This window comes from Pseudophryne corroboree, chromosome 3 (assembly GCF_028390025.1).
Source record: "Pseudophryne corroboree isolate aPseCor3 chromosome 3, aPseCor3.hap2, whole genome shotgun sequence".
Classification (NCBI taxonomy): domain Eukaryota; kingdom Metazoa; phylum Chordata; class Amphibia; order Anura; family Myobatrachidae; genus Pseudophryne; species Pseudophryne corroboree.
The window spans coordinates 686,150,274-686,438,631 of NC_086446.1; the positions used below are offsets into that span (position 1 = coordinate 686,150,274).

The 288,358-nt window shown below is 45.9% G+C and overlaps 1 protein-coding gene and 1 pseudogene across 12 annotated transcripts; one reads left to right on the forward strand and one right to left on the reverse strand.

The window, feature by feature from the left end:
• Positions 1 to 56,537: 56,537 nt before the first annotated feature.
• Positions 56,538 to 197,106, forward strand: CALHM3 (calcium homeostasis modulator 3). 12 transcript variants are annotated; one of them, XM_063961996.1, is made up of 15 exons: positions 56,538 to 56,929; positions 57,410 to 57,486; positions 57,579 to 57,653; positions 57,752 to 57,858; positions 57,951 to 58,081; positions 58,192 to 58,247; positions 58,346 to 58,451; positions 96,133 to 96,220; positions 138,840 to 138,920; positions 141,413 to 141,698; positions 168,150 to 168,405; positions 186,218 to 186,327; positions 191,789 to 191,860; positions 192,453 to 192,708; positions 194,807 to 197,106. In XM_063961996.1, exons 10-15 carry the CDS (start codon positions 141,421 to 141,423, stop codon positions 195,236 to 195,238), a joined length of 1,404 nt encoding a protein of 467 aa, XP_063818066.1. In that variant the 5' UTR covers positions 56,538 to 56,929; positions 57,410 to 57,486; positions 57,579 to 57,653; positions 57,752 to 57,858; positions 57,951 to 58,081; positions 58,192 to 58,247; positions 58,346 to 58,451; positions 96,133 to 96,220; positions 138,840 to 138,920; positions 141,413 to 141,420; the 3' UTR covers positions 195,239 to 197,106. The 12 variants fall into 12 exon arrangements, with proteins under 12 accessions (XP_063818066.1, XP_063818063.1, XP_063818062.1 ...); XM_063961993.1 differs by having other exon boundaries at positions 56,539 to 56,929; positions 96,133 to 96,250; positions 138,840 to 138,875; XM_063961992.1 differs by having other exon boundaries at positions 56,539 to 56,929; positions 138,840 to 138,875.
• A 52,052-nt stretch (positions 197,107 to 249,158) lies between these two features.
• LOC134894709 (5S ribosomal RNA) lies at positions 249,159 to 249,278 on the reverse strand (annotated as a pseudogene).
• Positions 249,279 to 288,358: the final 39,080 nt, after the last annotated feature.

Below are 288,358 nucleotides of genomic sequence, written 5' to 3' on the forward strand. Positions count from 1 at the left end.
TGAACACGAACGGAATGGACCTTTCACGGTGAAAAATACAAATACGAATTCTTGGTAAATTACCGAGTTCTAACAAATAACAGGCGTATTTGACCGATGGTGTATTCATTCGTATTTTTTTTCGTTGACTTCAAAAAAAATACGAATGCCCTCATCACTGCCGAGATTTGTGTTTAGTAAATGACCGAGATGACACTTTGAAGAAAAAACACCATCTCGGTCAAAATCGGGAGCTTAGTAAATATACCCCCTGGTCTGGTCTTGCAACTGTCCCACAGTTTCTATTTCCTGACTTTCAAGAAAGTTTACATAATACAAGTACACTCCCCTATAACTGACAGTCTTCTAGTGTATATAATAAACTGTAATGTCACATGCCGGACTGATAAAGCCTATTTCCGCGCCAGGCGCTTTCACTTCATGGCAGTGCATCACTCACCTATTTGTCAGTGCATGTTTCTTTCCATAATAAAAATAAAGAAATTGTTGTCTTATGTGGAATCAGCGTTACTGGGACAGTTCCTACACATGACTCCAGAGACCTATCAGCAGCCATGGCTCACAGTATAAGACTCTTCCTGGCCACTACTCATTGCCAGAACAACTTCTGCTGTATCCTGCCTGCTAGTTGAAGTCCTGAGTAAAGTTGTGTATTTCTCCAGAGTGAGCCTGCATTGCTGAGTGTTACTCATAATCTTCAGTGCATTACTAATGCTCCAAGCTCCAGTCAGTCCTGGTTTTCAACAATCACAGACTCTTGTATTAAACCATGTTCTGTGCAAGTGCTAATTAGCGCAGCTATGAGCTATCCCCAAACGTCTGAGTGTGGTTGCATGAAAAAAACTATCCTACTAGCACCATTTTAGTCTCCAGTATGTTAACCTGTGTATCTTCAGCACCAGTCAGTCCAGCTAGAGCAACTCACAGTCATCTGTGGAATCCTGATTGCACCAACAGCCAGTCTGATCTTCTTGTCTCAACACAGACTTCAACTATACCAGAGACATTTTCAGTGTAGCCTGCCTTCAAGACACTTCTACTTGTCTCCAGTTTCTCTCTGGTATCTTAATCTGCCTGCTTACCATGCTCCTTCAATCCAGAACTCCAGAGCGCTCCCTGCTGGTGAGCGCTGACCAGAGACTCTATTTCACATCCTGGTATCCTAAGCTTACTCTATACTGCCAACTACCCTACCTGCTGCTGAAAGATCATTGCGTAAACCACTATTCGTTGGCTGATATTTTAAGATTGTTATTACCACAGAGACTCTATTTTGTAGGCACTCATTGCAGTTCCTGTCCTGATCATTCAGCAGCCCTGCTGGTAATAACAGACTGCACTTTGGGCCTAATTCTGAGTTGATCGCAGCACCAAATTTGTTAGCAATTGGGCAAAACCATGTGCACTGCAGGTGGGGCAGATGTAACATGTGCAGAGAGAGTTAGATGTGGATGGGGTGTGTTCAATCTGAAATCTAAATTGCAGTGTAAAAGTAAAGCAGCCAGTATTTACCCTGCACTGAAACAAAATAACCCACACAAATCTAACTCTCTCTGCACATGTTATATCTGCCTCCCCTGCAGTGCACATGGTTTTTCCCAACTGCTAACAAACTTGCTGCTGCGATCAACTCAGAATTACCCCCTTTGTGCGCTGTTATCTGTTTTCATCTACTATGTGTTCAGTAAACAAGTTCCATTTGTCACCTGTGAGGAGATGCTTGATTAAATCTCCAGGTTTCCACCACATGGCCTTCAGCTATATACCACTACCTCTGGTTCTGAACCGAATGCAGACAAACCACAGACACTAACACCTTATATATTTAGGGACTGATTCAACTAGTGCAAGGTTCTATCAGAGTCTTGAGTGTTACCATAATGTAGATTATCCAGTCGAATAACCTTACTTAACTTTGTTTGCATAGAGGTGCATGCAAAAATGAGTAAGGTTTTCCCTCCTGTAATTACATGCAATGTGCCTGATGGTTTGCATACAAATACAATGTTTGGGGGTCTGTGCAGGCGGGTCTTGCAATGTTGCTTACAGCCCCCTGTTAGCTGTAGCATGATATACAATGCAACGGCACTTGGGGGGCGGAGCAGTGGCAGCACCCAGTGCCATTCATCAAAACGGGGGCATGGCAACCACATTTTGAAGGTGTGATGGATCCAGGGTCTGTGTCATCAGACGCAGACTTCCTGGACCCCGGTTTCTGAATCATACGACCAGCCTGATTAAGCTTCAGCTTACGCAGGTTGGCTGATGGCTGTAACCATTGCGAATTGTGACCAATGGTCGTGACAGTGATCCAAGGCTGCCACCTCAGACACTGCATTCAGATCCTTGCTAATGCGACCAAGATGCCTCCTGCTTAATTAGAATTTTAATTAGATAGAATTGCACAGCCGCTTCATTGCTTCTGTGCTAATCCATACAAACATGAATCGGGCACAATGTGCGTGATGCGAGGTTCCTACAGACATTCATGCTGAAATTAAATGTTCCTAACTTTTAAAAAGGACTAAAACTTCAGTTTTACAGTTTTACCTTTTTATATGACCTGTGGCTGCATGTCGCCCCACCATCATTGTAGATCCCCATAAATGCTATGTAAAAATACAATATTTTGGATATAAAATAAATGTAATGATAAAGTGAACATAGTGCTGACCCTATAAGTTTTCCATTATTAGCACAGGCCTATGTGTTCTAAGATGGTAATTCTAAAATCTGGTCCCTATCAGTGCATGCTTTTCATATGTTCTGGAGGGGTGGCACTCGATATACCGGGTGTCGGGATCCCGGTGCTCAGCATACTGGCGCCAGGATCCCGAAAGCTGGGATCCCGACAACTATTTTACCTCTTGGGGTGTCCACGACACCCCTGGAGGGAGAATAAATAACTAAGTTGTCACGCGTAGCGCGCCACCGTGCCCGCAAGGGGCTCTTTTGCGCTCGCCCTGCTGCCGGCATTCCAGCGATTGGGACCCCGGCGCCGGTATGCTGGGCGCCGGGATCCCGACAGCCGGCCACTCATACTACACCCCTCCAGGAGCACAGGTGTCTTTATTACTGACACAGTTTAATAGATACGCAGGTGGGGTTAATCATTCCACTTGTGTGAAATACCTGGATCAAATAGAATGTTAGGGACTAATTCAGAGATGCAAACTGATGATTGTACATACTGTACATCTCCAATGTTAGATTTACTGCGCATGTGAAGCACTTGCACTGTGCATGTGCAGATTGGGTTCTGCATCATCGGATGCATTGTCTTCTAAACTGCAGCCATTTTATGGGGGACGGCGACGGAGGGTGTTTTCAAAACTGGGGGCAAGTTGGCCCCATTTCAAGGCAGCTGAGGCCAATGCCAAATGTCTGTGTCTTCCGACACACAGGGGGTAATTCAGAGTTGATCGTAGATGTGCTAATTTTAGCACATCTACGATCATTTACTCTGACATGCGGGGGGACGCCCAGCACAGGGCTAGTCCACACCGCATGTCAGGCCCCTCCCCCCACACAGGTACAAAAGCATCGCACGGCAGCGATGCTTTTGTACCCGACGAGTAGCTCCCTGCCTGCACAGCTCCTGCGCGCTGGCAGGGAGCTACTGGCCGTGTCGCGGGTAGCAACGGCTGTGTGTGACATCACACAGTCGCCGTGGCCCGCCCCCCCAACGGTCCGGACATGCCTCCTTTGTCCGGACCGCGCCCCGCCAATGGCGTTCTAATGCTTTTGGTACATCCTGCGACTGCCTCTGCCTGTCAATCTGATAGCATCTCACTGGGCTCCCGGGGTGCACACGCTCAGTGCGGCTGCTGCGCGTGCGCACTCCACACAGTAATTCAGACTGCGATCGCTGACGCTGCAGCAATCCAGTCTGAATTACCCCCACAGTTTCACTGACCCCGGCTGCATGAAACCACTGGACATCCTGAGTAACCTGAGGATTAGGTTAGGTTTCCTAGGTTCTTACAAATGATCTGTTGCTTCAGGTGCCGCAGCGGCTCAGAGAGGTGTCTTTATACAAGGCCCTTCCAGCGGCATTAGCATATTATCGCAAAGCTGCTGTGTCCAAAGACACAGATACTCTGTCAATTGCGTCTATCTCTGAATCAAGCCTCCTGACAGGATCTGAGAAGGTATTTGGATAAACGGTCGACAGTGTGAATAGGTCGTTACCATATGGTTAACATGCATTAGATTGACAGGTAGAAAAGGTCGACAAATGAAAGGTTTATATGCATTAAGGTCAACAAAAGGTTGACAGGTTCCATAATAATGGCCAACACACAAATGGTTGACACAAGTTTTTTTCACATGTTTTCCCAACTTTTGCTTGATTTACATAGACTACGAGCCTGTGAGGGTTACTGTTCCACTGATTGTGGCCACATATGATGAAACATACAAAATGACACATAAAAAATTGTGTCGACCATTTCTGTGTCGACCATTGTTATGTCAACCCTCCTTTGAACCTGTGACCTTTTGTACTTTTCGACCTTACCTATTGTCTACCTTTTACCTGTCGACCCTGTGTCCCTGTCTGCTTTTTGACCATGTTGACCTAATGCATATCAACCATATGGGGTTGACCTAACGACTATGGAAACGAGATAAAAAGCTATTCCAAGTGCGCTGTCAACCGCAGCCAGGTATGGGTAAGGTCAGACCCCTCAATATTCAAAACGAAACAACAACAAAAGGATACCAGCGCTGGCTGAAATTACCATTTGACTATGGACCCTATTAAGGTTGGATTGCAAAATTTGAGAATTGCAATCCGCCCGATTATCGAATGACTGCACCTGCGAATAGCGATTATTTTTGCGAACGCATTGTGCTTCAACGCAATTGCATTTTGATTGACAGGAAGCCATGGAATAGAGGAGGAAACATGATATTTTGTGCACGTGTTTGTACAAATGCAGGCGTGGCAAGGCGTTTTATGGGTGGGTCTCTGACGTTAGTGATGACCACTTCCAGCCTCTTGCGTATGCCGAATTGCGGACGACCTTGCCTGGTGCAGATGGAAAAACTCTTCGATGTTCCGGTATTTGCGAATGATTATGTGATCACATCAAGCATTGCGATGCGTTCGCAATTTCTGCAATAGGCATTTTTTCTCTATTTCTGGGTGGCAACTATTTGATCGCAGCAACTGCTTTTAAGTTTTTAGCAAGATCAGTGATCCAACCTGAATAGGGTCCTATCTACCTAACACTGTAGATCTTCTATATCACACGCATTTGAGAAACACTAGTTTATGACAACTGTAGTCCAGACCCTTTTTTTTCAGTGGCCTGTGGACCTCATTCAGTAAGGATTGCAAAATTTGCGAATCGCAATCTGGCCTATTATCGAATGACTGCGCATGTGCAGCGTTCGCATTGCACACGCACCAGCAAAAATAGCGACAGAAAATGCGTACACATCGTGATCGTAATGCAGCCACTGTTTGACTGACAGGAAGTCAGCATTTCTGGGCAGAAACTTGCCGTTTTCTGGGTGTGTCTGAAAAAATAGGTGTGACCAGGCATTTTTAAGGAGGGCCTCTCATGTCAATGATAACTACTTCCAGCCTCTAGTGTCGAAAAAATTGTGGATGACCTTGCCTGGCGCAGATAGGAAAAATCTTCTATGTGACGGGAATTGCGTATGGTTTTACGATCAGCCCGCATATTGCGATGCTTCCGCAATTTTTACAATGGGCGTTTTTCTCAATTTCTGGGCGGCAACTATTTGATCACAGCAACTGCTTCTATAGCAGAAACTGCAATCCTTGCTGAATAGAGGGGGTCATTCTGAGTTGATCGCACGTAGCAACTTTTTGCTGCTCGTGTGATCAACTAGACGCCGCCTATGGGGGAGTGTATTTTAGCATAGCAATAGCAGGGCTGCGATCGCTTGTGCAGCCCTGCTATACTAAAAAATGTTTGTGCAGAACAAGACTAGCCCTGTAGTTACTTACCCTGTGCGATGGATCCAGCGATGAAGGTCCCGGAATTGATGTCAGACAACTGCCCTCCAAACGCCTGGACACGCCTGTATTGGATCTCCACGCCCGGAAAATGGTGAGTTTCCGCCCCGGAACGCCTCCCTGCTGTCAATCTTCTTGCAATCGCGCTAGCGATCACTTTCTTCTTCAGGTCGTTGCCCGGCGACGGCTGTCGCTGGGCAATGACGCGCATGCGCATTGCGGGTGCCGTGCATGCACAGTTCCGACCCATTCGCACCGCAGCGATGAACCGCAGCGTGAGAATGGGTCGGAATGACCCCCAGAGTCCTATGATAATGAGAAGATTTGTTACCATGCTCTGCATAAATACTGCAGATTTAAGTTTAATTATTAATGGCATAGTACGCAGGGTCATAAAAAATTTCAATTTAAGAGTTGACTTTCACTGGTCCCTGATCTATAGATTATTACTGTGGCTAGTTTCTCTTGGAATAATTTATAGTACTGCTCGCAGGTGTGTGTAAGTAGTCTTGTCATACTTGTTGTGTAGTTATTTAAAAGTCTGTCTAGTTTTTTGTCTTTGTTTTTTTTTAACGTCTATTGTCATTGTTTGTGAGTGTGTGTGTGTGTGTGTGTGTGTGTGTTTGGTGTGTGGTGTGTAGTGGTAGTGGAGGAGTGTGTTTACTGTTTTTTTTCTCAGTGTTATTTGTTGTTTGTCCTGATTATGTCCCAGTCAGAGGTGAGTGAGGTGGAGGAGGTGAGTGAGGTGGAGGAGGTGAGTGAGGTGGAGGAGGTTAGTGAGTCAGAGGAAGAGGGTGAGGTTGCTGCTGCGGCCTCCAGTGAGAGTGATGCTGATGGCGTTCCGCAGCCACGCACCACTACGAAGACAGGCAGAAATGTAAAATTTAGTCACGCAGAAAATGTGGCATTGGTGAATGAGTTAATGCGACATCATCGGCACCTGTTTGGCCCTCAGGCCTCCAAGGTGACATCTCGCAGAAAGGCTGTGCTGTGGGGTCAAGTAGTTTCGGCAGTGAACTGCGAGGGTGTGGTGAGGCGGACTGAGGACACTTGCCGAAAGCGATTTTATGACATAAAGCGCAGGGTAAAGGCAAAGATGGCCAAGGAGGCAAAGTCAGCCCGACAAACTGGGGGTGGCCATCCTTTCATTGCCACATATGCTGAGTGGGAGGAGCCCGTGCCACACGAAGTTGTCCGTGCCACTCATGTCAGAGATTCTGATCGGCCCAGGCAGGATGGTGAGTATTGTTTTTTTTCTTCTTATCAGTGTAATTGTTTTAAAAATGTGTTTTAATGTGGCCAAAACTGTTTTTAGTGTTTGGCATATTTGTTGCATTGAGGATGTGTTGTTTTAATGTGTTTGTGTGTGAGGGATATGTATTATGACATATGAAATGTTTGTGTGGTTTTTTTTTTTTGGGGGGGATTTTCACCATCATTTACGTTATGTAAAAGGAAAGATTATGTGTGCCATATGGGGCTCAGACCATACTGTAATTTTTGCAATTTGTATGTTCCCAGTTTGATAGTTTAATGTTTATACCTATTAATATTGGCTTACGTTGTCTGGTACAAATTGTTTAAGTAGTGATGTGTGTAAAACGTTGTGTTCCTAGTTGTAACCATTACCTTTAGCCATGTATGTTGAATGTGCTTAGCATGGATTGGTATTTCAGTATCAGATGGTATATTTGCTGCAGCTGAGTTTTGTAAGTTCTACTGTATGTATAAGTTGTAAGCATATGTGGTATTTGAATATAGCATTTGTTATGTAGTGTTTTACTGCACATTCCTTGTTTGTGGCAAACATCTATGTTGTAGTAAGCATAGGTTTTTTTTGGTAAAGTAAGCAGGTGTGGTCATGTTGTATTTTTAGATGTATATTATATCTGTACTTGCTGAAGACAATATATGGTGGACTATTTTTATTATCAATTTTCAAAACACAGGTATGGTTTTGATTTTCCTAATGGCTACATGGCTAATGTTGATTATCATGTTGTAAATGTTTTGGCAAAAATACATACCATAATGCTAAATATTTTTCAGTGTCACAAAGAAGAGCAGCCCGTAGTAGCAGGACAAATGTTGCCCAGGAGGATGCTGCTGCTACTACAGGTAAAGTATCCGTTATGGTTTTTTTTTGCCAAAATATATTTTTGAAAATACACTAATGTATTGTGTTTTTCCATAGTCCCATCCAGGCCACACCTTAGTCCGCAAGTGCGCACAGGACAACCAACATCCAGCCGCAAACACGTGGCGTTGAAAAGACCACGGCCAGATCTCCCGAGGGCCACATCTGCATCTCTCCCTCACAGACGCATCTCTACTGTGTCCTCAAGGCCACCATCAGATTTACTAGCACCTTCCCCACCACGGGAAGCAGAATCCCCTCATCTGGCTGGTGAGTCCATAAAATAACACATCTGAACACTTACAAACACAGTGTACTTCTGATAATTATGTCAACGAAACAAACACACAGTAATGCAGCGTCAGTATAACTTTTTTTTCAAATAAAACAAACATTAATGTAAAGGGCTGAACACCTCCTCATTAAAGCAACCAAACTACATGAGTGCACACTTGAGGTATACAGTAATATAATGCTTATTAAAGTGCACACCATAATCTGCTGGGCAAGCTTCAGCACATGAGTATCATTGCTTATTGGGTTTTAATCTTATTATTAATATTTTCCTTGATTTATATGGCGGCACAAGGGATCCGCAGCGCCCATAACACAGTACATAATTAAATCTGCAAACCTTGAAAAGCACAGTTATACTATAGGACAAAATAGGACAGGTTTAGAAAAGCCGGTGTTAGGTGCCATCAAAGTATTGAGTATAAGATAGTGAAAATAATTAAAGAAAAGGAACATGAGGAAAGAAGTCCCCCTTCCTGCGACCTTACAAAAAAGAAAATAATGTTGGTCTACTATGCCATTCATGTTGTGTTTTCTGCCTCATCTTACTTCAACAGGGTTTGTACACGATTGTTTTTTTGTCTATTCCTGATTGTCTAATGTTTTTAAATCAAGCAAAACCACGAACCTAAAACAAAATAGGGTCTTCCGTTAAGAAAAATATTTGTTGTGGCTTTTGTTACAAACATATGTGTGTTATTTTTTGACAAAACAGAATAAAAAATGCAATGCTATATGATAGAAGTATAAAATACATGTTGCATATTACTACAATGTTGTATTCTTATACCACACACAGATGATGACAGCATGCCCATGGACCAGCAGACACTGCAAACTGATGCCACGTTTGTTCTGGATCTCCGCCCATTACAGACAACGCAACCTAGCACGGTACCTGTGGCCCCGCCTCCACAACAAACAAGTCCGCAACCAATAATGAGCCCAAGTACACCACTGGCTCAAACTGAAGAGCAGACATTTTGGGCCAACTGGGCAAACCACCAGAGGCACAATTCAGAGTGTCTCCAAAGACAAAATCAGCTGCTGGCAAGTCTGCCACATTACATGCCACGCATAAGTCGAAATCTCAGCAGAGAACATTTGGAAACCAGTCGTGTGGCGACTTGTCTGGAGCAAATGCGGGCAGAAAACAGCACCATGATGACCACTTTACAGAGAATTCTGGATGAACAAATGAGGCAACACCAAAACTACCTGCATCTCCTTGAAAGGAACAATAGCCTTACAGGAAGTCTGGGTAGAATTATAGACAATAACACGGCCTCCAATAACCAATTAAATGCTACACTCACTAACTTAAGCCACAACATAAGTGTTTTACACTCCCAACAAGCGAGCACTAGCTCAGGAACTACAACTCCAATAAATACCCCAGTGACCTCCCCAATAAGGAGGTCAAGCAGATCAAGAGCTCATGTCCCTGGCCCCACCTCTGAAGCCTCCAAGGCTACACGAAAAAAATAAAGCCAGCCTCTGCAGATGGCAGATGCATAAGTGGGGTTAACACTTTCTGTTGATGTTTGCAATGTACACACTTTCACACTTTAATAAACATATTTGTGGTTTAAACATAAAAATGTTGCGGATAATCGTTATTTCTACCATTTCTGAGGGTGAGATGTTAATCTTGTACTTATTGACCTTTTAAAGTATCACAATTATATGTGTAATTTTTGGTGAGGGTGCAACACATGTAAACACGCTTTTCAAAAGCAGGTCTATTTTTTCGTCGTATTTTTTTACGATTCTATCTTGAACACGAACGGAATGGACCTTTCACGGTGAAAAATACAAATACGAATTCTTGGTAAATTACCGAGTTCTAACAAATAACAGGCGTATTTGACCGATGGTGTATTCATTCGTATTTTTTTTCGTTGACTTCAAAAAAAATACGAATGCCCTCATCACTGCCGAGATTTGTGTTTAGTAAATGACCGAGATGACACTTTGAAGAAAAAACACCATCTCGGTCAAAATCGGGAGCTTAGTAAATATACCCCCTGGTCTGGTCTTGCAACTGTCCCACAGTTTCTATTTCCTGACTTTCAAGAAAGTTTACATAATACAAGTACACTCCCCTATAACTGACAGTCTTCTAGTGTATATAATAAACTGTAATGTCACATGCCGGACTGATAAAGCCTATTTCCGCGCCAGGCGCTTTCACTTCATGGCAGTGCATCACTCACCTATTTGTCAGTGCATGTTTCTTTCCATAATAAAAATAAAGAAATTGTTGTCTTATGTGGAATCAACGTTACTGGGACAGGTCCTGCACATGACTCCAGAGACCTATCAGCAGCCATGGCTCACAATATAAGACTCTTCCTGGCCACTACTCATTGCCAGAACAACTTCTGCTGTATCCTGCCTGCTAGTTGAAGTCCTGAGTAAAGTTGTGTATTTCTCCAGAGTGAGCCTGCATTGCTGAGTGTTACTCATAATCTTCAGTGCATTACTAATGCTCCAAGCTCCAGTCAGTCCTGGTTTTCAACAATCACAGACTCTTGTATTAAACCGTGTTCTGTGCAAGTGCTAATTAGCGCAGCTATGAGCTATCCCCAAACGTCTGAGTGTGGTTGCATGAAAAAAACTATCCTACTAGCACCATTTTAGTCTCCAGTATGTTAACCTGTGTATCTTCAGCACCAGTCAGTCCAGCTAGAGCAACTCACAGTCATCTGTGGAATCCTGATTGCACCAACAGCCAGTCTGATCTTCTTGTCTCAACACAGACTTCAACTATACCAGAGACATTTTCAGTGTAGCCTGCCTTCAAGACACTTCTACTTGTCTCCAGTTTCTCTCTGGTATCTTAATCTGCCTGCTTACCATGCTCCTTCAATCCAGAACTCCAGAGCGCTCCCTGCTGGTGAGCGCTGACCAGAGACTCTATTTCACATCCTGGTATCCTAAGCTTACTCTATACTGCCAACTACCCTACCTGCTTCTGAAAGATCATTGCGTAAACCACTATTCGTTGGCTGATATTTTAAGATTGTTATTACCACAGAGACTCTATTTTGTAGGCACTCATTGCAGTTCCTGTCCTGATCATTCAGCAGCCCTGCTGGTAATAACAGACTGCACTTTGGGCCTAATTCTGAGTTGATCGCAGCACCAAATTTGTTAGCAATTGGGCAAAACCATGTGCACTGCAGGTGGGGCAGATGTAACATGTGCAGAGAGAGTTAGATGTGGATGGGGTGTGTTCAATCTGAAATCTAATTTTCAGTGTAAAAATAAAGCAGCCAGTATTTACTAGAGATGTGCACCGGAAATTTTTCTGGTTTTGTGTTTTGGTTTTGGGTTCGGTTCCGTGGCCGTGTTTTGGGTTCGAACGCGTTTTGGCAAAACCTCACCGATTTTTTTTTGTCGGATTCGGGTGTGTTTTGGATTCGGGTGTTTTTTTTAAAAAACTCTAAAAAACAGCTTAAATCATAGAATTTGGGGGTCATTTTGATCCCAAAGTATTATTAACCTCAATAACCATAATTTCCACTCATTTTCAGTCTATTCTGAACACCTCACACCTCACAATATTATTTTTAGTCCTAAAATTTGCACCAAGGTCCCTGGATGACTAAGCTCAGCGACCCAAGTGGCCGACACAAACACCTGGCCCATCTAGGAGTGGCACTGCAGTGTCACGCAGGATGGCCCTTCCAAAAAACACTCCCCAAACAGCACATGACGCACAGAAAAAAAGAGGCGCAATGAGGTAGCTGTGTGAGTAAGCTAAGCGACCCTAGTGGCCGACACAAACACCTGGCCCATCTAGGAGTGGCACTGCAGTGTCACGCAGGATGGCCCTTCCAAAAAACACTCCCCAAACAGCACATGACGCAAAGAAAAAAAGAGGCGCAATGAGGTAGCTGTGTGACTAAGCTCAGCGACCCAAGTGGCCGACACAAACACCTGGCCCATCTAGGAGTGTCACTGCAGTGTCACGCAGGATGGCCCTTCCAAAAAACACTCCCCAAACAGCACATGACGCAAAGAAAAATGAAAGAAAAAAGAGGTGCAAGATGGAATTGTCCTTGGGCCCTCCCACCCACCCTTATGTTGTATAAACAGGACATGCACACTTTAACCAACCCATCATTTCAGTGACAGGGTCTGCCACACGACTGTGACTGAAATGACGGGTTGGTTTGGACCCCCACCAAAAAAGAAGCAATTAATCTCTCCTTGCACAAACTGGCTCTACAGAGGCAAGATGTCCACCTCATCATCATCCTCCGATTCATCACCGTGTACATCCCCCTCCTCACAGATTATCAATTCGTCCCCACTGGAATCCACCATCACAGCTCCCTGTGTACTTTGTGGAGGCAATTGCTGCTGGTGAATGTCTCCATGGAGGAATTGATTATAATTCATTTTAATGAACATCATCTTCTCCACATTTTCTGGAAGTAACCTCGTACGCCGATTGCTGACAAGGTGAGCGGCGGCACTAAACACTCTTTCGGAGTACACACTTGTGGGAGGGCAACTTAGGTAGAATAAAGCCAGTTTGCGCAAGGGCCTCCAAATTGCCTCTTTTTCCTGCCAGTATACGTACGGACTGTCTGATGTGCCTACTTGGATGCGGTCACTCATATAATCCTCCACCATTCTTTCAATGGGGAGAGAATCATATGCAGTGACAGTAGACGACATGTCCGTAATCGTTGGCAGGTCCTTCAGTCCGGACCAGATGTCAGCATCAGCAGTCGCTCCAGACTGCCCTGCATCACCGCCAGCGGGTGGGCTCGGAATTCTGAGCCTTTTCCTCGCACCCCCAGTTGCGGGAGAATGTGAAGGAGGAGATGTTGACAGGTCGCGTTCCGCTTGACTTGACAATTTTCTCACCAGCAGTTCTTTGAACCCCTGCAGACTTGTGTCTGCCGGAAAGAGAGATCCAAGGTAGGTTTTAAATCTAGGATCGAGCACGGTGGCCAAAATGTAGTGCTCTGATTTCAACAGATTGACCACCCGTGAATCCTTGTTAAGCGAATTAAGGGCTCCATCCACAAGTCCCACATGCCTAGCGGAATCGCTCTGTGTTAGCTCCTCCTTCAATGTCTCCAGCTTCTTCTGCAAAAGCCTGATGAGGGGAATGACCTGACTCAGGCTGGCAGTGTCTGAACTGACTTCACGTGTGGCAAGTTCAAAAGGTTGCAGAACCTTGCACAATGTTGAAATCATTCTCCACTGCGCTTGATACAGGTGCATTCCACCTCCTATATCGTGCTCAGTTGTATAGGCTTGAATGGCCTTTTGCTGCTCCTCCAACCTCTGAAGCATATAGAGGGTTGAATTCCACCTCGTTACCACTTCTTGCTTCAGATGATGGCAGGGCAGGTTCAGGCGTTTTTGGTGTTGCTCCAGTCTTCTGTACGTGGTGCCTGTACGCCGAAAGTGTCCCGCAATTCTTCTGGCCACCGACAGCATCTCTTGCACGCCCCTCTCGTTTTTTAAATAATTCTGCACCACCAAATTCAAGGTATGTGCAAAACATGGGACGTGCTGGAATTTGCCCATATTTAATGCACACACAATATTGCTGGCGTTGTCCGATGCCACAAATCCACAGGAGAGTCCAATTGGGGTAAGCCATTCTGCGATGATCTTCCTCAGTTGCCGTAAGAGGTTTTTAGCTGTGTGCGTATTCTGGAAAGCGGTGATACAAAGCGTAGCCTGCCTAGGAAAGAGTTGGCGTTTGCGAGATGCTGCTACTGGTGCCGCCGCTGCTGTTCTTGCGGCGGGAGTCAATACATCTACCCAGTGGGCTGTCACAGTCATATAGTCCTGAGTCTGCCCTGCTCCACTTGTCCACATGTCCGTGGTTAAGTGGACATTGGGTACAACTGCATTTTTTAGGACACTGGTGAGTCTTTTTCTGAGGTCTGTGTACATTTTCGGTATCGCCTGCCTAGAGAAGTGGAACCTAGATGGTATTTGGTACCGGGGACACAGTACCTCAATCAAGTCTATAGTTGGCTCTGCAGTAATGATGGATACCGGAACCACGTTTCTCACCGCCCAGGATGCCAAGGCCTCAGTTATCCGCTTTGCAGCAGGATGACTGCTGTGATATTTCATCTTCCTCGCAAAGGACTGTTGGACAGTCAATTGCTTGGTGGAAGTAGTAAAAGTCGTCTTACGACTTCCCCTCTGGGATGACCATCGACTCCCAGCAGCAACAACAGCAGCAGTAGGCGTTACACGCAAGGATGCATCGGAGGAATCCCAGGCAGGAGAGGACTCGTCAGAATTGCCAGTGACATGGCCTGCAGGACTATTGGCATTCCTGGGGAAGGAGGAAATTGACACTGAGGGAGTTGGTGGGGTGGTTTGCGTGAGCTTGGTTACAAGAAGAAGGGATTTACTGGTCAGTGGACTGCTTCCGCTGTCGCCCAAAGTTTTTGAACTTGTCACTGACTTATGATGAATGCGCTGCAGGTGACGTATAAGGGAGGATGTTCCGAGGTGGTTAACGTCCTTCTCCCTACTTATTACAGCTTGACAAAGGCAACACACGGCTTGACAAATGTTGTCCGCATTTCTGTTGAAATACTTCCACACCGAAGAGCTGATTTTTTTGGTATTTTCACCAGGCATGTTAATGGCCATATTCCTCCCACGGACAACAGGTGTCTCCCCGGGTGCCTGACTTAAACAAACCACCTCACCATCAGAATCCTCCTTGTCAATTTCCTCCCCAGCGCCAGCAACACCCATATCCTCCTCATCCTGGTGTACTTCAACACTGACATCTTCAATCTGACTATCAGGAACTGGACTGCGGGTGCTCCTTCCAGCACTTGCAGGGGGCGTGCAAATGGTGGAAGGCGCATGCTCTTCACGTCCAGTGTTGGGAAGGTCAGGCATCGCAACCGACACAATTGGACTCTCCTTGTGGATTTGTGATTTCGAAGAACGCACAGTTCTTTGCTGTGCTTTTGCCAGCTTAAGTCTTTTCATTTTTCTAGCGAGAGGCTGAGTGCTTCCATCCTCATGTGAAGCTGAACCACTAGCCATGAACATAGGCCAGGGCCTCAGCCGTTCCTTGCCACTCCGTGTGGTAAATGGCATATTGGCAAGTTTACGCTTCTCCTCCGACGATTTTATTTTAGATTTTTGAGTCCTTTTTTTACTGATATTTTGTGTTTTGGATTTTACATGCTCTGTACTATGACATTGGGCATCGGCCTTGGCAGACGACGTTGATGGAATTTCATCGTCTCGGCCATGACTAGTGGCAGCAGCTTCAGCACGAGGTGGAAGTGGATCTTGATCTTTCCCTATTTTTGGAACCTCAACATTTTTGTTCTCCATATTTTAATAGGCACAACTAAAAGGCACCTCAGGTAAACAATGGAGATGGATGGATACTAGTATACTTATGGATGACGAGTGACTGACGACACGAGGTAGCTACAGCCGTGGACTACCGTACTGCGTCTGCTAGTATAGAGATGATAATGATATTAAAAATATATATATATATCACTACTGCAGGTATATATAATATAATGACGGACCTGCTGGACACTGTCAGCAGACTCCTAAACTACTAGTATGAAGAAGATAGAAAAAAAAACCCCACCACAGGTAGGTATACAATTATGGACGAGCACTGACGACACAGAGGTAGCTACAGCCGTGGACTACCGTACTGCGTCTGCTAGTATAGAGATGATAATGATATAAAAAATATATATATATCACTACTGCAGGTATATATAATATAATGACGGACCTGCTGGACACTGTCAGCAGACTCCTAAACTACTAGTATGAAGAAGATAGAAAAAAAAACCCACCACAGGTAGGTATACAATTATGGACGAGCACTGACGACACAGAGGTAGCTACAGCCGTGGACTACCGTACTGCGTCTGCTAGTATAGAGATGATAATGATATAAAAAATATATATCACTACTGCAGGTATATATAATATAATGACGGACCTGCTGGACACTGTCAGCAGACTCCTAAACTACTAGTATGAAGAAGATAGAAAAAAAACCCCCACCACAGGTAGGTATACAATTATGGACGAGCACTGATGACACAGAGGTAGCTACAGCCGTGGACTACCGTACTGCGTCTGCTAGTATAGAGATGATAATGATATAAAAGTATATATATATCACTACTGCAGGTATATATAATATAATGACGGACCTGCTGGACACTGTCAGCAGACTCCTAAACTACTAGTATGAAGAAGATAGAAAAAAAACCCCCACCACAGGTAGGTATACAATTATGGACGAGCACTGACGACACAGAGGTAGCTACAGCCGTGGACTACCGTACTGCGTCTGCTAGTATAGAGATGATAATGATATAAAAAATATATATATATCACTACTGCAGGTATATATAATTTAATGACGGACCTGCTGGACACTGTCAGCAGACTCCTAAACTACTAGTATGAAGAAGATAGAAAAAAAACCCCCACCACAGGTAGGTATACAATTATGGACGAGCACTGACGACACAGAGGTAGCTACAGCCATGGACTACCGTACTGCGTCTGCTAGTATAGAGATGATAATGATATAAAATATATATATATATCACTACTGCAGGTATATATAATATAATGACGGACCTGCTGGACACTGTCAGCAGACTCCTAAACTACTAGTATGAAGAAGATAGAAAAAAAAACCCACCACAGGTAGGTATACAATTATGGACGAGCACTGACGACACAGAGGTAGCTACAGCCGTGGACTACCGTACTGCGTCTGCTAGTATAGAGATGATAATGATATAAAAAATATATATATATCACTACTGCAGGTATATATAATATAATGACGGACCTGCTGGACACTGTCAGCAGACTCCTAAACTACTAGTATGAAGAAGATAGAAAAAAAAACCCACCACAGGTAGGTATACAATTATGGACAAGCACTGACGACACAGAGGTAGCTACAGCCGTGGACTACCGTACTGCGTCTGCTAGTATAGAGATGATAATGATATAAAAAATATATATATATCACTACTACAGGTATATATATAATATAATGACGGACCTGCTGGACACTGTCAGCAGACTCCTAAACTACTAGTATGAAGAAGATAGAAAAAAAACCCCCACCACAGGTAGGTATACAATTATGGACGAGCACTGACGACACAGAGGTAGCCACAGCCGTGGACTACCGTACTGCGTCTGCTAATATAGAGATGATAAAGATGATAGAGATGAACAAAAAAAATATAACACTACTGCAGGTAAATATTTATATAAAATAATGAATGACGGACCTGCTGGACACTGTCAGCAGAATGCGTTTATAGAATAAAAAAAAAAAACACCACAGGAGTGTTTAACTTTTTCAGGCAGACAATATACTGGTGGTCACTGGTCAGTCACACTGGCAGCAAAAGTGTGCACTGTACTCCTGCTATAACTGCACCCCAGTCTCCCCCACAATTCAGCTGTGTGAGCAGTGAGCACTCAGCACAGTCAGATATACATAGATATATCATGCAGCACACTGAGGCTGAGCACAGATATGGTATGGAGCGTTTTTTTCAGGCAGAGAACGGATTAAAAAAAACTAGCAAAACTCTGCACTGACTGTACTCCTCCTAACAGCTCTCCCCAATCCTCCCCACAATAAGCTAAGCAGCAATCAGATCAACTAACTACTAACAGTAACTATAAACGGAGAAGACGCCAGCCACGTCCTCTCCCTATCAATCTCAATGCACGTGTGAAAATGGCGGCGACGCGCGGCTCCTTATATAGAATCCGAGTCTCGCGATAGAATACGAGCCTCGCGAGAATCCGACAGCGGGATGATGACGTTCGGGCGCGCTCGGGTTAGCCGAGCAAGGCGGGAAGATCCGAGTCTGCCTCGGACCCGTGTAAAAAGGCTGAAGTTCGGGGGGGTTCGGATTCCGAGGAACCGAACCCGCTCATCTCTAGTATTTACCCTGCACTGAAACAAAATAACCCACCCAAATCTAACTCTCTCTGCAAACGTTATATCTGCCCCCCCTGCAGTGCACATGGTTTTTCCCAACTGCTAACAAACTTGCTGCTGCGATCAACTCAGAATTACCCCCTTTGTGCGCTGTTATCTGTTTTCATCTACTATGTGTTCAGTAAACAAGTTCCATTTGTCACCTGTGAGGAGATGCTTGATTAAATCTCCAGGTTTCCACCACATGGCCTTCAGCTATATACCACTACCTCTGGTTCTGAACCGAATGCAGACAAACCACAGACACTAACACCTTATATATTTAGGGACTGATTCAACTAGTGCAAGGTTCTATCAGAGTCTTGAGTGTTACCATAATGTAGATTATCCAGTCGAATAACCTTACTTAACTTTGTTTGCATAGAGGTGCATGCAAAAATGAGTAAGGTTTTCCCTCCTGTAATTACATGCAATGTGCCTGATGGTTTGCATACAAATACAATGTTTGGGGGTCTGTGCAGGCGGGTCTTGCAATGTTGCTTACAGCCCCCTGTTAGCTGTAGCATGATATACAATGCAACGGCACTTGGGGGGCAGAGCAGTGGCAGCACCCAGTGCCATTCATCAAAACGGGGGCATGGCAACCACATTTTGAAGGTGTGATGGATCCAGGGTCTGTGTCATCAGACGCAGACTTCCTGGACCCCGGTTTCTGAATCATACGACCAGCCTAATTAAGCTTCAGCTTACGCAGGTTGGCTGATGGCTGTAACCATTGCGAATTGTGACCAATGGTCGTGACAGTGATCCAAGGCTGCCACCTCAGACACTGCATTCAGATCCTTGCTAATGCGACCAAGATGCCTCCTGCTTCATTAGAATTTTAATTAGATAGAATTGCACAGCCGCTTCATTGCTTCTGTGCTATTCCATACAAACATGAATCGGGCACAATGTGCGTGATGCGAGGTTCCTACAGACATTCATGCTGAAATTAAATGTTCCTAAGTTTTAGGAACATTTAACAGTTTTACCTTTTTATATGACCTGTGGCTGCATGTCGCCCCGCCATCATTGTAGATCCCCATAAATGCTATGTAAAAATACAATATTTTGGATATAAAATAAATGTAATGATAAAGTGAACATAGTGCTGACCCTATAAGTTTTCCATTATTAGCACAGGCCTATGTGTTCTAAGATGGTAATTCTAAAATCTGGTCCCTATCAGTGCATGCTTTTCATATCTCCTGGAGGGGTGGCACTCGATATACCGGGTGTCGGGATCCCGATGCTCAGCATACCGGCGCCAGGATCCCGAAAGCTGGGATCCCGACAACTATTTTACCTCTTGGGCCCTGGAGGGAGAATAAATAACATGTCACGCGTAGCGCGCCACCGTGCCCGCAGCGTGGTGAGTGCAGCGAGCCCGCAAGGGGCTCTTTTGCGCTCGCCCTGCTGCCGGCATTCCAGCGATTGGGACCCCGACAGCCGGCCACTCATACTACACCCCTCCTGGAGCACAGGTGTCTTTATTACTGACACAGTTTAATAGATACGCAGGTGGGGTTAATCATTCCACTTGTGTGAAATACCTGGATCAAATACAATGTTAGGGACTAATTCAGAGATGCAAACTGATGATTTTACATACTGTACATCTCCAATGTTAGATTAACTGCGCATGTGAAGCACTTGCACTGTGCATGTGCAGATTGGGTTCTGCATCATCGGATGCATTGTCTTCTAAACTGCAGCCATTTTATGGGGGACGGCGACGGAGGGTGTTTTCAAAACTGGGGGCAAGTTGGCCAAATTTCAAGGCAGCTGAGGCCAATGCCAAATGTCTGTGTCTTCCGACACAGGGGGTAATTCAGAGTTGATCGTAGATGTGCTAATTTTAGCACATCTACGATCATTTACTCTGACATGCGGGGGGACGCCCAGCACAGGGCTAGTCCACACCGCATGTCAGGCCCCTCCCCCCCACAGGTACAAAAGCATTGCACGGCAGCGATGCTTTGGTACCCGACGAGTAGTTCCCTGCCTGCACAGCTCCTGCGCGCTGGCAGGGAGCTACTGGCCGTGTCGCGGGTAGCAACGGCTGTGTGTGACATCACACAGTCGCCGTGGCCCGCCCCCCCCAACGGTCCGGACATGCCTCCTTTGTCCGGACCGCGCCCCGCCAATGGCGTTCTAATGCTTTTGGTACATCCTGCGACCGCCTCTGCCTGTCAATCTGATAGCATCTCACTGGGCTCCCGGGGTGCGCACGCTCAGTGCGGCTGCTGCGCGTGCGCACTCCACACAGTAATTCAGACTGCGATCGCTGACGCTGCAGCAATCCAGTCTGAATTACCCCCACAGTTTCACTGACCCCGGCTGCATGAAACCACTGGACATCCTGAGTAACCTGAGGATTAGGTTAGGTTTCCTAGGTTCTTACAAATGATCTGTTGCTTCAGGTGCCGCAGCGGTTTAGAGAGGTGTCTTTATACAAGGCTCTTCCAGCGGCATTAGCATATTATCGCAAAGCTGCTGTGTCCAAAGACACAGCTACTCTGTCAATTGCGTCTATCTCTGAATCAAGCCTCCTGACAGGATCTGAGAAGGTATTTGGATGACCGGTCGACAGTGTGAATAGGTCGTTACCATATGGTTAACATGCATTAGATTGACAGGTAGAAAAGGTCGACAAATGAAAGGTTTATATGCATTAAGGTCAACAAAAGGTTGACAGGTTCCATAATAATGGCCAACACACAAATGGTTGACACAAGTTTTTTTACATGTTTTCCCAACTTTTGCTTGATTTACATAGACTACGATCGGGAATAGTAACCTGTCCAAAGCACAGCCAGCTAAACGAGCCTGTGAGGGTTACTGTTCCACTGATTGTGGCCACATATGATGAAACATACAAAATGACACATAAAAAATTGTGTCGACCATTTCTGTGTCGACCATTGTTATGTCAACCCTTTGAACCTGTGACCTTTTGTACTTTTCGACCTTACCTATTGTCTACCTTTTACCTGTCGACCCTGTGACCTAATGCATATCAACCATATGGGGTTGACCTAACGACTATGGAAACGAGATAAAAAGCTATTCCAAGTGCGCTGTCAACCGCAGCCAGGTATGGGTAAGGTCAGACCCCTCAATATTCAAAACGAAACAACAACAAAAGGATACCAGCGCTTGCTGAAATTACCATTTGACTATGGACTCTATTAAGCTTGGATTGCAAAATTTGAGAATTGCAATCCGCCCGATTATCGAATGACTGCACCTGCGAATAGCGATTATTTTTGCGAACGCATTGTGCTTCAACGCAATTGCATTTTGATTGACAGGAAGCCATGGAATAGAGGAGGAAACATGATATTTTGTGCACGCGTTTGTACAAATGCAAGCGTGGCAAGGCGTTTTATGGGTGGGTCTCTGACGTTAGTGATGACCACTTCCAGCCTCTTGCGTATGCCGAATTGCGGACGACCTTGCCTGGTGCAGATGGAAAAACTCTTCGATGTTCCGGTATTTGCGAATGATTATGTGATCACATCAAGCATTGCGATGCGTTCGCAATTTCTGCAATAGGCATTTTTTCTCTATTTCTGGGTGGCAACTATTTGATCGCAGCAACTGCTTTTAAGTTTTTAGCAAGATCAGTGATCCAACCTGAATAGGGTCCTATATACTTAACACTGTAGATCTTCTATATCACACGCATTTGAGAAACACTAGTTTATGACAACTGTAGTCCAGACTCTTTTTTTTCAGTGGCCTGTGGCCCTTATTCAGTAAGGATTGCAAAATTTGCGAATCGCAATCTGGCCTATTATCGAATGACTGCGCATGTGCGCACGCACCAGCAAAAATAGCGACAGAAAATGCGTACACATCGTGATCGTAATGCAGCCACTGTTTGACTGACAGGAAGTCAGCATTTCTGAGCACAAACTTGCCGTTTTCTGGGTGTGTCTGAAAAAATAGGTGTGACCAGGCATTTTTAAGGAGGGCTCTCATGTCAGTGATAACTACTTCCAGCCTCTAGTGTCGAAAAAACTGTGGATGACCTTGCCTGGCGCAGATAGGAAAAATCTTCTATGTTCCGGGAATTGCGTATGGTTTTACGATCAGCCCGCATATTGCGATGCTTCCGCAATTTTTACAATGGGCGTTTTTCACAATTTCTGGGCGGCAACTATTTGATCACAGCAACTGCTTCTATAGCAGAAACTGCAATCCTTGCTGAATAGAGGGGGTCATTCTGAGTTGATCGCACGTAGCAACTTTTTGCTGCTCGTGTGATCAACTAGACGCCGCCTATGGGGGAGTGTATTTTAGCATAGCAGGGCTGCGATCGCTTGTGCAGCCCTGCTATACTAAAAAATGTTTGTGCAGAACAAGACTAGCCCTGTAGTTACTTACCCTGGTGCGATGGATCCAGCAATGAAGGTCCCGGAATTGACGTCAGACAACTGCCCTCCAAACGCCTGGACACGCCTGCATTTGGATCTCCACGCCCGGAAAATGGTGAGTTTCCGCCCCGGAATGCCTCCCTGCTGTCAATCTTCTTGCGATCACGCTAGCGATCACTTTCTTCTTCATGTCGTTGCCCGGCGACGGCTGTCGCTGGGCAATGACGCGCGTGCGCATTGTGGGTGCCGTGCATGCACAGTTCCGACCCATTCGCACCGCAGCGATGAACCGCAGCGTGAGAACGGGTCGGAATGACCCCCAGAGTCCTATGATAATGAGAAGATTTGTTACCATGCTCTGCATAAATACTGCAGATTTAAGTTTAATTATTAATGGCATAGTACGCAGGGTCATAAAAAATTTCAATTTAAGAGTTGACTTTCACTGGTCCCTAATCTATAGACTATTACTGTGGCCAGTTTCTCTTGGAATAATTTATAGTACTGCTCGCAGGTGTCGTTTATTTGTGTAACCTTTCAGTTTCTCTATGTAAATATTACAGAAGTTTCAAAGTTGCATTCCAGATATTGCAGATTCTACGAGTAAGCTTTAAGTAGCAAACTCAGTATTTCTCTTCCTAATGCTGCTTGCTATACATCCAGCAGACGTCAATACAGAAAACTGCAGGCACCTGCAGACAGCACATCCATACGACCTAGGAATGACTTCCACGTCTCTCCCACAGCATTCTGCTAATAGCAATGTGATGACATGAGGGACATTGTGGGTTTGTAACACATTGCACATGACTGAACAACTCTGTAGATCTATGCTAACATCAGATTTGAATAAGGATCACATTTAAGGAAATTCCTTTGAGAATTTATCTAATGTAATGAATGTTCATTTTCACATAATAAACTCTCTATGTTGTAAGTATAAACACAGTGTATCGCAGCAATGAGTACATTCTGCCGTAATCACTGCTGAAGTCTTATATGGCATAAGTTACTAGACCATTTATGTAGTATAAACAACTCAACTCTTCCACTGAGAGCTTCCATTCCACTCAGATTTATTTCACTCCTATTAACTGTTACTGTCCATTTATGAAATATGTGTATATATAAGGAGGTCGGTTCTGGGTCAACACTAATTAAGACTAGACTAGGTACAGTAGACTTGGTTAAGCTATGCTGCGTGTTTGTAAGTCTAAATTTTGGAAGTCATTATGATAAAGGTTTTTACATGCACTAAGGACCGTTTCTAGGAGCGGCCGAGCCATGTTGTCTCACGGAGGCAACTAATGTGTGTGTTTTGTTTTGGGACCAATGTGTTTTTTGTATTATTTTACTGTGGGTGCCAGTGTGATTGCTTTTGTTCCAGTTGGGGTCAGTGTGTTTTATTTTTTCCTGTTGGGACCAATGTGTTTTGTTTTCTTGTGGTGGGGGCGGGTGCAAAACTGGGGTGTAAAGTAGTCTTTTACCAGGAGGCAATAATCAATTGTCAAGCACGCGGTTCCTCCATCTACTGGATTTCTCAAAAGTTGGGAGGTATGACACATTTTGAAAATATCGAGGGCAAGGGAGGGTACTCGCGCATTTTGACTGTTCACATTGGGAGCCATACAGCATGCACTCCTACAAATTTTCCTGGTTACATTGAGTCTCATTATTGCAGTGCAAAGCGATGTTGGAGCAGCACAAAATCCTCCCGGGTGGCATTGTGCGACTCCATTTGTGCAGGTTCACTTAGATTTCCACCAAAGGAAATTCTGGGACTTTTGAAGGTGCAAATAAAGTGTAATTTTTTATGGTGAGATTCTAAAAGTTACAAAAAGTATGGAAAATATGCATTTGAAGGGGCACGGCTTCTGTGCTAAGGGACAAACAGCCACAGCCTCCCTGTGAGAGCACAACCTGTAAGCAAATGATCCTGCAGACAGCTCCTCACAGTGAATTAGTACAGTTGACCTTTAAATGATGACTCTCCCAAGAGCTTCAGCTCAGCATCTTTGGACACTCTTCTAGCAGCATGTCAGCTGTGAGGAGGGATCTTTGGTTCAGGCTGAATATGTGCATGTTAATGTGCATATATATGTGCCTGTGTATCATTTGTTTAGCGGTGGATTTAGGGAGAAACAACAAGTTTGTATGATAAAAGTATTTCAATCTAAGCAGCTGTTGAGGATTTTGTTGGATCATACACATGCTACTTACATAGAAGTGGAACAGATACGGCATCTATGCCCCAAAGCAACACTATTGTATATTACATTTATGTATGGGTGGAATTAGAGGAAGATACAGGGCCGGATTAAGCATTTGGGGGGCCCATGCCACTTAAGATAGGGGGCCTACCACCTCGTCACCACTGCCCGTCTGGCTGTGCTGGCTATAAGTGTAACTGTTCACCCCGCACGTCCTGAGTACCCAAAACCCCTCCCCTGATAAACCACACTTTTTTTTCCAGAGACAGCCTTGTAAGTGATGTGTGTGCAGGGTCGGACTGGCCCACAGGGGTACAGGGGAAACCACCGGTGGGCCCTACTGCCTGGGGGGCCCACTCCTTCCTCTAAGATCAGGTTCCAGACTGTGCACTTGTATTATACATGGTAGTGTCAAAGTCGAAAAATATTGCAGTACACACATCACGTACAAACAACACACAGATGGCCTCCGCGTGTGTACTTGTTCTGCTGTGCGTGCACATATTTGCAATTTGCGTATGGTCGCTCCCGCGGTCGTGCGCATCAGCGCGTGGTATGGGTATTTACGGTAGAGTTTGTGAACGCATTGAGAGCTATCAAAACACATTACATATTTAATCCAAATAGTGCACAAAGCACACATAGCCTCCCTGCACCACATATGAAATTAACAACAGTTTAAATGGTTTCAGAATAAAGGGATTCACCTTTACAGAATAGGAGGGGACAGAACAAGGTCATAAGGTGGTGTTTGGTATCCAGCTGTAGGGTATTTTAAGGGTAACATTCCGGTGTTGGTTTGAGGAAGATCGCATGTTCCTGCGGATAGTTATGTGCAGAAGCAGAATATAGATATAAACTGTATTTACTGTACATTATGTATGCGGCGGGAATCCAGAGGAGACCACCCACCAGAGCAGTTGGGAAAGACATCGCCTACCTATTCAAACCGACCTATGACCTCTCCTGTACTGTAAAAGTGCATTCCTGTGTCCAATGGACAAAGGGATTACAGTATCTATTGTATTGCTTTTGGAAGAAGTGTATAATGAGAGCCTGCTTCTGGCCTGGTAAATCACAAGTCTCACAAAGTTATCTATTTGATGACCGAGGACTGGGCCGGGAAGCGCAAGCGAATCTACTCAAGTATGTACCATTGAATGTAGCCATTTACTCTGTTATATTGTATTGTATTATTTGTATTGTAACCCCCTTTCAGCAATAATCCACTGTGGTGTCGGAACCCAGCGGTTAAATCACAATTGGTTTCGTGTCTTCATTGCCCTGCTAAGGTTTAAAGTGTTTTATCATTGCATTGCATTACTGTGAAGGTTTAAAGTGTATCTCTGGGTGTGTGTGCGCTGTGTGTACTTTGTACCCCCAGCGCAGCATTTGTACGCTAAGTCCGTACAGTGATACGGGACTCCGTACGCAAACAGTGTATAAAGTACGTAGCGTGTGTACTAAGTTTAGCGGCCGCAGCGGCTCCATGGTAAAGTGTATTCTAAGTGTGTATAAGGTATAGCTTTCTTTCCTGTAAGATAATCGACATTATCAATTGTGGGCTCTCCGGTTTTCCACATACTTACTACCTAACAGGTCACAGCAGACGTAATCTATCAGCAAAGGGTGGGAAGTTATCCTACGTATCCTTTTCTTGGTCGATGGATACACTGAAAACCCTACTTAATTGCTGATTAGATGGCGTCTGCTCTGTATGGTTTGTAGAGTGTTAGGGTCTCCTGCCCTGTGCTGCCACGTCGTCATGGCAACCGGGAGACAAGTGCTAGTGGAGTAACCTGAGCGCAGCTGATACTCCGGTTCGGGTCTTTTGCTGTGCAGTGGTTATAGGCTCTGTGCACGGCAGGGGATCCGGTGCTGGTTTTTGTGCTCACAGTCTGTGAGGTCTGAGTGGGGCGTGGACAGCACCTGCTTTATAAGGCCTCTTTTCAGGGTAAGCAGATGCTGCTGAATCTTTGTTGGTTAGTCAGTTCATGAAAGTTAGCCAGTACTGTGTAGCTTTGTATTTGTTTGTTGCTTACTGCAAATAGGCCTGGGGATTTGGTATTACACTCTGCCAATCCAGACCTAGCAGTAAGACGAGTCAGTCGTTTAGCTTGCTGGGGTTCTGTTACTACTCTGTGAACTTAGCAAGTTTGCGGCTGTATTCTAAGACTTGCCTGTCTAATCCTGTCTCACTGTGCTAGGTGTCAGGGGTCAGTTTAGTGGCAGTAAGCTAAAACCTGTGCACTGCAAGTGAGAATCAGGATTGTGGAGTCTCTCCTTGTGTCTATCATTCCATCTCTGACCAAGGAGTTTACTGCCACACCCGTTGGTAACCCTTTAGGGTTTTGCTGTTGCCCTTAGCAACAGCATTTCGGGTTCTCTACGTATTAAAACACAACATCTTGCTATTTCCATCTGAGCAGTTCTAATACAAGGGAGATACCCAGTTCCTTAGCCTCTGGGCTTCTCTGTTCACTTTGTGTGTATTTTGTTACCCTATCACCTTCTGTGTACGTTATGTCATATTCCCCAGTTTGTCTGTGAGTCCATTTGTTTTGCATAACAGTTCAAACACCAGTACTTTCCTGCAGGCACTGGTGTGCATAACATATTCAGCAGCCTAATACTCCTGTTGAAATTTTGTGGGAATATGGAGCATACCCCTCAAAATACGTTGCAACAGGTGGTCGATCAGGTGCAGGTCCTGACTCGACAATTTAATGATTTGTCCATTAAAATGCACACCTCCCAGGCTGCTGGCGGAGCTCCCGCAGCAGCAGCACCTGCAGGGGTTAAGGAGCCGAAAGTAAATCTCCCGGATCGTTTTTCTGGAGATCGCTCGCAGTTCTTTTGTTTCAAGGAGAGCTGCAAGCTATACTTCCGGCTTAGGCCTCAGTCTTCTGGGTCGGAGATTCAGCGGGTGGGCATAGTGATTTCCTTGCTACAAGGAGACCCACAGGTCTGGGCATATGGGTTGCAGCCTGACTGTCCGTCGCTTAAAAGTGTTGATGCTTTTTTTACGGCACTGGGCATGTTGTATGATGACCCTGACAAGACGGCCTCAGCCGAGGCTCAGATTTCGATCCTTAAGCAAGGGCGAAGGCCAGTTGAGGTTTACTGTACGGAGTTTCGGAGGTTGGCCCATGATACCCAGTGGAATGACCCAGCCCTGAGACACCAGTACCGAAGAGGTCTTTCTAACCAGATAAAGGACCAACTGGTACAATATCCCTTGCCTGATAGCTTGGATCAGCTCATGCAGTTATCCATCCGGGTGGATAGACGGCTGAGAGAGCGTAGGCTTGAAAGGGAGACTGAGATTTCCTTCCTTCCCAAGGGAACCTCAGACTCTGAGGAATTTTCTGAGGAGCCTATGCAGATTGGGGCTACCCGCCTCTCCTCGCGTGAGAAGACGCGGAGGAGACAGCAGGGCTTGTGTTTGTACTGTGGGAATAAAGGTCACGTGGTAGTATCATGCCCAGAAAAGCCGGAAAACTTCAGGGCCTGAGGGTGATGGGAAATATCCTGTCAGGCCAGAAGTCAGAATTTCCCAAGAAGACTTTTATCATTCCGGTGACCTTGAAGATCCTCGGTCAAACTGTCAAGACTGAGGCCTTTGTGGACAGTGGGGCCGACGGGGTTTTTATGGACCGCCAATTCGCCCTGAAACACTCTGTTCCCTTAGTACCCTTGGCATCGGAAATTGAGATTTGTGGGTTAAACGGGGAACCATTATCCCAAGGTAAAATTACCTCTTGCACTAGCCAGATTTCTTTGTTTATTGGAGCCACACACTCTGAAAAATTGTCCTTTTATGTGACTGTCTGTACTTTTGCCCCATTGGTGTTGGGGTTACCCTGGTTAAGGGCCCACAATCCTCAATTTGACTGGGTCTCTGGGGAGATTCTTAGTTGGGGTACTGATTGTTTCAGGAGTTGCTTGAGCCTTCCAGTCAGGCTCTCGCAGCTAAGTTTGCCAGGATTGCCAGGGTGTTATGCAGATTTTGCGGACGTGTTCTCCAAAAAAGTTGCAGAGGTACTACCTCCCCATCGCCCCTATGACTGTGCCATTGATTTGTTGCCAAATGCTAAGCTTCCCAAGAGCAGGTTGTACTCCCTGTCACGTCCTGAGACTCAGGCTATGGCAGAGTACATTCAGGAGAACTTGGCTAAGGGATTTATCAGACCTTCACAGTCTCCAGTTGGGTCGGGGTTCTTCTTCGTGGGTAAAAAGGACGGTTCGTTGCGACCCTGCATCGACTTCAGGGAATTGAACCGTATCACGATTAAAAACTCATACCCACTGCCTCTCATTTCGGTCTTGTTTGACCAGCTTCGTACTGCCACCATTTTTTCTAAGATTGACCTACGCGGTGCGTACAATCTAATCCGAATAAGAGAGGGGGATGAATGGAAGACTGCCTTTAATACCCACTCAGGGCATTATGAATATTTGGTGATGCCTTTTGGGCTCTGTAATGCCCCGGCAGTCTTCCAGGATTTCATGAATGATGTGCTCAGGGAATATTTGGATAGATTCTTAGTTGTATACTTAGATGACATCCTAATCTTCTCCCATTCCCTGGAGGAACATCGGAAGCATGTACGCTTAGTCCTCCAGAAACTCAGAGACCACCGGCTTGGGGCGAAGCTGGAGAAGTGCGAATTTGAAGTTCAGCAAATCGCATTTCTAGGATATATTATCTCCCCAGAAGGTTTCCAAATGGAGGGTTCCAAGGTACAGGCAGTCCTGGATTGGGTGCAGCCCACTAGTTTGAAGGCGCTTCAGCGTTTCCTGGGCTTTGCGAATTTTTATAGACGATTTATCGCTGGATTTTCGTCTATAGTGGCGCCCTTGGTGGCACTCACTAAGAAAGGGGCGGATGTTGCTCACTGGTCTTGTGAGGCTAAAGCGGCTTTTGCCCGTCTCAAAAGGGCATTTGTTTCGGCCAAGGTGCTGCGACACCCAGATCCAGAGCGTCCTTTTGTGGTGGAGGTGGATGCCTCTGAGATGGGTATTGGGGCAGTGCTTTCTCAGATGGGAGTGTCTGATAATCGCCTTCATCCCTGTGCTTACTTTTCCCGTAAATTTTCGCCTGCCGAGATGAATTATGACGTGGGTAACCGGGAATTGTTGGCTATTAAGGATGCACTCGAGGAGTGGAGACACTGGCTTGAGGGGGCTAAGTTTGTGGTCTCAATTCTCACTGACCATAAGAATCTGGCATATTTAGAGTCAGCGAAGCGTCTCAATGCCAGGCAGGCACGATGGGCTTTGTTTTTTGCTCACTTTAATTTTTTGATAACATATCGCCCTGGGTCAAAAAACATCAAGGCTGATGCGCTCTCGCAGAGTTTTGCTCCAATCCAGGAGACCACCGAGGAGCCGTTGCCCATTGTTTCCCCATCATGTATTAAAGTGGGCATTACCCAGGACCTCTTATCATTAGTCCTTAGAGCACAGGAGCAGGCTCCTCCAGACCTTCCGGTAGGTCTTTTGTTTGTGCCTCCTAGGTTAAGACAGCGAGTGTTCCTGGAATTCCATGCCAAGAAGTCGGCAGGTCACCCGGGTATTGCCAGAACTCGGGAGTTGCTATCTAGGGCGGTGTGGTGGCCCTCGGTGGCTAAGGATGTGGATCAGTGGGTTCGGGCATGTGACATCTGTGCCCGAAATAAGACTCCTAGAGGGGTTCCTGTTGGCCCATTACATCCACTCTCTATCCCATCTAAGCCATGGACCCACATTTCAATGGATTTTGTGGTGGACTTGCCCAAATCCTCGGGGATGACAGCCATCTGGGTTGTCGTTGACAGGTTTTCGAAGATGGCGCACTTCGTTCCACTGGTTGGGCTGCCATCAGCCAGACGCCTGTCTGAATTATTTATGCTGCATGTTGTGCGTCTCCACGGGTTGCCACTTGATGTGGTCTCTGACCGCGGATCCCAGTTTGTGGCCAAATTCTGGAGGGCATTTTGTTCCGATCTCCAGATTTCTGTCAGCTTGTCGTCAGGCTACCATCCGCAGTCTAATGGGCAGACTGAAAGGGTGAACCAGTCCTTGGAGAAGTTCCTCAGGTGTTATGTCTCCAAGTGTCAGACTGACTGGGTTGCTCATCTGTCCATGGCGGAGTTTGCCTATAACAACGCGGCTCACTCTGCTACAGGGATCTCTCCCTTCCTTTGTGTGTATGGGCATCATCCTAAGGCCAATTCTTTTGACCCCCTGGACTCCACGCCTGGTGGTTCCTCTGTGGTTTCGGTCCTTAGAGGTATTTGGCGGAAAGTGAAGAAAGCCCTTGTGTCTGTGTCATTAGTGACCAAAAGGGTTTTTGATAAGCGGAAAAGACCCTGCAGCTTCAAATTAGGAGACTTCGTCTGGTTGTCAACCAAGAATTTGAAGTTGAGACAGCCATCTCATAAGTTAGGCCCCCGGTTCATCGGCCCTTATAAGATCACCAGGGTTATCAATCCGGTGGCATTTCAGTTAGATCTGCCCCGTTCTTTGGGTATCAATAAAACATTTCATTGTTCCCTTTTAAAACGGGCGATTAGTAATCCTTCTTCCAGTGGAAGACCTTCCCCTCTTCTGATACGTGGCCAGAGGGAGTTTGTTGTTGAAAGGATTCTTGACTCCAAGGTGGTTCGGGGTCGGCTGTCATTTTTGGTGCACTGGAAGGGGTATGGCCCGGAGGAGCGGTCGTGGGTGCGCAGTTGTGATCTTCATGCCCCCAGACTGATACGCTCTTTCTTCTCGCAGTTCCCCGATAAACCCGGTGGTAGGGGTTCTTTGACCCCTCGTCAGAGGGGGGGTACTGTTAGGGTCTCCTGCCCTGTGCTGCCACGTCGTCATGGCAACCGGGAGACAAGTGCTAGTGGAGTAACCTGAGCGCAGCTGATACTCCGGTTCGGGTCTTTTGCTGTGCAGTGGTTATAGGCTCTGTGCACGGCAGGGGATCCGGTGCTGGTTTTTGTGCTCACAGTCTGTGAGGTCTGAGTGGGGCGTGGACAGCACCTGCTTTATAAGGCCTCTTTTCAGGGTAAGCAGATGCTGCTGAATCTTTGTTGGTTAGTCAGTTCATGAAAGTTAGCCAGTACTGTGTAGCTTTGTATTTGTTTGTTGCTTACTGCAAATAGGCCTGGGGATTTGGTATTACACTCTGCCAATCCAGACCTAGCAGTAAGACTGGAGTCAGTCGTTTAGCTTGCTGGGGTTCTGTTACTACTCTGTGAACTTAGCAAGTTTGCGGCTGTATTCTAAGACTTGCCTGTCTAATCCTGTCTCACTGTGCTAGGTGTCAGGGGTCAGTTTAGTGGCAGTAAGCTAAAACCTGTGCACTGCAAGTGAGAATCAGGATTGTGGAGTCTCTCCTTGTGTCTATCATTCCATCTCTGACCAAGGAGTTTACTGCCACACCCGTTGGTAACCCTTTAGGGTTTTGCTGTTGCCCTTAGCAACAGCATTTCGGGTTCTCTACGTATTAAAACACAACATCTTGCTATTTCCATCTGAGCAGTTCTAATACAAGGGAGATACCCAGTTCCTTAGCCTCTGGGCTTCTCTGTTCACTTTGTGTGTATTTTGTTACCCTATCACCTTCTGTGTACGTTATGTCATATTCCCCAGTTTGTCTGTGAGTCCATTTGTTTTGCATAACAGTTCAAACACCAGTACTTTCCTGCAGGCACTGGTGTGCATAACATAGAGATGCTGGTAGAACTCGTAAGGTAAACAGGAGAAAAGCTATTTAAAATCTGTGAAATTTCTTTTGGCGCCAAAAGCGTACACAGCACCCATACTCTTTGCATACTCTCTCACAGTGTTGCCATAACATTCAGATTGCTAGATTCATTTAAACTTGTGTGAAACCAGAGATATGTGTTGCTATATAGTTAAAACTAAAATAAATGTTAAGGAAGTAAGTGTAAGACACACACGCAGCCTGGCCTAGTTATAAAGGTTTATACAGAAAGAAACTGTGTGTTGTGTTAAGTAAGCAATTATAGTTGGTATTGCTCACATTTATAGAAGTTGTGGAATTTGTTTGATTGCGGACGTACGGTTTTGTACACGTGTCTCGGACAAAGTTCGGGACTGCGTACGCAGCGTAAGAAGACACGCACGATCGCGTGTTTATGCAAATTGCGTAAGAAATACGGTCGCTAAGTACAAATTACACAATAGTTCGTTTAGTTTAAAGGCGGGAAAGTAGCTACGCTACAATAGCACCAAACTACCCGGTTTCTAAAGAAATTTAATATAAAAACAAAATTTAGTATCAATAATTTTTTTTAAATTGCCTCTGGGGGTAAAGCTGCCAACTTGAATGAATCCTAATTTTCTGTACAGAAAAAAAATAAAAATAACGTGTATGTGAGTGAGCGAATGCAGGAGTGAGTGGATACTGAACCCTAGAACTAAGTGGTCTAAGTGGTCTAGGTGGTCTAAGTGGACATACTGGGTTAGTAGAGGTCCGGTGGCATAGGGTTCGCAACCCTGCGTTATTAACTAGGTGGTCTTAGTGGACTGAGTGGTATCCCATACAACTCTTAGTGGTCTAGGTGGTCTAAGCTAGGTGGTCTACAGCAATCGTAGGGCATATAGATAACTAGTATCTATAGGCTGTGCTATTGCATCACATGTCCGTTTCTTCAGCACAGAGCAACGTGATATTATTGTGTCATATGCGCTGTGGAAGAGCATACGCAGACGTGATTGTATAGACAAATGGGTTTTTCTTTGATAACTTCGGGAAATCTCCCTGGTGGGCTTCACTGGAAAGGGTGAAAGATAGTCATCTAATTTCTCTGTTTTTCACCCTACAAACAATTCCAGTTGAAAGATACCGAAAAGGAAATTTTCACTGCCTCTCTCATGAAAATATTCCAAACAGAACTTCCACCAAAAGAAATTACGGTGTAAGGTCTGATAGGAGCCGTAAGTTGGGTACATTGCGATCCGCTATCAACAGTGTATCGTTGTATTGGCCAGCGTGGGTGAGAGCGAGTGGAAGGCACTCAGGTATACTTCCACTGTCTACTTATATTGAGTATTTTGGTGTTTGTGGGAATTTTTTAAGATATTAGAAGAGACCAACAAATATGGGAGCCAGTTGCTCAAGTAAGAGACGTTTAGACAGGGTTCAGGCAGAATTGTGGCCAAAAGGCTCAGCAAGGTTTATCATGTGTGAAAAATATGGTTCACACACAAAAGTTTTATGCAATGAGTGGATATGTATGACTAACAATGATAGGGAACCATTCCCTAGGGTGGGCAGCTTTGAACCAGAGGTATTACAGAACTTAAGGTTAAGGATTTGTCTGATAAAATCCAAGAAACGAAGGATTAAACATACAGATTGTTTAAATTTGTGGCAACAGGAGGGGGATATGCAAAGGGAATTAGCTCGCGCAGCAGGTTCCAAACCTAGCGGGAAAACAATGGCGACCGCACCACCACCACCATATATTGTTGGGGAGAAAATGGCTACAGGCAATGATACATTGGTACAGAATAGAAGTGTAATTGCAAAATGTACTAACGCTAACCCTTGCCAGTTGTACCCTGTTTTAAATTTTCCCCAGGACTGCGAACAAGAGGATGAGTCCAGCACGATATCGGCACTCTCTCTAGCAGCCACCATACAAGACACTCAGGTGGGCACGGCCCAACCAGCAAGAGCAGTAGTCAGGCCCCCTAGTGGAGGGATAAGTGAGGTCGTGTCCACAGGTAAGTACGGTACGGTACATTATGCAGAAACCATAGCACCTCACATTGTAGAGTCAAATCAAAATGATGTAATTGAATTAAATCCTGTCAGGGTGATCGCAGTCCCCAATGGGAAGACTGACGCTCAGGGAGTAACTCCCGTCAGGAACATTGCCATGCATTGTCCCTGGTCCCGGACAGAATTAAGGTCAATTATGTCAGAATTTCCCGATCCCAGAAAAGATCTAGTCGCATGCCAGAGGTTCATTAAAGAGTTAGGTAATGCCACCAAACCCACAAACAAAGATTGGCGAACAGTGCTATGGGTATGTTTACCCTCAAATATTGACCCCGCGAAATTTATAACTGATTGCAACTTAGACGCAGAAGTACCTCTCACTGATGAGTACACTCAGGAGAATGTACGACAAATCAATCTGCAATTAGGAATATATTTCCCTACTGTTGTCAAATGGAATAAAATCTTTTCCATAAGACAAAAGGAAGGTAAAACGGCATCCGAATATTTCCATCGAGCACTGCAGGAAATGGCTAGATACACTGGGATCGAGGACATTAGAGACAATGTACATCACAGGGAGGTAGCTGTTTCAGTATTAATGGATGGGTTGAAGGAGGCACTCAGAACAAGGGTACAGACTTCTCTACCAAACTGGAGAGGTATCTCGGTGGCTGCATTGAGAGAGTCCGCTATCGAGCATGATAGGAACATCATTAAACACAGGGAGTCACAGGTGGAAAAACTGATGACGGTAAGTATACAGGCCCTTACGGCAAAACCCCATCAGCCGAAAACCCGGACCCGTGTTGTTTTGGATAGACCTAGAACATGTTACACTTGTAGGAAGGAAGGGCATTTTGCCAAAGACTGTAAGAGTAGTAGAGCGCATAGCCAAGATAGACCCCTAGACAGAAAATACGAACCACACTACTACTCACATAATTGGGATCAGGGACCACATAGGAGAAGTTACGAGCCACATGCAGGGGAAATAAGGAGGTACCCACCAAGGAGAGATGGGCAGACCTCCGAAAATTCTCAGCTACCTCCCCCACATATCGTAGCTGCCAATGCGCTGCGGGAGGGGCTCACCACACAATAGGGGTTGGGCCACACCTGTAGTCTGCAGCCAGTGAAGTTGATTGCTAGCCTTGGTAGTGAACCTGAGGTCACGGTTGATGTAGCTGGTGTACCATTACCTCTTCTTGTAGATACAGGGGCGGCCAGGTCAGTGCTAAATTCGACTGTAGGTATAGAAACCACGGGTAAAACAATTTCGGCAATGGGAGTAACAGGAACGGTGCAACACTACCCTTTGAGTAGACCGGCAGAGATTACGATAGGGCCCCTGCAGACCAAACACTCTTTTCTGCTGGCTTCATCGGTTCCGACTAATCTGCTCGGCAGATATTTATTGTGTAAAATGCGGTGTGTCATATATTGTACTCCTGAGGGTGTTTTCTTGGATATACCCGAGAATCACGTTCAAGAAGTGCAAGATATATTAGACACCCCTCAAAGGCTGATGTCGCACTCTGCTGTTATAGACATGTGTCCATCAAAGGTAGAGGAAATGATCTCACAAATACCGGGTTCCCTTTGGACCAAAGATGGACAAGACACTGGATTGATGGCGAATGTAGCTCCAGCAGTAGTGCAAGTAAAAGATGGTAGGATAGCTCCAAAAATCCCTCAGTATCCTCTGAAGCCAGAGGTAGAATTAGGAGTGTACCCCGTCATAGAGCAGTTGCTACAACAAGGCATCCTAGTCAGGATGTCCAGCACTGCCAATAGTCCCATCTTCCATGTGAAAAAGAGTGGGGGGAGGGGTTACAGGCTAGTGCAGGATTTAAGGGGGATAAACAAGATAGTTGAGAGCCAATTCCCCGTAGTGCCCAATCCAGCTGTCATCCTCATGCAAATTTGGGACATTGCTTGACTCAAAGACTTAGACTCCTCACCGCTGATAGAATACAGGCGATTCGCGACATGACTCTGCCACAAACGCAGCAACAGATCCGCACTTTCCTTGGAATGTGTGGGTACTGCCGAAACTGGATCCCAGGGTTCTCCATACTGGCTTTACCTTTGCAAGAGATGGTCTCTTCCAACAAACCAGATCGGATCTCACACACAGATGAGTCAGAGCTGGCATTTGAGAGACTCAAACAGTGCCTATCACAGGCACCTGCATTAGGTATGCCAGATTATGGGAAACCCTTCGTATTATACGGTACAGAAAGTGCAGGGTGCACAGCAGGAGTTTTAACCCAGAGACACGTGATGCCAGCAGGCCGGTAGCTTACTACAGTGCACAGTTGGACACCGTAGCACGGTCTCTCCCCACATGCTTGCGAAGTGTTGCAGCGATAGCTTTGCTAGTAAGTAAAAGCGAAGATGTAATGTTAGGACACAACCTGACCATCCATACACCTCATGCTGTATCAGCCTTACTGAACTCCGCCCAAACCAGACATGTCTCATCCGCGCGGTTTACAAGGTGGGAATTATCACTGATGGCCCCTGTAAACATCAACATTAAGAGATGCAGTGCACTAAATCCTGCAACTTACTTGCCAAGTGTGCCTGGACAGGCACAAAGGGTGGAGGATGAGAATGATGGTGAAGGAGGATTTAGTGCAGACACTGATATGCATGACTGTATGGAATACCTGAATCAGACTTTCACTACGAGACCTGACATTAGTGACAACCAACTGGAAGGCGTAGATTTTACCTTTTACACTGATGGTAGTTGCCACAGACAGACGGACTCGGGAGACCTGTGTACTGGATACGCAGTTGTAGACGACAGAGGTATCATAGAAGCTGAACCCCTGGGCCCACCGCACTCAGCACAAGTTGCTGAGCTGGTCGCCCTAACCAGAGCGTGTGAATTGGCCAACGGTAAGTCAGCTAATATATACACAGATTCTAGGTATGCCTTTGCAGTGGTACATGATTTCGGGGGCCCTATGGTGCCTCAGAAATTTCATGACGGCAGCTGGCACACCTGTAGCGCATGCGTCCCACATAAAAAGGCTCCTAACAGCGATACAGGAACCAGACAGAGTGGCTGTTATCAAGTGTAAAGCACATACTTACAACCAAGACCCAATTTCACTTGGTAACAGCCGGGCAGACGAAGCTGCTAAATCAGCAGCCAGCACCCCCATACAAACGAACATCACATCACTGATGACATTTAACACGATCAATACACAACAATTAATTGAAATGCAAGATTTGTGTTCTTCACAGGAACGGGCAGTCTGGAGGTCAAAGGGATATGGCCAGGAACCCTCGGGACTGTGGACAGGTGGACAAGGTAAGCCAGTAGCCCCCAGAGCATATCTTCCAAGCTTAGCTGAGGTGGCACACGGTCTGACTAATCTGGGTAAAGAGGGTATGTGTAAGCTGGTGAGAGCCTGTTGGTGTGCACCAGGATTCTCTTCTCATGCAGGTAAGAGAGCAATGACATGTTTTACTTGCTTGAGGAAGAATATTGGAAAGTCAATACCAACAGAGCCATCCCATATCCCTCCGACAGACGGTCCTTTACAGGTAATACAAATCGATTTCATACAGTTACCACCCTGTAGGAATTTAAAATATGTGTTAGTTTGTATTGACGTATTTTCAAATTGGGTAGAAGCGTTCCCTGCTGCCACAAATACCGCTACGTTCATTGCAAAGAAAATTGTGCAGGAATTTGTGTGTAGATATGGTATCTCTAGAATAATTGAAAGTGACAGGGGTACCCATTTTACAGGTGAAGTCTTTCAGGTCATGTGCAAACTGATGAGAATTAATAGCAAGCTGCATACTCCGTACCGTCCACAGGCGAGTGCAAAGGTGGAGAGAGTGAATAGCACTATTAAGAACAAGCTGAGCAAATTAATCGTTGAAACTGGATTGTCGTGGCCAGAAGCTTTGCCACTAGTGTTGTACAGCATCAGAACCACTCCCAGGTCTCCCCTTAACCTATCACCCTTTGAAATTCTTTTTGGTTGACAACCTCATGTAATGATAGACCCCCAGGATGATTTGAAATGTAATAATGAAGTGACTGTGAAATATTTGGTTGGGATGAGCCAGCAGCTGAGAAATCAACAAAGAAATTTAAAGCTGGTGATTCCTGACCTGCCGAACAGTAATTGTCATGACATTGAACCTGGGGATTATGTGATGATTCGAAATTTCTTACGCTCAGGTTGCCTCATAGACAGGTGGGAAGGACCATATCAAGTCTTGTTAACCAGCACAACAGCATTGAAAGTCGCCGAAAGAGAGACGTGGATCCACTCGTCCCACTGTAAGAAGGTCGCTGACCCGGAGAGAACTCGTGACAAAGAGCAGAGTGTAGAGAATCTCGTATCACTGGAGTGTCTGTTCCGGGAAAGTTGAGAGGCAGGTGTCTGTTACGGGAAAGTTGAGAGGCAGGACTGTTGAAAGGTATCTGAGCACAGAGAGTAACAAGAGCTAGAACGGTTGTTGTACCACTTTCTTTTTTCACCTCCCCCTACATTTTTTCTTTCTTTTCTCCTTCTTATTTTCCTCCTTTCCCCTAACGAAATGGATCGATCACAAGAGACTGCGTTTCGGGTTCTGTTAGTAATTCTGGTTTTGATATGGACAGTTTGTTTTGGTGAGGGTCCCAGAGAGGTCGAGCAGGGATCTGGAATGGGTTCTGATGGCAAGTACGAATTTGTAGGATCTCAGGATCAGCACATCATTTTGGTAAAGGCTGGCATCAGTAAGCGCTCTGGTAGTCAAGGAGCTCGGAGGCACTGTGAGGGGTTATTGTCTGATGAATATTGTATTTGTAGGAATTGTGAGAATATAGTCGAGGATGGGTGCATCCAGAGATGTCAGTCCAACCTTAATATCGACATGGACCGGCATCCGTTGAGTGATTACCACTCACTAGTGGGTAAGGTCTTAAACCAGACAGAATGCTGGGTGTGCTCACAGGTACCTCAAGGTCAGAGCAAGTCAGGATTAGTACCATACCCTTTAGCAATAGATGAGGTACTCGAATTACGGGGTGGGAGACCGGTGGACAAGAAATTCAATATTTCTAGGCCCCTAGTTTGAAGCTCCACCAGTATCATGTAGATAGATCCTTATTATGTTTTAATATTTCCAATTACCGAAAACCGGGAAATTGGGAAGTGACGTGGAATAACCAGAGAATGACCTTTTCACACAGAGCTGATAGGATACCCATAGACTCTGAACTTGTACGCCAAATAGCCAACAGTGGGAGGTATTTTCAGTATAGGTATACTCGTGGAAGCAAGACCATGTGGGTTGGAAAAGTATCACCAGGGTATTGTGCACATATCATCCAGCCCGATACTTGTACTGAGCAGATGGGAGAACTAGGGATGGGTTTCTTTACTTGGAAAGTTTGTAATATGGTGATGTTATATTTTGTCCCCTATGTTCTCCCAGATGATGCCTATTTCATATGTGGGAGGAAGGCGTACAAGTGGCTTGCCCCGAGCTCAGAGGGATTGTGTTATATTGGGAGAGTACTACCAGAGGTCATGACCATAACCCATGATAAGATGAAAGACGTTCACCGCAGTGCTCAGGCTCCTTATACTCATACTCACTATGAACACATCGACAAGAGACACCTCATAGATAGGAAAGAGCACGCAGCCTCTGATTTGATCCACGAATCCACCGGGATTCAATTCCTTCTCGCATTAGACATCACCCGTACTGCCAGAGGAATTATAAATTATAGGTATATCAATGCGCTAGCGAACTTGATAGATAATATCACTGAGATGTATGACGACACCTTCAGGTATACGGGAAGGGAGTTACAAGCTTACAAGAAGGAACTGATTCAGCACAGGATGGTCTTGAATCATATCACAGCCGTGACAGGTGGGTACTGTGTTACTCTGGCAACTCAATATGGTGTGAAGTGCTGTACGTACATTACAAACAGCACTGATGACCCAACGGAGACTATCGATCAAAAGATGGACGATATCTTACAGTTGAAGTGGGAGTTCAGGAGGAAACACAACCTTACCTTGGCGACTGTGAGTAATGAACTGACCGGCTGGGTCTAATGGTTGAACCCACGAAACTGGTTCTCAGGTTTAGGAGAGTGGGCTCAAAATGTTATTATGAGTGTAGGGAAGTTTCTCCTTTGTATCCTGGGAGTCGTCATAATTATTGATTTGATATTTAGGTGTGTTCGAATTCTAACGCGGAGCAAGCACGGCACAAAATTGATGAGTCTAAGGAGCAAGAGTGCTGTTATAGCAGCAGATTTAATTTATGACCCATCCATAGAGACAGTGTTATGATAAGGATTGTAAATGAATTTCATGGCCTGTTTCTTTCACCCGTTTCTCTTGTGTTTCCCCCTCTGCCCAGATACATCCATCCGGAAAAGACATCTGCCCTACCCAAAATGTTTATGTGAATGTATTTTAGATATGTGTCTTATCTTCATCTCTGCAACCTCCAGTTAATAGCACACATAGTCGACAGGTGATATCCACATATACTAGCACTCACATATGTCTCCCCTCCGTGTATCATCAACTAAATGTGCACCCCATTTGTTGGAACAATCCGACAAGAGCTCGGTAGTGTTTGTTGGCCCATTTACAGACCCTTAGTACGGGATGAGAAGGATTTAATGTATACTTCGCAATACCTCGAAGCTTATTTAGAACATATACGGCACGATGATACATGCCCCTCAGACACGGATTCATACATGCTTTTTACTATCCCACTAGGTCATACATTTCCTACCTACCCCTCTCTCCCGACTATCCAAACTTCTGTAGATATTGTGTAGATATTTTTCTGTTTAGTGATTAGATAGTGGAAGTTATTGGTGACTGCCAAAGGGTGGACTGTCAAAGTCGAAAAATATTGCAGTACACACATCACGTACAAACAACACACAGATGGCCTCCGCGCGTGTACTTGTTCTGCTGTGCGTGCACATATTCGCAATTTGCGTATGGTCGCTCCCGCGGTCGTGCGCATCACTGCGTGGTATGGGTATTTACGGTAGAGTTTGTGAACGCATGGAGAGCTATCAAAACACATTACATATTTAATCCAAATAGTGCACAAAGTACACATAGTCCCCCTGCACCACATATGAAATTAACAACAGTTTAAATGGTTTCAGAATAAAGGGATTCACCTTTACAGAATAGGAGGGGACAGAACAAGGTCATAAGGTGGTGTTTGGTATCCAGCTGTAGGGTATTTTAAGGGTAACATTCCGGTGTTGGTTTGAGGAAGATCGCATGTTCCTGCGGATAGTTATGTGCAGAAGCAGAATATAGATATAAACTGTATTTACTGTACATTATGTATGCGGTGGGAATCCAGAGGAGACCACCCACAAGAGCAGTTGGGAAAGACATCGCCTACCTATTCAAACCGACCTATGACCTCTCCTGTACTGTAAAAGTGCATTCCTGTGTCCAATGGACAAAGGGATTACAGTATCTATTGTATTGCTTTTGGAAGAAGTGTATAAAGAGAGCCTGCTTCTGGCCTGGTAAATCACAAGACTCACAAAGTTATCTATTTGATGACCGAGGACCGGGCCGGGAAGCGCAAGCGAATCTACTCAAGTATGTACCATTGAATGTAGCCATTTACTCTGTATTATTGTATTGTATTATTTGTATTGTAACCCCCTTTCAGCAATAATCCACTGTGGTGTCGGAACCCAGCGGTTAAATCACAATTGGTGTCGTGTCTTCATTGCCCTGCTAAGGTTTAAAGTGTTTTATCATTGCATTGCATTACTGTGAAGGTTTAAAGTGTATCTCTGGGTGGGGTGTGGTTCATCAAATCGACAGTATCTAGGTTGACAATGTTTAGGTCGACCACTATAGGTCGACAGTCACTAGGTCGACATGGATGGAAGGTCGACAGGGTTTCTAGGTCGACATGTGCTAGGTCGACAGGTCTAAAGGTCGACATGAGGATTTTTTTTTTGTGTCGTTTTCTTCGTAGAGTGACCGGGATCCCAAATTAGTGCACCGCGTCCCCTCGCATGGCTCGCTTCGCTCGCCATGCTTCGGGCATGGTGCCTTTGCTCCGCTACCGCTTCGCTCGGCACAGATTACCGTTCCAATCGTAGTCCACGTGGATCGTTAAGTATGAAAAAATTCAAAAAAAGAAAAAAAATGTGAAAAACTCATGTCGACCTTTAGACCTGTCGACCTAGCACATGTCGACCTAGAAACCCTGTCGACCTTCCATCCATGTCGACCTAGTGACTGTCGACCTATAGTGGTCGACCTAAACATTGTCGACCTAGACAGTGTCGATCTTCAGACCGGATCCCCTCTGGGTGTGTGCGTGCTGTGTGTACTTTGTACCCCCAGCGCGGCGTTTGTACGCTAAGTCCGTACAGTGATACGGGACTCCGTATGCAAACAGTGTATAAAGTACGTAGCGTGTGTACTAAGTTTAGCGGCCGCAGCGGCTCCATGGTAAAGTGTATTCTAAGTGTGTATAAGGTATAGCTAGCACCGGTATGTATTAACATCTTGGCTGCCAGAGAGGGGGAGCGAAAACTTTCCCCTCTGGCGATGCCTGTCGGTGGCCACTTCGCATCAGCCTAGTGCTGATGCGTTGTGTCTATCCCTTCCAGCCGGCTCACTGGGCGTGCGCAAGATCTCGTAAGACCTCACCCGCCACAGCCAGGGAGAGCTCTGTCCCAGCTGTGGGGTTAGGGTATCGCCACCAAACAGTCAGTGCCACTGACCGTTCAATCATTGCCCTGTACATCGGCGTGCTATCTTCTAGATAGCAGCGCCGATATGGACAGGGCAGCATAGCGCCCGTCACTGGGTACACCGCCGCTATAATACATACCGTATCATACATCTACCCCGCTGTGCAGTATGTACGCTATATGTAAGGTATATTCTGCAAAAAAAATAAATAATAAAACATTTTTAAAATTAAAAAAAAAAAAATATATATATATATATATACATATATATATATAAACTCCATACCCTCATGAAAACCCTGTGTTTCTCCCGGGTGTAGTACTGCTGACCGGCGGTCAGGAGACCGCCGGTCAGCTTACCGACGCCGGGATCCCGGCAGCATACCGACGCCGGGATCCCGGTGAGGAGGGGCGAGTGCAGCAAGCCCCTTGCAGGCTCGCTGCGCTCGCCAAGCTGCAGGTTTGGTGGCGACCTGCGGTCGCCACGGGTTCTATTCCCACTCTATGGGTGTCGTGGACACCCACGAGTGGAAATAGTCCCTGTTGGTCGGCATGCCGACCATCGGGATAGTGAGCCGTCGGGCTGGTGGAGGAGGTCATGTGACTGTCAGTCAGCTGACTGGCGGTCACATGAATACCACCCGTTTCTACCACTATACCTTGCTCTGTAGAAGAACACAGGATCAGTCAGCAAGCAGACACTCACTGCCTTTGATGAGTCCTGCCCCTCCCATGATGAGGCTACTGCAGATCTCCTCCACGGGCCAGAGAAGCATGTGATGAGCTCCACCAATCAAAGCTCAGCATATGCCTCTCTGACCTTTAGTGCTAAGTCTCCTGGGACTTAATCAGCTCCCAGTAATGCAGTGCACTGGTGTCCAGTCAGGGTTGGTTCTAAATCGGAGTGGGGTAAGGGACCTTTGACGTCACCAGGGGGCGGATCCACATCACCATGGGGAGGAGCTACACCCGAACAGGGTACTCCCTTGCCATGCTTTGGGCTTGGTGGCTCGCTCCTTTCCGCTCGCCACCGGGTTACTAAAGGTAATAGTTGGTGGCGTGGATAGTAGAGGAACTATCCCGCTGGTCTAGCTCCTCCCCCTTGTGTCATGGCTCCTTCCCCTGACATAAAAGGTCCCTTAGGCCACTTGGATCTAGCATCTACCGTACAGTCAGTGTGCACCAGCTCCCGATGCTCAGCATGTACTGTAGCTGCCGGTGCGCTTTAATCATTGAGGCTCCGGCAGCCAGGTGAAGCTACAGCACTACCCAACTGTCCTTCTACAGCCACATGTTGCATCACTCTGGCTGAAAAGCAGTGAGGGGTTGCTGCCCAGTCACTCCAATGTGTTTAAAACACAGTTTTACCCCTTTCAGATCGCAATGCCGGGTCTCCCCCCCCCGGGAATTGGAAACGGGTCCTTCCCGGGTGGGACCTGACATTGGACCTTTCACACTGGCTTCCCGACTCGGCAATATGCTGGGTCGGGTTGCCATAGCGGTGGGGGGCGGAGCTGGGGTCGGGTGCGGAGGCGGCACTGGGAAATTACATAATCTCTGCGCTGCCTCTCCCTATGTAGTGAACGGGTCCCTTTGACCCGGCAACCTGTTTACGCTGCACCTGACCCTGTATTCAACCCGGGAATATCACTGCTTTATTGCCGGGTTGAATTACCAGGTCAGGCTATTCAGGAATTCGTCCATGGTCACAACGCACAGCGACCCGTGTCGACCCGGCTATATACCGGGTCGATACTGTGTTATTTGGGTGGGGTGAAAGGGGTATTAGGGACAGATGTACTAAGCCTTGGAGAGTGATAAAGAGAGAGAAAAAGTATCAACCTGCCAGCTAATGACATTTCTCTTACGTCCTAGAGGATACTGGGGTTCCATTTAGTACCATGGGGTATAGACGGGTCCACTAGGAGCCATGGGCACTTTAAGAATTTGATAGTGTGGGCTGGCTCCTCCCTCTATGCCCCTCCTACCAGACTCAGTTTAGAAAATATGCCCGGAGGAACCGATCACGCTTATGGAAGCTCCTGAAGAGTTTTCTGCATTTATTTTATATGTTTTTTATTTTCAGCCTGCCTGCTGCGTGGGACTTGGGGGGGGAACAGCCCAACCTCTTGAAGGGTTAATGGTCCCGTTCTCCGCCGACAGGACACTGAGGGAACTATTTGCAAGCCCCACCACGGTGAGTACAGGAGATAAAGCTTTATTTATTTATTAGGGTATTGGATCAAGGGGAGATGTAGTAGAGTAGGCAGATGAGAAGAGGGACTCAGTGTGATATCCCAGCTGTTGGGATCCGAGTGGTCAGGAGACCAATGCCGTGGCCCCGACAGCCGGGATACCGGCGGTGAGCGCATTGTGATCCCACGCTTTGGGCCTGGTGGCGACCTTCAGTCGCCACAGAGTTATATTTCCCCTCGGGTGGTGGCATGGACCACCACCCAAGTGAGGATTCCAGCCGGCAGTCGGGATTCTGACCACTGGTATTTCATCAGGTGTCAGGATTCCGGCATCGGTATCTTGACAGCCGGGATTCCGACAGCCGGTAAATTGACTGCCTCCTGAGAAGAGTGCAGATACTTCATCTTAATTTGTGGGATTAAATGAAGAGAAGGTATTAGAGGGTTCAGGTAGGGAATTGAACAGGTCACTGGCTGAGGAAGAGCATACCATTTAATTCGGATCTTATCAAGCTTGTCCTTGAAATAGGAAGCAAGATCTTGTGCACTGATAGCAGCTGGTGGGATTGGTGGAGGAGGCATAAGAAGTGATTTAAATGTACTCTATTAAAAAGTCACTTGGGGTTAGAGCAGTGCCGTAACTAGACATTTTAGCGCTGTGTGCAAGAAACAGCATTGGCGCTCCCCCCCCCCCATATATAAAACAGGGCCAGTGCCAAAAATATAAGGGAGTGGGTATGGCCACAGAGCTCCCTTTTACACATTACGGAAGGCAGAGTCCCCCTTTTACACATTACGGCAGCAGAGTCCCCTTCTTACACATTACGACAGCAGAGTCCCCCTTTTTACACATTACGGCAACAGAGCCCCCCTTTTTTACACATTAGGCAGGCGCGCGCTAAAAGTATAGGTGGCTTTATGGGGACGGGGCAGGGCCACAGATTTGTACAAATTCACATTACGTCACGCAGTAGCATCCGTCAGTCACATTACCATGCACGGTGGCGTCCATCAGTCACATTACACTGCACAGTAGCGTCCGTCAGTCACATTACCACGCGCAGTAGCGTCCATCAGTCACATTATACTGCACAGTAGCGTCCATCAGTCACATTACACTGCACAGTAGCGTCCATCAATCACATTATACTGCACAGTAGCGTCCATCAGTCACATTATACTGCACAGTAGCATCCGTCAGTCACATTATACTGCACAGTAGCATCCGTCAGTCACATTATACTGCACAGTAGCGTCCATCAGTCACATTACACTGCATAGTAGCGTCCATCAGTCACATTATACTGCACAGTAGCGTCCATCAGTCACATTATACTGCACAGTGGCGTCCATCAGTCACATTATACTGCGCAGTAGCGTTCATCAGTCACATTATACTGCGCAGTAGCATCCGTCAGTCACATTACACTGCACAGTAGCGCCCATCAGTCAATGTGACTGATGGATGCCACTGCGCAGTATAATGTGACTGATGGACGCTACTGTGCAGTATAATGTGACTGAAGGACGCTAGTGTGCAGTGTAATGTACACTGCACAGTAGCGTCCATCAGTCACATTATACTGCACAGTAGCGTCCATCAGTCACATTATACTGCGCAGTAGCATCCATCAGTCACATTATACTGCACAGTAGCGTCCATCAGTCACATTATACTGCGCAGTAGCGTCCATCAGTCACAATATACTGCGCAGTAGCATCCGTCAGTCACATTATACTGCACAGTAGCGTCCATCAGTCACATTATACTGCGCAGTAGCGTCCATCAGTCACATTATACTGCGCAGTAGCGTCCATCAGTCACAATATACTGCGCAGTAGCATCCGTCAGTCACATTATACTGCACAGTAGCGTCCATCAGTCACATTATACTGCTCAGTAGCGTCCATCAGTCACATTATACTGCGCAGTAGCGTCCATCAGTCACATTATACTGCACAGTAGCGTCCATCAGTCACATTACACTGCACAGTAGCGTCCATCAGTCACATTATACTGTGCAGTAGCCTCCGTCAGTCACATTACCACACACAGTAGCGTTCATCAGTCACATTATACTGCGCAGTAGCGTCCATCAGTCACATTATACTGCGCAGTAGCGTCCATCAGTCACATTATACTGCGCAGCAGCGTCCATCAGTCACATTATACTGCACAGTAGCGTCCATCAGTCACATTACACTGCACAGTAGCGTCCATCAGTCACATTATACTGCGCAGTAGCATCCGTCAGTCACATTACCACGCACAGTAGCGTTCATCAGTCACATTATACTGCGCAGTAGCGTTAATCAGTCACATTATACTGCACAGTAGCGTCCATCAGTCACATTACACTGCACAGTAGCGTCCATCAGTCACATTATACTGCACAGTAGCGTCCATCAGTCACATTATACTGCGCAGTAGCGTCCATCAGTCACATTACACTGCACAGTAGCGTCCATCAGTCACATTACACTGCACAGTAGCGTCCATCAGTCACATTATACTGCGCAGTAGCATCCGTCAGTCACATTACCACGCACAGTAGCGTTCATCAGTCACATTATAATGCGCAGTGGCGTCCGTCAGTCACATTACCACGCACAGTAGCGTCCATCAGTCACATTACACTGCACACTGCACAGTAGCATCCATTAGTCATATTCACTGCACAGTAGCGTCCATTAAACACATTACTCCGCACAGAAGCATCCGTCAGTCACATTAAACCACACACCAGCGTCCGTCAGTCACATTAGACAGCGCAGCAGCGTTCGTCAGCCACATAACACCGCACAGCAGCATCCGTCAGTCACATGAGAAAGCGCAGCAGCGTCCGTCAGTCACATTAGACAGCGCAGCAGCGTCCGTCAGTCACATTACACCGCGAAGCAGCATCCGTCAGTCACATTAGACAGCGCAGCAGCGTCCGTCAGTTACATTACACCGCACAGTAGCATCCGACAGTCACATCACACAGCGCAGCAGCGTCCAGCAGTCCCATTACACATCGCAGCTGCGTCCGACAGTCACATTACACAGCACAGTAGCGTCCGGCAGTCCCATTACACATCGCAGCTGCGTCCGACAGTCCCATTACACAGCGCAGCAGCATCTGGCAGTCACCATAGAAGAGCCCCTTATACACATTAGGCTAGCTAGGTAGAGGGGAGAGAGAGTGTGTGTATGTGTGTGGAAAGAGTATGTGTGTGTGTTGAGAGAGAGAGAGAGAGAGAGAGAGAGAGTGAGTGAGGGTGTGTTTTGCACTGCTTACTTATCTATTCAGCTGGCAGCTACTGTTCTGTCCTCTCTCCCTCTCCTCATACTGCAAGATGGATGGCGCGGGTGGAGTCGGTGAGCGCATGGGAAGAAGCTCTCTTTCACTGCCTGCTGCTGTAATTTACATACAGCAGACAGACATTGGGGTGGAGGTCACGAGGAAGTGGGCGGAGCTTCGGGCGGCAACTGATTCTAGTGAGTTGGAGCAGGAGCAGCTGCGGATGAATATGGGGGGCGGGGGGGGGAGGCAGCTGTAGCGCCGCGGTTGTCACGGCAATTGCGGGAGCAGGGGCCGGCCATACAGTCTCTCACCCGTCACGCTGCCAGCGCTACAGCTAGCGCCGGTAGCCGCGGCCCCACGGTTTTTGGTGGCGTTCCTGTGCCCACAGTGCTTTTGCGCTGTGTGCCAGGCACCACTGGCCCATAGGTAGCTACGGCCCTGGTTTAGAAGCTTGAGCAGAGATGAGAGATTGGAAATATGTTTGTTTGGCATTGTCTAGAGCATTACGATAAGAGTATTAAATGGTCTTATATGTGGGGAGGAAGTCACTTCTATTATTATTATAATATTGATTAACATTACATTGCGATATTAGATATTATCAAAGGGGTTTATTATAATAAAGGTTATGGGACAGAGCTTGCGAGAAAGCTCTGTCCTGTCCACATCAGGCTTTAACACCAGTGAAAGCCTTCACATGCTGGGGCACACTTGCACATGCCCAGTAAGGCATTGCAGAGTGTGCAGATGAAGCATGCAGCCATTATCTGATAGGACACAGGTTGCATGCATAAACAAAAACAATGTTTAGAATGGAAAATAAACAAAACTTACCTGCACACATGGATCTCTGAACGGTGATCAGCTGAGCTGTGGGATCAGCTGACCTGCCGACCAGGACGTACACTGCAGCTCAACTGGTCAGGTTAGAGAAGCAGTCTTCCGGTTAGAGATCCCTGCAGGTAAGATTTGTAGGTTGAGCCCAACCTCTGCTGCATGGACTGCTACAGCTCAGAGTGACAGGCTATGTACTGGCTATGTACTGTCATCAGCTGTGCCTATGTCACAGTGTTGGCAGGGAAGAGGGGGAGGTATCTGCAAAGATCCCGACCCTCAGTCTCCCTGTCTGGCCCAGCAGATTCCGACCCTCAGTCTCCCTGTCTGGTCCAGCAGATCCCAACCCTCAGTCTCCCTGTCTGGCCCAGCAGGACTACATGGAAGGGATCTGCAAAGATTCCTCTCCCAGCTTAGGATGAAAGCCTCTTCTAACGCCATCTGAATTATTTGACAACTGAAGAATGGTGAATCTCATGTGATCACGTTTGTCATTACAGTTATGGGAAATGTGATTAGGGTGCAGATTAGATTTCAAATTTTAGGGCATGGGGACATTTTTATGAAATCTCTGACCTTGGGTAAATACGTGATACCAAAAAATTTTCATTTTTTCCGTTATTTTAGTTAAAAAAAAGGATTGATAAATATGTTCCTAGGCATCCCACCCCTGGATCCACCACCACCTGTAGTTAATATTGCAGTGTTGTTCAGGGATGTGAATGGAAATTCTTGTATGGAGAGGGGTGTGATGAAAACATACCATGTGCAACTGAGTGGATTTGCGAGGGTTATTATTGAGATATGTTATCATTTTTTCCTATTGCGACTGTTAGATGTTGTTGATGACAAGCTGCAAAGTAGAGACATCTCGGCATTTTCAATTGGTACAGTAGCTGCCAAGCCTCTGGCTGCATTATTTATCTCAGTTGGTCTACGGTATTAAGCGCCTAATTCAGATCTGATCGTAGAAGTGCAAAAAATATATATGTTATGGTAAGAACTTACCGTTGATGACGGTATTTCTCCTAACTCCACAGGATAATGTTGGGATATGATGAAGCGACAGCGGATTTGCACCAATCGGTCAAAGCTTTTCGGCCTCCCAGCATGCATCCATATATCCCCACCTCCTGGCTCAGACAAATCAGGTGTTTTCCCAAAGCTCAAGGCCGGAGCATCATAGATAGCTCTAATCAGGCGAGAAGAACACACGTGCACACCCTACCGACACAAGAAGAAGAGGTTTAGTGAGTAAAAGTATCCTCAAATCAGGTGCGTCAGGGTGGGATCCATGTGCATCCTGTGGACTTAGAAGAAGTACCTTTATCAACGGAAAGTTCTTACCATAACGTATATTTCTCTGGCAGGGTCCACAGGTTATCCACAGGATAACATTGGGTTTTCCCAAAGCAATTTAGAGGTGGGGACGCTCCTGATTGGACAGGAGAATCCTTCGCTCAAATTCAGCGTCCTGAGAGGCAAAGGTATCGACAGCATAATGTCTAATTAATGTGTTAATGGAAAACCATGTGGCTGCCTTACATATCTGTTCTGCTGAAGCACCACATTGTGCTGCCCATGATGGACCTACCTTACGAGTAGAGTGAGCAGAGACATTAGCCGGAACAGGGAGATCAGCGTGAGAATATGCTTCTGAAATACTTATCCGAAGCCACCTCGCCAGTGTCTGCTTATCAGCAAGCCATTCTCTCTTGTGAAATCTGTAGAGAATGAAGAGAGAATCTGTCTTTCTGATGGCACTGGTACGATCCACGGAGATCCTTAAGGCACGGACCACGTTCAGCGAAGCATCTCCCGCAGAAAGGCCCGGTTCCTGGAAAGCCGGGACTACAATTTCTTTGTTAAGGTGAAATTTAGACACCACCTTGGGAAGATACCCAGATTTAGTTCTGAGAACCGCTCTATCTGGATAAAAGATCAGAAATGGAGGATGACATAACAATGCCCCTAAATCTGACACTCTTCTAGCTGACGCCATGGCCAGCAGAAAGAGAACTTTAGCTGTCAACCATTTAAGATCCACTTTATTAAGTGGTTCAAATGGGGCAACTTGAAGGGCCTTTAGGACTAAACTTAAGTCACAAGGCACCGTAGGAGGAACAAAAGGAGGTTGAATGTGTATTCCCTGGAAAAAAGTATGCACATCCTGTAAGTTGGCAATTTTCTTTTGGAACCATACAGTCAATGCTGACACTTGCACTCTCAAGGAAGCCACCTTCAAACCTTTATGCATTCCTGCCTGAAGGAATGCTAAGACCCTGGAAATCCTGAAAGACCTAGGGTCCATTTTCTGTTCACTGCACCAATGAATATAGGTTTTCCATATTTTGTGACAAATTCGAGCTGAGGAAGGTTTCCTTTCCTTGCCACTGCTGACATCAACCCTAGGGATCGTGGCCTCATACTAATCCTGGAGCCTATGATTCCTAAGGGCTAGCATTGGTGCATCCGAGGTGGCAACCGCGTTAGTGACTGTTTGGTAGTCTCCTCCCAAAGCAGTGCTGCTGTGTCCGTATTCCCCCTTTAAACAGAACCAATGCCTTACCTTCTCCCCGTGCTCCGGCCACAGCCTAGTAACGTCTGCTGGACCTGCTAGTATATCTGACACAGATGCCAGTCGAAACAGCACTGTACTCGCGGGTAAGCGTTGTCGCGACCTGGTGGAGAGTTGTAGAAGCAACTCTTTCTAAGGTACGTATAAGACGCTTTTTAGAAAGATCATTTAAAAAAAATAGTAAGACTATAAAAATAAAATAAGAAAGCTTAGGGCTGCTAAAAACCAGCAGCCCTCTGACCCTGGTCCAGCTCCTGCCGCACCAAACAAAAAACTGTTTTGTCTGGGCCAGGAGGCAGGGATATATGGACGGGCTCGTTACATGCTGGTGCAAATCCACTGTCTCTACATCATGTCCCAATGTTATCCTGTGGATAATCTGTGGACCCTGCAGGAGAAAACGCACATCTACGATCAAAATGTCTGACATGCAGGGGTACGCCCAGCACAGGGTTAGTCCTCCCCGCTTGCCAGGCCCCCCTCAGCAGAGGTGCAAAAGCACTGTACAGCAGCGATGATTTCACACTTGGCGAGTAGCTCCCTGTCTGTGCAGCCTATCTGCGGAGGCAGGCGGCTACTTGCCATGTTTTTGGTCGTAGCGGCTGCGTGTGATGTCATGCAGCACTGCGACTCACCACAGCAATGGTCCGGACACGCCTGTGTTGTCCGGACTGTGCCCCCCCAACGCCATCTGAACTCCACCAGCTTGCCCCCTCCTGCACCGCGACCACCTCTGCCTGTCAATCAGGCAGAGGCAATCGCACCAGTGAGATGCTTTCTCATATGACATAGGACTTCAGCCTGCGATCACTGCCGTTGCCGCAACCAGGTCTGACTTAGTCCCTAAAGGTGGGTACACACTAATAGATATATATCTGCAGATCAATTGATCTGCAGATATATCTATGGACGGATCGGGCAGTGTGCTGTGCATACACACTGCCCGATCCGTCGGGGACTGACGTCATGAACTGGGCGGGCGTGTACACACGCCGGCCCAGTTCAGCTGTCAATTACCGCCTGCCGCCGCAGCATGTGTACGGGCGGTCGGCCGACCGCCACGTACACACACAGCAACGTACTGCGCGGCCGACGCGATACGTCTGTGAACGACGGAGTTCACAGACGTTTCGGCCGTACACACTGGCCGACGGTCCCGCGACATATCGGCCGTTCAAGAGAACGGCCGATATATCGACCAGTGTGTACGGGCCTTAAGGCTAGAAGAGAGCACGTGAAAGCAAGAATTCAGAGTTAGTTACATTCCAAATACATTTACAAGAAATATAGAACAGGAGTGTGATGGCATGTTCACTCAAATATGGCCCAGCACATACGTCTGTTAGAGTGCATAACTTTTGAACCTAGGATAGGCAGGTGCAAGTATATATCGGTGATGGTGACTTGTAGAAAATCAGGTCCATATGCAAGATATGCAGATACTATAGCATCTCCAGTGCCTCCCCAGATGTGCACTCTCAGTGCCTCCCCAGATGTGCACTCTCAGTGCCTCCCCAGATGTGCACTCTCAGAGCCTGGTTAACCATTAGGCTGATTAGGCTGCAGTTCAGGACTAGGAGGGGGGTGGGGAAGGGGGGGGGGGGGGGGAGACAGTGTGAAAATATAACACTGCTAAGCAGTGGCGTAAGTTCATCCTAGACGCTTGAAGGCAAGATAAACATAGGTGCCCCCCTATATAGAGGCAAATATGTACACACACACACACACACACACACACACACACACACACACACACACACACACACACACACATATATACACACACACACATAGGGGCACCAATATTGATCCTGCAGACTATATATATTTATATATATCTTGCCATTATTTGCAAGCATAATGGTGTATGCATGAAGAAATTTCCAAAGGACAGCTCTTGCGGTGAGAGCTATTCTTTGCCATGATACAGTAGGACTTCCCGGTGTATGACCCGGAGTCCTATCTGTACATGCGTGGGCTAACGCGCCCCCCTGGGGGGTGCTGGGAGGGGTCCAATGGGAAATGTGATAGAAGCCCATCTAAAAATGGTGTTGCCCACAGCATCCAAGCCCTGGTGTCTAGGCTTGGTGGATAAGTAGTAAGCCGCCAAACCTCTGAAAACTGCATTTTTGGAGGTTTGGCTGCATTTTTAACCTTGTGCTAATGATACATCCCAGCAGGCGCAGCAGACCAGTGCCAGTTTAGGGTCCACATGGGCCTGGAGCTGAAAGTGATGTAGGGTCTATTATGTGACCGATACTGCGGGAGGGGAGGCAATCAGTTTGCTGGCTGTCGGGATTCCTAGCAGTCAGGATACCGACACCAGAATACCAGCTCACAAGTCTGATTCCCACTCGTGGGCATCCACAACACCCATAGACTGGGATGAGAACCACCGAGACCACTGCGTTGCGAGCGCAACAAGTATGCAACGGGCTTCATTGCGCATGCCCCCTGCCAGCATTCTAACAGACGGGATGCTGCTGTCAGGATGCTGACAGATGGCATCCCGTCTGTCGGTAAAACATATGTATTCCCTGCTGGAGGACAAGTAATTATGGGAGGGAGCTGGGGAGGGATGGTCGCGGGCGGGCAGAAGGACTTAGCAAATGGGGGGGGGGGGCGGAGGGAACAACAGAGGTCTGGAGGACGGGATGAGGCAGAATGGGGATCATTGTGACTGGTATATATATATATATATATATATATATATACACAAACATACGTACAGTATACTGGCAGTGCACTCACAGTAGGTGGAACGCATATTGGAACGCACACCGGAAGTACGTTCTTCCGGTTAGGTGTGAGCAATTTAGCCCTTTTTATACGAATAAAAAGTTCACCTAGTATATAAGCTAAAGGCCCAACCAGGGCCGGTGCTAGGGTGTTCGGCGCCCCCCTGCAAACTATAAATTTGCGCCCTCCCGTATTCCTTTGGCGCGCGCCGGGAAAAGGGGTGTGGTCTCACAAGTAAGGGGCATGGCCACACAGTAGTACCCCCATTTAAAATTACGCCACAATGTAGCACAATCTTATTAATCTTATACGTAATGCCCCACCCGTAGTAGTAGCGTCCTTATACGTAATGCCCCACCCGTAGTAGTAGCGTCCTTATATGTAATGCACCCCAGTAGTAGTAGCATCCTTATACATAATGACCCCCCAGTAGTAGTAGTATCCTTATACATAATGCCCCCCGAGTAGTAGTAGCATTCTTATACATAATGCACCCACAGTAGTAGTAGCATCCTTATACGTAGTGCACCCCCAGTAGTAGACGCGTCCTTATACGTAATACCCCCCAGTAGTAGTAGCGTCCTTATACGTAATGCCCTCCCGGTAATAGTAGCATCCTTGTACATAATTCCCCCCGAGTAGTAGTAGCATTCTTATATATAATGCACCCACAGTAGTAGTAGCGTCCTTATACGTAGTGCACCCCCAGTAGTAGACGCGTCCTTATACGTAATACCCCCCAGTAGTAGTAGCGTCCTTATACGTAATGCCCTTCCGGTAATAGTAGCGTCCTTGTACATAATGCCCCCCCCGTAGTAGTAGCAGCGTTCTTATACGTAGTGCACCCCAGTAGTAGTATCGTCCTTATACGTAATGCCCCCAGCCCCAGTAGTAGTAGCGTCCTTACACGTAATGGCCCCCCCAGTAGTAGCGTTGTTACACGTAATGCCCCCCTGTAGTAGTAGCGTCCTTATACGTAATGCCCCCCCAGTAGTGGCGTTTGGGGATTCCCAGGAAGCTGAAGCAGCCTCGCTGGGTCTCCATCCAACTTTTGCTGTGAAGCAGACACTTACAATTCCACACAAACACACACACACTTCACACATATATACACACACATACACACCCACCATACACACAATTCACACATATATACACACACACACACACACACACACACACACACACACACACACACTTTTTTTCTCACCCTCCACTTACCTAATCCAGTCTCCCTCTGTACAGCAGCCAAGTCCGTGTAGCTCCGCCCCTTTGGGCCCGTTTAGCCACGCCCCCTACCGTCCAGTGTAGCTCCGCCCCCTTCTGTCCCGTACTCGGCGGCGGCGCACACAGATGAGATGAGGGGAGGAGGCGTATCATGCTGCAGGTGCCTGCTGCCAGTGACTGTCATACAGTGACAGACACAGCAGTGGCAGCAGCAGCAGCAGCAGGGGGGACAGGACGGCGCAGCAGGGAAGGGATGCAGAGTAGGGGAAGCGCCTATCCGTCCCAGCGCCTCCCTGCACTGCATCCCTTCGCTGAGCGGGTAGCGCCGGGCCTGGGCCCAACACACTTGAAGCAGGTATTTTTATTTTTGGATCCTCATAGAAGAAAAGTATGGATCTATAAGTGAAGTTTTACCTCTATTTAGGTTGATTTAACTATTAGGGCCATCTCTAATTAAAGGAAGTGATGTATGTGGGCAAGTAGTTTAAATAGCAGCTGCAGCAATCACTGCTTCATTCTGTGACTTCCACATGCAGCTAAAGTTTCCCAGGGTGAGTGCACACATCATTTCTGTTTGTTTCATTTTTCTGAAGGCTTCAGTTAATAACTATGAATGTAATTCTCTTGCTGGTTTATTGGAATCAATTATTATTTATTATCTCTGTTTATTTCATTTCTTGAAGGCTCTAATTAATTACTATGAATGTAATTTTCCTGCTGGTTTATTGGAATCAATCACTATAAAGGTTAAGGCTGGCACTAACTTTATTAGAACTGTGCCCCTTATAAATAGTGACAATATTTCTTGAAAAGTTCTATTTTACAAGACACATTGAATATAGCTATTATTCCTACCACCAGAATTGTGCCTCTTGTAAATAGTGATAATGACTCCATCTGCTAAAAGGACAGTTTTTTTTTTTTTTTTTTGTGTTTTTTTTTTTGTGAGACCTATTTGAAGTTGTTATTATTCTTATTGTTAGAACTATGCCTTTTGGAAATAGTGACAATGTTTCCATTTTTCTAAAAAGATCTACTCTGTGAGACCTATTGAGGAAGCCACATCATTTATACTTTTGAGATTGTCAAACCAGCTATTTAACTCTGGGTATGTACACTCGTATGTATATTTGTAAGTGATTTTCAATGACACACCTTCCACTAAAAATTAATATCAAAAATTAATATTGATCTTTTCAGAGTTTTTACTGTATGAGGGTCAATACTTGAATCAGAAATAGTCTCTGTTTTTAAAAAGTGGACACCATTTTTTAGGTATGTCTATAGCAAATTGGATTATCAAACTACCTCAATTATTAAATTATATCAATAGGTATGTCTATATGAATAACATCATTTTTGTTTCCTATTAGGTAGTTTACAAAAATGCCGATATTCGGTTGTCAGCACTCCTAAGAGACTAAAATCAATAATTCCTCTAGGCGGTCCGATAAGGATTTACACCCAAATTAGCTTTAAGGTATGGTATGTCCTATGATTAATTAATAGAATTAAATAGGCGGTTAATTACTTAAATTGGTCCATATTGGATTCCTTTTTTCTCTTTATTAGGTAGTCCATATAAAACATCACCACCTAATTGATTATACTTCTTAGAAGGAACATCTTTTAGGAGCCCGGATATAAGAGCTCCACTTATTAAGTCCCGACATAGAAAAACTTTGAATAACCTTTTATTTGAGGTATGTCCAGTCGACAATTATAATAATAATAATAATAATAATTAATAATAATGTTTCATTAGTTTCATCAAACGAACACATCTAAGAATGTGTTTATGTCCATATTTTAGGCTATGATCATCTATACAAATCCATCGAGAGCAAATTAGCCCTTTTCCTATACTCGGTAGGTACTGTTTTTATACTACGTATATACAATTCTCCCAATTTTCAATAGCAGTTTTTTCTTAAATAGATCATTATTTTTATTTCCTCCCAAACAAGTTACCCCTGATGAAGTCGATAAGATGAAACGCGTTGGATTTGTCAGTCAAAAGATCACAACCTAGTTTGTGAAGATACTCCCTGTCGAGCTCGTACCTTGCAAAAGGTGAGGGAGTATCTAGGATCCATCTTACAAACGTGTTGGCTGTGTATTCTTTTGGTTGTATTTTATTTATGATTTTATATTATGAATTTTTACACAGTTCACATGTTCAATTATACGTTATTAAAATAATTTTAATAATTGGCCTGTTGGCCTCTTGTTTGGGTGACTATTCTGGTGAGGGGTGTCTGTTACAGGTCCCCAGATTTAAATATCCTCCAGTCTACATTCCGACAAAACTAATGCTGGAAGAAGTGTGTACATACATTCCACCTTAGCGCACTTGGGAATTTGTATACATACATACATACATACATACATACATACATACATACATACATACATACATACAGTATACTGGCAGTGCACTCACAGAGGGAAAAAGGGAGCATGGATGGATACCTTATGTAGTGAAAGAAGGCTCTTCTCTCCTCCCCAATTACCGGAGGCAGAGCGCAATTAAAGAGTGGAATCCAAGGCAAGCGTGGTACCAGTTCTTGAACACCGCCTCGCACGTGTGTCCATCCGTCCCCCCCCCCCCCCCCCTTCCCCACAGCAGCGGGGTAGCAGCTCCTCTCCTAACTCCCACAGCAGGCGCGCACCAGCGTAGTCTCCCGGGGTTAGCGCTGGAGTGGCCTCTTTACAGCCCGTGGCTTACAGGAATGAGTCCGTTTGACTCATTGCGGGCTGCACAAAAGAACTCGCATGGAGGTGAGGTGCCCTCTTCAGGGCAGGAGTCCGGCAGCAGCCGACTCCGCTGCCTCCCGGAGTTCCGCCTCTGCTACTAAGGCCTTCACTTTATGCTTACCTCCCAACTTTTCATTTGCAGAAAGAGGGGGACACGTGCGGCGAAGCCGCACGCACTCCCAAAAAAGGGCGTGACCTAAGAAAAGGGGCGTGGCTTCACAGGAGGACCCGCGATCGTCACTGAGGGGGCATGCCCAGCACTCTGTGAGCCGCTGGCATGCCCCCTCTCCTTCTGACTCCAGTGAATAGACGCTATGCGCACAGCGTCTATTCACCGCTGCTCTGCTAAGCAGGGCAGCGAGTGCATGAGCCTCCCAACTGCCCCCCCCCCACCACCACCACCACGGGACACTGCGGCCCGCGGGTGGGACAGTCCCCAAAAAACCGTACTGTCCCACGAAAATCGGGACAGTTGGGAGGTATGCTTTATGTACATTGTGCTACAGCGCCATCTGAGTGAACTGAATAGCGGCTGCTGCCTCTGGGCTGTGCACAGGAGATCTCATGATGGTAGTGAGAACTTGCGCATGCCTAGTGATCCGGCCGGGCAGTGAAACATAGCACTTCAGCACAAGGCTGATGCGCTGTGAGCTCTGGTGGGGATCGCCGGAGGGGGAAGTTTCCACTCTCCCACATCGGCACATGAGATGTTCATACATCTCGTCAGTGTTGCTTACTGCATTGCCTTGGGAAAGAGGTGAAGCAGGTAGCGTTATATCAGCATGATATGTGTAATACATCTACCCCTGGTACAGATGTACTAAGCTTTGGAGCGTGATAAATTACCAACTAATCAGTTCCTAACTGTAATTTTTCTAACACCGCCTGTAACATGGCAGTTAGGAGCTGATTGGCTGGTACTTTATCTCTCTCCACTTTATCACTCTCCAAAGCTTAGTCAGACTTGCCTACCATCCCGGAATGGCCAGGAGGCTCCCAAAAATTGGATGGCCCTCCTGACCCCCCAGAAGGGTGGGCAAGCCTCCTGTTTTCCTTGTCAGGCCCTCCACTCTCCCCCCCCCCGGCCCCTCGGCCACCCACAGCAGAGAACAAGTGGGCGGCCGAGGGGATCCGATGATGTGATTCGCGTCGAATCACGTCATCATAGCTCCGCCCACCACTATACAGTGCCTAGTTTATCGGCACTGTATAGTGGGGGCGGAGCCACAATGACGCGATCGTGATGTCACGCCCCCCAGACTGTCCACTTCCCCGTCATCACGCCCCTCGGTTGGCCCATCATGCCGCCAGCCACTCCCCCATGCGCCCACAACGCTTCCTCCTTCCGGAGGAGGGGGCAGCAAGGTAGACAAGTATGAGCTTAGTACCTCTGCTCCCCTGTGTTTTAAAAATGACAGGGGCTTTCAGTTGGTAGTTTATCTCTCTCCATTTTATCACTCTGGAAGGCTTAGTACATACAGTATGCCTCTTCTATTGTGTAACACAGAATATAATACACAAACACACTGAAGCAAATACTGCTTATGAAACCTGAAAATGATTAGGCTCAGTTAATGGTGGTCATTCCGAGTTGCTTTTAGCAGCATTGCACACGCTAGGCCGCCACCCTCTGGGAGTGTATCTTAGCTTAGCAGAATAGCGAACGAAAGATTAGCAGAACTGCAATTAAATAATTCCTTGCAGTTTCTGAGTAGCTCCAGACCTACTCCTAGATTGCAATCACCTCAGTCCGTTTAGTTCCTGGTTTGATGTCACAAACACGCCCTGCGTTCGGCCAGCCACTCCCCCGTTTCTCCAGCCACTCCTGCATTTTTACCTGGAACGCCTGCGATTTTTAGCACACTCCCTGAAAACGGCCAGTTTCCGCCCAGAAACACCCACTTCCTGTCAATCACACTACGATCACTCGAGCGATGAAAAACGTTGCTCGAGCTTGTGCAAATCTCCAAAGTTATGTGTTAAATTACTGTACGCATGCGCGCTGCGTACCATGCGCATGCGCATTTTCCACCAAATCGCTCCGTTGCAAAAAACGGCAACGAGTGAACAACTCGGAATGACCACCAATATGTACTGTCCACACTGTGGTGTGATTAGACAAACTTACTCAGACTTACCTACTTTATGGCTGCTCCCTCCAGGAGGGAGCAGGCAGGTCACACAAGAGGGGGCGTGGAGGAGGCGATACGGGGGCGTGGTGATGTGTTTGCATCATCGTAGCCATACCCCTGCTCTGTAATGCCCATATTATTGGTATTGCAGAGTGGGGGGCAGGGCTACGATGACACAAACTAGCGCGATCACGTCATCGTCCTGCCCCTTTTTCTATTTAACAGGCTGAAAGTGGTGGGGTGCAGCGGGAGGAGTGCGGCGAGCGGGATGCGGGAGACTTGCCCCCCTCCCCGTGGGGGCGGGAGTGTCACCCTAATTTCAGGAGCCTCCCGGCCTTTCCGGGAGAGTGGGCAAGTATGAACTTACTATTGGCCCAAAAGCTGGCAAATATTAATGAACCATGTGTATTTAAACCTTCAAATGAATCAGCGATAAGGGGCATGCTTCCCAACCCACCTCTTTCTCCTCCCTTTCCACCCCCCATCCCTTTTTGCTTACTCTTCCCCATTAGGTATTCATCAGTACTCATTTAGCTCAAAATCTTATATCTTATATTTTATACTTCGTACTGTAAACAGAGATCAGAACTCACAAAATTCCCAAATCCACTGATGGGAATATTGTAAAATACTTTACAGAGGCCAGCGATGATTGAAAATCAACCACGAGTATAGTGGACACATATGTTGCTCAAGAAACAAATCCGCAGTATAGTAATAGATGTAATGAGAAAATAAAATCCTAAAACACTTTGTCAGCACTGGGTCGTATTTCCAAACAAGTGGTATTTTCCCATTTGGGCTTATATAGTGGTGAAGGCAAGTTTCATTTATTTATAAGTAGCAGCCAGATAAAAGTACAATAAACTGGCATGCATCAGATCATGTGAGAGGAGTGAAAGACACGGGCGTAGCTACCATAGGTGCGGGGAGTGCGGCTGCTATGGGGCCCAGAGCTGAGAGGGAATGCTCCCAGTTATTAACCTTGCATCAACATTTTTACAATATTTACAGTTTAATACAATAAATGAAAAAATAGTATTTTACATCATAAATAATAAATTATAATACATAAAATAAATTAATGCAATCTAAATTATATCAAAGGATACATCTCCGTCATTAGCAAAATAATTAAATAAAACAGTTAAACATATACACATGACCACTAACATTAAACAGTATATCACTGTTACAATCCTGAGCACTCATGTTTTGTTTTTGTTATAAATTACCTTTGCTTCAGTTTGTGGAACTACAGGTCACAGTTAGCTCCTGCATAGTTGTCTGCCAGTGCCTTTGCTCCTGTACTCAGCAACTGACTTCAGAGGTGTCTGGATTCTGTAATTACAGCTCGTTACCTGGAAACTACTCCATGTGGTGTTCTGCTTCCTCTCTGGTCTCAGTTCATCTGTCCAGTGGGTATTGCCTTGTTCCAGTATTGAATTCCAGCTTCAACATCTTGCTGACAACTTTAGTCCGCCGACTGCCGCTACCTCCTGTGTCACCCCTGGAGTGCCTGCTGCTGTTCCATCTCCACGGCCCCAGCGTACCATCTGGCCGTGTGCACCCTGCCACCTTCTCCAGTTCCTGTTTGTTCCTGTGTATCCCTGCGGTTGGTCATATACAACACTTCTACCATAACTCCAGTCCAGTTCAGGTATCAAGTGACCCAGACAGGGGGCCGCGACCTGCACGTCGGAAGCCGCGAAGCCCATATCCCCTTGCGGGGTTCCCTGGTGAAAACCTTCCAGCGTGTTAGACTCCGCGCCTCTGTTCTGGGTAACGTCAACCACTTGGTACCTGATCCCGAATTCCGGATTCTGCACCAGTTCCTGACATTATAACTGGCCCACCACTTCCTGGGCATGGACCCGTCACCGCAAAATCCGGCTCAAATCTTGGCTGGTCAAATACAAAATTTGACGCAGCAACTGCAAGATCTAAAGCTTCGAGTTTCCACCCAGGAAGAAACTAGCAGGTCATTGGTTGTAACCAGAGCTCCTGGGCCTGAACCAAAGCTGCATCTTCCAGATCGGTTTACAGGTGACCGGAAACAGTTCCAGAATTTCCGTGATAGCTGCAAGCTATATTTCAGACTCCGGCCATTATCGTCTGGTTCTGAGGCTCAGCGAGTAGGTATCATCATCTCCCTCCTGCAGGGGGAACCCCAGTCCTGGGCGTTCGGATTAAAAATGGAGAATCCCGCCTTGCACACAGTGGATGCCTTTTTTAGCGCTCTAGGAATTCTTTATGATGACCCGGACCGAGCAGCTTCTGCAGAGGCTCACTTACGAGCCCTGAGACAAGGGAAAAACACGGCCGAGGTATACTGCACTGAGTTTCGCAGGTGATAGTGGTTGGAATGACCCAGCCCTCCGAAGTCCGTTCCGCTTAGGCCTCACTGAGCAAATTAAAGACTACCTTGTCCAGTATCCTACTCCTGAAACCTTGGACAAGCTCATGCAGTTAGCAATTCGAGTAAATCGTCTGATCAGGGAACTGAGGATGGAGAAAGGTGGAGGGTCACCATCTCCCTCAACAGTAGCCTTGGAAGAAGCCGAAGATTCCAGTGAACCCATGCAGATTGAGTCCTTTGGTCTTTCTGCTCAGGAAAAATCTCGTAGACGATCGATGGGCCTATGCTTATATTGTGGAGCCAAGGGTCATTTTGCTAATGTTTGCACCCTGAAGTCGGGAAAAGACAAGACCCAGGGGTAAAAGGGGTGTTACTCCTGGGTCTGGCTGGAATCTCTCCAGAAAATTCAGTCTTGCTTCCAGTTCAAATTAGTCTACCTACTCAGCAAGTTGCAGTCAAGGCTTTTGTTGATTGTGGTGCAGCTGCCAACTTTATGGATATCTTTCGCCCGGTCCTGGAACATTCCTATACTAAAGATGAAGCCTTCTGTGACTATTTGTGGCCTTGACGGTAACCCCCTCCTCAGTAGGCAAGTGTCTCAGCAAACTCCTCCTATTCATTTAACTACTGGTCTTCTGCATTCGGAGAAGATAATTTTCCTCCTTGTCAATTGCCCCATGGCTTCCATAGTCCTAGGGCTTCCATGGTTGAAATCCCATAATCCATCCATCTGCTGGAAGACAGGAGAACTCTTACAGTGGGGAACAGAATGTACAGGAAGATGTCTGTCCTTGCCAGTGCGATGCTCAAGTTATACCAGAGGGGCTACCGACTCCATATCATTTGCGGATGTCTTCTCCAAGAAAGAGGCGGATACTCTTTCCCCCCCCCCCCCCCCCATCGACCTTACGACTGTGCCATCAGTCTGGTATCCGAAGATAAATTACCTAAGGGTAGATTATATGCTCTTTCTTTGCCAGAAACTAAAGCCATGGAAGACTATATTCAGGAGAACCTAAGCAAAGGGTTTATTCGTCCCTCAAAATCACCAGTAGGAGCAGGATTCTTTTTTTGTGGCAAAAAAGGACGGCTCCTTACGTCCGTGCATTGATTATAGAGGACTCAACAAAATCACGGTTAAGAATTCTTATCCTTTGCCTTTGATTTCCGTGTTGTTTGATCAACTCCGGATGGCGGAAATCTTCTCTAAAATTGATCTTCGGGGGGCATATAACCTCATATGAATTAAGGCCGGTGATGAGTGGAAGACGGCCTTCAACACTCATTCTGGGCATTATGAATACCTTGTTATGCCATTTGGATTGTCAAATGCTCCTGCCGTCTTCCAAGATTTTATCAATGATGTGCTCCAAAAATTCCTGGGAAAATTTGTTGTGGTCTACTTGGACGATATCCTGATATATTCACGGTCACTTGAGCAGCATCGAGTCCATGTCCAGATGGTGTTGCAAAAGCTCCGGGAGCACCATCTATACGCCAAGTTAGAAAAATGTGAATTCGAAGTGAAGGAAGTCGCTTTCTTAGGATACGTCATCTCTCCCAAGGGGTTCTCCATGGATCCCAGTAAGCTTCAAGCAATTCAAGATTGGGCACAACCTACTAACCTCAAAGCTATACAACGCTTTCTTGGGTTCGCTAATTATTACAGGCGATTTATTCGTTCATTTTCAGACATTGTTGCACCTATTGTTGCTTTGACCAAGAAAGGTGCGGATCCATCACATTGGTCACCTTCAGCTCTACAAGCTTTTCTCAAGTTAAAAAAAGCCTTTATATCTGCACCTGTTCTTAGTCATCCAAATCCTGACCTGCCTTTTGTTATGGAAGTGGATGCTTCTGAAGTGGGAGTGGGAGCAGTCCTATCACAGAAAGATCCAGTGGATTCTAAACTTCACCCGTGCTCTTTTCTGTCCAGAAAGTTCTCTCCTGCCGAAGCCAACTATGATGTTGGAAATCGTGAACTGCTTGCTATCAAGTGGGCTCTAGAAGAATGGAGGCATTGGTTGGAAGGGGCGAGACACGTGATTACAATCCTCACTGACCATAAAAACTTATCCTATATTGAGTCAGCCAAGAGACTGAATCCAAGACAGGCACGATGGGCATTATTCTTCACTGGATTCAACTATGTGATCTCCTATCGGCCAGGATCGAAGAATCTTAAAGCAGATGCCTTGTCACGAAGCTTCCTTCCAATTCAAAATTCATCCTGCTCTTCTGAACCAATTATTCCGGTTTCCAATATCCATGCTGGTCTTGCTCAAGATTTAGTCTCCCAGATTCAAGCCAAACAGTCTCTTGCACCCATGGGGACTCCCTCAAGACTCCTCTTTGTCCCTAAAGAGTACAGGAAAGCAGTTTTATCTGAATTTCATGTAAAAAGAGTCTCTGGGCATCCAGGGATTTGAGATATGTAGGGAAATAGGAGAAGGGGATATGTTCTGCACCAGCTACTAATTCTAAATAATTGTTGTTTGAAGAAAAAAGAGAGAGAACCCCGATAAATGTCCGTCAGTTTGGGTACTAATTACTGGACGTTCGGGGATGCTACCAGAGACAAGTTGAGTTATACGAAGAAAAAGAAGAGGAAAGAATGTCTCTTTGCTGGCGCACAGATGAAAATTAAAATAACTTTTAATAGATTTGTTAAAATTGTCTAACCACGAAATAAAAGTGCAATTAACTTATGTGATATAATTACCATATATGGTGAATGAAAATAAATTATTAAAATCAAGGTTCGCTACCTGTCGTGTCTTTATTAATCCAAATTTAATGTATCCTAAGCAGGCTGTACTGTATTCGTACAATTCATTATATCAATTATTGGCTTATTAATTATAATTAGCCCAATATTAGGATGCCGAATACTTTATAATATTTATTAATTGTATACTAATAGTTATATCATAAGTTTGGCAATAGTTCCAAATATAAAGACACGACACAGGTAGCGAACCTTGATTTTAATAATTTATTTTCATTCACCATATATGGTAATTATTAGTGATGAGCACCGGAAATTTTTCGGGTTTTGGGTTCGGTTCCGCGGCCGTGTTTTGGGTTCGAACGCGTTTTGGCAAAACCTCACCGAATTTTTTTTTTTTTTTGTCGGTTTCAGGTGTGTTTTGGATTCGGGTGTTTTTTTCAAAAAACCCTAAAAAAAAAAACAGCTTAAATGATAGAATTTGGGGGTCATTTTGATCCCAAAGTATTATTAACCTCAATAACCATAATTTCCACTCATTTTCAGTCTATTCTGAACACCTCACACCTCACAATATTATTTTTAGTCCTAAAATTTGCACGAGGTCGCTGGATGGCTAAGCGACCCAAGTGGCCGACACAAACACCTGGCCCATCTAGGATTGGCACTGCAGTGTCACGCAGGATGGCCCTTCCAAAAAACACTCCCCAAACAGCACATGACGCAAAGAAAAAAAGAGGCGCAATGAGGTAGCTGTGTGAGTAAGCTAAGCGACCCTAGTGGCTGACACAAACACCTGGCCCATCTAGGAGTGGCACTGCAGTATCACGCAGGATGGCCCTTCCAAAAAACACTCCCCAAACAGCACATGACGCAAAGAAAAATGAAAGAAAAAAGAGGTGCAAGATGGAATTGTCCTTGGGGCCCTCCCACCCACCCTTATGTTGTATAAACAGGACATGCACACTTTAACCAACCCATCATTTCAGTGACAGGGTCTGCCACACGACTGTGACTGAAATGACTGGTTGGTTTGGACCCCCACCAAAAAAGCAATTAATCTCTCCTTGCACAAACTGGCTCTACAGAGGCAAGATGTCCACATCATCATCCTCCGATATATCACCGTGTACATCCCCCTCCTCACAGATTATCAATTCGTCCCCACTGGAATCCACCATCTCAGCTCCCTGTGTACTTTGTGGAGGCAATTGCTGCTGGTCAATGTCTCCACGGAGGAATTGATTATAATTCATTTTAATGAACATCATCTTCTCCACATTTTCTGGATGTAACCTCATACGCCGATTGCTGACAAGGTGAGCGGCGGCACTAAACACTCTTTCGGAGTACACACTTGTGGGAGGGCAACTTAGGTAGAATAAAGCCAGTTTGTGCAAGGGCCTCCAAATTGCCTCTTTTTCCTGCCAGTATAAGTACGGACTGTCTGACGTGCCTACTTGGATGCGGTCACTCATATAATCCTCCACCATTCTTTCAATGGGGAGAGAATCATATGCAGTGACAGTAGACGACATGTCCGTAATCGTTGTCAGGTCCTTCAGTCCGGACCAGATGTCAGCATCAGCAGTCGCTCCAGACTGCCCTGCATCACCGCCAGCGGGTGGGCTCGGAATTCTGAGCCTTTTCCTCGCACCCCCAGTTGTGGGAGAATGTGAAAGAGGAGATGTTGACAGGTCGCGTTCCGCTTGACTTGACAATTTTCTCACCAGCAGTTCTTTGAACCCCAGCAGACTTGTGTCTGCCGGAAAGAGAGATCCAAGGTAGGTTTTAAATCTAGGATCGAGCACGGTGGCCAAAATGTAGTGCTCTGATTTCAACAGATTGACCACCCGTGAATCCTTGTTAAGCGAATTAAGGGCTCCATCCACAAGTCCCACATGCCTAGCGGAATCGCTCTGTGTTAGCTCCTCCTTCAATGTCTCCAGCTTCTTGAGGGGAATGACCTGACTCAGGCTGGCAGTGTCTGAACTGACTTCACGTGTGGCAAGTTCAAAAGGTTGCAGAACCTTGCACAACGTTGAAATCATTCTCCACTGCGCTTGAGACAGGTGCATTCCACCTCCTATATCGTGGTCAGTTGTATAGGCTTGAATGGCCTTTTGCTGCTCCTCCAACCTCTGAAGCATATAGAGGGTTGAATTCCACCTCGTTACCACTTCTTGCTTCAGATGATGGCAGGGCAGGTTCAGGCGTTTTTGGTGGTGCTCCAGTCTTCTGTATGTGGTGCCTGTACGCCGAAAGTGTCCCGCAATTCTTCTGGCCACCGACAGCATCTCTTGCACGCCCCTCTCGTTTTTTAAATAATTCTGCACCACCAAATTCAAGGTATGTGCAAAACATGGGACGTGCTGGAATTTGCCCATATTTAATGCACACACAATATTGCTGGCGTTGTCCGATGCCACAAATCCACAGGAGAGTCCAATTGGGGTAAGCCATTCTGCGATCTTCCTCAGTTTCCGTAAGAGGTTTTTAGCTGTGTGCGTATTCTGGAAAGCGGTGATACAAAGCGTAGCCTGCCTAGGAAAGAGTTGGCGTTTGCGAGATGCTGCTACTGGTGCCGCCGCTGCTGTTCTTGCAGCGGGAGTCAATACATCTACCCAGTGGGCTGTCACAGTCATATAGTCCTGAGCCTGCCCTGCTCCACTTGTCCACATGTCCGTGGTTAAGTGGACATTGGGTACAACTGCATTTTTTAGGACACTGGTGAGTCTTTTTCTGAGGTCTGTGTACATTTTCGGTATCGCCTGCCTAGAGAAATGGAACCTAGATGGTATTTGGTACCGGGGACACAGTACCTCCAACAAGTCTCTAGTTGCCTCTGCAGTAATGATGGATACCGGAACCACGTTTCTCACCGCCCAGGATGCCAAGGCCTCAGTTATCCGCTTTGCAGCAGGATGACTGCTGTGATATTTCATCTTCCTCGCAAAGGACTGTTGGACAGTCAATTGCTTGGTGGAAGTAGTAAAAGTGGTCTTACGAGTACGACTTCCCCTCTGGGATGACCATCGACTCCCAGCAGCAACAACAGCAGCGCCAGCAGCAGTAGGCGTTACACGCAAGGATGCATCGGAGGAATCCCAGGCAGGAGAGGACTCGTCAGAATTGCCAGTGACATGGCCTGCAGGACTATTGGCATTCCTGGGGAAGGAGGAAATTGACACTGAGGGAGTTGGTGGGGTGGTTTGCGTGAGCTTGGTTACAAGAGGAAGGGATTTACTGGTCAGTGGACTGCTTCCGCTGTCGCCCAAAGTTTTTGAACTTGTCACTGACTTATGATGAATGCGCTGCAGGTGACGTATAAGGGAGGATGTTCCGAGGTGGTTAGCGTCCTTACCCCTACTTATTACAGCTTGACAAAGGCAACACACGGCTTGACAAATGTTGTCCGCATTTCTGTTGAAATACCAAAAAAAATCAGCTCTTCGGTGTGGAAGTATTTTCACCAGGCATGTCAATGGCCCTATTCCTCCCACGGACAACAGGTGTCTCCCCGGGTGCCTGACTTAAACAAACCACCTCACCATCAGAATCCTCCTGGTCAATTTCCTCCCCAGCGCCAGCAACACCCATATCCTCCTCATCCTGGTGTACTTCAACACTGACATCTTTAATCTGACTATCAGGAACTGGACTGCGGGTGCTCCTTCCAGCACTTGCAGGGGGCGTGCAAATGGTGGAAGGTGCATGCTTTTCACGTCCAGTGTTGGGAAGGTCAGGCATCGCAAACGACACAATTGGACTCTCCTTGTGGATTTGTGATTTCGAAGAACGCACAGTTCTTTGCTGTGCTTTTGCCAGCTTAAGTCTTTTCATTTTTCTAGCGAGAGGCTGAGTGCTTCCATCCTCATGTGAAGCTGAACCACTAGCCATGAACATAGGCCAGGGCCTCAGCCGTTCCTTGCCACTCCGTGTGGTAAATGGCATATTGGCAAGTTTACGCTTCTCCTCTGACAATTTTATTTTAGATTTTTGAGTCCTTTTTTTACTGATATTTGGTGTTTTGGAATTTACATGCTCTGTACTATGACATTGGGCATCGGCCTTGGCAGACGACGTTGCTGGCATTTCATCGTCTCGGCCATGACTAGTGGCAGCAGCTTCAGCACGAGGTGGAAGTCGATCTTGATCTTTCCCTATTTTTGGAACCTCAACATTTTTGTTCTCCATATTTTAATAGGCACAACTAAAAGGCACCTCAGGTAAACAATGGAGATGGATGGATACTAGTATACTTATGGATGGACGAGCGACTGCCGACACAGAGGTAGCTACAGCCGTGGACTACCGTACTGCGTCTGCTGCTAATATAGACTGGATGATAATGATATAAAAAATATATATATATCACTACTGCAGCCGGACAGGTATATATTATATAATGACGGACCTGCTGGACACTGTCAGCAGCACTGCAGACTCCTAAAGTAAGCTACTAGTAGTATCAAGAAGATAGAAAAAAAAAAACCACCACAGGTAGGTGGTATACAATTATGGATGGACGAGCGACTGCCGACACAGAGGTAGCTACAGCCGTGGACTACCGTACTGCGTCTGCTGCTAATATAGACTGGATGATAATGATATAAAAAATATATATATCACTACTGCAGCCGGACAGGTGTGTGTGTATGTGTGTGTGTATGTATATATATATATATATAAATTAATGACGGACCTGCTGGACACTGTCAGCAGAATGCGTTTATAGAATAAAAACACCACACGACGAGTGTTTAACTTTTTCAGGCAGACAATCACAATATACTGGTGGTCAGACAGTGGTCACTGGTCAGTCACACTGGCAGTGGCACTCTGGCAGCAAAAGTGTGCACTGTTAAATAATATGTACTCCTGCTACTGCTCCCCAGTCTCCCCCACAATTAAGCTGTGTGAGCACTGAGCACTCAGCACAGTCAGATATACATAGATGATGCAGCACACTGAGGCTGAGCACAGATATGGTATACTGTTACTGTGTCACTGTGTATCGTTTTTTTTCAGGCAGAGAACGGATTATATTAAATAATAATATAATAAAAAAACTGCACTGGTCAGTCACTAGTAAACTCTGCACTCTCTGAGTACTCCTAAGCTCCAGTAAATCAAGTGTCTCACTCTCCCTCTCTCTCTTCTAATCTAAATGGAGAGGACGCCAGCCACGTCCTCTCCCTATGAATCTCAATGCACGTGTGAAAATGGCGGCGACGCGCGGCTCCTTATATAGAATCCGACAGCGGGATGATGACGTTCGGGCGCGCTCGGGTTAGCCGAGCAAGGCGGGAAGATCCGAGTCTGCCTCGGATCCGTGTAAAAAGGCTGAAGTTCGGGGGGGTTCGGATTCCGAGGAACCGAACCCGCTCATCACTAGTAATTATTATATCACATAAGTTAATTGCACTTTCTTTATTTCGTGGTTAGACAATTTTAACGAATCTATTAAAAGTTAATTTTTAATTTTCATCTGTGCGCCAGCAAAGACATTCTTTCCTCTTCTTTTTCTTCGCATCCAGGGATTTCTAAGACTCTGGATTTATTGTCTCGCTCAGTTTGGTGGCCTTCTATGTATCAAGATGTTAGAGTTCATTCTTGCTTGTGAGATCTGTGCTCAACATAAAACTCCTCGTAAAGCTCCCATGGGACATCTTACGCCTCTTACGGTTCCCTCAAGACCTTGGTCCCATATTTCTATGGACTTTGTGGTTGATCTTTCCAAGTCATCGGGGTACAATACCATTTGGGTTGTGGTAGACCAGTTCAGTAAGATGGCTCACTTTGTTCCTCTTCGCAAGCTCCCCAGTGCCAGGGAATTGGCAACCTTGTTTATCCAACATATCTTTAAATTACATGGATTACCACAGGACATTGTCTCCGACAGAGGAACTCAGTTTATTGCTCAATTCTGGCGAGCTTTCTGTTCAGCCTTGGATATTAATCTTAGTCTGTCCTCTGGTTATCATCCGCAATCCAATGAACAGACTGAGCGAGTGAACCAGTCTCTTGAACAGTATCTCCGTTGTTATGTTTCAAAGTACCATAACGATTGGGTGGACCATCTGGCATTTGCTGAATTTGTAAATAATAATTCCAGTCACTTCTTCATCCATGTCACCCTTCTTTTGTCTCTCTGGGTTCCATCCTAGGTCTAACGCTTTTGACATCCTGCAGCAACAGACTTCTTCCCTTGATCCTGTAGCTCGTCTGAGGAAAATTTGGAGGAGAGTACGTCTGGCACTCAACCAAGTCTCTGTTCGTTCCAAACAATTTGCTGACAGACGACGAAGACCTTGTACTCTTAAAGTGGGTGACATGGTGTGGCTGTCCACTCGAAATATCAAGTTACGCCAGCCCTCTCAAAAATTTGGGCCTAGGTTCATTGGTCCATTCCGGATTATTAGACAGATTAATCCAGTAGCCTTTCGACTCCTTTTACCAAAATCACTTAAGATCAATAACACTTTCCACTGTTCCTTGTTGAAACCAGCATTTGTGTCCCAGAGATTTAGAAGATCTCCTTCCAGAAGGCCTGCCGCTGTGTTAGTTCAAGGTCACAAGGAGTTTGTTGTGGAAAAGATTCTGGATTCCAAGTTCAGGAGGGGTCAAGTTCATTTCCTCGTGCATTGGAAGGGTTACGGTCCGGAAGAGAGAACCTGGGTACCAGAGCGGTTTCTTCATGCACCCAGACTTAAGAGGTCTTTCTTCTGTGAATTTCCAGATAAGCCTGGTTCTAGGGGTTCTTAACCCCTCTTCAAGAGGGGGGTACTGTTACAATCCTGAGCACTCATGTTTTGTTTTTGTTATAAATTACCTTTGCTTCAGTTTGTGGAACTACAGGTCACAGCTAGCTCCTGCATAGTTGTCTCCCAGTGCCTTTGCTCCTGCACTCAGCAACTGACTTCACAGGTGTCTGGATTCTGTAATTACAGCTCGTTACCTGGAAACTACTCCATGTGGTGTTCTGCTTCCTCTCTGGTCTCGGTTCATCTGTCCAGTGGGTATTGCCTTGTTCCAGTATTGAATTCCAGCTTCAACATCTTGCTGACAACTTTAGTCTGCTGACTGCCGCTACCTCCTGTGTCACCCCTGGAGTGCCTGCTGCTGTTCCATCTCCACGGCCCCAGCGTACCATCTGGCCGTGTGCACCCTGCCACCTTCTCCAGTTCCTGTTTGTTCCTGTGTATCCCTGCGGTTGGTCATATACAACACCTCTACCATAACTCCAGTCCAGTTCAGGTATCAAGTGACCCAGACAGGGGGCCGCGACCTGCACGTCGGAAGCCGCGAAGCCCATATCCCCTTGCGGGGTTCCCTGGTGAAAACCTTCCAGCGTGTTAGACTCCGCGCCTCTGTTCTGGGTAACGTCAACCACCTGGTACCGAATTCCGGATTCTGCACCAGTTCCTGACAATCACCCCACTATTTACATATTTTGCAGAGGAAAACTGAGCAAAACTTTTTAGATCTTTGCTAAACCTGTTCCATCAATAATAGGGGCCTTTACAAACTTTTGCCTTGGGGTCTACAATATAACAAGATTCGCTTCTGGATTTGCTCATTATAATGTGGTATAAAGTGAACTGGAGGGCATTATAATATTACATACAGGAATACACTGTAATGTGGCACAATATGAAGTAGGAACACTGCATGTCATAATGTGAATTGGGGGTACTATGTTGCATAATGTCTGCTGGCAGCCCTATAATGTGACCCAGGGCACCACTATGTGGCAAACATTAACTAGGGCACTATTATGGGGCGTAAAATAAACAACTGCTGCGGAGAGGTGTCTCTCTAGGAGCATCGGGCCAGGGGACCCTTCAATATGTTGCTATGGGAACCACAAAGTTCTGGTTATGCTGAAGGAATCTGTGCTATAGTTTGGGGACACATGGCTCCCAGGAATGTGTTAAGGGGAAAAATTATAAAAGGTAAGATATTCAAGAAAGAAATGATATGAAAATTGTCAGAGTTTATTTTAGCCCTTCATGTCGTTAGCTCTCATTGTGTATCACAGGATCATGAAGAGGGGGTTAGAGCCAAGGTGATGTGACTAACTGAGGGGTCTATTTACTAAGCATTGTATGGTGATAAAGCACCAGCCAATCAGCTCCTAACTGACATATTACAGGCTGTGTTTGAAAAATGACAGTTAAAGTACCAACCAACCAGCTCTTACTGTATCTCTATCCACTTTTATCTATATCCAAGGCTTAATAAATAGACCCCTAAGTCACCTAGGAGAGTAGGCGAGTATAGACGACACTGCTCTTGGAAGTCAAACTGTCCCCTCTATAAATCAGTTGCGTAGCTCTGCACACGTGATGCAAAATGTGGCCATATTTAGAATTCCATCCTCCTTAAATCAGGAGCGGCAAACAGGTGGATAGAGGGTACGCTAACCTCAGTTTAGGAGAGGCATATGTTGCATGCCTCCTGGTGATGTAGCCTAAGCTGATTACTGCTAAAGGCTGGTGAACAACTACAGTAGTTTGGAGACCCCCTGTAACATCAGTAACTAGACTAGGCCTTATGCACTAGGGGACAGATAGATGTAAGCCATGGAGAGTGATAAAGTGAGGAAAGAAAAAGTACCAACCAATCAGCTCCTTTCATGTTACAGGCTGTGTTTGAACAATGACAGATAGGAGCTGATTGGTTGGTAGGTTATCTCCCTCCACTTTATCACTCTCTGAGGCTTATTACTGTACCTCTGCCCCAACAAGAAGACCCTCAGCATTGGGTCCCCTCTCATCATGTGTAACTAGCCCTGCCTGGTCAGTATTGGGCAAAAATCCCTTGGGTATTCAGGCCTGTCAAAAATGGATGCCACACACCACCAGGTAAAATGAGGCGCAGGGTCATAGTGGAAAGTGAAAATAATATGAAAGACTTGGCAGTTATTTACACTTGATGATGCTGCAGGTGGGTCTGGGACTGAGGGTCGACAGCACAAAGGTCGACACACCTTAGGTCGACATGGACAAAAAGTCGACAGGAACAAGGTCGACAGGAACAAGGTCGACATGGAAAAAGGTCGACATGAGTTTTTTATGTTTTTTTGGTGTCGTTTTCTTCGTAGAGTGACCGGGAACCCCAATTAGTGCACCGCGTCCCCTCGCATGGCTCGCTTCGCTCGCCATGCTTCGGGCATGGTGCCTTCGCTCCGCTACCGCTTCGCTCGGCACACTTAACGTTCCAATCGTAGTCCACGTAAATCGTTAAGTTTGAAAAGGTTCAAAGAAAGAGAAAAAAATTGTGAAAAACTCATGTCGACCTTTTGTCCATGTCGACCTAAGGTGTCGACCTTTGTGCTGTCGACCTGGAGTCCGGATACCCTGCAGGTGCGGGTTCAGTACGGTATGCCGGCAGTCGGGCTCCCGGCGACCAGCATACCGGCGCCGGGAGGCCGACCGCTGGCTTACCGACAGTGTGGCGAGCGCAAATGAGCCCCTTGCAGGCTCGCTGCGCTCGCCATGCTACGGGCACGGTGGCGCGCTATCACGCTATTTTATTCTCCCTCCAGGGGGGTCGTGGAACCCCACGAGGGAGAATAAGTGTCGGTATTCCGGCGCCAGTATACTGTGCGCCGGGATCCTGTCAGTCGGCATACTGAAGACCACCCTGCAGGTGCTTATGGAAGCAAAAGAGCCAGTGTGCCCATACTGTATGTGACAAAGGTTGAGTAGTCTGGAGTTTGTGGACATTACAACAGTAGTATTTAAGTAAAAAAGCCCACACCAAATGGTAAAGCATTTGAATTCAGATAAATACTCCCACAAACCCTTTGTTTACCATTATGCTCAGAGACATCTGTCTTGTATCCTAAAGTAGTCCATAGTTAAGCAACTTAGTGGAGCCAAGAACTAATAAACTTAAATGACTTAGAAGTGTCTATAAGCAGGCAGCAATCACAGCAGTTTCCCCACACTCCAGCTAATCAGACACAAGCAGCTCTCTGACTGGGTTATGCAGCAGGGACTGGCAATACTGGGGGATAGTCAGTAGTCATTGTGTGATCAGCCCAGCCTGGCATAGCTTGTGACTGAATACGGTGTGTGGTTGTCTCCGGGGGAGGTAGTTATGTGACCGGCAGTCAGAATACAGATGCGGGAGTCCCGCCGCCTTATAGTCCCCACAGTTGGCATGCTGACTAACAGGGGCTATTCCCACTCGTGGGTGTCCAGGACACTTAGAGTGGGAATATAACCTGTGGTGAGTGCAGCTCGCCACCAAGACCACAAGGGGCTTTGTTGCGCTCGCCCTACCCCGCCGGGCATCTGAAAGCAGGGATCCTGGCGATGGTATTATAACTGTCGACACTGTACTGTCACATTATGAACGTTAATATTGTTATTGTCGACCTTTTGACTACATCCCTGCACAAAAGTGCTGTTGCGATTGGGACAGACTGTATCAGAAATGTTGCTGAAAAGTGAAGGGCTTCCCGGGCGGTGACTGAGAGGTGTCTAGAGAGAAATACACGCAAAAATGGTCCGTTCAGGAGTCGTATTGTGTGAGTGAGACCAAAATCAAAATATGAACAGCGCTAAAAGAAATCAGTATGTAAGGTGATATTATTGGCCCAATAAAATATCAAATTATATAAATAAAATGCAATCAGAACCATCATTGTAATGGAACTTTCACCAGCCCATGCTAAGTACAAGACATCTGCATGAAGCGGCTTCTCTTCTCTTTATGCAAGACTCAGAATAGCAGGGAACTCAAGGTACAAGCCCACAACACGGCCATGACGTTCCAACAAGTCAGAGCAGTTCTGTGTGATTTCTTTTTCGCCACCCAGTATCCACCCTGAAACGCCTAATTTCACGCAAAGACAGATGCGGCAAAGATCCATCCAACTCAGAATGGGGCGGAGTTGTGCAAAAATGTGTACATTTCTATCTGTGTATGTGCTGTATTCTAAAACTCACCATTCGTGTCCGTGAGATCCACCCTAAGAATCAGCTCCTATATTTTATTGTGCGTGATTGTAGATATCAATGCACTGTATTTACGATCCACAACGTAGTTCTTTTGTTTTCTTGCACAGTAATTCTTTTAGTCTGTTGTTTTTGTTTTTACAAGAGATGAGCAATTTCTGTTTTTTATTTTAGTTTATTTTGCAGCAGCCAGATTAACCATTTTTGGATTTTCTCATTTTTATCACCAAAAAGTCTTTGTTTTTTTGTACAGCAAAAGGAGGGAAAGGATTCCACTAACCTGCTCTACACGGAGGTCCTCTCTAATAGGTGTGCTTCATGTTTAATAAAAATATGAAATTTTTTTGTGGAGGAATCTATGCCATACATTGGCTGGCGTGTGCAAGCTTGGATAAATAGACTGTATGAAACAATGAAATCTAATAATCCTATGTCAAGACTTAATATTGCAGCGGGATTGGGATAATGACTGTAATCCCTCTACTGGTTTTAAATTCCGTTATCAAAAGTCAAAGTTGATAACCGATGTGTCCCCAGCCGTCATAGAGGCTGGCTAGTCTGTAATATAGAAGCTGGCATGTGCAAGCTTGGATTGTAGCCTATATGAAAGAAATGAAGTCTATAAATCTTGTGTAAAGGTTTCATTTTGAAGGGGGATTATGATAACGGTAGTAATACTCGTCTATCATTATTTAAATTCCATGCGTTGAGCATCCAAGGTACCAAGTGTATAACTCTATGTCAGAGGTTCTCAAACTCGGTCCTCGGGGGCACACACAGTGCATGTTTTGCAGGTAACACAGCAGGTGCACAGGTGTATTAATTACTCACTGACACATTTTAAAAGGTCCACAGGTGGAGCTAATTATTTCACTTGCGATTCTGTGAGGAGACCTGCAAAACATGCACTGTGTGGGCCCCCGAGGACTGAGTTTGAGAACCTCTGCTCTATGTGATATGTGGATATCTTAGAGAAGAATTATAATTTACTACAAGCATGCTATTGCACTGGTCAAAAGGTAAAAAGTTAGACTGAAACAAACTGAACACTGTAAATGGTAACGTGACTCCTGATTCCCTGGATGGGTGGCGTTAGGGTGTTGTAATTCATTACTACCATGTAGTAGTGCTGTAGCTCAATCTCTTTTCCTCATGGTAATAGGAGATAACTGTAGCATACAGGTGTCCCTGACAGTTGTCATGTAGGTGTGTGGTATAGATGATCTACACTGTCTAAATAGACAGTCATGCATTACGTTGACAGGGTCATAGAGTAGACAGGTAAAAGTTAGACAGTGGGAAAGGTTAAAAGGGTCCAAAGGTCAACATGTCAATCTTTTGTGCCTGTCGCCCTCAAGCACTAACTACCTTTTTGCTGTTGACCTTTTGAGCATGTTGACCAAATGCAAGTCGACCATATGGGGTCGACCTTTTGACTATTGACCTAGACACTGTGGACCATATACACTGGAACTCATTATGTAGGTGTAGTGTTGTACAATTACTTCTAAAGAAACCAATGGGCTCAGGCTGGTCTTCCCGGTACCCCAGTGTGAGTTAGACAAATAGAAAACCCCTTCACCTTTTTAGGATATATAACAACTCACAATAATTTGCAATTCTGGCTGCTGAGTCACGCTCCTAACACCTCTACTCATGTGGTGGGGTCTAAGCTTAATGTAAGGAAAATCTGCAGAGGCTGCTCTGTCTTCTTTGCAGTGAATTTTTGCTGCCCTATGTCCAGTACAAATGTGTAGTGAGCCTGTGACGGCACCAATCACGGACCTGGTTCCTATGTAGTTGGAGGTGCTATCGCTGCAGCTTACATGGAAGCAGCAGCGATGCACAGATATGGCAATGCAGCAGGGGACGTCTGGTATAAGTAGACACCTCCTGCTTGCATTAGTGATCTGTGCTGTGTCTGAGGACACAGCATCAGATCACCTGCGACACCATCGGCTGGCTGTTTGACCCATGGAGGTAACCATTGCTGCATCTTGCCCAGTGTCTGCTGTTTATTCATGACAGTGTGACAGTGGAGACAGTGAGATCTAGACTCGCAGGTCTATATCCTCTACACAAATTCCCCTCTACAGGCCAAACTTACGTCCATTATTAATTTCCTCTCCAGGAGATGCCCGGTGCCTCCATACCCCCTCCCCTATCCGTGGCCCAACCGCAGCCACCCCTCCCGCACCCGCAGCATCTACAGACCCCATCCACGGCACCCCGCAGCCACCCCTCCCCACCCGAAGCACCTCCGCAACCCCTCACCCAACCCCATCCCCCCCTGCCCCCACCCCTCCCCAAAACGCCCCCCCCCCCCCCGTACCTGCCCCTCCCCCACGCACAGCACCTCCAGACACCCTCTTTTATCCGTGGCCCCCCTCCCCCACCCCTCCCCCACCAGCCGCATCTACATATCCCCTCCCCCATCCACGCCCCCCACCCGCGGCACCCCCCGGCACCCTCCCCTCCCCCACGCGGTGGCTCAGAACTCCCCCACCCGTGGCACCCGCCCCTCCCCTACTCGCAGCACCATCACATCTGCTCCTTCCCCACCCACGCCACCCACGCAACCGCCCCTCCACCTCCACCAGCACCCGCGGACCCCCTCCCCATCCGCGTCTCTCCCGCACCCGCCACTCCCCCGACCACAGCACCTTCTAGCTGATTCATCATGCCCTGCGTGTGCTGTTCACACCGTCGCAAAGGACTACAGCACCTTAACCATCACACGCTCCTTGTCCGTGCAATATTTAACCACTCACAAAATTATGATTGGAGGTTTGACTCCATATAATAAAAATATTGCACGCTCCAAGGGCATGCAAGGGTTAAAGGGGCGTAGCCTTTTGCGACGGTGTGAAGAGCGCCCATAGTTCTTTATAATCATATAGCTGGGATTGAGCCGGAACCTTATATAACAAAGGGTATTGGTATCCATTATTAGTACACTGTTATAATTGGTCAGTTTTACTGGCATTTGTACTTTGATGTGAAAATAACAAATAAAAATTCACAATATACACCTAAACAAGAGGGCTTTAGTGCAGCTGTAACACAGAATCTGTGTTATATATATATATAAATATATATATACATATATACATACACTGCTCAAAAAATAAAGGGAACACTAAAATAACACATCCTAGATCTGAATGAATGAAATATTCTTATTAAATACTTTGTTCTTTACATAGTTGAATGTGCTGACAACAAAATCACACAAAAATTATCAATGGAAATCAAATTTATTAACCCATGGAGGTCTGGATTTGGAGTCACACTGAAAATTAAAGTGGAAAAACACACTACAGGCTGATCCAACTTTGATGTAATGTCCTTTAAAACAAGTCAAAATGAGGCTCAGTAGTGTGTGTGTGGCCTCCACGTGCCTGTGCCTGTATGACCAGGGCCGAAACTAGGATTTACGTCACCCGGGGCAAGGCATTAGCTTGGCACCCCCCACCCGCGCATGTAACTATGTGAGCGCATTATATATATATATATATATATATATATATATATATATATATATATATATATATATATATATATATATGTATATGTGTGTGTGTATATATATATATATATATATATATATATATATATATATATATATATATATATATATATATATATATAATCAGGAGAGAGAGAAATCCAATATCTCAGCAGAGACAGGGTGACACTCGAGGTCTTATTCAAACAAAGCTTATTGTTCTCTACGTTTCAGGGGATGAGCCCCTTTCATCTCCTGACGAAAGGGGTTCGTCCCCTGAAATTTGGAGCACAATAAACTTTGTTTGAATAAGATTTCGAGTGCCGCCTTGTCTCTGCTGAGATATTGGATTTCTATATGCTTTGGAGGAAGGCAACAAAACATCTACACAGCTCTACATGAGCGTGAGTGCCGAATATACATGTACAATATATATATATATATATATATATATATATATATATATATATATATATATATATATATATATATATATATATATATATATATTGACAATGCTAAATTCCTTTGTCGTATAAACAACCCTTATGAAGCTAAGAACACTGTACGCTGTTTATTTAAGAAGTACCGTAATGGTACGCTATCTGCGTAGCGATCGCTCAGCCGTAGGCGAGACGCTCAAGCGTCACGTTCGCTCACGGCCCAGTGATCACAGGACACGTTATTGGTTATGTCTAGGGGAAAGATTCGCTGTAACGTAGCATACGCTAGAGACCACGAGGAGGTCACCAGCGATGCAGACGCTCACAACACTATACCTTTATGTTAAACCTTATACCGATGAAATACACTGAATACCTTAATGTGAGTACAGGGTGTAAGTGCAACCTTGTGGAACCTGACTATCTACAAAGCTGCATGAGCGTCACCGACGCTCAAATGAACACTTATCACTATAGGAAATACACAGATACTGGTTTAGGTTTCCAAGGCCTATTAACTGTATTATGTCTAATATACTTGTAAAAGGGGATAACAGTACATATGATACACTACAATATAACAGAGACTTCCTAACCACAGAACTAAACAATAAATACAAAAAGACAATACTACACTGACCTAAATGCAATACGATACAATACTATAATACTATAAGGTATTTAAGAGAAAAAGAGGAGAGAGAGAGATAGAGAGAGAGAGAGAGATTGGCTCGCAGAAAGACAATGATTATGGAGAGAACTTACGCACAAAGGGTATGATCGCCAGCGCCTCGATATCCAGCTCCCGGTTATCAGCAGATAACCGTTGATGAGAGAGTGAGAGCTGGATGTGGTCGGCCTGCCTATTTATGCTCCACACACAATGCAATCTCCTGGTCCTACAATCCCATTGTCCATTGGCCGAAGGAATTCGGCCCTGCATCATAACAAAAGGTCATAGGGTGATTCATACAGGTGGGCTGTGACGATTTCCAACAGCTCAGGTGGGTGGGAAACTGGGTTTCCCGCCGCATACCTGAGTATGTGCAAATCATAGAAATGGACATAAACTTCTTATGTCCATAACTATTCGCACGAGCGATTAATACGCTCCAAACCAACACCGGAATATTGCTAATTAAATACTCTTCCGATGGGTACCAAACACTGCAGTATGATTCCTGTTAAACCCTTCGTACGATGCAAAGAGGGATTCCTCAGCTCTGGGACATTATACTTTAACCAAACTTACAGAAACTATCAAAGGGATCATGATCTATAAACTACATTAATTGTGAACATTTGTAACTAATGAGTCGCACGCTACGATCACATAAACTCTACCGTAAATGCGCATACTGCGCGTGCGAGTGCACGCTATTGCGGGTATGCGCTTCCACGGGAGAGCGTATGCACGCGCAGCACGGACCAGTGTGCGGTGCAAATATGGCATCGTGCATAGAGACATTTTTCTGACTTCGACAATATATATATATATATATATATATATATATATATATATATATATATATATATATATATATATATATATATATATACTCCATATGGACTAATGGCTGGTAGCTGCTGCAAAGCTTCTTATGAAGGGAATACCTAGACATTGATACATATATAAAATCACACACCTAAACACATACACACCGGCATACATACATACATACACTCATTCTCATTCACATATATACATATAGCCAGACACCTGTATGTATACATACATACATACATACATACATACATATATAGAGTCACACATATATACACACAGTGACACACAAGCACACATACAGATGTGTATGTGACCCGGCAAATTCCTGGGTCACGTCTGAAAGCGGCATAACCCTCCCCATGTCCTACAAGTAATACCGCACCGAACTTCAAATTGCTGCAATTCATTTATATGTGTGTAGTATATACTGTATATACACACACATTACATAAAATACACACACACACACACACACACACATATATATATATATATATATATATATATATACACACACACACACACACACAAAATAGAAGTATAAAATTATTATTAATAGAAAATTATACTTACCTGCCATGTTTCAGACAAAGATGCGCTGTTCATGGTCTTGCTTTTGTTGGTCTGCGCCTCTTCCAATGGCAGCCACCAGCCATGGAGGGGGAGAGTAGGCATAAGCACGCATGGGGAGGTAGCAGAGAAACAGATGGGGAATGGTATGGAGGCACAGAGGGGGGGGGGGGGGGGGGGGGCAGAGGTTCTCAATGGATAGTGAGCAGAGGCACGGGAGGAGTATCAGAGACACAGATAGAGGGGACAGAGACATGGATAGGGAACATGTCAAGTATATATAGATTGTACAGTATATAGGAAAGTGAGCAGAGGGCGGCACTGATGGGAAAGGGACTGAGGCATAGAAGGGGAGGGGCAGAGAATGATGTTCACATGAGGTGAGGAGCAGATGCACACGAGGATATAGGAAAAGAGGCACACATGGGGTGGGTAGGGGCAGAGGCAGACATGGGGATATAGGGAAAGAGACACATATGGGGATATAGGAAAAGAGGCACACATGGGGTGGGTAAGGGCAGAGGCAGACATGGGGATATAGGGAAAGAGGCGCATATGGGTATATTGGAGAAAGAGGCATACCTAGGGATACAGGGGAGAGAGGCACAGCTGGATAACTTCTGATGGCCTCTCTAGCTCAGCCTCAGTTAGAGGAAGCAGGGGAAGAACGGAGGAGCAGCAGGAGACCTGGGGGCGGGGCAACATGCAGAGAGGACAGAGGAGTGAAGAGGGGAAGCTGAGCTGCTGGGAGATTTAAGTTATTCCCCTGGCCTGCACTGTACTTCCTGTAGCCCCCCCTTTTCTTCACTTAACCCCCTGCCAGCTGTACCTGCCGCCTGCCTTTTCAAAGCCCGGCCCCTCAGCTGGCTTACTTATTAATCAGCTGTTCTCCTCCTGCCCCACATAGCGCTGCCGCTGTCTGTCTCTGAAGTGAGGGGAGAGAAGACCTGGTCATGGAGATCGCGCTGAAACTGCTCCGTCCTGCACTGACTAAGCTTGTCGCTGCCTGTCAGCTGTTTCACAGGCACAGCAAGCAGCAGAGTTCCCCACTCTGCTGTTGCTGCGCTTGTCAAACAGCTGACAGGCAGCGGCACACTTAGGCAGTGCAGGACGGAGCAATTTCAGCGCGATCTCCATGACCAGGTCTTCTCTCCCCTCACTTAAGACAGACAGCGGCAGTGCTATGTGGGGCTGGAGCCTCCACTCATCGCAGACAACGCTTAGCGGGTAGCGCCAGCTCTGGTTAGGGGGGACTCAGCGCCCCCTCCAATCCGGCGCCCAGGTCGCCTGCCCCCCTAGCCCCCCCCTAGTTGCGGCCCTGGTATGACCTCCCTACAACCCACACAAGTGGCTCAGGTAGTGCAGCTCATCCAGGATGGCACATCAATGCAAGCTCTGGCAAGAAAGTTTGCTGTGTCTGTCAGCGTAGTGTCCAGAGCATGGAGGCGCTACCAGGAGACAGGCCAGTACATCAGGAGACGTGGAGGAGACCGTAGGAGGGCAACAACCCAGCAGCAGAACCGCTACCTCTGCCTTTGTGCAAGGAGGAACAGGAGGAGCACTGCCAGAGCCCTGCAAAATGACCTCCAGCAAGTCACAAATGTGCATGTGTCTACTCAAACGATCAGAAACAGACTCCATGAGGGTGGTATGAGGGCCTGACATCCACAGGTGGGGGTTGTGCTTACAGTCCATCACCGTGCAGGACGTTTGGCATTTGCCAGAGAACACCAAGATTGGCAAATTCGCCACTGGCGCCCTGTGCTCTTCACAGGTGAAAGCAGGTTCCCACTGAGCACATGTGACAGAGTCTGGAGACCCCAAGGAGAACGTTCTGCTGCCTGCAACATCCTCCAGCATGACCGGTTTGGCAGTGGGTCAGTAATGGTGTGGAGTGGCATTTCTTTGGGGGGCCGCACAGCCCTCCATGTGCTCGCCAGAGGTAGTCTGACTGCCATTAGGTACCGAGATGAGATCCTCAGACCCCTTGTGAGACCATATGCTGGTGCGGTTGGCCCTGGGTTCCTCCTAATGCAAGACAATGCTAGACCTCATGTGGCTGGATTGTGTCAGCAGTTCCTGCAAGACGAAGGCATTGATGCTATGGACTGGCCCGCCCGTTCCCCAGACCTGAATCCAATTGAGCACATCTGGGACATCATGTCACGCTCCATCCACCAACGCCACATTGCACCACAGACTGTCCAGGAGTTGGCGGATGCTTTAGTCCAGGTCTGGGAGGAGATCCCTCAGGAGACCATCCGCCACCTCATCAGGAGCATGCCCAGGCGTTGTAGGGAGGTCATACAGGCACGTGGAGGCCACACATACTACTGAGCCTCATTTTGACTTGTTTTAAGGACATTACATCAAAGTTGGATCAGCCTGTAGTGTGTTTTTCTACTTTAATTTTGAGTGTGGCTCCAAATCCAGACCTCCATGGGTTAATACATTTGATTTCCATTGATAATTTTTGTGTGATTTTGTTGTCAGCACATTCAACTATGTAAAGAACAAAGTATTTAATATGAATATTTCATTCATTCAGATCTAGGATGTGTTATTTTAGTGTTCCCTTTAAATTTTTTGAGATTATATATATATATATATATATATATATATATATATATATATATAAAGCAAGGATAGCCTGGCACTCCTCCTGGTGTCACTGTGCCCTGTGCTTTCAGTAAGCAGTAATGGCTAGGTAGAGAAAGAAGACTGCGGCACTCCAGGTCTTGTAAAAAGTCGAATTGTATTCAAAAGATCACAACATAGTACACCAACGTTTCGGGGTGTCTAGCCCCTTTGTCAAGATGTGAGAGTGTGTAAGTGTAAAGAGAAACTTGCCTAAATAGTGACAGAGCCCGCCAAACCTGAAGAGAAAAGCCGCCGGCGGTCCCGACGTGTGCGCTGTGCGGCGCCGTGCGATGACGTGTAGGCGCGTCGAGAGGGTGTCTGTGTCAATCCGTTGCATAGCAACGGGTGAAGCGCTGAATGGCTGGGGACTGCGCGGTTGCGTGAGACAGAGAAAGAAGGGTGATACTGAAAGAGCACCGCTGGGCTAACAGCTGACCTGTATACATAGCGGCATATGTACAGAATATAGACAGCTGCATAATACATAAAAGTTAAAAACACACATTCCGTAGGGGGAGGAATGCTAAGCACAGCTATGCTGGCACAGGGGGGATTAACCCTGGAAGGGTTAGACCCGTGGGTTGTAAATTGCTAGTGACAAGCAGCTGGAAACCCTGTACATGGGATCCAAAGATGAAACAGATTCAAGGGTGCTCGTGCTGCAAGAATACAGAATGGGGCATATTTACTGGAAAGTGGGGGAGGAGACACCCGAGAAGGAAAAAGAGCAGCATAATAGGGCACTGGAAATCCTGTTAGTGTAGGCGCTGTTGCTAGATACATATATAAATAATAACATCTAAAATAGCTGAATAAAGCAATATGCAAAAAAAATGTTAGTAAATCACAGAGAGTCCAATGTAGTCCAAAGTGACTGCTATGTGGCGGGCTGTGAGTTGATAAATCACAGAGTCCAATGTAATCCGAAGTGACTGCCATATAGCGGGCTGTCATGGTCCTGCTTCTTCACCCCCTGGTGCACACTGGACGATGAACATAAATCAAACCAGATTACCCAAAGGTGCTCCATACTATTCTTTCGTTAAGACCAACTGGATGTATGGTATTCAAATTGAATATACAGGAGGCTTCCTTTCGAAGAAGTTGGCCCTCCCGGTCACCACCCCGGAGGGATTTAGGTACGTGATCTATAATAATGTGCTTGAGTTCTGAGAGCCGATGTCGGGCTTCCTGGAAGTGTCTTGCTACAGGTTGGTCGATAGAATTACCAGCGATAGCTGCCTTTATCGCAGAGCGGTGCAGAGCCATGCGTTCACGTAGAGATCTGATGGTTTTGCCTACGTAGCCCATGCCGCATGGGCATATGATTAAGTAAATAATGTATGTGGATGTACATGATACCGTATGGCGGATGTAGATTTTCTTGCCCGTTGCTGGCAGTTCGCATACAGCGCCCGTAGCATGTGGCTGCAGGTGGTGCAGCCTAGGCACCGATAACAGCCAGGTTTCTTTCTCAGAAATGTATTGCCCTGAAGGGCAGGGGGCCCACTGGGAAAGTTGGAGATGTCAGTGTGGACCAACATATCTTTGATGTTACGCCCCCTCTTGTAGGACATCATCGGAGTCTTGTGCCTGAAGGGAAGACGGGTGTCTGTGGAGACGATAGGCTAAAGGGCCCTGTTGGCTCTGTTCAGCACTGGACTCGAGGTGTCATATGTTGTGGTCCAGGTGATTCGGTTGTCCATAGATCTATCCGTTTTTTGCATCAAGCTGCTCCGTGGCAGCTGCAGCACCTCACGTTTGGTGGCTTCTAAGGCGGAACACTCGTATCCCCTTGCAATAAATCTAAGGATCATTCTGTCCAAATCAGCCTCTAATGTTTCTGGCTGACTGTTGATCCTGGCAACCCTGATCATCTGGGACCTCGGGAGACCCAACTTTAGTGGTCGGGGGTGGTGACTGTTGGCCCGGAGGAGGGTGTTTTTGTCCGTAGGTTTGTTGTATACACTTGTCTGTAATTTACCAGAACACACAGTGACCTGAACGTCCAAATAGTTGATGGTTGAGGAGGACCATTGGTAAGTGATCCTAATTGGGGATGCTCTGGAGTTAATAGAATCCAGCAGGGTTTTCAGGGCTGTTTCACCTCCTGTCCAGATGAGGAATAGGTCATCTATGTATCTGGTAAAGAGCGCAATGGATTGAGCTATGAGGTGATCTTGGAAAAACATCTGTGCCTCTTCTTTGAGCATGTAAATGTTGGCATAAGATGGAGCCACGTTACTGCCCATCGCACAGCCGGTTCTCTGTAGGTAGAACCGTCCGTCAAACAGGAAGTAGTTCCTAGTGAGTGTTAGCTCCAATAGAGTCATGAAGAGGTCCAGATCTACATCAGCCATTTTCTCAGAGATCAAAAACGCTCTGATGGCTTCCAAGCCATCAGCGTGCGGGATACTTGTGTACAAACTACAAATGTCAACTGTACATAAGAGCGACCCTTCACTATTTAGGTAAGTTTCTCTTTACACTTACACACTCTCACATCTTGACAAAGGGGCTAGACACCCCGAAACGTTGGTGTACTATGTTGTGATCTTTTGAATACAATTCAACTTTTTACAAGACCTGGAGTGCCGCAGTCTTCTCTCTCTCTCTCTCTCTCTCTCTCTCTCTCTCTATATCTATATCTATATCTATATCTATATCTATATCTATATCTATATCTATATCTATATATATATATATCTATATATATATATATCTTGGTTACGTTTTTTACTACAAAAAACAGTAGAATAACACAAAGAGTTAGTTATAACACAGAATCTGTGTTATATTTATCTACTTTGTACTATTCTAATCATCAGCTCAGAATATGACAGGGGAGGCTGGCGTCAGACTGTCATTGATTGACAGTCTGATGCTGTTTCGAAGGTGGGGGGGGCAGCGACGGGCTCCGTTTCTAGAAATGGTGGCGTGTTGCTGCCGTTTAGGGGGTGGGAAGAGGCCAGGGATCTCTGTCGTAGGACTGCGATTTCCTGGATTCTGTAATGTGCTGTAAGCCGCCCCAATGGTGGGTGCTTTGATCTGATGCTGCGTCCTAGGACGCAACTTGGTCACTAGCGCAGCAAGAGGCATCTGCATGTAATAGATGCCTCCTGCTGCATTAACTTACAGGGCTAGCAGTGATAGCACCTCCAACGGCACTTGAATGACCCCCCTCATGTCCAAGCTTAGATGAACTTAATGTTATCTCTATGATTTCATCAACATAATGAAGTTATACATAACCAACTACATTAATGTCTATAGTTACTGTTTTGTTTTTTGTTTTGTTATACTATATTTTACTGAATTTGCATTATTTTCATTTAGTGTCTGATACAGTGTTTTGCAACAATGCTGTCCAAATTGCAGTTAATCTGTTTCTATTAGTGATATATCCTATTCTAATTAACTCACAAGAAAAGAACTAAACGTCAAAATAAAGTGAGCCATGTTACATTACAGGCTAGGGGTTTATATTTGGAATACAGGAATACTGTTGCCCCCTGCTGGCTGTGAATGAGTCATACATGTCTGCTGAAAGTTTCTGTTTTTTAAATTAAGTTGTATTTATTTTTGTAGCACTTATAGGGTACAGAAAGTCAGGATGAAAAAGTGGTGTAATTGTAAGTGTGTACTACCCCCGCAATATTTGATGTATTATGGCTGAAGAACAGCATTGTGCTTTTCTGCACATGCACAAGCAGAGAGGAGCCCCGTAATAGGTCAGTTGGAAGACTGGGGACCAAGGGCGGTTTAACAGAGAAAGGGGCCCATGTACAGACTACATGCAGCCCCCTTCCTCTCTACAATGCAGTAGATTACTACTGCACATGTGCAGGTATCCAGAAACATAGCGCCCACCATGTTCTGGCGACTAATCACTACTGCGCGTGCGTGGTGGCCATTTTACCTGTGAATTTTGCCACAGCTGTAGTGGTGACGTGGGACTCCGGAAAGCTAATTAACTAAACATGGGTGCAGTGTGTGTGGTGTGGGCCCCCCTGGACCCATGTGCACTGAATACACTGCACCCATTATAGATACGCCAATGCTGGGCACAGTTGCCGGAAGAGGTGCAGCGCATGGTGAGTGGCAGTTGGTCTGAGGAGAAGAACTGCTGTTTCGGCCATCTTGTGAGGTGGAGACATCAGGGCAGAGTGAAGACACTTCAAGATTAGCATGACAGAGATTACAGTGGTAGAGATTTTCAGCAATCCACTGGACTGTAAGTGGGAAGCAGAGCTGAGAGAATAGAAAGTAACAAGAAACAAAGCTCAGAGATCAGGACTTCCGCGCTAGTCTCTGGACAAGATGCAACACACATGCACCTACTTACAACTTCAGCCGTACTTTGTAAATCAGATGCATGCGCAATTGGTCCAGATCGGGAGATACTTCTGTTTTCACATATGCAGCTGATGCAGAATCACTCCCATTGTATGTGTAATGCTTAATAAAACGGGTGGTCTTCAGTATGCCGACTGACGGAATCCCGGCGCACAGTATACCGGCGCCGGGATCCCGACAGCCGGTATACCGACACTTATTCTCCCTCATGGGGGGTCCACGACCCCCCTGGAGGGAGAATAAAATAGTGTAGCGCGCCACCGTGCCCGTAGCGTGGCGAGCGCAGCGAGCCCGCAAGGGGCTCATTTGCACTCGCCACACTGTCGGTAAGCCGGCAGTCTGGCTCCCGGCGCCGGTATGCTGGTCGCCGGGAGCCCGACCGCCGGCATATCGTAGTGAACCCAATAAAACAACCCAGGAACCACTCTGTTGTCGTCTAAAACCTATTTGTGTCATAGTACATCCTAACTCAATACTTACAGGATACATAATATGATCACCTGGATAAGGGCATGTAAAGATTTCCAAAATTATGAATAACCTTTTAAAGCTTTACATTTATGTATTATTAAAATGTTACATACAGTCATACACAACATGAATATTACAGCTAAAACAAAATACTTCTTTGTAACATATACAAATATTTATTACAACTTCTAATGTGACACAGTGACAACTCCTTCCTGTTCTGTAGAATTAATTACGTGTGTGGTTAAGGTGATTTCCAGGGTTGTAAAACAGAAGTTAGACATTAAAAAGATACAGTCTTTAGGTAGACAGTCAAAAGGTCGACAGTCCAAAGGTCGACAGGGTCAAAAGATCGACACACAATATAAGTTTGGGTGTTTTGTGCTTTTAAACATTTTTTACCACAATTTGTCGAAATGCGTCCCCTCATGGGCTCAATTCGCTCATCACGCGGTGACTCACTCTGCTCCGCTTCACAAGGTTACTAATGGTGATAGTTTGTGACATGGATAGTCAATTTGATTAAGGAGTTAGCCTGCTGCAATTGTGTCTTTGAAAGTCGAATTATACCGCATTGATATAATGAGCTGGACAATCCGCCACTGCTGCAGATGTCACTGTCCTGACAGTGAATGAATGATTACCATAATTGCTGACACAGAGATCAACACCTGCAACACACCATTTGAATGATTCCAAAGCGGTATTTGGCCAAATGGGATAAGTCCTCGTCTGACCACCATGCTGACCTGCCCAAATGAACTCCGGTTAAATGCACATCAGAGTCAGCATGGGTGGACAGTGTCACCCAAAGAACTTTATACAACTGATTTGCCTTGGACTGGTGAATGAGAAAGTGAATGTTTTATAGGCTGTAAAGATCATAACCCTGGACACATGGACAGCAGTGCACAGGACTGCCCGAGTGCAACCAGGGCAATGGGAAATATGCAAGATACTGGGTGTGATGGGCCACAGGAACAAATACAGGATGACTCTGCTTCCAAGAGGTGCCACCACAAAGAAGTGCAAGCATCTCCATGGCGCTTAAAACAACTGCCAGGGTTATCTGCGCAGCCAAGTGCAGAATAATGAGATGCCTCAAACCCAGGCCAAACTCCAGGTTAGCATCCCAGAGGCCACAGTATGTCTCCAGGAGACAACACAATAACATAACCACTGGGACCCAGACTGGTGACCTCCACAGTTCCCATCTGTACACCCATCCTGCTATAATGTAGGGGTTGGGGGTGCAACTGGTTAGGCATGCAGCACTGTGCCCATCACCAGACTGTAAATCAAGCGGTAGTAGGCTGCAATGCACAAAGCTAAGCCGTAGGTCAAAAGATGACCTGGGACCCATGGGAAGTGGCACACAGGAATGTCCTGCCAGTACTGGAGGAAGTGGCGAGATGATAAATGACCAGGCCACAGGGGCCGGCATGGAACAGGTGCCACAGCAAGGAGGTGGAATCTCCACAAAGGAAGCAGGGGAGCCTGGAAATTGGTGGGTGTGACAGAAATGTGCTTGAGGTCTGCATGATGGGTAAGATTGTGGATGAAATAAAAGGTGAGGAGAGAAGATTAAAGTACAGAAAAAAGAGACAGTAAGAAAAAGAAAGAAGCAACAAAACAATGAGCAAGGAATAAGCCATATACTGCCAACTAATTCTTGTTTATCTAAGATAACATGAGCTGACAAGAGGACACAAACCTGGGCATTTAACAGCCTCCTGGCTTATTCGGCCTTCAGTTATCTGGTGAAATGTAGTGGTACGTCATACTGTTGTGTACTAGCTCATTTTGTGCATTGCTACTGGTTGAAAATGTAGATCAGAATATTGCCTAGTGCTTACATATACCTATTCCATGTATGTAACAGATTTTTTATTTTTCTATTAAATCATTTTTTTTCTTCACATTTTATATGCAACAACCGAAGGAAATTCCTTGTAATTGCCCCTACAGGTTCATGTATCTATGTGCCAGACAAAAGCTTCTGTCACACCTAAAAATAAGTCAAATGAAACCTTGATGCTGTCTGACAGACACACTGGCCTAGAAGCCTTCAGTGGCTTAAAAATCGTAGTGCCTTAATTAACTAGAGCAGCCAATCCTATCGTTCATCAACAGTGAGCTCTGTGGAAGTTAACGTTACATTTTACTTTAATTAGTAACTTCCTCCCTAAGCGTGATTCCCTGTAGAACAATTCCACCACTAGTACCTTCTGCCCAACAGATGGCATGTGATGTGAGAGCAAGAGGTAAAACTCACTGGACGTTATCAGAAGCTCTGGTGCCACTCATAAATGAAGTTTACCTTCCCACGAGAAAGAGATTTATTTGCTACTGTAAATTACCTTTTACGTCAAAGATTAGTCCATGTTGCCTGTGTTGAAGCTTTGCTAGATTGTAGTCTGCAACAAACATACAGTACTGCAGGATTTACCACAGAAGGAAGAAACTGATTATTACTACATTTTACACAAATTTCAAACCACAATATTTTCTATTGAGATTTTGAACAACTTTTATACAGTAATATGAATGGCTTCTTGAAAAAGGCATTCAGGTGGGACTGTAATTATTGTTCCCATACAGAGCCTCATTGGAAACTGATTTACTGGCAAACTGGATTTGATTTCTTATAATCTCCAATCTTGATCCTTCTGTGAGCTCTGGTTGCTAGGTTGCCTAATGGCTCCAATCCCATACCTTTGCTATACTCACCAGCACGTGAACAAAGCCATGGTGCAATGTGGTGCCTACTGGCATTAGAGAAGGTTTAATCAATGTTCATGAGCTGCAATTATCCCTTGAGGAACCTGCTTTACTGAGGCTCTATGTTTGATTTCTGGAAAAAGATGTTTTGACTAAAAATCATACCAACTTGATGACTTCAGCAAGGAACATTTTGAGCCAGATACGGCAATATCAAGATCTGTCTTAGGCCTGCGCAAACTGCTGTATGCTCTTAATTTTTTTTTTGCCACTGGTACCTACCAATAGGGAACATCTTAAGTGGAGGGCAAAAGTCAACCAACATTGTCCACCAACTCTCCCAGGTGCTGGCAGTTATGAAGGCCATCTCTCACTCCACAATCTTCTCCAACTAGGAGTCACACTGGCATGAGCTAAGAGTACCTCTTTATGGTGTCACAAACATCTGTAATGTCCTGGGTGCTAGAGACCGCATACATATTGGACTAAGACCAACTACAGATGTGTCCTCATAGACTGTGGATCTAGGCATGCCAATTAGGTTGAAGCTAGATCCAAGTGGGCTAAGGGACCTTTTCCGGCAGGGGGAGGAGTCATGACACAAGGGGGAGGAGCTAGGCCAGTGGGATAGTTCCTCTACTATCCACGCCACCAACTATTACCTTTAGTAATCAGGTGGCGAGCGGAGCGAGCCACCGAGCCCGAAGTGTGGCGAGCAAAGCGAGCCAGCGAGGGTACTTTTTGGGTACCCTGTTCTGCAGTAGCTCCTCCCCCTGGTGACGTGTCTCCTCCCCTAGGCATGTCAGAAGGTCCCTTCTCCCACTCCGATATAGAATCAACCATACCAATTAGCCACTCTAGGTGCAGCAGGGTTCTTACAACCCAGGTGCAGCAAGCATCCTTTTTGTCATAAGTTGAGTCTCACTTGCACCACTAAAAGATGCAAGAAGCGACAAAACCACATTACTATTGTACACTGATCACTGCAGCGATTACATTTCAAATCTGTGTAAAAAAGTTTCTAATATCCGAAACTGAGACTTTGGTGGTCATTCCGAGTTGTTCGCTCGCTAGCTGCTTTTAGCAGCATTGCACACGCTAGGCCGCCGCCCTCTGGGAGTGTATCTTGGCTTAGCAGAATAGCGAACGAAAGATTAGCAGAATTGCTACTAAATAATTTGCTGCAGTTTCTGAGTAGCTCCAGACCTACTCCTAGATTGTGATCACCTCAGTCCGTTTAGTTCCTGGTTTGACGTCACAAACACGCCCTGCATTCGGCCAGCACACTCCCTGAAAATGTCCAGTTTCCGCTCAGAAACACCCACTTCCTGTCAATCACACTACGATCGTTTTATCATCACTCGAGCTTGTGTAAATCTACAAAGTTTTGTGTGAAAGTACTTAGCGCATGCGCGCTGCATACCATGCACATTTTTGCCATTTTTTTACTTAATTGCTGCACTGCGAAAATCGGCTGCGAGCGATCAACTCGGAATGACCACCTTTATACGTTGATTATACTAATTCCTCTGTGACGGGTAGGTGCCTGTGGGCCACCTCCACTTACATATAAACTACTAGACCACCAGGGTGTTTGCCATTAGGTTGTGACGCCAGAGTAATTAGGCGCATACCCCCAAGGATTATTTCAGAAACTAGACCTACAGTTTAACACATGCTTACTAAATGCTGTATTTTGACACCCTATTCCCAGTGGGAATATATGTTCGTTTAGATTTCAAGGAATTAATATATGAACAGTAAAGAGACACCACAACAGTTGCCCAATACATTATGGATTTATTAGACTCATCTTCAGGAGATCAATTCACTGAAGTCAGTGATCAAACATCCATGGAGGCATCGGCTATCATTTAAACACCTGTGTGCTTAGGAAGAGGTATAGCTGAATGCCGTCACTTCATCGTCTGTTCATCTGTTTCAGAGTGAGGCCCATGAGTTGCTCTCCTCATTAAGCTTATACTGTATACACACTTCTAAGTATTGGCTCAATAAATACTAATGTCCTGTTTGACATAAAAGGTTAAGGGGTCTATTTACTAAGCCTTGGATGGATATAAAGTCGCTGGAGATAAAGTACCACACAGCCTGTGGCATGGCAGTTAGGAACCGATTGGCTGGTACTTTATCTCCAGCGACTTTATCTCCATTCAAGGCTTAGTAAATATCCCCCTAATTCACAGTTGGCCATTATCTAAAAATATGCATAGACAAGTACTGCATGGTACAAACTCCTTCTCAGGCCTCACTCGGTAACTGCACACCATTGTAGAAAGAAAAATATGAACCCTATGGTGACATTCCACACTTTGATTTCTACATAACACATATAACAAACATTATACAATATAACAAGGTTAGTACTATTATAACATATGATTATATCAAATATATATGTTACTTAGAAGGGAATTAATATCATTAAAGTTTAGTTTAAAGAGTGTTATATTAATACTGATGAGTGTGTGGATCCAACAAATAGGAGACTCAAGTTCATTTAGTCTATAACGTTCATGTCATCAGACATATGTAACTCTGTTGTCTTCCTGACTTCTTCTCATGTACAAGAAACCACTCTCTGGAGAAGAGAATAGCAGCGCAGGGACGGAGAGGAGACAGGTGGCCGCGAAGAAAGCCAGTTAACGCTGCGGGAGAGGTAAACACATCCCGCCCAAAGAAGTGGAAGGTGATAATGCACCAGCCAATCATTACGGGTTTGACAAATGACAGTTAGGAGCTGAAAGGTCAAGACCTGTATGTTTAACCTGATGTTTCACATTGACCAGCTTTTCTTGTGAAGTTTAAGTTAAAGATGCTACAGACACCAGAACCATTTTGATTTCAATGTCATCAACCACTTCTTACCTAGATACTGTACATCTTCAGTCTCATTCCCAGTCACATTCCCTCTCATTCTCTTTACTCTCCAATGACAGGTCCTTCTTTCCTGTGTTGCTATGCAATCTGCAGTTTTTAATTATTTATATCTATAAAGTTGTATTCTTGTATGTTAGACAATTGTACTTAGTAAGGTTGCTTTGTTCCACCACTGTCTATAGCACTGTGGAACCCTTATGGAGCCTTAGAAATAAATAAAAGCTAATGTTAATGGTATATAAATTAGTGTTACAGTATATTTGTGTATACATAATATATGTGCACAGATGTGGAGTGCAAATTATTTGGGACAAAGTTAGTTTTTGCATTTTTAATGTGGGGTTTGGTAGAAACTGTGCGTTAAGGACCATTATCGCTGATTCTGCTGGAGTAAATCTTGGCTCCTTATACATCATGGAAAAACTGGGTCTATGTCACAAAATAAAAGGGGAAATGAAAGGGGAAACGTGGACAGACGCATAAAACAACATAAATAACTGACTAGAATAAGCGCTATTTGTGCAGATAATGCAAGCACTGTTGAAAATGCAACAGTGTGACGCAGACTTCTAGAAGTGGGAAGAACTCCACATAGGACCTCATTCTGAGTTGATCGCTCACTAGCTACTTTTTGCAGCCGGTCGCCGCCCACTCGGGAGTGTATTTTAGCTTTGCAAGTGTGCGATCGCATGTGCAGCCGAGACGTACAAAAACAGTTTGTGCAGTTTCTGAGTAGCTCTGAACCTACTCAGCCCTTGCGATCACTTCAGCCTGTCCGGGGCCGGAATTGATGCCAGACACCCGCCGTGCAAATGCTTCGACATACCTGCGTTTTTCCAACCACTCCCAGAAAACGGTCAGTTGACAACCACAAACGCCCTCTTCCTGTCCATCTCCTTGCGATTGGCTGTGCAAATGGATTCTTTGTAAAATCCATCGCCCAGCAACGATCCGCTTTGTGCCCGTACGACGCGCCTGCGCACTGCTGTGCATATGCATGCACAGTAGTGACCTGATCGATGCGCTGCGAAAAATGGCAGCATGCGACCCCCCATGGACCAATAAAAATGAGTGCCTCACATCTAAAATGAAGAAAACTCATGTGAAAGACATTATTGTAGGTTGTTCATGTTTGTAGGCAATGCCGATGTTCACGCAAGTGAGCGATTATTTGCAGACTGCATATGCTGCGATCACACTGCGCAGGTGCCTGGGTGCTTTTGCGACCACTCTCGCATGAAGATGTTTATCGTACGGTGATTGACAGGAAGGGACCATTTGGGGGTGGTATCGGGGAGTGTCAACAAAAACACAGGACATTTTTTTGGGCTTGTATCTGCCATCAGCTGCAATCCTGTACGTGGAGGAACATGGCTTCTGCGTCGACCATAAGGCAAGATTAGCAGTCGACGTTCCTCGCTCTTGCGTAGTCTGCATATGTGTACGCAGTTGCAAATTAGTTTGTGATGGTTCCGGTGGGTGCCTATCATCTTTTCTGGGCAGCAGCTTCACTTGCAAGGATTAGCAGCTCCGAAGCCTAAAACTCATTTGCAATTGCGTACAAATATAAATTAGGCCCACTATCAATTACATGAAAATATTTTCAGGACGCCTCAGAGTGAAAAGCCCAGATGAATATTTTGACAAGCAGTGGCGTAAGTTTATCCCAGTTGCCCGGAGGCAAGAAAAATATTGGTGCCCCCCCCACCCCATATATCATCCGTAAGCCAATAAGATGCCATTTTGAGATCCGAATAACAGAGTAAAACCGAACCCACTCATCTCTAATTCTAACTACTGTATATGAAGCTACTACAAAACCGTTGCAACTAGGCAGATCTATGTAGGGGTCCAACCACACACTAGATCTGCTCAGTCACTCACAATGCTGATTATTTCTCTGACCATTAATTTGCAAGTGTCATATCCAGGATTAGAACCCACAACCTATTACACTGGAAGCATGCACCTTACTGATGGAGATATCTGCTCTTGCACAGGAAGTATGAGGATTATTTCTAACTATATGAAGTTACGTGTAATTGTCAGAGAAATAACTTCATATAGTTAGAATCCTCATGTTTCCTTTATAGGAGCAAATAGCTTCATCAGTAAGGTGTCTGCTTCCAGTGTATCTATAATAAAGAGGGTGTGATTTGTAAGGTTCAGTGACAAGTGGGGAAGTCAGCTAAGGAAGAGATACCGGCTGCTGTCAATTAACTTAATTGATTAATGTCACTGAACACACGGAACAGGAGGAGAGGTGCCCCCTTCAAAGCAGGAGCTCCGGCGGCAGCTGACTCCGTTGCCTCCCAGAGATCTGCCTCTGCTGACAAGACCTTTGGTTATACCTAAGAAAAAATGTAAATACAGTAATGCAAGTTACTGACCAGGTTATAGGATACGTTTGGAAACTGAATATCAGCAAGTATTCATTTCAGCCATTCATCCCAGTGACAGATTATAATTTGTATAATGATTATATGTGTGTGTATGAAATGCTGGACAGCGATCTCCCTTCACCACCGGAAGCTAGTAATCTGCCATATAAGGGTTATGCAAATTCATTCTTGACTAGATTACTGACATTCCACACTAAAGGTGGGTACACACTGGGCGATATATCGGCCGTTCTATTGAACGGTCGATATATCGCGGGTCCGTCGGCCAGTATGTACAGGCGACTCCGTCGTTCACAGACATATCGCGTCAGCCCTCCAGCACAGCCGACGGCCAATATATCTACCGATATATTGGAGCGCCGATGTGTGTGTACGGGCGGTCGGCTGACTGCCCGTACACATGCTGCGGCAGCCGGCGGTGATTGACAGCTGAACTGGGCAGGCGTGTGTACACGCCCATCCAGTTTATGACGTCAGCCCACGATGGATCGGGCAGTGTGTATGCTCAACACACTGCCTGATCCGTCCATAGACATATCTGCCGATCAATTGATTGGCAGATATATCTATCAGTGTATACCCACCTTAAGGTGGTAATTCAGATCTGATCGCTGCTGTGCGTTTTCGCACAGCGGGTGATCAGGTTCTAACTGCGCATGCATATGCACCGCAATGCACATACGCGTCGGACAACAACAAAGTGTATCGCTGGTCAGCGACGAGATGGTGTGAATATTCTGATCGCACAGGTGTTCGCAAGGTGATTGACAGGACGAGGCCGTTTGTGGGTGGTAACTGACCGTTTACTCGGAGTGTCAGGTAAAATGCAGGCGTGTCCAAGCGTTTTCAGGGAGGGTGTCTGGCGTCAGCTCCGGCCCGGATCAGCCTGTTCTCATCGCACTGTAGGAGTAAGTCCTGGGCTGCGCAGAGACTGCACACAGTGGATTTTTGCAGCTCGACGTACACATGGGATCGCACACTTGCACGGCGAATTTACACTCCCCCTGGGGGCGGCGACTATCTAAAAGCAGAACAGCAAAATTTGCAGCCCAGCGATCAGGTCTGAATTAACCCCTCAGTAAACACCAGGCATCCAAGCAAGAGGAACAGAGGGGATAAATGATCCATGGCAGATGCAAGCATTAGCTTGGAGGGTGGAACTCCCTGCTCTCTCATTTTCATACTTTCTGGAATTTCAAACGATAAGCTTAAAACGATATGCTGGGGAACCCACACAGAATGTCTACTCTGTACTTTATCAACACTTGTTTGTAATCAGCCTTTTCTCTGTGATTGGATGCTGCTATGACTGTGTTAGCGCCTTTTGCCATATTCGCATTTGCCTCTTTGTTACTGTCAATATAAGCCCTTCCTCTGGTGTACAGCTGTGTGTCTTAAAGCGCAGGGGCTGTGACGCCCACTTTGAGCAGCTGCAGTCTAGCCCATCGGAAGCACCATTGGGACTTACAATAGCCCCATGCGAGGTACAAAATCTCTGTCAGAGTATGGTCTCCAATGTACACGATCTAGCCCAAAACTACCTTTGCAACATGCCCGCGGCTTTCCTATAACACTCTTATGAGATGTAAGATCTTCATGTATCTGATTATCCACCTCTCAGTCACCAGATCAGTAAAATCTGCCATCTGCGGGGACTTCCAAACACAGTGGCAGTGACAATTGGAAGCACTCCCTGCTAAACACAGCCAGCCAGTCCCAAGAGGAAGTGTTTACTCCCCCTGGGGCTACCAGTCCGGCCTACCATAGCATAGAGAGCGCATCCCATGGTAAGCCACTCTCCCACTATTGCTGCAGCCCAATCTGACTCCTAGGGGCCGCAGGTGATGCAGTCCCTAGAAGCCAGCCTGTTCTCTACCAGCGCTGGACTTATGCCCCACCTCCCACTGCCACCTGACTTAAGCCTTGCCTCCAAGTGATATCTGCAGTCAATCACTAGGGGCACAGGGAGCTGGAATGAGATCAGCCTGCACCCCTGCCCAGACAGGTAGGGGTAAATTTACTAAGATGGGAGTTCTACTTAAGATGGGATGTTGCCCATAGCAACCAATCAGATTCTTCTTCTCATTTATCTAGCACCTTCTAGAAGATAATACCTGGAATCTGATTGGTTACTATGGGCAACATCCCCTCTTAAATAGAACTCCCATCTTAGTAAATTTACCCCGTAGTGTACTATTTATCATTGTGATTTGTTCCAAATATCATGTGGAAATTGCTGCTTCCACATACAGTAAATAGTGAAAACTTTTGGTATCAAAGCCTGTATCACAGATATCTTCTGCTTTAGATAAGGACACTGGGCCTGTTTCAGAGATGGCTGCAATGTTGATGTTTGCAGTGGAGCGATACTTTGCCATTGCAAAGTACCTCCCCTTTAGAATGTAAGCTCTCGCGAGTAGGGCCCTCTTCCCTCATGTGCTTATCCTTTTCTTACTTTAATAATCTTCAGCTGCACCAAATCCTGCAGTCTTCTGCCACCTGATACTTATGTCAGTGTCATCTGCTGCTGTAGCTATTATTATTATTATTATTATCATTTATTTATATGGCGCCACAAGGGTTCCGCAGCGCCCAATTACAGAGTACATATGCACATAATCAAAACAGTGACTTACAATTGAAATCAATTTTGGACAAGTACAGGGTAACTAAGCATAACTACACCAGTAAATGACAGAGATAAGTTCCAGGTGGCCCAAAAACTGTGATTTTGGCAGTTGAGAATTATTAAAGAAGAAAAGGGTGAGCACATGAGGGAAGAGGGCCCTACTCGTGAGAGCTTACATTCTAGGGGTAGGGGTAGACAGACAGGGGTGACACAGATGGGGTACATAGAGCATGGAACAGGGGGTTAGGATGAGATTTGGCTGGGTTTGGTAAAGAAATGGGTCTTGAGAGCCCGTTTGAAGTTTTGTAGAGAGGTGGAGAGTCTGAGGGGGAGAGGTAAAGAATTCCAAAGGAAGGGAGCAGCACGTGAAAAATCTTGGAGATAGGAGTGGGAGGAAGTAATCAGGAGACAGGAGAGGCGGCGTGCATTAGCAGAGCGAAGAGGACGGGTGGGAGAGTAAAGGGAGATAAGGTCAGAGATGTAAATGGGAGAGGATTGGGTGAGAGCTTTGTAAGTGAGAGTGAGAAGTTTGAATTGGATTCTGAAGGGGAAGGGAAGCCAGTGAAGGGCTAGTAGGAGAGGGGAGGTGGATGTAGTGCGTTTGGTGAGGAAGATGAGCCGAGCAGCAGCATTGAGGATAGACTGGAGTGGAGAGAGGTAATTGTCAGGGAGGCCAGTTAGGAGGAGATTACAGTAGTCCAGTCTGGAAATAATCAGTGAGTGAATAATGATCTTAGTGGCATCCTGGGTGAGAAAAGGTCTGATCCTGGAAATGTTTTTGAGATGAAAATGACAGGTTTGTGAGAGGTGCTGAATGTGTGGTTTGAAGGAGAGGGAGGAGTCAAGGATTACACCAAGACAGCGTATTTGGGGGCTAGAGGAGATAGTCGTGCCATCAATGGATAATGAGATTGTGGGAGGTGAGGTTGTGCGGGAGGGTGGGAAGATGATCAGCTCAGTCTTAGACATGTTGAGTTTAAGAAAGCGCTGGGACATCCAGGAAGAGATAGCAGAAAGACAGTTAGAGGCACGAGTGAGGAGAGCCGTGGAGAGATCAGGGGAGGAGAGGTAGATTTGAGTGTCATCAGCATAGAGGTGATACTGGAAATTAAAAGAACTAATGAGTTCACCTAAAGAGGACGTATAGAGAGAGAAAAGGAGAGGCCCAAGAACAGAACCTTGGGGGACACCAACAGTTAGTGGAAGTGGGGGCGAGGTAGCATCATGAGAGGAGACAGAGAAGGAACGATCGGAGAGGTAGGAGGACAGCCAGGAGAGGGCAGTATCACGTAGACCAAGAGAGTGAAGGATTTGCAGAAGAAGAGGGTGGTCCACAGTGTCAAAAGCAGCAGAGAGGTCAAGAAGAATAAGCAGAGAGTAGTGGCCCTTAGATTTGGCGGCATGGAGGTCATTGCAGACTTTTGTGAGGGCAGTTTCAGTGGAGTGGAGAGAGCGGAAACCAGACTGGTATGGGTCAAGCAGTGAGTGAGAGGAAAGAAAGGCAGTAAGGCGATTATAGACAATACGCTCAAGAAGTTTGGAGGCAAAGGGGAGGAGAGAGATCGGTCGATAATTGGAGAGAGTGTTAGGATCAAGGGTAGGTTTTTTAAGAATAGGGGAGACAAGAGCATGCTTGAAGGCAGAGGGGACAGTGCCTGATGAGAGGGAGAGATTGAGAAGGTGGGCAAGATGGGAACAGGCAGAAGGGGAGAGGTAGCGAAGGAGGTGGGAGGGGATAGGGTCGAGTGGGGAGGTTGTGGGGGGGGAGGAGTGTATGAGGGCCATGACTTCCTCACCAGATACTAGGGAGAAAGATGTCAGAGTTGGTAAGAGGGTAGGGGAGGGGTGGCAAAGGATGGGTGGTGGCTGGTTGCTGGACTGGTGGGATGTGATGTCCTGACGTATGGAGTCAATCTTGGATGTGAAGTAAGTGGCAAAGTCAAGAGCAGACAATGAGGAAGGGAGAGGAGGTGGTGGTGGGCAGAGGAGGGAGTTAACAGTGGCAAAGAGGCGCCGGGGGTTGGAAGAGTGGGTAGAGATGAGGATTTTGAAGTATGATTGTTTAGCAAGGGAAAGGGCAGCACTGAAGGATGAGAGCATGAATTTGAAATGGAGGAAGTCTGCTTGAGAGCGTGATTTCCTCCAGTGTCGCTCGGCAGTACGTGAGCATTTTTGTAGATATCTGGTGCATTTGGTGTGCCAGGGTTGAGGTGTTGATCTGCGAGGGTGAATAGTGGTTGGCGGAGCAACAGAGTCAAGGGCTGAAGTAAGAGATGCATTGTATAGAGATGTGGCTTGTTCAGGGCATGTGAGAGAGAGAAGAGGAGAGAGAAGCGAGTCAAACAGGGAGGATAGGGATGAGGTGTCAATAGCCTCAATATTACGCTTAGTGATGGTAGCCTTAGGAGGGAGAGATGGGGGAGCAGAGATAGATAAGTTGAATGAGAGCAAGTGGTGGTCAGAGAGGGGAAAAGGGGAATTGGAAAAATCAGAAATAACACAGCGGTGAGTGAAAACCAGATCCAGTGAGCTCCCGTTCACATGGGAGGGTGAGCTGGTCCACTGGGAGAGACCAAGTGAAGATGTGAGGTTAAGGAGTTTAGAGGCAGGTGGTTTTGTGGGGTTATCGATAGGGATGTTGAAATCACCTAGGATAATGGTGGGAATGTCAGAAGAGAGGAAGTGAGGTAGCCAGGAAGCAAAGTTGTCGAGGAATTTAGAGGAAATGCCAGGTGGACGGTAAATGACAGCAACTCGAAGATTAGTGGGTTGGTAGAGGCGAATTGCATGGACCTCAAATGTAGAGAATGTAAGAGATGGTTCTGGAGGTATAAGTTGGTATGTGTAGCTTGAGGGTAAAAGGATCCCAACACCACCCCCATGACGACCCCCAGGTCGGGGTGTGTGTGAGAATGTAAGGCCCCCAGCCGAGAGAGAAGCAGGAGAAGCGGTGTCATAGGGTGTAATCCAGGTTTCAGTAATGGCCAGGAGGTGCAGGGAGTTGGATATGAAGAGGTCGTGAGTGGGGGTCAATTTGTTGCAAACAGATCTGGCATTCCAGTGCACAGGATAGGGGGTATGAGTTTGTTGGAGAGATGTGAATGAGATTATCTGGATTGCTATGGCGTTGAGGTAAGCTTGATGGGGAAGGAAGGGATAAAGATGGTGAATTGATGGTGCTGGGGCCTTGGCTAGGAAGGGAGACTGCAGGAGTGAGGCAGGGAGGGAGTGCAGTATGATACTGGTGGAGGAGAGGTGAGGAGACAGGCAGAGGAGGGAGAGAGCAGGGTTGAGTGCTGGGGTATAAATGGTGTGAAGGGGCAGAAGTGAATTGCAGTGGGGAAACAGAAGAGGAGGGGAAGGGAGGCAGACAGAGGAGAGGAGACAGCATGAGATGTAGGAGACTGGGAGAGAGGGATAGAGGTGGTAACAGGGGACAGAAAAAAGGAATAGGAAGATGAGGATTAATGAGGGATGTTGCCAGCCTGGCCATAGTGTGGATGGGGTAAATAGTGGTCGCAAAATGAGAGTAGGAGGAGGAGTGGTGGCTGAATAAGAGAGCAGTGAAGTTTGCAGAAATAAATTCAATGTTAAACTGTCGTTATTATCTACAGGTAACAGTAAATCAAATATTTGCTGATGTTAGTTGGAAAATTACACAGTGTTGGCAAACTGCAAGTCAGTGTTACTTCATTAAATATGCTTCTCAGTGACCCATTTGTTGTCCAGGTGTTTGCAGGGTCAGAGTAGAAGTTGCAATGCAGGTGTTTGTGCAGAAAGTGAATGTATAGTTTTCCAAATAAGTGAGGTTTGGAGAATATTAGGAGTAAACAAACATTTGTAGCTGCAGTCCAAGTATTGGGGGTTTGTGTTGTTGTTTTTTTGTGTGCAATTGATGGTGCTTCCTTTCAGTTTCCGTCCAGTAGAAGTCCAGTAAAAGTCACAGATGAAACCCTTAGAAAGTTTCTCCCTTTGAAAGCTTTCACCCCACACTGAATCAGCTACGCTGTGTCACAACTGAGGGCCTGAGCTGACGGGAGGCAGCCTCAGTTGTAGGGGCTGAGATGTACCGGAACCTGGGAGGTTGTATCAGACCCCTTTACATGTAAGTAACATGAATAATAACTGCCCGAAGGCGTGACCACGACAACTTGGATAAAAGTCAATGATGTTTATTATGACAACTCCGCAACACAGCAGCAGTAAAAGAAAACGTAAAAGTCAGCAAAGAATAAATACAGTTCCTGGGTACTACAGGATGGCAGGAGCCACAGGGCACTGGTAGTGTGAGATAGTTCTTATGATCTTCTAGATGGAAAGTCCTTACCAGGCCCGACTGTAGCAATGGAGATAACCCTGGATTGTGCCAGCTGGTGTTCCAGGAAAAGCTGGGTTGCTGAAGATAAAACAGCTGCTGTGGATACTGGCTGGAACCAGACTGTTGTTAGCACGGAGTGGATACTGGCTGGAACCAGTTAAATAATAAATGAACTTGGGAGCGATGAAATATGAACTGAAATGTAGAACTTGAGAGCGGAGAAATAATAATACCGGTGGAGAGTGGTAAAGTGTAGAAAGGACACCGGCCCTTTAAGGGAAGCTGTACTCTGCTGGAAGCTGAGCTGGAAGCAGGTAATGTTGTAGCTGGAAACAGATGAATCCACAATGGATTGGAGAGTCAGGCTACACCGCAGGTGGAATGCTGGTGCGGGTCTCTATGGTGGAAGTCTTGAGACAGGAGCTGGAACCTGGAAGACAATCACAGGAGAGAGACAAACAGGAACTAGGTTTGACAACCAAAGCACTGACGCCTTCCTTGCTCAGGCACAGGGTATTTATACCTGCAGCAAGGAAGGGATTGGCTAGGCAATTAAGCAGATTATCAATACTGAGAACAGATTGGTGGAAATGATCAGCTGACAGAATCCAAGATGGCTGCGCCCATGCAGACACTTGGAGGGAAGTTTGGTTTGTAATCCATGTGGTACTGAAAACAGTAATGGCGGCGCCGGCCACCGGAGACAGGAGGCGCCAGGCTGACAGATGCACATCCAACCACGCGGACACAGCGGAGGCCGTGGCTGACGTAATCGCCACTCAGACACTCTGCATGCAGAAGTTCAGGGACGGCGGCCGCGGGAGACGCCATGCCAGGTGTAATATGGCGTTTACTGTGACAGCGTCCCAGAGTGACAGGAGAGGATACAGGAATGTACACATCAGGATAACAGATGGGATCCGGTCCTGGAGCGCTGAGCCAGCCTTAGGAGGCATCTGATGGGTAAGAAATGGCGTCCAGATACCCGGATCGTGACACGCTGTTTCAGCTAGACTATAAGCTAATATAAAGAGCAACAAACATGTGTATGTAAGCACATTGATTGATTGGACCCACCCCTAGCCCATCACCCATTTAAAGCAATAAAACTTACCCAGACAAATGGTGTGGGGGTATGAAACCATCACACATTCCCCAAATGCAAAAAATAAAGTTTGCTTAAATCTGCTAATGATTAATAAGCTAAACATACCTATTGCTAAGCATTCATGAAAGTCATATATGATAATTAACAGATGCAGTGTAGCTTGCTGGCGCTTGTAGTCCCACTAGACATACCTGTTAAGAGAACAATGAGATATGAGGTTACTTCATAGTCCTTGCAAACTGATCACTAATGTTTATTTACCCTGTATTTGTCCTGTATTGTCTTCAACTGTAAGTTGCTGTTTTTCTGTTTTGAATATTTGTTTATGTACTCTGTAATTGGGCGCTGCGGAACCCTTGTGGCGCCATATAAATAAAGGATAATAATAAGAAATTGCGCATGTGTATAAGTCGCACATGTGCTGCGATAGTCTTGTGACAGCAGCCGCTGTAAGGATGTATTCGCAAAGTGATTGACAGTCAGGGAGTGTTTGTGGGAGGTAACGGGGGAGTGGCAAACGCAGGCGTGTCGTAACCGTTCCAGGGTCATGTTGCAGCTTGTGACTGTGATCCTGTATACAGTATACATGGCTCAGGTGTCTTACCTACGCTGGCCATGCTGCACGACCATAGGGCTGTACATCCAATTTTTTTGTATATTTTTTTTAATTTTTATAGAAACTTGAAACTTCAAACGTTAACTTTCCAAAAATGTATCTAATTATAACAATGGCAGAGGAAGAAATAGAAAATTGAAAAATGTCACTATTTAACTTTATGTTAATGTAATATGGTGTGCAATGCCAGCCAGATATTCCATTACATTCACTTTACCCAACTGTGAAACACAATGCTGGATCGCCTCTTCTCTTGATTTGACTTTTCTCCTTGTGGGGGTTCTTTGAATGTTACAAATTACTTTATGTATTAGGCTAGCTGTGACTTTCTGTTCTTAACTTGTACACAGCAAACTTTTTGTCGTCCTAGGATAATGTTCCATCTACGATGCCAAATTTCTAACTTATTTTGTGTTCGGGGCATTCCACCTTGCATAGTCTCGTATACAGACCATAGATCGGGTGAAAAAAGGGGAGGGGACCTGCTGAATTCTTGTATGGTCTCTAACACACCCCAGTACATAAGTCTCTTCAAAATAATTCATTACAGGGGCAGCAATTGCTGGCATTTATGCTTTCAATTGCGCAAAAGCATCTGGAATGTCATCTTGGGACCGAAAAGCAAAGGCTTGAATGTGCCTTAATTTCTCTGCAAAAGCATTATCTGCTCCATACTGGCTTGAAAGTCAAAATGATTGGATTTTTCCCCCAAATGTTTTGAGACAGATGGAACAGGCAAAACTTATGGTTGCTGCATGGAAAAACTAACTTTGCTGCTTTGATTGCTGCCATTTAAAAATCTGTTAGGATACACATGGGGGCAAACTGAATATCAAATTCTAAAAGTGCATAATCCTGCAGATCTTCCACAAATCTTGCGTAGCACTCCTCACTTTTGCTACTTAAAGTCCAAAAACCAGTGGTAACAACCGTTGACATTTTTCATCAGTTCCAACCATAGCATGTATGGAATAAATCTGGCGAAACAAGTTCGGGCAAGTCTTAAAGGTGCCATCCATTATCCAGTATGTAGCTTCATGGAACTTCCTGAAGTTGTCTTCCATTGTAAATAACAGTATTCTTTCATTATGAAAGGAACTGTCCTTTGCCAAAAATTTTACATCATCTACATCTGTGAACTGGGGTGTATAGCTACGAGTCTGAATGTAGACAGGCAGCGGGTTGACTAGGGAGGATAGTGGCGGCGTCTAGTTGTAGACTGGTCTCGTGGTGTCTTGGGGGGGGCAGCATTGCAAGTGTGCAGCAAGGGGGCAGGAGGGTGTCCTGGGCTGCTGGTAGACATGGGTGGGGGCATGAAGGGGGTTACAGTGCTACCAGAGCGGGGACCAGTGCAAGGGCATTGTGGTACTTGTAGTGCCACGTTAAATAATAGAGTTCGGACGGCAGACCGCTCTGAACTGGGATGTATAGCTACACATCTAAATGTAGACAGGCAGCGGGGTGACTAGGGGGGGGGTGGCGGCATCTAGGTTTAGACGGGTCTCAGGGAGGCTGGGGGGGCAGCATTGTAGGTGTGCAGCAGGGGAGAAGGAGGGTGCACGGGGGTGTTGACAGACAGGGGTGGGGGAATGAAGGGGATTACAGTGCTACCAGAGAGGGGAGCGGTGCAAGGGCATTGTGGTACTTGTACTGGCACTATTACAAAAAGGGTTGGCTGGACCACTAGCCGGGAGAGACGCTATTAACGGGCATTGTGAAGATATTAGATATCTACACTGAGGATAGGTCTGGTTACAGTAGACAGATTAGCTGTAGATCTGTTAGTGGTCGACCTAACAGCGGGTCGACCTGTTAGCAGTCGACCTAACAGCGTGTCGTCTTTTTAGCGGTCGACCTAGTAGCGGTCGAACTAGTAGCGGTTGACCAAGTCCAGGTCAACCTTTGTGTAATTGATCTATTAAAGGTCGACCTATAAGCGGTTCAACCTATTTGGGGGTCGAATTAACACGTGTCGCCCTAATGCTGTTATTGATCACTCTACTGTCGATCTTTTTTTTTTTTTTTTTTATATCTGTGTATTGAACATCCAAAAGTACATATGGGAAAACAACCATACATCTGGAAAGTACTTAAAGGAATATACTCAAAGGACATAAATACAATACAGTTCCAGAAATTAACATGAAAAACATAATGGCTGATTGATTTTTTAATATTTATATCAAAGGAAGCAATAGAGAGATCAGAAAAAAGAAAGAAGAGAGAAAAAGCAAAGAGAGGGGAATGGAGATAGAAAGGGGAGAGAGTATAGGGGGATAGGGAGCTGGTGTTTCACTCAATACAAGGATTTTAGATAGTATGTTGGCACACCAGAAATTTAGTGAAAGCATTCAGGCAATACCACTATTGAACAGCACATTCTTGACGGCACACACTTAAGAAAGAGTAGACAGCTGGCCACGCTTGGAGACAGGGTCAAAAAGCCTGTGCAGTTGATCTCGGGTATGTGGAGGCATATTACTTAAAACTAGACCCCACTTCTTATAGAAAAGACTGATACCACTAGTAGCATGCACAGTTGCCGTACGGCGTTCATGATAGACCACTTCTAACAGAGCATTCTCCCATTCTTGTATAGTCGGGGCCGTCGGGTATATCCAGTGGGAAAGTATCATCTGCTTTGCAACTGTTACCGTCAAGGCTGGAACTATAGTAGAAATGTCGGAGATTCCCAACCATTCTGAAAAATCAGCAAATAACATTGCACGAATATTTAACGGTAAATTCAAAGCAAACATTTTGTTGTAGTAGGTACAAAGTTTATGCCAAAATTTCTTAATCTTACAGCAGGACCAGAAATTGTGAGTCAGATTAGCATTCAAAAACAAAATATAGCCAAGCGCTCAATACACACCAATCTATATGCTGCCAGCAAAATAAGGTTACTCAACCTTACCAGAGAATAATTCAAATAAAACAAAAGTACTGCAGCGCATATAGATTGAGCAAAGGTTTATTACTTCATTCTAATAAAAATAGCAATATTAAAATTCAATAAATCAAAACATCCATAACCACCGGCCGGTAATTCCAACACATCAAATGTATTATTTTAAAAACATAAAATATGCTCTTTTGTATCTGGACACTGCTATAGACTAAATGAGTAAAAATTCATTCAACAATTATCTTCTACAGTGTATGTCTTAGCTGCTATGATTTAAAACTGTTATGCACACCAGTGCTTGCAGGAAAGTACTGGTGTCAGGACTGTTATGCACTCCAGTGCCTGCAGGAATGTACTGGTGTTTGAACTGTTATGCAAAACAAATGGACTTACAGACAGACTGGGGAATATGACATAACGTACACAGAAGGTGATAGGGTAACAAAATACACACAAAGTGAACAGAGAAGCCCAGAGGCTAAGGAACTGGGTATCTCCCTTGTATTAGAACTGCTCAGATGAGAAAAGCAAGATGTTGTGTTTTAATACGTAGAGAACCCGAAATGCTGTTGCTAAGGGCAACAGCAAAACCCTAAAGGGTTACCAACGGGTGTGGCAGTAAACTCCTTGGTCAGAGATGGAATGATAGACACAAGGAGAGTCTCCACAATCCTAATTCTCACTTGCAGTGCACAGGTTCATCTTACTGCCACTAAACTGACCCCTGACACCTAGCAAAGTGAGACAGGATTAGACAGGCAAGTCTTAGAATACAGCCGCAAACTTGCTAAGTTCACAGAGTAGTAACAGAACCCCAGCAAGCTAAACGACTGACTCCAGTCTTACTGCTAGGTCTGGATTGGCAGAGTGTAATACCAAATCCCCAGGCCTATTTGCAGTAAGCAACAAACAAATACAAAGCTACACAGTACTGGCTAACTTTCAGAAACTGACTAACCAACAAAGATTCAGCAGCATCTGCTTACCCTGAGAAGAGGCCTTATAAAGCAGGTGCTGTCCACGCCCCACTCAGACCTCACAGACTGTGAGCACAAAAACCAGCACCGGATCCCCTGCCATGCACAGAGCCTATAACCACTGCACAGCAAAAGACCCGAACCGGAGTATCAGCTGCGCTCAGGTCACTCCGCTAGCACTTGTCTCCCGGTTGCCATGACGACGTGGCAGCACAGGGCAGGAGACCCTAACAGTACCCCCCCTCTGACGAGGGGTCAAAGAACCCCTACCACCGGGTTTATCGGGGAACTGCGAGAAGAAAGAGCGTATCAGTCTGGGGGCATGAAGATCACAACTGCGCACCCACGACCGCTCCTCCGGGCCATACCCCTTCCAGTGCACCAAAAATGACAGCCGACCCCGAACCACCTTGGAGTCAAGAATCCTTTCAACAACAAACTCCCTCTGGCCACGTATCAGAAGAGGGGAAGGTCTTCCACTGGAAGAAGGATTACTAATCGCCCGTTTTAAAAGGGAACAATGAAATGTTTTATTGATACCCAAAGAACGGGGCAGATCTAACTGAAATGCCACCGGATTGATAACCCTGGTGATCTTATAAGGGCCGATGAACCGGGGGCCTAACTTATGAGATGGCTGTCTCAACTTCAAATTCTTGGTAGACAACCAGACGAAGTCTCCTAATTTGAAGCTGCAGGGTCTTTTCCGCTTATCAAAAACCCTTTTGGTCACTAATGACACAGACACAAGGGCTTTCTTCACTTTCCGCCAAATACCTCTAAGGACCGAAACCACAGAGGAACCATCAGGCGTGGAGTCCAGGGGGTCAAAAGAATTGGCCTTAGGATGATGCCCATACACACAAAGGAATGGAGAGATCCCTGTAGCAGAGTGAGCCGCGTTGTTATAGGCAAACTCCGCCATGGACAGATGAGCAACCCAGTCAGTCTGACACTTGGAGACATAACACCTGAGGAACTGCTCCAGGGACTGGTTCACCCTTTCAGTCTGCCCATTAGACTGCGGATGGTAGCCCGACGACAAGCTGACAGAAATCTGGAGATCGGAACAAAATGCCCTCCAGAATTTGGCCACAAACTGGGATCCGCGGTCAGAGACCACATCAAGTGGCAACCCGTGGAGACGCACAACATGCAGCATAAATAATTCAGACAGGCGTCTGGCCGATGGCAGCCCAACCAGTGGAACGAAGTGCGCCATCTTCGAAAACCTGTCAACGACAACCCAGATGGCTGTCATCCCCGAGGATTTGGGCAAGTCCACCACAAAATCCATTGAAATGTGGGTCCATGGCTTAGATGGGATAGAGAGTGGATGTAATGGGCCAACAGGAACCCCTCTAGGAGTCTTATTTCGGGCACAGATGTCACATGCCCGAACCCACTGATCCTTAGCCACCGAGGGCCACCACACCGCCCTAGATAGCAACTCCTGAGTTCTGGCAATACCCAGGTGACCTGCAGACTTCTTGGCATGGAATTCCAGGAACACTCACTGTCTTAACCTAGGAGGCACAAACAAAAGACCTACCGGAAGGTCTGGAGGAGCCTGCTCTTGTGCTCTAAGGACTAATGATAAGAGGTCCTGGGTAATGCCCACTTTAATACATGATGGGGAAACAATGGGCAACGGCTCCTCGGTGGTCTCCTGGATTGGAGCAAAACTCCGCGAGAGCGCATCAGCCTTGATGTTTTTTGACCCAGGGCGATATGTTATCAAAAAATTAAAGCGAGCAAAAAACAAAGCCCATCGTGCCTGCCTGGCATTGAGACGCTTCGCTGACTCTAAATATGCCAGATTCTTATGGTCAGTGAGAATTGAGACCACAAACTTAGCCCCCTCAAGCCAGTGTCTCCACTCCTCGAGTGCATCCTTAATAGCCAACAATTCCCGGTTACCCACGTCATAATTCATCTCGGCAGGCGAAAATTTACGGGAAAAGTAAGCACAGGGATGAAGGCGATTATCAGACACTCCCATCTGAGAAAGCACTGCCCCAATACCCATCTCAGAGGCATCCACCTCCACCACAAAAGGACGCTCTGGATCTGGGTGTCGCAGCACCTTGGCCGAAACAAATGCCCTTTTTCAGACTGGCAAAAGCCGCTTTAGCCTCACAAGACCAGTGAGCAACATCCGCCCCTTTCTTAGTGAGTGCCACCAAGGGCGCCACTATAGACGATAAATCGTCTATAAAAATTCTCAAAGCCAAGGAAACGCTGAAGCGCCTTCAAACTAGTGGGCTGCACCCAATCCAGGACTGCCTGTACCTTGGAACCCTCCATTTGGAAACCTTCTGGGGAGATAATATATCCTAGAAATGCGATTTGCTGAACTTCAAATTCGCACTTCTCCAGCTTCGCCCCAAGCCGGTGGTCTCTGAGTTTCTGGAGGACTAAGCGTACATGCTTCCGATGTTCCTCCAGGGAATGGGAGAAGATTAGGATGTCATCTAAGTATACAACTAAGAATCTATCCAAATATTCCCTGAGCACATCATTCATGAAATCCAGGAAGACTGCCGGGGCATTACAGAGCCCAAAAGGCATCACCAAATATTCATAATGCCCTGAGTGGGTATTAAAGGCAGTCTTCCATTCATCCCCCTCTCTTATTCGGATTAGATTGTACGCACCGCGTAGGTCAATCTTAGAAAAAATGGTGGCAGTACGAAGCTGGTCAAACAAGACCGAAATGAGAGGCAGTGGGTATGAGTTTTTAATCGTGATACGGTTCAATTCCCTGAAGTCGATGCAGGGTCGCAACGAACCGTCCTTTTTACCCACGAAGAAGAACCCCGACCCAACTGGAGACTGTGAAGGTCTGATAAATCCCTTAGCCAAGTTCTCCTGAATGTACTCTGCCATAGCCTGAGTCTCAGGACGTGACAGGGAGTACAACCTGCTCTTGGGAAGCTTAGCATTTGGCAACAAATCAATGGCACAGTCATAGGGGCGATGGGGAGGTAGTACCTCTGCAACTTTTTTGGAGAACACGTCCGCAAAATCTGCATAACACCCTGGCAATCCTGGCAAACTTAGCTGCGAGAGCCTGACTGGAAGGCTCAAGCAACTCCTGAAACAATCAGTACCCCAACTAAGAATCTCCCCAGAGACCCAGTCAAATTGAGGATTGTGGGCCCTTAACCAGGGTAACCCCAACACCAATGGGGCAAAAGTACAGACAGTCACATAAAAGGACAATTTTTCAGAGTGTGTGGCTCCAATAAACAAAGAAATCTGGCTAGTGCAAGAGGTAATTTTACCTTGGGATAATGGTTCCCCGTTTAACCCACAAATCTCAATTTCCGATGCCAAGGGTACTAAGGGAACAGAGTGTTTCAGGGCGAATTGGCGGTCCATAAAAACCCCGTCGGCCCCACTGTCCACAAAGGCCTCAGTCTTGACAGTTTGACCGAGGATCTTCAAGGTCACCGGAATGATAAAAGTCTTCTTGGGAAATTCTGACTTCTGGCCTGACAGGATATTTCCCATCACCCTCAGGCCCTGAAGTTTTCCGGCTTTTCTGGGCATGATACTACCACATGACCTTTATTCCCACAGTACAAACACAACCCCTGCTGTCTCCTCCGCGTCTTCTCACGCGAGGAGAGGCGGGTAGCCCCAATCTGCATAGGCTCCTCGGAAAATTCCTCAGAGTCTGAGGATCCCTTGGGAAGGAAGGAAATCTCAGTCTCCCTTTCAAGCCTACGCTCTCTCAGCCGTCTATCCACTCGGATGGATAACTGCATGAGCTGATCCAAGCTATCAGGCAAGGGATATTGTACCAGTTGGTCCTTTATCTGGTTAGAAAGACCTCTTCGGTACTGGTGTCTCAGGGCTGGGTCATTCCACTGGGTATCATGGGCCAACCTCCGAAACTCCGTACAGTAAACCTCAACTGGCCTTCGCCCTTGCTTAAGGATCGAAATCTGAGCCTCGGCTGAGGCCGTCTTGTCAGGGTCATCATACAACATGCCCAGTGCCGTAAAAAAAGCATCAACACTTTTAAGCGACGGACAGTCAGGCTGCAACCCATATGCCCAGACCTGTGAATCTCCTTGTAGCAAGGAAATCACTATGCCCACCCGCTGAATCTCCGACCCAGAAGACTGAGGCCTAAGCCGGAAGTATAGCTTGCAGCTCTCCTTGAAACAAAAGAACTGCGAGCGATCTCCAGAAAAACGATCCGGGAGATTTACTTTCGGCTCCTTAACCCCTGCAGGTGCTGCTGCTGCGGGAGCTCCGCCAGCAGCCTGGGAGGTGTGCATTTTAATGGACAAATCATTAAATTGTCGAGTCAGGACCTGCACCTGATCGACCACCTGTTGCAACGTATTTTGAGGGGTATGCTCCATATTCCCACAAAATTTCAACAGGAGTATTAGGCTGCTGAATATGTTATGCACACCAGTGCCTGCAGGAAAGTACTGGTGTCAGGACTGTTATGCACTCCAGTGCCTGCAGGAATGTACTGGTGTTTGAACTGTTATGCAAAACAAATGGACTTACAGATAGAGATGAGCGGGTTCGGTTTCTCTGAATCCGAACCCGCCAGAACTTCATGTTTTTTTTCACGGGTCCGAGCGACTCGGATCTTCCCGCCTTGCTCGGTTAACCCGAGCGCACCCGAACGTCATCATGACGCTGTCGGATTCTCGCGAGGCTCGGATTCTATCGCGAGACTCGGATTCTATATAAGGAGCCGCGCGTCGCCGCCATTTTCACACGTGCATTGAGATTGATAGGGAGAGGACGTGGCTGGCGTCCTCTCCATTTAGATTATAAGAGACTGAGAGAGATTTACTGGAGCTGACTAGGAGGAGTACTGTTACTGTAGAAGTGTAGAGACTGAGTGGAGAGAGTTTACTAGTGAGGACAGTGCAGTTTACTTTATAATCCGTTCTCTGCCTGAAAAAAGCGATACACAGCACACAGTGACTCAGTCACATACCATATCTGTGTGCACTGCTCAGGCTCAGGCCAGTGTGCTGCATCATCTATTATCTATCTATATATAATATTATATATATCTGTCTGACTGCTCAGCTCACACAGCTTATAATTGTGGGGGAGACTGGGGAGCACTACTGCAGTGCCAGTTATAGGTTATAGCAGGAGCCAGGAGTACTACATAATATATTATATAGTGAGTGACCACCAGACACACAGTGCAGTTTATTTAATATATCCGTTCTCTGCCTGAAAAAAGCGATACACACAGTGACTCAGTCAGTCACATACCATATCTGTGTGCACTGCTCAGGCTCAGGCCAGTGTGCTGCATCATCTATATATATTATATATCTGTCTGACTGCTCAGCTCACACAGCTTATAATTGTGGGGGAGACTGGGGAGCACTACTGCAGTGCCAGTTATAGGTTATAGCAGGAGCCAGGAGTACATAATATTATATTAAAATTAAACAGTGCACACTTTTGCTGCAGGAGTGCCACTGCCAGTGTGACTAGTGACCAGTGACCTGACCACCAGTATATATAATATTAGTAGTATACTATCTCTTTATCAACCAGTCTATATTAGCAGCAGACACAGTACAGTGCGGTAGTTCACGGCTGTGGCTACCTCTGTGTCGGCACTCGGCAGCCCGTCCATAATTGTATATACCACCTAACCGTGGTTTTTTTTCTTTCTTTATACATACATACTAGTTACGAGTATACTATCTCTTTATCAACCAGTCTATATATTAGCAGCAGACACAGTACAGTGCGGTAGTTCACGGCTGTGGCTACCTCTGTGTCGGCACTCGGCAGCCCGTCCATAATTGTATATACCACCTAACCGTGGTTTTTTTTTCTTTCTTTATAGTCATACTAGTTACGAGTATACTATCTCTTTATCAACCAGTCTATATTAGCAGCAGACACAGTACAGTGCGGTAGTTCACGGCTGTGGCTACCTCTGTGTCGGCACTCGGCAGCCCGTCCATAATTGTATATACCACCTAACAGTGTTTTTTTTTTCTTTCTTTATACATACATACTAGTTACGAGTATACTATCTCTTTATCAACCAGTCTATATTAGCAGCAGACACAGTACAGTGCGGTAGTTCACGGCTGTGGCTACCTCTGTGTCGGCACTCGGCAGCCCGTCCATAATTGTATATACCACCTAACCGTGGTTTTTTTTTCTTTCTTTATACATACATACTAGTTACGAGTATACTATCTCTTTATCAACCAGTCTATATATTAGCAGCAGACACAGTACAGTGCGGTAGTTCACGGCTGTGGCTACCTCTGTGTCGGCACTCGGCAGCCCGTCCATAATTGTATATACCACCTAACCGTGGTTTTTTTTTCTTTCTTTATACATACATACTAGTTACGAGTATACTATCTCTTTATCAACCAGTCTATATATTAGCAGCAGACACAGTACAGTGCGGTAGTTCACGGCTGTGGCTACCTCTGTGTCGGCACTCGGCAGCCCGTCCATAATTGTATATACCACCTAACCGTGGTTTTTTTTTCTTTCTTTATACATACATACTAGTTACGAGTATACTATCTCTTTATCAACCAGTCTATATTAGCAGCAGACACAGTACAGTGCGGTAGTTCACGGCTGTGGCTACCTCTGTGTCGGCACTCGGCAGCCCGTCCATAATTGTATATACCACCTAACCGTGGTTTTTTTTTCTTTCTTTATACATACATACTAGTTACGAGTATACTATCTCTTTATCAACCAGTCTATATATTAGCAGCAGACACAGTACAGTGCGGTAGTTCACGGCTGTGGCTACCTCTGTGTCGGCACTCGGCAGCCCGTCCATAATTGTATATACCACCTAACCGTGGTTTTTTTTTCTTTCTTTATACATACATACTAGTTACGAGTATACTATCTCTTTATCAACCAGTCTATATATTAGCAGCAGACACAGTACAGTGCGGTAGTTCACGGCTGTGGCTACCTCTGTGTCGGCACTCGGCAGCCCGTCCATAATTGTATACTAGTATCCAATCCATCCATCTCCATTGTTTACCTGAGGTGCCTTTTAGTTGTGCCTATTAAAATATGGAGAACAAAAATGTTGAGGTTCCAAAATTAGGGAAAGATCAAGATCCACTTCCACCTCGTGCTGAAGCTGCTGCCACTAGTCATGGCCGAGACGATGAAATGCCAGCAACGTCGTCTGCCAAGGCCGATGCCCAATGTCATAGTACAGAGCATGTCAAATCCAAAACACCAAATATCAGTAAAAAAAGGACTCCAAAACCTAAAATAAAATTGTCGGAGGAGAAGCGTAAACTTGCCAATATGCCATTTACCACACGGAGTGGCAAGGAACGGCTGAGGCCCTGGCCTATGTTCATGGCTAGTGGTTCAGCTTCACATGAGGATGGAAGCACTCAGCCTCTCGCTAGAAAAATGAAAAGACTCAAGCTGGCAAAAGCAGCACAGCAAAGAACTGTGCATTCTTCGAAATCCCAAATCCACAAGGAGAGTCCAATTGTGTCGGTTGCGATGCCTGACCTTCCCAACACTGGACGTGAAGAGCATGCGCCTTCCACCATTTGCACGCCCCCTGCAAGTGCTGGAAGGAGCACCCGCAGTCCAGTTCCTGATAGTCAGATTGAAGATGTCAGTGTTGAAGTACACCAGGATGAGGAGGATATGGGTGTTGCTGGCGCTGGGGAGGAAATTGACCAGGAGGATTCTGATGGTGAGGTGGTTTGTTTAAGTCAGGCACCCGGGGAGACACCTGTTGTCCGTGGGAGGAATATGGCCGTTGACATGCCAGGTGAAAATACCAAAAAAATCAGCTCTTCGGTGTGGAGGTATTTCACCAGAAATGCGGACAACAGGTGTCAAGCCGTGTGTTCCCTTTGTCAAGCTGTAATAAGTAGGGGTAAGGACGTTAACCACCTCGGAACATCCTCCCTTATACGTCACCTGCAGCGCATTCATAATAAGTCAGTGACAAGTTCAAAAACTTTGGGTGACAGCGGAAGCAGTCCACTGACCAGTAAATCCCTTCCTCTTGTAACCAAGCTCACGCAAACCACCCCACCAACTCCCTCAGTGTCAATTTCCTCCTTCCCCAGGAATGCCAATAGTCCTGCAGGCCATGTCACTGGCAATTCTGACGAGTCCTCTCCTGCCTGGGATTCCTCCGATGCATCCTTGCGTGTAACGCCTACTGCTGCTGGCGCTGCTGTTGTTGCCGCTGGGAGTCGATGGTCATCCCAGAGGGGAAGTCGTAAGCCCACTTGTACTACTTCCAGTAAGCAATTGACTGTTCAACAGTCCTTTGCGAGGAAGATGAAATATCACAGCAGTCATCCTACTGCAAAGCGGATAACTGAGGCCTTGACAACTATGTTGGTGTTAGACGTGCGTCCGGTATCCGCCGTTAGTTCACAGGGAACTAGACAATTTATTGAGGCAGTGTGCCCCCGTTACCAAATACCATCTAGGTTCCACTTCTCTAGGCAGGCGATACCGAGAATGTACACGGACGTCAGAAAAAGACTCACCAGTGTCCTAAAAAATGCAGTTGTACCCAATGTCCACTTAACCACGGACATGTGGACAAGTGGAGCAGGGCAGGGTCAGGACTATATGACTGTGACAGCCCACTGGGTAGATGTATGGACACCCGCCGCAAGAACAGCAGCGGCGGCACCAGTAGCAGCATCTCGCAAACGCCAACTCTTTCCTAGGCAGGCTACGCTTTGTATCACCGCTTTCCAGAATACGCACACAGCTGAAAACCTCTTATGGCAACTGAGGAAGATCATCGCGGAATGGCTTACCCCAATTGGACTCTCCTGTGGATTTGTGGCATCGGACAACGCCAGCAATATTGTGTGTGCATTAAATATGGGCAAATTCCAGCACGTCCCATGTTTTGCACATACCTTGAATTTGGTGGTGCAGAATTTTTTAAAAAACGACAGGGGCGTGCAAGAGATGCTGTCGGTGGCCAGAAAAATTGCGGGACACTTTCGGCGTACAGGCACCACGTACAGAAGACTGGAGCACCACCAAAAACTACTGAACCTGCCCTGCCATCATCTGAAGCAAGAAGTGGTAACGAGGTGGAATTCAACCCTCTATATGCTTCAGAGGTTGGAGGAGCAGCAAAAGGCCATTCAAGCCTATACAATTGAGCACGATATAGGAGGTGGAATGCACCTGTCTCAAGTGCAGTGGAGAATGATTTCAACGTTGTGCAAGGTTCTGATGCCCTTTGAACTTGCCACACGTGAAGTCAGTTCAGACACTGCCAGCCTGAGTCAGGTCATTCCCCTCATCAGGCTTTTGCAGAAGAAGCTGGAGGCATTGAAGAAGGAGCTAAAAGGGAGCGATTCCGCTAGGCATGTGGGACTTGTGGATGCAGCCCTTAATTCGCTTAACAAGGATTCACGGGTGGTCAATCTGTTGAAATCAGAGCACTACATTTTGGCCACCGTGCTCGATCCTAGATTTAAAGCCTACCTTGGATCTCTCTTTCCGGCAGACACAAGTCTGCTGGGGTTGAAAGACCTGCTGGTGACAAAATTGTCAAGTCAAGCGGAACGCGACCTGTCAACATCTCCTCCTTCACATTCTCCCGCAACTGGGGGTGCGAGGAAAAGGCTCAGAATTCCGAGCCCACCCGCTGGCGGTGATGCAGGGCAGTCTGGAGCGACTGCTGATGCTGACATCTGGTCCGGACTGAAGGACCTGACAACGATTACGGACATGTCGTCTACTGTCACTGCATATGATTCTCTCAACATTGATAGAATGGTGGAGGATTATATGAGTGACCGCATCCAAGTAGGCACGTCACACAGTCCGTACTTATACTGGCAGGAAAAAGAGGCAATTTGGAGGCCCTTGCACAAACTGGCTTTATTCTACCTAAGTTGCCCTCCCACAAGTGTGTACTCCGAAAGAGTGTTTAGTGCCGCCGCTCACCTTGTCAGCAATCGGCGTACGAGGTTACATCCAGAAAATGTGGAGAAGATGATGTTCATTAAAATGAATTATAATCAATTCCTCCGCGGAGACATTGACCAGCAGCAATTGCCTCCACAAAGTACACAGGGAGCTGAGATGGTGGATTCCAGTGGGGACGAATTGATAATCTGTGAGGAGGGGGATGTACACGGTGATATATCGGAGGGTGAAGATGAGGTGGACATCTTGCCTCTGTAGAGCCAGTTTGTGCAAGGAGAGATTAATTGCTTCTTTTTTGGGGGGGGTCCAAACCAACCCGTCATATCAGTCACAGTCGTGTGGCAGACCCTGTCACTGAAATGATGGGTTGGTTAAAGTGTGCATGTCCTGTTTTGTTTATACAACATAAGGGTGGGTGGGAGGGCCCAAGGACAATTCCATCTTGCACCTCTTTTTTTCTTTTCTTTTTCTTTGCATCATGTGCTGATTGGGGAGGGTTTTTTGGAAGGGACATCCTGCGTGACACTGCAGTGCCACTCCTAGATGGGCCCGGTGTTTGTGTCGGCCACTAGGGTCGCTAATCTTACTCACACAGTCAGCTACCTCATTGCGCCTCTTTTTTTCTTTGCGTCATGTGCTGTTTGGGGAGGGTTTTTTGGAAGGGACATCCTGCGTGACACTGCAGTGCCACTCCTAGATGGGCCCGGTGTTTGTGTCGGCCACTAGGGTCGCTAATCTTACTCACACAGCTACCTCATTGCGCCTCTTTTTTTCTTTGCGTCATGTGCTGTTTGGGGAGGGTTTTTTGGAAGGGCCATCCTGCGTGACACTGCAGTGCCACTCCTAGATGGGCCCGGTGTTTGTGTCGGCCACTAGGGTCGCTAATCTTACTCACACAGCTACCTCATTGCGCCTCTTTTTTTCTTTGCGTCATGTGCTGTTTGGGGAGGGTTTTTTGGAAGGGACATCCTGCGTGACACTGCAGTGCCACTCCTAGATGGGCCCGGTGTTTGTGTCGGCCACTAGGGTCGCTTATCTTACTCACACAGCGACCTCGGTGCAAATTTTAGGACTAAAAATAATATTGTGAGGTGTGAGGTATTCAGAATAGACTGAAAATGAGTGTAAATTATGGTTTTTGAGGTTAATAATACTTTGGGATCAAAATGACCCCCAAATTCTATGATTTAAGCTGTTTTTTAGTGTTTTTTGAAAAAAACACCCGAATCCAAAACACACCCGAATCCGACAAAAAAAATTCGGTGAGGTTTTGCCAAAACGCGTTCGAACCCAAAACACGGCCGCGGAACCGAACCCAAAACCAAAACACAAAACCCGAAAAATTTCAGGCGCTCATCTCTACTTACAGACAGACTGGGGAATATGACATAACGTACACAGAAGGTGATAGGGTAACAAAATACACACAAAGTGAACAGAGAAGCCCAGAGGCTAAGGAACTGGGTATCTCCCTTGTATTAGAACTGCTCAGATGAGAAAAGCAAGATGTTGTGTTTTAATACGTAGAGAACCCGAAATGCTGTTGCTAAGGGCAACAGCAAAACCCTAAAGGGTTACCAACGGGTGTGGCAGTAAACTCCTTGGTCAGAGATGGAATGATAGACACAAGGAGAGTCTCCACAATCCTAATTCTCACTTGCAGTGCACAGGTTCAGCTTACTGCCACTAAACTGACCCCTGACACCTAGCAAAGTGAGACAGGATTAGACAGGCAAGTCTTAGAATACAGCCGCAAACTTGCTAAGTTCACAGAGTAGTAACAGAACCCCAGCAAGCTAAACGACTGACTCCAGTCTTACTGCTAGGTCTGGATTGGCAGAGTGTATGTTAGGGTCTCCTGCCCTGTGCTGCCACGTCGTCATGGCAACCGGGAGACAAGTGCTAGTGGAGCAACCTGAGCGCAGCTGATACTCCGGTTCGGGTCTTTTGCTGTGCAGTGGTTATAGGCTCTGTGCACGGCAGGGGATCCGGTGCTGGTTTTTGTGCTCACAGTCTGTGAGGTCTGAGTGGGGCGTGGACAGCACCTGCTTTATAAGGCCTCTTTTCAGGGTAAGCAGATGCTGCTGAATCTTTGTTGGTTAGTCAGTTCATGAAAGTTAGCCAGTACTGTGTAGCTTTGTATTTGTTTGTTGCTTACTGCAAATAGGCCTGGGGATTTGGTATTACACTCTGCCAATCCAGACCTAGCAGTAAGACTGGAGTCAGTCGTTTAGCTTGCTGGGGTTCTGTTACTACTCTGTGAACTTAGCAAGTTTGCGGCTGTATTCTAAGACTTGCCTGTCTAATCCTGTCTCACTGTGCTAGGTGTCAGGGGTCAGTTTAGTGGCAGTAAGCTAAAACCTGCGCACTGCAAGTGAGAATCAGGATTGTGGAGTCTCTCCTTGTGTCTATCATTCCATCTCTGACCAAGGAGTTTACTGCCACACCCGTTGGTAACCCTTTAGGGTTTTGCTGTTGCCCTTAGCAACAGCATTTCGGGTTCTCTACGTATTAAAACACAACATCTTGCTATTTCCATCTGAGCAGTTCTAATACAAGGGAGATACCCAGTTCCTTAGCCTCTGGGCTTCTCTGTTCACTTTGTGTGTATTTTGTTACCCTATCACCTTCTGTGTACATTATGTCATATTCCCCAGTTTGTCTGTGAGTCCATTTGTTTTGCATAACAGTTCAAACACCAGTACATTCCTGCAGACACTGGAGTGCATAACAGTTCTGACACCAGTACTTTCCTGCAGGCACTGGTGTGCATAACAGTGTAATACCAAATCCCCAGGCCTATTTGCAGTAAGCAACAAACAAATACAAAGCTACACAGTACTGGCTAACTTTCAGAAACTGACTAACCAACAAAGATTCAGCAGCATCTGCTTACCCTGAGAAGAGGCCTTATAAAGCAGGTGCTGTCCACGCCCCACTCAGACCTCACAGACTGTGAGCACAAAAACCAGCACCGGATCCCCTGCCATGCACAGAGCCTATAACCACTGCACAGCAAAAGACCCGAACCGGAGTATCAGCTGCGCTCAGGTCACTCCGCTAGCACTTGTCTCCCGGTTGCCATGACGACGTGGCAGCACAGGGCAGGAGACCCTAACAAAAACGTCCTTTTGACAATGTAGCAGTCCATTCAAATATTTAAAGACACTGTATCGCTGTAGAAATTATGTAGCAGCTTAACACGCTGCACGCTGACTGATCCGGCTAGCAAAAGTCACTAGTAGCTGTAATTTATATTAAAGTGCAACAAAGTAGCAGAAGGTCCATTCAGCAATTTGGATCCGTTAAAACTGAAGGAATAAGTTCTTTATAGCGTCTGGCCAGACAGAATAGGTGTGTGCTCACCGCTACCTTCCAGCATTGAGATCACAGTGAACTCCTCCCGGCTGCTGGTGCTTTTAACCTTTTGAAGGCAGTCATCTCTCGAGGATATATCCGTGTAGATCTGAAACTATTGCTGGCGGTAGACAGTGCAGTTTGACAGCGGTATGGAGCAAAGATACGTGAGTCAGTTACAGCACTCCTGATTTTAAAACTCATAATATCATCCAGCCAAATTGCCCAATATTGTGCTCTGGTGCTATCTATTGCACATTCATGGAATAAGTATGATGTCTATAAGTATAAATATGTGCACTGTTTAACTCATGAAGCTACTGATGGTGATCTGATTGCGTCTCCAGGGTTATCTCAGTCGGGTTCACTACGGCTGGCCGGCGGTCGGGCTCCCGGCGACCAGCATCCCGGCGCCGGGAGCCCGACCGCCGGCTTACCGACAGCTTGGCGAGCGCAAATGAGCCCCTTGCGGGCTCGCTGCGCTCGCCACGCTACGGGCACGGTGGCGCGCTACGCGCGCCACACTATTTTATTCTATTCACACTATTTTTATTTCCCACGAGGGAAAATAATTGTCGGTATGCCGGCTGTCGGGCTCCCGGCGCCGGTATACTGAGCGCCGGGAGCCCGACCGCCGGCAAACAGAAGACCACCCATCTCAGGGGTAAATTTACTAAGATTCGTATTTTCCAGATTCAGGTCAAAGTTCAATCACGAATGACATCGAAAGTGTAAAACTGCAACTTTTTGAATTGATTACGACTAATTTACTAAGCTGTCGTATTCGGGTTTTTCTTTTGTTCCGATGTCGATGTCATTCGTGGTTTTTTTTCTATTTTTACGGCAGTGATTAGCAAAACACTGCCGACTTTTTTTACAATCAATCTCGGCCGGATCTGTGTGATTCGTGCTGGGGTTTATTTTTTTTTTTTTTTTAATTAAACACTGTAAAATAATAAAAAAAAATGCGTGGGGTCCCCCCTCCTAAGCATAACCAGCCTCGGGCTCTTTGAGCCGATCCTGGTTGCAAAAATATGTGGAAAAAAATGACAGGGGTTCCCCCATATTTAAGCAACCAGCATCGGGCTCTGCGCCTGGTCCTGGTCCCAAAAATACGGGGGACAAAAAGAGTAGGGGTCCCCCGTATTTTTAAAACCAGCACCGGGCTCCACTAGCTGGACAGATAATGCCACAGCCGGGGGTCACTTTTATATAGTGCCCTGCGGCCGTGGCATCAAAAATCCAACTAGTCACTCCTGGCCGGGGTACCCTGGGGGAGTGGGGACCCCTTCAATCAAGGGGTCCCCCCCCCCAGCCACCCAAGGGCCAGGGGTGAAGCCCGAGGCTGTCCCCCCCCCCATCCAATGGGCTGCGGATGGGGAGGCTGATAGCCTTTGTTGTAAAAGAAAAGATATTGTTTTTAGTAGCAGTACTACAAGGCCCAGCAAGCCTCCCCCGCATGCTGGTACTTGGAGAACCACAAGTACCAGCATGCGACGGAAAAACGGGCCCGCTGGTACCTGTAGTACTACTACTAAAAAAATACCCAAAAAAAGACAAGACACACACACCGTGAAAGTATAATTTTATTACATACATACACACATACATACATACTTACCTACCTTAAGTTCCCACGCAGGTCGGTCCTCTTCTCCAGTAGAATCCAAGGGGTACCTGTTGAAGAAATTATACTCACGAGATCCAGGGGTCCAGGCTCCTCGGGAAATCCAGGGGTAATCCACGTACTTGCATAAAATAAGAAAACGGAAAGCCGAGCCACGAACTGAAAGGGGCCCCATGTTTTCACATGGGACTCCTTTCCACGAATGCCAGAAACCCACTCTGACTGATGTCTAAGTGGGTTTCTTCAGCCAATCAGGGAGTGCCACGTTGTAGCACTCTCCTGATCGGCTGTGTGCTCCTGTCCTCACTGACAGGCAGCACACGGCAGTGTTACAATGTAGCGCCTATGCGCTACATTGTAACCAATGATGGGAACTTTCTGCCCTGCGGTTGACCTAAAGTGACGTCACCGCTGAGCAGAAAGTTCCCAGCATTGGTTACAATGTAGCGCATAGGCGCTACATTGTAACACTGCCGTGTGCCGCCTGTCACTCAGTACAGGAGCACACAGCCGATCAGGAGAGTGCTACAACGTGGCACTCCCTGATTGGCTGAAGAAACCCACTTAGACATCAGTCAGAGTGGGTTTCTGGCATTCGTGGAAAGGAGTCCCATGTGAAAACATGGGGCCCCTTTCAGTTCGTGGCTCGGCTTTCCGTTTTCTTATTTTATGCAAGTACGTGGATTACCCCTGGATTTCCCGAGGAGCCTGGACCCCTGGATCTCGTGAGTATAATTTCTTCAACAGGTACCCCTTGGATTCTACTGGAGAAGAGGACCGACCTGCGTGGGAACTTAAGGTAGGTAAGTATGTATGTATGTGTGTATGTATGTAATAAAATTATACTTTCACGGTGTGTGTGTCTTGTCTTTTTTTGGGTATTTTTTTAGTAGTAGTACTACAGGTACCAGCGGGCCCGTTTTTCCGTCGCATGCTGGTACTTGTGGTTCTCCAAGTACCAGCATGCGGGGGAGGCTTGCTGGGCCTTGTAGTACTGCTACTAAAAACAATATCTTTTCTTTTACAACAAAGGCTATCAGCCTCCCCATCCGCAGCCCATTGGATGGGGGGGGACAGCCTCGGGCTTCACCCCTGGCCCTTGGGTGGCTGGGGGGGGGGACCCCTTGATTGAAGGGGTCCCCACTCCCCCAGGGTACCCCGGCCAGGAGTGACTAGTTGGATTTTTGATGCCACGGCCGCAGGGCACTATATAAAAGTGACCCCCGGCTGTGGCATTATCTGTCCAGCTAGTGGAGCCCGGTGCTGGTTTTAAAAATACGGGGGACCCCTACTCTTTTTGTCCCCCGTATTTTTGGGACCAGGACCAGGCGCAGAGCCCGATGCTGGTTGCTTAAATATGGGGGAACCCCTGTCATTTTTTTCCCCATATTTCTGCAACCAGGATCGGCTCAAAGAGCCCGAGGCTGGTTATGCTTAGGAGGGGGGGGACCCCACGCAATTTTTTTTAATAAAATAACAACTTTCCCACCCCTTCCCACTGATATACATGCACGGATCTCATGGATCCCTGCATGCCTATCCAATCACGGAAAAAAAAAGTAGGTCTGTTTTTTTTTAGCACTTTTTTACGAGTTGTAATTTTTCACGGCAGTGTTTGTTTGTTTTTTGCTTTGCACTTCTTAGTAAATGACCGAGATTCATACTTAAACAGCCGCGTTTTGACCGATGGTGTATTCATTCGTAATTTTTTACTTGGACTTGCAAAAAATTACGAATGCCCTCATCTCTGCCGTGATTAGTGTTTAGTAAATTACCGAGATGACACTTTGATGAAAAAACGGCATCTCGGTCAAAATCGGGAGCTTAGTAAATTTCCCCCTATGTTGGGCTATGGGAAAACATCAATGTTTTTCAGAAATTCCAGTTCTATTGGAATGTGAGTTGAATTTGGCTTTAGAAACAATTTGACATTCTATTTTGCATTTAGTAAATCTCTTCAATCAAAATCGAATGGAAATAGAAAGCCCAAATCCCTTCTAAATCAAATCGAACAACAGTAAATTGTGCCCCAGGAGAGATTGTTTATTTCAGTACACAGTGTTGTATTTGGCCTCTCCATTGCTCCTTATATCCTCACTTGTTTGATGGAAGCAGTAATCTTTCATCTCCAGCAGAAAGTCCACTTGTATACTGTACCTGGACAACAATCTGTAAATTCCTTCAGATCAGCAAATGTTTCTAAATCACAATCTTGGTTTTTCCATAAAACTGTTAGGCGCCGGGGTCCGCTTGTCTGCGCGGCCCGGCGCCTAGCAACTAGAGACGCCGTGCGCGTACAGCCGCCGGCTCCCTAGCAACGCTAGACGCCGGGCGTGCTGAGCCGCACGGACCCTAGCAACGGGGACGCCACTGGCGGACCGCGTTCCCCGTTGCTAGGCTTTAGGAAATTAAGATATTCACCTGCTCTCTGGCCGTGCAGCAAGGCAGCTGCACGGCATTTATTCTAATCAGCCTTTAGCAGCTGATTGGAGGACTCCTTGTTAAATACACTCCCAGGGCTTCTCACAGACGCCGGTAATAGCTTCCTGCATGCTGCCTTTGTTTGCTGAGAGTCTGTTTCCAGTCCTGCTGTATCCGGTCATTCCAGTCCTCAGAAGTCCGGTATTCGGGAGTTGTCATCTCATCCCAAGAGGTCGTTTGGTTCCCTGGAGTCCTGACTGATCACCGTTTTATATCCAGTGGTGTTCGTGAGTTACGGCTCTGCCGTGTGTTGCGGCTCAGCCGCTTTACCTTTTATATTTTATGTTTGGAGCATTTGCGGAGGGTTCCGCTTCCACAAGTCCTCTCTGGTACTCGGCAGTGCCGGGTAGGAGAATTGGACAAGTGGATATTTTGGTTGTCCTTTTCCCTGGCGGTTTCTCCGCACATATTATAGTTTTGAGTTTGCTTAGCCCCTGGCCTGGTTGTTTAGTTAGAGGGCCTCTTGTTATCACCCTGTCTCGGGTTTCCCTTTGTCTCTCATTAAGACCGGGGGGCATCGAAGTTGGGCAGACATAATCCGCCCTTCAAACGCGGCTGCCAAGGGCTCAAGAAACCATAGTCTCGCAGGGGATTTCTGACAACACGGGTGAGACAACAGAGTTAGGGCGCCAGGGGCTATTTTCCTGTCCTGCTCCCTTCCCCAGCATTCTGTTCCAGTGCTCCGGTCCTTGCCATAAGATCTCCTCTGACCAGAGTGCTGGAATCATAACATTATTACCGGCCATACCAAAACTTAAAATTAAAAGAGGTTTAATTTTTTCTTATTCAGTTTTGTGAGAGTTTATCGGCCTCATGAATCCAACAGGTTTAGGGCCAAATCCTGGTCAGCTCTTAGTCAGCCAGATTCAAGAACTAACTCAGATGGTTCAGGATCTTTCTCTTCGGGTGAAGTCGCAGGAAGATCTTTTGCGAGCTTCCCCAAGGGTAGTCCCTGAACCAAAGATGCATTTGCCTGACCGTTTTTCTGGTGATAGAAAAGAGTTTTTTAATTTTAAAGAATCCTGTAAGCTTTATTTTCGTTTAAGACCAACTTCCTCGGGTACTGAATCTCAGCGGGTCGGGATTATTTTTTCTTTGCTCCTGGGGGATCCTCAGACCTGGGCATTTGGTTTAAAAGCAGAGGATCCGGCATTGTTGTCAGTTGATGCTTTTTTTGAGTCTTTAGGGCTCTTGTATGATGACCCTGATAGAGGGGCGTCCGCTGAAAGTCAGTTGCGCGCTCTCAGACAGGGTAGAAATCCTGCGGAGGTTTATTGTACGGAGTTTCGCCGTTGGTCGAACGACTGTGGCTGGAATGACCCAGCCCTGCGCAGTCAGTTTCGCCTCGGCTTATCAGAGTCTATAAAAGACAGTCTCCTTCAGTACCCCACTCCTGAGACTCTCGATAAACTCATGGAGCTTTCTATTAAGAGTGATCGTCGTCTCAGAGAGCGGAGGGCTGAAAAAGGAGCACCTGTAAGGTCAAGTCCGTGTGTATATTCCATTCCTGAAGATGTAGAGGAGCCCATGCAGATGGGTCTCTCCCGGCTGTCTCCTGAAGAAAGAGCCAGAAGGCAAAATTCTGGTCTTTGTCTGTACTGTGGGGGTAAGGGACATTTTGCTCGTAATTGTCCGAACAAGTCGGGAAACGCTTTGACCAGGTGAATTGTGAGGGGGTTCACCTAGGTCTGCAGCTTATCTCCTCGAATAACTCCCTTTTAGTCCCAGTTAAAGTTTCCTTTGGCAGCCTCAGTTCTTCGGTGTCGGCTTTTGTTGACAGTGGAGCTGCAGGAAACTTTATGGATTTAACTTGGGCTAAGGCCTTAGGCATTCCTCAGTTACCTTTGGGTAGGTGTGTCACCATGCATGGCTTAGATGGGAGTCCGCTGTCTAATGGGATTATTTCTCTCCATACACCCCCTGTACTACTTACAGTAGGAGCTCTACATTCCGAGAAAATCGAGTTCTTTCTTACACATTGCCCAGCAGTTCCAGTTGTTCTGGGTCACCCTTGGCTTGCATTTCATAATCCCACCATTGATTGGCGGTCGGGGGAGATTTCACAATGGGGTACTTTTTGTAATAAGGAATGTATCACGTTTCCAGTCAGAGTAGCAGCTATCATTCCAGAACTCATTCCGGTGGAATACCAGGAGTTTGCTGATGTTTTCTCCAAAGGCAATGCGGACATTCTGCCTCCCCATCGGCCTTATGATTGTGCTATTGAGTTAATTCCTGGTGCCGCATTGCCAAAGGGAATATTATATGCATTATCCGGGCCAGAAACTGCGGCTATGAATGATTATGTAAAGGAGAGCCTTGAGAAAGGATTTATTAGACCATCAAAATCTCCTTTAAGTGCAGGCTTCTTCTTTGTGGAGAAAAAGGATGGCTCGCTTAGACCTTGCATTGATTTTAGAGCCCTGAATAAGATCTCAGTTAAAAACACCTATCCTTTGCCGTTGATTTCTGTACTCTTTGATCAGTTACGTTCTGCTGTGATTTTTTCTAAAATTGACCTTAGAGGAGCGTACAACCTCATCCGAATTAAATCTGGAGATGAGTGGAAAACGGCCTTCAGTACTCAGTCGGGTCACTACGAATACCTGGTGATGCCGTTCGGCCTGTCCAATGCTCCGGCAGTTTTTCAAGACCTCATTAACGATGTGCTCCGTGACTTCCTAGGGAAATTCGTGGTCGTTTACTTAGACGACATCCTGATTTTTTCTGAATCAATGGAACAACATGTTACCCAGGTGCGTCTGGTTCTTCAAAAGTTACGCGAGAATCATTTATATGCCAAGCTGGAGAAGTGTGAGTTTCATGTCACGGAAGTATCTTTTTTAGGGTACATAATTTCCCCTCAGGGATTTTCCATGGAACCAAAGAAACTCCAGGCCATCCTTAGTTGGGCGCAACCCACCAATTTAAAAGCAATTCAGCGCTTTTTAGGGTTTGCGAATTATTATAGGAGGTTCATTCATTCTTTTTCTGACCTGGTTGCTCCCATTGTAGCTCTGACAAAGAAAGGAGCGGATCCTACCAACTGGTCGCGTGAAGCTGAGTTGTCCTTCCGGGCCTTGAAACAAGCCTTTGTCTCGGCTCCAGTCCTCAGACATCCTAATCCGGAATTGCCCTTTGTGGTGGAGGTTGATGCCTCGGAGGTTGGAGTGGGGGCTATCCTTTCTCAAAAGGATCCGGAGTCTCTGGAGTTACATCCTTGTGCCTTTATGTCCAGGAAATTCTCCTTCGCTGAATCCAACTATGACGTTGGTAATCGGGAGTTACTGGCGGTAAAGTGGGCTTTCGAGGAGTGGAGGCATTGGCTGGAGGGAGCAAAAACATACTATTTCGGTATTGACTGACCATAAGAACCTGCAATACATTGAATCGGCTAAGCGGCTTAATGCCCGGCAGGCACGTTGGGCATTATTTTTTACGCGTTTCAAATTTATAATCACTTTCAGGCCTGGTTCCAAGAATACTAAGGCTGATGCCCTGTCACGTAGCTTTCTTCCGGTTCACAATAACAATCCTGTTACCCCCATACTTCCATCTTTGGTCATCTGGGCGGGCCTCACACAAGATTTATTTACCCAGTTAAAACAGCTTCAACACCAAGCTCCTAGAATTACTCCTGCTGGTCGTCTTTACGTCCCTGAGTTTTTGAGAGCTACTGTTTTAACGGAATTCCATGATAACAAAGTTTCGGGGCATCCAGGAGTCTCTAAGACATTGGAGTTAGTCTCTCGCTCAGTATGGTGGCCTGGTCTTTCTAAAGACGTCAAGGAATTTGTTTATTCATGTCAGGTTTGTGCACAGTATAAGGTTCCCCGTTCCTTGCCCATCGGGCAACTTATGCCCTTAAATGTTCCTCTCAGGCCGTGGTCTCATATTTCCATGGATTTTGTGGTTGACCTTCCCCTTTCAGCCGGATTCCGAGTCATATGGGTGGTAGTGGACCGTTTTAGTAAAATGGCTCATTTTATTGCTCTTCCCCGATTGCCTTCTGCCCAAGGGTTGGCAGTTTTTGTTTCTCCGCCATGTATTCAGGCTTCATGGGTTGCCTACTGATATTGTTTCTGATCGGGGTCCACAATTCATCGCACAATTCTGGAAATGTTTTTGTGCCTCTTTGAAGATGAAATTGTCGTTAACATCCGGTTACCACCCACAATCCAACGGGCAAACCGAACGAGTTAACCAATCATTGAAACAATATTTGCGCTTGTATTCAGCCAAACTCCAGAATGATTGGTCCGAGTTTCTTCCGTTGGCTGAATTTGCTTACAATAATTCTTGTCATTCCTCCACTAAAGAGTCTCCATTCTTTTCAGTTTTTGGTTTTCACCCCAGAGCTAATTCTTTTTTTCATCATTCCTCAGTCTCCTCGCTAACCTTAACCTCCCATCTCAGAGCCATTTGGAAAAAGGTGCACCTTGCTCTCAGAAAAGCGGCCTTTCGAGAGAAGAAATTTTCTGACAGGCTCCGACGTCCTTGCACTTTTAAGGTGGGAGATAGGGTGTGGTTGTCGACTCGCAACATCAGGCTTCGACAATCCTCGGCTAGACTGGGACCCAAATTTATTGGGCCATTTCTTATTATTAAAAGAGTCAACCCAGTTGCCTTTCGGTTACGTTTACCAAGATCTCTCAGGATTGGAAATACGTTTCATTGTTCCCTGTTGAAACAATACGTTTCTTCCAGTAGATTTCCTCGGAAGATCTCTCAGGGTAGATCTCCAGTGGATGTACAGGGACAACAGGAGTTCTTGGTAGAGAAGGTTCTCGATTCCAAATTGTCCCGGGGTCGGCTGTATTTTCTAGTTCACTGGAAAGGCTATGGTCCGGAGGAAAGGTCTTGGGTCCTGGATAAGGATCTTCATGCCCCGAGGCTCAAGAGGGCATTTTTTCGGGAATTTCCTCAGAAACCTGGCTTTAGGGGTTCCTTGTCTGCGCGGCCCGGCGCCTAGCAACTAGAGACGCCGTGCGCGTACAGCCGCCGGCTCCCTAGCAACGCTAGACGCCGGGCTCGCTGAGCCGCACGGACCCTAGCAACGGGGACGCCACTGGCGGACTGCGTTCCCCGTTGCTAGGCTTTAGGAAATTAAGATATTCACCTGCTCTCTGGCCGTGCAGCAAGGCAGCTGCACGGCATTTATTCTAATCAGCCTTTAGCAGCTGATTGGAGGACTCCTTGTTAAATACACTCCCAGGGCTTCTCACAGACGCCGGTAATAGCTTCCTGCATGCTGCCTTTGTTTGCTGAGAGTCTGTTTCCAGTCCTGCTGTATCCGGTCATTCCAGTCCTCAGAAGTCCGGTATTCGGGAGTTGTCATCTCATCCCAAGAGGTCGTTTGGTTCCCTGGAGTCCTGACTGATCACCGTTTTATATCCAGTGGTGTTCGTGAGTTACGGCTCTGCCGTGTGTTGCGGCTAAGCCGCTTTACCTTTTATATTTTATGTTTGGAGCATTTGCGGAGGGTTCCGCTTCCACAAGTCCTCTCTGGTACTCGGCGGTGCCGGGTAGGAGAATTGGACAAGTGGATATTTTGGTTGTCCTTTTCCCTGGCGGTTTCTCCGCACATATTATAGTTTTGAGTTTGCTTAGCCCCTGGCCTGGTTGTTTAGTTAGAGGGCCTCTTGTTATCACCCTGTCTCGGGTTTCCCTTTGTCTCTCATTAAGACCGGGGGGCATCGAAGTTGGGCAGACATAATCCGCCCTTCAAACGCGGCTGCCAAGGACTCGAGAAACCATAGTCTCGCAGGGGATTTCTGACAACACGGGTGAGACAACAGAGTTAGGGCGCCAGGGGCTATTTTCCTGTCCTGCTCCCTTCCCCAGCATTTCGTTCCAGTGCTCCGGTCCTTGCCATAAGATCTCCTCTGACCAGAGTGCTGTAATCATAACAAAAACAGCTTTGGTTTTTCCATAAAGTCATTTCTGAATATACTGTAAAGTATAAGATTTTTGGGATTCTGTAGTCAGGGACAGATTGGGAATTGAAAGTGGCCCTGGAAACACTTACAGAAGTGGCCTCACATGGGCAGCACCAGGGGTATACCATGTAACCATGGCGGCAGCATCACCCCTCACATATCGGCCCACCAGGAATCTTCCATGTGAGCCCTATAGCCAATCCACACCTGCATATAGTTTCCCCTTCTTTCATTCTTGCAGCTCCTCCATTATCCGAGGTCCACATCTCTGTTTCCCGGACGCCACAATATGATAGAATATCTTTAAAAGAAATGGCAAAGGTCATTGCTATGATAATTCCTAAATTAGCTGAAGATAGAATATATCTTTTCATTTTTTAAGGGGTGTTTTTGTTCAGGCCTACTGTATGTGGCTATACTATTTAAGCACTTGGCAAATAGACCCGTTTGATTATACCTATCCTCCTTTGACACAAGTTTAAACATCTTCATTGCATACAAAACAGTTACATCATAATTAGCCTTTGCCATAAATTCTATTACACTGTGTAGAAACATCAGTGCTCCAACGCTAGTACCCAGGTCACACTAATACTGCTTTTATATGTAAATGCCGGGTCACACCTGGGTTCTTGTAGCCAACTCCAACACGGATGCGACCCGGCTGGGACCTTGATCAGACTGGTGGCAGGAACCAGCTTATTGCAGAGTCGGTGACGTCAGTGGCCACCACCTGTGGGCCATTTAAAATGTGCCAGCCAATATACTGAATACATATGTGGTACAGCAAGGAGATATAGAATGGATTTAAGATGCACTGCCTGGGACCTGAATGACTGGTCGGTAGTGTCTAGGTCAACAATCAATAGGTCAACATCATATGGTCAACAGTTACAAAAGGTTGACAGGGACAAAAGGTCTACAGAAGAGAGGCCGACATTCAATAAGGTCGACAGGTACCAAAGGTTGACTGATTCAAAAGGGCGAAATTACAATGGTGGACACCATATATTTTTTTTTTTTTGGGGGGGGGGGGGGGGGGGGTTATATGTTTTGTCAACTTTTGCTTGATTTACTATCCACGTGGATTTTGCCCGAAGCGTGGCCAGAGAAGTGAGCCGGCAAGGGTGCGTTTAAACTAATTGCGGTCACATATGATAAAACATACAAAATTACAAACAAAAAAACTGAAAACAAACAAAAAACTTGTGTCAACCATTGTCATGTCGACCTTTTGTATCTATTGACCTTACCCACTATCTACCTTTTACCTGTCGTCTAATGCATGTTGACCATATAGAGTCGACCTAAGTACTGTCTACCTAGACACTGTAGATCTTCTACCACACCCCATGCCCTGCATGCTGTGCTTACACTGGACATGACCATAACCTAATCCTGTTCCTCACTGTTGGGCATAACACTCACTGACAAGACCAATGGCATGACAATCACAATACAATTCTATTATAATCTGTAATGATAAAACGTGACACAACTGATATGCCTTCATTACTAGAAGCACTGCAGAGTATGTTTGTGCATTATAAATAAATAAAACTTACATTAATAATACAATTCTATTATACGCTAAACAATCATTAACATGACATGACCCCTGGACAGGAACATAAATCAATTTTTCTACAGTCAACAGACAAATTTCACAATACAAATCTATTACACCGTATACCAGCGGTGTGCAACTAGTGATCTGAGGGCCAGCTATAGTGCGGCATGTGGCTCCCAGCTTCACAGAAAGCTCCAGCATATCCCCATGAACACCTAGGGCCTGATTCAGAGTTGCTGGCAGATCACACGCAGCTACGATTTCTCATGAATTCTCAAGTGCAAAAATTTGCATGTCCTGCAACGCCCACTTTGCATATCTGAGCAATGCTCAAGTGCGCTTGTGGATCTGATCTCTCCACCATTGGTCGCAACATCGACTCCTCAAGCATTCCCTGCCTGGTGCAGAGTCTCTGTTGTAACTTTACTTACGGCCGCTGTGGCTGAGATGCTGCAAAAAAGATCACAGCCGCCTGCTAAAACATGGCCATGATAACTCCCATAACATGTCACTGATGTCTACAGCAAATGCGCATGCCATCGCAGGCTTTGGTTCGTGCATGCTCAGTATGGGCTTACTGGACTTTTCATGCATGCGTCGTAGCAAAAAATCGGTACTGGGTCCACCTCTGAAACCAGCCCTTAGTTCTAACAGAAATGCCTCCATCTTCATAGAAATATAGAAATAATTGGATAGCACATTTTTAACATACGGTTTGGGCTGCATGAACAGGTCATGATGCTGCTTACAGTAAGTCACAAATGTGAATTTAAGCTTCTGTAAATATGTATCTCCCATAAACCATTCCTATTGTTTTATAATGAACGCAAGGATGAGCCATATCTGCTGACTTATCATTTGAATCTTTTAGTTATTAGCTATATTGTTTTACCAGTAAGGAACCACCAGAGGGCGCCTGCTGTACACACTTTACTACTGTAAAGTCAGATTTGGTGTGACTGTGAAGAGTTCCATTCAGTTGTTTATTCTTATGCTTTTCAGATTCCATGGTCAGAGGACTGGAAGATTTATTTATTTATTTATTTACTAACAGTTTCTTATATAGCGCAGCAAATTCCATTGCGCTTTACAACTGGAAGATGATTTACACCATGCTCATATCATACAGTCAAAACACAATTGCAGCCTTTACACTGCATGCACAGAATCGTTGTAGCATTAAGACAAAAAACAGAGCTTATCAGATCATGGCAGTGATAGGGAGCTGTTTGTGTTAATTAGAGTTAACAATATGGTTGGTAATAGGATTGGTGCTATTTGCTGTGAATGTGATTGGTGCATTGTGGCTGTAAATGTGATTGGTGCAATGTGTCTCTAAATGGGATTGGTGCAATATGGCTGTCAATAGTATTGGTGCAAAGTGGCTGTAACTGGGATTGGTACAGTGTGGCTGTAACTGGGATTGGTACAATGTGGCTGTAACTGGGATTGGTGTAATGTGGCTGCCAATAGGATTGGTGCAATATGGTTGTAAATGGGATTGGTAGAATATGGCTGACAAAGAGACATGTCCTGTGTGGCTGACAATGGGATCTGCCTGCAATTGGATTATATAATATGTAGATGACAAATATGGAAAATGGTAAATATTGTGAAAAATATGAAGCCAAATAAACCCAACAGAATATACAGCAGTTGTATGCTAAATACAGTAGTATGCCTAAAAGAATTGAGTATACCTAACAGTATACACAATATACAGTAATTTGCCAAACAAGATAAAATAGTTTTTGCTTTGGCCCATAAAGATTCCCAGTGCTGTGCACCGAAAATTCCTTGGAAGTGCCAGTAAAGAGCCCCTTGATGCCCCAGCTGGCAGAGTCATCTTTATTTTGCTCTCAATGTAATCCTGGCAGTGCAATGCAGATTATCTTAGTGGCTGGTGTTGAACAGACTTCTCCAATTTGGTGCACACCTCCCTGCTGGCAATTAGCAGTGATAGTGTTAGTGATAGTGCTGGTAGGACGGGTCAGGTCACATAATTAGTTATTAACTACATCCCGGTGGAACATCTGTTTTTCGGTACAGTTGTCCCACAATCAGAGCAATATTGAATTGCTCCAATACTTTAGCATCCACCGCCTCAAGATGTGGCGAGTTGGATTCTTAATTATTGGGGCCACGTTGGAGCTGAATCATGAGTAGGCCCCACTAGAAGAAAAAGCTTGTACAGAGACAGGGATATAAATCTTTCACCCCAGATGCAGCACTCTGAACATGCTTAGAAAATGCAGCACGTAGAAAACAGACATTACATGGTACTGTTCCCATCAATTATTGATAAAAATAAGAATATTGCTAGTAGGGGACAGAAGATGAGATGACACTTGAACTTTTTTCAGATTTATTTTGTTTTTAGCATTGTTCAGTCTTAAAACCAGTTATTCCAGTAACCTTACAAGGTGTGACATCTCATGTATGTGTACGTCTTATTTTCCAAGCAAGTTCACAGCAACATATGACAGCAGGATTTAAAATAATCAAACTTTTGCTTTGACAGAGAGAAAATTCAAGTAGCTCAGATCTATCCTTAAAGGTGAGTGATCAAACCCGAATTAAACCCCGAATCTCTGCACTTGAGGTATGTAAAAAGTTATTTTTGAGCTGAATTAGTAATATTGTATTCTCAATAGTACAATAGGATCTTTGTTCTTAAAAAAAAAAACTACACTTAGCCCAACATAATGTGATTCCATTTTATTACAAATTATGCAATGTTATTATAGTTCTATTATTTATTGTACTCATCAGGATTCAGAGTGACACGGTGCACTTTTGTTTGTTGGAGATAGCAACTAATTTCCAATTAACAGCAATTGTTACTGTAATATTGGACTTTTGATGAATAGCCACAAAATCTAAGCATCCCCAGGGTGTATGTAGGGGTTAACACAGTGACCCCACTTTTCTGGTTGCTATTGTGAGGTTTCTCTAGTGCATTCTGGAACTTGGGCCCAGCAGCTTATGCCATCTACAGATGGCCTTAGAAATTGCAGCCTATAGGCTGCACACCGTAGCATTTACCAGGAGTGGGACCTGTAAGATCCCTCCCAAGCAATGGCTGCTCACACATGCGCTGCTTGATGAATGCTCATGCCCAGTAGCATGGCCAGCCTCTGAACCAGTAATTAAAATTATTTTATCAGCAATCAGTTTATTTGTACATGTCACATTGATAGGCTACATGCTTGTGTGTGTTTTTGAATGCATCTGGGTGAACCTTAATTTCTCATTGGTGTGAGAAGTGGGGATAAGTGGGGTCTAAAACCGGATAATTAACAGATCCTTAAAACCTGTCATCTTCTCGTCACATTTACTAAACAATGTGGAGAGAAATCTTTAAACCACGATTCCTAGTTACAAATTATTTAATGAAGCTTAATGGTTTACCTTTTTTTTTTTTTTTTTTTTTTTTTACACAGCAGGTGACTTTTAATAGCACAGTTTTAAAGTGTTATAAAGAAAAATATTTGGAACCATGGGAATAGGACAATGTGAATAAAATAAAAAATGTTCCTCCTAGTGTAACAGTTATACTGTATAATCATTTTCAGAATTCCTTTGTCATTGGTTAATGACTAGATATTTTATTACTCTGGACAAGAAAAGAATAGTGAAAAAAAAATAATCCCCCAGCACACTGCAAATAGGCCAGCATAAAGAGACATACATTCTGCCTGATGATAGCAATGCAGAGATCTCAGTTGCATGCATTTGCAAATATATGGTAAGCCACCAGCCTCGCAAAACATCTCTGTTTGGTGGTCCCTATGATATATGATAATGGTACCATTATTGAGTCATATATTTTTATCTAAATTGAGAGCTGACTTAACAGGAGGCACCCCGAGATCCTCCAAAATGACACTACAAGGATCAGCATACCTTCCGGCTACTGATCTCATAAATTCCATACAGAACAGCGATACACATGATGGAAATTGCTCAAATCAATGTATAGGCCATCACAGGTGCATGTAAGGGAGGGGTTAATTTAGACAAGAAAAAACAACAAACTTTTTATTACTCTGGTTCTATTCGGTTACAAAGGTTTAGAAAGTAATTGCTGCTACATTGTATTTGCATGTGACTCTATTCCCCGCCATCATGAATGAATACGAAACCACAGATTTAAAACTGGTAATTAATTTCATTCCAAATTAATTCATGTATAACAGAAAGTGAATTATTAAATTTCTAATAAAGCTATAAAGAGTATTTTATTTTGAATCCTGACACATTATCATCAATAGTATTATATTATAATAACAATCTACAACCCCGTAGCCTCAGGATATTATGCTTTTCATGAACGTTGCAATGTTGCAGGTGATATCAATCATTTGATTCAAAATTACTGTGTGTAGCTCCAAAATACTTATAATTCAAAGTTGATCAGATCATTAACATATATGTTGGTAAATCCTGCTGGAAGATGAGATCTTATCACTACAATTACAGTGACGCAGGTGACAATCACAGCTTTCAACCGTCCTGTTGGTGTCATTTGCTTATCTAGTTTGTTTGTGCCCCCACCATGTGTCTCCTTTATCCTGTCTGCAACCAGGGCTGCCAAGAGAAATTCTGGGCCCTGGTACAACAACTTCCTGGGTCCCCCTGCCCCCACTGGGGGAGGGGGGGGGGGGTCGGTGTGTGACCACAGCATGCTGGGGACATGGCCACTCCTCTTTGGGGGCATGTCTATCACATCAGAAGCACCCACTCACAGGAGCATGGCATGCCTCCCAGCCATGGTAGTAGAGAGCCTGGTTGGGCCCAGGTACCTTTCAGGGGGCATGGCTTGATCAAAGAAGGCATGGACCTGGACCCCCACTAGGCCCCTCCATCAGACCTGGGCCCAGGTCATTTGTACCTTCTCCCCCCCTCTTGACGCCACTGTCTGCACCCACCACTTCATCCGGGCAAAATCACGTTGCTATCACTAATATTTACTGTATATGCATAGTTTTGTTTACATTTTCTTTTCCACATATACCTATAGAAAATAGATTGTTTGTTGCGCTAGGCTAGATGTATACAACAGTAAAGTATTTATTGATATTTATTTTCTAGACGCCAACATGGAGCGAGTTATAAAATACTTAAAATCAGGCACAGATGCCAAGATGAACATCATTTGTGGACTTATCATTCTAACCAGCATGGTAACTTACAAGGCATATGAATTTAAGTGCCCATGCTTACCAGGATACAATAAACTTTATGGATTAATGATCCTGATTGCCCCACCCTTGATCTTCTTCTTTGTTGGGATTATTGTCAGCCAGTACTGTGGTATACTGACAATAGAATGCTCTCGACCTGATGGCAACAGAGAGAAAAACAAGAAGGTTTTAAGGTATGTCTAAAATATATGTAAAGGTTTCCTGATACACTTTTACTCTGTATATCATTTCTAAAGTGCTAAATGCCTTCTCCACAATTAAATGTTTGGACCTATCACAGAGCTCCCAGACACATTATATTGAAAGACAAAATCTCCCCTTTAAATGGGATAAAGGGGTAGAGAAGGGTTCCTTATCCGTTACAGCCATTAACAAAAACTGTGTGGGATACATAGGGTCTTGTCTTTAATAGAACCCATTTAGCTCCTTCATGTGTATTTCAGCAAAGAAACTCAATTCCAGCAGCACTCGATATAATGTTATGTGTAACGGTATAACACACCAATTTGCTGCCTGTAAAAAAGTCAATTACCACTGCGCTGTTTAAGGTTGAAAAACGTAAACCAAAAAACAGGCAGCAGACTGTCATCCCCAAAATCAGTCCCCAATGCGGAAGGCTAGTCAGATGCTTGGGTGCGTTGGGAGAGGAATCAGCAGCAGAAAGAAAGAAGTAATAATGCCACTGTATAGGTTATTGGTACGGCCTCATCTAGAATACTGTGTTCAATTCTGCAGGCCATATCTTCAAAAGGATATTAATACATTAGAGACTGTACAAAGAAAGACTAAAAAAATCTCAATATGTATAGTTTGGAGCAGAGAAGAGAAAGGGGGGACATGATAGAAACTTTCAAATATATTAAGGGTTTTAACAAAGTCCAGGAGGGAAACATTCTCCAAATGAAGAGAAGCAATAGGACACGAGGACATGCACTGAGACTGGATGGAGGTGGGTTCAGGGGAAATTTGAGGAAAAATTACTTCACAGAAAGGGTAGTGGACAAGTGGAATAGTCTCCCATCAGAGGCAGTAGAGCAATTTAAACATGCTTGGGATAGGCATATGAATATCCTTACAAAGAACTAAGGGGCAGATGTATTAACCTGGAGAAGGCATAAGGAAGGGATAAACCAGTGATATGTGCAAGGTGATAAAGGCACCAGCCAATCAGATCATACTGTTAATTTACATATTGGAGCTGATTGGCTGGTTCCTTTATCACCTTGCACATATGACTGATTTATCACTTCCTTATGCCTTCTCCAGGTTAATACATCTGCCCCTGTGTATCAAATAAGGTTGGAGATAAAAATATGGTAAAAAAAGGGTAGACTAGATGGGCCGAGTGGTTCTTATCTGCCGTCAAATTCTATGTTTCTATGTTTTTTACTGGGCAGCATGGACTGGTTTCCACTACAACAGAGACACCAGGTGGTACATTGTACAAAAGATTGACTTTGATCAATTTAAACGAGCTAAAATTCAATTAAAAAATTAATGTTGTATTTCAGGGTAATATGTTTTATTAATATCATTAGATATGTTGTATATTGGATGGATATTACAACCATGTGTCATGCAGGGATACGGGATCCTTAACAGGGAATGTTGTCTTAATTTTTGTGCGGTTGCAAATTAGATCACAATTAACACAGTTTTAGATAAATAGTTAATAAAACATTTTTGTAATTGCTACTGTTCTGTTATACATCTGTAAAGATCAAGGTTTGGGACATCAGTTAGTTTACTTTTTGTTTGATTAGTGTGATTGCATTAATGAAGAATAACATCTACCCTGGAACTGACAGCATGTATCTATTATAAAGTGATCTCATGAACTCATGCAGAAGTCAAATGGCACAGTTACAGATATTCACATACCTGCTTGCCATACACTAACATTGTCATCAACTACTATTGCACAGCTGTGCATACACAAGGCACAGTCTAACATAACTTCAAAGGTAATGTGTCTTCAGAACAAAACAAAAGTGTATTATATATCATGCTGTATTCACTGCATCATTACATAGAAACATAGAATTTGACGGCAGCTAAGAACCACTTGGCCCATCTAGTCTGCCCCTTTTTTAACCTTAATTCTTTGTAAGGATATTCATATGCCTATCCCAAGCATGTTTAAATTGCTCTACAATCTAAGCCTCTACCACCTCTGATGGGAGGTTATTCCACTTATCCACTACCTTTTCTGTGAAGTAATTTTTCCTTAAATTTCCACTGAAACTGCCTCCCTCCAGTTTCAGTGTATGTCCTCGAGTTCTAATACTTCTCTTCCTTTGAAGAATGTTTCCCTCCTAAACTTTAAGACCCTTGGTATATTTGAAAGTTTCTATCATGTCCCCCCCCCTTTCCCTTCTCTCCTCCAAACTATGCATGTTAAGATCTTTTAGCCTTTCCGGGTAAGTTTTGTGATGTAGGCCATGCACCATTTTAGTTGCCCTTCTTTGTACACTCTTTAATGTATTTATATCCTTCTGGAGATAGGGTCTCCAGAACTGGACACAGTATTCCAGATGGGGCCGTACCAATGACCTATACATTGGCATTATTACTTCTTTTTTCCTGCTACTGATTCCTCTCCCTATGCAACCAAGCATCTGACTTGCCTTTCTCATTGCTTTGTTGCATTGCTTTCATGCCTTTAAGTCACTTGAAACAGTGACTCCTAAATCCCTTTCCTCCTCAGTAGTTTCCATTATAGTATCCTTGATACTATATTTAGCCTTTGGATTTTTAAGACCCAATTGCATTTTTTAGCATTAAACTGTAGTTGCCATGTTCTTGACCATTTCTCAAGCCTACCTAGGTCATCAATCATTTGTTCTATCCCTCCCGGTGTGTCTACCCTGTTGCATATCTTTGTATCAGCTGCGAAAAGGCATACTTTCCCTTCAATGCCATTTGCAATGTCACCAACAAAGATATTAAAGAGAACTGGCCCAAGTACAGCTCCCTGGGGTACTCCACTTGTAACATTTCCCTCCATAGATTGCACTCCATTTACTACAACTGTCTGTTTCATATCCTGCAACCAGGTTTTTATCCATTTAACTGTTTTTTCTCTGACGTCCTAGTGGATGCTGGGACTCCGTCAGGACCATGGGGATGCTGGGACTCCGTCAGGACCATGGGGATTAGCGGCTCCGCAGGAGACAGGGCACAAAAATAAAGCTTTAGGATCAGGTGGTGTGCACTGGCTCCTCCCCCTATGACCCTCCTCCAAGCCTCAGTTAGGTTTTTGTGCCCGTCCGAGCAGGGTGCAATCTAGGTGGCTCTCCTAAAGAGCTGCTTAGAAAAAGTTATTAGGTTTTTTATTTTCAGTGAGACCTGCTGGCAACAGGCTCACTGCTACGAGGGACTTAGGGGAGAGAAGTGAACTCACCTGCGTGCAGGATGGATTGGCTTCTTAGGCTACTGGACACCATTAGCTCCAGAGGGATCGAACACAGGCCCAGCCATGGAGTCCGGTCCCGGAGCCGCGCCGCCGACCCCCTTGCAGATGCCGAAAAGTGAAGAGGTCCAGAAACCGGCGGCAGAAGACTTTTCAGTCTTCATGAGGTAGCGCACAGCACTGCAGCTGTGCGCCATTGTTGTCACACACTTCACACCAGCGGTCACGGAGGGTGCAGGGCGCTGGGGGGGGCGCCCTGGGCAGCAATGATAATACCTTATTCTGGCTAAAAAATACATCACATATAGTCCCTGGGGCTATATGGATGTATTTAACCCCTGCCAGGTCTCAGAAAAACGGGAGAAGAAGCCCGCCGAAAAGGGGGCGGGGCCTATTCTCCTCAGCACACAGCGCCATTTTCCCTCACAGAAATGCTGGTGGGAAGGTTCCCAGGCTCTCCCCTGCACTGCACTACAGAAACAGGGTTAAAACAGAGAGGGGGGGCACTTATTTGGTGATATGATTATATATATTAAGATGCTATAAGGGAAAAACACTTATATGAAGGTTGTCCCTGTATAATTATAGCGTTTTGGTGTGTGCTGGCAAACTCTCCCTCTGTCTCCCCAAAGGGCTAGTGGGGTCCTGTCCTCTATCAGAGCATTCCCTGTGTGTGTGCTGTGTGTCGGTACGTGTGTGTCGACATGTATGAGGACGATGTTGGTGAGGAGGCGGAGCAATTGCCTGTAATGGTGATGTCACTCTCTAGGGAGTCGACACCGGAATGGATGGCTTATTTAAGGAATTACGTGATAATGTCAACACGCTGCAAGGTCGGTTGACGACATGAGACGGCCGGCAAACAAAATAGTACCTGTCCAGGCGTCTCAAACACCGTCAGGGGCATTAAAACGCCCATTTTACCTCAGTCGGTCGACACAGACACAGACATGGACACTGACTCCAGTGTCGACGGTGAAGAAACAAACGTATTTTCCTTTAGGGCCACACGTTAATTGTTAAGGGCAATGAAGGAGGTGTTACATATTTCTGATACTACAAGTACCACAAAAAAGGGTATTATGTGGGGTGTGAAAAAACTACCTATAGTTTTTCCTGAATCAGATAAATTAAACGAAGTGTGTGATGATGCGTGGGTTTCCCCCGATAGAAAATTATTGGCGGTATACCCTTTCCCGCCAGAAGTTAGGGCGCGTTGGGAAACACCCCTCAGGGTGGATAAGGCGCTCACACGCTTATCAAAACAAGTGGCGGTACCGTCTCCAGATAGGGCCGCCCTCAAGGAGCCAGCTGATAGGAGGCTGGAAAATATCCTAAAAAGTATATACACACATACTGGTGTTATACTGCGACCAGCGATCGCCTCAGCCTGGATGTGCAGCGCTGGGGTGGCTTGGTCGGATTCCCTGACTGAAAATATTGATACCCTTGACAGGGACAGTATTTTATTTACTATAGAGCATTTATAGGATGCATTTCTATATATGCGAGATGCACAGAGGGATATTTGCACTCTGGCATCAAGAGTAAGTGCGATGTCCATATCTGCCAGAAGATGTTTATGGACACGACAGTGGTCAGGTGATGCAGATTCCAAACGGCACATGGAAGTATTGCCGTATAAAGGAGAGGAGTTATTTGGGGTCGGTCCATCGGACCTGGTGGCCACGGCAACAGCTGGAAAATCCACCTTTTTTACCCCAAGTTACATCTCAGCAGAAAAAGACACTGTCTTTTCAGCTTCAGTCCTTTCGTCCCCATAAGGGCAAGCGGGCAAAAGGCCAGTCATATCTGCCCAGGGATAGAGGAAAGGGAAGAAGACTGCAGCAGGCAGCCCATTCCCAGGAACAGAAGCCCTTCACCGCTTCTGCCAAGCCCTCAGCATGACACTGGGGCCGTACAGGACCCCTGGATCCTACAAGTAGTATCCCAGGGGTACTGATTGGAAATTCGAGACGTCTCCCCCTCGCAGGCTCCTGATGTCTGCTTTACCAACGTCTTCCTCCGACAGGAAGGCAGTATTGGAAACAATTCACAAGCTGTATTTCCAGCAGGTGATAATCAAAGTACCCCTCCTACAACAAGGAAAGGGGTATTATTCCACACTATATTGTGGTACTGAAGCCAGACGGCTCGGTGAGACCTATTCTAAATCTGAAATCTTTGAACACTTACATACAAAAGTTTCAAATCAAGATGGAGTCACTCAGAGCAGTGATAGCGAACTAGGAAGAAGGGGACTATATGGTGTCCCTGGACATCAGGGATGCTTACATCCATGTCCAAAGTTGCCTTTCTCACCAAGGGTACCTCAGGTTCGTGGTACGGAACTGTCACTATCAGTTTCAGACGCTGCCGTTTGGATTGTCCACGGCACCCCGGGTCTTTACCAAAGTAATGGCCGAAATGATGATTCTTCAAAGAAAAGGCGTCTTAAATATCCCTTACTTGGACGATCTCCTGATAAGGGCAAGGTCCAGAGAACAGTTGGAAGTCGAAGTAGCACTATCTCAAGTAGTTCTACGACAGCACGGGTGGATTCTAAATATTCCAAAATCACAGCCGTTTCCGACGACACGTCTGCTGTTCCTAGGGATGATTCTGGACACAGTCCAGAAAAAGGTGTTTCTCCCGGAGGAGAAAGCCAGGGAGTTATCCGAGCTAGTCAGGAACCTCCTAAAACCAGGAAAAGTGTCAGTGCAGCATTGCACAAGAGTCCTGGGAAAAATGGTGGCTTATTACGAAGCGATTCCATTCGGCAGATTCTACGCAAGAACTTTTCAGTGGGATCTGCTGGACAAATGGTCCGGATTGCATCTTCAGATGCATCAGCGGATAACCCTATCTCCAAGAACAAGGGTATCTCTCCTGTGGTGGTTACAGAGTGCTCATCTTCTAGAGGGCCGCAGATTCGGCATTCAGGATTGGATGCTGGTGACCACGGAGGCCAGCCTGAGAGGCTGGGGAGCAGTCACACAGGGAAAAAAATTTCTAGGGAGTGTGATCAAGTCTTGAGACTTTTCTCCACATAAATATACTGGAGCTAAGGACAATTTACAATGCTCTAAGCTTAGCAAGACCTCTGCTTCAAGGTCAGCCGGTATTGATCCAGTGGGACAACATCACGGCAGTCGCCCACGTAAACAGACAGGGCGGCACAAGAAGCAGGAGGCCAATGGCAGAAACTGCAAGGATTTTTCGCTGGGCGGAAAATCATGTGATAGCACTGTCAGCAGTGTTCATTCCGGGAATGGACAACTGGGAAGCAGACTTCCTCAGCAGAAAAAACTGGACAGGTATTGCGCCAGGTCAAGAGACCCTCAGGCAATAGCTGTAGACGCTCTGGTAACACCATGGGTGTACCAGTCAGTGTAGGTGTTTCCTCCTCTGCCTCTCATACCAAAAGTACTGAGAATTATAAGGCAAAGGGGAGTAAGAACGATACTCGTGGCTCCGGATTGACCAAGAAGAACTTGGTACCCGGAACTTCAGGAGATGCTCACGGAAGATCCGTGGCCTCTACCCCTAAGACGGGACCTGCTTCAGCAGGGACCGGGTCTATTCCAAGACTTACCGCGGCTGTTTTTAACGGCATGGCGGTTGAACGCCGAATTCTAAGGGAAAAAGGCATTCCGGAAGAGGTCATCCCTACGCTGGTAAAAGCCAGGAAGGAGGTGACTGCACAACATTATCACCGCATTTGGAGAAAATATGTTGCGTGGTGGGAGGCCAGGAAGGCCACCACGGAGGAATTTCAACTGGGTCGATTCCTACATTTCCTGCAAACAGGATTGTCTATGGGACTCAAATTGGGGTCCATTAAGATTCAAATTTCGGCCCTGTCGATTTCTTCCAGAAAAAATTGGCTTCAGTTCCTGAAGTCCAGACTTTTGTAAAAGGAGTACTACATATACAGCCCCCGGTTGTGCCCCCAGTGGCTCCGTGGGACCTTAATGTAGTTTTGGATTTTCTCAAATCCCATTGGTTTGAGCCACTCAAATCGGTGGATTTGAAATATCTTACATGGAAAGTAACCATGCTACTGGCCCTGGCTTCAGCCAGGAGAGTATCAGAATTGGCGGCTTTATCGTATAAAAGCCCATATCTGATTTTCCATTCGGACAGGGCAGAACTGCGGACGCGTCCTCAGTTTCTGCCTAAGGTGGTGTCAGCGTTTCACCTGAACCAACCTATTGTGGTGCCTGCGGCTACTAGCGATTTGGAGGATTCCAAGTTGCTGGACGTTGTCAGGGCATTGAAAATATATATTTCAAGGACGGCCGGAGTCAGAAAATCTGACTCGCTGTTTATACTGTATGCACCCAACAAGCTGGGTGCTCCTGCTTCTAAGCAGACGATTGCTCGTTGGATTTGTAGCACAATTCAACTTGCACATTCTGTGGCAGGCCTGCCACAGCCTAAATCTGTCAAGGCCCATTCCACAAGGAAGGTGGGCTCATCCTGGGCGGCTGCCCGAGGGGTCTCGGCATTACAACTCTGCCGAGCAGCTACGTGGTCGGGGGAGAACACGTTTGTAAAATTCTACAAATTTGATACCCTGGCTAAAGAGGACCTGGAGTTCTCTCATTCGGTGCTGCAGAGTCATCCGCACTCTCCCGCCCGTTTGGGAGCTTTGGTATAATCCCCATGGTCCTGACGGAGTCCCAGCATCCACTAGGACGTCAGAGAAAATAAGATTTTACTTACCGATAAATCTATTTCTCGTAGTCCGTAGTGGATGCTGGGCGCCCATCCCAAGTGCGGATTGTCTGCAATACTTGTACATAGTTATTGTTACAAAAAAATCGGGTTGTTATTGTTGTGAGCCGTCTGTTCAGAGGCTCCTACGTTTTGTCATACTGTTAACTGGGTTCAGATCACAGGTTGTACAGTGTGATTGGTGTGGCTGGTATGAGTCTTACCCGGGATTCAAAATCCTTCCTTATTGTGTACGCTCGTCCGGGCACAGTATCCTAACTGAGGCTTGGAGGAGGGTCATAGGGGGAGGAGCCAGTGCACACCACCTGATCCTAAAGCTTTATTTTTGTGCCCTGTCTCCTGCGGAGCCGCTAATCCCCATGGTCCTGACGGAGTCCCAGCATCCCCATGGTCCTGACGGAGTCCCAGCATCCACTACGGACTACGAGAAATAGATTTATCGGTAAGTAAAATCTTATTATAGTCCACAGTCCCATGCTTTCAAGTTTATTTAGCAGTCTGCTATGTGGGACAGTGTCAAATGCCTTACTAAAGTCTAGATATGCTACATCTACAGCTCCCCTTTATCTATAATTTTTGTCACAGAGTCAAAAAAGTCAATAAGATTTGTTCCCTTCTCCTTCTGTAGTAAATACTGAGCAAAAATAATTATTTTGGTGATCTGCTATTGCCTTGTCTCCCTCCACCAAATACTCACTCATTATGAGTAAGAGAGAGCTGCAAATGGTCACCATGTACCATTGCATCGTATTTATACCTGATGACTGCCAATGACAGTAGAATAAATGTGTCTTTCATTAGACCAGTGGTTCTCAAACTCGGTCCTCAGGACTCCACACAGTGCATGTTTTGCAGGTAACCCAACAGGTGCACAGGTGTATTAATTACTCACGGACACATTTTAAAAGGTCCACAGGTGGAGCTAATTATGTCACTTGTGATTCTGTGAGGAGACCTGCAAAACATGCACTGTGTGGGGTCCTGAGGACCGAGTTTGAGAACCTGTGCATTAGACCATCCATCAATACACAACGTCTGCATAGTACACATACTGTATGGCTCAACATTAGAGACGTGCACTGGACCATTTTTGCTGGTTTGGATTTGGTTCTAATTCGTCGTCCAGTTTTGGTTTTGGTTTTCGACAGTGACTGGTTTTGGTTTATGATTTTTCCCCAAAAAAATTACAAAAGAAGCTAAAATCAAATAATGTCACCCTTTTTTGTTCCCATGGTATTATTAACCTCAATAACATTAATTTCCACTTATTTCCAGTAAATTTTGACCACCTCACAGCTCACAATATTGTTTTCATCTGCTTTAGGCCAAGGGCTGCAGCGAGCTGGCTGGTTACTAAACAACAGAGCAGTGGCATAAACACACAACAGTTTATAGCACATCTAAGAAACACAGCAGTGGCAGAAGTGAAAAGTGGTGCATGACTGGTGGCAGCACTAGTATTTGGTTGCTTTTCTCTAAATTGATCGTCATCCTTTTTTCAAGTCATAGATCACTGCGTGGAGTCACAGGGCTTATAGATGCACGTGACCAAAGTGCAATAGGGTAAAGCACACCAAACAGTACAAACAATAGATCTTTTTTTTGTTTTTACTTGCAGCTCGGTTGAAACTGCATGGAGTCACAGGGCTTATATATGCACGTGAACAAAGTGCTCTAGGGTAAAGAGCACCAAACAGTGCACACAATAGAAGAATATCTGATAGTGAGTCACACAATACACAATGTAGTGCTGCTTTACAGCATGGCCACTTTACAGCACAGCCAATTTACAACAGAGTACAGCGCAGCATACAGCAGCATGTCCCCTATTCACTGACTATATACAGAGCACAGCCACTTGTAAGTCTGGAGCCTGACACAACACAGCCAATTTACATCAGAGTACACCGCAGCATACAGCAGCGTGCCCCCTATGTACTGAATATATACAGAGCATGTCTGGACAGTGGACACAGCACAGGCAATACAGCAGAGTGCAGCTCAGCATACAGCAGTGTGCATGAGAGTGAAATGGTGCAGAGTCCCAGCCACGGGCGCCTTATATAGAATACAAAACCTGTAAGAATCCAACATTGGGAGGATGATGGTTTTTCCTTGAAGTAGAATCCGAGTCTGGCAGGAAAACTCGAGCTGCAGCTCAGGAAGACTCGATCCCAGAAGATCGGAGTGGCTTGGATTCCAAGGACTCCGAACTTCTCATCTCTACTTAAAATAATCATTTTAGGTATACCTTTAAAAACTATTAATGGTAAATTTATTAAAAATCATGTTTGCCTTGATTGCATTCTCATTCATGTTTAGCTTTTTTTTTCAGAGATTTACTAAAAGCAAACACGGGAGTAAAATCATAATTTGAACTGCAAATTTATAAACATGGAGCAAACTTGGGAGAAAATACACTTTTCAGATAGATGTCCCCCGGAGCAGCGTGTTTTGAGAAGTCTGCACAGATCAGTGTAATTTGTGCAGTGCTTCTCTGTGTAAATGTAAAGAAAGAGTTAAAAAAAATGTGTACTTTCTCCCCACCCCACAAGCATGGCAAGCATCAGTCTCTTTGAGCCAGCCCAGGTTCAATAAATACGGGGAAAAAATGTGTGAGGGTCCCCCATAATAGGGGAGTAATGATACAGCCAGGGGACACACGTGACAAAGGCTGGGGCTATCCCCCACACCCTGGGCGGTGGGTGTGAAGTTAATAGCAAATCAGTAAAAGATAAATGTAAAATAATATTGTCCTTTACAGGGGGACTACAGGCATTCTCCCCCCTTGTGATCTGGCACCCATGATAGACTATTTTTTGTTTGAGCACCACCTCCACAATAACAATTGGTCTATATCCAACAGGTGGACCATACCCAAAACAATTGTCCAGAAATAAACTAGACTTGCGTAAACGATCCTAGGATCATCTCCTGGCTGCCCAAATCTAACATAAGTGACTATCACTGGGTTTCTAATAGCCCTCTTGGACCTATGGTTCAAGGTAGGTTCACCTTCATCTTCCCCTGGTGAACTTATATCAGCCTCTCCTGAAGACACTACTTATTATTCATTAACAATTTACCTTTATGAGTAACTTCCCCAAGTACTCTAATATCCATAAACACCCTTACACTTTGATAACCTTACTTATCGTCCCAACAACTCTAAATTTGAACTCAAACTACATTCTAAAACAGACACCCCACTCCCCTCCCACAATCACCCACACACTAATCATAACATTAAATGGATAATTACTTCAAATAATGGTAAATTATCAAGTAGCCCATGTCAGGATCCATACTGTTGGTACCCTTTGGAATCTGCATTTGTTTGTGGGCACAGGAACTAGGACCACTGGGTTTTGTAGATGACGCTGTAATTAGAATTGTTAAGTACTCTAATGATTCTACTTGCTGCAGAAGACTCTGGAGTAACAAAGCAACTAGGCAACCAGGCTGGAAGTCTAAAAATATTGGTGGATGGACTAGAACCAATGGTGCATTGAATAGACTGGAACCGATGACAAGATGACCAGACTGGAACCAGTGATGAAATGAGCAGACTGGTACCGGAGGTACTAAACTCCAGGCTGGGACTGGTAACACTGGAATCAGGAATACTGAACACCAGACTGAGACTGGTGGCACGGAGACTGAACACCAGGCTGAGATCAGTGGGGCTGAACACCATCTGGGACTGGTGGCACAGAGACTTAACACCAGGCAGGAACTAGTGCTACTGGACACTGGGTTGGGACCAGTGGTACTTGGACTGAGCACCATGCTGGGACAAGTGGTACTGGACACTGGCTAGGAATCAGTGGTACTTGGACTAAACATTGGGCTGATACATGTGGTGCAGGACACAAGACTGGGATCAGTGATAACTGAAATGAACTCTGGGCTGGAAACAGTGGTACTGGAGACTATCCTGGAACCAGTGGTACTTGGACTGAACACCGAACTGGAACTGATGGTACTGAATACTGGCCTGGAACCAAGGGTACTTGGACTGAAACTTGGGTTGGTACCAGTGGTATTGGAGCCTAGACTGCAACCAGTGGATGCTGGAGGCCAGAATGTAACCAGCGGATGTTGGATTAGGACCGGTAATGCTGGGAGCCAGGCTAAGACCATTAAATGTAGTTGAGACCCGGGGTACTTGAAGAGTGAAGAGTGAATCTGTGTAAATAGTGATTATACTGTGGTAGGAAACTGAGGAAATAAACACACTGGGGTAAATTTACTAACATTCGTAATTTTCCGTTTGAGGTCAAAGTTCAATCACGAATGACATCGAAAGTGTAAATATGCAACTTTTTGAATTTATTACGACTAATTTACTAAGCTGCCGTATTCTGCATTTTCGGTTTTTCCGATGTCGATGTCATTCGTTTTTTTAGGCAGTGTTTTACGTGAGTGACTTGTAAAACACTGCCGACTTTAATACAATGAATCTCGGCCGGATCTGAGAGATCCGTGCTGGGCTTCATTGTGCACCTTGTAAAAAAAAAAAAAAAAAAAATGTTTAAACTTAAAAAAAAAATTGCGTGGGGTCCCCCCTCCTAAGCCAAACCAGCCTCGGACTCTTTGAGCCGGTCCTGGTTGCACAAATATGGGGAAAAAATTGACAGGGGTTCCCCCATATTTAAACAACCAGCACCGGGCTCTGCGCCTGGTTCCAAAAATACGGGGGACAAAAAGCGTAGGGGTCCCTCGTATTTTTGAAACCAGCTCCGGGCTCCACTAGCTGGACAGATAATGCCACAGCCGGGGGTCACTTTTATACAGCGCCCTGCGGCCGTGGCATTAAATACCCAACTAGTCACCCCTGGCCGGGGTACCCTGGAGGAGCGGGATCCCCTTCAATCAAGGTGTCCCCCCCTCCAGCCACCCAAGGGCCAAGGGTGAAGCCCGAGGCTGTCCCCCCCCATCCAAGGGCTGCGGATGGGGGGCTGATAGCCTTTGTGGAAAGTGTTGAATATTGTTTTTAGTAGCAGTACTACAAGTCCCAGCAAGCCTCCCCCACAAGCTGGTACTTGGAGAACCACAAGTACCAGCATGCGGCGGAAAACCGGGCCCGCTGGTACCTGTAGTACTACTACTAAAAAAATACCCCAATAAAGACATGAGACACACACCTTGAAAGTATAACTTTAATGCATACATCCACACCACCATATACACATACTTACCTTATGTTCACACGAGGGTCGGTCCTCTTCTCCATGTAGAATCCATGGTGTACCTGTAGAAAAAATTATACTCACAAAATCCAGGGTAGAAGGCTCTTCTGCTTGTAATCCATTTGTAATCCACGTACTTGTCAGAATAAAAAAACGGACACCCGACCTCGAACTGAAAGGGGCCCCATGTTTTCACATGGGACCCCTTTCCCCGAATGCCAGAAACCCCCTCTGACTTATGTCTAAGAGGGTTTCTTCAGCCAATCAGGGAGCGCCACGTTGTGGCACCCTCCTGATTGGCTGTGTGCTCCTGTACTGTCTGACAGGCGGCACACGGCAGTGTTACAATGTAGCGCCTATGCGCTCCATTGTAACCAATGGTGGGAACTTTGTGGTTAGCGGTGAGGTTACTTTCGGTCAACCGCTGACCACAAAGTTCCCACCATTGGTTACAATGGAGCGCATAGGCGCTACATTGTAACACTGCCGTGTGCCGCCTGTCAGACAGTACAGGAGCACACAGCCAATCAGGAGGGTGCCACAATGTGGCGCTCCCTGATTGGCTGAAGAAACCCTCTTAGACATAAGTCAGAGGGGGTTTCTGGCATTCGGGGAAAGGGGTCCCATGTGAAAACATGGAGCCCCTTTCAGTTCGAGGTCGGGTGTCCGTTTTTTTATTTTGACAAGTACGTGGATTACAAATGGATTACAAGCAGAAGAGCCTTCTACCCTGGATTTTGTGAGTATAATTTTTTCCACAGGTACACCATGGATTCTACATGGAGAAGAGGACCGACCCCCGTGTGAACATAAGGTAAGTATGTGTATATGGTGGTGTGGATGTATGTATTAAAGTTATACTTTCAAGGTGTGTGTCTTATGTCTTTATTGGGGTATTTTTTTAGTAGTAGTACTACAGGTACCAGCGGACCCGGTTTTCCGCCGCATGCTGGTACTTGTGGTTCTCCAAGTACCAGCTTGCGGGGGAGGCTTGCTGGGACTTGTAGTACTGCTACAAAAAACAATATTCAACACTTTTCACAAAGGCTATCAGCCCCCCATCCGCAGCCCTTGGATGGGGGGGGACAGCCTCGGGTTTCACCCCTGGCCCTTGGGTGGCTGGAGGGGGGGGACCCCTTGATTGAAGGGGTTCCCACTCCTCCAGGGTACCCCGGCCAGGGGTGACTAGTTGGGTATTTAATGCCACGGCCGCAGGGCGTTGTATAAAAGTGACCCCCGGCTGTGGCATTATCTGTCCAGCTAGTGGAGCCCGGTGCTGGTTTCAAAAATACGGGGGACCCTACGCTTTTTGTCCCCCGTATTTTTGGAACCAGGACCAGGCGCAGAGCCCGGTGCTGGTTGTTTAAATATGGGGGAACCCCTGTCAATTTTTTCCCCATATTTTTGCATCCAGGACCGGCTCAAAGAGCCCGAGGCTGGTTTGGCTTAGGAGGGGGGACCCCACGCATTTTTTTTTTAACAAATTCAAACATTTCCCACCCCTTCCCACTGAAAAACATGCACGGATCTCATGGATCCGTGCATGCCTATCCAATCACTGTCAAAAAAAGCAGGTCTGTTTTTTTTTTTTAGCACTTTTTCACGAATTGTATTTCTGCATGGCAGTGTTTGGCTATTGTCGGCAGTGTTTGTGATTTGCACTTTTTAGTAAATTCCCGATTTCTACCAAATTGCAGGCGTATTTGACCGATGGTGTATTGATTCGTGATTTTTTCCTAGGACTTCCAAAATATTACGAATGCCCTCATCACTGCCGTGATTTTTGCTTAGTAAATTACCGAGATGACACTTTGAAGAAAAAACGGCATCTCGGTCAAAATCGGGAGCTTAGTAAATATACCCCACTGTGAGGAACATATATATATATATATATATATATATATATATATATATATATCTAAGTTGTAACACTGTAGGGGTGCAAGGCGCCTCTTCCTGGGGAATATGGCAGCACGCAGCAGCTGAGGAACAACACAAGTCCAGTTTCTGGTACAACTGGCCCCGGCCAGTTTTATTGAAACAGAAAATAAAACAAACACCAAAAGAAAATACCTTGCCTGTCCGGCACTAACTAAACACAAGATGTTCCTAACTATCACTAAACAAAAACACAGGGTTCTCCAGTAAACACTGTATAGCTCACTTGTATCCGGAAGCGTGTTTCTCTCACACAGATCCCTCCAGTCTTCCCAGGCAGTCTCTCATACTAATCAGGCTAGCAGCCCTATAACACTCTTACACAGCTGAAAGCCTGATTAGCCTTCTGTGAGGCCAAAGACCCGAACTGGGCCCAATGTCTAGAACTCGCCTTATCTCTCTCTCAGAGCCTTTACCCAGCTTTTACAGCAAACTGAAAAGGTTCTGACAAAACAAAAGCATTTTTCCTAGAAGTTTTCATTTTCTAAAACATGTAAGACAAGAACCTGGGACAAACATACCTGCCCTCAAACACTATCCCAGTGTTCTTGTCACATATCCCCCTCCCCTGTTTCGACCTAGGGGCCGGAACACTTGTAGCCCCCAAACAGAAGATGCGAGACAATGCATCTGCGTTGGCCAATTGTGTTCCCGGTCTATGTTCGACCGTAAACTTAAAGTCCTGCATCGCTAGAAACCATCTAGTTACACGAGCATTCTTGCCTCTATTTACATACATCCATTTTAAAGGGGCATGGTCTGTCACTAGTCTGAATTGTCTACCCAAGAGGTAATATCTCAAGGTATCTAGTGCCCACTTAATGGCCAAAGCCTCCTTTTCCACAATGGCATACCTTTTTTCATGCTCATTGAGTTTCCTACTCAAATAAATGATAGGGTGTTCGTCCCCATCTCTGGTTTGGGACAGCACAGCACCTATCCCTACCTCTGAGGCATCTGTCTGTACCACAAATTCTTTTGAAAATCTGGTGTTATCAACACCGGTTGTGAACACAAAGCCACTTTTAACGCTTGGAACGCTTTTTCTGCATCAGGGTGCCATTTCACCATATTTGACTGCTTCCCTTTGGTAAGGTCTGACAACGGCACCGCTGTGGTCGCAAAATTGGGAATAAACCGTCTATAGTACCCAGTAATTCCCAAAAAAGCCCTTACCTGTTTTTTATTCACTGGACGAGGCCAGTTTTGAATAGCATCAATTTTATTCAATTGGGGCCTAATCAGACCTCTGCCTATGGTGAAGCCCAAGTATTTGACCTCCTCCATTGCGAGGCAGCACTTCTTTGGGTTTGCAGTTAACCCTGCCTCTCTGAGTCCAGTACTGCTTGTACTTTAACCAAATGGGACCCCCAGTCTGTACTGTGAATTACCACATCATCCAAATAGGCAGCTGCATATTTTCTATGGGGCCTCAAAATTTTATCCATCGCCCGTTGAAAGGTTGCTAGAGCCCCATGCAACCCAAAGGGTAACATCTTATACTGGTACAGCCCCTCCGGAACCGAGAAGGCTGTTTTTTCTTTTGCGCTATCAGATAAAGGTATTTGCCAGTAACCTTTGGTCAGGTCCAATGTGGTGAGAAACCTGGCTGTTCCCAGCCTTTCTACAAGCTCATCCACACGGGGCATGGGGTATGCGTCAAACTTGGACACCTCATTTAACTTACGAAAGTCATTACAGAAGCGTATGCTACCGTCGGGCTTCGGGATGAGCACTATGGGACTGGACCACTCACTGTTAGACTCCTCTATGACTCCAAGTTCTAACATGGTTTTAACTTCTTTAGAAATAGCTTCTTGCTTAGCTTCAGGAATCCTATATGGCTTTAAATGAACCCTGACCCCTGATCTGTGACAATGTCATGTTTTATTATGGTCGTTCGGCCAGGCAGCTCTGAAAATATCTCCCTATTTTGGATGAGAAATTCTTTAACCTGATTGTTCTGATCAGCTGATAATGTCTCTGACACCTTCACTGCGGGAAGTAACCGGGGTGAAGACACCGAAGGGCAAGGCTCCGCTGACAGAGACAACCTATCTTTCCAGGGTTTGATTAAGTTAACATGGTAGATCTGTTCGGGTTTTCTCTTTCCCGGCTGGTATACTTTGTAATTAACCTCATTCACTTTTTCCCTAATCTCAAATGGACCCTGCCATTTAGCTAGGAATTTGCTTTCCACAGTGGGTACCAAAACAAGAACTCTATCTCCAGGAGCAAATTCCCGTATCTTGGCACTCCGGTTATAGACCCTCTGTTGAGCACTTTGGGCCTGTTCCATGTGCTCTCTGACAACGGGTACCACGGCTGCAATCCTATCCTGCATTTGTGTTACATGTTCAATAACGCTCCTATAAGGAGTGGGCTGTCCTTCCCATGTCTCTTTGGCAATGTCCAACAGCCCTCTGGGGTGTCTACCATACAACAAATCAAATGGAGAAAACCCTGTAGAGGACTGAGGAACTTCTCTGATGGCCATTAACAAGTAGGGCAACAAACAATCCCAGTTTTTCCCATCTCTCTCAACAACCTTTTTTAACATACTTTTTAATGTTTTATTAAACCTTTCCACCAACCCGTCAGTTTGGGGATGGTAGATGGACGTCCTGAGGTGAGTGACCTTAAATAATTTGCACAATTCTTTCATGATCCTTGACATAAATGGAGTACCTTGGTCAGTCAAAATTTCTTTTGGTATTCCCACTCTACTAAATACCTGCACCAGCTCCCTAGCTATCGCCTTGGTTGTGATAGTGCGTAAAGGGACAGCCTCAGGATATCGAGTGGCATAGTCCATAATTACCAGGATATACTGATGGCCCCGAGCAGACTTTAACAAGGGCCCCACGAGATCCATGGCTATTCTGTCAAACGGGACCTCTATAATAGGCATGGGAACTAGTGGGCTCCTGAAATGGGGTCTAGGGGCATGATACTGGCATTCAGGACAGGAAGAACAATATTCAGACACTTCTTTATAAACCCCTGGCCAAAAGAACCTTTGTAAAACTCTTTCAGTGGTTTTTTCTGCCCCTAAATGTCCTGCGGTAACTTGACTATGAGCTAAATCTAGTACCGTTCTCCGATAAGGCTGGGGAACTACCAGCTGTTCCACCACATCCTGACTCTTTTTGACAATGTGGTACAAGAGCTCATTACAGATGGCCATGTGGGGATACGTAACCCTGTCACCTGGTACCACAGGCTCCCCATTAACAATCTTAACATTCTCTCTAGCCTTTATCAAGGTAGGATCCTTTAACTGTTCAGATGCAAATTGATCCTTTTTTACCTCCAGGTCAGGCACACTTTCGTTTCTAACCACTATGTCTCTGTTCCCAGCAAGAGGGTCCTCACTGGACTCCCCGTCTGTCACTTCCCCAGCCAAACTGGCAAAAGGCAAAGGGTCAGAAAGTTCCGAAGACACACGTACATCCATACAATCACCGGTATTACAAACTGGCTCTTCACTTCTCACATCTGTTGATAAACGTGATTCCCACAGTTTCCAAAAATGAGGAAAATCCCTCCCTATTATGGCCTTATGCACCAAGGTGGGGACCAGTCCTACTTTAACCATTGCTGACCCACTATAAGTTTCTATATTCACTTCAGCAGTGACATAATATTGGGTATCCCCATGTATGCAAGTTACCCCAATAGGTATTTGCTGGACCTTTAAGGGGTTCACTAACCCAGCTTTCACGAGGGTAACTAAACTTCCTGAATCTAGCAAGGCCTCTACCCGGTTACCCTCTAAGAACACATCACACATTTGTTTTTCCAGCTCAGGTGAAGGTACCACAGTACAGGCTAACCTAGCAAAGAAAGACATTCTGCGACATTCAAAGGCAGCATCACATTGCATGGGTTCTTGCATGACTGGGCAATTGGCAACAACATGACCTGGCATACCACATCTAAAACATTTAACCACACGATTATCAACCCGTTTGGGCAACATAGACCGTTCTAGCCCCATTGGCCTGTCTCCAGGGCCAGTGTTTACAGTCTCTCCAGCCTTGCATTCTCTTAACCGCCCAGCAACGTTTTCCCATGGAACAGTCTTACCAGTCTTTACTGAAGGGCGCTGTCGAGGATCTATGGGTTGCTGGGTGGTCATCAGTAGTTCCTCTGCTGCCAAATACCGCTCTACCATGTCCACTAATTGGTCAGCAGTACCCGGGTTTCCATGGCTCACCCACTTGCGCAGGACCATGGGCAAAGATCTCAAGTAGCGGTCCATGACGACTCTTTCAACCATCTGGGGACCAGTTAATGTCTCTGGCTGTAGCCATTTTTTTGTTAGCTGAATAAGGTCGTGCATCTGGGAGCGCGGAGGCTTCTCCATGGCGTACACCCAGCGGTGCACCCGTTGTGCTCGTACTGACAGCGTGACTCCCAGGCGGGTCAGGATCTCAGTCTTTAGTTTATCATAGTCCCGAGCCTCAGCAGGGCTTAAATCAAAGTACGCTTTTTGGGGCTCACCTGACAAAAAAGGTGCCAGCAGACTGGCCCACTGCGCTTTCGGCCAGTTCTCACGCTCGGCAGTCCTTTCAAACGTGGTCAGGTAGGCCTCCACATCATCAGCCTCTGTCATTTTCTGCAGGAAGTGACTGGCCCGTATAGAACTAGAGCTAGTCGGAGCACTGACGGCCACATCTCCAACCCGAGCTGCAAGTCTCTGCACCACTTCTGCTAAGGCCTCTCTATCCTGACGCTGTTGCCTCCAAATTTCCTCCATTGCCACCTGCTGCTGTCTGTTGGCCTCCTGCTGTAGTCTCCAATTTTCCTCCATAGCCACCTGCTGCTGTCTGTTGGCCTCTTGCTGAGCCGCTGTAGCTTGCAGCAGGGCTTTAAGCAGTTCCTCCATGTCGACAGATTTTTCAGGCGGCTTTGTAGCTGCTTTCACCCAGGACATATATCAAACCCTCGGGGTGAGTCTCAGCAACTTCACACTGGGCTGTATCTGCATAAACCACCGTTTTCTGCAGGCCTCATAAAGCTGCTGCTTTCACTTATGCGCAGAGCGGCATGCTCGCATTCTCCACCAAGTTGTAACACTGTAGGGGTGCAAGGCGCCTCTTCTTGGGGAATATGGCAGCACGCAGCAGCTGAGGAACAACACAAGTCCAGTTTCTGGTACAACTGGCCCCGGACAGTTTTATTGAAACAGAAAATAAAACAAACACCAAAAGAAAATACCTTGCCTGTCCGGCACTAACTAAACACAAGATGTTCCTAACTATCACTAAACAAAAACACAGGGTTCTCCAGTAAACACTGTATAGCTCACTTGTATCCAGAAGCGTGTTTCTCTCACACAGATCCCTCCAGTCTTCCCAGGCAGTCTCTCATACTAATCAGGCTAGCAGCCCTATAACACTCTTACACAGCTGAAAGCCTGATTAGCCTTCTGTGAGGCCAAAGACCCGAACTGGGCCCAATGTCTAGAACTCGCCTTATCTCTCTCTCAGAGCCTTTACCCAGCTTTTACAGCAAACTGAAAAGGTTCTGACAAAACAAAAGCATTTTTCCTAGAAGTTTTCATTTTCTAAAACATGTAAGAAAAGAACCTGGGACAAACATACCTGCCCTCAAACACTATCCCAGTGTTCTTGTCACAATATATACTAGGTGCTTCATCGCGCCCTACGGGCGCTCTTCACACCGTCGCAAGGGGCTACGCCCCCTTAACCCTTGCATGCCTTTCTGGGGTTTAATATTTGTATTATATGGAGTATTACCTGCATTCCTTTGTTAGTGGTTAAATATTGCACAATGAAAGGGCGTGCGATGGTGAAGGAGGTGCATCCCCTTGCGACGGCGTGAACAGCACCTGCAGGGCACGATGTACAGAATGTAGCGGGTGCGGGGGGGACTGCGGATGGTGTCTGTAGATGCTGCGGGTGGAGGGGGGGCAGAAGTGGGGGTGGGGCCCGGATGGGGAAGGTTCGGGAGGTGCTGCAGGTGGGGGAGGGGCAGAGGAGTGGGGGATGCAGATGGGGGAGGGGTCCGGAGGCACTGCAGGTGGGGAGGGGCAGGGGTGCCACGGGTGGGAGAGGGGCAGGTGTGGGGATGTTGTGGATGGGTGAAGGGTTCCGGAGGTGCTGTGGGATGGGAAGGGACGGGAGTGCCGGGGGTGGGGTAGGGGACCGCAGGCACCATGGGTAGGGTAGGGGCAGGTACGGGTGGTGCGGCGGATGGGAAAGGAGGTCCGGAGGTGCTGCAGGTGGTGGAGGGGCAGGTGCGGGGGTGCCATTGGTGGGGGAGGGGTGGGTGAGGGGGGGGACCGCGGATGGAGGAGGGTGTCTGCAGATGCTGCGGGTGGAGGGGGGCAGGTGTGGGGGGAGACATATAAGGGGGGTGAATGGTGGAGGGGGCCTGGAGGTGCTGTGGGTGGTGAAGGGGCGGAGGAGTGGGAGCCGCGGGTGGTGTAGGGGGTCTGGAGGCACAGCATGTGGGGGATGGGTGGAGTGCCGCATGTGGTGGAGGGAAAGGTGCGGAGTTGTGGTGCATTGGGGAGAGGTCTGGAGGCGCTGCGGGTACTGTACATGCCATAAAAGGTAGTTGTAGGGTATGCAGTAACAGGGTCAGAACAGGGTTGACGGGGCCAGGACAGGGGTGACAGTGTCAGAACAGGGGTGACGGTGCCAGGACTGGGGTGACGGGGCCAGGACAGGGGCGACGGGGCCAGGACAGAAATGACAGGGACAGGATAGGGGTGACAGGGCCAGGGTAGGGGCGGTAGGACCTGGACAGGGGTGACGGGGCCAGTATAGGGTTGACAGGGCAAGCACAGGGGCGACAGGGCCAGGATAGGGGTAACAGGGCCAGCATAAGGGTGACAGGGCCAGGATAAGGGTGAAAGGGCCAGGATAAGGGTGAAAGGGCCAGGATAAGGGTGGCAGGGCAAGGCCAGGGGTGACAGGGACATGACAGAACACAGGGCACGGGAGAGATTGGTATTAGGGACAAAACAGTGGTGACAGACAGATGTGTCTTACCGGAGTCACTGCTGCTGGCTGCTGCTGTTCCACTCCAACCTGTTGGGATCTGCTGCTGCTAGAGACTTGGCATGGCTGACTCTCTCAGGCTGGAGTCCTGCTTCCTCTGCCCGTCTGCATCCATCCCCCCCTCCTCAGTCACACACCGCAGACCTCGCGCAGCTGCCGGGCACTGTGGTAAGGTGAGACTGGAAATGACTGGTTAGCCCCCAGGAGATGATGCGGCTGGAGGGAGGAGGGGGTCAAAGCATGCACGTGGCGCGGACCTCGCGGCTGCCGGGCACCGTGGTAAGGGGAGACTGGGAGTGACTGGTTAGCTCCCAGGAGACGCTGCGGCTGGAGGGAGGAGTGGGTCGGAGCCTGCAAGCAGCTCGGATTTCTGCAGCGCTACCTGCCAGCTAAAGTGTGTGAATGAGCTGGGCGCACCTCACTGCCGGTGGCAGCGCTGCAGCTAGCAGTGGGGTTGCCGGGGCTGGAGATAACAGAGGCAGTACGGAACCTGCATAGCGGCAGGTGCCCCACAAAACTGCAGCTAAGAAGCGTGGAGTGTGCCAGAAAGTGACGCTCTTCCGCGCCAGAGAGACCCTGCTGAGTATGCCGATGTGGGGGGGTCAAGCACACAGTGAGCCGGTGCCCGTCTGTCTGTATGACATACCCCTCACACACCCCCATACCTCCCAAATGTCCCGATTTTCGCGGGACAGTCCCATTTGTGGGGGTCTGTCCCGCTGTCCCACCCGCGGGTCGCGGTGGGGGGGGCAGTTGGAAAGCTCCTGTACTCGCTGTTCTGCTTAGCAGAGCAGCGGTGAATAGTGGAGACAGAGGGAGAGGGGGCATCAGGGGGTACGGATTAAGGGGGGGTTCCAGCAGCAGAGCCGGATTAAGGGGGGGGCAGGGGGTACGTACCATTGGTCCCACAGTTTTAGGGGGCCCCCCGGCTGGAGTAGCTCTGTCCCAGCTCAGAAGCTCCCCCCCCCCTCTGTCCTTCCAGCAACAACGGCAGCATTGTGCTACAGTCAGCACACGCTGCTGCGTGTTGGCAGGTCTTTGGTGTTACAGGGAGGCAGCAGTCTCCCTGCTTTCTTCTGCCTGTGCGGGTGTGTAGGGGGGAGCGACCACCTCCTCTGGATTTAGCCCTAGCTGAGGGGCCAAAATCCCATTAAAAAAATAAAAATCGGAATTTGCATAAGGGGGCGTGGCCGCGCATTTCGCGATTAGGCCACGCCCCCAACCCCACAGCAGGCACAGCAATGAGATAGGGCTCCCCTGTCTCAAGTGCCCTGGGCCCCCCGGACTCATAATCAGCCCCTGGGGGCATGCCAGCAGCTCACAGAGCGCTGGGCATGCCCCCTCACTGACGAAAACGGGGACCCTCCCGTGAAGCCATGCCCCCTTTTCGCCGAGTGTGTGTCCCTCCTTCTGCCTGAAGAAAGCTCCTGCAGAAAGCTGGGAGGTGTGCACCCCTGCCTGTGCCATGCCCATACTATCTGTTTCTGCTCCTAGTCTCCTGTAGATTTGGCCAGATCTGTGACTCATTTGACTAACTCCGCCCAATATTGTGACTCCACCCAGCGTTAGCAAATGAATCACAAAGTCACAGATCTGGGCTATTATATAGGAGATATATAGTACAGAATATCGATATTACAATATCGCAAGTTATAATTTTCATGTGATATTAGGGCCTTGCAAGTTATGTTCCTTTTTAATGTTACTTATGAGTCTGCCCACACACACTTATTGGAATGTTAAATCAGGCATACGGATGAGTCCTAGCTCATATATCCTGCTAATCGCTGCAAATGAGGGTTGTTGAGTATCTACACCAGATTCAAGACACATCATATTTGATATGATTTATGACTTGAAATGATTTGTCCATAATAGCGGAGCGTGTGGAATATAATACAAAAAATATCTGAGGTTGAATCGCAGGTGGGGTGCCTAGTGCAATTCATTCAGAAATACCAGTTCACATAAATGAATTATCCAGCCAATCTCACCTCACAATTATCATATTTACAGTCAATTTGTAGCGAAGTAGCAGAGAGTAATGTGAACACCCCATATTTTAGATGTGAACACCCCATATTTTAGGTAATCCTTCTACAGGGGGAGTTAAGAAGAATGATTTGGTTTAAGTTAAAAGAGATTTCAGCTGTTCAGGGAGGATCCCAGATTTAAGTAACCAGACAGTCAGCATGGACTTAAGTGACATCAATCAAGGTGTGATGCTGTGCTGATAAAAAAAGCAGAGTACCTTTTGTTCTAGGTGCAAACTGAGGGATCCATGATGCATTTAAGTTTAACCTGCTTTCCCTGTATTTCTTACCGTTCCTTCCGGGCAGATTTCCTGCATGTTGATCTGTACGTTATTTTCACTTTTCCCATGTAGGTACTTTGCAACCATTTTCTTGGTAACCTAATATAGATATTCTCTACTTGATATTTATATTCCTCACACACACTATAATATTTGCTTACTGCAGGGGAATACAGGAGTTATAAGGACGATACAGATGATAATTTCCAGTTGAATGAGTATTTGGTAGTAGGCTGGAACTTGCACATGAAGTAGATAGATAACTTGCTTGCAGGAATATCAGAGGTTAACTGCACACAGAGATCCAGGTAATCTGCAGGAAAATCTATGATGCATTATTCCAGAGAGTGGAATGCAAGTGCTGCAAAACAGAACTCTGTAGAACTTGAAAGCAGCAGGCAGGAACTCAGTAGATGTGGAGTCTCTACAGAATGACTTTCTTAAACTTGAAACCTGGGCGTCTAAATGGGGAATGAGGTTAAATATTGAAAAATGCAAAGTTATGCACTTTTGGATTAAAAACAAACTTGCATCCTACACACTTAATGGGAAAAATATAGGGGTAACAGTAGTGGAAAAATGTTATTAAATCTACTGGCTATATGCCTTATATACAGCACGAATAATTATATTGTGCTAAAAAGGACTGTTTACACAGCACCCTCCATTGACCATTGGTATTCTAGCAATATTCTATATTGAATTCAGGCAACAGTAGAGTTGCCCCCACATATAGTTTAGTGTAGATTTGTTATATCAATCAAACAGAATTAAGGTCTTTAAACAACTGAATAGAGAAGAGATTAATAAATCTCTGTATAGGACATGTGTGCACTCACTGAGGATAGAGGAGAGAAAATTCCGTACACAACGTAGGAAAAGGTTCTTCACCGTTAGGCCAATAAGGATTTGGAACTCCCTGCCAGAGAAGGTAATAATGGTGGACTCTTTAAATGCATTTAAAAATGGATTGGACAGTTTTCTAGCTGATAAAGGTATCCAAGGCTATAGCATTTAATATACTGACATTATGTATATGGGAGTGATAAATATAGTTGTCAATAGGTATGAATCCATTATTGCGGCTGGTGCATTATAATGTGCACTGATTAATACAGATACAGGTTGAACCCGATGGGCATTTTGCCTCTTTTCAACCTCATTAAGTATGTTACTATGGAATTTAGCAATGTGACTTGTTGATCTGGCAGTGTGCCGGTGAACAAGAAGGATTTAAATAAGAGCTGCGGGTCACAGATTGGCTGCTAGACTTGAGCTGAAGTAAGGAAGCATTCTGGAGGAGATGCGGTCAGCTGACAATGTCCAACATGGCGGCACCCATGCATTAGCTCCACAATACAAGTGCAACTAGAACATCTAACCTGCAGGGCAGGTAAGTGATGATTCATTTATAGTAGCACATGAAACGGAATTTGAAAGTCCAGGTTTATGACAGGCCAATACATACAGTATATGGGGCCATTCTTTCATTGGTGCACTTATAGGAACCTGGTTCTTTAAGAAATTAAACTATGAAGGATTATGCCATAGCTGATTTTCTAAGTAGTTTATCCTGTGGGAAGTCCTTAAACTCAGATGTGTCATAGACTTGGTGTTACATATTAGAGGGAGTCTCTTTGCAGCTTAATAGTAATAACATAATAGTAGTCAAAACAAATACTTTTTGTTTGTGAGTGCTGTAAATTACCTTTGTTATTTCTAATAATGTATACATATTTAGAAGTATGACAGCTTACAAGGGCAGTCCTACCCATTTACACACTTGGTCTGACAGTACTAAAACAAGCATCCAAGTGCCACCCCTAGGCACGTGCCTCACATGCCTAATGGGAAATTTGCTACTGCTTCTCTAGCCTTCATTAACAGTAATACAGGTCTTACATTTCTATTCCCCAGTTGTCAGATCTATGTTGGTGACAATGTGGTCACAAAGGATCCTATCTTCATATTCTGTCTGTATTCTCTTGTTCCAGACAGCTGTTTATAGCAATGATTTCTAGAGCATTGGCTGCACCGCTCTTGTGGATCCTCGTGTGTTTGCTAGATGGGAAGCTATTTGTTTGTGCATTCAGTGAGACAGTGGATCCAGAGCAGTTTGGGGGCTTTGCAGACTACTCTAAGTATGACACAGCATATCTACTGGCTCAAGTGCCCTGCAAGAACTTTGAGATACTCCACAGATCCTCCACCAGGAAAGCAATATCCAGATTCCTTAAATTTTTATCACAGGTAAGAGATAAGTGGGAGGGGATGGGACTTACACTTTCAACATAAAATGCAAACAAATGAATATAAGAATAAAAACTATTCCACACAAATGTAACTGTTAGAATTGGAATTAAATTTGACAACACCATGTCGCCATATTGCCATGTCCTCAACCCCTCCTGATCAGCAACATTATTAAATGTATCTACAGTTGTTCTCCTCCATGACAGTCCATTGCTTCCAAACCTTCCAGCATGACTAGTATACTCTTCAGATGGATCAGTTGGAAATAGGTTTGAAAAAGGAAGCTGGAGTCCCTGCTGTGACCTGCTCCTCTATAGGATCTGGGTGGGATTACCTCTCCAGAGAAAGTGCCTGTTAGATGTTAGAACTTTTTATTAGGAATGTGTATAAGTCTGTAGGAGGTAAAAACCTTAGGCAAGGTGTTCATCTTAATAATGTTCATCATGCTGAATAAGGAGATTATGAGGCAGCACCAGGCAGAGAGTTCTGTGAACACATGGGAAAGCAAAAAGAACTGAAATAAATCTGCACCCTTGATTTATGTATCTAAATTTCTCATTTTATTAGAGAGAATGTAAACCCCAATACAAATATTTGAAAATTCCTATTAGCTGGGGGTGCTACCTAGGACAACCATATATAACATCAAGAGATATTGGAAAAAGAGAATGGGGTTGTACTGTTAAGGTGCACACTGTGTATATTAAAATACTAGGTGCTTCATCGCACCCTACGGGCGCTCTTCACACCGTCGCAAGGGGTTACGCCCCGTTAACCCCTGCATGCCTTTCTGGGGTTCAATATTTGTATTATATGGAGTATTACCTGCATTCCTTTGTTAGTGGGTAAATATTGCACAATGAAAGGGCGTGCGATGGTGAAGGAGGCACAGCCCCTTGCGACGGCGTGAACAGCACCTGCAGGGAACGATGTACAGAATGTAGTGGGTGCTGGGGGGACTGCGGATGGGGGAGGGTGTCTGTAGATGCTGCGGGTGGAGGGGGGGCGGAAGCGGGGGGGAGGCTGGATGGGGAAGGGTCGGGAGGTGCTGAGGGTGGGGGAGGGACAGAGGAGTGGGGGCTGCAGATGGGGAAGGGGTCCGAAGGCACTGCAGGTGGGGGAGGGGCAGGGGTGCCACGGGTGGGAGAGGGGCAGGTGCAGGGATGTTGCGGATGGGTGAGGGGTTCCGGAGGTGCTGTGGGATGGGAAGGGGCGGGGGTGCCGGGGGTGGGGTAGGGGGTCCGGAGGCACCATGTGTGGGGGAGGGGCAGGTGCAGGTGGTGCGGCGGATGGGGAAGGGGGTCCGGAGGTGCTGCAGGTGGTGGAGGGGCAGGTGCAGGGGTGCCGTGGGTGGGGTAAGGGTGGGTGAGGGGGGGACTGCGGATGGAGGAGGGTGTCTGCGGGTGGAGGGGGGGCAGGTGTGGGGGGAGACATATATGGGGGGTGGATGGTGGAGGGGGTCTGGAGGTGCTGCGGGTGGTGGTGGGGCGGCGTAGTGGGAGCCGCCGGTGGTGTAGGGGGTCTGGAGACACAGCGTGTGGGGGAGGGGTGGAGTGCCGCATGTGGTGGTGGGGAAGGTGCGGAGGTGTGGTGCATTGGGGAGGGGTCTGGAGGCGCTGCGGGTACTATACCTGGCAAAAAGGTAGTTGTAGGGTATGCAGTAACAGGGCCAGGACAGGGGTGACAGGGCCAGAACAGGGGTGACGGGGCCAGGACAGGGATGACAGGGTCAGAATAGGGGTGACGGGGCCAGGACAGGGTGACGGGGCAAGGACAGGGGTGACGGGGCAAGGACAGGGGCGACGGGGCCAGGACAGAAATTACAGGGACAGGATAGGGATGACAGGGCTAGGGTACGGGCGGCAGGACCAGGACAGGGGTGACAGGGCCGGGATAGGGTTGACAGGGCAAGCACTGGGGTGACAGGGCCAGGATAAGGGTGACAGGGCCAGGATAAAGGTGACAGGGCAAGGCCAGGGGTGACAGAGCAAGGCTAGGGGTGACAGGGACATGACAGAACACAGGGCACGGGAGAGATTGGTATTAGGGACAAAACAGTGGTGACAGACAGATGTGTCTTACCGGAGTCACTGCTGCTGTTCCACTCCAACCTGTTGGGATCTGCTGCTGGTGGAGACTTGGCATGGCTGACTCTCTCAGGCTGGAGTCCTGCTTCCTCTGCCCGTCCGCATCCCTCCCCCCCTCCTCAGTCACACACCGCGGACCTCGCGCGGCCGCCGGGCACTGTGGTAAGGGGAGAATGGGAGTGACTGGTTAGCCCCCAGGAGACGCTGCTGCTGGAGGGAGGAGGGGGTCAGAGCCTGCAAGCAGCGCGGACTTCTGCAGCACTGCCCGCCGCCTAAAGTGTGAGGGGGGTTCCGGCAGCAGAGCCATATTAAGGAGGGGGCCCAGGGGGTATGTACCGCGGGCCCCACAGTTTTAGCCCCCTCCCCCCCCCCGGCTGGAGTAGCTCTGTCCCAGCTCTGAAGCTCCCCCGTCCTGCCAGTAACAGCAGCAGCATTGTCCTACAGTCAGCACACGCTGCTGGCAGGTCTGTGGTGTTGCAGGGAGGCAGAAGCCTCCATACTTTTTTCTGCCAGTGCTGGTGTGTAGGGGGGGTGTCTGGATTTACCCCTAGCTGAGGGGCCAAAATCCCATGTAAAAAAAAAAAAATCCCGGAATTTGCATAAGAGGGCGTGGCCACACGTCCGCGATTAGGCCACGCCCCCAAACACACAGCAGGCACAGCACTGAGATGACTCAAGTGCCCTGGGCCCCCCAGACTCATAATCCGCCCCTGGGGGCATGCCAGCAGCTCACAGAGCGCTGGGCATGCCCCCTCACTGATGAAAACAGGGGCGTGGCTCGTGATCGCGGGTCCTCCCGTGAAGCCACACCCCTTTTTCGTTGACCACGCCCCCTTTTCGCTGTGTGTGTGTGTGTGTGTGTGTGTGTGTGTGTGTGTGTGTGTGTGTGTGTGTGTGTCCCTCATTCTGCCTAAAGAAAGTTGGGAGGTATGCACCCCTGTCTGCCTGAAGAAAGCTGGGGGGTATGCACCCCTGCCTGTGCCATGCCCATACCATCTGCTTCTGCTCCTAGTCTCCTATAGATTTGCCCAGATCTGTGACTCATTTGACTAACTCCGCCCAGTGTTGTGACTCCGCCCAGCGTTAGCAAATGAAGCACAAAGTCACAGATCTGGGCTATTATATAGGAGATAACTTTTATATCTATGTTAAGAGGCCGTTAATTGGCCAACATGAAAGCGAAATATATGTTAAAATCAATTCAAGATTCAAATGAATATGCTCAAAGATAGAAAAGGTGAGAATTAAAAATAACTGCTCCGTTGACTGCAACACTATACATTTTGTTATATATAAATATAATATTATAGAAATATCATGTGTCCTGTTAGATGAGTCTGTGTGTACTTTACATTGTATAAATGCACCTATAATGTTGAAGATCTATTTACTCTTGCTTATTCATGTTCCTATAGTTGGTATCTACATATCCTTCCAACTTAAGATGTTGTCAGAATAAACCATTGTGAGTTCTCAGGTGTGAGGTATATAGAAACATAGAAACATAGAATTTGACGGCAGATAAGAACCACTTGGCCCATCTAGTCTGCCCCTTTTTTTATCCTTTAGGCAATCTCAACCCTTTTTGAACCTTAATTCTTTATTTATCAGTGCATAAGCACTAAGTACATTAATTGTGTCAATATTGACAAGTGAGGTGAGGGAGATCTTGATACAATGTAATAAACGAACACAATATTGTGCCACAATGTATCAACCCCTTACTATGGGACCTGGGCCCTCATTCCGAGTCGTTCGCTCGGTATTTTTCATCGCATCGCAATGAAAATCCGCTTAGTACGCATGCGCAATATTCGCACTGCGACTGCGCCAAGTAATTTAACAATGAAGATAGTATTTTTACTCACGGCTTTTTCATCGCTCCGGCGATCGTAATGTGATTGACAGGAAATGGGTGTTACTGGGCGGAAACACGGCGTTTTATGGGCGTGTGGATGAAAACGCTACCGTTTCCGGAAAAAACGCAGGAGTGGCTGGAGAAACGGGGGAGTGTCTGAGCGAACGCTGGGTGTGTTTGTGACGTCAAACCAGGAACGACAAGCACTGAACTGATCGCACAGGCAGAGTAAGGTTGAAGTTACTCAGAAACTGCAAAGTAGTGTGTAATCGCAATATTGCGAATACATCGGTCGCAATTTTAAGAAGCTAAGATACACTCCCAGTAGGCGTAGGCTTAGCGTGTGTAACTCTGCTAAATTCGCCTTGCGACCGATCAACTCGGAATGAGGGCCCTGATTTGAATAATTCAGGATGTGCTTCATATACACTCCTGCAAATGCTGTAATAAACCTGTACATGCTTTTTAAGCTATTAGCGCTGCAGCCCTTAGATGATTGTAATGCTCTTATTTGCTACCCCTAGTATTATAGGGTACGAGCATCCAGTATATGGACCTTCACGTGGTACTATTGGGGGGAGTGGTGTGATTGAAAAATGATGTTGCTACGGCCACTCTTGGTTTCTATTCCCTTTTAATTATAAAGTACATGATATAGATAATTCAGACTGTTCATCGCCACTGGTGGAGAATTAGTTGTGTTGTAATAAACATTCAGATATTCCCGTTATATAATGCCACAATGGGTTCCCCACAGGGATCATAACCACTGTAATTGAGACTTAGGTGCACTGTTCTCGCCTGGTTGTAATAATTATTAGCGAGTAGGGCAGTCGTAATGTATTGGCACGGGGGTGTCTGGCCAAATAAATAAATTATTTGTCACCATCCGTTGCAAGAGCCACCCCAACTGCTGTTATCAATTTGGGGGAGAGTGATCCTGCTAATCAAACCTGTATTGGTTTGGTATTATTGGGATAATGGGCACTCCCGTTCCTGACCATGCAGCAATAAATCTGGCCCACCAACAGAACTTTACTGGTGATCAATGACCAGACACCTAATAGTAAATAATGGAGGTTAGCTGCGCCGCAACGGCATACATCGATTCAGGCCAATAGTGGCTTGAGGTGCTATGCCGAGCAGAAACCAGCTGACAGCTTTAACCATGCCACCGACAATTCCCCCAGAGATATGGATGCACTGTGGGGCTTGATGCGCTATTCTTGCTAATAAAAATAAATGATAGTGCATGAGGCAGCCATAATACATCTGCACAGATGACTTTTACCGACCCTGACACTTTCCACCATGGAGTGCAGGAGCCGCTACACCTGCTGCTATTAGCTTGCGAAGGAGAGTAGCCCCGCTGTAATGATACTGTGTCAGTCAAATATTGTTTAGAATCGACGGGTACTCCCGTACATAACCATACAGTGATCAGTCTTCCCTATCCAACTAAACTTCATCAATGACTTACAACTAAAATACTGACCGCATGTATTTAACAAAATATGCTGGTACGTAGAATATCTGCACCGTAGCGGCACACAGTAATTAAAGCCAATATTGGCATGAGGTGCCGTGTCGGGCAGGGACCAGCTAACAGTGTTATTCACAGGTAAAGAGAAGGGTGACCATGCTGCAACGGCATAGAACTAATCAGCATTTGTCCGATTAGCGGGTATTCCCGTGCTGGCCGTGTAGCGATCAGTCATCCCTTCTTGCACACACAGAGATAATTTTAGTAGTTATTGCAGAAACAACGGAGCAGAACGAAGTGCCGATGCACGCATTTCACTAACTGCTTTGTCGAGGCTTAACCTGAGTGTCTCCACTGACAGGGTATTTATTCATTTGAATGGACCTATCTCCTGTCACCCTTCAATCATCTGGTTATTACATCCAATCACAGCCCAGTGCTCTCCTGCATATTAAAAATAATCAGTTACTATCGCTCTCTGCCCTGCGGTGTAAAGCCACTGCGGCTGATACTTATAGCCGAGGGAGTGACCCTGTTATATTGATACAGAGATCATACGGATGACGGTCACTCCCGTTCCTAGCCGTATGATGATCCATCTCCCCCATCGGCAAGCTTACTGGACCTTCCGGGGGTGCATGTAGTGATTTCATATACAGTATGCATATACGGAAATGACCCTCACCAAGGATAATTCCGGTACTCCCATTCTAACCGTATAATAATCCATCACCCCCACCGTTAGATATTCCAGGGGTACACATTTTGATTTAGTGTATACATACAGGCATTGCCCTCACCCAGGATCCCTCCGATGCCCATGGTCTATTACATTTCCCTCGGCCTTTTGGCTAAGATCAAGTGTAGTATCTGCTCGAGGGAAACACAGGGTGGAATACCTGTTCTTACACTAGGAGCGTGAGAGGTTCCTAGATGTGGAATGGAGAAACACCTTGTGGAGTACCAGGCTGGGGTGTGGCAAGGCCCCTGGTCGAGAGTGGAGAAAAACTGGGCTGAGTATTCCTACTTCGTATGGGCCTAAGGAACCCTTACGTTGATTAGGAACAGCCTGGTCTAGTATCTACTCTCGTACTGGGGGTTGACCCTGGCACAGAGCAGGTATGAAACTTGGTCTGGCTGAGAGACGGGAAGCGGCTCGTAGCTCGAGGTGACATGTGCCCCTGGGGTGACCTAGGGGTGCCTTAATTTGCACTGGTGCAGGCGCCTTTGCACTTTGATGGCACGAGTACTGTCACAACCCAACTTCTGGTGCACTTTTTCCTTTGCCCTGGCCTTTTGGCTAGGGCAAGGACAATTTTTTATACCCCCTCCCCGGCCTTCTGGCTGGGGCTTATTTATTTATGCACAGCACTTATTTTGTTTAGTTTGTCACGTTCACGTTTTTCGTTTGGGGTTTAGGTGAGACCCTTATGGGCCACCCTCTCCTCTAAGATGCTGAGGTCCTCTCCACGGGGGGAGGACCAGACGCAGTTTTCAGTCCCCGGGGGAAGCTTTGGCCAACCCTGGGGACACACGAGGGTCCCTCTGCGCTTTGGCAAAGGGGGACCCACAGTCCCTTTTTTCCCCTCAGTAGGCCTTTTGGCTCTGAGGGGTAGGGGAGTAACGGGGCCCTTCTCCTTTGGGAGAGGGTCCAAGTACCTATGCCCCCAGCACGTTTGGCACAGACACTGGGTGAGGAAGCACCGCACCTCGGGCTTCAAGTAAAAAAAAAAAAAAAAAAAAAATATTTCCCACGTAAGTACTGTTCTTTAATGAGGTAAAGATACAGACTATAATAGAGATTCATATGTAATGAGTGCACAAATACATATGACTTCTACATGGGTACCAATGACACCATAATATATGTTATAGTCTAACCCTCAGAGGATAGTATCCTTCTCTATTAGCTGGTACCCTGTCATTAAAGAGATAATCTCTGATTCCAAGACATCAACCTGCTATCTTTGCATCCTATTAAGAGGAGTCATTTCTCTGATCTGATGCAATAAGTGCAATACTCTCCACTTTGATGTATGTATTCCTTTATTGTGTAACATCGAAACCTGTACTGTCTATAGGTTGTAGTGAATCTAAGTTTCAATAGTTCCTACCATCTTATCATGTCTAATGATTTTTAATGTAAGACACTTAAGTAATATAATCCTAACTATTGTGGTGATTGTTAAAGAGAAAATCTTGTAAACTACAAGGCATAAGCCTATTATCTTTGCGTCTTATTGAGGGGAACCATGTATTTGATTTAATACTAAAAATACGATGCTTTCCGCTCCGATATGTGTATTCCTTACATTATAGAATTAATACCTGTACTCCTTCTGAGTTGAAATAGATCTAAATTTCAAAGTCCTTTCCATAGGTACCATTCCACGTACAAGGATGCTTATTAATAATATATTGAAGCCTAGAATGAGAGGAAATTCTCATTACCATATTTCCTAAGATGAACCAGAAAAACGTGCACTATATAGATAGATGTGTCATTGATTAGTGTACTAAACCTTTGAAAATAAAATATAAATTCTGAATATATCTGTGCTAACTGAAAGTGCTAGGTGTCAATAAATTGTTATAAAACGCCAGAAATAAGAGGTGTTTGTGAAAAATGAATTGGACAAGACTCATTGAAAGAGTGCAGTAAAAATTTATATTCTCAAACAGTGAAATTACGCAGATAGTGATGGTTGTAATTAAATCTGTTGATATCACGTGTAGGTTAAAGTTGCATACAATCACATCCTGAAGCCCATAAAGAGAGTTGTTTCTTAAATGATTATATTCGATTGATACAGAAGATTCGATTAAATGGTTATACTCGATTAATACAGTAGATTAATACTGAGAAGACTATTATTCATATGGTCATACTCAAATCAAGACAGGAGCAAATCTAGCAGATGACAGTTAAAAGAGATATATACTCTTGGAAGTCTGTTAATTTCTTACACCCCAGTTATTCTCGTCAACATCTTAAGCCTTATGGGCATCTGGATCTAAGCTTAGAAAAGATAAGACATCCCATTAAAAGTATGGGATCATAATCATGTTGGTCTAATGGTTGGGTTCTTATGTGCCCTTGATATATTCCTTCTTTTGGATGTATGTTAATTTAGTCTAGGATATATACGATGTAATGTTGTGATTAAATTAAGCATCTTTTTGAACATGATTCCTATATAGGTATCTTATATTATAAGAGTCTCCTTCTCACATTTGTGTCCTGCTCATCCTTTTATAAGGATGAATCTTTATAATATTCTAGGTAACAGTTGAACTCATGGACTATAGCCTTTAAATGGGGTGACAGGATATAACTGTTTCCTCATCTTACAGTTGTGGAAATGGACATTGGTATTAGTTTTTGGTAGTTCACAAAAACGGACTAAAGATGTTTGTCTCATTAAGTCCTTTTGGGTGCATGCTATCCATCAGGAAAATCATCCTGGTCTCGGTTTTCAGGAGTTCTCGTTCTAAATCCCCTCCACGTATTCCCAATTGGATATGCTTCATCCCAAAGGCTCTAAGTCCACTGGGATCGCTATTGTGGGATTTCTGAAAATGCCTTGCTACAGGTGAGAGAACTCTGAAGTTTCCTATGTCCCTATTAACATTGCGTATATTGCCCACGTGTTCTAGTATTTGTACTTTAAGGGGTCTCGTCGTTTTCCCAATATACGACTTATTACAAGGGCATTCAAGATGCAAGATGTAATATTGTGCCCACCGTTGTGCATGTAATTAGTCTTGATATTGTCCATTTTTTGTTGAATTTGTCCAGATAATGTTTCTTGGGGACCATGTATTTGCAAGCTTTGCAATGCCCACAGCACATAGATGATTTGGGTGCTGATCCTTCACGTGTGACTATGGACTAGTTTGTCCTGAACATTTTGTGACCTTTTCCAGCTACATTTAACTTTGGCTGGTAAAATCCTATCTAAGTCACTGTCTGTTTTTAGGACTGCAGGATAGAATCTATATTGTGCCACTGTGCATTGAAGGTTCCAATGAATCTAATGGGTTCTTCTTTATTAGATCTCAACTTGGATTTCAAAAGAGACTCCCTGGGGTATTTTTCCACTTCGCGAATTGCTCTTTTTATACGTCTTTCGCTGTATCCTCTGCCTCTGAATCTCTTGCTTTGTTCCCGTTTCCTGATTTCAGAGGTTTCTTCATTGGAACAATTCCTCTTAATTCGCAAGAGTTCACCTTTTGGAATGGTATGGATGGTCAGAGGGAAATGTGAACTCTGAAAATGGAGAATACTATTTGTAGCAATCTTCCTCCTAAAATTGTCTGTGGAAATTCTACCTTCTTCATTGAATCTTATGGTCAGATCCAAGAAATTGATCTGTTCCTGGCTCATTTCACATGTCAATTTGAGATTTAAATCATTGGTATTCAGAAGGGAAATAAACTGCTTCAATTCCCGGAGTTCCCGGATATCATCAATGTATCTACAATAAATAAGGATGTTCTCTGTGTATTTCTCCATTGATTCGTGGAAGACATATATTTTTTCAAAACAGCCAAGCTGGGCCACACACTATACTGACTGAGGAAGCCGCCGAGTTGCTTTAAGGTGGGGAAACGTGTCTCTGATTGAGATATCTGTGGAACATTTACTGGCTGAGCCCATTTGAATTACCTCCGACTGCTGGGACTTTTTTATACATCTACGGATAAGGCTCATATCAAGGGTTTGGAGCACCAGAGCCGGGAGTCAATAAGCGCTGCTTACAACCCAGAGGGAGTACGTGGTAACAATTGTATTCTAACATCTAAATAGCATGGCCATGTCTAATAGAAATTGCTTTATATAACTTTGCAAAGAACTGTCTCAAACCAGGCATGCTTACTAACTGCTTCCTGCTTGGCAAGTTGAAAATCAGATTGATTGTGACGTTCTAAAATCTTTTGGACACAGATTTTCAAGGCATCATAAATATACTGGATACAGGAAACTTTATTGCAATAGCTTACTAATTTACTAACACCTGCATCTATGTTGCAAGCTGGTATAGAAATTCTTTTGTTGCAATAAGCCTATTAACATTGTTTTGTTATAGATACAAAAGGGTCTTTTTTCTGTAAAATCATTACTATATGTACAATGTTACATGGTGTCTTTTATATATTTGGAGGAAATATGCAGATGTACAAAATAGTGCATTGAGACAGAAAATTGAAAACCGAAACCAAGAATTGTCTTTTATATTATTTTATTAAAGCCAGTGAATATGGTTCATAATCAGATGTTTTATGTTTAAATGTAAAAGTAAAAATAAAACATAATTTTTGGGATTTAGATTGTAGAAGAACTTTTTGAGGAGTTTTCGAGTGAACAGGTTTAAGTCTTTCTCACATTCAACCCTGTCCAAGTTTTGTGTGGGTGAGAAGGAAAGACCCTTGCTGAGTATCATAAGTTGTTTCTCTGTTAGGGTTCTATTTGTCAGATTGATAATTTTAAGAGAATCTGACATATCTGGGTCCCTCTCGATCCCCTGGTCACCTATTTCCTCTATCTCCTTATTTCCCTTGGTTCTTCTCTCCAATCTATTGTGTCCCTCTTTCTTCTTCCCCCTTTGGCCCCTCCTAGTTTTTCTCCATCTTTCCCATGGTTCCCTGGGGGGATTTGCCTAAAAAATCCCTCCTCTGGAATCTGTTGACACTCCTAGAGTTTTCTCCCTCAGAGGAATCTAATTCAGATGTCGAATAATTAGAGTATTGTATATTCCTATTCTTTACACTTTTAGCAGTGGGGATATTCCATCTGAAAACTCTATTTAGTGAGTAGTCAGTTTTGTCCCTTTGGTATTTTCTTCTTTTTCTTTCAATAATCTAATTTTTATATACTTTTGTTTCCTTTTTATATTTATCGTATCGTTGCTGAAATTTTTCTAGGGATTCAAAGTTCTTAAGTCTCTCACAAAGCTGTGCAATTTCTTGATTAAATTGATTCAAGATGATTTCATCATGTTTCATCAGGATTTTTATTACAATCATCTAAGGGCTGCAGCGCTAATAGCTTAAACAGCATGTATAGGTTTATGACAGCATTTGCAGGAGTGTATTTGAAGCACAGCCTGAATTATTCAAATCAAGTCCCATATTAAGAGGTTGATACATTGTGGCACAATATTGTGTTCGACTAGTTTATTACATTGTATCAAGATCTCCCTCACCTCACTTGTCAATATTGACACAATTAATGTATTTAGTGCTTATGCACTGATACATAAGAATATACAGTATATACCTCACACATGAGAACTCACAATGGTTTATTCTGACAGCATCTTAAGTTGGAAGGATATGTAGATACCAACTATAGGGACATGAATAAGCAAGAGTAATTAGATCTTCAACATTATAGGTGCATTTATTCAATGTAAAGTACACACAGACTCATCTAACAGGACACACGAAATTTCTAGAATATTATATTTACAGTATATATAACAAAATGTGTAGTGTTGCAGTCAACGGAGCAGTTATTTTTAATTCTCACCTTTTCTATCTTTGAGCACATTCATTTGAATCTTGAATTGATTTTAACATATATTTTGCTTTCATGTTGGCCAATTAACGGCCTGTTAACATAGAAATAAAAGTTATATTTTACTATACACAGTGTGCACCTTAACAGTACAACCCTATTCTCTTTTTCCAATACCACACATGGGAAAGGACAGGTTCAAGGTTTAGCTTGTAAAAATCAATAGGATGTTTGGAAATAACCATCCCCAGTGGTAGATCAGGGGCGTAACTCCCAGAGGCAATGGAGACTCCTGTCTCCGGGCTTGAGCCCTAAAGGGGAACCTTTGTGGTTCACAGTGGGATCAAAGTGCTCTTCCAGCGGAGCTCTGCGGTGCACCAGATGCTGCTGCAGCTTTAATCAGCTCTGTCTCAGGAGCCAATCTATCACCTGCAATAGGGGACAGGACTGTTACCAATCAGCCTGCACTGTGGAGGTGCACCTGACGCTGCGGCTGGACTATGAGATGGGACTCACTGGTGAATTCTGCATGCTGCAGATGTCCGAATCTCGTGAGTCTGACCCTGGCTCACTGGCCATCATCACACAGCGCTGGTCCCTGTAGACTGGCTGAAAGCACTATCTATATAATTCTGTAAGTCGTGTGTGCTTATGTCACACACACGTACAGTTTTCCCTTTATTTAAGGGAGATGGGGGGAGCACCAAACTCCAACTTGCCTCTGGACGCCTGGGATGAACTTACGTCCCTGGGGTAGGGTGCCATCCATAAAGGAATGCCAGTTGAAGGCTATAAAGATTATGATTGGGAGTATTGAAATTTAAACCAATGGGATTTAGAGGGTCCTAGACCCAATAATTACAATTTTTTTATTACTGCTATTCGTGGTATAAAGTATTTAAGTACTGCCAGCATAATGTATATCATAGTTCCCTGTGATGTGTAAAAGTCATTTGCCGGCAGCTGCTATACTGTTGCACATGTATGGTCAGCTTACCGCATATGGGTGAGTGTTGAGTGCCGGGAAAACATATGGATCCTTTTCCAGGTACTTTTAGTGCAGTGTAATTTACAGGCTACAATGGCTAACGTTAGCTAGCAAGGCAAAGCTCAGGAATGATTTCCAGAGCTTGGTAAATTTGGCCAGCCCCATAGGTTTTTTTGGAGGCTTGCTGTTGCAGTCAAAAATGGGGGATTCCAGCAGATATATCTGATATCTGCTGCGGTTCCCTGTAGATACATTTGATGTATACAGTGCTTATTGCGAGTACGCCCCAAACATGTTTTTTTTTTTTTTGAGGACTACCCCGCAAATAATAGTTGATAAATAGGCCCCTTAGAGTGATTCATTGATTCATTCTGGATTAAGAGTGACAACCAAAAGTTCTTAAATTCCAAAGTTAAGGCCTGATTCTGATTTGTAAGCAAAGCAAAAAAAAAAAAACCCACAAAGAAAAAAACCCAAGTAACTGTGCACCTGGGCAAAACCATGTTGCACTGCAGATGGGGCAGATGTAAAATGTGCAGAGAGATTTAAATTTGGGTTGGGTCAGGTGTGTTTAAAATGAAATCTAAATTGCAGTGTTAACATAAATCTCTCTAACATTTGTGGGCTACATGCAAAAACAGACAGTATTTACCCGGGTCTGGGACTAAGGGTCGACAACAAAAAGGTCGACACCAATTGGTCGACACACCTTAGGTCGACATGGACAAAAGGTCGACATGGAGAAAAGGTCGGCAGGAACAAGGTCGACATGAAAAAAGGTCGACATGAGTTTTTTATGTTTTTTTGGTGTCGTTTTCTTCGTAGAGTGACCGGGAACCCCAATTAGTGCACCGCGTCCCCTCGCATGGCTCGCTTCGCTCGCCATGCTTCGGGCATGGTGCCTTCGCTTCGCTCGGCACAGATTATCGTTCCAATCGTAGTCCACGTGGATCGTTAAGTATGAAAAGGTTCCAAAAAAAGAAAAAAAATCGTGAAAAACTCATGTCGACCTTTTCCCATGTCGACATTGTTCCTGTCGGCCTTTTGTCCATGTCGACCTAAGTTGTGTCGACCAATTGGCGTCGACCTAAGGTGTGTCGACCTTTTTGTTGTCGACCTGGAGTCCGGATACCATTTACCCTGCACAGAAAAAATACAAGTGTATTTGCTCCCCTTGTAAAGCAACATGGTATGTTCCAATTTGGAAGGTACAGTAGACTGTGGAATTCAACATACTATAAAACCCAAAGTTCATACGTGAAAAATTCCAGTTTATGTTCCGTCTGCTCCGACCTGAATCCCCGGAATGTTAGGGTTAGGTCTGAAGGCCCTAACCAACACAAAGGTGACTGTGGACCACCATGTTGTGTAGAAACGTGGTAGAGAGGAATTAAGTCAATATCCCGGCGGTCGGGATCCTGCCGGTCAGAATTTCGACGCCAGGATCCCGACTGCTGAGAATGCCAGCAGCGGTGCCAGGGCTATTCCCACTTGTGGGTGTCCACGACACCCATAGAGTGGGAATAGAATCTGTGGCAATTGTCGCGAGCCACGGAGCCCACAGCGTGGCGAGCCCACAAGGGGCTTTCTAGTGCTTGCACCGCTGCCGGCATTCTGGCGGCCAGGATCCCAAGGTACAGTAGGTATTCTGACCTCCATGATCCTGGCCGCTGTTATTCCAACACCAACCTGGTAGAGAGGGGACAGTCTATTTTAACTTCGCCAAGTACTTAGTATTCAGTGCTAGAATACTTGATCTACTATACATGGAAAACCCAAACCCAGATACTCCAGTGCTTTTTCAGGTCTATGGTGGCATTGGGTACGGGTTCCCGACGGTCAGAATACCATCGCCGGGATCCCGACCACCAGAATACCGGCAGGGGGGCAGTGCAACAAAGCCGTTTGCGGGCTCAGTGGCTCGCTGCACTCACCACAGGTTATATTCCCACTTTCTGGGTGTCATGCAGGGCCGGTGCTAGGGAGTTCGGCGCCCCCCTGCAAACTATAAATTTGCGCCCTCTCATATTCAACAAAGGGTCAGCGCGCACCTTTGGTGTGCGCCAGGAAAAGGGATGTGGTCTCACAAGTAAGGGGCATGGCCACACAATAGTACCCACATTTAAAATTACGCCACACAGTAGCACAATCTTATCTTATACGTAATGTCCTACCCATAGTAGTAGCGTCCTTATATGTAATGCACCCCAGTAGTAGTAGCATCCTTATACGTAGTGCACCCCAGTAGTAGAAGCATCTTTATACGTAATACCCCCCCAGTAGTAGACGCATCCTTATACGTAATGCCCCCCCAGTAGTAGTAGCAGCAGCGTCCTAATACGTAGTGCACCCCCAGTAGCAGCAGCGTCCTAATACGTAGTGCACCCCCAGTAGCAGAAGCGTCCTTATAAGTAATTTCCCCCTAGTAGTAGTAGCGTCCTTATACGTAATGCCCCTCCAGTAGTAGTAGCTTCCTTATACATAATGCCCCCCTCCTAGTAGTAGTAGCGTCCTTATAAGTAATTCCCCCCTAGTAGTAATAGCGTCCTCCTTATACGTAATGCCCCCCAGTAGTAGTAGCTTCCTATTACGTAATGCCCCCTCGCAGTAGTAGTAGCGTCCTTATACATAATGCCCCCCATTAGTAGCGTCCTTATACGTAATGCCCCCTCCCCCAGTAGTAGTAGCGTACTTTCATGTAAAGCCCCCCCCAGTAGTAGCGTCCTTATACATAATGCCCCCCCAGTAGTAGTAGCATCCTTATACGTAATGCCCCCCCAGTAGTACTAGCATCCTTATACGTAATGCCCCCCAGTAGTAGCGTCCTTATATGTAATGCCCCCTCCCACAGTAGTAGTAGCGTACTTACATGTAATACCCCCCAGTAGTAGCATCCTTATACGTAATGCCCCCTCCCCATAGTAGTAGCGTACTTACATGTAATGCCCCCCCCCAGTAGTAGCGTCGTTATACGTAATGCCGCCCCTGTACTAGTAGCATCCTTACATGTAATGGCCCCCCTGTAGTAGCGTCCATAATGCGTGTGCACACAGACATACCTCACACACACAATTCACACATATATACACGCATACACCCCCACCACACACACACACACACACACACACACTTATCTCTCACCCTCCAATTACCTAAGTCTGGCTGTCCCTCTCTCTCCAGCAGCCTGGTCCGTTTAGCTCCGCCCCCTTCTGTACCATGTAACTCCACCCCCTCCTCTGATCCTACACAGCCGTTGTCACAGGTGATTGGGGGGGGGGGGGGGGGGGGCTTTCCATGCTGCCTGCGCTGCACAGCAGCTGGCAGCAGCAGCAGGGGGTGACAGAACGGCGCAGCAGGGAAGGGATGCAGAGCATGGAGAGCGCCTCTCCGTCCCAGCGCCTCCCTGCACTGCATCCCTTCGCTGAGTGGGTAGCGCCTGGCCTGGTCTTGGACATCCAGGAGAGGGAATAGCCATGGCGGCGCTGCCGGCATTCTGGCTGTCGGGATCCTGGTGTCGGTATTCTGACCGCCGGGAACCCGACCGCCGGAATCCTGACTACATTCCCTATGGTGAGTATAATGCATTTTCTATGCACATTCTCAGGTTACCTGGAAAGCACCTTAAAGCTCCATGACACTTAAAGATAAAAAAAATGTAGTACTTCCATCCTACTTGAGTAAAAGAATTTAGAATATAACATTGGTGACCACTGGAGACATTGGGGCAGATGTATTAACCTGGAGAAGGCATAAGGAAGTGATAAACCAGTGATATGTGCAAGGTGATAAACGCACCAGCCAATCAGCTCCATTATGTAAATTAACAGTTAGGATCTGATTGGCTGGTGCCTTTATCACCTTGCACGTATCACTGGTTTATCACTTCCTTATGCCTTCTCAAGGTTAATACATCTGCCCCATTATTCTGCCTAAAGCTAGATTTAGTCGCTATCTGTAGAGTCGGTAAAGGACAGTTACATTCATTGGAGGAATTAAGGGGGTCATTCCGAGTTGTTCGCTCGCTAGCAGTTTTTAGCAGCCGTGCAAACGCATAGTCGCCGCCCACGGGGGAGTGTATTTTCGCTTTGTAGGAGTACAAACGCCTGTGCAGCAGAGCGCCTGCAAACACATTTTGTGCAAAACAAGACCAGCCCTGTAGTTACTTATCCTGTGCGATGATTGCTGCGACGAGTGACACGGTAATGACATCAGATACCCGCCCAGCAAATGCACGGCCACGCCTGCGTTTTTCCAAACACTCCCAGAAAACGGCCAGTTGACACCCAGAAACTCCCACTTTTTGTCAATCTTCTTGTGACCGCCAGTGCGACTGAAAGCGTCGCTAGAACCTGTGCAAAACCACGATGCTCGATCTACACGAACGTCGCGCGAGCACATGCGGTGCATACGCATGCGCAGATTTGCCATTTTTTTAACTGAATGCTGCGCTGCGAAAAAACGTCAGTGAGTGATCAACTCGGAATGACCCACTAAATTCTGTGATGTCCGCAAAGTGCCACAAGAACACAGTGAGAATGATCAAAGCAGCAGCACCTTACAGACACTAACATCACAAATTTTCCCAGCACCCCTGTTAGGTGAGTAGGAAAATGAGCAATATTGGGCTACTATGATTCTGTGGAATGTGTGCAAAACATGAGTCAAACATTGCAACCACACATTGCCAGGAAATGAATTCTTTCCTATGCATAATAAACAATGGTTAACAGTCCTGAGTAGTAACACTTTACATATATAATTGGAATTGGCAAAAGAGCGTATATATTTTATCATATACATTCTAATGTTACCAGTGCAGTAAAGTTATCTCTTTGAGCCCGGTTAATATGTAATCTTGTCTTCTCTTTTTCAGGGCATTGGTTGCATATTAGTGGTGACGTTTATTGTGCTTGCTGCTGTCGCACGAATTGTAACCCCTTTTTTCAACAGGGTTGCATCACTGCAACTACTCTACTGGAGCAGGTACGCAGACGTGGAGGAGAAATGTTTTGAGGCTATGTGCAAAGAGTACAATTTCATACTTGCAGATAGGTCTATAAAGAGGTACTTTGAAAGAAGAAGAGAGGACAGAAATGGGGAAATACATGGAGATAAAAGAGATGTTATCAACACTGAAATGGAGACACTGATGTACGTGGACAAGTGGTACAACTCTCGCCCACCAATATGTGGCACAGATGTTCCAGACCATCAGCATTGATTGCATCTGAAGAGTTTTTTAAAGATATTGGGTCTTCTGAAAGATGATTATTACTAAACCAAGAACTAATGAAACTATAATGTCAGCCACATTAGATATCTGTCGTGGCTTTCCAACTAATGGATATACTGTAGGACCTAACATGGTTCTTTAAAGCTTCTCTATTATTTCCTATTGCATTAAAAAAAATGTAAGTAACATCTACAGTTACTCTGTAAAACCTAACATGCAAAAAAACACATGTAATCAAAGCTGTTTGATGCTTCACCATGCTCTGGGGGAGGTGTATGTTGGTCCACATTTTCAGGGCCACCAAGATATTGGCTAGGCACCAGCACTAGAAAGGGGTTGGTAGCATTTTATGAAAATCAAGGCACTTTAAAGAAGTTGTGCATAGAGGAGGCTATGTCCATGTCCCAGACATGCCCAGCCCCAGGTACTCTGTATTCATTGCCCCCACTCTCTGTGTTCTTGCACACTTCCTAGGCCCCCGCTCTACTCTTCGGGGCATGCACATACCAAAGCCCTCATGCATACTCCGAACAGCAAAACATAGGGGGTTATTCCGACCTGATCTCATGCTAGCTATTTCTTGCAGCGCTGCGATCAGATAGTTGCTGCCTATGGGGGGGTGTATTTTTGCTTTGCAAGTGTGCGAACGCATGTGCAGCCAAGCAGAACAAAAAAGATTTGTGCAGTTTCTGAGTAGCTCAAAACTTTCTCAGCCGCTGCGATCACTTCAGCCTGTCCGGGACCGGAACTGACATCAGGAACCCTCCCAGCGAACGCATGGACATGCCTGCATTTTTCCAAACACTCCCAGAAAACGGTCAGTTGCCACCCATAAACGCCCTCTTCCTGTCAATCTTGCGATCGGCTTGGCGAATGGTTTCTTTGTTAAATCCATCGCACAGCAACGATCTACTTTGTACCCGTACGACACACCTGCACATTGCGGTGCATACGCATGCGCAGTTCTGACCTGATCGCAGTGCAGCGAAAAAACCTAACATGCGATCAGGTCGGAATGACCCCCATAGTTCTTTCTGAGCATAAGCAAGGCTGGGGCATGCAGGGCGAAGCTTCATTTGAAGCACTAGTCCCTACATTCTCAGAGGCTAAGGAGGGCGGACCAAAATTATGAGGCCCACCCCCAAATTTTGCTATGGCAGCTGGCAATGCTGTGTTGCACCACTGGTTTACACCAACATCTGGAGTTTCTTTGACAGCTCTTTACATGTCAATATTTACTCTATAGACACAGAAGATCATTGAGGGGTCGAGTTATCACCATTCGCATCTGAGAATGCGGATGAGATGTGATAAAATCGACCCAATCCGAACTGCGATAATTGGTTACATCGCATGGATTTATCAATTATCACATGCATGGACAGGGCTCTGTCCCTGCGATGCCACTCCACGGCATTATTGGAGTATGTTTAGTAAAGAATACCCTGAGTATGTGCTGCGCACGCTCCAACGTGACCTTTGTGCTGACGACATCACCGGGTCGACCACCCGTCGTGACTACCCCCTCTCCGTGTCGCGACCCCTCCCCCCAAATGCTGATCATACTCACCAACCACGGATCTGTGCTCTGGAGGGCTGCCGTTCATCAGGACTCCATGCTGCTGTGACCTCCAGTGCTGTAAAGCATCACTTCACTGCACCATGGGTCACAGGAGCAGCAGTGAGCCCCGATGACTGGCAGCCCACACCGGAGCACCGGTCATCGGTCCCTAGGTAGGTTAGTATGATTTTTTTTTTTTGTTACACAGTGGTCAGCGGACACACATAGCTGATCCCACTGCCACTCCCCGCTTAACTTTCTCTGCCTAGGGGCAGAGCCGTCATGTGGCCGGGGAGCCGGAGTTGTCTACACCAGGAGCTGTCAGGAGCCAGAACCCAGTGCTGCAGAAGGTAACAAACCCCCAATATGTTGCAGATCGTGCCAGCTTTTCGGGGTAATTGGATATCCCCCATTGTGTGCTTCAAACTGGCATGCTTTTCCACATGGCCTGGACTTACCTAAGGCTTGGAGAGGGTTGTGGCAGAGTTCCTCCATACACTAGTTAAAAGATCTTTAGACAGTGCTCAAATGTTTTATGCTCAGCAATGCTTATGCTTAATTGTTATGCTTTATCAATTGCACGTTTATGCTTAATTAATTGTCTTACATTTTAATTGATTAATCACAGACCGAGTCAATAAATCTACCAGTGCCATATTCACGTTTTAAGGTGGGGAGGAACAAGATGGACTGAGTTCCACCTCCTCCATGGCCGTGCACAGTAACTCCCAACAGAAAAGGCCGCCCCACCACCCTTGTCAGTAGATGATGTGGGCGGCGCTAATGTAACTGACAAGCTGCAGCTGCCTCCCCCTTCCTCAGGTCCTGTCAGTTCCACGGTCCTCTCCCTGTGCCTCGCCCCTTCCTGGTACTCACCTAAGCTGAGTCTGTAGGACAGCATTCATCCCCTCCTCAGATCCCAGTGGCTATCCTTTTCTGGCACGGTGTATGTGATGTCATGCCATCACTGCTGCTGAAGTGCAGAACAGCCATGAAGAGAAGCAGGCTCTGTGCAGGCTGAAGACAAGGAGACAGAAGGCTGGAGGGACACAGAGAGGTGGGGAATCTGCTGGAGAGACACATGGCTTGTATAAACTGGAGGAACACAGGCAGTGAACTGCTGGAGTGACAAAGGCAGAGATGTGTATAAGGGGCACTGCTGTGGGCATTATGGCCCTCATTCCGAGTTGTTCACTCGCTAGCTGCTTTTAGCAGCCGTGCAAACGCTATGCCGCCGCCCTCTCTGAGTGCATTTTAGCTTTGCAGAAGTGCGAACGAAAGGATTGCACAGCGGCTACAAAAATTTTTTGTGCAGTTTCTGAGTAGCTCCAGACCTACTCCTAGCTTGCAATGACTTCAGACTATTTAGTTCTTGTTTTGACGTCACAAACACGCCCTGCGTTCGCCCAGCCATGCCTGGGTTTCCCCAGCCACTCCTGCGTTTTTATCTGACAAGCCTGCGTTTTTACACACACTCCTGGAAAACGGTCAGTTACCTCCCAGAAACACCCACTTCCTGTCAATCACTCTGCGGCTAGCAGTGCGACTGAAAAGCGTTGCTAGCCCTTGTGTGAAACTACATCGGCTTTTGTGAAAGTATGTCATGCGTGCGCATTGAGCCGCATACGCATGCGCAGAAGTGCTGATTTTTAGCCTGATCGCTGAGCTGCGAACAACTGCAGCTAGCGATCAACTCGGAATGACCCCCTATGTGTATAAGCACCACTATTGTGGGCATTATGTGTAAGGGGCATTACTACTGTGGGCATCGTGTACAAGGGACAGTACTGAGCAGGGCCGGACTGGCCATCTGGCACTTCTGGCAAATGCCAGAAGGGCCGATGGCCACGTGGGCCGGTCCAGCGGTCACTGAGACGCGCTGCCGCTCAGTCCGGCGGCAGCGCGTCTCAGCTGTCAGGATTGGAGAGCTGTGAGGGACGGGGGTGAGAGCGCCGGGCGCCCGCCAGCACGGCTGTGTCTGGCGCGGCGCGTATAGCGGACTTCAAAGCAGCCGCCAGTTCGTGAGCCAATCAGAGCTCGCGGACCGGCAGCCAATCAGTAACATGAATAAGAGGCACTAATGTTTTATTTAATGTGACTAGGGGGCACTACTACAATATGTAGTGCAATATGAATCTGGAACTATGTGCAGTGTAATATGAATAAGATTGCTCTACTGTGTGGCATAATTTGAAATAGGGGTACTATTGCGTGACTACTCCCATCCTTGTGAGACCACACCCCTTTTTTGCAACCAGAGCGGTGCCTAAACCCTAGCACTGGTCTTGGCTCCGCCTAGTGTGTGTGTGTGTGTCTCCAGGACCACTTTAAGCACTGGGCCCACATTTCCTGCCTACTTATGTGACTAGAAAGTACAGTACATGCAAACTTTCACAAAATTATAGCTTTGTGGGTGAATTCTCATAAGAAATGGCTCAGTGAGGGGAAAATCTAGGATATCCCATTTTTTCTTTACTTTCCTGGAACTTAATTTGCTATCTTCTGTCTTATTGTGTATTGGTCAAATGTATGTTGAAGAATCATTATCAACTGTTAATACACGTGTGTATTTTTGAAAATGCATTAATTAAACATCGACAAACAAAACAAATGAACTGTGACCCATTTTCTGCTAGATAATTCCATTCCTGCAAATACAGGGGCTCTTGTTTCAGCTTACTATGAACTGTTGCTGGTCACCCCAAAACAGAACTTCAAAAGGTCAAAAGGAGAGATGTATCAAGCCTTGGGGAGAGAGATAAAGTGAAGTACTGTAGTTGCCCAAGCAACCAATGAGCTTCTGTCATTTTAAAGACTGTGGTAGATAGATGGCAGAAGTTGATTGGTTGGTATGAACCACTTCTCAACTTTATCTTTCTTCAAGGCATGGTACATCTCTCCCAAAGTGAGCTAATTTGTAATTGTATCTATTATATTATGTGTAGTATAATAATAATAATAATAATATTATTATTATTATTATTATAAAAAACCTAAATGTTTAGCAATAATATATTTTGCTTTATCATACTGTTCCTAGAACACACGGTTTCTCATTGATTTTAGGTTCTGACGCACTTTATTTCCTAAATGTGCTCATCCGCTTACAGGAGAGCTGACAATAATATATTCAGTAAAACAAACATTTGACTAACTCATTTACCTGCACAAGCCGGGCACAGGCGCTGCAGCTTACATCACAGGCAGGGAGAGAAAGTCCTCCCAAATCTCAGCTTTGTGAACAGTCTGCACGGAGGGAAACACTGTAAAGGAATACATCTTCAAAGCTAGGCAAGAAAGCTTGCAATTGTCTTCAAGCAAAATTAAATATACATGCGTATACAAGGAAAAGCCTAGGGCTTCAATATACTATAGGTGAAGCGCACTGAATTTTTCTTTAAAGGCTGTATAGGATATCTTGGAACAGACCGCATCATGGATCGGTTTAAGATGATTTTTCAGTATTTCCAGTCAAACTCAGAGTCGGTGATGAACGGGATTTGTGGACTTTTAGCCCTCGCAAGTGTTAAAATCTACAGTTCACTAGAATTTAACTGCCCGTGTCTTCCCAGCTATAACATGATATATGGCATGGGGATTATGTTTGTGCCTCCGATTGCTCTTTTCCTCTGTGGTCTTATTGTTAATAGGCAATCAGTCATAATGATAGATGAATGGCAGAGACCCACCGGCAGAAGAAAGAAAGACCTGGCAATTGTAAGGTATGTTCCTAGATCTATCTATCTATCTATCTATCTATCTATCTATCTATCTATCTATCTATCTATCTATCTATCTATCTATCTATCTATCTATCTATCTAATCTATCATCTATGTATTTAACTGTGTATACACATAGATAGAACCCAGAAAATTAGAAATGATTGGGTTTGATTTTGGTAGCTCAAAGATGCTTTGACAAGGAGACATCAGAAGCCACAGGATGTAATGTAATATTAGTATGCAAAAAGCAAAATAGCATAAGTCATGCTTCCTGTTGGAGCCCCTTTGTGGTGGTGGCCCTAGGCTGCATCCTAAATCTAGCCCTGGATAGAGAGGAGAGAGAGAGAGAGAGATGGAAGGATATGAATACAGGCAATTATGTAAATAGCATAGATCTGCGTGGCTAGGTTTAGCTTATGTACAGTTTGCTGCATTTGGACAGATAAATAAAATAATAATACAAAAAATGATGACATAATGTACTGACTGTGGGTTTTTGTTTCACAAATTGCTCATGTCAAGAACAATAACTATGCCACTGAGTATGCAGATACACTGTCACTTATTTTATGTTGTCCTATTACTGGCAGGTATATGTGCACATCAGTGCTCACGCGTGCTATGGTTGCTCCAGTGGTCTGGATTTTGACAACACTCCTGGATGGAAAATGTTTTGTCTGTGCATTTAGTGGCTCTGTGGACCCAGACAAATTCCCAGGCTTTGCAAACAACACTTCACCGGACATGCAATTCCTGCTTTACAAGGTACCTTGTAAGGAAGACGTCATGATCAGAAACAATACCTCGAGGAAAGCCGTTTCCAGATACCTGAAATGCTGGTCACAGGTGAGCCCCGCATCCATATCCCTTGTGCTGCAATAGCTGTATCTGAAAACATTTTACACAATGTACTTAGTGGACCTGATGCAGAGATGGAACACACCACGGCTGCGTCTTCGGACACAGAAAGCTATTTTACAGCAGTTGTTTCCAAACCTGTGGGTTGATTTACAGTATAAAGCAGTGAAAAGAGTGGAGAAGTGGACTAGTGGTAGTGTTTCCTTGGACAACCAATCAGCTTTAATCAAGCACATTTTACAAAATGATAGGTAGAGGCTAATTGGTTGCTATGGGCAACTTCTCCACATCTCATTCTCCGCTCTTTTCACTGCTTGATACATCAACCCCTTTGTCCTCAAGATTTAAGAATATCTATGGTAAGTCAAATTACCCAGCTCTGCTCAAGCATGGATATACTTAAAGCCTGGACTGTTAGGGTGCCTTTGAGGACTGAGGGGGACATTTACTAAGCAGTGATAAGAGCGGAGAAGTGAGCCAGTGGAGCAGTTGCCCCATCAACCAATCAGCAGCTCTGTATAATTTTATAGTATGCAAAGTATAGATGTTGCTTCAGTGCTGATTGGTTGCCATGGGCACTTCTCCACTGGCTCACTTCTCCGCTCTTATCACTGCTTAGTAAATATCCCGAGCCTGGAAACCTCTACACTGCGGTTTACCAATTGAGTTTTTGTTCTGCCAACATGTAAACTTTATATTTTCCTTTGTAGTACAAAAAAAATGAGAAAATGTACATGTTAATCAAGCGTTAAGAACAATACTTCCCTTATTGTTCTTAGCGCTTGATTAACATGTACATTTTCTCATTTTTTTTGTACTGCATATTGTTTTAAAAGTAAGGTGAAACTTCTGAGAATTGTACCTAGTCAGCAGCTTTAGCGCCTGGTTGTGATACACTCAAACCCATTCCATTGTCACTTTATATTTTCCTTTGATTGCAAATGTCTCACTCTACTGTATATGATTACTGTACATTAGTGGATGTCAACTATGGTTGATAATAGCCTGATAATTTAAAATTATAACATTAGCTGTAACGTACATATATTACACCTATACATACATGCAGTGGCGTAAGTTCATCCCAGTTGCCCGGAGGCAAGATAAATATCGGTGTCCCCGACCCTATATTTAGATAAATATATGTATGTATGTGTGCATGTGTGTGTGTATGGAGTGTTCTGAGAAAAAAATGGATATACTGTATATATAAATTTCATTATCTTTTATTTTAAGTCACACTTTTCTTAGCAGTCATACCCAGGATTAGAACCCATGGCCTGTAACAATGACAGCAGACATTTTACTGATGGAGCTATTTGCTCCTGTGTAGGAAGCATGAAAATTCTAACAATATGAAGTTACGTGTTAACTTCATATAGTTAGAATTCTCATATTTCCTATACGGGAGCAAATAGTTCCATCAGTAAGGTGTCTGCTTCCTGTTTAATAGGTCGTGGTTTCTAATCCTGGGTATGAAACTTTTAAAATGTCTATCTACAGTATAATAAAAATGGCGTGATTTGTAAGGTGCAGGGACCAGTGAGGAAGTCGACCACTGAAGAGATAGCAGCAGCTATCAATTAACTTAATTCAGTGGTGTCACAGAATGAGAGGATAGGTGCCCCCCTTCAGAGCAGGAGCCCGGCGGCAGATGACTCCGTTGCCTCCCAGAGTTACGCCTCTGCATACATGTGTAATTTGCAGTTGACAGTTGGGAGATGACTGGCTGGTATTTTATCTCTCTCCACTTTATCTATCTCCATGACTTAGTAAATAGACCCCTTCATTCATTAAATCCCCCCCCCCCCCCCCGTCCTCCTTATTAGTCTTACTTCTTCTAGAAAATGATGGAGGAAATATGAAAGGTTAATACATAAATAACTGTAGTAATGGGGCAGGATGCAATAGCGAACTCGGGTGTTTTTTTAAAGGGGCAACCATGTACTAGGCTAAACCATGCCTTGTATACGATTGCCCCATTAAATAACGTCCGAGTACTATTACATCCGGCCCATGATGTCTATTTTCTTTACCTGCTCACATTGTTTCATAGTGCATTTCAATGTACTGTGTTTGAACCCAGGCTTTAGGATGGAGCATCCTGCTGTGTCTCATTGTCCTGGTGTTCCTTGCCCGTTCCCTCAAGCCTTGCTTTGACCAGACAGCTTTCCTACAGACCCGCTACTGGAGCAACTACATTGACATTGAGCAGAAGATCTTTGACGAGACCTGTTGTGAGCATGCACGGGACTTTGCCCACAAATGCATTCTCCATTTCTTCCAGAGCATGCACAATGAGATGAAGGTGGCTTGCTTCACTAAGAAGACAGAGGAGGATGAGGAAGATCACCTGCACGGGATTACGGATCAGGAGCATGTCAACAAACTCTTAAAATCTTGGTACCAAAGCAAACCCCCGCTTTCAGTCAATCACCCAACTCAGCGGCAACATGTTAAAGGAAAAAGCAATGGCTGCTGCTTTGAAAATCATAGTGACAAACAAACAGATGTGTGAATGCAATGCTTAATCCAAAACAAGCTACAGACACATTGGGCCTAATTCATACTTATACGCAATGCCGATGTTTTTGCAATGGAGCAATTTATCAGCAGACTGCACATGTGCTACGATTGCACTGTGCATACACCAAAGTACTTTTACAATCGCGCTCGCATTGATAGTCTGTACACAGATTGATTGACAGGAAGGGACCATTTGGGGGAGTTAATGTGGGAGTGGTGACAACAACGCAGGCGTGTCATGGCCGTTTTTTTAGGTATTTGCCTTCAGCTGCGATCATATATGTGGAGAAACATGGCACCAGCATCGTTACTGCCGTGACCAGTCTGTGTAGCCATAGTTCAACCCTAGGAATTGATGTCCATTGTTATTTTATTATTACGTCGGTGTTGCGTATGAGTATGCAATTGCGGAGGACTTTGTGATGGCTCTGGTGATCTTCTTTCATGGGTGTCAGCTTCACTTGCGATGATTAGCAGTTTCGTGAACTGGAAAAAATGCAGCTGCATAGGCATTTACTAACAACCATGAATTAGGCCCATTGTATATTTTTTGTTTTTCCTAGATTCTTTATGCCTCCATAATATTACTTACCAGCACATTACATGGCTCCTTTTCACAGTGATTCTGTTTATAAGCCATGTACAGATGTGTCCACATACATTTAGCCTCCTGGTACGTTAAATTACCCTTCTAGTCATGTCATGCTGTGGTGTAACTTGGTAGTGCCGAGCGTCTTTTTGTGCGACTTTTTTCCATTAAAATACATCTTATTTGCATCATTATGAAAGTAGGATGCACAAGCAGCCTATGCTGACTAAAATGATATGTGGCATGCCTATATTCTATGTGCAACCGCTGCTGTATTTGCATATGAATTGGTATGCTACAGAGTTTTCCTAGTAAACCCAGTAATGTAGCATTTCATATGCAGCTACAGCTGCAGACACACACACACACACACACACACACACACACACAGAATTTAGTGTGGCATGGAAAGCATAGTTCTACATGGAGTTAATGTGGAACATCAGGATTTCCCAGGTTTAGAAGAGCAGGACAGAAGGGTTCACTGCAGGTTTTACCTCAATCAGTTGTCAGCCAGAAACTACTGTAGGCTAATTAATTAACAGCACCTGTAATCTGCCTTTTTGTATGTGTTTAGTGCACAGAGATATGGGGGTCATTCAGACCTGATCGCACACAAGCTTTTTTTGCAGCAGTGTAATCGGGTCTGAAATGCGCATGCGTATGCTCCGCAATGCACAGGCGCATTGGCTGCCTGCGACGGGGATTGCCGGACAGCAACGGATTTAACGAAGAAATCGATCGCACCAACATTTGCAAGAAGATTTACAGGAAGAGGCCAGCTGTGGGTGTCAACTGACCGTTTTTAAGGAGTGACCGGGAGAATGCAGGCGTGTCCACAACCATTTTAAGGGAGGGTTCCTGACGTCAGCTCCAGGCCGGATCATCGCAGCGACTGAGTAAGTCCTGAACTGTGCAGAGACTGCACAAACTTTTGTTTGTGTAGCTCTCTGCACAAGCAATCGCACCCCTGCACAACGATTACGCCCTCCCCCTGTAGGCGGCAACTACCTGATCGCAGCACTGCAAAAAACCACCTGCGTGCGATCAGGTCTAAATCACCCCCTTTGCTCCTTATGGCAGTTAGTGCCCAGGCGATAGGTGGGAGTGTAGGGTTACGTTAGGAGCCATTTTGATCATGCACTGTTTGTGACTACGAACATTTGGACTGTCACCTGCTGTGTTGAGAACTGCCTGTAAACCTGACTTACAATTCCTGCATATGAAGCTGTATCCTGCCTGAGGTGGAAATAAAAGTGTTTTGGATCTTACCCTACCTTTGTGATTTCTGTCACAATAGGCATGGCGCAAATCATTTTAAGCAGCATAAGATGATTGTGTGTCCTATTTACATAGTAATGCGAATAAGAAACATTTTCTTTAAAAAAAAAAAGATACCCGATGCTAACAGAGTTGCATACCTCCCAACTTTCCCATTTTTTTAGGGCTGTCTCGCTATCCCACCTGAGGGCCGCAGTGTCCCGTGGTGGGGGGGGGGGCAGTTGGAGGCTCCTGTCACTCACCGCTCTGCTGTAGAGCAGCGGTGAATAGATGCTGTGTGTATGCGCACAGCGTCTATTCACAGGTAACAGAGGGACTGGGGGCATGCCAGAAGCTCACAGAGCGCTGGTCATGCCCCCACTGTGACAAAAACGGGAGGTGTCAGGCGGTTGCAGCATTGCCGTGAAGCCACGCACTCTTTTTTACAGAGGCCACGCCCATTTTGGGTGGGTGTGGCTTCCTCGCTCAATGGGGTCCCGACTATAAACTAATAAAATTTGGGAGGCATGGAGTTGCACAGATACTGTCAGCTCACTCACGCCAGGCATCCCCCGCTGCGTGGATTATTGAGGCAAGATGTATGAGGACACATCTGTAGCTGGTGTATTTTGTTCTGTGTTACAACTATATTGTCATTCTTCAACATCTCCTCATTAGTGTATCTATAATGGTTGCAGGCCCCTGGGTCCAGCAGTGCACACACCGCATACCCTGCACCCATAATTATTCTTACCTTTCCGGTGATTTCTACAGAAGAAGTTCTAGAGAAGTCAGTGGCACAAAGCCAGAGTCCTCTGCTCTGCCAGAGAGGAGGGGTCCCGCATGGAGCCTACAAACAGGGCTCCTCTCTTATACCACATATACCTTATACCCTAGATACTATGGGGCTCCTGCTCAGGTGAATTCACACCAGTGTGTGTACAGTAAAATACACAAAATTGTTCTGCTTAAGCCAGGAGCGCCAGAAGGGTTTGAGGTTTGGGAAGGGGGGGGGGGGATGGCGCCGAAAATAATTATATATTGGCGCTCCCTCAACATCTCCAACCCCCCCCCCAAGTGCCAAGTAGCGCTTGTCCCCGGGTCCCCGCAGTGACTTCTTTAAAAAGTGCGCTCTGTGCTGCCGCAGCGTGCTATAACCATGATCTCCTGTCTTGCTGGCTCTTCACAGATGCACTGCTGGGAGGAGGAATGGCCATGCTGAGCCTGTGCCGCTCTCATATTTTGGGGGGGAAATGGGGTGCCTCCTTGCATCCCCGTTCCGACGCCACTGGCTTAATCCCAGAAAAGCAGCAACAAGCATATGCGCCTTTTCATATTTGTGTGAATCTTGGAGAGACGGGAAGAAGGGAGGAAAGGGGCTAACTAACATAGGCCTAGTACACTAAAGGCTCCCATACATTAGTACGATTTGGCCCTTTTCCACATGTTTTCTATGCGGAACATCGTATGCAAAATGATGCATACGATGTATCGTAATCGATATAGCCGCCGGCGGGGAGTTGCCGAGATATCGCATGCGAGGCTGCATGCGATACCTTGGCTTAATGTATGGCCACTTTAAGAGCGTGTTTAAGTAATTGTGAACAGATTCAGACCTGCACATCTGTCCAAGTCATAGCAAGTGCTGGTGCTGATGATAATGACGAATGCCTGCATGCTATAACCACTTCTGATTGGATGATTGTGAACTAATCTCTGAAACTGATAGGTACTTTCTTCATTGCTCATGCATATATTATGTTTTTTGTGCTTGCTGCAGAAGATAAGAGCTGTACCTACCTACTACACTAGGGTGTTTTATTTAGAAGTTCTATTAAGATAGATGCATACTGTATTTCACAAGCACAATAAATAGTTAACAGGGTTGCATGTGCATGTAACATGCGCCTGACAGATACTGTACTGGTGCAGACCTGCACGTACCTTGGGATGTGTACATCTCAGCATATGGGTGTAAATACATTATTTTTACATGTACATTTTTTGAGCTTAAATTGCATCCAATTTGCATTAAACTAAGCATCAGGTACTATACAATTACTGTGCTTTTGGGGGAGATTTATCTAAGCCTGCAAAATGACAGAAGCTGATTGGTTAGTATTTTATTTCTCTCCAAGCTTAGATAAACTTCCCCCTTTGTCAGAAATGGCCAATGTCTACGTGGCCTGTTAAGTTCATACAGCATGTTATATTACAGATCACTTTACACACAAGCTTTTGTGTTTGCTAATTTCTGCTGCAAATGATGCAATGGAACTTGCAACAATAAACAATAAACTTTGCATGACTTGCATCATTACTACACTCTCCTCCTTTCCTGACCAGTACTTCCCCTGATCATGCAGTCATTCTGTCTTAAGTGGAACTGCCCTGCACAATCCATTACTGGCTAGATCATGTTCCTCATGTTTTACCACCCCCATCTGACTAATGGAGCATACACACAGGGCGATTTTTGCCTATTTTCTTTCTGAGTGATTTGTCTAGAGAACTGACACTCCGTGTGTACACCCCATAACGATGGCGATGCGCGTACCTGTGTGTCGCCATTGTCCGCTCAGATCTTTAACACATGCAGGCAAGATCTAGTTAGATCGCCTAGCATCAGGAGCGGTTCTTGGTGCGGGCAAGCAGTGCCTGTGCCCGGGGCACTGCGGCATGGGGGCACGGCCGCAGTCACCGCCGCCTACCCGCATTCCGCTCCAGTGACAGACACTAGAGGTCATTACTGACCTCTAGTGTCTGTGCGGCGCTGCTATGGGAAAGACGTCATGACGTCTCTCCCATAGAGAGGAGCCGCGGGAGGTCAGACGGAGCAGCAGCAGCAGCGGTCGGGAAGTAGGTGCGGGGCAGTGGTAAGTTTTTATTTTTTTTATTTTTGTGTGTGTTTGTAAGCAGCTACTAAGGGGCACAGCGACAGGGGGCACGACTACTGGAGGCAAAGCAACAGGTGGCACAGCAACAGAGGGCACAACTACTGGGGGCAAAGCAACAGGGGGCACAATTACTGGGGCAAATCTACTGGGGGCATAGCTACAGGAGGCACAACTACTGGGGGCACAGCAACAGGGGGCACAGCAACAGAGGGCACAACTACTGGGGGCAAAGCTACAGGGGGCACAACTACTGGGGCACAGCAACAGAGGGCACAATTACTGGGGGCAAAGCAACAGGGGGCACAGCGACAGGGCACAAGTACTGGGGCAAATCTACTGGGGGCATAGCTACAGGGGGCACAACTACTGGGGCAAATCTACTGGGGGCATAGCTACAGGGGGCACAACTACAGGGGGCAAATCTACTGGGGGCAAATCAACTGGGGGGCACAATTACTTGGGGCAAATCTGGGGGCACAGCTACTGGGGGCATAACTGTGGCCATGCCCCTCCCCTATGAAGCCATGCCCCTATTTTTTGCGCACTAACTGTTTTGCCGTGGGGGGGGATGCCAGTGGAAATTTCGCACTGGGCGCCACAAGGTGAAGAACTGGCCCTGCCTAGCATGTACACAGAGAGCACTGGTTAGCATAGATCGCTCAGCACACTTCGCTGTGTGTATAGCTATGTGTAGCGATGTATGCTAATCTAGATCGCTTAGCACACCACACAGCACAAATCTCAACGTGTGCATGCCCCATTACACACATCAGTTTTTCTCTTTCTCACTCAGTTAAAAGAGTTGTCAACTTCCGCTTGCCATAACTGCCACTGTCGCACTCTGTACACCCCTGTCACCTGGGGCGGGCAGCAGGACCTCACAGCAGCTCACAAATTTCCACTGCAACAGCCCTGCAGCTCTAACAGGTAACATTCCATTCATTGCTCTACAATGGAATTCTGTAGACGAGCCAGGGACTGGCTGTATTCAGGTTCAATGGGCTGCAGCAGACTCCATACTTCAGGTAAAGGGTCCTATAGGCTATACAAGGAGCAGTTTACCAAGCTGATATCTTCTGACAATTTTACGGAAGGAATGGGAAGCTGTACAATGTGATATCATTTATTCATGTTCCCACTGGAGTTCATACACACTGTTCTTATTCATGAGCTAGTGGTACCACTTGCTTGATATTTCCTATCACATGGTGAATATGGCATAAAGAGGACTTCATCACTGAGATAGGATCCACAAAATACATAAGCATTTGTGCAAGAATTACTGCATACGGTGACCGTGGCTCAGCTAACATCTATTGGCTAAATTCAATTAGCTGCAAAATCGTTTTTGCGGTAACAAACATGAATTTACGGCAAATTACGGTAAATTTGGGGAAAAGGAATTTCCGGTAATTTTACAGCAAATTTCAATTCACCAACTCTGAGCAGGTGTTAAATTTTTAAGTTAAAAAATGTCAGGATTTGGTTCTGAACCCCTGGGACAAACCCCTGAATGACTACTTAGAGACTTAGGAGTTTTTAATTATTTTTAATTGGACAATAATGACATGTCATTTTTGGGGTGAAAAAGTGCAGAAATGGAAATTGAGGTACAAGGTATGGGACAGGTGCTGTACATTGGGGGTGCTTTCTGAGTGGGACACATTTGCAGGTGGAAGTAATCGTTCTGTTTCCACTTTTTTAAAAGTCCTCTAAAATTACGCAAATATAAACTTTTACTGATTTTTATGTACCAAAAATTAAATTTTAGCACTTATTTTGCTGAAAAAATAATAGCTTTCTATCATTTTTTTATATTTAAAAAAAAAATGCATATAACAGCCATTTGACCCAAATGAAGTACTAACAATATTTTTATTATGAGCAATAATAAACATTTATCCAATGTTATCCAATGTTAGTTTAGCTTTTTTAGGAGGTGCAGGCAAAGTTATTTTTTTCACTTTTCAGTACCAGTTACAATTTTCGCAGTAATCCCATTTTTGCAAATTTGTGGCTGAATAGGTGAATTGCAGGAGTGTGCATACTGTACCTGCAAAAATCCTGTTTTCACTGCAAAAAAAGCAGCAAAAGCTGTGAAAATGGTAATTGCTGTAAATTACCACGATTTCATGGCTAATTGAATTCGTCCCGTTGTGCTTGTATAGAATGAACTTATTCCATTGGGTTTATGACTCCTGATTACTGTTAATGCTCCATTTCCCAGGCAGTACGTAGAGATAATGGGGGTAATTCAGAGTTGATCGCAGCAGCAAATTTGTTAGCAGTTGGGCAAAACCATGTGCACTGCAGGGGAGGGTGGATGTAATGTGCAGAGAGAGTTAGATTTGGGTGGGGTGTGTTTAAACTTAAATCTAAATTGCAGTGTAAAAATAATGCAGCCAGTATTTACTAGAGATGAGCGGGTTCGGTTTCTCTGAATCCGAACCCGCCCGAACTTCATGTTTTTTTTCACGGGTCCGAGCGACTCGGATCTTCCCGCCTTGCTCGGTTAACCCGAGCGCGCCCGAACGTCATCATGACGCTGTCGGATTCTCGCGAGGCTCGGATTCTATCGCGAGACTCGGATTCTATATAAGGAGCCGCGCGTCGCCGCCATTTTCACACGTGCATTGAGATTGATAGGGAGAGGACGTGGCTGGCGTCCTCTCCATTTAGATTATAAGAGAGAGAGATTTACTGGAGCTTAGGACTAGGAGGAGTACTGTAGAAGTGTAGAGAGTGCAGAGAGTTTACTAGTGAGTGACCACCAGACAGTGCAGTTTATTTAATATATCCGTTCTCTGCCTGAAAAAAGCGATACACACAGTGACTCAGTCACATACCATATCTGTGTGCACTGCTCAGGCTCAGCCCAGTGTGCTGCATCATCTATATATATTATATATCTGTCTGACTGCTCAGCTCACACAGCTTATAATTATGGGGGAGACTGGGGAGCACTGCAGTGCCAGTTATAGGTTATAGCAGGAGCCAGGAGTACATAATATTATATAGTGAGTGACCACCAGACAGTGCAGTTTATTTAATATATCCGTTCTCTGCCTGAAAAAAGCGATACACACAGTGACTCAGTCACATACCATATCTGTGTGCACTGCTCAGGCTCAGCCCAGTGTGCTGCATCATCTATATATATTATATATCTGTCTGACTGCTCAGCTCACACAGCTTATAATTGTGGGGGAGACTGGGGAGCACTGCAGTGCCAGTTATAGGTTATAGCAGGAGCCAGGAGTACATAATATTATATAGTGAGTGACCACCAGACAGTGCAGTTTATTTAATATATCCGTTCTCTGCCTGAAAAAAGCGATACACACAGTGACTCAGTCACATACCATATCTGTGTGCACTGCTCAGGCTCAGCCCAGTGTGCTGCATCATCTATATATATTATATATCTGTCTGACTGCTCAGCTCACACAGCTTATAATTGTGGGGGAGACTGGGGAGCACTGCAGTGCCAGTTATAGGTTATAGCAGGAGCCAGGAGTACATAATATTATATAGTGAGTGACCACCAGACAGTGCAGTTTATTTAATATATCCGTTCTCTGCCTGAAAAAAGCGATACACACAGTGACTCAGTCACATACCATATCTGTGTGCACTGCTCAGGCTCAGCCCAGTGTGCTGCATCATCTATATATATTATATATCTGTCTGACTGCTCAGCTCACACAGCTTATAATTGTGGGGGAGACTGGGGAGCACTGCAGTGCCAGTTATAGGTTATAGCAGGAGCCAGGAGTACATAATATTATATTAAAATTAAACAGTGCACACTTTTGCTGCAGGAGTGCCACTGCCTGTGTGACTGACCAGTGACCTGACCACACTGACCACCAGTATAGTTAGTAGTATACTTATATTGTGATTGCCTGAAAAAGTTAAACACTCGTCGTGTGACTTCACTTGTGTGTTGTTGTTTTTTTTATTCTATAAAAATAAAACTCATTCTGCTGACAGACAGTGTCCAGCAGGTCCGTCATTATATAATATATAATATATACTTGTCCGGCTGCAGTAGTGATATATATATATTTTTTATATCATTTATCATCCAGTTCACGGCTGTGGCTACCTCTGTGTCTGCACTCGGCAGGCAGTCCGTCCATAATTGTATACCACCTAACCGTGGTTTTTTTTTCTTTCTTCTTTATACATACATAGTTACATAGACATCTCTTTATCAACCAGTCTATATTAGCAGCAGACACAGTACAGAACGGTAGTTCACGGCTGTGGCTACCTCTGTGTCTGCACTCGGCAGGCAGTCCGTCCATAATTGTATACCACCTAACCGTGTTTTTTTTTTCTTTCTTCTTTATACATACATAGTTACATAGACATCTCTTTATCAACCAGTCTATATTAGCAGCAGACACAGTACAGTACGGTAGTTCACGGCTGTGGCTACCTCTGTGTCTGCACTCGGCAGGCAGTCCGTCCATAATTGTATACCACCTAACCGTGGTTTTTTTTTCTTTCTTCTTTATACATACATACTACTACGACATCTCTTTATCAACCAGTCTATATTATTAGCAGCAGACACAGTACAGTACGGTAGTTCACGGCTGTGGCTACCTCTGTGTCTGCACTCGGCAGGCAGTCCGTCCATAATTGTATACCACCTAACCGTGGTTTTTTTTTTCTTTCTTCTTTATACATACATAGTTACATAGACATCTCTTTATCAACCAGTCTATATTAGCAGCAGACACAGTACAGTACGGTAGTTCACGGCTGTGGCTACCTCTGTGTCTGCACTCGGCAGGCAGTCCATAATTGTATACTAGTATCCATCTCCATTGTTTACCTGAGGTGCCTTTTAGTTGTGCCTATTAAAATATGGAGAACAAAAATGTTGAGGTTCCAAAATTAGGGAAAGATCAAGATCCACTTCCACCTCGTGCTGAAGCTGCTGCCACTAGTCATGGCCGAGACGATGAAATGCCAGCAACGTCGTCTGCCAAGGCCGATGCCCAATGTCATAGTACAGAGCATGTCAAATCCAAAACACCAAATATCAGTAAAAAAAGGACTCCAAAACCTAAAATAAAATTGTCGGAGGAGAAGCGTAAACTTGCCAATATGCCATTTACCACACGGAGTGGCAAGGAACGGCTGAGGCCCTGGCCTATGTTCATGGCTAGTGGTTCAGCTTCACATGAGGATGGAAGCACTCAGCCTCTCGCTAGAAAACTGAAAAGACTCAAGCTGGCAAAAGCACCGCAAAGAACTGTGCGTTCTTCGAAATCCCAAATCCACAAGGAGAGTCCAATTGTGTCGGTTGCGATGCCTGACCTTCCCAACACTGGACGTGAAGAGCATGCGCCTTCCACCATTTGCACGCCCCCTGCAAGTGCTGGAAGGAGCACCCGCAGTCCAGTTCCTGATAGTCAGATTGAAGATGAAGATGTTGAAGTACACCAGGATGAGGAGGATATGGGTGTTGCTGGCGCTGGGGAGGAAATTGACCAGGAGGATTCTGATGGTGAGGTGGTTTGTTTAAGTCAGGCACCCGGGGAGACACCTGTTGTCCGTGGGAGGAATATGGCCGTTGACATGCCTGGTGAAAATACCAAAAAAATCAGCTCTTCAGTGTGGAGGTATTTCAACAGAAAAGCGGACAACAGGTGTCAAGCCGTGTGTTGCCTTTGTCAAGCTGTAATAAGTAGGGGTAAGGACGTTAACCACCTCGGAACATCCTCCCTTATACGTCACCTGCAGCGCATTCATAATAAGTCAGTGACAAGTTCAAAAACTTTGGGCGACAGCGGAAGCAGTCCACTGACCAGTAAATCCCTTCCTCTTGTAACCAAGCTCACGCAAACCACCCCACCAACTCCCTCAGTGTCAATTTCCTCCTTCCCCAGGAATGCCAATAGTCCTGCAGGCCATGTCACTGGCAATTCTGACGAGTCCTCTCCTGCCTGGGATTCCTCCAATGCATCCTTGCGTGTAACGCCTACTGCTGCTGGCGCTGCTGTTGTTGCTGCTGGGAGTCGATGGTCATCCCAGAGGGGAAGTCGTAAGCCCACTTGTACTACTTCCAGTAAGCAATTGACTGTCCAACAGTCCTTTGCGAGGAAGATGAAATATCACAGCAGTCATCCTGCTGCAAAGCGGATAACTGAGGCCTTGACAACTATGTTGGTGTTAGACGTGCGTCCGGTATCCGCCGTTAGTTCACAGGGAACTAGACAATTTATTGAGGCAGTGTGCCCCCGTTACCAAATACCATCTAGGTTCCACTTCTGTAGGCAGGCGATACCGAGAATGCACACGGACGTCAGAAAAAGACTCACCAGTGTCCTAAAAAATGCAGTTGTACCCAATGTCCACTTAACCACGGACATGTGGACAAGTGGAGCAGGGCAGGGTCAGGACTATATGACTGTGACAGCCCACTGGGTAGATGTATGGACTCCCGCCGCAAGAACAGCAGCGGCGGCACCAGTAGCAGCATCTCGCAAACGCCAACTCTTTCCTAGGCAGGCTACGCTTTGTATCACCGCTTTCCAGAATACGCACACAGCTGAAAACCTCTTACGGCAACTGAGGAAGATCATCGCGGAATGGCTTACCCCAATTGGACTCTCCTGTGGATTTGTGGCATCGGACAACGCCAGCAATATTGTGTGTGCATTAAATATGGGCAAATTCCAGCACGTCCCATGTTTTGCACATACCTTGAATTTGGTGGTGCAGAATTTTTTAAAAAACGACAGGGGCGTGCAAGAGATGCTGTCGGTGGCCAGAAGAATTGCGGGACACTTTCGGCGTACAGGCACCACGTACAGAAGACTGGAGCACCACCAAAAACTACTGAACCTGCCCTGCCATCATCTGAAGCAAGAAGTGGTAACGAGGTGGAATTCAACCCTCTATATGCTTCAGAGGTTGGAGGAGCAGCAAAAGGCCATTCAAGCCTATACAATTGAGCACGATATAGTAGGTGGAATGCACCTGTCTCAAGCGCAGTGGAGAATGATTTCAACGTTGTGCAAGGTTCTGATGCCCTTTGAACTTGCCACACGTGAAGTCAGTTCAGACACTGCCAGCCTGAGTCAGGTCATTCCCCTCATCAGGCTTTTGCAGAAGAAGCTGGAGACATTGAAGGAGGAGCTAACACGGAGCGATTCCGCTAGGCATGTGGGACTTGTGGATGGAGCCCTTAATTCGCTTAACAAGGATTCACGGGTGGTCAATCTGTTGAAATCAGAGCACTACATTTTGGCCACCGTGCTCGATCCTAGATTTAAAGCCTACCTTGGATCTCTCTTTCCGGCAGACACAAGTCTGCTGGGGTTGAAAGACCTGCTGGTGACAAAATTGTCAAGTCAAGCGGAACGCGACCTGTCAACATCTCCTCCTTCACATTCTCCCGCAACTGGGGGTGCGAGGAAAAGGCTCAGAATTCCGAGCCCACCCGCTGGCGGTGATGCAGGGCAGTCTGGAGCGACTGCTGATGCTGACATCTGGTCCGGACTGAAGGACCTGACAACGATTACGGACATGTCGTCTACTGTCACTGCATATGATTCTCTCAACATTGATAGAATGGTGGAGGATTATATGAGTGACCGCATCCAAGTAGGCACGTCACACAGTCCGTACTTATACTGGCAGGAAAAAGAGGCAATTTGGAGGCCCTTGCACAAACTGGCTTTATTCTACCTAAGTTGCCCTCCCACAAGTGTGTACTCCGAAAGAGTGTTTAGTGCCGCCGCTCACCTTGTCAGCAATCGGCGTACGAGGTTACATCCAGAAAATGTGGAGAAGATGATGTTCATTAAAATGAATTATAATCAATTCCTCCGCGGAGACATTGACCAGCAGCAATTGCCTCCACAAAGTACACAGGGAGCTGAGATGGTGGATTCCAGTGGGGACGAATTGATAATCTGTGAGGAGGGGGATGTACACGGTGATATATCGGAGGGTGATGATGAGGTGGACATCTTGCCTCTGTAGAGCCAGTTTGTGCAAGGAGAGATTAATTGCTTCTTTTTTGGGGGGGGTCCAAACCAACCCGTCATATCAGTCACAGTCGTGTGGCAGACCCTGTCACTGAAATGATGGGTTGGTTAAAGTGTGCATGTCCTGTTTTGTTTATACAACATAAGGGTGGGTGGGAGGGCCCAAGGACAATTCCATCTTGCACCTCTTTTTTCTTTTCTTTTTCTTTGCATCATGTGCTGATTGGGGAGGGTTTTTTGGAAGGGACATCCTGCGTGACACTGCAGTGCCACTCCTAAATGGGCCCGGTGTTTGTGTCGGCCACTAGGGTCGCTAATCTTACTCACACAGTCAGCTACCTCATTGCGCCTCTTTTTTTCTTTGCGTCATGTGCTGTTTGGGGAGGGTTTTTTGGAAGGGACATCCTGCGTGACACTGCAGTGCCACTCCTAGATGGGCCCGGTGTTTGTGTCGGCCACTAGGGTCGCTAATCTTACTCACACAGCTACCTCATTGCGCCTCTTTTTTTCTTTGCGTCATGTGCTGTTTGGGGAGGGTTTTTTGGAAGGGCCATCCTGCGTGACACTGCAGTGCCACTCCTAGATGGGCCCGGTGTTTGTGTCGGCCACTAGGGTCGCTAATCTTACTCACACAGCTATCTCATTGCGCCTCTTTTTTTCTTTGCGTCATGTGCTGTTTGGGGAGGGTTTTTTGGAAGGGACATCCTGCGTGACACTGCAGTGCCACTCCTAGATGGGCCCGGTGTTTGTGTCGGCCACTAGGGTCGCTTATCTTACTCACACAGCGACCTCGGTGCAAATTTTAGGACTAAAAATAATATTGTGAGGTGTGAGGTATTCAGAATAGACTGAAAATGAGTGGAAATTATGGTTATTGAGGTTAATAATACTATGGGATCAAAATGACCCCCAAATTCTATGATTTAAGCTGTTTTTTAGGGTTTTTTGAAAAAAACACCCGAATCCAAAACACACCCGAATCCGACAAAAAAAATTCGGTGAGGTTTTGCCAAAACGCGTTCGAACCCAAAACACGGCCGCGGAACCGAACCCAAAACCAAAACACAAAACCCGAAAAATTTCAGGCGCTCATCTCTAGTATTTACCCTGCACAGAAACAATATACCCCACCCAAATCTAACTCTCTCTGCAAATGTTTTATCTGCCCCATCTGCACTGCACATGGTTTTGCCCAATTGCTAACAAATTGCTGCAGCGATCAACTTTGAATTAACTCTGAATTACCCCCAATGTGCAGTGTACCAAGGCAGCAGGATTGGGAGCCTAGCACATCTTAAAGATTTTTTGATTTTGTTTTAATGGTTTATTTTTGCTTTAGTTTCATAGTCAATCACGAACATCATTTACCTTTCACAGCTCCACCAACTCACTGGCTATGAAACAACAGCGTACGACTCTACCTGTGCAAAGTGTAAAAGCGGGCTCTGCCAGCGCAATGTGTAAAAGGGGCACTACCTGGCATAATGTGTAAAAAGGGAATCTATCAGCACAATGTGTAAAAGGGAGCTCTACCTGGTGCATTGTGTAACAGGGGTTCTACCTGGCATTGTACAAGGGGACTCTGCCTGGAATAATGTATGACAGGGACTCTACTTGGAGTATTGTGTAAAAAGGGGACTCTACTGTACCTAGCACAATGTGTATAAGGGGCTCTATCTGGTATAATATGTATAAGGGGATCTATCTGGCGTTGTAAAATGGGACTCTACCTGGCGCCATGTGTAAAAGGGGGCTCTACCTGTGCAATGTGTAAAAGGGGGCTCTACCTGGTACAGTGTGTTAAAAGCGACTCTACCGGCTCAATGTGTAAAAGTAGCTCTATCTGGCATTGTAAAAGGGGCTCTACCTGAAGCAATGTGTAAAAAGTCTACCTGGCGCAATATGTAAAAGGGTGCTTTACCTGGAATAACGTGTGAAGAGCCCTACCTGGAGTATGTTTAAAAGGGGGCTCTACCTGGCGCAATGTGTAAAAGGGGCTCTACCTGGCATAATGTGTAAAAGGGGGCTCTATCTGGAATAATATGTGACAGGGGCTCTACTTGGCATTTTTTAAAAGGGGGCACTTCTTGATGCAATGTGTAAAAGGGGGCTCTACCTGAAGCAATGTGTATAAGGAGCTCTACCTGGCAAAACTGTGTGGCATAATTTGAATAATGCAGACTACTGTGTGGCGTAAAGTGAATTGTTATTATTTTGTGGCCACAACCCTTCCCTTTGAAGCCACAACTCTATATTTTTTATGCACGCTTAAGGCGCACCCTATCCTTATTTTAAATTGGGGGGGCACCAATCTTCTTAGTGGATTGAAAGCCCTGCACGGGTCACTATGACCTGTGCAGGATTTGCATTATGATTTAGGATTGAAAGGGTTAATATATATATATATTTTTTTTTCTTAAAGCATGGGGTTTCCCCAACTTTCCAATAACCAGCACTTGGCTAAACCAGCCAGAAGATAACACTACAGCAGGGAGACAGTGTGGGCTCCCCAGCTATACCATTAACCAGTCCCAAACTGGTCAGCCCAAAGCTTGAATCCCTAGGGATGTTGGAACTGGTTCAGCTTAGCATTGGTTATTGGAAGGAAACCCCATGCCATGTTTTTCCCCCTATTTTCCAGTTGCAGCCTATGCTGGAGCTGGTTGTTGGGCTTTGACCACACTCATTGTTTTTTTATTGTTTTATTTAAACATTTACTTAGTGTTTAACCTAATTAAGCCTGCACAGATCATAGTGACCGATGGTGTGTGTTGGCCAAACTCACCTGCAACGGGCAGTCTATTATTTCTGACGGTTTTCAATTATTTAACTGTGATTTTTTCTTCTTCATTAAACCGAACACTAGTAAATCTGTGGCTCCTATACTGTACTTAATTTAGACTTATAATTTATAGTCGTCTGATGGCCTATTGCCATCTAAAGTTGGGGATTTTCTGTGAATTTCTGTTGAATTTGCCTTTAGAAAACCCCAAAATCAATACTTGGTAAATTCAACCCTTGATGCTTATTCTGCGCTGGAGACACACACACACACACACACACACACACACACACACACACACACACACACACACACACTGCAACATTTTTTATTACAAAGAATGTACTGTATATACTTATGTACTGTTTACGTGTAGAGAAAATATGTAAATATAGCTTAGCTGAGATGTCTAACTGGTTTGCAGTGGCGTCTGTCACCCCCAAGCAGAGTCAGACATACAGCAGTAACTCCCAGTTATAATTCAGGTATGACATATTTAAGAAAACAAACACATAACATAAAATGCATTTCCACTTACCCTGTTATGATTATGCTGAATCGCGGCAACATGACCATGCCCAATGCTTTGCAATGCCGGTAATCTCAGCATTGTAGAGCGGGGGAGGCGCCATGATGAAACAATTGCTCCAACACCCCCCACCCCCCCGCTGTGCCGTCCTGGCTGCCCCCGTCCGTGGTTTTGTGCTACATGCATAAGCATATATTATTAGCAAAAAAGAAAAAGAAATGGAGGTAGCATTGTGGTGCACATAGTCAAAAAGTAGCTGTTTATTGGTAAATTAAAACGTAACTTTTATTATAGTATTTTAAATAAACTCCCCACCTATCTAAAAAGCGAAATTTAAAAAAAAAATATAGAGGATAGTAAGAAATGAAGTATTAAAATCTGGCGCTGGGGCACCTGATATAGCTCCTATTAATGCTCAATAATCAATCCAAATATCAATATTAATATTGTGTAGTGGTATGTAAATTGTCACCACTGTATATATTATATAGTGGTCCACTGATTAACACCAACAGAAACAGAAACGAAAAACACTCCTCATGTATTTAATCCATATTATCATATAATTAGGGAGTGATTCATAAATGGGGATAGGTTTTAAAGTATATATTTATCACTGAATGGTGAAATAGGATACTATGTCTCCCCCCAGCACTGTTGCAAAAAATGTATCCTGCTGGATTCTCCGCTATCAGGGAGTAACAGACCAGATCACTGTAACAATAATGTAACAAATAAGCTGTGCATTCTTTTACCTATAAACTGCTGTGGTGCAGAACATAATCTGCAATTGTGATTGTTCACAATATCTGGATATATATACCTATTAAACGTCTTACAAAGTGAACTAATGTAGGATTCCGGTGATTATGTTCATAGAATGTAAAAGTGACAGAATGATTAGTTGAAATAATGGTAGCTTAACTGATTATGTTTTCCTCTCTGTACTGCTTGAATCTATAATAAGATTACAGAGTGAATACTCTACACATCTCACTGAAGTCTTAATAGTTCTCTTCCAAATGGATGCAAGGGATTATCATCCCATTCATGTGTTACCCATAAGGTTATATTAATTGTAAATGTTATTAATTAATCAGGTATAATTGATTGCTCTTCAGGGTGTGCGATGGACCGTCTGATTTGGTCACCATTTAAACATGATTATATTTCTGACGTGTTGTATAACTTACACACGTCAATCATTAAGCTGTATGAACAATAATCAGTCACCAATATCTCCTTATGTTTTAAACTAGCAAAAATCTATTAGGTTCACATTGATTATGTTAAATAAAAGTGCTCGTCTGCACAATATTATAAGCAGTTATTATTTTCTGACAGTCAGCAAGATTAAGATTGATGTGTATCTCGTATTGGGAGCAATATTATATTGCATAAACATTTGCACTCGCCATTAAACAGTGTTTCTTTGTGTATTGAATTAACAACAGTCTGCTGAGTTCACGTTAGCCATACTAAATGAAACGGCATAAAGCAATCCTGGTCTGCACGATGTTACAGACAGTTATAAGTCTCTCACAATAAAAGAGACTGAAGATATCATATGTCTCGTGTTCAGGGGGGCAGTGTTGTGTTTCATTAACACTTGCACCCTCGGTTGGATCACTTTTAATTACACTAACACATATTATTTACACAATATCATTAGGAACATATCTAGGGCCGTCAGCGCCTCACTCCAATGCGCATTTCGTTCGTAGCTTAATCATGGAGCTCCAAGATATGTTCCTAATGATATTGTGTAAATAATATGTGTTAGTGTAATTAAAAGTGATCCAACCAAGGGTGCAAGTGTTAATGAAACACAACACTGCCCCCCTGAACACGAGACATATGATATCTTCAGTCTCTTTTATTGTGAGAGACTTATAACTGTCTGTAACATCGTGCAGACCAGGATTGCTTTATGCCGTTTCATTTAGTATGGCTAACGTGAACTCAGCAGACTGTTGTTAATTCAATACACAAAGAAACACTGTTTAATGGCGAGTGCAAATGTTTATGCAATATAATATTGCTCCCAATACGAGATACACATCAATCTTAATCTTGCTGACTGTCAGAAAATAATAACTGCTTATAATATTGGTCAGACGAGCACTTTTATTTAACATAATCAATGTGAACCTAATAGATTATTGCTAGTTTAAAACATAAGGAGATATTGGTGACTGATTATTGTTCATACAGCTTAATGATTGACGTGTGTAAGTTATACAACACGTCAGAAATATAATCATGTTTAACAGTGGCGTAAGTTCGCCCCAGTCGCCCGGAGGCATGATAAGTGTTGGTGCCCCCCCCCCCCCCCCCCTACATGCTGTATACACACACACCCTTCATATGTAGCTATCCGGCACTCATGTTGAACAGTAGTAGCATGCTCAGGTGCCTTTCCCAATAGTAATATAGATACACATACAAAGTGGACGCACTCCAAGTCAGTCATCACAATAAAATAGACACCAGCATACCTTTATAGCAAACCTACAGTACTCCCTCACCCACCAGCGTGTCACAATGTAGATGCTTTGGCGCAGTGGTGTGCCGATATACAGTATATATATATATCAAAAACACACAAACGCCACTTTCAAGAACAATACAACAGGGGATTAAGTCCGACTGCCCTGGCTCAGTAAATCCTATTATAGGGATTGATGAGGAGGGCTCCATCTGTAGGCTACACAACAGCTCTTCTTCCTATTTTAACACCTTAAGTACCTGTGTAGCAGCCTATAAAGTGGGTGGATGGGCTCCGCAGCAGAATGACAGAAGACGCAGAAATAACTCTGACATCCCGCTCAGTATAGGGGACACAACGTCCAGTGACTGCTCTCTACACTCTCACATACAGCAGGCAGGGTGTCATGCAGGGTGGCGGACATGGAGAGGTAAGCAGATGTTCATCACAAGGCTTTCTCTCCTAGCGTTATTCCTGATCACAGTTCAGGGACAAATCATAGGGAAGTGTGGAGGTGGCAGGTCACACTGGAGAAGGAGGAGGTGGATAGCAGCTCCCAGGACTCTAGTCTCACTCCTTCTCCCCGGCCGGAGGCGAGAACCAGGCAGCTGTACTATTGCGAGACCTGTCACATAGAATTTGATGGCAGATAAGAAATACTTGGCCTATGTAGTCTGCCCCTGTACACTCATGCACTAGGGTTAATTTTTGTTGGGAGCCAAATAACCTACCTATCCAGAGCACCTGGTGGAAATCCACGCCAGCAATGGGAGAATATACAAACTCTACACAGTTAGGGCCATGGTGGGAACAGAACCCATGACCTCAGTGCTGTGATGCATAATGATAACCATTACACCGTCCACACTAAAGGGAGTATGCAAGTCACTTTATTCCATGGACAGTAACATACCGCGCACTGATACAGTTAATGATAATACTATATATATATATATATATATATATACAGATGCAGTCCACTGGTGTAGAATAACCAAATAATTCCCCCAGACAGGGACCAGGCGGCACTCCACGGATTTTTGAAAACAGCAGCTTATTTATTTAAAGTGCAAAAAAGTGCATCATAGTGAGCATAATACCGACGTTTCAACACCCATAGGCGTTTTTTTCAAGGTGCTCAGACTAGTGTAGTAAACACAAAACAAACACAAAACCACCAGTGTACTTACCTAAATAGACTCCACGTGTAAGGTCTCCCTCGGTCAGCTTCCGGACGCCTGCGGTGTGCGGTGCGCGCGCTCCCAAGCTCTGTCATCGGCTTCTACTGATGACGTCGCATCGTTGCTAGGCAACCGGACGCGGCCGTTACTACCACCGCGGCTCACGGTAGCCGCTCAAGAGCAGACTGAAAAAGACAAATAAACACAAGTGTAAAAGGTGCTCCCGAGGAAGCGTGTACGTTAAAGGAGATTAAAAGCATTAAAAGCAAGAACACCCAGGAGAATGGTGCAATAACAATGCAGATCGGAAGATCCCTACCAGTGACATAATAATGATATAGCAATATAAACAGAGACCTTAATTCCCCACACCCCTGTCCAAAACAAGGGGGACAGTTCACCTCACCCGACATCACATAAGAGTGAGGTACTAAAGACTAATTCAGTGGATGACACATAGCAGCTGATAACATAAAAAAGCAATTGGGCAATCAAACTATGAATCAATTGATATAATCGGAAGGGCATCATTATCGTAAGGAATCATGCGTTACATAATAATATAGTATGATTATAAGAAGACATTCCACGGCATTTGCTCATTAAGGCCACTCGGCGCTAGAGAGTTCAATTTATAGATCCATCTTGCTTCTTTTTGGGCCAGGACCTTTGCTCTATCACCCCCTCGTGGTAGTATCGGAACGTGGTCTAAAATCTTATATTTAAGGTCAGATAGGGAATGTTTGGCCAATTTAAAGTGGCGTGCCACTGGTTGGTCACTTCTCCTTCCTCCCTCAATCGCCCCCCTTATAGCAGAGCGATGTAACGCCATACGTACCTGCCATGCTTTAAAAATAAAACAATTATGCCTAGCTATAAGAGGGGCAGAATTTAAATATAAGATTTTAGACCACGTTCCGATACTACCACGAGGGGGTGATAGAGCAAAGGTTCTGGCCCAAAAAGAAGCAAGATGGATCTATAAATTGAACTCTCTAGCGCCGAGTGGCCTTAATGAACAAATGCAGTGGAATGTCTTCTTATAATCATACTATATTATTATGTAACGCATGATTCCTTACGATAATGATGCCATTCCGATTATATCAATTGATTCATAGTTTGATTACCCAATTGCTTTTTTATGTTATCAGCTGCTATGTGTCATCCACTGAATTAGTCTTTAGTACCTCACTCTTATGTGATGTCGGGTGAGGTGAACTGTCCCCCTTGTTTTGGACAGGGGTGTGGGGAATTAAGGTCTCTGTTTATATTGCTATATCATTATTATGTCACTGGTAGGGATCTTCCGATCTGCATTGTTATTGCACCATTCTCCTGGGTGTTCTTGCTTTTAATGCTTTTAATCTCCTTTAACGTACACGCTTCCTCGGGAGCACCTTTTACACTTGTGTTTATTTGTCTTTTTCAGTCTGCTCTTGAGCGGCGACCGTGAGCCGCGGTGGTAGTAACGGCCGTGTCCGGTTGCCTAGCAACGATGCGACGTCATCAGTAGAAGCCGGTGACAGAGCTTGGGAGCGCGCGCACCGCACACCGCAGGCGTCCGGAAGCTGACCGAGGGAGCCCTTACACGTGGAGTCTATTTAGGTAAGTACACTGGTGGTTTTGTGTTTGTTTTGTGTTTACTACACTAGTCTGAGCACCTTGAAAAAAACGCCTATGGGCGTTGAAACGTCGGTATTATGCTCACTATGATGCACTTTTTTGCACTTTAAATAAATAAGCTGCTGTTTTCAAAAATCCGTGGAGTGCCGCCTGGTCCCTGTCTGGGGGAATTATTTGGTTATTCTACACCAGTGGACTGCATCTGTATATACATTCATGGGATGGCACCCCGGTGGCTGCTATATTAGTGAGTGCCTGCTACATCCTTCTTGCTATATATATATTTTTTTTCTTTTCCCATCTTGGGGTTCAGTATTCACTATTGTAAATGCAGTTGCCTGGGTGCCCTTGCTGATAATGATGTATATAAGTGTGGCGTCCATTCCTTAGATGCTCCCAACACCAGGTGAGAGATACTGCATGGCACTCCAGGACTTCTTTAAATCAATAAACTTTTACCACAATATATCAACGATTCTGGGTTACTAGAGACCCGTCATCAGGATCTGAGCAACAGAAACGTTGATATATTGCAGTAAAATGTAATTGATTCAAAGAAGTCCTGGAGTGCCATGCAGTATCTCTTACCTGGTGCTGGGAGCATCTAGGGATGTCACACATTGCCTATATATATACCCTCAAAGGAGTGCCAGGCTCATAGTCCTATAAAATATATAAATATATATATATATATATATATTATAGGACTGTGAGTCTGGCACTCCTTTGAGGGTACAATGAATTCTTGCTGTGGTGCCCTCCTTAGGTCAAAGCAATGGTCTCATATAGATGTGGAATTCAGTGGCACTCCACAGACTTGTATATATACTCCATACTTTATTTAATTCATGGATTAATTAGTATTAATATATTCAAGTCTGTGGAGTGCCACTGAATTCCACATCTCTCTCTCTCTCTCTCTCTATATATATATATACACATTTACTTATTCTTGTGCCCCCACAAGAAGTTCTAATATATTGCTGGGAGGTGCTGCACTTAGGATCCTTTCAATAATGACACACAGCAGCACCATTATATAATCAAAATTTCAATCTGGTACTATAGATTGTCATCAGGTATGGTATCCTGGTGACAATCTATACCAGATTGAAATATTGATTATGTAATGGTGCTGCTGTGTGTCATTATTGAAGGGATCCTAAGTGCAGCACCTCCCAGCAATGTATACAATGAGGAGACCCCCCGCGTGCGCGCGCCAAATCACCGGCATTCGGCACGATAATGTGACCGTCACAAGGATGGGTAAGTGAGGCTACCCTGGACCTCCACTTACCAGCAGAGCCGGAGCCCACAGCGGCTGGCCGGTGGGATTTTCCCTCGGAACGCTGAGGGTGCGCATGCTGCTACGAGCTCCTCCTCCTCCGGTGACAGGCTCCAGGCTGCAAGTAGCTCCTCCAGTCCTCCTCCTGATCTGCGGGCTCCCCCTGACACTGACACGAAAGCTCCTCTTCAGGAGTCAGGCAGCGGAAGACAGTGTGGAGGAGATGTGCCCCCTTGAGGTCAGGAGCCCGGCGGCAGCCGACTCCGCTGCCTCCCAGAGTTCCGCTCCAGATGTTTAAATGGTGACCAAATCAGACGGTCCATCGCACACCCTGAAGAGCAATCAATTATACCTGATTAATTAATAACATTTACAATTAATATAACCTTATGGGTAACACATGAATGGGATGATAATCCCTTGCATCCATTTGGAAGAGAACTATTAAGACTTCAGTGAGATGTGTAGAGTATTCACTCTGTAATCTTATTATAGATTCAAGCAGTACAGAGAGGAAAACATAATCAGTTAAGATACCATTATTTCAACTAATCATTCTGTCACTTTTACACTCTATGAACATAATCACCGGAATCCTACATTAGTTCACTTTGTAAGACGTTTAATAGGTATATATATCCAGATATTGTGAACAATCACAATTGCAGATTATGTTCTGCACTACAGCAGTTTATAGGTAAAAGAATGCACAGCTTATTTGTTACATTATTGTTACAGTGATCTGGTCTGTTACTCCCTGATAGCGGAGAATCCAGCAGGATACATTTTTTGCAACAGTGCTGGGGGGAGACATAGTATTCTATTTCACCATTCAGTGATAAATATATACTTTAAAACCTATCCCCATTTATGAATCACTCCCTAATTATATGATAATATGGATTAAATACATGAGGAATGTTTTTCGTTTCTGTTTCTGTTGGTGTTAATCAGTGGACCACTATATAATATATACAGTGGTGACAATCTACATACCACTACACAATATTAATATTGATATTTGGATCGATTATTGAGCATTAATAGGAGCTATATCAGGTGCCCCAGCGCCAGATTTTAATACTTCATTTCTTACTATCCTCTATATTTTTTTTTTAATATTTCGCTTTTTAGATAGGTGGGGAGTTTATTTAAAATACTATAATAAAAGTTACGTTTTAATTTACCAATAAACAGCTACTTTTTGACTGTGCACCACAATGCTACCTCCTTTTCTTTTTCTTTTTTGCTAATAGGTTTCCTAGGTAGCAGGTAGCACGTCCCCTTAGAAATATACACAGACTTTAAAGTTAATATGTTATACGGGGATTAAGTCATATACCGGTGCGGAAACACCTGTCTTTGTCTGTACATGCATAAGCAGGCAACAATTTTCCTGCATGCGTAAAGAAGTTTCAGTTAAATATCATATTATTAAATTTCAAGCTATTACCATATACTTTACTGAATAAACCCGCAGGCCTTATAAATGTATGTTATTATATAATAACCCCATAATCTTATCTCATAATTCTCCAGACTAGTCACACACCAAACACCTCACTTACGGTTAGAAGATTCCCCATTGATAATATTATATCACACAAAACTATAGGGGGACATTTACTAAGCAGTGATAAGAGCGGAGAAGTGAGCCAGTGGAGAAGTTGTCCATGGCTGCCAATCAGCACTGAAGTAACATCTATAATTTGCATACTATAAAATGATACAGAGCTGCTGATTGGTTGATGGGGCAACTTCTCCACTGGCTCACTTCTCCACTCTTATCATTGCTTAGTAAATGTCCCCCAGATATTTGCCAAGAAATTCGACTGGGCCTTTTTTATACATAACTATCAGTCACCTCTACTATGAGGCACATAGCCTAAGGCCAGGATTAAATATTTAATGTATATCCCCACTCCATAGACAACACAGACAACATAGACAATATAGACGCTTTATGCAAAACCAGCCTTATAACTGATTGTTGTTTTATATTTAGCTGCAAACTCTCAGCAATACCGCCATCTTGGAACCTATTACATACACTATATCTCAAAGTTTATTTATTTGAGTGTGCCACAGAATGGCATGTTGGGTGATCTTTGGCAAGAGTCTTAGATTTATTTTATGTACTGACTCATGTAGCCTTACAGTAGACAATTATATGGCTCAGAGTGGGTACTGTTATCATGCAGTGTAGTCACCTCCACTATCAGAGAAGCCTTGACGTTGGCCTGGAGGCTTACCATATTTTTGCAAATATATGTAACTAAGATCTCTGAATTATCTACTGCCAAGTGATTTTTCATATCTTATTGCTAATGCCACTTGGTGCATTATTGGAAAAATCTGTTTTGTGTATCTTTCTAGAAGTTTTCATGAATTCACATTTGAAATCCTCTTGAGATAGTTGAGCAGTTCCCCTCAACTACAAACATCTGGGACAGGACTGAGTATCGTGGGCAGGTTTTGTCTGTCATGACAGCTTTGCCCTGATAGTATAGTAGTTGAGTGAAAATAAGAAAGACCTACATTGGGACCATAAAGGTAGTGTGCTGTACCTGAGAAAAGTTAGCATGAGATCAAAGAAAGGGAGTCTGCGATTGCCAGTGAGGGCGAAGCAGGGCTTAGAAGAAACCAGAAGTGCTAGTTGGCATTGTGGGACGGATAGCGCTGAGCGCAGCTCTGACCAAGATGGCAGGAAATCTCTGTCTTCTGACAGAGATCCTGGCCTCGGCATTCCCCTGAAATGGAAGCAACACACCTCCGTTTTGGGAAACGACTGCTGTCACCATTTTCGGGTTTTGTGTTTTGGTTTTGTATTCGGTTCCGCAGCCGTGTTTTGGATTTGGACGCGTTTTGGCAAAACCTCCCTGAATTTTTTTTGTCTGATTCGGGTGTGTTTTGGATTCAGGTGTTTTTTTTTAAAAAAACCTCAAAAACAGCTTAAATCATAGAATTTGGGGGTAATTTTGATCCTATAATATTATTAACCTCAATAACCACAATTTCCACTCATTTTTAGTCTATTCTGAACACCTCACACCTCACAATACTATTTTTAGTCCTAAAATTTGCACCAAGGTCGCTGGATGACTAAGCAAAGCGACCCAAGAGGGCGGCACAAACACCTGGCCCATCTAGGAGTGGCACTGCAGTGTCAGACAGGATGGCACTTTAAAAAATTGGCCCCAATCAGCACATGATGCAAAGAAAAGAGAAAAAGAGGTCGCTGGACGACTAAGCTAAGCGACACAAACACCTCAATATCACTGGAATTATTCGTTCTAATCAATGGTATTATTGGTCCAAATCACTGGAAGAAAATGGAATGGATGGATACTTGCAGTGACACAGAGCTGCAAGATACAGCAATGGCCTACTGTACAACTATATACTGTTAGTCACCAAAATGCTGCACTGTAATATTAGAAGCTATAGAAAAGTATATATAATATTACTGTATATCAGTACAGAGCGGTGTAACTGTGACCCATGTGTCCTGACAAGCAGTATAGAAGCTATAGAAAATAAGAAAAGTATTTATATATTATTGTATATATCAGTACAGACAGAGCGGTGTAACTGTGACCCATGTGTCCTGACAAGCAGTATATAAGCTATAGAAAACTATTTATAATATTACTGTATATCAGTACAGTACGGTGTAACTGTGATACATGTGTCCTGACAAGCAGTATAGAAGCTATAGAAAATAAGAAAAGTATATATATATTATTGTATATATCAGTACAGACAGAGCGGTGTAACTGTGACCCATGTGTCCTGACAAGCAGTATAGAAGCTATAGAAAAGTATATATTATATACTGGTGGTCCCCAGTCCCCACAATGCAGCACACTGATCAGATATTTGCAGCACACTGAGCACAGATATGGAGCGTTTTCAGGCAGAGAACGTAGATATTTTCAGCACACTGAGCACAGATTATTTGCTGCACACTGAGCACAGATATTTTCAGCACACTGAGCACAGATTACGGAGCTTTTCAGGGAGAGAACGCTGCCACGTCCTCTCCGTTCAATCTCCAAAGCACGAGTGAAAATGGCGGCGACGCGCGGCTCCTTATATAGAATACGAATCTCGCGAGAATCCGACAGCGGGATGATGACGTTCGGGCGCGTTCTGGTCAACCGAGCAAGGCGGGAAGATCCGAGGCTGCCTCGGAACCGTGTAAAATGGGTGAAGTTCGGGGGGGTTCGGATCCCGAGGAACCGAACCCGCTCATCTCTAGTCCTATCCAAGGAGGGCACAGAGCAAGGGGTAGATACATAAGAGAGAGGCATCTAGGGGCCTAATTCAGACCTAATTGTAGCAGCAACCTTGTCAGCAGATGGGCAAGACCATGTGCACTCCAGGGGGGGCAGATATAACATGTGCAGAGAGAGTTAGAGAGTTAGATTTGGGTGGGTTATATTGTTTCTGTGCAGGGCAAATACTGGCTGCTTCATATTTACACTGCAATTTAGATTTCAGTTTGAATACACCACACCCAAACCTAACTCTCTCTGCACATGGTATATATGCCCCCCCCCCCCCTCCAGCTGCAGTGCACATGGTTTTGCCCATCTGCTAACAAAGTTGCTGCTACGATCAGGGAACAAAGAATGGCCTCTGCGCTAGGATGAGTAGTGTTAATTACAATTCTGTATATCGGCAGCCACCCAGAGCTGGAGTATGCCAACCCCAAATAGAAGCATGCAACAACAACAAAAATATTCTAGGTGGCGCTTAAGTGCCACCTAGAATATTTATTTTTGTTGCTGCTATGATCAGGTCTAAATTAGGCCCTATGTTACTTTGCCGCGTAAAATGGGCTACAAAAGTGATTAACATCACTGTGGAGACTGCACAATTTGAGCCAATCAGGATGGTTTCACTCGAAGACTGCTGACAGAAAAAAGGTCAGGGCAGGCAAATCAGGATCAAAATCAGAACCCCGTCCAAGGTTTGGGATAGGCAGCACAGATGTAAATGGGAAAAGCAAGGCAAAGGATGCTGCCCACTGGTATTGACACTCAGACCAGGTACAGAAACTGCTGTTCAGGCACATTTGAATGCAAACAAAAGGGCTTATAGCTGCCGAACGCGCCCCCTAATTGGTTATGAGAGAACTGCAGGTGGAAATGATGAGAGAACTGTAGGTGGAAATGATATACAGGTTCTGTGAAACAAAGAAAAAGAGAATAGAAGGAAAGTCAGACTGTGGCCTATAATCTGGGGTCTTGTGGTTCAATGTCTGGGCCTTAAGTGCCCCATACATTAGGACAATAATGCCCGATTTCATCCGATTTCAGGCATTCGGCCCGATATATCGGATGAAATCGGGCATTTTGGGGGCGTTTCCGATCCGATCCATTGCGCGTTCCCGTGAGCATCGGATCGGATCCTCCAGATTGAATGTGCTGCACATTCAATCTGGTCCGACCCCGCAGGAATGGCTGGGATCGCCCAGGATCACCCAGGATACATTGTATGCAAAAGGACAGCGTACGATATATCTTTGGCGATCCTACCCCCAGGAGGCTGCTGGGGGTGATCGCCCGCGACATGTCAGTGTATGGGGCCCTTTACAGCTAAGAATCTGTACAGTATAGAGAACCAGCGGTGTATAAATAAAATAAAGGTGAGAGAAATAATCAGAGGACGACACAAGAAGCGATCAGCAACATTGATACCGTGAAACTGACACAACACGCCCAGCTACAAGAACCACGGTTAGGCACATTACAAAGAAAATAGGAAGTTGGGTGTGAAAACACGATTGGATGCAAATCTATGTCTGTGCATACTGTAGGTCACCATGCATGACTTGGCCTGAGTCACATTATGAACAATATGTATATGCAGGTACAGTAAGTGGGAAAATATCATGTACACAAATGTAGCTGGTGTATTTACATTTTCTCACATGAATTGTCCCAGTAGATAATGGAGGTCTATTTATTATTTATCGTGTTTTAGACCTGATAATTATAATTTCTTGTAGCCGCTTATCACGGCAATAAGAAATTATGTATTGCTGAAATGTATTCAAATACACATGTAGGGGGAGCCTGTACCTGCGATGTGTAAAAGTAAAGTGATCACTATGGCACCGAGTCAGCAAGTTCCTGGAGCAGCTGTTCCATGTCCGGAGCTTTTATACCTTGATGCTACTGTAATTACGATGTTGTTGTTATTAGTGGTGATAGCAGACATTAAGTAACACCAATTTAAAGTAATTATTGATACATATGCCCCAATCTGCTTAACATTTCATTGTAAAATCATGGTGCCCTCTACATGATTAATATAATAATATTGTTAGCATGGAATTCATCTTTGTCCATTGTGGTGAGAGAGCTTGTGTCTCACCACAATTGCCCACATTTCTGCGGGCTCAGCTCCCCCTAAGGGAGAGGAAAACAATACCTGCACATTCTGCACCTGCAGTATTACTCTGGAACTCCGGGCTTTCTGGGCTGTACAGTTCAAAGTGGGAAAAATAGTATTCTGAGTTTTCCAGCTCACCCAGAGGCAGCAGAAAGTCAGAAACAAGAGTAGTTTAATATTCCCATAAACCCATAGTTATGGGCACTGAGGCCTGTTAGAGGACAGCAAGTAGGCTGCAGTTTTATAGTACCAAGGACTGTGGACATTGGCTGAGCCAGTAGAGCATGGTGGATGGCGGCTGCAGGTCGTTGCAGCAGAATGACTGTTGAGCACGTGGAGTGCTAAGACATTTACTTTTTATTAGTTTATTTTATGTTATGTACCTGTGTCATCAGGCTCAAGCCTGTATTTGCTATGTCCAGTGTCTGGTGCCAATAAAGACACTGAGTTTCACCACAAAAAACCTTCCTAAGAGCTTATTTCCAGTACACCTTTTACACCATTTGTGATCTGCTTTTATTTATCAAAAATGCTTCTTTATGCAAAGGACCAGACATCTGAGAGACTGTGGTACTATCTAGACATTATGCAAAGCTTCATTTTCCTTCTAGCCCTTTAGCTCTAATAGAGATCTCCCATCCGCAAAGATATTTGCATAATCTATTTGCATTCTCTGTACAGTATGTCATGTTTTCCAGCATAGAGATGAATGCAAAACACGAGTACTGCTGTCAGCTTAAGGGGTCAGATCAGAGCGCCCAAATATGTTTACTCCATATGTTTCCAATTTTAACATGTCATAGCCTTACAATGTGATAAAGGGATGGAGTAGCACTTATTTCTCCTATATAAGTACTGTAGGAATGTAGTTATGTGACCAGTGGTCAGGAGACCGCCGGTCACTTCCCCTCCCCCTACATTCCGCCCACTGAGAATCCCGACGGTCGGCATGCTGACTAGCAGGGACTATTCCCACTCATGGGTGTCCACAACACCCATAGAGTGGGAATAGAACCTGTGGCGACGGAGCCCGCAGCCAGGTGAGCGCAGCAAACCTTCAAGACACTTGTTGCGGTAATGTGGTGATAGGTTGAATAAACAGAGTGAAGCAAAGAATAAACACTATCACTGCAATAACTGATTTATCACACTGACAGGGCGTGATAAATAGGCCCAAATCCTATAACTATCAAATTCTGACTAAATTTTCTTGTTAAAAAGACATTTTGTACAGTCATAAATGATAAAAGCGATGTTTCTCCTATTCAGCACTATGCTACATAGCTTAGCAGTAGTGTATGGGTGACCATGACAATGAGCAGGTGTTGGGATGAGAGGTTCTTAAAGGGCATCCTAGAGCTTCTAGAGTGCTGGCCACACCGGCGGGATGCACCCATGTTCATACCTTGATGTGGCCATGACCCCTGTCCCAATTATTTGTTCTGAAATGTTGTTTCTGCTTAATTGTAACACAAGCCTTGTGCTCAAGGGTATAGCTACAATAGGTGCAGGGGGTGAGGCCACTACTACTGGGCCTGGGCTGCCTCCCGGGCCCAGCCTTCCTCTGCACCCAGCTCTACAGTGTACTACTAAGTGCGTGAGAGTGCTCACCTCGTGAGCCACTGTGGGCGGCGATTTCTTTCTTTGCAATGTGCTGATGCAAGCACATCTTTTGTCCATCTCTCCTGTCCTCACTGATGCTGGGAGGAGGCATGGCCGTGGTTCAGGGATGTCCTACTCCCAACAGGCTTATCATGGCTATGCCTCCTCCCAACATTAGTGAGGACTGGTGAAGCGGAGGAGGCCACCTGGAACAACAGATGTCCCTCAAAGAAAGAAGCTGCTCTCACGGGGCTCAGGAGGTCAGCGTCCAACCCACACTTAGTAGTCCACGGTACGGGTGGCCCCATGAAAATTTTGCTATGGAGCTCAACTAGGTCTAGTCACGCCTCTAAGTAAGGCTTTGGTGTGTTCTAATGCTGGTGCGAGCTGCACACTGATGATGGTGATAAGTGCGTTTGATTGGTCGCACACATTTAAACTGCATCAATTTCTACAAACACAGGAATATTGCAGCAACTGTGTTTTAAAAGATACTTTATACTGCACTGAGCTCTTGATTTACACCAACAAAGCATGCTTTACAGTTCCGTAACTAGACATTTTGGTGCCAAGTGCCAGAGAGAGAACTGGTGCCCCCCCATCCCTTCCATATTCAAGGCAGGGGTACTGGGGCATGACATTGAGGGGAAGGGGTGTGGCCACAGAATAGTATCAATTTACATTATGTCACACAGTAGTATCCGTTATTCACATTACCCCGCACAGTATTTCCCTTATACACGTTTCCAAATGAGAGAGTGTCTGAAACATTCGGCGGGATGTAATCGAGTCCGAGATCGCTGGAGGTGCAGGTTGCCGGACGATCTCGGGTGTTTTTTGAAAGGGGCAATCACTTATAATGCCTTGTAAGTGATTGACCCGTTTAAAAAAGTCTAATATTGACCAGCACCCCGCACCTCCGGCAATCTCGGACTCCATGACAGTGTTGGATGTCAAGATCCAGCTGTAATATTTGCTGTTCAATTACAGTGAATTCCATAACTGAATCAGGTACATGGCTGCATTTTATACATATTACTCATCATTGTTATTGGCAAATAAGCTCTGTTTACAAAAAAAAAACACGTAAGCAAAGCAGTCCTTGATTTCACAACTGGCTCATTATGTACAGTTTGTGTTTTCCAAATATTCAACTTACCCAACCAAATCATTTAGTACTGCATGTAGTACATTATATGCTCTCCATACTGTATATCTGTTTTTCATCAAACATGTAAAAGAAACTGTACAGTATATCATAAATGAGCATATACCAGAATGCTGAAAATTTCACAGGTGTATATCATGCACGCTAACATATAGACGGGGCAGGTGTTCATAATGCGCCCAGTATCTGAAGTGCCTCAGGGTCTCAGACTGTGTCCAGTAGATAGGGTGAGGATGTCTAGTACACATGAATTTGCTGAATAGATAAACATCTCGCTAAAGTGAATGATGTTGTTATACATGTGGTCATGGTACTTGGAATATTGAGAATTCTCCAACTATATAACTTTTCTGGTCCGTATAGATTTTGCGTGTGCCACTTGTGTAAATGGATAAATGGTGCTTCTGCTGTGGGGTAGGTCCCCTCAGGATGTCGGTGTGAGTGTTACCACTAAGGGAGTAATAGTGTGGAGCCATACCAGTATCGTTTCTGCTATTGCTCCTTAGCCTGAACTCCAGAGTGTACAAGCAACACTGCTGGAGACCAGGAAGTTGGGAATGGGGCAGAACACAGGGACGAGCAACTGCAGCGTTTCCCACCGTGATGTATGTAGTGGTTCGCCTGGCGGGTGGATATGGCAGTTCTCCAACCACAGGGCATATGTGCTGTGTGCTCAGCACCATCCGCATCACCCTAGTTACGGCCATGATTCTTTATACTCAGATGAGAAGGGAAAGCCTGCACATATATTTTAATTTGTGTCATAAATTTTATTTGCATGTGCTTCGATTTGCATTTCATATGCTTCAAGGCATTTTGCTGTTTATTATATAGTGCAGGGAAGGGCTTTCAGCCCAGTGCAAGTTGGCTCTTAAGAGGGAGAGACATTTTATTAGGGAGGGGGTACCCAATTTTCTGAGGGATTCCAGCCTTGTCTTGAGGGATGGTTAATGGTATGGCAGGAGGACCCCACACTTTGTTGGCCTGATTCGGATGTGTATGCAAACCCAATGGTTTATGTACAAATCTGATGTTTGGGAATCTGCGCATGTGCAGAATGGATCCTGCGATATCTCTGAGTCCCTCATTACTCGCAGCATTGGCAGGGTCCATTTTCTGTAGGCATGCCGGGTCCAGGGTCTGCATTGTTGGACTCAGACTTACTGGACCTGGCTAACCGAATCCAATGGCCAGTCTGCGTAAGCTTTGGCTTATGAAGACTGGCCAAGTGCTGCAATGGTGATCTGATCATGCGTCTTTGGACGCAGTGCTGGGATCACAATTTCATGGAGGAGGCGTCTATCTCCTGCAGACAGACACTTGCTGCATTTGAATTTCATTTATACGGTATTGCACAGCCGCTTCCCTGTGTCTGTGCAATACCTTACTAATCGGAATCAGCCCAGTGTCTCCCTGCTATCATGTTATTCCCCCAGCTGGTTCAGCATAGTGCTGTATTGTGCAAAATAGGGGGAACCCCACACTGTTTTTTCCTCCATTTGAGAGGTCTGGGACTGGTTATTGAATGGAGGTAGGGGGGCACACATACTGTATATTTGTCCAAATATGCCTGCCACTGAGAGGTCTATTTGTTCCGTAGTTATTCTGCCGCTTAAAATTTCTGATGGATTTGCCTTTAGTAAATCTCGGAAGTGCAAACAGAAAATTGTAATAGAGCCCCAAATTGATGCTTAGTAAATTCAACCATAAGACATATGGCTGTCTGTACTTTAACCCATCCCTTCAACTTATAATGTTCATTTTCTGTGCTATGAATTAACAGGCTTAATTCATGTTGCTGTGCTTTTGAGAAATAGATGCCTACAGTAGATGGAGGATTCCTTATTCTATAGCTCGTTTTTGTGGCTGTAGTCAATGTGTAGAATTTAATATTTGCTATAAGGAACCTAAACTTCAGATGTATAATTTCACTGTAAATGTAAAACATGAGAATATTGTTTAAAGAGACATACTGTTACCATATTATGGTTAGGAAAATAAATACTATTATCATTAATGTATCTAACTCCAGCACACTGTATTTAGCAGTGCTTTAAACGTAATAATTCCACAGGGCTGTAACTAGTTGTGTGCTAGCGGTGCCTTGCCCACAGCGTATATTCATTGTGGGCACAGGTCCGCCATAGAACCCACACGGCCGTGCTGTTCGTCAGTCAGTTGTTACAGAGGGCGGCAACACTGCAGCTTCTTGTACCGATCCGCCCCTCCCGAGTCCTGACTCCTGACATCCACTTTTGTGTCGAAAGTCTCATAAGGAGAGAGACACGTGTAAAATAGGCCGGCCACCGCCTACTTCAGAGCCAAATGTATCACTCACATATACACACAAGGCACAGTTTGTAAAAGAAGGCACTACCTAGTGCAATGTGTAAAAGGGGGCACTACCTTGTGCAATGTGTAAAGGGAACTCTACCTTGTGCAATGTGTAAAGGGAACTCTACCTGGCACAATGTGTAAAACAGCACTCTACCTGGCGCAATGTGTAAAAGGGAACTCTACCTGGCGCAATGTGTAAAAGGGAACTCTACCTGGTGCAATGTGTTAAAGGGGACTCTACCTGGTGCAATGTGTAAAAGGGGGTGCCACCTGGTGCAATGTGTAAAAGGAGCTTTAGTTGGTGCAATGTATAAAAGGGAGCTCTACCCGGCATTGTAAATGGAGACACTGCCTTGAGCAATGTGTATACATCAGTATTCACCAGTGAAGAACTGATGGTGGTAGTAGAGCATAACAATTGTGAGAGTAATGACTCATGGTTAAATACTTGTTTAAGCGAAGAAGTAGTCTGGGAGAGACTAAGCAAAATTAAGATTAATAAATCACCTGGTCCTGATGGACTTCACCCGAGGGTTCTTATGGAGCTTAGTTCACAACTAGCACGACCCCTATACTTGATTTTCAATAGTTCAATTAGATCAGGCATGGTACCGAAGGATTGGCGTATAGCTGAGGTAGTGCCATTATTTAAAAAGGGATCCAAAAATCTTCCGGGACACTACAGACCAGTTAGTTTAACATCTATAGTGGGGAAAATATTGGAAGGAACTCTAAGGGACGGCATACAGGAGTATCTACAGTCCGCTAGGATTATTAGCAAGAACCAGCATGGATTTGTGAGGAACAGGTCATGTCAGACTAACTTAATTAGCTTCTACGAGGAAGTGAGCAATAATCTTGATCAAGGAAAAGCAGTGGATGTGGTCTTCCTAGATTTTGCAAAAGCCTTCGATACAGTTCCTCACAGGAGACTGATGATCAAATTAAAGGAGCTTGGCCTAGGAAAAACTATTTGCACATGGATAAGCAGCTGGGTGGATAGCAGGGTACAGCGAGTAGTGGTCAACGGGAAGTCCTCAACCTGGTCTCCAGTAGTCAGCAGAATACCACAAGGGTCCGTACTCGGACCACTACAGTTCAACATATTTATCAATGACCTAGAAATAGGCCTGGAAAGCACAGTGTCAATCTTTGCAGATGATACTAAACTGTGTAAGGTAATCAATTCAGAATTGGATGTGGAGACCTTGCAGAATGATCTATCTAAACTTGAACTCTGGGTGTCCAAATGGAAAATGAGGTTCAATACAGACAAATGCAAGGTTATGCATTTTGGGACTAAAAACAAACTTGCATCCTACATATTAAATGGGGAACACCTAGGGGAAACAGAGTTGGAAAAAGATTTGGGGGTATTCATTGATAATAGGCTTAATAACCATACACAATGTCAAAACGTAGTAAAGAAGGCAAGTAAGGTGCTAGCGTGCATAAAAAGGGGAATTGAGACAAGGGACTCGGATGTAATCATGCCGCTGTATAAGGCATTGGTACGTCCGCACCTGGAATATATGTTCAGTTTTGGGCACCATTGTATAAAAAAGACATCAGTGAACTCGAAAGTGTTCAAAGATGAGCTACTAAATTGATTAAAGGCCTAGAAGGACTGAACTATAAGGAAAGACTTACTAAGCTGAATATGTATACACTAGAAAAGAGGTGCCTAAGAGGAGATATTATTAATATCTTCAAATATGTAAAGGGACATCACAAAGAGTTATCAGAGGAATTATTTATTAAAAGAACACAGTTTAGGACACGTGGGCACTCGCTGCGACTGGAGGAGAGAAAGTTCCGAACGCAACGGAGGAAAGGATTCTTCACTGTTAGTGCAATCAGGATGTGGAATTCCCTGCCAGGGAAGGGGGTAATGGCGGACTCTGTAATTGGATTTAAAAAAGGAATGGATACATTTCTGAATGAAAGAGCTATCCAAGGTTATAATACTTAAAATATCAACGTGGTTAATCCGGGGGTAACATGAGTTATAGTAGCTAACTAGTCATAAAACATTATTCAGCAAGTATGTAGAATCATCACAACTATTCAGCCTCAAATACTATGTTACTATGTTACTATGTAAAGGGAACTCTACCTGGCACAATGTATAAAAGGAAGCTCTACTTGGCGCAATGTGTAAAAGGGTGCTCTACCTGGCGCAATGTATGAAAGGGAACCCTACCTGGAGCAATATGTTAAAGGGGACTCTACCTGGTGCAATGTGTAAAAGGGGGCTCTACCTGGTGCAATTTGTAAAAGGGGCTCCACTTGGCATTGTAAAAGGGGCTCTAGCTGGTGCAATGTGTAAAAGGGGCTCTACCTGGCATTGTAAAAGGGGTTCTAGCTGGTGCAGTGTGTAAAAGGGGGCTCTACCTGGAAGAATGTGTGACAGGGGCTCTACCTGGCATAATGTGTAAAACGGTCTCTAGCTGGTGCAATGTGTAAAAGGGGGCTCTACCTAGTATGAAGTGTGATGGGGCTCTACCTGGCGTAATGATTTAAAAGGGGGCTCTACCTGGTACAATGTATAAAAGGGGGCTCTATCTGGTGTAATGTATATAAGGGGCTCTACCTAGTATAATGTGTATAAGTGGCATTACTGTGTGGCGTAATCTGAATAATGGAGACTGTGTGGTGTAATATGAATTGGTATTATTTTGTGACCGTGTCCCTTCCCTATGTTGCTCACCTTCGGCGTACACTGTACCTATTTTAAATATGGGGGGGACGGGACGGACCAATTCTCTTTCTTGCACAGGGCACCAAAATGTCTAGTTACGGCTCTGCTATTCCAGCAGTATAATATTAATGGGTTATAACAAATGACAAAAAGGTAAGAGTGCCATGCTAACAAACTGAAAAGATACATTGAAATAATAATAATGGATGTGTTTGGCATCTCGACGGTCATGTGACTGAAGCCGGAATGCTGACACCACTCAGGAGACACCAAAAGGGGTGACACCAAAATGCCAGCTCCTGCTCAGTGACAGGAGCCGGGTGCTGCATTGTACCATTATGTGTAGCACTCGGCTCCTGTCATTGTGTAGGAGCAGGCACTGCAGCCACAGTAATCTCTGGGGGCAGCCCGCATCTCCCAAATATCCGGACGGGACGTGAAGCTCTCATGAAGTACCGCCTCTTTCATGAATCCTCACCCCCTTTACGTGGTACTGCACCGGTTGTCACTGCAGTAAGTGACACCTCTGGCCATAGCCGCCACCCTTCCTGAGGATTAGGGTAGGGGAGTGGGGAGGGTGAAAATACCTCCCCTGTCCGGTGTCAGGATCTTCAGTGTCGGGATGCCGCTGTCAGTCATGTGACCGCTGGCATCCCGACCAAGAATGATTACTAATAATAACAGGAATGATTACTAATAATACATACTGTGCCCAAGAATGATTACTAATAATAACCAGCATTCACACATTCAAATCACTATCAATGTGCCAATATCACAAAAAATTGAATTACTCCAAAAGAAGTCTAACCGCACACCCCAGGGCATAATTAATTATATGATACCCCAAATATTTGAGCCAAATGCTATAATGATATTTAACCTATAATAATAAGAGAAAGAAACATTACTAATATAAAACAACACGGGGGTAATTCTGACCTGGGGCCTAATTCAGATCTGTTCGCTCGCTAGCATTTTTCACTGCGCAGCGATCAGGTAACTACTGCACATGCATATGCACCGCAATGCGCAGGCGCGCCGTACGGTTACAAAGCAGATCGTTGTTGTGCACTGGTTCTAGCGAAGAAACCATTCGCACAGCCATTCGCAAGGAGATTGACAGGAAGAGGGCGTTTGTGGGTGGCAACTGACCATTTTCTGGGAGTGGTTGGAAAAACTCAGGCGTGTCAGAGCATTTGCAGGGCGGGTGTCTGACATCAATTGTGGGCTCGAATAGGCTGAAATGATCGCAGCGGCTGAGTAAGGTCAGAGCTACTCAGAAACTGCACAAGCTGTTTTTGTACAGGGTGGCTGCACACACGTTCGCACACTTGCAAAGCTAAAATACACTCCCCTATAGGCGGCGTCTATCTGTTCGGAACGCTGCATAAAATAGCTAGCGAGCGAACAGATCTGAATTAGGCCCCTGATCATAGCAGCAAATTTGTTAGCAGTTGGGCAAAACCATGTGCACTGCAGGGGAGGCAGATATAACATGTGCAGAGAGAGGTAGATTTGGGTGTGGTGTGTTCAAACTGAAATCTAAATTGCAGTGTAAAAATAAAGCAGCCAGTATTTACCCTGCACAGAAACAATATAACCCACCCAAATCTAACTCTCTCTGCAAATGTTATATCTGCCTCACCTGCAGTGCACATGGCCCTCATTCTGAGTTGTTCGCAGCAGTTCATCGCATCGCAAACGGCGACACTCCGCAAACTGTGCATGCGCGAATGCTGAACTGCGCGTGCGCAAAGGGAGCGATACGATGCTTGTGCAAACTTACTAACTGAAAATCTGATCGTACTTCACCACCGAAAACAGGGAGTGACGGAGGCGTGACAGAGGCACGGCTTCACTGTCTAACGAAATGGGCGTGAAAGTGGGCAGCTAGTGTAGGAGTATGCAACCAGCAGTAGGCGTGTTTTTAGCAGAAATGCGTATCCGATGGTAAAATGTCCACAACAAATGTTCGCTATCTTGTCGCAGCCGAGGAGTAAGTCTGCAGCTACTATGCACTTGCGAAGTACTGTTACAAGTGTGTTTGCCCTAATTAGCAATTCATTTGCAAATGAATTCACCTGTTGACCAATTACTTGGCAAACACTGCTCTGACAAAATGCTACAAACAGCAATTGTCTGGACACATAACATTTTTATTGTTAGCACCTATAAATCTGACACGGTACCAAATAATGCATTTTTAATTTAAATTTCAAAATAAACTTTGATGTTAAATGCATGTTGTAATTATTTCTTTAATACTAGCAAATGTAATCAAGTGTGAATAAACCAACTTATAAACTACATCAGCTAAATCTTCTCGACATAGACATATTTCTTTGTACATACCAAATAACAGGAACAACATAATGCAGCCTACACTTAATGTTACTTAATACAATTTTTTATACATTTGGTGGGAATATGTGTCCATATCGATTATTATGCCATGTTGCCCCTAGTAACCCGAGGTCCTATTTTTTTTTATTATATATATATATATGCCCAGTTAAGTGTTGTGCAAGGCATACATGTTTTAAATTATAATATGCAATGTTTGTATGAATATTCTGATTGTTCCCTTGTTCCACAAATGTCTATATGCCATGTTAAAGTTTACAGGGCTCAGTTTTCCATAGTGCATAACCTTTAATAAAACACACAAACAATTTTGTAATCAATATTTTTTAACTTAAAAAAATATAATAAATCAGAAACACAACATGGCTACAGATGAGCATCACATACAAAGATGGACATAGCAACTATCACTGACCTGGTTTGGAAGTGTTGTGGACTCGGGGTTTCTTCCGGTGACCGGGAAGAGGAACCGCCACTGGGTCGCAGTAGAGATGGCCGAATGTAGGTTTTCCTCATGCAGGATTAGGACGGTAGGCAGAAGGCACGGGTGGACGCTTGAAGGTCTCCTGAAAGACAAGACTTGCAAAGGTGCTGATGAATTGGTGAAGAATATCATAATCTCACTGATAGCGATGCTGAAGTGCTAGAGGCACTGAGGTGCTAGAGGCACTGAGGTGCTTGGAGGCACGGAGGTGCTGGAGGCATGGAGGTGCTTGGAGGCACGGAGGTGCTGGAGGCACGGAGGTGCTTGGAAGCACGGAGGTGCTGGAGGCACGGAGGTGCTGGAGGCACGGAGGTGATGGAGGCACAGAGGTGCTTGGAGGCATGGAGGTGCTGGACGCACAGAGGTGCTTGGAGGCACAGAGGTGCTTGGAGGCACAGAGGTGCTGGAGGCACGGAGGTGCTTGGAGGTTCGTCTGGAAGCGCTGACGCCACAGGGAAACGGGAGCTCTGGAGATCACAACTACAGCAGCAGTAACGATGATACTCAGGCGTCGGAGCTCTGCCCGGCGTCTGAATTTGTACTACCCGCCAGCACCTGATTGGGGAAGCGACGATGACGTCACCCGTCCCCCAGTGGACGCCGGGCGCACCCGCGACGTCCACACTATGAGCGCCGGACGGAGCGCCGGGTGCCGGAGACCGCCAGAGAGGACGGCCGCCCGGAGAGCCAGCACCCCCGGAGAGGCAAGTACGGCGGCCGCGACGGCGGCATGACAGCAACAAGCAGATGGCAGTGCAAAAATTCACATAGCAGAACCCAGTACTATGGTAACACCATCTTCTGACAAAATATGATGTTTAAAATTTAATAAGTATATGTTGTGAACCCCCAGCCAGACGAAACTTTTAGGGGAACTGAGGTCGATTCTGGAAAGAACACACAAACACAACCATACACAGCACGCTATGAAGAGGAAGATGGCTCAGGTGTAGACGAAAATAACTCACAGGCTACAATTTAACTAAACACAAATATACCCTTTCACTTTGAGGGAGTTGTACATTCTGGCCACACAAGCCAAAAAAAAAAACCATTGAGGCAACATGTAAAACATGGGTGCTGCCCATCTGGAGAGACATCACTTTCTCTTATTTTTACCCGCCTGATGTAGTTCTTCACGGCTCAGTCTGCGAAGCGACCTTCGAGGGCCCTGCCCAGTGGGATGCTCTTCCTGGGCAGAGGGAGGGGAGGGAGCAGATGTGCCTGGATCTCTGCCACTGTGGGCAAGGGAGACAGCGATGTCCTGGAGCCCTTGCAGAATGGAATTTGCAATTTGTTGGAAGGAGGAGGTGAGTTGCTCTTGGCCCTGCCTGATCTCTGCCAGACCTTGGCAGAGTTGAGCTACACCTTGCTCCACACTGGTTCTGTGCTCAGTGAGCCGGACAGGTATCTGGCTTACCTCCCGGATCATCCTGTCTTGAAAAGCATTGAGGCTCTCACCATACCTTGCAATTTAAGACAGGATGTCCGGGATAGCAGAGGGTTGGGTGGGGGGGCCGTTGGATTCTGGACGGATGGAATTTGTGGTCCCACAGTGCCAGAGACACTAGGTCCCCCCACCTCAGCCTCAGCCACATAACCCTCCTCTGACTATACCTGCTCACCCACCTGTGCTGTGTTATCTTCAAATCAAAAATAAGAATGAGTGGAAAAAGAGTAGAAAAAAACAGCATGAGACTTTTTGAACCACTAAATTAGTTGTTTAGGAATATGTGTGTAAACTTACCTGGCCAGTCATGTGCCATCAGTATTTCAGGCATGTCCGTGTCCATATGAGACACCCCAACCCCCTCCTCGTAACTCACACAGTCCATCGCCATCTCCTCAAGATCTGTGTACTCCACAGTGGCAGCTGGACCTCCCCCTGTTGCCCTCGAGGCATTCCACTCCGCAGACCTCTTGCCCTTCAGGCGGGATTTGAAGTCGGCCCAACTACATATGTGATGAAAAATAGGGACAAGGTACAGAAAAGTTATGAATACCAGCTTTAATTGATAGTACACATGTTAGGTATTTAGTTGCTATAGGCAACGTCACATCTAGCTAAGTTTTTAATAATACTTGGGTCAGAAAATGGTGTGTCAATATACACTAACCGTCTTCTAACTTCCTGTGATGTGCGGACTATTGAGCCGACTTCATTAACAGAATCAGTGATGTTCCTCCAGATTCGCTCTTTGGATGCAGCACCCATGTTTTTGGGTCCTCGATTAATTTTTTCCATGGCCTGTGTGACCAAAACAGGTAACTCCCTCTTAGTGAAGGCGGGCTGTCTTTTTTTTTTCTGGATGTAGCCTGTGAGCTATCGTCCTGGCCCTCCTCACCATCTTCCTCTGCAGTAGCTGCTTGTGTACTTTGTGTTTGAGATGGTATTCCGGAATCTCCCTCAGTTTCCACAGTATCTATGTCTGGCAGGGGATTCACTCCTAACTCCTGGGTATCAGAAGATGGAGTTTGTACAGTACTGGGTCCTGCTATTTCAAAATCCAAACTTGCAGCTTCCAACATCTGCCTCCGCAGCGCTAGGCGCCTATGTGTCAAAGCGGACATCTGCTGCTGCACCCGGTTCATCTCTGCTGCCATCTGCTCACGAGTAGCCATGTTGCTGGTGGCATGTGTGTTTGCACAGGTGTCTAGCGATTTATAGCCGCGTGTGGTTTCCAGTTCGCACAGGTGTCAATTATGCTAATACTTCCATTAATTGTACAGCCTATTTAAAAGCCTGGAGTGCAGCCTGTGTGAGTGGGTGTATGATGCCAAATGCTGTTTGGACGTGTTTCATGCAAGGTGGTCGTGTTTGCTCACACATTTCTGAGTGAGTTTTTATTGCAGTATATTGCAGAAAAATGTGCGTTTGTTTGCTTGCAAATGTTTTACTGTTGTGTTGCGGAGTGCTTATTTTCTGCTAATTTTTGTTTAAAAATATAATTAAATTTGGATATTAGCAAACCAAGTATGTATGGGTGTGCAATGGTCCTTTGTAGTATTTTAAACAGGGTATTAGCAGTTTGGTGGTTAATGTTTTTGCCTATAAATTTTTAATATCATGTACTATCTAATAGTTTTGTCATCCTGTAATTTACAGTGTGTCCGTTCTATTGTTGAGAGTGTATATTTGATTTCTTATAGTCCATTTCTCTCTCTTGTAGGTGTCTCTTTTCTGCAGTTTTGTCAGAAATTTATTTTGTGCCCAAGTAGGCCTCATTTTCTGATTTTTTTTCTGCAATAGTTGTTAGTTTATTTTTTGAGCAGGTAAGTTGCCTGTCCCTGGGTGTCATGGTGTGTGTTTGTTGCAAGTGCGTACAGTATCTGTTTTCTTATAGTCCATTTCTCTCTCTTGTAGGTGTCTCTTTTCTGCAGTTTTTTCAGAAATTTATTTTGTGCCCAAGTAGGCCTCATTTTCTGAGTTTTTTTTTGCAAAAGTTGCTAGTTTATTTTTTGAGCAGGTAAGTTGCCTGTCCCTGGGTGTCATGGTGTGTGTTTGTTGCAAGTGTGTATCTGTTTTCTTATAGTCCATTTCTCTCTTGTAGGTGTCTCTTTTCTTTTTGTTTACAAAGCATTTACTTTTGACAAAGTAGGCCAGATTTTTGCTCTATTTGCTACTAAAGGAGCCCCGTTTATTTTTGGATCTGTGGTTTTTTTTCCCTGGTTTTTTTATTTTATAAAATAATACAGACTTAGTATTTTAGAAATATATTGTTGCAGTAATTCTATGGGTATGTTTTAAATATCAAAAACTTTGTGATTTGTGATGTTAACCTATGTTGGAGGTAATTAGCTAAAAAAATTTTTTTTTTAAATGATGTGTTTTGGACCCGTATTTTCATCTTGAAGAAATGGAGTACGCTCCTGCAGTAAGTGAACATCCATACACTTTGACTTAGATTTTGGTTGACACTGTGTGTTGTTAATTGTTTGTGTTTTTTAATGATTCTTACCTTCATTTTAAGTTGGTGATGTCCATTCATGTGGCAGCTGAAGCCCTCCCACCACAACCCACGGAAACAACTCCCACCCCAACCGCCGCAAGCCCTCCAACTACAACCGGCTCCTCATCCTCCAAGGCAACGGAGGCGTGCTAGGCCACCAATTTTCCGTACCCGTGTCCTCCTTTTTGGTATGCCTGATGATGTAGTGTTGCGCAGATACAGACTGCCACCTCATCTAATCCTAGACACTTTCTCCATAATAGAGAGTGATCTAGAACAATCCATTAGGTATCCTACAGCAATACCAGCATTGACACAATTCCTTGCTGTGTTACATTTTGTGGCCACTGGTTCATATCAGCATGTGGTCGGAGATCTGGTTGGCATGTCGCAGGGCCAGTTCAGTAAGGTCCTGCGGCGTGTCAGCCATGCTTTCATAAAGAGAGTAAAGCAATTTATAGCAATGCCTTTGGATGTTGGTGCCCTGGATGTGGTGAAGCGGCAATTTCAGGAAGGTGGTAGTCGCTTCCCACACGTTATTGGGGTTGTGGATGGAACACATGTAGCTATTGTGGCACCAAGACATAATGAAGAAATTTATAGAAACAGGAAACTGTTTCATTCTGTGAATGTAATGGTTGTTTGTGGGCCATCCCTCCAGATCCTGTCCCTGAATGCTAAGTTCCCTGGGAACTCCCATGATGCACATGTCATTAGACAATCAGGGCTATGGCAGAGATTAAGAACGATGGAAGGCCCAGACGTGGTTATTGGGGGAGTTTTTTTCTAATGTTTTGAACAGTCATATTTTTGTTATTACATTATGTTTTGACCAATTTTACTTTTGCTATTTTCATCTTATCAAACAGGAGACCGTGGATATCCTTGCACCCCCTGGCTCATGACTCCTTACAGTAAACCCAGGCCAGGACCACAGACGGCATTTAACTCTGCGCTTTCTGCCACTAGACAGCTGGTGGAGCGCACAATTGGTGTCCTTAAAGGGCGTTTTTGTGTGCTCCACCGCACTGGTGGCGACATCATGTATTCGCCAGAGATGGTAAGTAAAATTGTGGCCCTGTGCGCTATCCTACATAACATCACTGTAAGGAGTCGCGTAGAGCTTCCTCAAATGGAGGAATTGCCTGATGAGGAGCCAGGGGTTGGCCGGACATTCGGTGGGGGGAGTGTGTCCCGGCGGGGGAATGAAGTAAGGGCAAGAATTGTCCGTGATTATTTCAGGTACTTTTTTATTTTCCTTTCTTTATTTTGGTTTTCCAAAGCTCTCTGTATTTTTATTGTAATTTTGGCCTGATGTCATTTAGGTTGCTTGGTAAAGTTCATAGTGTGTTGGTGTTGTTTTGTGAGTCTATATATTTTTTGAGTTGTAATGTTCTCCTTATCATGTTTTTTTTATTAATATTGTTGTTGACAATTTTTTTATTTATTTATAATTAATTTTATTTTGGTTTATTGTGTTAATTACCATTTTTTTCCTTTTTGTTTTATTTTATGTTTGGATTGTGCATCTGTTTACATTACAAATGTCAAAACATATGATCCTAAATGTCGTAACCTTTATGACTTTGTGTAGCTGATTGTTCCCGCAAAATGTGGTGAGTAACCAGTTTATATTTTTTGTTTTTTTGTTGTGTTTTCTCGCTTTCTCTCTCTCTCATTCTCACTCTCTCTCTCTCTCTCTCTCTCTCTCTCTATATATATATATATATATATATATATATATACAATTTTTTAAAGTTAAATATATATATATAATGTTGTTTTTTTGTAAAACACACACATATATATATATATATATATATATATATATATATTTATAGAGAGAGAGACGTATATGTTTATGATTATCAAACCAAAAAAACAGGTATATGTGTGTGTATGTATATATATATATAACGCTATAGAGGCATATTTATAAACCTATTTGGTTTTTAAATTTATCTTTTATCATACAAATCTACAATGCTAGTAATTTATAATCCTGTATGTGGACACCAAATTTGCACCAAGAAGTGTGTGTGTATGTGAGTGTGTAAGTGTGATTGAGTTTGTGTGCGAATGTTTTATTTTGTATTATTTTTTTTAACCCACAAATTTACGCAAATGCGAATTTCCGCTGATGCAAAATGAACACACTGTCCTGAACATTAATGTACACATATCAATAAAGTTTAATACAGATGACACCATCCCATTTCAACCAATCAAAATGCACTCCACACACTATAAATATATGTCCATGTATGGAAAACGCCATAGGCACCATGCGCGCAGCTGCCTTCTCACGCCAGGAGCTGCATGTGCTTGTAGCCGTATTGGACCACCACGTAGGCCGCGCAGGGCCCATTATCCCTAATAGGGATAAGCGCGAGGCCTACGCGGAGGTCTGCCGCATACTGCGGAGAAACACACGCACTCGCCGCAGTATTATACAGTTGGAAAGGCGGTGGAGCGACCTCTGCCGTCGCACGCCGGAGCTGTTGGTGGAGCTACGCCAACAAATACGCTTACGGCTTAGACGCAGTAAGTTGAACACTACATAAAATTTGATTACACTGAGATTATTTGCTGCACTTTTAAATTGTCTATAAATCACATTTTCACTAAGAGGACCTATACTTATAAATTTTGCAGACTGTGTAATGACACTATTGTAGCTCAAACCTTACACAAGTTTCTACATTGTGTGTGTTTATGGTTTGCAGTACTGAGTGTGTAGCAAAGTGCTTGTGAAACTGTTAATGGCGTTGTACTGAGTTGGTACACATGCTATCGGCTCTACCAAATACGTTTATATGTGTATTTAACATGGTAACTAACAATGTTTTTGAAACATGATGTTTTGTAAACATTAAAAGCCACAACCTAATTACAGGTTGAGTATCCCATATCCAAATATTCCGAAATACGGAATATTCCGAAATACAGACTTTTTTGAGTGAGAGTGAGATAGTGAAACCTTTGTTTTTTGATGGATCAATGTACACAAACTTTGTTTAATACACAGTTATTAAAAATATTGTATTAAATGACCTTCAGGCTGTGTATATAAGGTGTATGTGAAACATAAATGAATTGTGTGAATGTACACACACTTTGTTTAATGCAAAGTTATAAAAAATATTGGCTAAAATTACCTTCAGGCTGTGTGTACAAGGTGTATATGTAATATAAATGCCTTCTGTGCTTAGATTTAGGTAACATCACCATGATATCTCATTATTGTATGCATTTATTCCAAAATACGGAAAACTCCGGTATCCGAAATACCTCTGGTCCCAAGCATTTTGGATAAGGGATACTCAACCTGTATTACATATGTCATTCTAGGGCAAGCACAATGGCGAGCAGTGGCTTTAAGAAGAAAAGGTCCAGCCCAAGCCCCTTCTCCAGAAACCTCCCCCTCTCCGGCCCACTCCCCCTCTCCGGCCACCTCCCCCTCTCCGGCCCACTCCCCCTCTCCGGCAACCTCCCCCTCTCCGGCAACCTCCCCCTCTCTCCGGCCCAATCCCCCTCTCTTTCCCATTCCCCCTCTCCGGCCCAATCCCACTCTCTTTCCCAATCCCCTTCTCTGGCCCAATCCCACTCTCCGGCCCAATCCCCCTCTCCGGCCCAATCCCACTCTCTTTCCCAATCCCACTCTCTTTCCCAATCCCACTCTCTTTCCCAATCCCACTCTCCAGCCCAATACCCCTTTCCGGCCCAATCCCACTCTCCGGCCCGATACCCCTCTCTTTCCCAATTCCCCTCTCTGCCCCCCTCCCCCTCTGTGTCCCAAACCACCTCTCCACCACCCTCACCATATCATTCTCAACCCCCCTCTGTAAGGTCCTCCCCCTTCCATCCTCTTTCACAAATCGACCCTCCTTCCCCCATCCTGCCTCCTTCCCCCATTCAGCCCCCATCCCCCATCCAGCCAACCTCACCCATCCAGTCTCCATCCCCCAGCCAGCCAACTTCGCCCCCATCAGAATGGGCAGCAGAGGCCCCGGAGCCACTTGAGGGAGGTGGGCAAGTGGCAGAGGAGAGTAAGTTCACACACATTGTTACTTTTTTTAAAAATTTATTTTACAACACATTCCAATAAATGCAGTGTTGTACTGTGGCCAATCTTTTGTCAAGGTTAAATGCTTGTCTTCTTCATCATGGTATCGATGATGCATTTACATTTGTGTGAGGAACATTATATGTACAGTGTCTACATCTGTGTCGACAGGTTTGCCTGCACAACAGGGTTTGTATGTGAAACATTATATGCCAAACATTTAGACCTGAGTGGTACTTTTTGTGGGTTTTACTTTTACAATTGTGCCTGGTTATTGCAATATTTGCACATTAAAGTCGCAGGAGTCACTTTGTTTGGCAGGCTAAGGACACAGTGATTTGTGTTGTGAAAGTTACACTCCTACTATTTAGGCATTTCCTTTTTGTAAGCTGTTCGACCTTATGTTGTAAGGCAGGCTTTCATGGAGGGTGGGCATGCTAGGATATGTGGTCCTTCTGAAGATGTGGATATGCAGTGTGATGATGCAGGACCAAAAACAACAAAGAAAAGACTGCTTCACTCCAGATGTGAATGAATCATTGCATGAGGCTACATTTACTAAGATGGTATTACTATTTAAGTTGGGATGTTGCCCATAGCAACCAAGCAGATCATACTTTTCATTTATTTTGCACCTTCGACAAGATAATATGTTGAATTTGATTGGTTGCTATGGGTAACGTCCTATCTAAAATATAACTCCCATATTACTGTATGTACCCCATGGTGTCGTACACTTTGTTTTTTTATAAAAAAAAAAACCTTCCTGAGCAGGCTTGTGTGTTGTTCTGCTAATGTTTTCTCATTAAAACATCCATGATGTAGTAACCTGGCCATTAAAGCAGGCCTGCACAAACTGCGGACCTCCAGCTGTTGAGAAACTACACATCCCAGCATGGCCAGACACAGCTTCTGCATTCTCTGACAGCAAAACTGGGTCAAGGCATGCTGGTATATGTATTTTCCAGACAGCTGGAGGGCCGCAGTTTGGACATGCCTGCATTAAAGTGTGCTTTGTGCCTTGTTTGAATAATAGGTAATGTGATGAAGTTAGTAATGTTAATTTCCATCTTAATTTCAGATGTTGCGGTTGGAGATCCCCCAAGTTTGGCAGGAATTCTGGCAAACATGCGCCAGCAACTCATAAATCTGCTGTAAAATGTTGATTTGTTGCAAAAATTTGTTTAAATCCAAAAATTAGTTCTATTATTATTTAAAAAAAAATGTATTTTAAAAAAATCAAATAAATAATTTTGGTTCAAGTTAATCGGGTGTTGTTTTTATTTATGCAATAAAGGAACTGCAAATTGGCTAGCAGAAATAGTTTAGCTTAAACATTTCAGACATGTAACTTAAGAATGTGAATTTGAAATTAAAACAGAAAATAATAAAAAAAAATAGGAGCTTATTGAATAAAAAAACATGTTAACACATTTATTCAGACACTACACCTCTACACAAAAAAAAAAAAAAAAAATAACATTTACCACACCTACATATTAAATTACTTATTTTTAATGTGGATGGCCAATTATGCATACAAAGTGTTCGTCAGGTATTATTTGAAGACTTAATTGGTCATGACCATTACCAATCATTACACTAATTAGATTCGTAATTGAGGAAGGCTTGTGGAGCCTTATTTAACTTAAAAGAGAAAAAAACCATTGGGGGTCATTCCGAGTTGTTCGCTCGCAAGCTGCTTTTAGCAGCTTTGCACACGCTAAGCCGCCACCTACTGGGAGTGAATCTTAGCATATTAAAATTGCGAACGAAAGATTCGCAATATTGCGATAAGACATCTCTGTGCAGTTTCTGAGTAACTCGAGACTTACTCGGCATCTGCGATCAGTTCAGTGCTTGTCGTTCCTGGTTTGACGTCACAAACACACCCAGCGTTCGCCCAGACACTCCTCCATTTCTCCAGCCACTCCCGCGTTTTTCCCAGAAACGGTAGCGTTTTTTCACACACACCCATAAAACGTCCAGTTTCCGCCCAGAAACACCCACTTCCTGTCAATCACATTACGATCACCAGAACGAGGAAAAAACCGTGAGTAAAATTCCAAACTGCATAGCAAATTTACTTGGCGCAGTCGCAGTGCGGACATTGCGCATGCGCACTAAGCGGAAAATCGCTGCGATGCGAAGAAATTTACCGAGCGAACAACTCGGAATGACCCCCATTGCTGTGCGTTTTTTTAGCAAAAGCGTGTGCAAGTTTAAGAGGAATGTGTAAATCTAAGAGGTTAGGATTTTTACGATGAGGTTTGTGGTATTGCGATGGGTCCGCATTAGTGCAATGTCATTTGTCATACGCCTACTTTGTGTACTACTGCGTACGAAATGGCAAAAATGCGTTGGGGGCGGATATTCGCTATTGTGCAATGTATTCGCAATTTTGCGTATATGTTGTGTGAATGAAAAAAATAGCGATCAACTCGGAATCACCCCCATGGTTTTGCCCAACTGCTAACAAATTTGCTGCTACGATCAGGTCTGAATTACCCTCACAGAGTAAAGCCCAAAGCTTTTTCAAATACACATTTACTTTCTCACTTTTTCATTTATTTTCTTTGTTAAAAAAAAATCTAACAATTTCTGTACAGGTCTTGTAGTAATACTGAGACAAATAATAAAGTTTCCTGATTGTATTAATGAATTCAAGAGTGTCATAGATAAACCAGTGACTTTCCACAAGACCTCTGCTAGATTGCTTAGACCTTTAGATGCTGTGACCTAATATGAATTATACATTACAGTACAGCATTGGGCAAAGAAGAAATAATGCCTGTGTTTGCTGTTGATGGGTGCAACCCAACAGAACTTCAAACACGGACATGGTAAACATACGCGTCTTTTCTACGATGAGTGTTTTCGTTTTTGATGTGACACCATCTTTTGTTATGTATAGTACAGTACACAATATACCACAATGTTTGTTAACTGACCAGCATCCAGCATGATGGTATGTAAGAAGAAATATGTATCATGCGTCTCCTTTTTGTCATTGATTATTGAGTTCCAGGAACAACACAGGTCCATAGGAATCTCTTAGGTTTTAATAGCAGTGAACAGTAAAAGTAGCAATCCTCTTTCTGTGCATAATACATGCACTTCCCAGAACTGGCTTCTATCCTATGATAATATGTAATTGTGCTCTACCTAAAGGTATATAGAAATATGCCCAGTGATCAAGGGGGTTATTCAGAGTCGGTCGCAGATTTTGCTATTTTAACAAAATCCGTGACTACTAAAATCACATTCTGGGGGCCGCAATTCAATTGCGATCGCATCGCTAAAACCTTAAACATGCTGCATAGGCAGAGGCACCACCGACATATTTCAAATCGCAGGAAACGCAGGCGACGGTCGGCTCTTAAAACAGCCGTGACAAGCCTGTGTTTCCTGCTGCCCTCCCCCTCAACGCCACATCGCCACTCCCAGACATTCGCCGCCTGTCAATCATGATGCTATCACATCCTTCCGGGGTGTGATTGCATAATGATTGATCGCGCATGCGCACTGTAGCCGCTGCACATGCGCAGATGTCAGGAAAGTGGCCATGTGTGCGAGCGCCGCGATTGCATTCATCTCTGATTAAGACCCGGGGACAAATGTAATAGAGTGAGAGTTTCAGAAAGTGAGAGATTTGGTAAGGTTTTTCAGTTTTTTTTTAAAGTGGCAATCATTTACACTGCAAAACCAGGTTGATATTGCTGTGTAAATGATTGCCACTTTAAAAAAAACCCAGCAAAACCTTACCAAATCTCTCACTTTCTGAAACTCTCACTCTATTACATTTGGCCCCCAATGTCATACTGGAATTATAGTGTCCTCGATAATCCTGGACTCTGCTAAAACTTTTGCACCTGCAAAGTGCCCCTAAACATGGTACAGGTTGAGTATCCCATATCCAAATATTCCGAAATACGGAATTTTTTGAGTGAGAGTGAGATAGTGAAACCTTTGTTTTCTGATGCTCAATGTACACAAACTTTGTTTAATACACAAAGTTACTAAAAATATTGTCCCTCATTCCGAGTTGATCGCTAGCTGCTTTCGGTTGCAGCACGGCGATTAGTTCAAAAAGCGGCATTTCTGCGCATGCGCTTGGTGCGCAGTGCGCACGCGCGACGTACTTTCACACAAAACTATGCAGTTTTACACAAGGTCTAGCGACGCTTTTCAGTCGCACTGCTGATCATTGAGTGATTGAAAGGAAGTGGGTGTTTCTGGGCGGAAACTGACCGTTTTCAGGGAGTGTGTGTAAAAATGCAGGCGTGACCGATAAAAACGCAGGAGTGGCTGGGGAAATGGGAGAGTGGCTGGCCGAACGCAGGGCGTGTTTGTGACGTCAAAACAGGAACTAAACTGTCTGCAGTGATCGCAAGGAAGGAGTAGGTTTGGAGCTACTCTGAAACTGCATGAAAATATTTAATAGCAGAACTGCTAACCTTTCGTTCGCACTTCTGCTAAGCTAAGATACACTCCCAGAGGGTGGCGGCTTAGCGTTTGCACTGCTGCTAAAAGCAGCTAACGAGCGATCAACTCGGAATGAGGGCCATTGTATTAAATGTCCTTCAGGCTATGTGTATAAGGTGTATATGAAACATAAATGATTTGTGTGAATGTACACACATTTTGTTTAATGCACAAAGTTATTAAAAATATTGGCTAAAATCACCTTCAGGCTGTGTGTATAAGCTGTATATGAAACAAATGCATTCTGTGCTTAGACTGAGGTCCCATCACCATGATATCTCATTATGGTATGCAATTATTCCAAAATACGGAAAAATCCCATATCCAAAATACTTCTGGTCCCAAGCATCTTGGATAAGGGATACTCAACCTGTACTTGAAAGCTGGTTTTAAAAAAGCCAGACATGCTGTAATATTGCATATGAAAAGCAACCTTGATGCCTGAAAATATTTGTACTAAAATAATTTGATAACACCAGCACCCTTATTGGACATGGTGGAATGCGCAGTTAAAAGATGACCATTGACATAGTTATCTTCCAACCCCTTCGGCAGACCTCAGTGATAATTTATGTTGTCCGTCTGCTTAACCTCAGAGACAAACATCAGAAAATTACTCAATATGACCAACCACGTGAGTGGCCGTATTGGGTCGCTAGTCTCTCAGTTGCAGTGCCAGGACTGCTACAGTATGTATGGCCAGGAGTGCCGAGAGATGAGGAGTCAGCAATCTCCCCCACTTGTAACACTTTTCCTCTCTTCCCACTACCACGGCGGCCGTGTCTGTATAGCAGCGCAGCGGCACATCGGGCAGTGAGAGAGAAAGGAGTCTGCTGCGGCTGAGCAGCACCAGGGATTCATTTATCAACAAGTGATAAAACCCGTTGTGGATAATAAAACTTGTTGCGTATGATAAATGGTGCTCCAGCCAATCAGCTCTCAACTGTCACATATTCTGCTCCTAACTGTCATGTGTTTGCAAAATGACAGTTGGGAGCCGACTGGCTGGGGCACCATTTATCATATGCAAATAGTTTTATCACTCATTGATAAATGGGCCCCTGGCCAGTCTCCTTTCTCTCACTACCCAATGTGCCACTGCAGCTATGGTGCGATACAGACACGGCCGAGAGAAGTGGGCCCCCGGACTTCCCCTGTTCTGAGTTTGCGGCACTGCAGATACTACTTTGTTTTTTGGGAGAGCAGTACCAGGACCCGTTAGTGCTCTCGACAGCCCATGTGTGCGGCCACCTTAAGGCAACTCACCAGCTGGCACCCATTCAGAGATACAAGGAACCAAGAAGAAAAATATTGGAAAATAGACTCTTTTGTGGGAGCACTCTAATTCAGAGGATAAAGTATAATATATATAATACCGATAAGAACATTTTATTTAAGTAAATATTAAAATTAAGTTCTAGGAGTGACTATATGTGAACAAAGTAGCTTCGCGAAAATATAGATAAGTTATATATTATTAGTGATCTCAAATATCACAATCTGCAAGTTGCCGGAAGTTGAAATCTGTGGTGCTTTTGTCACCATACTCTTGCACAATATCTCTTCTGTGATGTATGACCATCATTTATTCTGCTAATATCCATTTCAGATCATTATAGACGCAGAGAATGAAATCATTGGTCACATAAATCCAAGTGCCAAATAGCATAAAAATGAGTAACACTGTATCCGGTAGCCAATTTATTGCAGTACCAGGGTGTTCAGAGGTGGTCTCCCATCCTTGTACTAACCCGGCCTTTCACTGCTTAGCTTCCAAGGTCAGAAGAGATTGGGCATCTCCAGTGAGGTATGACCGCAATTATTAGGCTCACCTCTTTGGTCACTCCAAATATATGCCGTGTGGCCACTATATGTTGAGGATAAAGAGCATGTATAACATAAATGTTACAGACATAAGAGATTGCATGCAGTCATCTGGCTACTCAGCATGTGACTCGGCGGCCACAGAAAAAGATGTATAAATACATCAATGGGTTAAGTACAATTTATGTAGAAAAATTCATATAAGCCACATACCATCTACAGATGGGCTTGCCTTATACCGATAGCATGTATAACACAAATGTTGCAAACTTAAGAAATTACGTGCAATCACCTGATTAATCAGCATGTGACACGGCGGTCACAGAAAAAATACATCAATAGGTTAAGGACAATATGTGTGGAAAAATTCATATGAACCACGTACCATCTACAGATGGACTTGCCTTATACCTAAACATAGAACTTAGGAGCACCAGTACGGACGTGCTGGAGTATACTATGCCTTAATGCCAAATATAGTGTATAGTTATAGCACAATAACAGGCAAAGACATATATCGAAAAGCCACAAGCTCAGACTGAATAACCCCTCTGAACCACAGAAAAAAGGGGATTGTATCTCAGCATTGGAGGAGAACCACTGCATGGAGCTCATCAGCAAATCACTATGAAAAATTAGCTTAACCAATTGGTTTTAGGGCTAAAGATGCACATCCAGTGATTTGATGGTATATCTATAAGCCACAGTGATCAGAGTCCCAGCATTGAGCACATTTTAAATAATGATCCTTATTGTATAGCTGACTAAAGGTTAATTGCTATAGAAGGCACTTAATAATTACTAGGTAGCGGCAATATGACTAAACCTATGTGCAGTGTCTCTAATGCTCCGAGTTCTGTGTACAGATAATTGGAAAAATAATGTCAGATGACTGTTGGACAGTAAATGAGCAGTCTTTCAGTCACATGAAAGTAATGCTGGATAAGTGTGGTGTAGGTTAGTTTCAAAGTGGTGCGGGGTGTATACAATACCAGTAACCGGTATTGGTGCTGCCAGTCCCGCTTTCAGCCATGCAGAGGCTCCGGGGATTCCAGCGGCGTGTGTCCGTAGTCTCGCTCCAAGTGAGCGGTGGCTTGGGGCCGTTGCCTGGTGACCGTCTATGAGTTCCTGCTAGCGGTCCTGTGATCAAGCTTACCCTGCGAAACGTACGTCAGGACACTGCGATCACGTGATGCGCACACGTGACCTCGCTAGCCGGAACTCATAGACGGTCACCAGAATATGTGACAGTTGAGAGCTGATTGGCTGGAGCACCATTTATCATACGCAACTAGTTTTATTATCCACAATGGGTTTTATCACTTGTTGATAAATGAGCCCCTGGTGCTGCTCAGCCGCAGCAGACTCCTTTCTCTCTCACTGCCCGATGTGCCTCTGCGCTGCTATACAGACACGGCCGCCGTGGTAGTGGGAAGAGAGGAAAAGTGTTACAAGTGGGGGAGAGTCTATTTTCCAATATTTTTCTTCTTGGTTCCTTGTATTTGATACTTTTTGACTCTAGGGAGCACCACTGAAAGCAACGATGTCACGATCCGGGTATCTGGACGCCATTTCTTACCCATCAGATGCCTCCTAAGGCTGGCTCAGCGCTCCAGGACCGGATCCCATCTGTTATCCTAATGTTCACATTCCTGCATCCTCTCCTGTCTCTCTGAGACGCTGTCACAGTAACGCCTTATTACATCTGGCATGGCGTCTCCCGCGGCCTCCGCCGCCGTCCCTGAGCTTCTGCATGCAGAGTGTCAGAGTGGCGATTACGTCAGCCGCGGCCTCCGCTGTGTCCGCGTGGTTGGATGTGCACTTGTCAGCCTGGCGTCTCCTGTCTCCAGTGGCCGGCGCCGCCATTACTGTTTTCATTACCACATGGATTACAAACCAAACTTCCCTCCAAGTGTCTGCATGGGCGCAGCCATCTTGGATTCTGTCAGCTGATCATTTCCTCCAATCTGTTGTCAGTATTGTTAATCTGCATAATTGCCTAGCCAATCCCTTCCTTGCTGCAGGTATAAATACACTGTGCCTGAGCAAGGAAGGCGTCAGTGCTTTGGTTGTCAAACCTAGTTCCTGTTTGTCTCTCTCCTGTGATTGTCTTCCAGGTTCCAGCTCCTGTCTCAAGACTTCCACCATAGAGACCCGCACCAGCATTCCACCTGCGGTGTAGCCTGACTCTCCAATCCATTGTGGATTCATCTGTTTCCAGCTACAACATTACCTGCTTCCAGCTCAGCTTCCAGCAGAGTACAGCTTCCCTTAAAGGGCCGGTGTCCTTTCTACACTTTACCACTCTCCACCGGTATTATTATTTCTCCGCTCTCAAGTTCTACATTTCAGTTCATATTTCATCGCTCCCAAGTTCATTTATTATTTAACTGGTTCCAGCCAGTATCCACTCCGTGCTAACAACAGTCTGGTTCCAGCCAGTATCCACAGCAGCTGTTTTACCTTCAGCAACCCAGCTTTTCCTGGAACACCAGCTGGCACAATCCTGGGTTATCTCCATTACTACAGTCGGGCCTGGTAAGGACTTTCCATCTAGAAGATCATAAGAACTATCTCACACTACCAGTGCCCTGTGGCTCCTGCCATCCTGTAGTACCCAGGAACTGTATTTATTATTTGCTGACTTTTACGTTTTCTTTTACTGCTGCTGTGTTGCGGAGTTGTCATAATAAACATCATTGACTTTTATCCAAGTTGTCGTGGTCACGCCTTCGGGCAGTTATTATTCATGTTACTTACATGTCCAGGGGTCTGATACAACCTCCCAGGTTCCGGTACATCTCAGCCCCTACAACTGAGGCTGCCTCCCGTCAGCTCAGGCCCTCAGTTGTGACAGTAAGCAGTGACCTAATGAATCCAGCCGGAGACCAGGATCAAGCGGCCAGGCCGATGCAAGAACTGGCAGCCCGACTAGAACATCAGGAGGCTGCACAGGGCCACATCATCCGCTGTCTCCAGGATCTCTCTACTCGGCTGGATGGGATTCAGACAACTCTCCGTGGATCAGGCGCATCTGGTGCGTCAACCACAGTGACTCCAGCTATAACCCCACCCACCTTACCCATTTCTGCTCCACGTCTTCATCTTCCAACGCCAGCAAAATTTGACGGATCTCCAAGATTCTGCAGGGGATTTCTCAACCAGTGTGAGATTCAGTTTGAGCTACAACCTGGCAATTTTCCCAGTGACCGTACAAAAATTGCCTACATCATCTCTCTTCTCAGTGGCTCCGCCCTTGACTGGGCATCACCGTTATGGGAGAGGTCCGACACCCTGCTATCTTCTTACACTGCATTCGTGTCAACATTCAGGCGCATCTTCGACGAGCCAGGCCGGGTAACCTCAGCTTCATCCGAGATTCTCCGTTTACGCCAGGGGTCACGTACTGTAGGACAATATCTGATACAGTTCCAGATCCTGGCATCCGAACTGGCATGGAACGACGAGGCCCTGTATGCTGCATTCTGGCATGGCTTATCTGAGCTTATTAAAGATGAGTTAGCTACCAGAGACTTACCTTCTAAGTTAGATGAGCTAATCTCACTCTGCACGAAAGTTGATTTACGTTTCAGAGAGAGAGAGCAACTGAGCGTGGAAGATCATCTGCTCCAAAATCTTCTGCTCCTCCTCCTCGTCAACTGTCACCATCTAAAGATGAGCCCATGCAAATTGGCCGTTCCCGTTTAACTCCTGCTGAGCGCCGAAGACGTCTCTCTGAGTCTCTTTGTCTTTACTGTGCAGCTCCGTCTCACACCATCAATGCCTGTCCCGAACGTCCGGGAAAACTCCAAACCCTAGCTCGCCCAGGAGAGGGCCGGCTAGGAGTAATGATCTCCTCTCCATCTCCTCATGATTGTAATCTCCCAGTCTCGCTTCAAGTTGCTCAACGTTATCGGAACGTCATTGCTCTCCTTGATTCCGGAGCAGCTGGGAACTTTATTACTGAAGCCTATGTTAAACGGTGGTCCCTACCCACCGAGAGACTTCCTTCCTCCTTTTCCTTAACTGCCGTGGATGGCAGTAAAATTTTTGATACTGTTATTGCTCTAAGGACTCTACCAGTTCGTCTGAGAGTGGGAGTTCTTCATTCCGAACTTATTTCACTTTTAGTGATTCCAAGAGCCACACATCCTGTGGTCCTGGGCCTTCCATGGCTCCGTCTTCACAATCCTACAATTGATTGGACGACTACGCAAATCCTGGCCTGGGGTTCCTCCTGTGCAGAGACATGTTTGTTTAAAGTATTGCCTGTCTGTTCTTCCTCCCCCAGGTCGTCTGATGTTCCACCTCCTCCATATCAAGATTTCACGGATGTGTTCAGTAAAGCTTCTGCTGATATCCTTCCTCCTCATAGAGAATTGGACTGCCCGATTGATCTCGTTCCAGGGAAGGTTCCACCTCGAGGCCGAACTTATCCGTTGTCTCTGCCTGAGACGCATTCTATGGAGGAATACATTAAAGAGAACCTAGCAAAGGGGTTCATTCGACCTTCTTCTTCCCCAGCCGGCGCAGGCTTCTTTTTTGTAAAAAAGAAAGATGGTGGTCTGCGGCCGTGCATCGACTACAGAGGTTTGAACGACATTACCATCAAGAACCGTTATCCTTTACCCCTGATTACTGAGCTCTTTGACAGAGTTAGCGGAGCTACCATCTTTACAAAGCTGGACTTGCGAGGTGCATACAATCTCATCCGGATCCGTGAGGGTGACGAGTGGAAGACCGCCTTTAACACCCGTGACGGACATTATGAGTACCTCGTCATGCCCTTCGGATTGAGCAATGCTCCAGCTGTCTTCCAGCATTTTGTCAATGAGATTTTCAGAGACATTCTATACCGTCATGTCGTGGTCTATCTAGACGATATCCTCATTTTTGCCAACGATTTAGAGGAACATCGTTTTTGGGTTAAAGAGGTTCTGTCCCGTCTCCGTGTCATGCATCTCTATTGCAAATTAGAAAAATGCGTCTTTGAAGTCAAGTCCATTCCGTTTCTAGGGTACATTGTGTCCGGTTCCGGACTAGAGATGGATCCTGAGAAACTACAAGCAATTCAGAATTGGCCGGTACCCTTAACCCTCAAAGGGGTCCAGAGGTTCTTAGGGTTCGCCAATTATTACCGAAAGTTTATACGAGACTTTTCCACCATTGTGGCGCCTATTACTGCTTTCACCAAGAAGGGTGCTAACCCGTCCAAGTGGTCTGAAGAAGCCATGCAAGCTTTTCATCTTTTAAAACAGAGGTTCATCTCTGCGCCTGTCCTGAAACAGCCTGACATCGACTCTCCTTTCATCCTAGAGGTGGATGCCTCCTCCATTGGAGTAGGAGCGGTGTTATCTCAGAGGGCTAAAGATGGCCATTTACATCCTTGCAGTTTCTTCTCCCGGAAGTTCTCCCCAGCTGAGCGCAACTATGCCATTGGCGACCAGGAGTTGCTAGCCATCAAGCTCGCTCTAGAAGAGTGGAGGTATCTGTTGGAGGGAGCTTCTCATTTAATCACCATACTTACAGACCACAAGAACCTTTTATACCTGAAGGGCGCACAATGTCTCAACCCTCGTCAGGCCAGATGGGCACTTTTCTTTTCCAGGTTCGACTTTAAACTCCAGTTCTGTCCGGGCTCTCAGAATCGCAAGGCCGATGCCCTTTCCCGCTCATGGGAGCAAGAAAATGAGTCAGAGTCTTCAGACAAGCATCCTATTATAAATCCGTTGGCATTCTCCACGGTAGGGATGGACTCTACGCCCCCATCAGGGAAAAGTTTTGTGAAGCCGATGCTAAGGAAGAAGCTCATGCATTGGGCCCATGCTTCCCGTTTTGCCGGACATACAGGTATCCAAAAAACCCTGGAGTTTATCTCTAGGTCCTATTGGTGGCCAACTCTGAAAAAGGACGTCTTGGAGTTTATTGCATCTTGCCCAAAGTGTGCCCAACATAAAGTATCCCGCCAGTCGCCTGCGGGGCAACTGGTTCCACTATCCGTTCCCCGTCGACCATGGACCCACTTGTCGATGGATTTCATTACAGACTTACCCATGTGCAACAAGTTCAATACCATCTGGGTGGTAGTTGACCGGTTCACCAAGATGGCACACTTCATTCCTCTCACCGGTCTTCCGTCAGCTTCCAAGTTGGCTCAAGTATTCATACAAGAGATCTTCCGACTCCACGGTCTTCCTGAAGAAATTATCTCAGATCGAGGAGTTCAATTCACAGCCAAATTCTGGCGAAGTTTATGTCAAGTCCTCCAAGTCAAGCTAAAGTTTTCCACGGCTTACCATCCTCAGACCAATGGTCAAACCGAGAGGGTGAATCAGGACTTGGAGGCCTTCCTCCGCATCTATGTGTCCTCCTCTCAAGATGACTGGGTTCAATTACTTCCCTGGGCCGAGTTCTGTCATAACAACCAGTATCATTCTTCATCTGCTTCAACACCATTCTTCACTAACTTTGGATTCCACCCTAAAGTTCCTGAGTTCCAACCGCTTCCAGCAACTTCTGTTCCCGCAGTGGATATCACCTTGCATCAGTTTGCCAATATCTGGAAGAGCGTACGATCAGCTCTGCTCAAGGCATCGTTCAGGTACAAGAAGTTTGCGGATAAGAAGCGTCGAGCAGTTCCTGCTCTCAAGGTGGGTGATCGGGTATGGTTATCCACGAAGAATTTGAGGTTAAGAGTTCCCAGTATGAAGTTTGCACCTCGCTATATCGGTCCTTTCAAGATTGAACAAGTCATCAATCCTGTTGCTTACAGACTCCAGTTGCCTCCCTTCTTAAAAATACCCAGGACATTCCATGTTTCCCTGTTGAAACCGCTGATCTTGAATCGGTTTCATTCCTCACTTCCTCCAACTCCGAAAGTCCAAACTCAACGAGGCGTTGAGTATGAAGTGGCCAAGATCCTGGACTCACGTCACCGTTACGGTCAACTACAATATCTTATTGACTGGAAGGGTTATGGTCCTGAGGAACGTTCATGGACCAATGCTTCTGATGTCCATGCTCCTGCCTTGGTCCGGAGATTCCATTCCAAGTTTCCTCAAAAGCCAAAGAAGTGTCCTGGGGCCACTCCTAAAGGGGGGGGTGCTGTCACGATCCGGGTATCTGGACGCCATTTCTTACCCATCAGATGCCTCCTAAGGCTGGCTCAGCGCTCCAGGACCGGATCCCATCTGTTATCCTAATGTTCACATTCCTGCATCCTCTCCTGTCTCTCTGAGACGCTGTCACAGTAACGCCTTATTACATCTGGCATGGCGTCTCCCGCGGCCTCCGCCGCCGTCCCTGAGCTTCTGCATGCAGAGTGTCAGAGTGGCGATTACGTCAGCCGCGGCCTCCGCTGTGTCCGCGTGGTTGGATGTGCACTTGTCAGCCTGGCGTCTCCTGTCTCCAGTGGCCGGTGCCGCCATTACTGTTTTCATTACCACATGGATTACAAACCAAACTTCCCTCCAAGTGTCTGCATGGGCGCAGCCATCTTGGATTCTGTCAGCTGATCATTTCCTCCAATCTGTTGTCAGTATTGTTAATCTGCATAATTGCCTAGCCAATCCCTTCCTTGCTGCAGGTATAAATACACTGTGCCTGAGCAAGGAAGGCGTCAGTGCTTTGGTTGTCAAACCTAGTTCCTGTTTGTCTCTCTCCTGTGATTGTCTTCCAGGTTCCAGCTCCTGTCTCAAGACTTCCACCATAGAGACCCGCACCAGCATTCCACCTGCGGTGTAGCCTGACTCTCCAATCCATTGTGGATTCATCTGTTTCCAGCTACAACATTACCTGCTTCCAGCTCAGCTTCCAGCAGAGTACAGCTTCCCTTAAAGGGCCGGTGTCCTTTCTACACTTTACCACTCTCCACCGGTATTATTATTTCTCCGCTCTCAAGTTCTACATTTCAGTTCATATTTCATCGCTCCCAAGTTCATTTATTATTTAACTGGTTCCAGCCAGTATCCACTCCGTGCTAACAACAGTCTGGTTCCAGCCAGTATCCACAGCAGCTGTTTTACCTTCAGCAACCCAGCTTTTCCTGGAACACCAGCTGGCACAATCCTGGGTTATCTCCATTACTACAGTCGGGCCTGGTAAGGACTTTCCATCTAGAAGATCATAAGAACTATCTCACACTACCAGTGCCCTGTGGCTCCTGCCATCCTGTAGTACCCAGGAACTGTATTTATTATTTGCTGACTTTTACGTTTTCTTTTACTGCTGCTGTGTTGCGGAGTTGTCATAATAAACATCATTGACTTTTATCCAAGTTGTCGTGGTCACGCCTTCGGGCAGTTATTATTCATGTTACTTACATGTCCAGGGGTCTGATACAACCTCCCAGGTTCCGGTACATCTCAGCCCCTACAACTGAGGCTGCCTCCCGTCAGCTCAGGCCCTCAGTTGTGACAAACGAACATTGATATCAGGATAGGTTATCTTCATATCTACGGTTGCCATATACAGAAGCAATTCAGTGTAAATTCAGTTTTTCAGAGGCTATTAATTGTTTGATGTTTGGACTAGTGCGGTTCCCTCCCAAACCCCTTTTTTCCTAAACACATTCAGAGATCTAAGAAACATGGGATATGCTTCTGCAGCTTATAAAAGGTCTACTAGCATGCATAATAGGTTATACTCTGCTATGTTCATGATGTCTGCACATGCAGTGTCGGACTGGAGCATGAAGGGCCCACCGGGGGTATGCTGTGGTAGGGGCTCATGATTAGAGGTGTGGCCAGCCTCCAAAGGGGGTGTGGCCAGCCACCAAAGAGGTTTGGCTAACCATTATAGAGTACCTGGTCTGGACTCCTTGATAATTTATATAGTAATTAATTCTAGTGCATGCATGATAATGTGCCAGATTAACGACAGCAATGTACTGTAGAGAATACATCATAATCCTGTGCAGTATAAGGTAACATATGTATAATATATAATTCAAGTGCACAGTCTAGAACCTGATTCCTAGAGGAGGAGGGCCCACCAGGCAGTGGGGCCTACCGGTGGTTTCCCCTGTACCCCTGTGTGCCAGTCCGAGCATGTGCACATGATCAGATCTGCAGTATGGTTTGTTGTCATCAGTAATTCATCTATCTGTGTAAGGTTCCATTAATGTGCAAAATGTTAAACAAACTAGCAGCCTATACTGGCGTCACCCCTAAATCTCCCATATTGGATAATCCACAAGCTTCCATCAAATAAACATTCTACTTGTTTTACTAGGGGAATGCACAGTTCTGCTGTGTGCACAGCTTGTATCAGTCATGAAAGTGTGGACACATAGGCACAGTCTGTATTGCAGGTGCTAATGTTATGTGTGTGATATACAGTATTTCATTACATTCCTTGCAGTGATTCCTTAAATGGATTTCACTGCCGAAAAGCAATAATCAAACACAAATGGGCCTCATTACATGTACAGAATGAAAACTGTGGCTCAGTGCGAACATATCTTGCATCATATTGCACTGGAACCAAGACTAAACACAAGTGTGGAAGATGCAGAGTTGTAAGCATTTCAGTCACTCTTCACTTGTGACTGAAGTGGTGCGAGGCTGAAATAGGGTGTTCTCATATTGGCAAAGTTCAGAGGGTTAGAGTTAGAGGGTTAGAGTTAGAAGATAGAAGGCAGAATACCTGTCAACAGCATACCTGTTGAAATTTAATCTACTAGGCTGTGCCAGAATACATGTTGATGGGGGGGAGGGGGGGGGGGGCTGGCAGTTGGCGCCCATGTAGGATTTCAGTTATTGGTGATGGGCAGTAGATAGCCTCCATCTAGGCTTGGAGTTGTTGGTGATGGGCAGTAGCTTCCATCTAAGTTTTGAGTTGTTGGTGACGGACAGAAGATAGTCTCGATCTAAGTTTTGAGTTGTTGGTGATGGACAGAAGATAGTCTCAATCTAAGTTTTGAGTTGTTGATGATGGACAGAAGATAGTCTCAATCTAAGTTTTGAGTTGTTGATGATGGGCTGCCAGTTGTCCCCTTTCCACACCTTTTATTTGATTATTTGGGCAGGGTGTTGATTCTGTGCGTAGGCCATTCTTATTTTACTACTATACCTTCTCTTTCGTGTCTGTATTATAAATGTTTTTTCTCCTGTATAATGTAGGCCAATGTAGCCAATAAAATGTATAGTGCATATGTGTAATTGCTCCTATTATCAGGCATATTTGATCTACCAATGGTAGCACTGTTGCAAGTGAACAATGATAATAATCATGGATATCAAACCAAGCAAGCTGATTAAAGGTGAATGACTGGCACACATGCGTATACTTCTGCAAATGGCACATTTCTCCATGAACTGAAAGTGGGAGTATCTGCAGTTGAGTTGTGTTCAATAATACATCAGATCCTTAGCATTTCTGAGCTTAGAGCAAATCTCTAGTGGAGTGCAAATGACAATGCATCCATCTGCACAACAAGGAAGGTTCCTCAATATGCTTCTTTTTCCCGTTCTCTTACTTCAGTAATCTCTCTCACTGAAGTGAAATCTCATTTCCAGAAAAGTTATCACACCAGTGCACCTGATTATTGCTTTACTAGAAACACCTTCACTCAAGCAAACTATTCCCCTTCTACCTGTGCAAACTTCTGGTTCTCTGCTATACTGATTCAGCTTATTAGGTCGGCAGTCACTATGTCAACATTCACATTGATGACATGAGAATGTGGACATGGTGAAAATGCAGCATGTTGACATGATGATGAAATGTCGATATGGTCACAATGTTGACAAGCCAGTTTAAAGTATCCCTAATATAATCCTTAACCCAAATGATAACCCATAACCCTAACCCTAACAAATAAACCTTACTTTAATCCTAACCCTAATGCTAACCCATAACCTTAACTCTACTGCTAACCCTAATACTAACCCATAACCCTTACACTAATGCTAACCCATAACCAGTGCCGTATGTAGCAGCGGGTGAGCCATACGATCGCATTTAAATGCTGCTATTACTGGCTCCTCCTTTACTCAGCCATAGTACTCTGCTTGCTGGGCGGATATTCAAGAAATGACACCGTTGCGTCGTGACAACAACGCAACCGCGTCATTTCTCAAATCTCCGTCCAGCAAGAGTTTCGCCAAAAGGGCGTCTTATTCACAACGCAATGCAACTAGGACACACCAGGAGACAGTGCTGATTAATTTAATATATGTTTCTTGTACAGTATTTCTCTGTGTGCGACTGAGTCTCTGAATCTGCATACAAAGTAGAGATGTGCGCCGGACACTTTTCAGGTTTTGTGTTTTGGTTTTGGATCTGGATCTCTGTTCGTGTTTTGGATCTGGATTGGTTTTGCAAAAACCACCCTTTCAGGTTTTGGTTTTAGATCTGGATTTTTTTTTTTTTTTTAACATAAAAACAGCTAAAATCACATAATTTTTTTTGTTTTGTTCCTACGGTATTATTAACCTCAACAACATTATTTTCCACTCATTTCCAGTCTATTCTGAACACCTCACACCTCACAATATTGTTTTTAGGCCAAAAGGTTACACCGAGGTACAGGGGCGGATTGGGATCGAACTCCAGCCCGGGAAATTTATGGAAGCAGCCCTAATGTGGGCGGTGTTTGAGGGGGAGGGGTCTGTTAAGGGGGCGGGGTCACTCCTCAGAGGTCCTGATTCTGAGATAGACACAGTTGGGGCCTCCTTTGCTTTACGTTATGCTAATGTTTACCTGCAACTTTATGCATATGCTGCTACAATGCCCTTCCCTGATGTATATCTGTACATCTGAATATACAAGGACTGATATGCCCACTTTCAATTTCTACTGACACTGCTGTCATGCCTTTAATCTACTTCTGATTTTAATGATTTTTCATTCTACAAGCCCCTTTTTTTTTAACTTTATATGTTTCAAAGTACAGGGAGGGAGAGCACACACTACATACAGCACAGTACAGGAAGGGGGAGCACACACTATATACAGCACAGTACAGGGAGGGGGAGCACACACTACATACAGCACAGTACAGGGAGGGGGAGTACACACTACATACAGCACAGTACAGGGAGGGGGAGCATACACTACATACAGCACAGTACAGGGAGGGAGCACACACTACATACAGCACAGTACAGGAAGGGGGAGCATACACTACATACAGCACAGTACAGGGAGGGGGAGCACACACTACATACAGCACAGTACAGGGAGGGGGAGCACACACTACATACAGCACAGTACAGGGAGGGAGCACACACTACATACAGCACAGTACAGGGAGGGAGCACACACTACATACAGCACAGTACAGGGAGGGGGAGCACACACTACATACAGCACAGTACAGGGAGGGGGAGCACACACTACATACAGCACAGTACAGGGAGGGGGAGCATACACTACATACAGCACAGTACAGGGAGGGAGCACACACTACATACAGCACAGTACAGGGAGGGGGAGCACACACTACATACAGCACAGTACAGGGAGAGAGCACACACTACATACAGCATAGGGAGGGGGAGCACACACTACATACAGCACAGTACAGGGAGGAAGCACACACGACATAAAGCACAGTACAGGGAGGGGGAGCACACACACTACATACAGCACAGTACAGGGAGGGGGAGCACACACTACATACAGCACAGTACAGGGAGAGAGCACACACTACATACAGCACAGGGAGGGGTAGCACACACTACATACAGCACAGTACAGGGAGAGAGCACACACTACATACAGCACAGGGAGGGGTAGCACACACTACATACAGCACAGTACAGGGAGGGAGCACACACTACATACAGCACCGTACAGAGAGGGGTAGCAAACACTACATGCAGCACAGTACAGGGAGGGGGAGCACACACTACATACAGCACAGTACAGGGAGGGGGAGCACACACTACATACAGCACAGTACAGGGAGAGAGCACACACTACATACAGCACAGGAAGGGTGAGCACACACTACATACAGCACAGTACAGGGAGGGGGAGCACATACTACATACAGAACAGTACAGGGAGGGAGTACACACTACATACAGCACAGTACAGGGAGGGAGCACACACTACATACAGCACAGTACAGGGAGGGAACACACACTACATACAGCACAGTACAGGGAGGAGCGCACACTACATACAGCACAGTACAGGGAGGGAGCACACACTATACACAGCACAGTACAGGAAGGGGGAGCACACACTGCATACAGCACAGTACAGGGAGGGGGAGCACACACTACATACAGCACAGTACAGGGAGGGAGCACACACTACATACAGCACAGTACAGGGAGAGAGCACACACTACATACAGCACAGTACAGGGAGGGGTAGCACACACTACATACAGAACAGTACAGGGAGGGAGCACACACTACATACAGCACAGTACAGGGAGGGGGAGCACACACTACATACAGCACAGTACAGGGAGGGGGAGCACACACTACATACAGCACAGTACAGGGAGGGGGAGCACACACTACATACAGCACAGTACAGGGAGGGAGCACACACTACATACAGCACAGTACAGGGAGAGAGCACACACTACATACAGCACAGTACAGGGAGGGGTAGCACACACTACATACAGAACAGTACAGGGAGGGAGCACACACTACATACAGCACAGTACAGGGAGGGGGAGCACACACTACATACAGCACAGTACAGGGAGGGGGAGCACACACTACATACAGCACAGTACAGGGAGGGGGAGCACACACTACATACAGCACAGTACAGGGAGGGGGAGCACACACTACATACAGCACAGTACAGGGAGAGAGCACACACTACATACAGCACAGTACAGGGAGAGAGCACACACTACATACAGCACAGGAAGGGTGAGCACACACTACATACAGCACAGTACAGGGAGGGAGCACACACTACATACAGAACAGTACAGGGAGGGAGTACACACTACATACAGCACAGTACAGGGAGGGAACACACACTACTTACAGCACAGTACAGGGAGGAGCGCACACTACATACAGCACAGTACAGAGAGGGAGCACACACTACACACAGCACAGTACAGGAAGGGGGAGCACACACTGCATACAGCACAGTACAGGGAGGGGGAGCACACACTACATACAGCACAGTACAGGGAGGGAGCACACTCTAAATACAGCACAGTACAGGGAGGGAGCACATACTACATACAGCACAGTACAGGGAGGGGGAGCACACACTACATACAGCACAGTACAGGGAGGGAGCACACACTACATACAGCACAGTACAGGGAGGGGGAGCATACACTACATACAGCACAGTTCAGGGAGGGAGCACATACCACATACAGCACAGTACAGGGAGGGAGCACACACTATATACAGCACAGTACAGGGAGGGAGCACATACCACATACAGCACAGTACAGGGAGGGGGAGCACACACTACATACAGCACCGTACAGGGAGGAGTAGCACACACTACATACAGCACAGTACAGGGAGGGGGAGCACACACTACATACAGTACAGTACAGTACAGGGAGGGGGAGCACACACTACATACAGCACAGTAAAGGGAGGGGGAGCACACATTACATACAGCACAATACAGGGAGAGAGCACACACTACATACAGCACAGAAAGGGTGAGCACACACTACATACAGAACAGTACAGGGAGGGAGTACACACTACATACAGCACAGCAGGGACGTGCAGTCAGGGGAGGCAGTGCCTCCCCTGTCATAATAATTAAAATAATAAAAAGAAGATATTTATAACAGAGTCTGTGATAAATATCTTCTTTTATTATTTTAATAATCTCCCCCCGTGAAAATGTTGGGCTGGGAGGCAGCGGGAGAGGTGCCTCCCGCACCTAACATTAAAGTCCGGGCAGCGGGGGGCGGGCAGGGGGCGGGGCGCTGCAATGGGCTGTGAAAGCCCATTGAGAAAGGACAGGGGCGTGCATTTAGCCCCGACGAATGCACGCCCCTGTCACTGCCCCAGATGTGATTGGCCCAGCGGATCCAGTGCTGGATCCGCTGTCCAATCACTAGCGAACCCCCTTCCCGGCTGCAGCAGGCGCCGTGGGCTGTGTGGGCGCCCGCTGCAGCCGGCGCCGCTGACTGACAACAGGGGTCATAATTGACCCCTAGTGTCTGAGCGGCGCTACAGTGGGAGAGACGTCATGAGTCATGACGTCTCCCCCATAGTACAGCAGAGACGAGCCGGCGGCCGGAGACGGAGGACGGCACTGCAGGAGCGGTAAGTATGTGTTTTTTTTAATATATGTGTGTGTTTGAGGCGCAGCTACGAGGGCACAACTACCAGGGGCGCAGCTACGGGGGCACAACTACCAGGGGCGCAGCTACGGGGGCACAACTACCGGGGGTGCAGCTACGGGGGCGCAGCTACGGGGGCACAACTACAAGGGGCGCAGCTACGGGGGCACAACTACCAGGGGCGCAGCTACGGGGGCACAACTACAAGGGGCACAGCTACAGGGGCACAACTACAAGGGGCGCAGCTACGGGGGCACAACTACCAGAGGCACAGCTACGAGGGCACAACTACAAGGGGTGCAGCTACGGGGGCACAACTACAAGGGGCGCAGCTATGGGGGCACAATTACAAAGGGGGCAGCTACAGGGGCACAACTACAAGGGGCGCAACTACAGGGGCACAACTACAAGAGGCACAGCTACAGGTGGCACAGCAACTGGGGACACAGCTACAAGGGGCACAGCAACTGGGGGCACAACTACAAGTGGCACAGCTACAGGGGGCACAGCAACTGGGGACATAGCTACAAGGGGCACAGCAACTGGGGGCACAACTACAAGGGGCACAGCTACAGGGGGCACAGCAACTGGGGGCACAGCTACAAGGGGCACAATTACAGGGGGCACAGCCACAAGGGGCACAGCCACAAGGGGCACAACTACTGGGGGCAATGCTACAGGGGGCACAGCGACTGGGGGCACAACTACAGGGGGCACAGCTACAGGGGGCACAACTACTCAGGGCACTGCTACAAGGGGCACAGCTACAGGGGGCACTGCTACAGGGGGCACAACTACTGGGGGCACAGCCACAAGGGGCACAGCTACTGGGGGCAAAGCTACAGGGAGCACAGCTACAAGGGGCACAGCGACTGGGGGCACAACTACAGGAGTCACAACTACTCGGGGCACTGCTACAGGGGGCGCTGCAACAGTGGGGAAAGCTACTGGGGGCACAGCTAGAGGGATCACAACTACTAGGGGGCACAGCTACTGGGCTCATAACTATTGGGGGCGCCTGCTCCATCCTGCCAGCCGGCAGCAGCAACTGGGGGCACAACTACAAGGGGCACAGCTACAGGGAGCACAGCAACTGGGGACACAGCTACAAGGGGCACAGCAACTGGGGGCACAACCACAAGGGGCACAGCTACAGGGGGCACAGCAACTGGGGGCACAGCCACAAGGGGCACAGCTACTGGGGGCAAAGCTACAGGCCAGCCGGCAGCAGCACTCTCCCCTGTCTGTGCTAACGTCTTCCCGCATCAGCGAGTACATAATATTCACTAATTTCTCTCTCTCTCTCTCTCTCTCTCTCTCTCTCTCTCTCTCTCTCTCTCCTCCTGTGGATTACCTCGTTTGTAAGTATAATTTTCATTTTTCCAGGTACCCCTATTGGATTCTACTGGACAAGTGGACGTGACCGGCGTGGGATGTAGGTAAGTAATCTCTCTCTCATTTTTACAGGAACCACCTATTGGATTCTACTGGACAAGTGGACGTGACCGGCGTGGGATGTAGGTAAGTATGTGTAAGTGTGTTTTAATAAATTTTTACTTTCACGGTGTGTGTGTTGTGTTTTTATTTGGCTATTTTTGTTATTGTAGAACTACAGGTACCAGTGGGCCCGTTATTTCCCCACATGCTGGTACTTGAGGTTCTCCAAGTACCAGCAAGCGGGGGAGGCTTGCTGGGCCTTGTAGCTCCACAACAAAAAACAATATTATTTTTTTTACACACTTATGGCTATCAGCCCGGCACCCACCGCCCAGGGGTGCTGTGGACAGCCTCGGGCTTCACCCCTAGCCCTTGGGTGCCTGGAGGGGGGGAGACCCCTTGATTTAAGGGGTCCCCACTCCTCCAGGGAACTCCGGCCAGGGGTGACTAGTTGGGGGGGTAATGCCACGGCCGCAGGGACCTACATAAATGTGTCCCCCGGCTGTGGCATTATGTCCCTGGCTAGTGGAGCCCAGTGCTGGTTTTAAAAATACGGGGGACCCCTACATCTTTTGTCCCCCGTATTTTTGGAACCAGGACCGGTCTAAGAGCCCGGTGCTGGTAGTCTAAATACGGGGAACCCCTGTCCAATTTTTTCCCAGTATTTAAACAACCAGGACCGGCTCAAAGAGCCCGAGGCTGGTTATGCTTAGGAGAGGGGACCTCACACATTTTTTTTTTTACATTTTTTAATCCATTCAGACCCTTCTCCATTAAGTTAATGGAAGCCCTGGACAACAAAATTGCATTCATGTCCTCCTCCCACTCCCTTCCCAAACACTAATTTTTATTTATTTTTCTATAAAAATGTACAATATATCACAAGTATGATGAGCAGGCAGGCAGCGGGCATTGGCGGCATCGGACTGAGATGCAAATTAGTGGCGGAGGGCTGGGTCAGTTGATGGTAGGCAAGTTTGTAAGCCATTGGCGGTGGCAGCAGACATTGGCTCAGAGGCAGTAGTGGGCATTGGCTCGGCGGCGGTAGAGGTCATCGACAGGATCTGGCAGACATTATGGCTGTAGTGCCTCACCAGCCACTGACCTCACCGCACACCACTGCAGCACAGTATGTAAGAGGTGCGGCTGCGGTGTAGTGGTACCTGCTGCTGTGCAGGTGTATTTTCAGTACTCACCAGGCGCCGCTCTCTCTCACCTTCAGGTACCGGAACCTTCAACGGACCTGGCAACTCTTCCGTCGGATCCGGACACGGCGATTCCCTCTCGGAGCTGACCGACGACCGAGCTGAGGAGAGAATAGTTTACCTTAAAGGGGGTATCAACCCTTCTTCCACGGGAAAAGGGTATACCCCAGGGGTGACCGCGACCTTCACCGGTTGGGTGAAAGGTCATCACTGGCACAAAGCCTCAGCCACCCAGCATTCACACACTCGCACTCACGCCCGTAGTGTGATGAAGGGGATTCTCACGTCCGTGAGCAATCCCTATTCCGGCGTTTGGGGACAGACAAAGGGACAAACGTACACGGATGCTACTCACCGTCACAAGTCTTGCACTCCGATCTTCTCCACTTACAGGTCCCTGTAAGGAGGCAAACAAACAAACAGCCGTGCAGGGCCAAGAACTACCCTAGTGTGCGTCCGCTACACTAGCTACATAAACAGAGCCCTCAAACTAGCTCGTGTGAGTGGTGCAACACAACTATGCACAACTTAAACAGACACTTTGCCCTGCACGGTAACAACATACATCACAATATCGGAATACAAGATCCCACGGTGCTGTCCCTTTAAATCCCTACCTCTGGAAAGGGGGTGGGCGCCGCACGGCCTGCCCACCTCCTGTACACGACCTTCTATGAGGCTCAGGTCCCGTGGACCTGACTACCTAAACACCTCAGGGTGGCCTGGGCCTAGTGCCCAGTGCCACCTTTACTCACCTCAGGGGGGCACTTATTCCCTGGGCCTAGCGCCCCCTAACTGCACACAGGTCGGAGGCCTGACTTCACCCACGGGCCTAGCGCCCGCCTAACTTGTCACCCTTTGGGTGACCTGGGCCTTGTGCCCAGGGTCACCTTATATATACCTACTGCCCAGAATACACTAGGGCCTAACGCCCTCTAATGCCCAACAGGCCTATTGCCTGATCTGCCCCTCGGGCCTAATGCCCGCCTACGGCGCCGTCGAGGTGGCTTGGGCCTAACGCCCAAACCACCGACTATGAAGATGACCCCCAACCTCCTATCTGCGCAACAGGCCTAGTGCCTGAATTGTGCCCCCGGGCCTAATGCCCGTCCCTGGTGGTCGAGGGAGGAAAAGGGAGGGGGTGAAAGTTGCCTCACTGAGGCCTCACCTGCTCCAGGGATCTCCAGCGCCCTCTTCTGCCGCTGACCCGTCCTGGCCAGCGGCGTCGCCTCCGCTGCTCCGCGTCCAGCCGCCGCTGGACATCTTCCTTCAGGAGCCCGACGTCTTCTGGCCTCTTCAGCGGCCACCGGAGCTCTTCTCCCCACAGCCGTCGTCTTCTTCTCCGCGCGGGACTCTCTTCTCCACTCCGGCGCGCCGACCCTCTTCTCCAGGACCCGGCTGCTTTCTCCTTCGCGCTCTTCCACGCGCGCGGTGTCTTCGGCTCCCACCCGGCGTCTGATGTCAGACGCCGGGGGCGGGGCCTATGACGCGGCGAGCGCCGATTGGCTCGCCGCGCCCCTCTCCGATTGGCTGCCGCTCCGGGAGCCGCGATTGGCTCCCGGAGGGCGCCAACATTCAAATGCCCCCGCAGCCTCTGGTCCGGTGCAGGGAAAAGGGTAATCCCTGCACCGGACACCCGCCGCCACACACTGACAGGCGCTGGGGACAGACAAGCTGTCCCAGCGCTGTCAGCGACGTTGTCCCGCAGGGGACACAGGCTCCCTGGCTGCTGCAGCTGGAATGTGTCCTGTAAAACAGGACACATTCCCACACAGTACAGGGAGGGAACACACACTACTTACAGCACAGTACAGGGAGGAGCGCACACTATATACAGCACAGTACAGGGAGGGAGCACACACTACACACAGCACAGAACAGGAAGGGGGAGCACACACTGCATACAGCACAGTACAGGGAGGGAGCACACACTACATACAGCATAGTACAGGGAGGGGGAGCACACACTACATACAGCACAGTACAGGGAGGGAGCACACACTACATACAGCACAGTACAGGGAGGGAGCACATACTACATACAGCACAGTACAGGGAGGGGGAGCACACACTACATACAGCACAGTACAGGGAGGGAGCACATACTACATACAGCACAGTACAGAGAGGGAGCACACACTACATACAGCAATGTACAGGGAGGGAGCACACACTACATACAGTACAGGGAGGGAGCACACACTACATACAGCACAGTACAGGGAGGGGGAGCACACACTACATACAGCACAGTACAGGGAGGGGGCACACACTACATACAGCACAGTACAGGGAGGGAGCACACACTACATACAGCACAGTACAGAGAGGGAGCACACACTACATACAGCAATGTACAGGGAGGGAGCACACACTACATACAGTACAGGGAGGGAGCACACACTACATACAGCACAGTACAGGGAGGGGGAGCACACACTACATACAGCACAGTACAGGGAGGGGGCACACACTATATACAGCACAGTACAGGGAGCGGGAGCACACACTACATACAGCACAGTACAGGGAGGGAGCACATACCACATACAGCACAGTACAGGGAGGGAGCACACACTATATACAGCACAGTACAGGGAGGGAGCACACACTATATACAGCACAGTACAGGGAGGGGGAGCACACACTACATACAGCACAGTACAGGGAGCACACACTACATACAGCACAGTACAGGGTGGGAGCACATACTACATACAGCACAGTACAGGGAGGGGGAGCACACACTATATACAGCACAGTACAGGGAGGGAGCACACACTATATACAGCACAGTACAAGAAAGGGAGCACACACTATATACAGCACAGTACAGGGAGGGGGAGCACACACTACATACAGCACAGTACAGGGAGGGGGAGCACACACTACATACAGCACAGTACAGAGAGGGAGCACACACTACATACAGCACAGTACAGAGAGGGAGCACACACTACATACAGCACAGTACAGGGAGGGGGAGCACACACTACATACAGCAAAGTACAGGGAGGGAGAGCACACACTACATACAGCACAGGGAGGGGGAGCACACACTACATACAGAACAGTACAGGGAGGAAGCAAACACTACAAACAGCACAGTACAGGGAGAGAGCACACACTACATACAGCACATGAAGGGGGAGCACACACTACATACAGAACAGTACAGGGAGGGAGTACACACTACATACAGCACAGTACAGGGAGGGAGCACACACTACTTACAGCACAGTACAGGGAGGAGCGCACACTACATACAGCACAGTACAGGGAGGGAGCACACACTACATACAGCACAGTACAGGGAGGGGGAGCACACACTACATACAGCACAGTACAGGGAGGGGGAGCACACACTACATACAGCACAGTACAAGGAGGGGGAGCACACACTACATACAGCACAGTACAGGGAGAGAGCACACACTACATACAGCACAGGAAGGGGGAGCACACACTACATACAGAACATTACAGGGAGGGAGTACACACTACATACAGCACAGTACAGGGAGGGAGCACACACTACTTACAGCACAGTACAGGGAGGAGTGCACACTACATACAGCACAGTACAAGGAGGGAGCACACACTACATACAGCACAGTACAGTGAGGGGGAACACACACTACATACAGCACAGTACAGGGAGGAAGCACACACTACATACAGCACAGTACAGGGAGGGAGCACACACTACATACAGCACAGTACAGGGAGGGAGCACACACTACATACAGCACAGTACAGGGAGGGAGCACACACTACATACAGCACAGTACAGGGAGGGAGCACACACTACATACAGCACAGTACAGGAAGGGAGCACACACTACATACAGCACAGTACAGGGAGGGAGCACACACTACATACAGCACAGTACAGGGAGGGAGCACACACTACATACAGCACAGTACAGAGAGGGAGCACACACTACATACAGCACAGTACAGAGAGGGAGCACACACTACATACAGCACAGTACAGGGAGGTAGCACACATTACATACAGCACAGTACAGGGAGGGAGCACACACTACATACAGCACAGTACAGGGAGGGAGCACACACTACATACAGCACAGTACAGGGAGGGAGCACACACTACATACAGCACAGTACAGGGAGGGGGAGCACACACTACATACAGCAAAGTACAGGGAGGGGGAGCACACACTACATACAGCACACTACAGGGAGGGAGCACACACTACATACAGCACAGTACAGGGAGAGAGCACACACTACATACAGAAAATTACAGGGAGGGAGTACACACTACATACAGCAAAGTACAGGGAGGGGGAGCACACACTACATACAGCACACTACAGGGAGGGAGCACACACTACATACAGCACAGTACAGGGAGGGAGCACACACTACATACAGCACAGTACAGGGAGGGGGAGCACACACTACATACAGCACAGTACAGGGAGGGGGAGCACACACTACATACAGCACACTACAGGGAGGGAGCACACACAAGTAGTGAAACACAGATACAGGAGACCAGCGAAGCAGAATCTGTCCCAGTGGCCAATCCGCCCCTGAATTCATACATAGCCACCACATTGTTACATGAATAGCACCGCATTACATGTATAGCACAGCACTACATGTATAGCACTGCATTACACAAATATCATCACATTACAAGTATAGCTCCGCACTAGACGTATAGCACCACATTATGCTACTAGCACACATTACACGTATAGCACCTCATTACACAAATAGCACTACATACAGCACAGTACAGGGAGGGGGAGCACACACTACATACAGCACAGTACAGGGAGGGGGCACACACTACATACAGCACAGTACAGGGAGGGAGCACACACTACATACAGCACAGTACAGAGAGGGAGCACACACTACATACAGCAATGTACAGGGAGGGAGCACACACTACATACAGTACAGGGAGGGAGCACACACTACATACAGCACAGTACAGGGAGGGGGAGCACACACTACATACAGCACAGTACAGGGAGGGGGCACACACTACATACAGCACAGTACAGGGAGCGGGAGCACACACTACATACAGCACAGTACAGGGAGGGAGCACATACCACATACAGCACAGTACAGGGAGGGAGCACACACTATATACAGCACAGTACAGGGAGGGAGCACACACTATATACAGCACAGTACAGGGAGGGGGAGCACACACTACATACAGCACAGTACAGGGAGCACACACTACATACAGCACAGTACAGGGTGGGAGCACATACTACATACAGCACAGTACAGGGAGGGGGAGCACACACTATATACAGCACAGTACAGGGAGGGAGCACACACTATATACAGCACAGTACAAGAAAGGGAGCACACACTATATACAGCACAGTACAGGGAGGGGGAGCACACACTACATACAGCACAGTACAGGGAGGGGGAGCACACACTACATACAGCACAGTACAGAGAGGGAGCACACACTACATACAGCACAGTACAGAGAGGGAGCACACACTACATACAGCACAGTACAGGGAGGGGGAGCACACACTACATACAGCAAAGTACAGGGAGGGAGAGCACACACTACATACAGCACAGGGAGGGGGAGCACACACTACATACAGCACAGTACAGGGAGGAAGCAAACACTACAAACAGCACAGTACAGGGAGAGAGCACACACTACATACAGCACATGAAGGGGGAGCACACACTACATACAGAACAGTACAGGGAGGGAGTACACACTACATACAGCACAGTACAGGGAGGGAGCACACACTACTTACAGCACAGTACAGGGAGGAGCGCACACTACATACAGCACAGTACAGGGAGGGAGCACACACTACATACAGCACAGTACAGGGAGGGGGAGCACACACTACATACAGCACAGTACAGGGAGGGGGAGCACACACTACATACAGCACAGTACAAGGAGGGGGAGCACACACTACATACAGCACAGTACAGGGAGAGAGCACACACTACATACAGCACAGGAAGGGGGAGCACACACTACATACAGAACATTACAGGGAGGGAGTACACACTACATACAGCACAGTACAGGGAGGGAGCACACACTACTTACAGCACAGTACAGGGAGGAGTGCACACTACATACAGCACAGTACAAGGAGGGAGCACACACTACATACAGCACAGTACAGTGAGGGGGAACACACACTACATACAGCACAGTACAGGGATGAAGCACACACTACATACAGCACAGTACAGGGAGGGAGCACACACTACATACAGCACAGTACAGGGAGGGAGCACACACTACATACAGCACAGTACAGGGAGGGAGCACACACTACATACAGCACAGTACAGGAAGGGAGCACACACTACATACAGCACAGTACAGGGAGGGAGCACACACTACATACAGCACAGTACAGGGAGGGAGCACACACTACATACAGCACAGTACAGAGAGGGAGCACACACTACATACAGCACAGTACAGAGAGGGAGCACACACTACATACAGCACAGTACAGGGAGGTAGCACACATTACATACAGCACAGTACAGGGAGGGAGCACACACTACATACAGCACAGTACAGGGAGGGAGCACACACTACATACAGCACAGTACAGGGAGAGAGCACACACTACATACAGCACAGTACAGGGAGGGGGAGCACACACTACATACAGCAAAGTACAGGGAGGGGGAGCACACACTACATACAGCACACTACAGGGAGGGAGCACACACTACATACAGCACAGTACAGGGAGAGAGCACACACTACATACAGAACATTACAGGGAGGGAGTACACACTACATACAGCAAAGTACAGGGAGGGGGAGCACACACTACATACAGCACACTACAGGGAGGGAGCACACACTACATACAGCACAGTACAGGGAGAGAGCACACACTACATACAGAACATTACAGGGAGGGAGTACACACTACATACAGCAAAGTACAGGGAGGGGGAGCACACACTACATACAGCACACTACAGGGAGGGAGCACACACTACATACAGCACACTACAGGGAGGGAGCACACACTACATACAGCACAGTACAGGGAGGGAGCACACACTACATACAGCACAGTACAGGGAGGGGGAGCACACACTACATACAGCACAGTACAGGGAGGGGGAGCACACACTACATACAGCACACTACAGGGAGGGAGCACACACAAGTAGTGAAACACAGATACAGGAGACCAGCGAAGCAGAATCTGTCCCAGTGGCCAATCCACCCCTGAATTCATACATAGCCACCACATTGTTACATGAATAGCACCGCATTACATGTATAGCACAGCACTACATGTATAGCACTGCATTACACAAATATCATCACATTACAAGTATAGCTCCGCACTAGACGTATAGCACCACATTATGCTACTAGCACACATTACACGTATAGCACCTCATTACACAAATAGCACCACATTACATACATAGCCACCGCATTACATATGTAGCCACCGCCTTACATACGTAGCCACCACATTACATAAATAGGCCCATCATCATGGACAGACATTGGGCAGGTCTGAAGGACGTTGCATTAGAGATTGTCCCAGGGCTGGCTATGAGTGCAGCCTGATCAGCTGACATCCTGAAAACAAGGTACATCCTGCTCCTGTCCAGTCCCCAAACCATACATGACTGGGGACGCCCTAACCCTTACACCATCAAGATAATGCAAATAATGTAATTAAAAATAACCTCTCTGCCGGTCCCCTTCAGTGCTCAGTTGCCGCTCTGTCCAGTTCAGTGAGAGTGCGGGAGCTAGGGTGGTGGCAGATGTAGTGAACCCGGCTCCAACCATCACTATACTGCTGCTCCTGGGCCGGGTTCGTTGAAGAGACCTTTGGCCGGGGTCAGAGAGAGGATGCTGCTAGGCTGGTTAACTTTCTCCAGGGCCCCCATTGGTAGAACAGCTTCAACACTTTTCAGGCTAGTGGCACCTGGAAGTTTTTTCTAGCCTAACTTTCGTATTGTGTTCCAATAAACTGCAAGTACTGGAAGCAGTGTGAGCCAGCCCAGCCTGAGTGTGAATCGGCCTGGTTGAGGGGGATATGGGACTGGCCCATCGGAATCTGTCATGGTGTCCTGGTGGGCCAATCCGCCCCTGCCGAGGTAGCTGGATGACTAAGCTAAGCGACACAAGTGGGCAGCACAAGCACAAACACCTGGCCCATCTAGGAGTGGCACTGCAGTGGCAGACAGGATGGCAGTTTTAAAAACTCAGCCACAAAGAGCACATAATGCAAAGAATAAAACAGATGTGCAAGATGGAATTGCCCTTGGGCCCTCCCACCCAACCTTATGTTGTATAAACAGGACATGCACACTTTAACAAACCAATAATTTCAGCGACAGGGTCTGCTACACGACTGTGGCTGAAATGATTGGTTTGTTTGGACCCCAACTAAAAAAGAAGCAATCTCTCCTTGCACAAACTGGCTCTACAGAGGCAAGATGTCGTCCTCGTCCTTATCCTCCAATTCCTCACCCCTTGCAGTGTTTACATCCTCACAGAGTATTAATTCGTCCCCACTGGAATCCACCATCACAGATCCCTGTGTACTTTCTGGAGGCAATTGCTGGTAAAGGTATTCCTGGAGGAATTTATAATTCATTTTGATGAACATCATCTTCTCCACATTTTGTGGAAGTAACCTCCTACGAAGATCGCTGACAAGGTTACCGGCTGCACTAAACACTATTTCGGAGTACACACTGGATGGGGGCAACTTAGGTAAAATAAAGCCAGTTTGTGCAAGGACATCCAAATTGCCTCTTTTTCCTGCTAGTATACATATGGACTGTCTGACATGGGTGTGGTTCATTTTATCGACGGTAGATCGTTAAGTATGAAAAAATCCCCCCCCCAAAAAAAAATGTGAAAAACTCATGTCGACCTTTAGATCTGTCGACCTAGCACATGTCGACCTAGAAACCCTAACGAATGGTCGACCTTCCATTCATGTCGACCTAGTGACTGTCGACCTATAGTGGTCGACCTAAACATTGTCGACCTAGACACTGTCGATCTTCAGACCGGATCCCGTCTGACATGCCTACTTGGATGCTGTCACCGATATAATCCTCCACCAGTCTTTCAATGGTGACAGCATCATATGCAGTGACAGTAGACATGTCAGTAATTGTTGGCAGCTCCTTAAGTCCGACCAAATGTCAACACTGGGTGGCACTTGATATACCGGCTGTCAGGATCCCGGGGCTCACCATACGAATGCCGGAATCCCGAACGCCGGTATACCGACAAGTATTCTCCCTCTTGGTGTGTCCATGACACCCCTGGATGGAGAAAATAAAATGTGGCGTGCGTGGTGCGCATAGTGCACCACTGTGCTTGCAGCATGGCGAGTGCAGTGAGCCCGCAAGGGCTCTTTTGTGCTCAACCTGCTGCTGGCATTCCGGTCGGTAGGATCCCGGCGCCGGTATGCTGGGCACCGGGATCCCAAGCGCCAGGAAAACATACCACACCCGTCAAAACTTGCTCCTGACTGCCCTGCATCACTGCCAGTGGGTTCGCTAGGAAATGTTATTCTTTTCCTCGCAACCCCAGTTGCGGGAGAAAATGAAGGAGCAGCTGTTGATGGGTCACGTTCTGCTTAGGCTGACAATTTTCTCACTGACAATTAGACTTGTGTCCACCGGAAAAAGAGATACAACGTAGTCTTTAAACCTAGGATCGAGCACGGTGGCCAAAATGTAGTTCTCTGATTTCAACAGACTGACCACCCTTGAATCCTGGCAAAGCGAATGAAGGGCTCCATCCACAAGTCCCACATACTTAGCAGAATCGCTCCGTCATAGCTCCTCCTTCAATTTCTCCAGCTGCTTCTGCAAAAGCCTGATGAGAATGACCAGACTCAAGGTGGCAGTGTCTGAACTGACTTCACGTTTGGCAAGTTTGAAGGGTTGAAGAACCTTGCACAACACAGAAATCATTCTCCACTGCGCTTGAGTCAGGTGCATTACCCCTCCTTTGCTTATATCATAGGTGGATGTATAGGCTTGAATGGCCTTTTGCTGCTCCTCCATCCTCTGAAGCATATAAAGGGTTGATTTTCGACCTCATTACTACCTCTTGCTTCAGGTGATGGCAGGGCAGGTTCTAGAGTGTTTTCTGGTGCTACAGTCTTCAGCACACAGTCGCTGAATGTCGACAGTGGCCCGCAATTTTTCAGGCCACCAACAGCATATTCTGCATGCCCCTGTAATTTAAAAAAAAATTCTGCACCACCAAATTAAATGTATGGGCAAAACATGGGACGTGCTGGAATTTGCCCAGATGTAATGCACGCACAATGGGGGTCATTCCGAGTTGTTCGCTCGCAAGCTGCTTTTAGCAGCTTTGCACACGCTAAGCCGCCACCTACTGGGAGTGAATCTTAGCATATTAAAATTGCGAACGAAAGATTCGCAATATTGCGAAAAGACTTCTCTGTGCAGTTTCTGAGTAGCTCGAGACTTACTCTGCCAGTGCGATCAGTTCAGTGCTTGTCGTTCCTGGTTTGAAGTCACAAACACACCCAGCGTTCGCCCAGACACTCCTCCGTTTCTCCAGCCACTCCCGCGTTTTTCCCAGAAACGGTAGCGTTTTTTAGCACACTCCCATAAAACGGCCAGTTTCCGCCCAGAAACACCCACTTCCTGTCAATCACATTACAATCACCAGAACGAAGAAAAAACCTTGTAATGCCATGAGTAAAATTCCTAACTGCATAGCAAATTTACTTGGCGCAGTCGCACTGCGGACATTGCGCATGCGCATTAGCGACTAATCGCTCCGTTGCGGAAAAAAAAATAACGAGCGAGCAACTCGGAATGACCCCCAATATTGGTGGTGTTGTCAGATATCACAATTCCCCAGGAGAGTCTAAGTGGGGTAAGCCATTGTGCGATGATGTCCCTCAGTTTCTGTAAGAGGTTCTCAGCACTGTGCCTCTTACGGAAACCGGTGATATACAGCGTTGCCTGCCTAGGAATGAGTAGGTGTTTGTGAGATGCTGCTACTGGTGCCGCTGCTATTGTTGCCGCGGGAGGCAATACATCTACTCAGTGGGCGGTCACAGTCATGTAGTACTTAGTTTGCCCTGCTCCACTTGTCCACATGTCTGTGGTTAAGTTGACAGTGGGTACTACGGCATTTTTGAGGACACTGAGGACACTTTTCTCAATGTCCCAGAATCGCTTGCCTAGTGAAGTGGTATCTAGATGGGATTTGGTACCTGGGACATAGTACGTCCATCAACTGTCTAAATCCCACTGCACTAATGGGTATCGGGACTCTAGGTCGACACTGTCTAGGTTGACAAACATTAGGTCGACACCTATTGGTCGACATTGAATAGGTTGACACAGGAAATAGGTTGACATGAACAAGGTCGACATGGAAAAAGGTCAACATGATTTTTTCCACTTTTTTATTTTTTGTTCTTTTTCATACTTTACAATCCACGTGGACTACAATTGGGAACGGTAACCTGTGCCAAGCGCAGTGGTAGCGGATCGAGGCACCTTTGCCCGAAGCTTGCGAGCCATGCAAGGGGACACGTCACACTAATTGCGGTTCCCCATCACTTTATGAAGAAAACAACACCAAAAAAAAGTCAACCTTTTTCCATGTCGACCTAATGGCCGTGTTGACCCATTTCCTGTGTTGACCTAGTCACTGTCGACCACTAGGTGTCGACCTAATGTGTGTCGACCTAGACACTGCCAACCCTGAGTCCCATACCCGCACTAATGGTGGATACTGGACGCACGTCTAACACCAGCATACTGTAGTTGTTATGGCCTCAGTAATCCGCTTTGCAACAGGGTGACTGCTGTCATACTGTATTTCATCTTCCTCGCAAAGGACTGTTGGACAGTCAATTGTTTAGTTAAAGTAGTACAAGTGGTCTTCCGACTTCCTCTCTTGCATGACAATCGACTCCCAGCAGCAACAACAGCAGCGGCAGCAGTAACATAGTTACATAGTAACATAGTATCTGAGGTTGAAAAAAGACAATTGTCCATCGAGTTCAACCTATTTGTGGTCTCCTATGCATGATGATTTGACTAAAATTTCTGACTGATGCTGCTGTCAGCCGTTGCATTTTATCCCTATTTATAGTAACTATAATGCATGACTATGCACCATACCCCTGGATATCCTTATCCATTAGGAATTTATCTAACCCATTCTTAAAGGTGTTGACAGATTCCGCCATTACAACTCCCTCGGGCAGGGAATTCCAAACACGTATTGTCCTTACCGTGAAAAAGCCTTTACGCCGTATAGTGCGGAATCTCCTCTCCTCTAACCTGAGCGAGTGTCCACGAGTCCTCTGTGTTGATCTAACCAAAAACAGGTCCCGCGCAAGTTCTATGTATTGTCCCCTTATATATTTGTAGATGTTGATCATATCCCCTCTTAGTCTCCGCTTTTCCAATGTAAACATGCCTAGTCTTTCAAGCCTTTCCTTGTATTCCATCGTCTCCATGCCCTTAATTAGTTTGGTCGCCCTCCTCTGTACCTTTTCTAGCTCCAGGATATCCTTTTTGTAGTACGGTGCCCAGAATTGTACACAGTATTCAAGGTGTGGCCTCACTAGTGATTTATATAACGGGAGTATAATACTCTCGTCCCTAGCATCAATACCCCATTTTATGCATGCTAATATCTTATTAGCCTTCTTTGCTGCAGTCCTACTTTGGGTACTACTGCTTAGCTTGCTATCTATGAGGACACCTAAGTCCTTTTCCAGTACAGAATCCCCTAATTTTACCCCATTTAGTAGGTAGGTGTAACTTTTGTTCTTGTTACCACAGTGCATTACCTTACACTTGTCTGTGTTGAAGCGCATTCTCCATTTGGCTGCCCATGCTTCTAATTTAACTAAGTCGTTCTGAAGAGACTCGGCATCCTCCTCTGTATTTATAGCCTTACACAATTTGGTATCATCTGCGAAAATTGACACCATGCTCTCTAGACCTTCTGTTAGGTCGTTAATGAAAATATTAAACAATAGCGGTCCTAATACTGAGCCTTGCAGCACACCACTTAGCACTTCAGTCCAAGTTGAAAAAGATCCATTAACCACAACGCGCTGCTCCCTATTATCTAACCAGTTTTTGAAACAAGTGCATATTGTGCTTCCTAGCCCTGATTCTTGTAGCTTGTAGATAAGTCTCATGTGTGGTACAGTATCGAACGCTTTGGCAAAGTCTAAAAAGATTACGGGGGTAATTCCAAGTTGATCGCAGCAGGATTTTTGTTAGCAATTGGGCAAAACCATGTGCACTGCAGGGGAGGCAGATATAACATGTGCAGAGAGAGTTAGATTTGGGTGGGGTGTGTTCAATCTGCAATCTAATTTGCAGTGTAAAAATAAAGCAGCCAGTATTTACCCTGCACAGAAACAAAATAACCCACCCAAATCTAACTCTTTCTGCACATGTTATATCTGCCTCCCCTGCAGTGCACATGGTTTTGCCCAATTGCTAACAAAAATCCTGCTGCGATCAACTTGGAATTACCCCCTACATCCACGTCTTTACCCTGATCTAGGTTTGCGCTTACTGTTTTATAAAAGCCAAGTAAGTTGGTTTGAAAGGATCTGTCCTTCATAAACCCATGTTGATTCCTTTTAATGACCTTATTGACTTCAAGGAACTTCTGAATACTATCTCTTAGAATACCTTCCAATACTTTCCCCACTATAGATGTAAGACTAACTGGTCTATAATTACCTGGTTCAGCTTTACTTCCCTTTTTGAATATAGGCACTACTTCCGCTATACGCCAGTCTTTGGGAACCATACCTGATATAACTGAATCCTTAAAGATCAAAGATAGCGGTTTTGCCAGTTCAGAGTGAAGCTCCATTAGAACCCTTGGGTGAATACCATCGGGCCATGGTGATTTATTAATCTTTAAATGTTTTAATCGGTCACAGACTACTTCCTCGCTTAAATAAGTACCTATCAGTGGGATATTCTCATTATTGGCGTACCACTCAAGGAATCTCCGGAGGAATCCCGGATAGGAGAGTACTCGTCAGTCATGCCAGTGACATGGCCTGCAGGACTACTTCCGTTCCTGACTGAGGAGGAAATTGATGTTGAGGGAATTGGTGGTGTAGATTGCAGGAGCTTGGATACAACAGAAAGAAGGGATTTAGGTGTCAGTGGATTGCTTACGCTATTACTAGTGATGAGCACCGGAAATTTTTCGGGTTTTGTGTTTTGGTTTTGGGTTCGGTTCCGCGGCCGTGTTTTGGGTTCGAACGCGTTTTGGCAAAACCTCACCGAATTTTTTTTGTCGGATTCGGGTGTGTTTTGGATTCAGGTGTTTTTTTCAAAAACCCCTAAAAAACAGCTTAAATCATAGAATTTGGGGGTCATTTTGATCCCAAAGTATTATTAACCTCAATAACCATAATTTCCACTCATTTTCAGTCTATTCTGAACACCTCACACCTCACAATATTATTTTTAGTCCTAAAATTTGCACCGAGGTCGCTGGATGGCTAAGCTAAGCGACCCAAGTGGCCGACACAAACACCTGGCCCATCTAGGAGTGGCACTGCAGTGTCACGCAGGATGGCCCTTCCAAAAAACACTCCCCAAACAGCACATGACACAAAGAAAAAAAGAGGCGCAATGAGGTAGCTGTGTGAGTAAGCTAAGCGACCCTAGTGGCCGACACAAACACCTGGCCCATCTAGGAGTGGCACTGCAGTGTCACGCAGGATGGCCCTTCCAAAAAACACTCCCCAAACAGCACATGACGCAAAGAAAAATGAAAGAAAAAAGAGGTGCAAGATGGAATTGTCCTTGGGCCCTCCCACCCACCCTTATGTTGTATAAACAGGACATGCACACTTTAACCAACCCATCATTTCAGTGACAGGGTCTGCCACACGACTGTGACTGAAATGACGGGTTGGTTTGGACCCCCACCAAAAAAGAAGCAATTAATCTCTCCTTGCACAAACTGGCTCTACAGAGGCAAGATGTCCACCTCATCATCATCCTCCGATATATCACCATGTACATCCTCCTCCTCACAGATTATCAATTCGTCCCCACTGGAATCCACCATCTCAGCTCCCTGTGTACTACTTTGTGGAGGCAATTGCTGCTGGTCAATGTCTCCACGGAGGAATTGATTATAATTCATTTTAATGAACATCATCTTCTCCACATTTTCTGGATGTAACCTCGTACGCCGATTGCTGACAAGGTGAGCGTCGGCACTAAACACTCTTTCGGAGTACACACTTGTGGGAGGGCAACTTAGGTAGAATAAAGCCAGTTTGTGCAAGGGCCTCCAAATTGCCTCTTTTTCCTGCCAGTATAAGTACGGACTGTCTGACGTGCCTACTTGGATGCGGTCACTTATATAATCCTCCACCATTCTTTCAATGGGGAGAGAATCATATGCAGTGACAGTAGACGACTTGTCCGTAATCGTTGTCAGGTCCTTCAGTCCGGACCAGATGTCAGCATCAGCAGTCGCTCCAGACTGCCCTGCATCACCGCCAGCGGGTGGGCTCGGAATTCTGAGCCTTTTCCTCGCACCCCCAGTTGCGGGAGAATGTGAAGGAGGAGATGTTGACAGGTCGCGTTCCGCTTGACTTGACAATTTTGTCACCAGCAGTTCTTTGAACCCCAGCAGACTTGTGTCTGCCGGAAAGAGAGATCCAAGGTAGGTTTTAAATCTAGGATCGAGCACGGTGGCCAAAATGTAGTGCTCTGATTTCAACAGATTGACCACCCGTGAATCCTTGTTAAGCGAATTAAGGGCTCCATCCACAAGTCCCACATGCCTAGCGGAATCGCTCTGTGTTAGCTCCTCCTTCAATGTCTCCAGCTTCTTCTGCAAAAGCCTGATGAGGGGAATGACCTGACTCAGGCTGGCAGTGTCTGAACTGACTTCACGTGTGGCAAGTTCAAAAGGTTGCAGAACCTTGCACAACGTTGAAATCATTCTCCACTGCGCTTGAGACAGGTGCATTCCACCTCCTATATCGTGCTCAGTTGTATAGGCTTGAATGGCCTTTTGCTGCTCCTCCAACCTCTGAAGCATATAGAGGGTTGAAATCCACCTCGTTACCACTTCTTGCTTCAGATGATGGCAGGGCAGGTTCAGGCGTTTTTGGTGGTGCTCCAGTCTTCTGTACGTGGTGCCTGTACGCCGAAAGTGTCCCGCAATTCTTCTGGCCACCGACAGCATCTCTTGCACGCCCCTCTCGTTTTTTAAATAATTCTGCACCACCAAATTCAAGGTATGTGCAAAACATGGGACGTGCTGGAATTTGCCCAGATTTAATGCACACACAATATTGCTGGCGTTGTCCGATGCCACAAATCCACAGGAGAGTCCAATTGGGGTAAGCCATTCTGCGATGATCTTCCTCAGTTGCCGTAAGAGGTTTTTAGCTGTGTGCGTATTCTGGAAAGCGGTGATACAAAGCGTAGCCTGCCTAGGAAAGAGTTGGCGTTTGCGAGATGCTGCTACTGGTGCCGCCGCTGCTGTTCTTGCGGCGGGAGTCCATACATCTACCCAGTGGGCTGTCACAGTCATATAGTCCTGAGCCTTCCCTGCTCCACTTGTCCACATGTCCGTGGTTAAGTGGACATTGGGTACAACTGCATTTTTTAGGACACTGGTGAGTCTTTTTCTGAGGTCTGTGTACATTTTCGGTATCGCCTGCCTAGAGAAATGGATCCTAGATGGTATTTGGTACCGGGGACACAGTACCTCCAACAAGTCTCTAGTTGCCTCTGCAGTAATGATGGATACCGGAACCACGTTTCTCACCGCCCAGGATGCCAAGGCCTCAGTTATCCGCTTTGCAGCAGGATGACTGCTGTGATATTTCATCTTCCTCGCAAAGGACTGTTGGACAGTCAATTGCTTGGTGGAAGTAGTAAAAGTGGGCTTACGAGTACGACTTCCCCTCTGGGATGACCATCGACTCCCAGCAGCAACAACAGCAGCGCCAGCAGCAGTAGGCGTTACACGCAAGGATGCATCGGAGGAATCCCAGGCAGGAGAGGATTGGTCAGAATTGCCAGTGACATGGCCTGCAGGACTATTGGCATTCCTGGGGAAGGAGGAAATTGACACTGAGGGAGTTGGTGGGGTGGTTTGCGTGAGCTTGGTTACAAGAGGAAGGGATTTACTGGTCAGTGGACTGCTTCCGCTGTCGCCCAAAGTTTTTGAACTTGTCACTGACTTATGATGAATGCGCTGCAGGTGACGTATAAAGGAGGATGTTCCGAGGTGGTTAACGTCCTTACCCCTACTTATTACAGCTTGACAAAGGCAACACACGGCTTGACAAATGTTGTCCGCATTTCTGTTGAAATACTTCCACACCGAAGAGCTGATTTTTTTGGTATTTTCACCAGGCATGTCAATTGCCCTATTCCTCCCACGGACAACAGGTGTCTCCCCGGGTGCCTGACTTAAACAAACCACCTCACCATCAGAATCCTCCTGGTCAATTTCCTCCCCAGCGCCAGCAACACCCATATCCTCCTCATCCTGGTGTACTTCAACACTGACATGAATCTGACTATCAGGAACTGGACTGCGGGTGCTCCTTCCAGCACTTGCAGGGGGCGTGCAAATGGTGGAAGGCGCATGCTCTTCACGTCCAGTGTTGGGAAGGTCAGGCATCGCAAACGACACAATTGGACTCTCCTTGTGGATTTGTGATTTCGAAGAACGCACAGTTCTTTGCTGTGCTTTTGCCAGCTTGAGTCTTTTCATTTTTCTAGCGAGAGGCTGAGTGCTTCCATCCTCATGTGAAGCTGAACCACTAGCCATGAACATAGGCCAGGGCCTCAGCCGTTCCTTGCCACTCCGTGTGGTAAATGGCATATTGGCAAGTTTACGCTTCTCCTCCGACAATTTTATTTTAGATTTTTGAGTCCTTTTTTTACTGATATTTGGTGTTTTGGATTTTACATGCTCTGTACTATGACATTGGGCATCGGCCTTGGCAGACGACGTTGCTGGCATTTCATTGTCTCGGCCATGACTAGTGGCAGCAGCTTCAGCACGAGGTGGAAGTCGATCTTGATCTTTCCCTATTTTTGGAACCTCAACATTTTTGTTCTCCATATTTTAATAGGCACAACTAAAAGGCACCTCAGGTAAACAATGGAGATGGATGGATACTAATATACTTATGGATTGACGAGTGACTGCCGACACAGAGGTAGCTACAGCCGTGGACTACCGTACTGCGTCTGCTGCTAATATAGACTGGATGATAATGATATAAAAAATATATATATATATCACTACTGCAGCCGGACAAGTATATATTATATAATGACGGACCTGCTGGACACTGTCAGCTCAGCACTGCAGACTCCTAAAGTAAGCTACTAGTAGTATCAAGAAGATAGAAAAAAAAAAAAACACCACAGGTAGGTGGTATACAATTATGGATGGACTAGCGACTGCCGACACAGAGGTAGCTACAGCCGTGGACTACCGTACTGCGTCTGCTGCTAATATAGACAGGATGATAATGATATAATATATATATATATATATATCACTACTGCAGCCGGACAGGTATATATTATATAATGACGGACCTGCTGGACACTGTCAGCTCAGCACTGCAGACTCCTAAAGTAAGCTACTAGTAGTATCAAGAAGATAGAAAAAAAAAAAACACCACAGGTAGGTGGTATACAATTATGGATGGACTAGCGACTGCCGACACAGAGGTAGCTACAGCCGTGGACTACCGTACTGCGTCTGCTGATAATATAGACTGGATGATAATGATGTAAAATATATATATATATATCACTACTGCAGCCGGACAGGTATATATTATATAATGACGGACCTGCTGGACACTGTCAGCTCAGCACTGCAGACTCCTAAAGTAAGCTACTAGTATCAAGAAGATAGAAAGGAAAAAAAAACACCACGGGTAGGTGGTATACAATTATGGATGGACGAGCGACTGCCGACACAGAGGTAGCTACAGCCGTGGACTACCGTACTGCGTCTGCTGCTAATATAGACTGGATGATAATGATATAAAAAATATATATATATATCACTACTGCAGCCGGACAGGTATATATTATATAATGACGGACCTGCTGGACACTGTCAGCTCAGCACTGCAGACTCCTAAAGTAAGCTACTAGTAGTATCAAGAAGATAGAAAAAAAAAAAAACACCACAGGTAGGTGGTATACAATTATGGATGGACTAGCGACTGCCGACACAGAGGTAGCTACAGCCGTGGACTACCGTACTGCGTCTGCTGCTAATATAGACTGGATGATAATGATATAAAATATATATATATATATATATATATATATATATCACTACTGCAGCCGGACAGGTATATATTATATAATGACGGACCTGCTGGACACTGTCAGCTCAGCACTGCAGACTCCTAAAGTAAGCTACTAGTATCAAGAAGATAGAAAAAAAAAAAAAACACCACGGGTAGGTGGTATACAATTATGGATGGACGAGCGACTGCCGACACAGAGGTAGCTACAGCCGTGGACTACCTTACTGCGTCTGCTGCTAATATAGACTGGATGATAATGATATAAAATATATATATATATATCACTACTGCAGCCGGACAGGTATATATTATATAATGACGGACCTGCTGGACACTGTCAGCAGAATGCGTTTATAGAATAAAAACACCACACGGCGAGTGTTTAACTTTTTCAGGCAGACAATCACAATATACTGGTGGTCAGTGGTCACTGGTCAGTCACACTGGCACTGGCAGTGGCACTCTGGCAGCAAAAGTGTGCACTGTTAAAATATGTACTTCTGCTATAACTGCTCCCCTGTCTCCCCCACAATTAAGCTGTGTGAGCAGTGAGCACTCAGCACAGTCAGATATACAGTATTACATAGATGATGCAGCACACTGAGGGCACACTGAGGCTGAGCACAGATATGGTATGTGACGGTGTCACACTGTGTATCGTTTTTTTTCAGGCAGAGAACGGATTAATTAAACTGGTGGTCACTGGTCACACTATCAGCAAGTAGTAGTGGTCACTGGTCAGTCACACTGGCACTGGCAGTGGCACTCTGGCAGCAAAAGTGTGCACTGTTAAAATATGTACTCCTGCTATAACTGCTCCCCAGTCTCCCCCACAATTAAGCTGTGTGAGCAGTGAGCACTCAGCACAGTCAGATATACAGTATTACATAGATGATGCAGCACACTGAGGGCACACTGAGGCTGAGCACAGATATGGTATGTGACTGTGTCACACTGTGTATCGTTTTTTTTCAGGCAGAGAACGGATTAATTAAACTGGTGGTCACTGGTCACACTATCAGCAAGTAGTACTCCGTCCTAATATGCTCCCCAAAATTAGCAAATCAAGTGTCTCTACTCTCTACTCTCTAGTCTACAGTCTAAACGGAGAGGACGCCAGCCACGTCCTCTCCCTATCAATCTCAATGCACGTGTGAAAATGGCGGCGACGCGCGGCTCCTTATATAGAATCCGAGTCTCGCGATAGAATACGAGCCTCGCGAGAATCCGACAGCGGGATGATGACGTTCGGGCGCGCTCGGGTTAGCCGAGCAAGGCGGGAAGATCCGAGTCTGCCTCGGACCCGTGTAAAAAGGCTGAAGTTCGGGGGGGTTCGGTTTCCGAGAAACCGAACCCGCTCATCTCTAGCTATTACCCAAAGTTTCTAAACTTGACAATGACTTATGATGAATGCGCTGCAGGTGACATATAAGGGAGGATGTTCCTAGGTGGTTAACATCCTTACCCCTACTTATTATGGCTTGACGAAGGCAACAGATGGCTTGAAACCTGTTGTACTCCCTAAAGAGGTGACTTTTTTAGTATTTTGCCCAGGCATGACAATGCGCTTTCTCATCCCATGGCCAAAAACTCTTCACTTGTGCCTTTATTCAAACAAACCACCTCACCATCAGAATCCTCATCGTCAACTTCCTCCTCAGTGCCAGCTACACCAATATCCTCCTCATCCTGGTGTACTTCTACAGTGACACCCTCAATCTCAATATCAGCAACTGGACTGGCGGTGCTCCTCCCAGCACTTTCAGAGGGCATGCAAATGGTGGTAGGAGCCTACTCTTCCCATAC

Excerpts from the sequence above, each read along its gene's own strand:
- CALHM3 (XM_063961996.1), top strand. The coding sequence starts at position 141,421 with ATGGAGCGAGTTATAAAATACTTAAAATCAGGCACAGATGCCAAGATG. Across the intron at positions 141,699-168,149 it reads AAAAACAAGAAGGTTTTAAG|ACAGCTGTTTATAGCAATGA; the intron begins GTATGTCTAAAA and ends CTCTTGTTCCAG. Across the intron at positions 186,328-191,788 it reads CAACTACTCTACTGGAGCAG|GCAATCAGTCATAATGATAG; the intron begins GTACGCAGACGT and ends TATTGTTAATAG.